The 288358-nt window shown below is 45.6% G+C and overlaps 1 protein-coding gene across 1 annotated transcript; it reads right to left on the bottom strand.

Moving 5' to 3' along the window:
* Nucleotides 1-114947: 114947 nt before the first annotated feature.
* On the bottom strand, nt 114948-247793 carry SELENOS (selenoprotein S). The gene is made up of 6 exons (XM_086958055.1): nt 247506-247793; nt 171990-172115; nt 154331-154437; nt 139810-139899; nt 117809-117887; nt 114948-116213 (listed from the first exon to the last, which is right to left on the bottom strand). The coding sequence occupies exons 1-6, from the start codon at nt 247585-247587 to the stop codon at nt 116131-116133; spliced, it is 567 nt and encodes a 188-aa protein (XP_086814181.1). The 5' UTR covers nt 247588-247793; the 3' UTR covers nt 114948-116130.
* Nucleotides 247794-288358: the final 40565 nt, after the last annotated feature.

Genomic DNA, 288358 nt, shown 5'->3' with positions numbered 1-288358 from the left:
TCTATTCGTAGGCATTGACAAGGCACAAAAGACAAAACTGCAGTACATACAAAATGCGGCCACACGAATACTATTGAATATTCCAAAAGATCACTCCACTATGCTGCCATTAAGTCGTTACACTGGCTTCCAACACAGCAACGTATGAAATTTAAGGCCTTATGCTTGATACATAAGACATTATATGGCGGAGGTGATCCCGATCTGCAAAAAATCTTTCAGTGGTATATTCCCACTAGAAGTCTTGGATCTGCTACTTCTGGCCTCACCTGTGCCACCAAAGTCTGCAGAGCAAGATGGGGGGGGAGACTATCGCACTGTGCAGTCAGGTTGTGGTAACCAACTGCCTATTACGCTCAGACTCCAACCAAACATGACAGTTTTCAGGAAGCAAATAAAAACATGGTTATTTCCTGAGCCATAATTGATCAGTGCCGGGATTGTCAGATCTCTTCTTTCTCACACCAGCGCCTAGACGCCTCGGCATTCGAGCGCTCTATACATTGAAATCCTATCCTAATTATTTATATCTGTTAATGTCTAGTGGTTGTTGCAGCTCATCTATTTTACACTAGAATAACGACTGTTCAATAAATGATTATTGAAAATCGTCCAGGCCGTTTATTCTGGGTATCTCTCTGAGACTAAGTGAGCACCAGTGACTGAGCGAAAAGTAGTACACTGTTTCCATGTTCAAAGGTTGCTAAGAACTATTCTCTCCTTGGTAAGAAGAGATTCTAGTGGCGCTGTGAGCTGGCTGAAACAGAAGGCCAACATACCAGGAGGGGGTGTTTAGAATCAGTCTGACACCAATCCTACAGTGTATGTCATCCAAACGTGCAGATCCTGTATAGGTTTTATAGGAACTACACAACAAGGGCAGATATAAAGACATTTATTGGTAGCTGCTGATCCTCGAACGCCTTGGCCTCTGACTTTGATCCTTCTTTGAAACGTTTTTGTTGAGACGATTGCTTCCATCCATCATCGTTCTTGTAGGGTGAAAGAATGCAGTCTTCTTTGTTCTTTAAAAGGTAGATATATAGGGTGGTCTTCAGTGCCCTCGTCTATGCAAAAATATACCCTTGTTAAAAGATCTTCTCATTTGCAAGGCCCCCAAAGTTTTGGCTGAGTCATAAGCTTGCTTCAAAAGCTCCAGGGATTTATTCCCCTGGTTTCCAAACAGGTTTTCCTCAAGAAGGGCATATTAAATGACATTGGCTTGAACGTCAGGTTTAAACCCCAAGAAACATGTCCACGTTCATGCCAGATATTATCTGTATACTTCTAGGATCCACTGCATCTTAAACACATATTAGTTAGTAAAGTTTTTTCCATCTTCTATAATTGTCGCCCCACTTTTTTAATCCTCCATTGGCAGATGTTATATTCTTTTTTCCACCTCACCCCATTGTTGATAGGTATAGCTGTTCAAAAATGCATTAGAATTGGCTATGCACCATTGAACTGCTGAAGATGTCTCCATGTTCATACCAGCTGCCTCCAGCCTTCTGTTGTCTGTCTGGTGGCAGGCCCTGTGTAGCCATCAAAAGTGTTTTTTTTTAAAGCAGCGGTGACAACAGCAGAGACTGCCTCTACATAGGATTTTAAATATTGTGGGTCTTTAGTAGAAACGTTGTACTTCTTTTTTCATCTTGGGGTTACAGCTCTTGCTGGTGATTGCTTAATTTGTGCCTGTGGTTTCCAGTGCTTAATTCCCGCACCTATTTGTCAGGCACGGGTCTACACGCGATATAGGCTGCTGCCTGCTCACTAAGTTCACATGGGTCTCCCAGGTGAAGTGCTTATATTGCATGTGACTGTGTGCGTAAAATATCTCAAATTGGACGCTGCAGCAACCCGCCTTATTATGAGGCACAAACATACTATCAAAAACTGTCCGGGTTCCTGCCTCAGCATAAGTTACAGGTCACTCCAATCAATCATAGTTGTGCCAGTGCGCTACCAATGGCAGCTTTCAAAGTATATTAGCCTGGCCCTGTCCCTCCTTGGCAATTCATCAAGTGTGTGTCCCAACTTCCAAATTAGACCCATGATCAGTGTTTTTGCCCGCAGCCTGCCCCCAGCATACTTCACAGCCACAGCGCTAAGCATCAGATGATAGAAGAAGCAAACACTGTGTTGTGCAGCAGGCCTCAGATTAATTCAAACTAAAGGGTAGTCCACTAAGTATGGATTTTGTAACATGATGCTAGCAGTAGTGTGTGAACTGTGAAGCAAGAAATGGAACATCAAATCATGTACACTACGTTGCATGTGGAGTCACTTAAAGAATTCAAGCACAGCAGCCCTGCACGAGCCTGGTGAATATAGTAACAATGGATAGAAACCACCAACATATACAGCGACCAAAGCATTTTTGATATTCGTCAGAGAAAAACTGTCTTATGACTTGAATAGGGATATAAGTGACACAGGCTGTACACCAATAATATCCTACATCCCTGGAGTATCAACTTAAACTGGTGCAATTTAATGTACTCTATTGAGCCTATCTCACCTGGCGTGGACAACAGAGAATATATCTTGTTCGGGCATGGAGTGCTGTTGTAAGGCAGCTGCTGCTGTTTTCATTGGATACTGGGCCGAGGTAAGCAGCCAACCAGAAGAAGCCACTGGGAGCTTGAACCTCTGCAGAGCCCTGACTTTGATATTGGGATTAATGGTGGGCTAAAATCTTGGTCCTGTGTTAGTATGTTAATGCACCTGCGAGTGGAGATTGGACACTCAGGGGCATATTCTCAAGGATTTATTACCGAGTTATCGGCACTTTATCGCAGCCAAAGTGGCGATAAATTTATCGATATAAAAATAGGCCCAAGCACACTTCTACAAGGCAAAAATCAATACAGCTGCAAATTCACCCAAAGAAATCTTCCATATAACTAAATCACTCGTCACTCCCCCCCAAAAATACCCTTCACCAGAAGGAGCACTAACACGCTGTAATAATTACCGACCTTCTTCTATCAAAAGATCCAAACAATCTACTCATCTTTTCCCACCTCAACGCCGAAGGCACGGGCAGCCATGATAGGTATTTCCACGTCTCTACCCAATTGCACGTTAGAACAGTTCTGTCTTCTAGACACTGACTCACTGGACCAGGGAATCTCCAAAGTGACCTCAGGCTCCCCAATGGATCCCGCCCCTCCACAATACCTCACTTCAGTCATGGACTCTATCCGCCCAGTAGTCCTTGATGTCTTGAACTCCTCGATCACCTCCAGTAAAATTCCGACACCATGGAAGTGTGCGATGGTTAGGGCTCTTTTAAAGAAACCCAATTTGGACCAGACCAATCTGTCCAACTATCGCCTAATCTCTCTTCTCCCTTGGTTGAGCAAACTGCTGGAGAAACACATCAATAACATCTTGGTTGATTACTTGGAATCCAACAACCTGCTAGATGTTTCCCAGACAGGTTTCCGCCCTCAGCAAGGGACGGAAACAGCACAGCTGATGGTGGCGGAGGAGGCAAGGAGGCTGTTGGATCAGGGAGGAACGACTGCTATCATCCTCCTGGACCTCAGCGCCGCGTTCGATACGGTCAATCACATCATCTTGGCCAACCGTCTTAGTGACATGGGAGTATAGGGCGCGGCACTGACCTGGCTCCTATCTTTCCTCGGAGACCGTTATTTTCAGGTCTTTGTGGGAGAGGTGGTATCCTCCAGGTTACCTCTTAGCTGTGGGGTTCCACAGGGCTCTGCCCTGAGCCCCACGCTTTTTAAGGTCTACATGAGTCCTTTGGCAGGGATTGTCCATCCATTCGGCATTAAAATCATCACCTACACAGACGACACTCAGCTAGTGGTATCTTTAAATTGCCCTGAGGGGTCATCTAGCGCCCTGGGCTCTTGCCTACAGGCGGTGGCCGAGTGGATGGAACTCTCATGCCTCAGACTCAACGGGGACAAGACCGAAATCATGATGTTGGGAAATTCATCGCCCTCTGTCCCCCCCTCCTTATGGCCGGCTTGTCTCGGCCTGCTCCACCTCCTAAGACTCAGATAAAAAGCCTCGGCATGTGGCTCAACAGCTACCTTGATTTCACCCATCAAGCAACCAAGCTCTCAGCCTCTTGCTATGGACTGATGAGAATGATACGTAAAATCATCCCCCTCCTCCCATTCCAGGCGAGAAGGATTATGGTTCAGGCCCTTATACTCTCTCGCCTGGACTATGGGAATGTCCTATATCTCGGAGCCCCTCAGGCCACGAATAATAAACTACAAGTAACACAAAACTGTGCATCCCGGGTTCTCTTTCAGACCCCTCGCTGGCAGTCTGCAAAACCTGCCTTAAGAAAACTCCACTGGCTCCCGATCTCAGCCAGGATACAATTTAAGGCAATGTGTGTGGCCCACAAAGCCATATGGAAGACCGGCTCGACGATCATGTACCCCCTAGTCACCCCTTATCTTCCCCAAAAAACCCTGCGCTCAAGCTCTCTGTGCCTGGCAACCACCAAGAAGATATGTAAAGCGAGATGAAGCGGACGCTCCTTCTCGTATAATGCCGCAAGGATGTGGAATTCTCTCTCCCCTAGCCCTTCGAGAGAACAACAATCTTATGGCCTTCAGAAAGCTTCTACAAACCCATCTGTTCAGAACGCGCCCATAGCATTGGCGGCCTGACCTTCTCTGCCATTCTGTCTACCAGCGCTGGGAGGCCTGAGGCCATGCGCTATAGAAATAGAACTTCATTCATTCATTATCTGAAACAGAGTCCAGATTTATGAATGGCAGAGTCCATACAATTACACATGCCACCATCGCTTGCCCGCCCCTGCGCACACAGGTTGCTGCACCACAGCCCCTCCCGCCGACTATTTCATGGACGGCAGGAGTGTGAAAGATCGCGTCCCACGGAAGGTGCCCGAACGCTTCCCACACTTGGAACACAAATCTATTATTGTTCAACTTACCATAGTGAACATTTTATTGTTGATCTGGACTGGACGAGTGGGACATACTATTTGTAAATTAACTTAATCAAATTGAGGTATCATGGATCTCTTCACCATCTGCGTGAACATACCATTAATCGCAGTACGGTTTTAGTGCCCTGAGGAAGCCCTATTCAGGGTGAAACGCATTGGCTGCATCAGTGCTTCGCTGTCTTGAATCAAGCAACCATTAAAAACTTGACTAACGTCATTGAAGAATCTGGAGAGAGCTTGTTCTTGCTTAGCATTTGTGCTGTTTTACTTCTGTGTTGCCTCTCTGTGCTTTCTTTATGTATTATAGTAGATAGGTCTATTGGCAGTGGACCTTGGAGGCGGGCAACAGAAACTCTGTGCTTTACATTATAAGAGGGTACAGTTGGTTAGTGCATAGTTAATTATTCCTTGCTGCCACCTTTTTTCTTTTTTGACACCCGGTCAGCCCTTTAGGTGCCACTAACTCTGTGACCCGCGAGGCAACGCACTTGGTGGTAGGATATGCACTGCCCGCTGGCTCAGGCCTACCCTGCAGTCCAGCAGGGCTCATATAAATTCTTATCGGTCTGGACCGCCAGGACGGGGCATCATCGCATGCTGCACACCCGCTCAGCACTTAAGGTGCCCCTACCTCAGTGCACCGAAAGTCACCGTCCCGTGGCGATGTGCCTGTGCCGGCCACAGTGTATCCGATGCCACCAAGTCTGTGCCCCACAAATCATAGACCCTTTATGATTGAGTCCTGTGGTGCAGATGCCATCATGTCACCTCCGGCACAGGGGAATGTGAAGTGGCAGGGCCCTAGGCTCTCATGCATAAATAATAACCACACGGATACAGTCAGACAGAGAGTGGAAATGGCGTCCAGCACATGCGCCCAGCCCTTTTTATTAATAAACAAAAGTGAGGTGCCAATGCTGATGTGAATCATTTAAATAAACAATTAACCAAACAGAACTTGAAAAATCATTCAAGAACGGGAATTACTACTTAATAGTTTTTTATTTTCTCATTTTTTGAAAAAGAGGAACTTATATTTTTGTAACATCATCAAGAGAGCATATTCAAAAAAGGACACACAGAAATAGGAACACTGACTACTAATCATCAATCATTCATTATTGCAGACATATCACAGGCATTCAAAAGAGCATTCAAACCACTTGGAACAGGGAGTACAAAAACATATCATACAATTTTTTAAAAATATATACAGTCTATACTACAAAAAGAAACAAGAAGCCACAATCTGCGACCACAATCTTACAATAGTGACAAGGGGAAAATTCTTGTAATGTACATTCCTATACAATAAATTCAATCTTCAAAAGAAATTTTTCAAAGAGGTAATTCCCGGTAATGTACAAGCGGCAGGAAGGAATTCGTTTAATGATCCTGTCGCTCTCGCAGACACTATGTGGCAAAAGCCTACGCGTTTCGAATCCCTCTGATTTTCTTGGGATTCTCTTCAGGGCCTCGTGTAGTATCACTGAGTGAAAACACCAGACTTTAAGGGAACATCGGAGTGGACGATGGAAACTGTAGTCAGTATCTTGTGTACAGTGAATGCTGGTAATAATCTTTTAAATGAGAAACCCAAAACGAGCGATGGGTGGGAGCAAGCAGCAGCGGTGGAAGTATCTGCCGAAGGGGATCATCAGAATCAGAAGTCTGAGGGGGACGGGGCATTCGTTCGCAACTAAAATCTAAATCAGTATTACTCTGATGCTCAAAGTGGTGCTCGTCAACACGGAAATCGAAATGAATTATGATCGCTTTAGACTAATAATAAACGGCATGGGCAGGGTAGATACATTTTTTGTACCGTCCTGTATGTTGACGAAGATCTTTGCTTCACTGGAGCGGTCAGTTGAATAGCAACGCCATGTCGTTGGTTCAAGATTTAAAACGTCCGTCAGTCCGCTCGCGTCCTCGTCAGCACTAATCCTGGGCGCATGCGCTCCAGTTAAGCAAAGATCTTCGTAAGATTGTGGTCGCAGATTGTGGCTTCTTGTTTCTTTTTGTAGTATAGACTGTATATATTTTAAAAAAATTGTATTATATGTTTTTGTACTCCCTGTTCCAAGTGGTTTGAATGCTCTTTTGAATGCCTGTGATATGTCTGCAATAATGAATGATTGATGATTAGTAGTCAGTGTTCCTATTTCTGTGTGTCCTTTTTTGAATATGCTCTCTTGATGATGTTACAAAAATATAAGTTCCTCTTTTTAAAAAAATGAGAAAATAAAAAACTATTAAGTAGTAATTCCCGTTCTTGAATGATTTTTCAAATTCTGTTTGGTTAATTGTTTATTTAAATCATTCACATCAGCATTGGCACCTCACTTTTGTTTATTGCTAGTCCGGCTCAGCCTTGCTGATTAGAGCCAAACCGTAGTTGTTTTCCTACAGCCCTTTTTATTGGCACGGTCACATGTCTTGTGACGTGTCTGCTGGATGGGTGTGGTGTGGGTGTGAACCAGCCATGAGGGAGTGGCTGTGGCAGGCTGACAACTAGACTTGTGATCAGCAGATCACCACAGGGGAGACCTGGGACATGTAGGGTTGTCGTCTCCCCCCTGTGAGCGTAAGCCGAGTGGGCTGGCCTGGCCTGGCATATGCCAGTCCATCGTAAAGGTGTGAACAATGACCCCATGGGCGTGGTTTCGTCCTGGGCTGGACAGGGAAGTAACTAATGCGTGTGTCCTTGTTTTAGTATTTGCGCCACTCGGACTGCAATCGACAATGTGTCACCCTGTGACCCAAGTCCCACAACATGAGCAACATGGACGTGAGGGGGAATCACTGAGCCTACATTCATCCATACTTCCACACTTGAAAGATCATAGACATGACACATCTGTGTGAATATGAATGTCTAATGCACATTTAGTGGAGTGTTGTAGCTGGAGCAGTACAGGGCCGTGCAAACGCCACATTACATTGTTGGCCCCTGGAGGGCCAGCCAGAGTCCTTCAGGGAATGACAAGTGCAACGGAAGGGGAAGAGCTCAGACCGCAGTCTGATTGCTTTTTCATTGAAAACCAAACAGAATATGGCAGTCCATGTCGAGGTCCAAGGTGAGTGTCGCAGAGTGTATCCGGGGACAGCGGAAGGTGATGATGTAGAGGGCAGAACCAAGCAGAAACCAGCCATATGACGGAGATGAATGCTACTGCGTCCTTCTCACCACGAAGGCAGATTTATCCGCATCTTCGTCCTCTGCTGTTTCATGTGCCTCACTTGTGGGAGGTGGTGTTCTGTCTCCAGCACTGTGTGGCAGTGATACTTCAGGAGCCGGAGGTGGAATGTCTGCCTCACTGTGTGGCACCGACACTTCAGGGGGCTGAGATGTGGATGGAATGGTAGCAGCAGCATGCATCAGCACCAGGCCTTATGGCAATGCCATGAGGAGGGTCTTTAAGGTGTTGAGGAATCCAGCTAACTCTCCCTGGTGTGCAGTGATGGCAGGCGCTTTTTCCGCCTGCGTCCGCTCCATGTTCTCCATGGTCTTCTGCATGTGTTCCAACTCCTGTGTGACATCGCTAGAGCCATTCTGACTGGACAGTTTTTGGACTCCAGCAATGTCAGCCATGGATCGTTGGAGAGCATGGAGTGGACTTTGGGTGTCTGTTAGGGACTGTGAGCGGTCCCGGATGGGACTTAGACACCCATGTATGGCATCTAGTTTCGCTGCCATGCGGTCAAACCCCACCTGCACCTGTTCAGCCTGCATCTCCTGGCACCCCAACACACGGCGTTGGAAGGCCATATGTTCTTCGTGGGGTCCTGGGAGGCAGCCAGGGTGGTGGGTGCTGCCTGCTGTGTGGTCTGTGCAGGGGGTGGGGTCACCTCGTAGCAGCTGGGCTACCCTGCCCATAGAGGTGGGGTGCAGAGGCTCTCCATGAGCTGTTGGAGGGCGTCGGAGTCTAAGGTGTGGTGGTCCTCTTCGTCATCAGAGAAGAGAGGTTCGGACTGCTCTGCAGGAGTCGTTGGATTTCCCTCTGCAATGTGAAGGAGAGATGCATCTTAACATTGTGTTCACATGTTTGTTGTCGCATTGTACATGTTTACATTCAGACTGCATGACAGTGTAAATTGTGACTGTGTGGGAGGAGCTGCCTGTGTGATGCGGGACAGAACATTTCAGCAACATCACGTATGTGTGTTTGTACTTGTGCATTGGCAACTCACATTTCCCTACAATGTGATTTGCCAGTTTCTACACACAAGCGGCACCAGTTGTGTCCTCTATTCTGTTGTGGACGTGTTGCGGTTTGTACCTCATTGTTGTCAATGTTGATATGCTCTGCATGTAATGTGTGTGTGCTGCATTTTGTGGGAGTCGCCGCTGCAGCTCTGATTTTGATGACCCTTCTCCCTTTCATGCGGTGTGCCTATGACTTCTGTGCTTATACAGTGCTGAGATGTTGCATACTTGTGTACATTGTTCTCTTGGTGGTAGTTGGGGGTCCGGGCATGGTTTGTCCACAGATGTGCTCTACTTAATTGTGCATGTGTGCCATTGTGCCCATCTCCCCCGTCCCCTCAGTCCCTGGTCGTTACTCACCATGGTGCTGTTGTGTCCGGTCATGTTGAGCAGTTTCTGATCCCCCAACTCCTGCCACCGTCTACCCACTGATGACTGTGGACACCATTTCCTCCATATCGTCCAGCTCTTCCTGTGGAGTTGGACTCCCACCTCCAGTCTGCATTGCTGCCTTCCAGTTGATGGTGAGTTTCTGCTTGGTTTTGCGCTTCACATCATTCCAGCGCCTCTTGACCTCTTCCATTGTCCTCTTCAGCACTCCGACTGCATTCACCTTGTCCGCGATGGACTGCCATATTCCATTTCTTTTGCCAATGACACAGTGGAGGTGATGAACAGTAGTTGATGGTGTTCTACCACCTCCGTTATCAGGATCCTGTTTTCCTGCGGACTGAACCGCTTCTTCCTACTCTTCTTGTCTTTCTATTCCCTGACCCCGAGGTCCCAGGCTGGTCCTCCGGGGGGCTTGTGGGGTTGTGGCTGTCCTCTGTACTTGCTCCGGCTCCCTCCACTGTGCTTCACTGTTGTTTGGCTTTTGTTTGTATGTTTTTTTCTACTTTTACAGTGATTTTTCCTGCCTGACGTGTGTAAATTACAGGCCTGGGGAAGATTATTGCAGATTTTTTTATGGCAGTTGGGACCATCGCAACTTTTTTCGCGTTGGAGTTTACTTTTTTATTGCAGTCCCAATTACTTTATCGCAGGCATTTGACGCATTATCGTGAGACTACTGCATGGTATCACTGTCTTGAGAATACAACGTTAACACAGCGTTATTTTCCCATGATAGACTGCAATGTGAAGAGTTGCGTTAGCTAATTTCGCGATAATTATCACACGTTCTTGAGAATATCCCCCTCAATGTCCTCCCAGGGGCACACGGTGAGGCCGCTGCTGGACGGACAGAAGGCGGGGGAGGTGGGGAGGTATACCGGACCCAGAAAACACCCGGTCCTTCAGCTTACACACGGTGGATAGGAAGATGCTTCAACACAAATGAAGGGAGGGAAGGTCCTATTATACAATTGTAACTAACAGCTGTGCATGACCCGCCCGTGGTACCCCCAATGTTTGCACCTGGGCCCCTAGGTTTAAGTGCACAAGCCATGGCCATGTAGTGGTTAATGTGATAGCTGTGTCTAGTTCAAGTGAGGCAGCAAACAGCACACTGCGTGAGACAGAGTGTTTACGCATCTAGTATTTATCATCAGCAAAAACAGAAGAATGAGGAACAATAAACAACAGACAGAACTGGAAGTGGGAACAAGAGGACTGCAAGGTCCTTCCCCATCTGTTGTGGGGAAAGCAATCCAGACACAACATAAATTGCCATGAAGGGTCCAGTGAGAGACTCAAAAAAAGGCAACAGAATAGCTGGGTAAGGGAGGAAATGGCTAGAACACATTTGAATAATGAATGAATAAGGTATTTATTGAGCGCACGGTGGCCAAGCGGCTTCCTGGCGCTGAGAGCTCTACTGAACATAACAGGGCCGGGGAGGTTTAACAGGGGTATGCCTGGGCAAACAAGAAGGTCTTGAGCGCTTTACGAAAGTGTGAAAAGATAGGAATTGAACGCATAGATAGAGGGAGGGAATTCCAGAACCGGGGAGCAAGAACAGAGAATCTAGTGCCACCAGTGCGGGATTTGCGGAAACGGGGAACAGTGAGGAGGGCAGAGGTAGAAGAACGGAGGGTATGAGCCGGGGTGTGAATTGAGATCAGGGTATTAATGAACGCCGGAGCAGAGCGATCAACAGCCTGGAAGACTAAGCACCCTAGTTTAAATAGGGATCTCTGCAAGACAGGTAACCAGTGGAGTGATTTAAGGACAGGAGTGATATGGTGAGTTTTGGGAAAATGAAAAATAAGACGGGCAGCCTGATTTTGGATTGCTTGGAGACGGCGAGTTTCGTAGGCAGGGATGCCCACGAACAAGCTGTTCCCATAATCAAGGCGGGAAGTGATGAGGGCCGAAATGATAATTTTAAGGGAATCCAGGGGAAAAAAACGGGAAATTTTTCGAATCAGACGGAGGGAAAGAAAACAGGAAGACACTACAGAACTTTAACAATTTAAGTGGTTTCTACAGTTGCATCATTGTGCAGTAAGTGGGATGCAGCCAGCAAATATCCCACTCTGCATCTCCAGCCAAGACCCCATCGGCGAGGTCCTCACCAAGCTTCTCCTAGGACTTGAAATGTGTAGCTGTTGGTTCTGGTGACTCAACTCACTAGTTTGTTCGGTTCAATCTGCAAATATGGGGCAGCCCAGTCCCTGCTGCTGAGGGTGTGACTCTCCGCTGGTGTTCAACTGTGTGCATACACCTCCTGGATTGTGGTGCTCTTGATATGGACGGTGGTACTACATCTGGCTTTCAGCAGTGCCAGTTGAGGATATGGGTGGAGCCAATAAACTAAGTGGCTTGAGCCTGTGGAAGAAGTTGGTGGAGCCAAGGAACTGGGTGTGACCTCCTACAAACATTTTAGCACCTGGATTTAGTATTTTATAAATCAAGCATTGTTGCTGGCTTAAGGAATATTTACCTTTCTTGCTGTAAGACTGCTGGTAACATAGGTTAGCAATGACGCTTCCTAAATTGAGGTGTTTAGAGCCCTGGGTTAGAGTTCAATGTGTCCCCGAGATGTGTCTGTCTCTACATCTTACAAAATGCTATCTTCCTCTTTCTGTAGTAATATAGAGTCAGGGTCCGCTGTGCTTGGATCGATCTTTAATCCTTCCTCCAACAGGTGTTCTCCAATAAACCCTTGCAGCTGAAACTATTGTGGTATAGGTGGGGTTACCGTTTCCCTTTCACAAAGACTTTCTGTCTTATGTCCCTTCCCATGCAGTGCGGAGTTCCTCAGGGCTCCTCTCTGAGCTCCATCCTTTTTAATGTGTATATTGTCTGCTGGCAGATATTGTATCCCCCTTCGGGGTCCATATAGTCACATACGCGGAAGACAGCCAGCTGGTTGTCGAACTCAATCAGGCCAAGCAGTCACCTATTGATCTGCACTCCTGTCTCAAGGAAGTCTCTAACAGGATGTGTCCTTCCCATCTGAAGCTCAATGGTGACAAGACGGAAATGATGATGCTAGGCAACCAGCTGAGCTTAAAATCAAGCACCATTTCGCCAGCCTGCATGGGCCCACCCCATTCCTAAAACCGAAATAAAGAGCCTCTGAATCTGGCTAGACCAAGAACTCTCATTTAAGATCCAAGCAAGAAAGACCGCAGCGGCGTGCTATGGCATTCTCATAATGACCCGAAAATCCTTCCCCTGCTCCCTAGTCAAGCCAAAAAACTCCTGATTCAGACCCTGATCCTGTCAAGGTTAGATTTTGGCAACTCCCTCTATCTGGGTGCCCCATATCAGTCATTGCCAAGCTTCAGGTTGTACAGAACTCGGCAGCGTGACTACTCACTGGAACGAGCCACCACTGCTCAGCTAAACCCGCTCTCCGCTCCTTCCACTGGCTTCCGGTTCAGGAGAGAATCCATTTCAAGGCTTTGTATATCGTCCACAAATCCCTGAAGGGAATGGTCCTCCCCTCATCAAGGCACTAGTCAGACCCTACAAAGCCTTGAGAAGTCTTCGATCGGATGAACTTCACCTGGCAGCGGTTCCTAGAAACAGAAGGTCCAGATCGGGGAGCCGCCTCATCTCATATAACTCAGCCAAACTCTGGAATTCTCTCCTGCTCTGAGGAAAGAACACAACCTCCTGGCATTCCGGAAACAGCTGAAGACCTGGCTCTTCTCCTGAGCTCCCTCCCTCTCCTATTCGCAGTCCTGTTGCAGTGCTGGGATGCCCCCGGTAGACATGCGCTATACAAAAGCCTATTCCTTTCCATTCCTCTAGGTCTCTTAGGGCCCGATGTAGGTAGACCGTTACCGATCGGTAACGGCCGAAAATACCGATTTTGGACCCTTACCGATCGGTATACAGCCATCGAGATGTAGGGCAAAGAAAATCGTCCAAATCGGTACAAATACCGATTCGGAATGACTACCGAATCGGAAATAATCCGAATCGGAAATACTCCGAATCGGAAAGATAACGAATCGGTAACATACCGAATCGGATAAAAATACCGAATCGGTCCATGTACCGAATCGGTAGTGACACCGATTCGGAAAAATCCGATTCGGTCCATGTACCGAATCGGTAGTGGCACTGAATCGGAAAAAATTCTGATTCGGTCCATGTATCGAATCGGTAGAGACAGCGAATTGGAAAAATGCCGATTCGGATAACCTACCGAATCGGTAGAGTCACGGAATCGGAAAATCCCCGATTCGGACAGATAGAGAGATGTAGGGAAGCACAGAAATACCGATTTTGGCTCAAAATCGGTATTTCAAAATCGGTATTTACCATGGATTACAATCAGGTGGTAACCAACTCCAACCCATAAAAATAGACCCAAAATGCATTGCAACTTGCAGGATGGCTGCTTTTTATGTCATTGCAAGGCGGCTACGGCTACAGCAGGAAGGACAGAGGGAATAGCAAAGAGAGGAACAGGTCTACAGACAGAGGATCACCCTGTTCATGCTCACAGAGGCAGAGATCCTACAGAGGTACAGGCTGGACTCAGACACCATTCTGGAGCTCATCAGGGACCTCAAACCACTGTTGGACCACCCCACCCCAAGGGCACACGCCATCCCAGCGCACGTCCAGGTGCTATGCAGCCTACACCTGCTTGCGTCTGGCAGCTATCAAAGTGGAGTTGCAGCGGTAGGAGGGGTGCCCCAGAGCAGCCTGTCAAGGTTTTTCCACACATTCCTTGACGCCATGATACACAGGATAGACCAATACATCTCTTTCCCTGCAACCCACGCAGAACTGGTACAAACTAAAGCTGACTTTTACCAGATGGCACAATTTCCCAAAGTTTAGAAACAACAATGGTCCCCAAGAATATATAAATCCAAAGTCTGATAAATAATAGTCCACAATGGGAACTACATTGACCACTGTCCAGCCGGACAGGGTAGTTTATTTTTTCAATGAGGAAAATACTGGGGTGTGGAAGGGCACAGTCCTGTACCGTTTCCAGGAACAAACAGGGGGAGTTTTTTAGGCAAGAAGGAGCATAGTTGGCCACTTATACTTCTGTAGACATTGAAAGTAGTGCCAATAACAGTGCTAGACACAGCATGAATTAAACATAATAGTAGGTCTGTGAAAACACTAAAAACAAGTCGACGTTTCGATCCCATATGCTCAGTGTTGCGGGACCATCATCAGGACTAACAATACATACATTTGCTTGCCTGGTAAAAGTTAAACACACAACCGCCCATATGGGTCGGTGGGTTTTACTTGGGTGACTGCGATTCGGCAGAGCACCCAGGGACCAGAGACACCGCGGAGGCATTGCCTCCCCTCGACTCGTTTTGAGTATAACCGGACATATCAGGCCGATCCCCTCCGTGAGACAATTTTGCCATAACAAAAAGCGAGGTGGACATAACGGTACGACCTGTACCACACAGGCGATTATCGATAACAAAACGAGGACCCATTTATTAAAATCCCTGTAAAACCCACCGACCCATATGGGCGGTTGTGTGTTTAACTTTTACCAGGCAAGCAAATGTATGTATTGTTAGTCCTGATGATGGTCCCGCAACACTGAGCATATGGGATCGAAACGTCGACTTGTTTTTAGTGTTTTCACAGACCTACTATTATGTTTAATTCATGCTGTGTCTAGCACTGTTATTGGCACTACTTTCAATGTCTACAGAAGTATAAGTGGCCAACTATGCTCCTTCTTGCCTAAAAAACTCCCCCTGTTTGTTCCTGGAAACGGTACAGGACTGTGCCCTTCCACACCCCAGTATTTTCCTCATTGAAAAAATAAACTACCCTGTCCGGCTGGACAGTGGTCAATGTAGTTCCCATTGTGGACTATTATTTATCAGACTTTGGATTTATATATTCTTGGGGACCATTGTTGTTTCTAAACTATAGCTACCCACGGTCCCCTGATAACCGATTGGGTTCCCTTGTTGTTGTATACAGACAATTTCCCCAAATCATTGGCTGCATAGATGGCACGCACATTCCGATTTGCCCCCCAGCTGACACAAAATACATATACCGCAATAGGAAGTCTACGCACACCATCAATGTTCAGGTGATCTGCAATGCGAAGTGCACCATCACATACCTGGTAGCAAAATTCCCAGGGAGTACCCATGACTCCTACATTTTTCAACAGAGCGGCATCTATGCACGGCTGATGGCTGGCGAATTTGGTGAAGGATACCTCCTAGGTGAGACACATCATCAGACCTCCATAACACAAAGTAGCTAAGTGAAATACATGTATGCATGTGAGTAATGTTACCCTTTTTCCTTCTAGGCCACAGTGCATATGCCCTCCGCTCATTCATACTCACCCCCTACCTCAACCCCTCCACACCCAGCCAAAGGAGATATAACCGGGCCCACAAAAGCACAAGGAATGTAGTTGAACGGACCTTTGGCATCTGGAAAAGCAGATTCAGATGCCTGCACAAGAGTGGAGGTGCAAGGCAGTATACCCCCATCACCTGCTGCAAGATCATAGCTGTCTGTGCAATGTTGCACAACCTTGCGGTGAAGAAGGGCACTGAGGTGGAGGTGTCAGACTACGAGGACCATGACGACGACGTTGCTGTGCCACAAACACAACCTGCTGGGGTGTCTACGCCAAGTGATGGCAGATACAGACGTGAGGAGATTACAGAAAACTATTTCTGAGTGAGTACAGATGCACAGACAGGTAAATGGTTGTGAGGAAAAGAAAATGTTAATAATGTTGCAACACCGTTACTGCACTGATGTGCAACAAAAGAAAATGTTAACGAAAAGTAGTTCAATGTCAAAGGTCCGGGTTGCCTCACCCGCCCTGGCAAGCCTATTTTTTGCTGCGCTTAGCAGCCCCACTGGGGTGTGCCTCTCCCCCTTCCGCATGTCCAGCAGCTTCAGCAGAGCGCCTGGTGCTCCGGCGCGGCTCCGACACTGTGCTGGCCGGGCTGCTGCGGCTGCTGCTGTCCCCAGCCTCGCCCAGGTCCAGGGCTGGATTGGCCACAGTGTTTGAAATAATCATTGCCTCCATGGCGGTCGTTATGCGGGCCATGCCCCTGGTGACCTCAGCGGTGTTCTGGGTCAGGCTGGCCTCCATATTTGCCCCACGTTGGCATAGTTGTGCGGTAGCAGCAGCAAGGCGGCTTATTGATCTGTTGTGCATGCAGGCATCCCGGCGGCGAGACTGCTCGTGCTCGTCAAGTTTGGTGCATAGCTGTGTGATGGCTGTGGTCACACGGCCAAGACCTGCAGCAACTTCCTTATTGCTTTCGACGAAAGCCTTAAACCCTTGCGCCATCTCTCCCATTTGCAGGTTATGGTGGCGCAGCTGGCGCTGGCAGGCCATGATGGACTTCGCCTGCATGCGCTGTATCTTCACCATGCTGCCCTCCAGCCCCTGAAAGACGCTGCCCTCCCGTGCCGGAAGTGCAGTGCTGAAAGTTGTACGCCTCCGGGAACTGCTGCTGCCCTGCTGTGTGGGCTGGGGTGCCACTGGTGTTGCTGTGTTAGTAGCTGGGGCCTGACCCGCTGCTCCCTGGATAGGGTTCAGTGGAGCCACAACAATACTCCTGGCAGGAGATGTGGCAGGTGCAGGGTGGGCCGTTGTTGGTGAGTTCTCAGGGGAGAACAGCAATGGGGGTGTGCCAGATATTTGGGGGGAGTGAAGAAATGTGAAGTCAAGTCCTAGGTCTTCCTCATTTCCCTGGCCAATGGTGTTGTCCTCCTCCTCCTCCTCCAGGGCAGCTTGACTAGTGCTTGGCCCTGCCACCGCACTGGAAGATGTTGCTGGTGCTGGTGCCTCAGTTGCTTCTGCTCCTCCGCCTGATGGTGCCCCTAGGTATAAAGAAGCATTTGTGAATTGAGTGCCGATGTATTACAGTCACTACAATTAAAGCATTGCACATGTCCTTGCATATACTTTGATTCTGTTCCACTGTTTTTTATATTATGGTTATGCACTGCCATATTTTGCCTACTTCTGCTGACTACATTTACCATGATGCATTTCTCTTGTCTGTTGGTAGCAGTACTGGGCTGGGGTTTGGCTGTGCATTGTGTCTAAAGGGGAGGTGTCTGGTAGGGTGTGTCATGATGTGCATGCTTCTTACCTTTAGCTGTAGCTCTGGCTGAGCTATCCAGGTTCCCGATTCCAGACACACTCTCCCTCTCAATGGTGCTCGACACCAGTTCCTCCAGCTCAGTGAGGGGTGGCGCCGGGTTACTGCCTCCACCAGTCAGTCCAGCTTGCCTCTGCAGCTCTGCCATTTTGCGTTTTGTTAGGCTGCGGATATCATAAAACCTTTTTTTTAGGTCATCAAGGCTCCTGGGGGTAATGCAGGGTCGAGATTTTAGATCTCTATCTTTAGATCAAAACCCCGGTCTGGTCGACTGAACCTTTATTGCCTGTCATTAAGGAAAGAAAGTGCATCCAATGCCAGGTTAACTTTGCTAATGATGGACTCGACTCAGAAAAACCACAAACTACTTCTAGCTTTTAAAGATTTATTATAGAGTCAAAGTTAACTGCAAGTACAAGCATCTCAAAATGAGATTCAAAAGGTATACAGGCACCACTACATACATGTGCTCTCGAAAAGCCCTTAAGCGAGCAAAGAACACTACTAGGACTAACTCCAAAATTAAAAGGGCTGCAAGCATAGACACATATTGTGATCTCTCCGTCATTTACAAGAGGAGGGAAGGTTTCAGGTTAGGCTGTCCCTACCCTGCTCTAGATGGTATCCCTACTTAACAGAGTCCCAACCTACCAAAAGGTGTCAGCTGTGAATGACTTCCTAAGAAGATCACCCACACTTAGTCTCTAGGTGAAAACCTATGATCTCCAGTCATAACCCCTCTATGCCTACCCATCCGCTCTCTGAAGGGTCCTCAGGCAACTACTCTAACTCCACCCCGGGGTGCTGACCCTAATAAAAAAACACAATAACATTTGAGACGCCCCTCGTGAGACGCCCCTCACGTGGTGTCGATTCTGGCTTTTTCCATGATGATCTTCCTCTGGGCCTCGTGCGTTAGCGTTGACCTTGCTTCTCAGACTCTTCTCCGGCCCGCCGATACCCCCTAAAACATTCCTGAACCCTCCTCCATGTCTGCACCAGTCTCTTGAACAGAACTCTATTCATCCAATTATTAATTGGATCCCCCTCACATTTGCAGACAGACATCCGTAGCTGAATCTCCATTCTCATAGACTTCTAACAGAAGTTTGCAACTTATTTCCTGACACAAGTCGGCCTGTACCAGTACGTGTAAATCAGAAACCCTTTTATCACTTCAGGCCTACCACTCTTCTCGCAGAGGTTAACTAAAATAACATGTTAGCATCTTATTGTTAATTAATAAAAACACATCTATAGAATATAAATCCAACGAATAAACAAATCATTGTAACATTAGTGCAATCCATGTCTATGCAAAGGAGTACACGTTTCTAAACCCTTCTGGCCTAGCCATAAGGCCCGTTCCCTTCTATGCCTTGCAGCATGACATTCTTCCATTAGCAGCTACATAACATGGATCATGATTAATTATGTCTAATAAGGTTATACATTTCACAGATTTCTGCATTAGTTCCACTTCTATATAAAATCTCTAGATTAACTACACATTTCGAAGTATAGGTGAATATATTTTCAGCCCTCATAGCATTTCTCTTATGATTTGTGCGTACTACTTGCAATCTTGATGTACTCATACATTTTGTTCAGTTTGCGCTCTCTCAGTTCCCCCCTTTGATGACCTCTAGGGGTCATCACCAACATTTAAACTGAACTAATTGCTAATGCCCCTCGTTTCTGCGTTTCTAGAGCCCTCAGACTCCGATACTGATTGTCTTGCATTGCAGCCAATCTCTGTAACTGCTCTTTCCTGGATCTTTCCAATCTATTTGATCTATACCATTGGTATGACCTCACTAGTCCCCACAACAGGATCACACAGATCACTATTATGATGATAGGTTTCAGCACATACCATACAAAACTCTTCCCTAGGTTGGCGAACCAACCTCCAACTTCGCCCATTCCATGACCCACTTTTTCCCAAACATTTACTTTAGTTAGGTCTTCGATCTCTTTGTGAATATTAGTTATATTCATAATGACCTTCTCAAGAGGTTTTGAATTGTCTGGAATGTAAGTGCAACATTCCTGGACCTTCAAAGCCTTACAGACTCCGCCTTCTTTTGCTAGCAGGACATCTAATGCAAGACGGTTCTGAAGCACCATGGCCCTTATCGATTGCATCTCTCCTTCCACCAGCATTAAGGATCTAGCAGTGCTGGCAGACAACCTGTCTACGACTGTTGCCAGTCGCCTAGTTTTGACATCATTGAGGATCAGTCCTAAGAGAGGAAATGCAGCTCCAAATACATCTCCGACTAATTCTGCATCTCCTACATCTCTTCTCCCTCTTGTCGAGGCCTTGCCCTCGATGATCTCTAAGTCTTGAGCATGGTATATTTTGGGAAAAACAATCGCCAAGTAACATGATCCATACCAATTGTCAGGTAGTCTCACGTAAGCATTTCTTCCACATACAAAATATACATTTGGAATCACTTGCATTCCTTTCAAGAAATCCTTTGTGTAATATTCTAATCTGAAAGCATGTTCACAACTGACTTCTCCTACGAATACATTTTCGTAATACGTTTTGCTTCTGTGAAGACATAACTTCCCTCTCTGCGTCTTATCCAAAGCTATTGGACCACTACTACCCTTTCTCTTATGTGCCTTCTCTTCCTCGGTCCAATCTGTTTTCCATTGTCCTGATTTCTTCAAAATCTTTTGCCTTCTATATCGATCATCCACCTGCCCTATAAACTTCTTTTCGACTTCTGACACCTTGCATGTCCAGTTATTTCTGCGGGCATGTGAAGTATCTAAGGTATCCCAAGGAATGAAGAACTTGGCCAATCTGTCTTCACTCTTCCAGTAGTCCCACTTATTCATCTGCTTATAATTTGGGACTTCTGGTAACACGGAATCATAGTTAGAGAAATAATACTCAAAACTATCTCTTCCGTAAAATATGCTAAGCAATAAGCTACATGTAATGCCATATGTCAACGGGAGGTGATGGTATCTAATGCCTTCATCTACAGACGCCAGCAGTTGCATGCAGACGTAGCAATCTTTAACATCCATGGCATCCACGTATTCATACAAAAGTTTGGCATAAGCATTTGACCTATAGTCGCCTTGGGACTCATCCATGTGTAACCTACGGGCTTCTGCTGCTAATAACGCTTTCTCTTGCATGTTTTCCCCTTTCTTAGCAGCAACAGTGGGTTTTGGTGTCACTACAGACTTCTCGTCTGATACCCTTGCCTCACTCTCATGTCCCTTTACATACGATACAGTAACTACTAAAGCTATTAGAAGTATCACTCCTACTATTAGTGTGCCTATTATACATTTAGCTCTACGATTTGAGCTACCGGCCTCCATTTCTTCAGACAGTATGGTTCTTTCCTTCTATTTCAACTTCAAAATTCTTTTCTTCTTTGTTCCTTTACAGTCTCTCTTGATCTTTCAGTCTTTAGAACCACACAATTGGAAGCTGGCAATCTCCTTTTGCAGAGTCCTTTAAAGCTTTAACACAGACAACCCTAGCCCTTCTCCGTCAACTTATAGGAAGGTCCCTAAAATTCTCTGCTTCCTAGGCGCTAGGTAATCTTCTTTTTTCTTGCTTATTTACAAAGTCTTTAAGCATCTACCACGAGGCTTGGGCCTGCGGCTTGGATAGCATAGTTCAATATTTCCAGACGAAGAATGTGCTCTTCATGGCTTGTTATCTTTGTTCCAAAGTCAGGGAATTGCAATTCGGTGAAAAACATGTGCTTTAACTTGCTTAGGCGGGGAGGGTTGGGGAGTGTGAACATTAGTGACCCTTCTGCTTCGACTCCGGGCACTAACAGCTGTACTTCCACTGTGAGGATGGGTTCAGAGCTGGTCACCAGCACCGCTCGTATCCTCCCTGTCGTTCGTTCCCAAGACATTTGTCACCAGATATGACCACTCAGGGGTGGCGTATCTTCTGTTAGGAATAACAACCTAGGCAATTTTGAGAGTGACCGTAATGGTAAGCATTAATAAAGGTATGACTACAGCTGGCTAAAAAAACATGGTTTTATTTATCAATTATCACAGTGAAAGGAGATTCGTTCATATAATACACAATCTAGATAAAAAATTCACAGTAAACAATGACATAGACATCAATGCACAAGAGTAAAACACAAAGAGAGAGGGTAAGTGGCATAAAAATAGGGTCTCTACGCGCGTTTCGGCGGCCAGCGCCTTCTTCCTGGAGTAGCCACGTAATATCTATAAAGTAAAAGATGCATTTAGGGTATAAAATTATATCGTTTCACAATCGCATTTAATAAAAAACAAATTTTGACAATGAGAAAAGAGATCTAATTTTTTAATTTTTAGCAGCTGTAGTACAACAAAAACAATTACATTTTCTGTTATTTACTGTTTGTCACTTCCTTGTAGTATTCTGTCCAGAGAGTAGAAAGTTATTAAATGATAGAGAGAGGGCGGGAGGGGAGGTTATTCACAATAGGGGCGAAATGCCATGAATGGGCATGTATTCGAAATTGTCATTGGCAAAATATTTATAGAAAGGTCTTCTGGCTTCAGGATGTCTGTACAAGAGACGCTCTATTCTATTTTGTTATATAAGTAGGCGTCTACTGACTGTGTGATTGAAAAAACAATCATAGGGGTTCGTATAACCTTTTGCTATAGACAATATAGGATATGCCTAGTAAGTTGGTAGGAAATGCCATGGAAGGGCATATATGCTGAGATCTTTTATGGCTAGATATATTTTGGTATAGCTCTGTTCATTTCAGGATAGTTTTATGAGGGAGACGATTTATTGGCCTCTTCTAAGGTTCCGAGATGTGCATAAATGATAGATTAACCATAGCAATTAATCAAAATAATTTGTTGTGACTGATGCATTATCTGCCTGAATAAGTGCAGGAAGTATGTCCTCAGTTTTATTTTGTGAGGTCTGCTTCCAGGTATTCCTAGGGATAGTATAATATCACTCATTAGACTTTCTTTTCAACGTTGAATACTTACTAAAAGGATTGTTTTCCTAAGAAGCAGTACACAGTAGATTTTCAGTTTCTTACTGCTATTCTTTCAGTATCCAGTATGGATAAAACTTGAGAAAGAGAAAATAAATAATGACAGACTATTCATTGATAGGGGTAGTCAAATTCGCGTCATTTATAGAGGTCGAGTATGTTACATCATTTTTACCTGGTTAATCTGATACTTAAGTTGTTGTTACCCGCCAACCGGAACCCTTTATTTGAGTAAGTATTAGATGATTTTCATGATGATTTTCCAGGGATATTTTCAGTTTCTAATGTTATGGAATATAGAAAAAGAGAAACTGGGTATTTACTTCTTTTGATATTAAAGTCAAGTAAGTATGAAAAATATCTGTAGTTAGCCATTTTCTTACCTCGGGGGTTCTCAATCTTTTCTTCCCCCCACACAGAGATCTGGAAATACTGCTTATGTTCTATAGTTTTTGTTCTAGGAGATGTTGTTTTGAAGAAGTACTGGTCTCGATAGCACTTCTACTGTGTACTGCTTCTTAGGAAAACAATCCTTTTAGTAAGTATTCAACGTTGAAAAGAAAGTCTAATGAGTGATATTATACTATCCCTAGGAATACCTGGAAGCAGACCTCACAAAATAAAACTGAGGACATACTTCCTGCACTTATTCAGGCAGATAATGCATCAGTCACAACAAATTATTTTGATTAATTGCTATGGTTAATCTATCATTTATGCAGATCTCGGAACCTTAGAAGAGGCCAATAAATCGTCTCCCTCATATAACTATCCTGAAATGAACAGAGCTATACCAAAATATATCTAGCCATAAAAGATCTCAGCATATATGCCCTTCCATGGCATTTCCTACCAACTTACTAGGCATATCCTATATTGTCTATAGCAAAAGGTTATACGAACCCCTATGATTGTTTTTTCAATCACACAGTCAGTAGACGCCTACTTATATAACAAAATAGAATAGAGCGTCTCTTGTACAGACATCCTGAAGCCAGAAGACCTTTCTATAAATATTTTGCCAATGACAATTTCGAATACATGCCCATTCATGGTATTTCGCCCCTATTGTGAATAACCTCCCCTCCCGCCCTCTCTCTATCATTTAATAACTTTCTACTCTCTGTACAGAATACTACAAGGAAGTGACAAACAGTAAATAACAGAAAATGTAATTGTTTTTGTTGTACTACAGCTGCTAAAAATTAAAAAATTAGATCTCTTTTCTCATTGTTAAAATTTGTTTTTTATTAAATGCGATTGTGAAACGATATAATTTTATACCCTAAATGCATCTTTTACTTTATAGATATTACGTGGCTACTCCAGGAAGAAGGCGCTGGCCGCCGAAACGCGCGTAGAGACCCTATTTTTATGCCACTTACCCTCTCTCTTTGTGTTTTACTCTTGTGCATTGATGTCTATATCATTGTTTACTGTGAATTTTTTATCTAGATTGTGTATTATATGAACGAATCTCCTTTTACTGTGATAATTGATAAATAAAACCATGTTTTTTTAGCCAGCTGTAGTCATACCTTTATTAATGCTTACCATTACGGTCACTCTCAAAATTGCCTAGGTTGTTATTTCTCAATTGTACTATTTCCCTGACCTAGGAATTTCTTAATTCATTTACTCAGGGGGTCCTTGTTGAATATACATAAGTATCTTCTGTTAGGCACACGTACTCTCCTTGACCTTCTTAGATCTGGTGCTTCAGAGCCCTGAGCACCTTCCTCCGGGTCTGAGTCTTCAGATATTGGAGCAAGGGTTCTCTCTGGAGTTGACCTCAGGCTAGAACTCCTTCTTTGCGGCCAACTGGCTTCTCCACGCCTTACCCTTCTGCTCCTTCTCCTTCTGGTCTGCTCGCGCTCTCTTTCAGACTGGTCGGTGTCTGATTCGTACTCCCAGCTGCTTCCTCCTTCTGTAGCGTCGTCCGTTTCGCTGTTGTACTGACCGTCCTCAGCTTGGTCAGACACGTTCCCAGCTTCTTCTTGCACCTCTACAGCTTGGCTGGCCCCCTCTATGGCTTCTCGGTCCGCAGCTGGACTTCCATCCGAGAGAGGAGCTGTTTCTTCCAGAGGTGCTGGAACCCTCCGCGTAAGAGACGCGTGGATCCAGTTGGGCAGGCCTCCCACCTTCACAGCAGTGTTCGTGATCAGAATGATCTGGTAGGGCCCACGCCAACGAACATCTAGGCAGCTTCTTCTTACGTGCTTTTTCACAAGCACCCAGTCTCCAGGGCACAGGTCATGGCACAGGTCCTGGCACGACGGAACCTCGGCAGCCTGCACCTGAAGGGACACAGAATGAATGGCGTCAGACAGCCCCTTACAATAGTCCAGGATCATGTCATCTGTGATGTTTAACAATGCAGCAGTTGGTACTGATGGCAATCTCATTGCCCTCCCCATTAACACCTCGTGCAGTGATAGTCCCGTTCTTCTGTCTGGGGTACTACGGATACTCATAAGGACCAATGGCAGAGCATCAGGCCAACTCAGGGACGTTGAGGAACACATTTTGGCAATTCGGGACTTGATGGTGCTGTTTATCTGCTCCACAATTCCTGATGCTTCTGGTCGATAACTACAATGCAATTTCTGGTCTATGTTCAGGGCCGCACAAATCATCTTCACAAGCTCGCTGTTGAAATGTGTTCCCCTATCTGATTCCAAAGAGGCCGGTACCCCGAATCGCGGGATGAGTTCCCTAAGCAGTAACTTGGCTACTGTGAGGGTGTCACACCTGCGTGTAGGGTATGCCTCGACCCATCTGGAAAATATGCAAACAACCACCAGGACATAACGAAGGCGGTTGCACCTTGGCATTTCAATAAAGTCGATTTGCATCCTATTGAATGGACCTCCAGACCTCCCTATGTGACTCAATGTAACTGGTGTTCTTTTTCCTACATTCAACTGCTGACAGGTCACACAACACTGGCACACTGCTTCTGCTGCTACTCTGAACTTAGGGTTGTACCAGGTTTGTCTGAATACTCTCAACATAGCATCTCTCCCTAGATGTACTGGACCGTGTATCTGTCTGGCCATTGGGCTCACCATCTCATTGGGCAACACTGCTCTTCCATCTGCTGAAACCCAGAAATGCGCTTCACCTATCACACATCCTGCAGTCTCCCAGGTTTGCTTTTCAAAATCGGGTGCATTTTCTTGCATACATTTTAATTCGTCCCAAGTGTCTACAGTTTCCAATATCATGGCTAATTCAGTTCTTACATTTATTCCGCCCACTTCCACCTCCGTGAAAGAGTACCCTTGTTCTGCACAATATCTCGCGACTTCGTCGGCATATCTATTGCCTTGTGACACGAAGTCCATGTTCCTAGTGTGGGCGGTACATTTTACAACTGCAATACCTGCTGGACATTGCAAAGCTTCTAACAGCAAACGTATGAACTCTCCATTTCGAATGGGGGAACCTGAAGAAGTCATGTAACCCCTTTGAGACCATAATTGCCCGTAATCATGAACTACCCCGTAACCATATTGGCTGTCGGTGTATATGGTGACTCGAATTTGGTTGCTTGCCAGGCAGGCACGCGTCAAGGCAATAATTTCAGCTACCTGAGCAGAGTGTACTCCTTCCAGGCATCCGGCTTCCACAACTCCAGTAATTGTACAAACAGCATAAGCTGCTCTCAACTGCCCAACTTCGTCTCTTACACATGAGCCATCGACAAAGAAAACTTCATCGGGTCAGTCAGTGGCTCATCCACGATGTCGGGTCTCGGTTTGGTGCATAGTTCAGTCACATCAAGGCAATCATGGTCTGTACATACATCCTCATCAATGTCACCTGGGAGTGGCATCAAGGTGGCAGGGTCCAAAACAGAGCATCTCTTGAGAGTCACGTTCTCTGCAGCAAGAATGACTTGCTCATATCGCGTGAGCCTGCTATTGGTCAGATGCTGTGTTTTGGTCCTGGTCATTAACAGTTCAACAGAATGCGGCACATACACCTCTAACGGGTGCTCCATAACAATGTTTTCGCAACGTTCGATACTGACACCTGTTGCAGCAACGGATTTGAGACATCCGGGCAACGCTGCGGCTGCTGGGTCTAAAGTAGCCGAGAAGTAGGCAACTGGTCTACGGGCATTCCCATGGATTTGGGCCAAGACAGACAAAGCACAACCCTCTCTTTCACAACAATAAAGCAAGAATGTTTTATCGTAATCTGGCATTCCCAGAGCAGGAGCACGACACAAGTCCTCTCTCAGCTGCAGGAACGCCATCAAACAGTCCTTGTCCCATGGTACCGGATCACTCACCTCCTTGTGCGTCAGTTTTTGCAAGGGTTTTGCTTTCAGTGAAAAGTTCGCTATCCACTGTCGGCAATACCCCACCATCCCTAGAAACATCCTGACCTCTCTCTGTGTTTTGGGCGCATTCATCTTCATGATCGCCTCTATTCTGTCTGGGGACACCTTCCGTTTCCCCTTCTCTATTCTGTGCCCCAAGTACTGCACTTCTGTCAGGCAGTACTGCAATTTTCCCGGGGACACCTTGTGCCCATTTTCAGCTAAGTGGTTTAGCAAAGCAATGGAGTCCTCCCTGCAAGCCTCTTCAGTTTCTGACGCCACCAGAAGGTCGTCTATGTACTGAACCAGAACTGACTTCTGGGGCAGCACTAGACTTTCAAGATTTTTCTTCAACAGCTGGTTAAAGATCGATGGGCTCTCTGTATACCCCTGGGGGATACGACACCATGTTAATACGCGACCTTCCAGCTTAAAAGCGAAAAGGAAATGGCTCTCCTCGTCCAGAGGGATCAAAAAGAAAGCCTGGCAAAGATCTATCACAGTGAACCATTCAGCTTGGAACGGTATCTGAAACAATATCACTGATGGATTCGGTACCACTGGACAACATGAGACAACTATGTTATTAATCTTTCGAAGATCCTGCACTATCCTGAATTTCTCATTGGGCTTCTGCAAACCCATAATCGGGGAGTTACACGGACTACCCACGATTTCCTTCAGTATTCCCTGCTTAATCATGGACTCGATCACGGGCTTTATTCCTGCAATCGTTTCTGGAGTCAATTTGTATTGGGGTGTTCTTGGAAAAATCAGCATGCGGTTTCACTATTATTTTCACTGGGTCTACTCCTTTGACCAGTCCAATCTCTTCCCCAGTGAAATCCCACACTTCTGGTGCCACTGTCTCCCTTAGATCCCAGGGGAGCTCATCCACTGTCAAAGTGGGATACAGTTCCACACATATTCTTGAGTTTGCGACTTTGAAGTCAGCGTCATCATCATTGGTTAATACCTCCACTCCCTGCGGGGTGCAATATATCGTACAATTTAATTTACACAAGAGGTCTCTTCCCAATAAACATACAGGACTAGAGTCGCAAACCACAAACTGATGCTCATCGCTGTACTTCCCTATTTTCACCTGTACCGGTTCTGTCAATGAGCTTGTTATTCTCCTGTTTGCGACCCCCACCACTTGAATGGTCTCTCCAGACATGAGCAGGCCTGGAACTGCGGCTGATCTTATCGTGGATCTGGTGGCTCCTGTGTCTACTAAGAATGTCGTGGGGCACCCTGCCACTTCGGCCTCAACGTAGGGTCCCCTTTGGTCCACATCTAAGGCTGCCCCGAGGGTACAGTCTTCTCTCTCTACTCTCTGTCCTGTTAAGGGATCAACGTAATAGCACTCCTCTCCTCCTACAAACAGAGGCATCTGTCTATAGGTCTTTCCCGTTGTCCCTATTCTGGGTGGTTGAGGGAACTGGGCTCGCGGAGCTGGGGTCCCCCCTTTGACCACCTTCCCTTGGGATGGTGTTACCCCTCTTCCTGGAGTGCTTTGAACCTCTTCCTCCTCTACTTCTTGTTCCCCAATTTCAACGTTGTAGGGACACTCGCGTTTCCAATGCCCCACCTCGTTACACTGGTGGCACCGGGTCGTCTTTTTCAATGCCGCAATGTCCACCCTAGGTCTAAAGGTGGAGTTCTCCTCACTGCCCTTGTTCTGACTATACTGCTTCTTGCCCCCAGTTCCTGTTCCCTGTTGCTTTTGCTGTTGTCCACCCTTCCCAGCTGACTGCATCTGCACCACCATCAGTTTTTCTTTTAGCTTCTTTGCCTTTGAGTCTATCTCATCACAGCAGTATCTAGCATATCTCAGAATTTCATCCAAAGGTTTATTTTGCCAACAAATCAAGTGTTGCTGAATCATTAAACTAATATCAGGTCTCAAACCCAAAACAAACTTAGACACAAACTGCCCTATGTCTTTCGGGTCCATTACATCCAACCCGCTATATTGTTTAAACGCCTTCAGCAATCTCTCATAATATTCATGAACTGTCTCCTTGGGTTCCTGCCTAGTTCGATCTATTTTGACCCAATCTATGTCCTGCATTGGCACCTTGTCTTCCAGCCAAGTTATCGCCCTCTCGTATTTTACCATTACTGTCTCGGACGGTCCATTGGTCCGTGCATCTCTCTCTGGTTCTGCTGTGGGCCACTCAGCACTAACCTTACATGCGGTCCACAAGTCTCCTGGTACCACAATGTCAAACAGTGTGTTCAGATCTATCCATAGTACTTTGGAGATTTTTACGAACCTCTCCACCTGTTTGTACCACTCAACCGGGTTCTCCCTCAATTTAGGGAAGGAGTTGGTAAAGGCTGCTAAGTCCCCCCTACTCCATGGCACATGCACATAGTTCCCGTTTGCAACCTCACGCAAAGGGTATGCCTCTACTCTCTGCAGTCCTCCCTCGGGGGTCATCCCAAGCATGCTTCTCCTAACGGTCCCTTTCTTGGACCACCTTTCTTCCCATTTATCCAGCGCTCTCCATGTCCTTATTCCCGTGATCAGTTCCCTTATGTGTGTTTTTAATCCTATTGTTCTTCTCTCATCCAGGTCCTGATCAGAATAATGTAGCCTATGGTTACCCTGTAATGCTTTGGTCCTTGACAGGTCTACCATATATTTTCCTGCCAGTTCAACTAATTTCTCATGTGCCGCTCTCGCTTTCCGAGTGATGTCCTTTGCCATGAACAGTATCTCATCCTGCTCATACATGTCCATTCTCTCTAAGGGCAAGGTACCATCTACTATGTCATCTAGGTCTGATTTTAAGCTGGCAACATCAAGTCTCTTGGATTTTATCTCCGCTCTCAATATGTCTTTCTTAGGGTGCTCATCGGTCTCCCTTCCGTCCCAGCTCCGAGTCCTACGCTTGGGCTCGGGGGAGTTAAGGAGAGTCCTCCCTTGTTCCCATCTTTCTAAGTCCCATGCTCGGCCATCCTGCCTTGGAAGGTGATGAAACACGGGCCTGTTTCCCCCAGTCTCCTTTTGTCCACTCTCTCTGTCCTCTCTTGCTCCTTGGTAGGCTTCCCTGCTGTTCTCCCTCCTGTCGCTATCCTCTCGTTGTCTAGTGTCACTCAGGATTCGGTATGTTCCTTCTCGGCTCCCCATCTCCCCAGGACTGCGTTCATGTCCATAGTCACAGGGGTTATGGCGAGGCCTCTCGCAACTCTCGTTCTGTCCACTATTGCCAGACGCATAGTGGGTGCACTTAAAACTGTTCCTGTACTCCTGCGTTCTCCTATCCCCTTCGCTATGAATTGGGCGAGACACCCCCCCACATTCGGGGCTCCTGTTTTCCAGGTCTGGTCTACCTCCACTCCTGGTATGACGAGTGTCTCCGCCACCGTCCTGACCCTTCCCGTCCCACTCCGGACTGCTTTCGTCAGCCCCACAGTGAGTCCGGGTCCTGCTGTCCTGGCTTTCCCTTCCAGCTTCCGCTGCTATGATGTTCTTGTGAATCTCCACTGCCTCATCCCATTTCTTCATGTACTCACTTAGCTCCTGAAAGGATTTCGGCTCCGATCCCCTCAGATCCTTCGGCCATCTAGGGCCCCCCCGGATCTCCTATTGGATCTACTGCTGTATGTACTGGGGTGCTCCAATCTCTCGGTCTTGTCAACTGACTTGGGGAATTGATTGTATCATTCCTCCTTGTCATTTCTGCTCTCTCCCTGTCCACACGTACCTGTTCCTCCCCTCTGGCTCTCTCGGGGTCATAAATCGATACTATAGGACCTATAGTCACAGGTACTTGCAGGGCATCTGGCAGTGCGTAGGAAGTGGCACACTCCGTTTCTGGCACCCTTTGTACCACCAACCTTCCGACTACCTTCTGCACCGGACTAGGTTGAGACAACTCTTTACTTGCCGTGGGATCCCAATCTGTAGTGGGAAGCGGTCCATACTCCCCTATGCCAGGCCCCCCTTCTCTGCTTGGCTCGACATTTCCTGTCTCTTTATTGTACGGGGGTGGCCTATCTGTTAGTAACCTATTTATCAGGCTATCTTCTGTCTCGCTCTCATCATCCTCTTCGAATGGGCTCTTATTTCCTGCCACCTCTAATACTGGGTACAGTTTATTTACTTCAAGGTTATGCACTCTCCATCTTTTAGCATTCGCATCCCATTTGGCATCCTGCACTGCTCTTACCGATCTTTTCACCCTTTCTTGTCGTCTATTCAGGTTCCTCTCGTGCGCTGCCCTAATCCATGCATTGAGAGCTTCAAACTGGGTCGGTCTAGGCATAGGTCTCATTGAGGTCATGACTGCTTTTAATCGGTGTAGCACCTCTAATCTGAACGTCCCGTACTTTGGAAACGTCAGTTCCTCATTTCCTTCTGTAATCTTACTCCACTCCGAAATCCACATTATAGTGTGCAACCCAACATTTGTCGCCATATAATAAGCCGGCGTACCCTCCGGCGGGGCTTCTTCCCCATCATAAGATCTCCGCCTCTCTCTTTTAAACGCCGCTCTTAACCATTTAAAACATTTCATGATTAAACATACAATTTCCAGCCTCGCTACTCTGTTTACTTCCTGATGACAATCCACCAATCCTAGCGCGGCTTTGCTAGCTGGCCTATCACAGCGCGGTCTTGCTCCGGCCGGCCAATCCCAGCGCGGCACTTTCTGACGTCACTCGTCTCCGCTTCGCAGCAGCACACCTCCTTTCTCAGCTCGTCTCCCGGTCACACATGCGTCCCATTCATACACCGAAAAATGACTACTTCCGACCAAGCCGTCACTTCTCTTGACTGTACGTCCACAGTCTATCTGTAATTGTCACCACAACTGATGAAATGTCTTCCGTCTCTCTGATAGGTTGCTTACACACAGTAACTTCCGACCAGCGTCCGTTACTCACGCACTCACACTTACGTTCTCCCTATCACGGTCCTGCGGGCGATCAATGGTACCTCATGACCCCCTTCACACTGGCTGACAATTACTCTGGATGTCCGATACACCCGAACCACTTAAGCTCTCTTCTGAACTTAAGATTTGCACCGGTAGCGCGCGCTCACAACCTGTTCCGTAGTCACTCTACAGGCATTCAACTCCGCCAGACATTACAACATAGATACAACACAAAAACACCGCAATCTAACACGCATGACCCTTTATACTCACTCTCGACCGATACTGCTGCTTTTCTGTCTCACGTCATCCGGACCTTCTTCGGCGGGCGGTTCTTCCGGTCATCGATCTCTAGGGGCCTTGGGGTAATCTAACCTGGCCTAGATCACCTTCCTCAAGAAGGCAACCATCCTCTATAGATACCAACTGCAGGGTCGAGATTTTAGATCTCTATCTTATCACTCTAGATCAAAACCCCGGTCTGGTCGACTGAACCTTTATTGCCTGTCATTAAGGAAAGAAAGTGCATCCAATGCCAGGTTAACTTTGCTAATGATGGACTCGACTCAGAAAAACCACAAACTACTTCTAGCTTTTAAAGATTTATTATAGAGTCAAAGTTAACTGCAAGTACAAGCATCTCAAAATGAGATTCAAAAGGTATACAGGCACCACTACATACATGTGCTCTCGAAAAGCCCTTAAGCGAGCAAAGAACACAACTAGGACTAACTCCAAAATTAAAAGGGCTGCAAGCATAGACACATATTGTGATCTCTCCGTCATTTACAAGAGGAGGGAAGGTTTCAGGTTAGGCTGTCCCTACCCTGCTCTAGATGGTATCCCTACTTAACAGAGTCCCAACCTACCAAAAGGTGTCAGCTGTGAATGACTTCCTAAGAAGATCACCCACACTTAGTCTCTAGGTGAAAACCTATGATCTCCAGTCATAACCCCTCTATGCCTACCCATCCGCTCTCTGAAGGGTCCTCAGGCAACTGCTCTAACTCCACCCCGGGGTGCTGACCCTAATACAAAAACACAATAACATTTGAGACGCCCCTCGTGAGACGCCCCTCACGTGGTGTCGATTCTGGCTTTTTCCATGATGATCTTCCTCTGGGCCTCGTGCGTTAGCGTTGACCTTGCTTCTCAGACTCTTCTCCGGCCCGCCAATACCCCCTAAAACATTCCTGAACCCTCCTCCATGTCTGCACCAGTCTCTTGAACAGAACTCTATTCATCCAATTATTAATTGGATCCCCCTCACATTTGCAGACAGACATCCGTAGCTGAATCTCCATTCTCATAGACTTCTAACAGAAGTTTGCAACTTATTTCCTGACACAAGTCGGCCTGTACCAGTACGTGTAAATCAGAAACCCTTTTATCACTTCAGGCCTACCACTCTTCTCGCAGAGGTTAACTAAAATAACATGTTAGCATCTTATTGTTAATTAATAAAAACACATCTATAGAATATAAATCCAACGAATAAACAAATCATTGTAGCATTAGTGCAATCCATGTCTATGCAAAGGAGTACACGTTTCTAAACCCTTCTGGCCTAGCCATAAGGCTCGTTCCCTTCTATGCCTTGCAGCATGACATTCTTCCATTAGCAGCTACATAACATGGATCATGATTAATTACGTCTAATAAGGTTATACATTTCACACATTTCTGCATTAGTTCCACTTCTATATAAAATCTCTAGATTAACTACACATTTCGAAGTATAGGTGAATATATTTTCAGCCCTCATAGCATTTCTCTTATGATTTGTGCGTACTACTTGCAATCTTGATGTACTCATACATTTTGTTCAGTTTGCGCTCTCTCAGTAACACCAACTGAGTTAACTTTCTCGGCAATCTCGCTCCACAGCCTCCTCTTTGTGCTCTCCGGTACAGTGAGGGACAGCCTCCCAAAGAGCTGCCTGTGCACCCTCACCACCTCCTCCACCAACACCTGCAGCTCCATGGTACTGAATTTAGGTTTTCTCTTGTGGCCAGCCTTCTGGCTCTTACTGCTGCTAGCCATCTTTCTCTCACAGTGCTCTGGCTCCTGCTTCCACTGCTGCTCACTGTGAATGTTCAGCTCAGGCTGCCTCTCCAGAAAGTTCTTAATGAGCTGCACCTGCCTGGGTAGCCACTCCCTGCTTGGGTGGGGGAGGGTGGATCCACTTCATTGGCTGTTTCGGATTTTACCGAATCGGAATTTTCCGATTCGGATTTTACCGAATCGGATTTTTCAATGCATTCCTATGGGCATTTTGGCCATGGGGGTGTATTTCGATCACCGAATCGGTATTTGCCGATTCGGTATTTGCCGAATCGGGAAATTCCGATTCGGTGGTAGCCGATTCGGTACATTCCGATTCGGTGCATGCCGATTCGGTACGTATCGAATCACAATACCGATTACGACCGAATCGGTATTTTTCCGATTTTTTTTTCCTACATCTCGTTTTCCGATTTCAGAATACCGAATCGGTGCAATTCGGTATTTTAAAATCGGAAAATGCGTTTTACCTACATCGGGCCCTTAATCCCTAAACATATGCAGATTTTATACAAAGCAATCCTTTGTCAAAGTTCTGCTTCTTTTCTGTAGCTTAACTATTTTTGCACAGAGTGCTTTTTTAACTTTTCTAGCCTCGACAACGTTTTGGGATTCTGGGGTATTTTATGTTGGCATTGAAGGTGCACTTTTATGTTTTCAAACTCATTCTTGATCTCAAATCAAGTTCAACCTTTTCTCTTTGTTCTTCGCACTCTATCATGTTCTAACCTCAGGTTGGTAGGTTTATGCCTTGTTCCACAAACTTGATTGTGCTCTGAATTTAAGTTGTGGGTTTTTCAGACTCAATCATTACCTGGAGTAGAGTCAAAAGAGACGGCATAGCAGTGTTGGTTCCAATTGTGCTCTGACGTAGAGTCCGATGATTTATCCTTCTCTTTACAATCTTCATCCCCCTCAGATGCTGTGTCCTGTGATTTAGATCACTTTTACCGATTAACGTTGTCTTTGGGTCGGAAAGGCGCCTCATTATAACCTTTTCAATTTGATGTTGTGATCTTTTCAGGAGTTGTATTGTGTAGTACCGGCTTCTCAGCCAGTGTGAGTGTGGAGAATGGGCTGAGCAGCAGGTACTACATATTGCTTCCCTCGAGGACTTCCAAGGAAACTATCTCAAGTTCAGAAATTAATACAAGTGGTGCTCCCCCTAAGCCTTCTCCTAAATGTCTTCTTCCAAAGAGAAGCCCCTTTGCTCCATGGATGGGGCCTACTTTTTTTGCCTTTCCAACGCAGAGGGCGAAATCTATTTTAGCCCAAAGCACCAAGCTTATCATCTCTCTACGGGTTAGTCTTTGGTTTAAAAGTAGGCGCAGTAATCCTCCAACTTATTGTCTCCGAGGGTAGAATAGCAATCATGCCATATGGTCTTGCTTATGGTGAACTTTCGGTTTAGTTAGAGCAGAATTTAGAGTGTGTGCTCAAAAATGAAAATGGCTTCGCCTGGATCTGGGAAAGAACCCCCGTGGGAGGGATTCTTGTACCAATTCAAATCTATATGTTCAAAAACCTTTCTCGATCCAGCAGTGCCAAGTTTCTCTAAGATCCCCAAAGCTGTTGTCAAGTTTATTGACAATATCTTCTGTTTCCTTGGGAGGTCCGCAGGTACACACCTGCACTCATGGTAATAAAAAAAAATCTAAGATGGAAGTCATGCACTGAGGCATGCTGGACTTATGGGTAACATCATAGTGTGTCATGTAACTCAACCTTTGTCAACCAGGTCGACTCAACCACAAAATGTCCAAATCATGCACAGCATGTTAATATAGAAGAGAATTTTGATCGCAAAAGAACAGGTTATGTGTGCAAATATAATATTGGTGGTATCAAGGAAGAAGAAGATGTTTGTGAGGCTTTGCAGGAGTTCGGGATAGCCCCCATTCAAGGAAGCAGAGCGCAGAAGACACACATGCTTCAACATACATTTTAAGTACTTATTATTTGATTGCCCTATTACTTAACAATTAACTTTACATCAATACTTCGCATTAAAAGAAACATTCTCTGACTAAAAGAAATAACAGTAGTATAATTTGCGGTACAAATGGCCGGTCATAGTACATAAGGGTTGTAGAATTTAAAACGTTGTATATGTTGGAAATAGATTAATTAATTTCAATATACAAAAAGTTGTCCATAAAACATTTAAACTTTCACTTACATCTTTCTTCTGTTAGATTTCTCACAATGTCCCTCCATCCTCACTTGCACCATGAACCGATGTCCCAGGAAGAGAGCATCACAATTATTCTCACAATACCCCAATGTGTTACCAATAACATCTTCAGTACACTGAATCCTACTTTTCCTCATTCCTCCCCCACCGGCAACCCGCAAGCTGTTTTTTAACACCACTGCAACACCTCCTGAAGCACTTCCAGTACGACCACAAGAAAGCGCATAGACGCGCCACACAATGCCCACAACCCCGAGGTAGGGTGGGAAATACAACTGGGGAAAGAAAAAGTTGTGTTCTTTGTTATGAAAATGATTAAGTAAATGGAGAGTAACACTTTGTCCCTTTATTTCGTCACAGTCTTATGAGGCCACAGTATGTTGTAAGGAGGGCATTGCCTGAAACAATGACACTAATGCTACACACAGGAGCTAAAATATCACAACCAATGTTAGAAAGTAAGGAACTTCACAGTCAGCGATAACATCGCAGAACAAGAAACCGTGCCAGAACCAATATCTCCATCCTGAAACAGTCACTACAAGTCCCAGGCAAAGCCCAGTTGGCAACCCAGCAAACATGTACACTCACCTAGTCACAGCCCATGTAGCCACCATACCCCGTAGAATCAGAATAAACTGTACTCAAAATATAAGTTAAAAAGTGCATTGTTCGTGGATAATATAAGCACATAAAGTGCCAAAACGATCTCTCTGTCTATTATCTGAAGGAAGTCCTTCCATTATAGGAAATTCTGTTCTCCATGACTATAGAAGTGCCTTTCTAGTGTGTTCATGTGGTTTGAGAGTCTGCCATTTATTGCAGTATTATACTTCTATTTGTATAATGTACTCTTTTGTTACATGCACACGTCACTTCCCCTCTTGTAATGTATCGTTTGCTACCTCTTGTACTTTGTTTGCTTTTGATACATGCACAATTGCCACCATTGCCTCATGTAAAGTAACGTTTGTCCTTGTGTTTTGAGTATCTGCAATTTAGTGCAGTTTTATACCTCTCCTTGTACTTTGTACGCTTTTGTAACATGCACACATGTCACTTTTTCCTCTTGTAACGTACTGTTTGCCACCTCTTGTATTTTGTTTGCTCTTGATACTTGCACAATTGTCACTATTGCCTCATGTAACTTAACGTTTGCCTTTGTAACATGCTCACTTGTAATTTTCTCCTCATGTATCATTACTGTTCCTATTGTGAAGCGCTCTGACACCTTCGGGTAAAGTCCGCGCTATATCAAAACACATAAAATAAATAAATAAATAAATTGTCAAAGCACTGTCCCCAGAAGTTGGAAGGCTAGTCTAGGTGGCATAAAGCATGGTCTCTTTTTTCTCACTGTGTAGAAGGGCTGGCTACCCAATTTTATTAATTAAAAAGGTTAACAAGAAAATGTTCGATAAGACTTTCTGCCGTAAAGAAGTTTGGTGTACTTTCTGACTACAACATAAACTGTAATAATGACAATCTCTAAGATTTTTCAGAACAGTGCATTAGGACATGAAGCCCTTAACTGGGGTCACAAACTACAGACCGACTTGAGCACATAAATACCATGAGAAATCAAAGTATTTCGACTCCTAGTTGTACCCGATTTATTGTGATCTATGTTTTCACTCTCAAAGACGGCAAACATTATTTTTTTAGGCTTTAATCTAACGTGAACATAATTACAATATATGTGCCTACATACATATATTTTATAACGCATCTATGCCATATACAAATGGAGTATTTGATACATGCAAATCTAAAATCGAGAAAGTTATTAGGATCCCATTTTATTATACTGGACAAATCACTTAATCTCCTTGTGCCCAAAAAAGAAAAATGTGCGGTCTGGTTCTGATGTAATGTTTCCAATATCCTTGGGCTGGGCTCGCTCTGTAAAAAACTGCAACAAAAAAACAAACACACACAAAGGTGACAGGCTTAGATCTGTTTTAAAATGAGTTAGGTACAATTAGCGCCACTCTTCCTTACATTTAGCAGTTTAAGCAGAACAGGACATCATATATTTGAATTTGACATCTGAGGGACCACGTTGATTAACACTGGAGAGAAATGTTTTTGTGCCAAACATGGGTCTTCTTTGCTATCAATGTTTTGACCATGATATGAAAAGTGGGGATGGGTTCATGTTTTTTTTTACTAAAGGATACATTTACAAGGAGAGCTGGATCTTCAATGGAAGCTGAAGTTAACCGCACTGCATGCAGCTGCCAGCTGTTGGAATCACGCGGTACAAAAGGGGGTGGTGATGGGCGGAGCATCTGAACCAATCAAACACTCACACCCAGTCAACAGATCTGGGTTTAATCCATCACCGTTCTTTAGCCCACTCTGCCACCTCAGTTCAGACATGGCCATATGCAAAGCAGTCTGACCCTGCGCCTCATGGGAACAGTCCAGCCCGAACTGACAAGCCATGCCTTCCCTGGACCGGAAACAAGCTTCCTAGGACCGGTTTCTTGCATTTCAGCCGTCTTCAGCCAGGCTTGCTTGAATCCAGTGGCAAACTGAGCAAGGGACTCACGTCTAAGCATACCCTGCCAACTTATGGCGAACAAAGCGGTACAAAAGGGGGTTGTGATGGACGGAGCATCTGAACCAATCAAACACTCACACCCAGTGTGTTGGAATCACAGCAGTAGTGGCCAAAAACAACTTGGTCTACGTGCAAGCTCCAATCAGCATAAATAGCTAAACCTATTCTGTATTCAAAGATCCTGTACACTGACAGATCTAATCAAAGTATACCCATATCAGTAAAGATTCTGCGTTGGAGAACTTATGCAAACAAATGCACATGGTGTGCTTGTAGAAAAGTGCCCCTTTTAGCATGGTTACCCTACCCCCCCACCTTTTGCCTGATGCCCTGGGTCCATGCATTCAGGTTCCCAGGGTCTGTGTCCCAAAACTGTACCTTTGTTCCTACAATTGGCACATCCCTGGCCACAGGTAAGCCCCTTGTAAATGTTACCATGGGTACCAAGTGCACTGTGACCAGGAAAGGCCTCTAAGGGCTGCAGCACCTATTGTAACACTGATCCAGCGAGATTACCAGCTTGGGTTATTTATTAAACTACCATACTCACCTGGACCCATAAACATTCACACATAAGATGATAATCACCGCTGCGATCAGGATTATTTTCCCTTCGTGATGAATTTACCTTTACACCAATTCTTACCAACCCTTATCACCTTAGTTCTTGATTTCCTCTGGTCAATAGATCAGGGTGTTAGCAGAATAGGTTGAAGGAGTAGTTTCTTACCTGTAACTCCAGTTCTGTAGTAGGGGTATCTCTGTTATAGTCATAATCTAGTGAATAGTTTCGCTCATGTGCGGGGACCCCGGAGCAATCAAAAATAATCTCTTAAGCTGTCTTCTTTGCAGTACTGCATAGACACTTAAGAGAAAATTAACCTCATCTATGCTAATGGTTTTCCCCTCCTGTGCTGAAAAATGCAAATACCAATGTTACATGACGAGCTGGGCTCGTCATCAGCGTGCGAGGAGGCTACACCATGACGAGCCCAGCTCGTCATCAGCCTGGAAGGGGATAAAGACAAATAATGCAGCCTATACATGCAAGACTACACTGTCCAGTACTTCAACTAGAAATGCAAGGATATTCAACAAATATCCCACTTAGACCTGTCTGCCAGGTTTCACCATGGAGAACACTTCCCCCCTTCACCAAATCCTTGGAATGATAGAGAGGAAGGACAGGACAAACAAGCCCCCATAGGCTGCCATTATGTGGCTTAAAAAGGGATACCGTGCCTTTAAGGAAACTTTCCAGAACTCTCCTGGTATCCCAGAATGCACAGCAACTCCCTCCACTCTCAGTTCTTTTAGGAGGTGTATCAGCTAGACCTGTTGCATTCATCATTTCATCACTTTCTCCACCGGGGAGGAGGGCGGGCGCTTTTGACTATAACAGAGATACCCCTACTACAGAACTGGAGTTACAGGTAAAAAACTACTCCTTCTGTAGTAGGGCATCTCTGGGTATAGTCATAATCTAGTGAATAGAATGGCAAGCCCATCCAAAAAACTCCCGGTGGTGGAGAAAAAGACAACTCTGATCAGGAAAGGGAAGAGGAATTTGCGTCCATTCAGTTCCCCTGAATAGGTACCTTGATTATCAAAGATGGGAATGGACACTTGTATCTACCATAACCATTGGTTATGTGTTGACAACCCTCATAGACGCTAAGGTGTTAAGCGTGCGGTTTATCTTTTATCCGCCCCTTCTCTTGCGTCATGGCATATTCATCTGGTTGACAAACGACGTGCTATATGCCAGCCTCACCCGAGGCAACCTCTGGAGAGGGTAGAAGTGTCCAGAGAAAAAATTAGAGTTGGAGTGCAGTGCCACCAAATAAACCAAAAGAATTTTAAAAAACAGTGTTGCACCGAAAAAACAAAATGTATTATAAAGATGCACACTGCAATTAAAAGGGAAACATAATAGTATATTGGGCAATCGAGTTACATGAGTGCCATATAACTATTAGTAGGTCGACATGTTTCAGCTCTATTTGGCCCAAAGGGTCTGTAGAGCTTTCGTCAGGACAAGACAAACAGATAGAAATGAATACTCACACACTTTGTGTAGTTTTCAAAAGGAAGTGTGAGAATATCACACTCAGATTCCTATGTAAAGGAAACAAAATTCGACAATGTATCATGGCATATAGCATGAGTAGGTAGGTCTTATAGTATAGACCAAAACACATATGAGACAGCTACTAACCGATCTCAAATATAACTATTGTAAGTACAGCTCTATTGGTACTACATTCAACAAGAGCAAAGGTGACAGAAAACAAAATAACGGACAGCTCAACTGAGACAAAAGATGGAGTTTGACTATATATCATGTATAGTTGTATATGTTAATGGAAGCACAATTGAAGAGGAGTACAGGGTTGTTCTGTCATAGTATACAGCGTACACAGCAAGATGCATGCTAACGTTGGTTACAGTGTTAGTAGAAATAACAAATCATGGGTTCGCGTATAGAGAACCTTCGGCACAGTCTAAATGCGCAAGGGGCGGAACAGCGTTGTGTCTACATGAGTTAACAGCGTGTGGGTTGATACCAGAATGGTAATGAACGCGGACACATACTAGGCGCATGTAAAGTTACGCAATGCGACAAATCGTCATTCTGTTTAGAGTACTGTTACACGGCTTAATGCCGAACCTGTACAGGTAGGGATGCCGTCAAATGCAGGAAATAACCGTATGTGGTTAGATTGGGCGTGAAATAAATACTGTTACGCGTTGCAACGGGTCGTAATTCCGAATAAAGTTATGCTACACAGCGTAATGTCCAACATAAAAATGTGGAAATACCTTCTATTACAGGAAATCTCACCACATCATGAGCCAAGAGTCGCCTCACGCAGGGCATTTGCTATAGTAACAAGAGTAAGACGAAGCCATTTACAGATTATAAACAAAGACGCTCTCACTTACTTTTTTTGAAGAGACTACCAAGCGCCATTCTTACCCTCGTGTTAGTCGTGATAACTGCTTGTGCTGACTCTGTCCCCGGAAAGTGGGAGGGCATTTCCTTGTTTGTATTTAAAGGAATAGAAATGAATGAAAGACTATGATGTTAAATAGCTGGTAGAGAGGTAGTGCAACATTATTGAGAATCCAGGCAAATGCTATGACAGGAAACAGTAATTAGGAAACCACGAGTTAGGCATACCTTGATGTATATCATTTGCGGAATAGGTATGATCGATGGGGATATTACACTGCACAGATGGTGTCTAATTGTGTTAAAAGACTCTAGTGTTGTTCAACTGGGCCAGTATTGTGAGTCTTTTTGAAAGTCAGAAAGCAATTCATTAGCTGAGAGCCAGGGATTTTAGTAGAACTGGTGCCATGGAATGTTGTCGTTCATCCCTAGTATATGGGTTCTCAATCGATTGACCCATCGCTGTTCCCTTTCAAACAGTATACGTTCTGCATCATTGTTCTTGTCTTGGAGCATTTCCAAGATTGTCCATCTAAGGTCATCACATGAATGGCCAGCTTCCACGAAGTGTGTGCAGAGTTTGGTGGTACTTTTCTTCAGTTGTATATTGCTCCTGTGTTCTCCTATACGGATCTTAACTTTGCGGCAGGTCATCCCTACGTATTGCTGTTGACAAGGACAGGTAATGAGGTACACAACATGGGTGGAGTTGCAGTTAGTGTGCTGTCTCTGTGTCCATTTCAAGTTGTCTGTGAGTTGTAAGGTTTTTGTAGGGTTTGTGAATTTACACACTCCACAGGTGCCACAAGGAAAATGACCTGTTACTGGGGTCATGTTGATGTTTCTAGTGGTGGGCGAAATTTTAGCCGTGACCGAGCAGCAATACTTCCACTGCTCGTCAGTGAGTTCAGTATTTAGTTCAGATTTCCAGTCAACCCGCGCCTTGGGCACAGCCGGTGGACGCTGCGCGCGGATGTTAGCATACAGTTTGGACACCAAGTGTCTCCCATCCGACACCAGTAACACATGCAAAGGCAAAACAGTCCCCGGTTCTTCTGGGAAGCTGGGGAGTATGTCACGCATACCCTGACGAAGTCTGATATTGTAAAACACCTCCATCGGTGTCAGGGGACCAGCCCGAAATATCTGATCTTTGGTACGGAATATCCCGTCCTGGAACAAATCACCCATGTAATAAGGTGGACGCGCTTACACATGGACCGAAATCCATGTTCCAGTAACAGTGAGAGCCTCGGGTGGTACGCAAGGGGCATTGCAGGTGAATAAAACATGGGAGCTCCAAGCAGTTTAGTCACTCTCCTCCAGGAGTCAATAGTACAAGTAACCGTGGTGGCAGGCGTCTCGACATCACTAATCACTCCCATGAGCATGCCTTTGAGCGGAAGCGGATGCACTATCCAATCTTCAGCAGCAACCTGCGGCATGAAGGGTGCGGGGCTAACCCAGTGATAGGCGTGCTGCGCCTGGGCAGTGAGATAGTACACTTCTAGATCCGGCACATCGAATCCACCCCTGTCGTACGGCTGTGTCAAAACAGCCCAACTAAGGCGCGGTTGTTTACCTCCCCAAAAAAGGCGAAGTAGCTCAGTTCGCAGTCTCTTAAAGAAATAGGTCCCCGGCTAGTAGGGAATGTTCTGGAATAGATACAGGAAATGCGGAAGGATGACCATCTTAATCAGGGAGGCTCTACCTGCCATCGAAAGCGGGAGGGCCAACCAGCGGGTCACATTGTTGGTCAGTTGTGAAATAGCCACTCCGTAATTCAGCCGGATAGTGTCCTCTTTATTGAGCGATATCTCAATGCCCAGGTATCTTAGTTCCGAGCTGCACCACTCTAGGGGGTAGTCCAATGGGAATTGGTCAACCGAGGCCGTAAGGGGAAAGAATTGCGACTTCTTCCAATTAATGTGCACTCCGGATATGCCGCCAAATACTATAAATTCCCTTAGAAGTGGGTTAAGGTTTTGCTGTGAGTGCCGCACATACAGTGTAACGTCATCCGCATAAAGGGAAATTCCTATCTGCCTCTGGTTACAGTTAAAGGCGCTGGTCTTATGTAATTGCCGGATCCTGCATGCCAACGGCTCAATTGCCAAGGCAAAAAGCAGGGGCGACAGGGGGCAGCACTGCCTGGTCCCTCTTGTGATCGGCATCTGTGTAGAAAGCACACCATTTATGATGACCCTGGCGACTTGGGAAGTGTAGAGCAGTGTCACCCATGAGATGAATATCCGAGGCAACCCCATTCTATTCAAGATAGCCATGAGATAGCCCCACTCCACGGAATCGAACTCTTTGGTGGCGTCCAAAAACACAGCAGCGACAGGCAGCTCAGGCGCAATGGTGGGTATAAGGGAGAACAGTGTGCGAAGGTTATGTGATGTGGCTCGCCCCGGCACAAAGCCAGATTGGTCTGGCAGCACTAGGGTAGTCATGAGCAGGGACAGCCTAGTCGCCAACACTTTAGCAAGTATTTTTGCGTCGCAATTTAGCAGCGACAGGGGTCTATAAGCGTCGGTATCTAACAGGTTTTTCCCTGGTTTCAGAAGTGAGGTGATCGCTACCTCCCGCATTGAGCCTGGCAGTATCCCCACCGCCAGCGACTTTTCAAAAACTTCCTTTAGCACCGGTGCCATGATGTCGATGTAACACTTGTAAAATTCGTCCGGAAGGCCGTCCAGCCCTGCAGCTTTGCCATTGCTGAGGGACATGATAGCTTCCCTAATCTCATCTAGTTCAAAAGGACATCCCAGGAATGCCCTGTCGCTGTCGCTCAGCCAACACAGCGCTATGTCGTCTAGGAAGTTCCCGAACTCCACGTCGCCCTCCTGCTGCGTGGAATACAACCGTTTATAGTGCTGCAGGAAGGTGTCCTGTATCCTTTTAGTGTCCTGGTAGGTCTCACCCTTGCCATCAGTGATTTCCAATATGTGGGTGGCATAGCGCTGATGCCTCGTGAGCGCCGCGAGTACCTTTCCCGGACAGTCCCCCTCGCAATATCGCCTAGCCGTCCAGTACTTGCCTCGGAACTTCACCTCCCTGGCAGCTTCCTCCTCAAAGGACGAGAGTTTGGTCCTAAATTCCTCCGCCAGGTCAGGGCAAGGGTTTCTGACCATCTCCGCCTCTAGAGCTTTAAGTTCCAATTCAAGTTTAGTCAACGTGCACACTATGTCCCTAAGTATACCGCAACTCTTAGCAATCGTGACGCCCCGTACAGTCACCTTAAAGGCTTCCCAAATCGTTTCCACCTTATCGACTGACCCCTTATTTCTAGGGAAGAAAGCTTCTATCTCCTCACCGAGTTCATGCTTAAAGATAGGGTCAAGCAGGGCAGAGGGAAAAGCCACCATGGCGGACGAACTCTGGCATATCCAGGCATTTCCAATACAGCCAAAACAGGGCAGTGGTCTGAGTAGGTACGAGGTAGATGTTTCACCTGAACGACACCCCCAGCCAGGCCTCGCGAGATAAAGCAGTAGTCAATCCTCGCCCATGAGCGTGCATGCGTCGTGAAATGAGTGCCTTCTCTAGACGCGGGGTGCGTGTGCCTCCAGCTATCTATTAGCACTGCCTCAGTCAGTATACCTTGAAGTATGTCTCGAGCTTTCGTGTTGTACTGTCCACTCCCATCTGATCTATCTGCCCCAGGAGTCAGTGACAGGTTGAAGTCCCCCCCCCAGATTATGTGTGTGGCTTCGATCTCCAATACATGGCCCCACAATGCTAGGAAGAAACCGGGTGTGTCAACATTGGGCGCATAACAATTCACAATTATGATCACATCAGTGCCCAGTCTGCCCCATAGGATCACATACCTCCCCTCAGTGTCCACCCTCGCTCCCAACTTTTGGAACGGCAGTGCTTTATTGATCAGGATGACTGTACCTCTCGAGTAAGTGGAATATGAGGAAAACTCCCTCACAAGTGCCCATCTGCATGCAAATTTAGGGTCACTCCGCGGGTTCAGGTGGGCTTCCTGAAGCAGCGCTATCTTCACATGATGCCTATCTAAATATGCAAGTACATTTCTGCATTTTCTGGGGTCATTAAGGCCTCGAACATTCCAGGACAATATGGAGACATTATTCAAGGCGTTATCACCCATGCTCATCATCATACTTCTGAGAAAAGCTCATGGCCAGGTCACCAGCCCTCACTTGTGTCGTACCAAGTACAAGTCTCTCCGCTGTTCGGGACAGTTGCAACTCCCATCCAATAACGCTTACAGTCACACTAGCTCCAACATCTGCATTCATGCCATGAACATCTCCCGCAGAACTGCCTCTAGGCTCAACAACGCATACCCCAACAGACATACACCCCCCCACCCCCTATGCAGCATCCCAACTCCCTCGCCCCCAGTCCTCCCCCCTCCCACTGAAGCAACCCAAACTTGCCAGTACCATATCCCCTGCCCCATCCCAAACCCCGTACTCAAGAACCATAGAGGAACTGTGTGGGGAATCCCCTTCTGGGGGCATCAGAGGTACACACCAATACACCCCAACAATCTCCTCCCGCCCCGCACATGTCATACGGGAACAGTCAGAGAAGGGGGGGTGGTGCCTGGTATACATTACCCCTGCAGGGCAGAGCCTGTCCATCATACCAACGTCTCTCACGGCTACCTCTCCAGTTGGAGAAGATGCCAGTCAAGTCAAGTGAGCCGTCCATGTTTCAGCTGCTGCTCACACCTCCTCCAATATCGCCACCAACCTGTTCATTCCAATAACAATCCCAACCTTGGATCACAGTGTACGACCTGTCTGCCCTTCCACAGCCAGTCCACAAAGTGATGAGACTGCAATCCAGTTCCTCAAACCAGGTCAGGACATCCAAGGCTGAGACAGGCCACAGAATTCAATCCGAGTGTTAGTACAACCACAGGAGGTCGACCAACCAGTAGCCACAAGGCATTCTCAGTCTTCAGCATGCTCCACTGGGTCTCCGTCCGAATCCCCATTCTCCTCGTTTCGTCTGTCTCTTCTAGCAGTGCGGAGTTTCTTGATATAGTCCTCCACCTGCTGCGGATTTGTGAAAAAATATTGTTTGCCCTGATGGGTCACCCTGAGTCGTGCCGGGTACAGGAGTGCGTAATCCACCTGCATGTCCCTTAGCTTTTTCTTTACATCTAAGAACTTCTTCCGCTGCTCCCGCACCAGAGGCGTAAAGTCCGGGTACAATGAAAAGTGTACGCCATCACAAGACAGGTTTTGATTCATCCGCGCTGCTCGTAGTGCCGTGTCGCGGTCGCGGTAGTTAAGCAACCGGGCGATAATAGGCCGCGGCTGCGCCCCTGGCTTGGTCTTTGGACCCAGAGAGCGGTGCGCCCTCTCGACGATAAATTGACTGGAGAAGGCCTCCTTGCCCACAGCAGTGATGAGGATTTTCTCTACATATTCCTCCATACGGCCAGTATTGGTGGACTCCGGCACACCCGTGACGCGAATGTCCTCGCCTCTAACTCCTCATTCTTTGCCGCTATCACTCGCAGAATGTTGTCCATTCTGGAGAGGCGCGTATCGTGGGATGCCGATGCAATGTGTTCTTACATTTCACAATGGACTGTTTGTTTCACATTCATGTCTCTGTTTCTCGCAGTTTCATTTTGCTTCTTGCAATATTTAGATACTTGAATTGCATATTACGTCGTTTATTTAATCAATTGTATAGTGTGTTGCTTCCTTGGACCTGCAGGTCACTTTTTGTAAGAATGGTCCCTTCTGTATTTACACTTCGCTAGCGCTATTGCTCTAGTCCTCTTTCTATGTTCAACTTTTTCACTTGGCTCTTACGTATATCCTGGGTGCCTGCCAGAAGCCACCATTCACTTTCTATAGTGCACCGGGTATCGACACTCTGCGCTTCGGAACTTTCTCTTAGGTAAGACACGCGCACATTTTCTTTTCGTTAAGACTGAGCACCACGTTCACGTCACGCAAGCCTAAGTCTCTTTTCTTCTGTATTTTTTGCAGCGACTAGCGCTCTATCCTGAGCACTTCAGTTAATCAGTAATCTTTCCTTAATATGTCTACTATCATTTCCGGCACATTACTAATTAGAGTGGATGTCACAATTACTCGCATGCTACTTTTTTCTCCACGCGAGCACTGTTATTTTCTGGGTTGAGCACCGTCCGGCCAGTTCCAAACACGCCGTCTTTTTTCACGGTTTTATTCGTCACGGTTGCGGTTTACTCATTTTATTATTCCGGCACTCACGCCCTCCCAGGTTTCTTGCACTAACAGGTCTTGTCCTGCAATGAGCGATATTTTTGCTAGCATGTTTGCATGATTTTCCTCACTTCCGCGCATGAGTAATTATGTGAATGCTGACATTGAAATAATTTGAGGTTTGTAAATGTGATGCATATTATCTTCCTAGATCCCCTGATGAAGGGCTTTTGCCATAAGCCCGAAATGCATTGGGATTTGTTTTGTCATGGAATCTGAAGAATGTTGAAATATGTCCTGGATTATGTGAATATCAACATTATCTTTGGATACAACTATGTTCACATCATGATTTCAATACAGTGCTGATAATGAACTACAACAAAAGTTTCATTTATTTATTCCTTTCATCATATCAGTTTCGAAACATTTTGGGTACATTTTGAATCAATTTATAAAAACTTTACAAGTATTGAGTTCACACTCTTTTTGAGTGATCACGCTGTGCACAAGGCTACTTCGACTCACGTCAGGTATTCTCTTGTATTAAACGACAAAGGGTTTGCAGGACCCTTTTCCTTGTGGCACGCAACGGATGATACTGATGACGACGCCCTCATTGGCAGTAGCACAAAGAATTGATATATTTGAGTGCAGCCCGGTTGCTTTCTTTCACAGATGCGTCCTCCGAGGCAGAGATACGTCGCTCGCTTCCGTCAGGCGTTCCTCATGGACCTCCAGTTTCTGAGCGACCCCATCCATCCTTGAGGATAGGCGGTCCACCTTGTCCACTATCGTGGCGAAGCCCTGCCTCATCTCCTCCATCATTACTCGCATCTCAGGGGCCATGGGCGTGGAGGGGGGCTTAGTGGCCGATGGTTCGTGGGCACTGCCCGCGCCATTCGTGTTACGCAGCTGTTTCTTAGGGGCCGCAGGTTCAAAAGAGAGCTTAGGCTGTTTATTGTCGTTCTTCCCCATTGTGCACCGCCTGTAGGGGCCTGAGGTGCCCGGCGAGAGGCGATCGGTGTGGTGCTCACTGCCCTTCGACAATTTTTTGTGCATTCGCGCCTCCCTAAACAGCGTTTGCGCCTGTGGCAGCGCCGTCCGTGTGAGGAGCAGGCCAGCAGCGCCCAAGTAATCCTTTCACCCCGATGTGTCCCAGCTCCAGTGACCAAGGGCAGCCGATACTGCCCACGAGGGGGACCGAGGCTCAGCTGGCCACGTTGTATGGGTGGCGGGCAGCGGTGCGCCGGAGAGGAGTAAGCAAGGTCCGTGCTCGAAAAGCACTGGGGGGTGGTGGGTTCAGGCCTAACGCGCCGCCAGCGGGCAGCAACCCTCGCAGTCCGAGCATAGCCAGTGACCCCCAGTGGCCTCTTGACGCTCCTCGACCCCCAGCCCCCAGAAGCAGCGGGCTCACAGAAGGATCGGGGGCACCGCCGGCAATCCGCAGTTCAAGGCCGGGGTCCCGGCCAAACACCTCCCGGCCCAGGCGGTAGTTCACGGCCCCGCCCACACTCTCAGCAGGGCCCAGGTCCGCCGTCCAGCACCCCTGGATGTTGTTGCTGTCAGAGGAGGGGGGAGACTCACCGCCGCTGTTGTCCTCTGAGCTCCGGCACGTCCCGCACACCCCGGGCAGGCCACTCCGTCTCTGAGGCCTACCTGCCTCGTGGCAAGCCCCGACCTCGCGTGGCACGGTGCCCAGGCTCCCGCGCCGCCCCTCCGCAGCAGTGCGTCCCGACCAGAGTTCTCGGTCGGCTAAGTCTAGCACCGAACGTCGGATCGTCCCCAAACTTGGACAGGAGCAGCAGGATAGAGAAGCTCACACTCGCTGGAAGTTTCAGGCAGATACCCTCAGGCTAACAGGATAAAATCAGGATAGTTCTGACCAGGCAGCCAGAGCCTCACTAAAGTGCGGCCATTAGCTCGTGCGCCCTCTAGCGCCCCCCAAAAAGTTGGTAAAGTTATCGTCTGATTAACATGAAAATCAGAAATCACCTTGGGAAGGAACTTAGGGTGAGTACGCATAACAACCTTAGCAGCATGAAACACAGTATAAGGTTCTTGGCAACATAACACCTGAATCTCACTCACCCTGTGGGCCGATGTAATGGCCACGAGGAACACCGCCTTCCACGACAGGTGCTGCAGGTTCCTTCATCAGCCTGGACAGCACCACATTCAGTTCCCATGCCGGCGAAGGAAGTCGAACAGGAGGGAACACCTTCTTCAATACTTCCAAAAAATCCTTAATCACAGGGATCTGGAAGAAGGATGTCTGCGAAGGGCATTTTCTGTAAGCTGTCAATGCAGCCAGATGAACCTTAATGGAATGGAAATTAAGGCCAGACTGAGCCAGATGCAGAAGGTATGGAAGGATGACATCCTCCTTGCAGGTCATAGGATCATATTTAGACATGCACCAGATGCAGAATCTCTTCCATTTGTAAGCATAAGAAGTCCTAGTAGACGGCCTCTTAGCCTCCTTCAATATGTCCATGCAATCCTCAGGAAGATTTAATTGGCTATATTGCACTATCTCAGGAGCCATGCCGCCAAACTCAACGATGAGAGGTTGGGGTACACCATCTGCCCCCGAACTTTGTGAGAAGGTCCGGCCGACACTGCAGCCGCCAATGAGGCAGGATCGAGCGATGAAGCAGGTGCGTGAACCACCACTGCCTGGGCCATTCCGGAGCAATGAGGATCATCCGCGCCCGGGACTGGGCCAGCTTGATTAGCACCACCGGAATCAGAGGAATGGGTGGAAAAGCGTACAGAAAGCTGTTCGACCAGTTGATCCATAACGCGTTCCCCGGAGTCCCCGGTTGGTATTACCTCGAGGCGAAGTCGCGGCATTTGCTGTTTTCAGCGGTGGCGAACAGATCCACGTCTGGAGTGCACCACACGGCGAAGATGTCTTCGAGCACCTCATCGTTTATGACCCACTCGTGGTTTTCTTGAAGCAACCTGCTGGGGGCGTCCGCCTGAACATTCTGTACACCGGGCAGATGAGTCGCCGTTATCGTCAGTCCTCTGGCTAGCAGCCAGTGCCAGATCGCCTGCGCCTCCTGTGACAGTGTGTGCGATCTCGAGCCCCCCTGCTTGTCGAGGTAATACATCGTGGTCGTATTGTCCGTCTGTACAAGCAAGGAACTGGTCTGGAAGGACGGAAGAAAGGCCTTCAGTGCCAAGTGAACAGCTCTGAGTTCCAAGAAATTGATGTGATACGAGGACTCCGCCAGAGACCACTGTCCTTGGATCTGCAGATGGTCTGAATGTGCTCCCCAGCCCAGGAGAAACACATCCGTCATGATAGTCCGAGTCGGGATATCCTTGTGGAAAGGAACCCCTCTGAGTAGATTCTCTGCCGAGCACCACCATCTCAGGGACTGTTGGGCGTGAAGAGACAACTGAATCTGGTCGTCTCAACACCCTTTCCTCTGGTCCCACTGGTCCTCCAAACATTCCTGTAGCGGCCTCATGTGTAGGCGCGCGTGTGGAGTGAGGAAGATACAAGAGGCCATCGATCCCTGTAGAGAAGACACCGTCCTCACTGTTGTAGATGGAGCAGCTATGAGAGCCTGAGCCTTCCGAAGGATGGATAAGCGTCTCTCCTCCGAATGAGACACGCTTGCCGACAAGGTATTGATGGAGGCTCCCAAGTACTGCAGGCACTGACAGGAATCGGGACAGACTTGGACAGATTTATGTGCAACCCCAGACTGTTCAGCAGGACAGCCATCCTGTTGAAGTGCAACTGCGCTTCCTGCAAGGTGGAGGCTTTGATCAACCAATCGTTCAGGTACGGGTAGACAAACACCTTGTTCTTTCTCAGGTGCGCTGCTACCACAGCCATGCATTTTGAAAAAGTCCTGGGCGTAGACTTCAGTCCAAACGATAGTACGGTGTACTGATAGAAATTGGTGCCGACTAGGAAGCGCAGGAACTTCTGATGTTTCCGTGAAATGGGCACATGGAAGTACGCATCTCGCAGATCTATTGCGCCCCGCCAGTCTCCCCTCTGCAGCTGAGGATAGATCTGGTGCAAAGACAGCATGCAAAACTTTTCCCTGCGAATCCACTTGTTTGCTTGACGCAAATCCAGAACGGGCCTGAACTTGTTCTTGTCCTTCTTCTGTACTAGGAAGAAGCGGGAGTAAAGACCCTTTCCCCTTTGAGACAGAGGGACGTCTTCTATCGCCCTTTTTCTTAAGAGGGTATCGGCCTCCACCTGGAGCTCGGGCAGTTGGAACTGCGAGCCGACCGGTGGAATTGCTGGAGGCGGGCTGGTGAAACGAAGGCTGTATCCATTGCAAACAATATTCAGCACCCACTTGTCCTGAGTAATGTTTCTCCACTCTGCCAGGTAATGTTGAATGCTTCCCCCCACCGGAGCGGGTAACGGATGAAGGGGAAGTAACAGCTCAGGGCCTAGACCCAGCCGGGCCTTTGGTCGCGGATGAAGCCTGCTGACCACCACAGCCCCTCTGGTGCTTTTGGAACGGACGCCACTGGAACTGCTGCTGTTGCTGCTGTTGTTGTTGTCCAGCCTGGTGACCTTGCCCTCTACCTTGCGCCCGTACCGTCTCTGAAACGAGCGGAAGGTCTTCTTCTGTTCCTTTGGCTTCTCCAATCCGACAGCCATCAAGGTTTCAGCCTCAGCGTTCATATGGGACATCTCCTCGTCTGTGTGTTTTCCAAACAGGGTCTCACCAGAGAAGGGTTGATTGGCCACCCTCTGCTGCGCCTCGGGCTTCGAGGACGTCAGACGTAGCCAGGCGTGACGCCTCAGGTTGACCCCATAGCAGAATCCGTGCGCTGCCCGGAGGGAGGAATCCGCAGCCGAATTGATCACCTGGTTGGAGACCATCAGTCCTTCATTAAGGATTTCTTGGAAATCTTCCCTATCCTCCCGGGGAAGACGTTCCACGAACCGTGTTAGGGACTCCCAGAGGGACCGATCATAACGTCCCAACAAGGCCGAGGCACCCGCGGCCTTCATAGACGTGGATGCCGTCCCGCAGACCTTCCTGCCTGCCGAATCCATCCAGCGGCCCTCCTTGTCAGGAGGCACTGTCGATGACGGGGTGGTGGCGTGTTGCTTCCTCGCGCCGTCACAAACACCGAATCCGGCGCAGGGTCCAAGCCAAGAAATGCAGGGTCCATGTCAGTGGCCCGATACTTCTTTTGCAGCCTGGAAGGCGCTGCTTTAGTAACCACAGGGGTGAGGAAAAGCTCCATGGCAGGTTCCACCAGCCCTGGCACCAACGACAACAAGGGGCGAGACAATTGCTTCTTGTGAAGGGTCTAGAAAATGGCAGAAGTCAAGGGCGTGGGCGAAGTGAGCGTGATGCCCAGCTTAGCCGCTCCTCGCAGCAACACCTCCTGGAAAGAGGCAATGTCGTCTATCGGGGACACCCTCGTCTGAGGGGAGTCCGACAGGGTCGGCGAGTAGTCCAGACGAATCCGTGTTGCGGGATCTAGATCTGTCTCTCCTATGGCGCCGTCTGGACCTCGTAGACGAGCGATGGCGACTCCTGGATCTATCTCTCCGCCTTGAGCGAGACCTCGATCTCCGCGGCCTTGGACGGTCTGCAGGCCGGATAGGAGGGCGCTGAGGAGGCCGAGCCGGGAGCCTAGGCTGTGGAAGCCCCGTAGGCGGCGTCGGCAAATGAGGTAACGAGACAGACCTCGGCGGAGAAGGAGGGCGGTGATGAGGAACCAGAGGTGGTGGAGGCATAGGAGGTTGTGGAGGAGGAGTCGGGGTACAAGGAGGAGGATCCACGGGTAAAGGAGGAGGTGTAGGCGACCTCGGTTTGGAGGGTGAATAGACTTTAGAGTGCTCCGAGCCAAGAGACTGTTCCACTCTCCTTTTCTTCTTCTGACCAGAGGGGGGCGATCTAGAGGCCCTCCCCCTCGTGGACGAGTGCGACCACATGCTCGCTGAAGCCGAGGACTCCGTCCTAGTCCTAGAGCATCTAGTCTTCCTTCTTGATGCTGAGCATCCTTTCGACGTCGACGAGCGTCTCCTTGACATCGACGACCATCGTCTCGACGCCGATGAACGTCTGCTCGGCGTCGATGGCCGTCTCTCTGACATCGACTATGACGGCGATCTCCTTGGCATCGACGACCTCCGTCTCGACACTGATCTTCATCTCGACGTCGCTCACTTACGTGTCGACGGCGAATGTGTCCGGCGGTGTCGCCTCGACGGTGAGCGCCGGCGTCTTGACCCCTCTCGAAGTCGATGATAGCTCGACGACAAACCAGTCTTCAACGTCGACCTCGTCGAAGGTCTCGATGTCAGTCCCCTCGACGTCGAACGTCGACGGCGCTTCGACCCGGAGCCCTGGGGAGACGGGGAACAGACTGTGGTCTTTCCTTTCGATGTCGACGTCGAAGGTATCGAGGTCAACGGAGACCGGTGGCGTTTTCTGGACGTCTGATTACTAGGGAGCCTCCCCAGAGGCCGACGCACGGGCAGAGGAAGGAGCCCCTTCATGCCCAGACCCACCTTGTCCTTGCTGCCTTCTCAGATCCAAGCCTTGGAGCCTGGTCTTCTCCCTGTCCTTGAGGGTCCTTTTAGGGAACTGCAGCCATATCACACTCCTCATGAACATGAGAAGAAGGCAGGCACAGGATGCACACCCTGTGAGGATCCGATTTTGCCTTTTTCCTGGAGCACTCAGGACATTTATCAAATAATGCAGGCATATTTGATAAAAGAGCAGCCAAAACAGCAGAGAAACTCCAGCCAGATTAGACAAGGCAAAAACACGTCGAGTGAACACACTCTAACACTTTTAAAAGTGCACAATTAGTAGAAAACAAACCCAAAAAAGGGAGAGCTCAATGCTCCAGGGTCCTGCTAGCAGGAGCCGGAAAAAAGAACTGAAAGTGGAGGGAGTTGCTGTGCATTCTGGGATACCAGGAGAGTTCTGGAAAGTTTCCTTAAAGGGACGGTATGCCTTTTTAAGCCACATAATGGCAGCCTATGGGGGCTTGTCTGTCCTGTCCTTCCTCTCTATCATTCCAAGGATTTGGTGAAGAGTGGAAGTGTTCTCCATGGTGAAACTGGCAGACAGGTCTAAGTGGGATATTTGTGGAATATCCTTGCATTTCTAGTTGAAGTACTGGACAGTGTAGCCTTGCTGCATTATTTGTCTTTAATTTTCTCTTAAGTGTCTAGGCAGTAATGCAAAAAAGATAGCTTAAGAGATTATTTTTGATTGCTCCGGGGTCCCCGCACATAAGCGGGACTATTCACTAGATTATGACTATACACAGAGATCTTTACAAACAATAAGAGAGAGAGGGAGAGTCGTGAACACTCTTAGTCCCCAAATTATAATATGCAACAACAACAAAAGAGTGTTCCTGTTCTGGTTAAGGTGGAAAAAGGCACAGAGCACAAGGAAACAACAAAGCCCAATAGGTTTGTTAGGAAAGCCCTCACTCACCGACCTGGTCGGTGACTTGCTTCATCATCGGGCCCCACCGGGTGTGACCGAATGTCACCCCGGTGTGCTTCGACGCCAGAATTACTGCGGAGCTGGTTTTTGTGATGGGAGGGCTATGTGGAAAAATACGTGAATAGTGTCAAGTGGTGAGATTAAAATTGCCTTGTATGTGTCAAAAATTTAATTTTAATCAAAGACCATCAAGGGCAAGGTTAAAAAATGTGTAGGTGAGTAGGGCCAACTAATTGGATGGTCTTACTCCCTCTAGCATTAAGTGAATATGTGAATGGTCGACATGGACATGTTTCAGCCGGTGTGGTATCATTAACCTGGCATTCGTCAGGACCTATGGTGTTAAACCTCGGCGGTATGGGCACTCTAAGGCCCACCCTACCCTAACAATTGTCAATTGATTTAGCACTAGAAATAGACTGAATTTGGCTAAATCAATTGACAATATATTCTAATTATGTTTCTTTTGTCTTGTGTTGTCTGTGTTTCCTTACCTTTGCAGGTGCCTTTTATTTTTAGTCTCTAAATTTTAGAGGCTGGAGGTGTGTGCGTCCTACCTTCGGGTGGTGAAGCCCGCCTCTGTGTTTTTGTGCACTTCACAGACTTTTTAACTTTCAAGCCCTCTGGTAGGGTGGGCCTTAGAGTGCCCATACCGCCGAGGTTTAACACCATAGGTCCTGACGAATGCCAGGTTAATGATACCACACCGGCTGAAACATGTCCATGTCGACCATTCACATATTCACTTAATGCTAGAGGGAGTAAGACCATCCAATTAGTTGGCCCTACTCACCTACACATTTTTTAACCTTGCCCTTGATGGTCTTTGATTAAAATTAAATTTTTGACACATACAAGGCAATTTTAATCTCACCACTTGACACTATTCACGTATTTTTCCACATAGCCCTCCCATCACAAAAACCAGCTCCGCAGTAATTCTGGCGTCGAAGCACACCGGGGTGACATTCGGTCACACCCGGTGGGGCCCGATGATGAAGCAAGTCACCGACCAGGTCGGTGAGTGAGGGCTTTCCTAACAAACCTATTGGGCTTTGTTGTTTCCTTGTGCTCTGTGCCTTTTTCCACCTTAACCAGAACAGGAACACTCTTTTGTTGTTGTTGCATATACACAGAGATCCCCTACTACAGAAATGACATTTACCTTTATATCTTTTAATGACCACAGACTCAAGAGATTTTTAAAGTTTTATCTAGTAAATATTGTTGGGAGTCAGATATCAATACATGTCTTACACCAATTTCTTTAAGGAAATGATCAAAGTAAATCACAAAGACTTAGTTAAATCTCATGACGTTGGTACCTGGAAAGGTAGGAAACAGAGAACAGTAGAAGGACATAGCACATAGAATTATATTTACCTAAAATGGTGTGAGGGCCAACCCCTGGCCAAGTAGCTGGAAAGGGAACTCCGAGTAGCCAGGAGCTGACAGTTCAGGACAAGATAGGTGACCTCTTCTAAGTGCAACGTCAGCATCGCACCCCTCTCTAGTACTACTCTCTTCGATTTTTCCCCCTTCTAGATGGACAGATTCTTCTTCAGCAATATCTCCGGCTCTTCTCTCTCTCTCCATCTCTTCTCTCTCGATTCTTCTATCAGGGGGCTCGAACAGCGTCTCTGACCTCCGTGGCATCTGCCGTCATCTGCTTCGGTGATGGGTCTGTGATGGGTCTGTAACAGGTCGGTGACAAGTCTGACATCTAACTGACTAAGCCTACCTTAGGTATACTATTCTAAGTGTATGTACCACCCTCCAATGTTTCAATATTTGTGAAAACCCCTACTTCTGATTAGAAAATGGGATGGGGAGAGGTAATCACACCATACTAATATAATGCTTTTCTTTAGTTCATTGTTCAATAATCCTGCCCCTTAATTTTACTTTCCCACGCTTTATTCCCACCCGTATTTCACATTACGAATTAATACAATGTATGCAAATTTTGACTTCTTCTCCTTCCCTTATCTGAGTCAAGAGGTGAGGTTCCCAAGCGCTTCTTTGCTAGAGTGTCTTTGGCTTGGTTTCAATGATACATCATGGATCCTGACGGATTTTTGGTGCGCTTGCGCATACATCTTGTGGAACAGAGGTTGCAGTCACCTCCATGCCCAAATACGAACTAATAATAAAGATAGAGAAGAACATGTTAGAATACGGAAATAAATTAATGCACTGTATACCACTTATTCCTACTTTAATCCCTTTAATTTAATTTAGCCTTGCATTATCAGTTTAATAAAACGTGCGAGATTTAGTTTAAGCATAGCATGTGCATTAACATGTGAGTTTCAAGCGGCCATTTAATAGCTATTGCGCAGCTGCAAAGCTTCCCACCAAAGCGAGAGACGTCATACTATGTAGATGCAGTAGACGCATGCGCAGATAGTTCCCGCGTTTTCGGCAGCCATTTTAGACACTCGGGTTACTTATAAATAAAACACATATGCAAGTTTTCCCTAGATTCAATGTAAAATGTGTAATGCAATTATTAGTATTTACGAACATGTTGATTACAATATTACACCTTATTCAAGAGGATTGCATCCAAGCAAGTCTCTTTCATGAAACCTTGCTCCATCACCACCCTTAGAGGCCCTGTACCTTAACACCCACACACTGCCGTTGCAGGCTGCATGTTTTGGTACAGAGATAAGTGAAGAGGCGACATGGCACACATCTCTGACCCACTGACTGAAGCCCAGTTTTTGTATTTTATTAATGGATTTATTCAAATACTATGGTGGTGTCTGACTTTGAATGGATATTATTGACTAATGTGTTTTATTGCTTTATCTATTTCATTTGATCCCCACTGAGACACAATCTTACTGTACCATTATCTACCCAGGCCCAGTAGCTATTGGGTCGCCCTATTGTTATAACTCTTGGAGCCCAGGTAAGTCACCTCTCTAGCAGGGTGCACCAGCCCTCAGGTGAGGGTAAAGCAGCATGAGCCATGTACCCCTACAGTGTCTAAGTCTATTCTTAGATATTGTAAGTGTAGTAAAGCCCTAAAAAGTATAGGGTCTGGGAGTTGGTCATTGCAAACTCCACAGCTCCATAATGGCTTTACTAAAACCTGTAAAGTTTGGTAGCAAACCTCTCAGCATATTAAAGACACACTGGTGCCAGTGTGGGATTTAATGTAAAATGCACTAAGAGGGCATCTTAGAGATGACCCTGAAAAATGACCAGCCCTGGTGTGGTTCCTGAATGGCTTCCTGCCATTTGCTACCACCAGACAGATTTCTGCAACCCTGGGTAGAGGGCCTCTACTCTCTGGGTCCAGAAACAAAGCCTATCCTGGGCAGAGGTGTCATGCCCCCTCCCCCAGGATTGGCTGGGTCCATGAAGGAGAAGCTTCAAAGGCCTGCCGCCTTTGTAAGCAGCCAGTGCCTTTTGCTGCTCCCAGGAACTGGCTCCCACTGGTTCTGCCCCCCACTTTGGGCAGGAGAATCCAGGGGAAAACCAGGTTAAGAGGAGAGGTGTGGCAACCTTTGCCAACCCCATCCCTCAGGTGGGGAAGGCGAGGTGAAGCACACATCTTAGTCCCCTCCATCTTGAAGATAAAGGGACTAAGCCAATTAGGGTGAGGCTCATGTCCCCCTCTCACTGGAGGGTAGCATAAGAAGAGGTGTCACCCTAGAGGCCCAAATGCGAACTAATAATAAAGTTAGAGAAGAACATGTTAGAATACGGAAATAAATGAATGTACTGTATACCACTTATTCTTACTCTAATCCCTTTAATTTACTTTAACCTTGCATTAGCAGTTTAATAAAACGTGCGAGATTTAGTTTAAGTATAGCATGTGCATTAACATGTGAGTTTCAAGCGGCCATTTAATAGCTATTGAGCAGCTGCAAAGCTTCCCACCAAAGCGAGAGACGTCATACTATGTAGATGCAGTAGATGCATGCGCAGATAGTTCCCGCGTTTTCGGCAGCCATTTTAGACACTCGGGTTACTTATAAATAAAACACATATGCAAGTGTTCCCTAGATTCAATGTAAAATGTGTAATGCCATTATTAGTATTTACGAACATGTTGATTACAATATTACACGTTATTCAAGAGGATTGCATCCAAGCAAGTCTCTTTCATGAAACCTTGCTCCATCACCACCCTTAGAGGCCCTGTACCTTAACACCCACACACTGCCGTTGCAGGCTGCATGTTTTGGTACAGAGATAAGTGAAGAGGCGACATGGCACACATCTCTGACCCACTGACTGAAGCCCAGTTTTTGTATTTTATTAATGGATTTATTCAAATACTATGGTGGTGTCTGACTTTGAATGGATATTATTGACTAATATGTTTTATTGCTTTATCTATTTCATTTGATCCCCACTGAGACACAATCTTACTGTACCATTATCTACCCAGGCCCAGTAGCTATTGGGTCGCCCTATTGTTATAACTCTTGGAGCCCAGGTAAGTCACCTCTCTAGCAGGGTGCACCAGCCCTCAGGTGAGGGTAAAGCAGCATGAGCCATGTACCCCTACAGTGTCTAAGTCTATTCTTAGATATTGTAAGTGTAGTAAAGCCCTAAAAAGTATAGGGTCTGGGAGTTGGTCATTGCAAACTCCACAGCTCCATAATTGCTTTACTAAAACCTGTGAGGTTTGGTAGCAAACCTCTCAGCATATTAAAGACACACTGGTGCCAGTGTGGGATTTAATATAAAATGCACTAAGAGGGCATGTTAGAGATGACCCTGAAAAATGACCAGCCCTGGTGTGGTTCCTGAATGGCTTCCTGCCATTTGCTACCACCAGACAGATTTCTGCAACCCTGGGTAGAGGGCCTCTACTCTCTGGGTCCAGAAACAAAGCCTATCCTGGGCAGAGGTGTCATGCCCCCTCCCCCAGGATTATCTGGGTCCATGAAGGAGAAGCTTCAAAGGCCTGCCGCCTTTGTAAGCAGCCAGTGCCTTTTGCTGCTCCCAGGAACTGGCTCCCACTGGTTCTGCCCCCCACTTTGGGCAGGAGAATCCAGGGGAAAACCAGGTTAAGAGGAGAGGTGTGGCCACCTTTGCCAACCCCATCCCTCAGGTGGGGAAGGCGAGGTGAAGCACACATCTTAGTCCCCTCCATCTTGAAGATAAAGGGACTAAGCCAATTAGGGTGAGGCTCATGTCCCCCTCTCACTGGAGGGTAGCATAAGAAGAGGTGTCACCCTCCAGGCCCAAATGCAAACTAATAATAAAGTTAGAGAAGAACATGTTAGAATACGGAAATAAATGAATGTACTGTATACCACTTATTCTTACTCTAATCCCTTTAATTTACTTTAACCTTGCATTAGCAGTTTAATAAAGCGTGCAAGATTTAGTTTAAGCATAGCATGTGCATTAACATGTGAATTTCCAGCAGTCATTTAATAGCTATTGCGCAGCTGCAAAGTTTCCAACCAAAGCGAAAGACGTCATACTACGTAGATACAGTAGACGCATGCGCAGAAAGCTCCTGCGTTTTTCGGCAGCCATTTTAGACATTAGGGTTACTTATTAGTAAAACACATATGCAAGCTTCCCCTAGATTCAATGTAAGATGTGTAATGACATTATTAGTATTTACGAACATGTTGATTACAATATTACACGTTATTCGAGGATTGCATCTGAGCAAATCTCTTTTATGAAACCTTACTCCATCACCACCCTTACAGGCCCTGCACCTTAACACCTACACACTGCCGTTTCAGGCTGCGGTTTTTGGTGCAGAGAAAAGTGAAGAGGCGACATGGCACACATCTCAGACCCACTCCCTGGAGCCTAGGTTTTGTATTTTATTAATGGATTAATTCAAAGACTATGGTGGTGTCTGACTTTGATTGGATATTATTGACTAATAAGTTTTATTGATTTATCTGTTTCATCTGATCTTCACTAAGACACATTCTTACTGTACCATTATCTACCCAGGCCCAGTGGCTTTTGGGTCACACCATTGTTATAACTCTTGGAGACCAGGTAAGTCACCTCTCTAGGAGGGTGCACTAGCCCTCCGGTGATGGTACAGCGGCATGAGCCATGTACCCCTACAGTGTCTCAGTCTATTAGACATTGTAAGTGTAGTAAAGCCATAAAATGTATATGGTCTGGGTGTTGGTCATTACCAACTCCACATCTCCATAATGACTTTACTAAAACCTGGAAGGTTTGGTAGCAAACTTCTCAGCACATTAAAGATACACTGGTGCCAGTGGGGGTTTAATGTAAAAAGCACTCCGAGGGCATGTTACAGATGCCCCTGAAAAATGACAATGGCTGCCTGCCATTTGCTACCACCAGAAAGGTTTCTGCACCCCTGGGTAGAGGGCCTCTACTCTCTGGGTCCAGAAACAAAGCCTATCCTGGGCAGAGGTGTCATGCCTCCTCCCCCAGGATTGGCTGGGTCCATGAAGGAGAAGCTTCAAAGGTCTGCCGCCTTTATAAGCTGTCAGTGCCTTTTGTTGCCCCCAGCAACTGGCTCCTACTGGTTCTGATCCCCACTTTAGGGAGGAGAATCTAGGAGAAACCCAGGTTAAGAGGAGAGGTGTGGACACCTTTGCCAACCCCATCTCTCAGGTGGGGGAGGCGAGGTGAAGCACACATCTCAGTCCCCTCCATCTTGAAAATAAAGGGACCAAGCCAATTAGGGAGAGGCTCATGTCCCCCTCTCACTGGAGGGTAGCATAAGACGGGGTGTACCCACCCCAAGGGAGTGTCGCATTGGTCCCAACGTCCACCCCAATATAGCATCCCTAAATTTTGTATTTAGGGGTAACCCTGAACCTTGCCTCCTCAGATTCGAGGAAGAAAGAAGAAGGACAGAAGAGCCATGCTGACCCAGGAAGAAGAGGACACCAACTACTTTTGCCCCAGCCCTACCGGTCTGTCCTAATTCTGACCAGACAACAGCGGCAACCCCGCATGTCCAGCAGCCCCCCCCCCCCAGTGCCCGTAGTACTTGTTATGCACTCATCTGTAAGACTCAGTCTCCTGTGAGCAGAGAATTTGCTCAACAAAGACTCCAAGTCCAGAACCCGGCTCCATGCGAGTCTGAGGTTCTACACCACTCTGCACCCGACGCCCATGGCTAGAGTTCGAGTGGCCCAACACCATGAGGAGGTCTCACCAACGAACCTGACCTGGGATCTGGTGATCCCCAAACTCCCTAAAGCTTCAAACCAATGCCTGCAACCTCAACCTGAAAGGTCCACCCAACCGCGACAGGGGCAGATAAGAAGACCAGACGCCAAAAGACCCCCTTGCACATCCAACAGTGTTCAGGAATCCCCTAAGAACCTAAATCACCTCTCCAGACTGTGGTCACCTACAGTAAGCCTTCTTGACTGAGCCTGCAGCATCTTTTCCAAACCGGACATCTCCGTTGAAATTCACAGGATACCAACGTCTCCTTGGTTGGTACTCTGTATCCGGCTGCCCATGTGCCACTAGTGGTGCAGCTCCTGTGCTGATTGTTGGCCACTCCAGTGCTGATCCTAACTCCAGGAGCTTTGCTCCCACAGTCAAGTGGCCTGCTTGAAAGCAGTCCCGACCCTAACCAAAGGTCCTCTCATCCCCATTGGCTAACATTGTGACACTGCACTCTGCACCTGGCTGCCCCAAAATCCCGCTGGTGGTGCGATTTGAGTGCACAGCTAAACATTAGGGAACCTTGGTCTAACCCTCAAAACTCATATTTAGAAGTCATTTACTTACCTATAAACCGTTAACACTTTTCTTCTCATTAGAACCAATGTTACAAGTTTTTTGTTCCTAAAAATGTGTTGACTGACAGCTTTGTATGGAAAGAAAGTAACTACTTTAACTTAAGGACAATCGTACTTTCCTATAAGTGACAAACTCTAGTGGGTGATATCTCGGCATATCACCCCAAGTACTGAAAGTCATTGAAAAATAATCCAAGAGTAATCAAAAGTAATCTTACTGTATTTTGAACTGTTTTAAAAAGTATTAAACACCTGTAACCGGGTTCAATACAATCCACATTTGTATATCTGTGTACAGTCTTGCTTTTGAAAGTATTGCTTATGGCCTGTGCCAAGTCCTGCTTGGTTCTATAAAATAAACTATAAGTATACCTTTTTATACTTATCTAATTGGTTAGGATTCTGTCTCTGGGTGCGTGCCATTAGCCTTGATTGATTGATTGAGTGAATACAATAAATGCTTAACAAACCCTCCTGATCAGCCTAACTGCTTGCCCACACTAACACAACGAGAGCTGTTAATACTTGTGTAATTTAGACTCTGCTATACCTCTGGGGACTCCCTGGACTCTGTGCACACCATATACAGAGACAGCTTTCTACAGTGCTATCACATGAAGCTTAAGTAGCAAATGGCACGGAGCAGCATATAAATACATCTTTTATCCAGCAGTACTAGTCAGAATTTTCAGATCCCAAGGCTAGGTTAATTCACATTTGGCAGGTGCATTGAACGGACGACATTCTGTGAGGAAATGTTAGTAAGCATTCATCTACCATGTTTCAGCGATATAAAGTTACCTGAAGAAATAATACTGTTAAATGACAACTCAAATGTAACATGACACACTGAAAAGATTACCTCCGGCTCTGCACTAAGAGGTAATGGTCTGATGATGCAACGGAGAGACTTTCTGGAGCTATGTGATTTGTATTTTTTTCTAATATCACATTATATGACATTTACCGATAAGAAGAGTTCAACACACGTGTGATTTAACGCCTATTGTGGCACATATCGAAGGCGCATTTTTCAGCAACATTAAAAGCAGGGTTCTCTAAAGACTAGGGGTTATATTCACAAAGGTAAACTTACACTTTTGGTGTAGTAAATTTACACTTTTTTGCTATTCACAAACAACGAGTGTAGGTATTTTTATGTCTACAAAGAAGCCCACAAATAAAAAGATAGGACAGTCTTTGAAGTCGTAAAGATACTATCCGTAAAAACAACACTCGGAATGTGCAATAGCAAAAAAAAATCTTAAACTCACACCAAAAGCATAAGTTTACCTTTGTGAATAAGATCCAAACTGTTATATCCTAGATGAATGGAACCTAAGTTGATTATGACATCATTGGTACTTAATACCATTCAAGGGATGCGTTATTTGCTGAATGCCTCTGTAGTAGTAGCTGCTCAATAAAACATTCTTATAACTTATTGGGAGTTAGCTTCTCATTATCGGTAATAAGTGGGAAGATCTGATTATGTTGACATCCATGTACATGCTAACGTTTCCCTCTCAATCATCAAGTACACTTATTCTTGTCACATCAATGTTCGAAAGGAGAAAGCTATTTTGCACTCAGTATTGGCTCTGATCTGATCTTAACCATGCCTGTATCTACATTTTTTTGATGTTGCAAATTATATTTCTTGTTGTGACCATTTGTCTCAAATATACCATTGCAATCCACCCCAAAAATGCATTTGTCCATTCTCAACTTCAACCCTCTGTTGCAGACGATTAGAGGAGCCTTCAAGCTATCGGCATGTCCAGTCTGATATTTGCCAAATACTAGCACATCACAATGAAAAACCACACCTTGAGTACCCAATGCAGTATGTCAACCATTAACCTTTGAATAACAGCCAAAGAGGATATGAGCCCAAAGGTCATCCAGCAAAATAGGATCACTCCACCCTGCACCACATAGGCAGTCAAGTCAATGAGAACGTATGCTGGGAAATGCTTATCAGAGGCCCAAGCTTAAAAACACGTTTCTTTCTGTGCAGTGTCCCCACCAATTCATCAATTCCGAACAGGGGATGAGCTTTCACCCGAATAACTTTAACTACGATAGGGAGGTAATCCACATTCTTAAACTGATGACAATATAGATGACTCCACGGGCTCGGTTCCCCGATTTTTGCATTTACCTTCCAAAACCTAACTCGGCACTTCTCGAATGCTTTGGAGTTCACATGTAAACTTGTATTTCATTGGTCTTGGCCCCTTCGTCAACATTGAGCGTTTGTTCAAATCCGTTTTTCTTGCTATGCTTTTCTCCAGAACCTCCTTGAAAAACATCCAATAAAAACATCATTATCATAAAATATGAAGTGTTAAAACGGCTACCAGTGTAAGACAGGGTAAAATATGTACAAGTTCGACCGTATATAAACCTCTATTGTCCATATGTGCATTAAAATATACTAATAATTAGGAGGACACATAAATCGTGTACTTTACTAAATTGTGTATGCATAAACTCAATTATCTATACATTTCAATGGAGTAGAATACTGGCAGACACATATTCCATAATTTTGACAAAATTGCACAATAGTTGTGGATACAACCTACTTAAACATTGAACCAGACCTACCCTAAAAGATCTCGGGGACCGATTAACAGAGAACCTCGTTCACATCTTTATAATTACATGGCATTCTTTAGTACTCCTGACAACCCGATGGGTATTTTTACTTCTCCTTTTCTCTTTCTATTGAACAGGGAAATAAAACTTCTTTTAAAGAAATACCCGAGTCCAGATAAAAAGGGTTGACCGTGTGGACCACTTCTGATAACATAAAATCATAAAAAATCGTACAAAATTCAAAGACCTGAGCTATATGTTTAGAATGAAGAACGGTACTGCACCCAAATACTTACAAGATCTGGTATGTCTTATCAACCCTCTCGTTTGTTACGTTCTTCTACTGAAGAAAAATGTGAAATTCATAGGATCAAATTGGTGAGAATGGGCGGTCGCTCCTTCTCCTACTTTGGTCCAATCTTGTGGATCTCTCTCCCTGATGTGATGCGTAAAGAGAGACTGTTCTCTAACTTCCCTAAACAATTAAAAACTTGGTTATTTAATCAATGATTCTAATTTGGGTTTTTCAGAGTTTCTTTCTGGTTCTGCGCTGGGAAACCCTTTTTGGGTAGCTGTGCGCATTAGAAAAATAAATTAACATAACATAATGGGTGAGAATGGAGCCGACTAATAACTGCTTGGACCTTACGGCAAGGGAAGCCATACGCTCTACACAGGGTAAATCTATGCTGCTTTAATCTAAATAAAATACATTTTATAAAGATGGTCCTCCTGATCTTAGAGTGTTTTTTAATGACCCTAATAATATCTCCACTTATAGGGGTTTTGCAATAATATTGGTGTTCTCTGGCATAGGTACAAACAGGTCACTTAAGCCAGAATAAACAAGTCTCAACAAATAATACAAGGTATTACAAAGCCCTAATGAAACGGTTTCACTGCATGAGGAAGACCTTTCCTGCTGCTTTTCTACAATATGGTTGTGGAAGTTATTGTCACCATCCTACTATCTTCATATCACAGGATTGGCTGATTGCAGGCCAGTCTACCTGAATGTAGGCTCCTTTATCTGAATGCACATCTGACCACTTTCTTTCTTTCTTCTATCTATGGCACCACACAAAGGACTTGGGAGTTTCTTCCAACTATGAATTGCGGTATGGCAGACTACTTTTCAAGTCCACGGTTTGAATATAGAGCTAAAGTAATTCATGAAATAGTTTTCTCTCGCCACTACCCCAATGTATATATAAGTATATGTCGTTTTATTACCCACAGACATCCCCTGCTCTTCATGAGATTCATTACACCTTGGACCTGAGGAAGGTGGCTTGCCCACTGAAACACGCGTAGACCAGACCAATACTACCCTTGAGGAGATGTCCTTGAGAGTTAATTCCATTTAATTGTTTCTGCAAGAAACATCTTACATTGCTCTTTGAAATACTACTTAGTGCCCCTCAAATGGTCGATTCTCTCTTTTTTGATTAGTGTGTTACTGTGTAAATGTGGAGTGAATGAGTGAGAACATTTGGGATGAATGAGCAGGTATAGGTTGTTGTTGGGTGATTGTATTTTTTTTCTCACAGAAATGATTTATGGATAATTTTGGTATCATTGTTTTTTTTAGAAATATCACAGTTTTTGCATATATATGTATGCTTGCATAAAGATTTATTGACATGTATTTAAAAAGATATAAAAATAATAACAGGCATAAAAAAGTTTTTAATGCTTAAAGAAAATTAGCGATAAATAAAATAAAGAAAGTAATAAAATGTGTTCTTTGGTTTGTTAAGCCTGTAGAATCAATGTGGGGTACAGGCATGTTAGAACCTGTTTAAGTCATACTAAAAGTAAATAGGCCGGAATAGAGGTACTACATTAGTTTTTCCGATTCGCAGAACTAATTTACGACAAAATCCTAAACGTACTACTCAGGGTATTCACAGAATGCATTTACGACTGTTCTAAGTTTACGTCTGCAAAAAATGTTCAGGGTTGGTTAAGCAGTCTCGCCTATTGCAATGTAAACTGTGAGCTCTATGCAAGTTTGATGTCCAGTAGATCTCGCCCCAAAGATATCTGGGGACCATACAAGTCATATGTCGAGGATCTTCGACAGGACTCTGCAACCCAACTAGAGCATGGCATAACTCCTGAGGGGGGTAGGGTGATCCAACATGCACATCTGTCAAGATTGTTATGCATACAAGTCAGTGAATCTCGCTTTGTTACATGTTGATTTGATTTCTGGGAAGAGGAATGCTTTTATTGATAATTTTTGTTATTATAAATGAGGGGAAGGTTAAATCAGAGGGACCCTTGTATGATGTACTATTAATGTCACAAATGTTCCTTTTTACTTGGTAACCGGAGGACGATGTTTATGTGCAGAATAAGATGTTATCTTGGAATGCTGTGACAATCAATGACCACAAAATGATGTACGAACATATATATGTGTTTCTTTTGTAAGATGAAAATGGAAAATAAAGTTTAAAAAAAAGTCTGAAAAGAATCTGATACTCGCATTGTCGATATGTAGGTCCTCAGGTACTCGAGCCGACTGGAGGTTTGCATTGCGGTCTCTGTAATTGAAGATTCTGGATTTAATGGTTAGTGGGGGCACCCTTGGCTTTGGTGGGTGGCTCAACACCCTATGTGCCATCTCAATCAAGATGAATTTAGATAGTCTCTTGAGACGGAGGGTGTTCCAGATCAAATCCTCCACCCCCTCAGACACCCCAACCACTCTGATGTTATTCCTTCTAGACCTTCCTTCTTGATCCTCCAGTTTAGACTTGATGATTGCGTTTTGCTTCATCAAAGTTTGGACATGCTCCTCCAGCCTCTTTGCTGTTGATTATAATCTGTTGATTTGGGATTCTGCAGTCTTCACCTTCTCTGATATATTGCAAAAGTCTGCCCTCAAGAGGTTAACGTCTCTTCTGACTACATCCAATTTTGCCTTAATTGTGCCTCGTAGATCTTGAATTGTGGCCATTATTTAGTGAGCTGGGGTGCTCGCAAGCCACTCCCTTCCATTCTCTGCATGGTTCCACTGGGGGTGGTCATCACTACAGTGCATTTGTCCAGGTTGTTTGTGTGAGTTTGGCCCCATGACTTTGGGCCATGTGTCCCTGCGCCCCACCTCATGGCACTTCTCAGTAGTCACCTCCTTGTCCTGTTGCTCGTGAGGGCCTCGGACTACCCTATCCATTTGTCAGTATGGTGATCAAGTCTACTATTCAATAGCCAATGCCTCCTCCTGTATCTCAGAAGGAGGGTTCCTGATAGGAGAGTGGGCAGACGTTCCTTAAGGCCCAGCCCTACTTAGGGGTGAGGGCTGCCCAGCATTGGAATGCCAATTGCCCCGCCCCACAAAATTGTACAATCTTTCGAGGCCCCACCCGGGAGGCAGATGAAGCAATAGCCCCTTATCTGCCCCTCGGGGGAGCAGAAATCCCACTAGGCACCAGGGATTTTTCTTTTTCTAAAGTTCCCCAATGCCCCCAGCCCCAAAAAATTGCCACACTCTTTCTGCCCCAGGAGGCAGATAGGGACAATAGCCCCTATCTCTCTCCTGGGGCGGCAGAAAGCCCAATAGGCATCAGGGAATATTTATTTTTTAAATGCCTGTTTTTTCTGCCCCCTCAGTAAACAGATAGGGGCAGTAGCCCCTGATCTGCCCCCCGCCAGGGGGCATCCAAGAGCCCACTAAGTGCAAGTGATTACGCTGGCTTTTATTATGCGTGGGGGTGGGGGGGCTGCCCAGAATGGGCATACCAATGCCCCCACCCTCCAAACAAATAGCCACATTCTTTCTGCCCCCCTTTGGGGCATATCGGGGAATCCTCCCCACCCCACCAAGGGTGGCACAAAGAGTACTAGGCACAGACTTGTATTTAGCAATGTGCCTACCTGTGGATTTTGGGCCCTAGCACAGCTGGCACATAGGGAAACCTAGCAAACATGTACATTTTTTAAAACTAGAAAGAAAGAGAAATACACGATGGGGTGACTGGTGTACCTCTCACCCGGTTCTGTTACCCAGAATCCCTTGCAAACCTAAAACTTAGTTTAAAAAAACACAATTTCCTCAAATTTCTATGATGGAAAGTTCTGGGATCTGCGTGGAGCCACAAAATTCAACTCACCGCACATTCCCCAAAGTCTTCCGATACAAATGATATCTCACTTGTGTAGGCAGGCCTAGTGCCCGCCAATGGAAACAGCCCAAAATGCAACGGGGACACACCACATTTTTACAGTGAAATCAGACCCTTGTTTTGAAAAGTGCCTCGCTGTAGATTTTGAACTCTAGCTCTGCCGGCACCTAGGGAAACCTAGTATACCTATACATTTTTGAAAACTAGACACCCAGGGGAATCCAGGATGGGGCAACTTGTCTGGCTCTCACCAGGTTCTGTTACCCAGATTCCCTTGCAACCTCATTCTTTGTAAAACAAAAACACATTATCCTCACATTTCTGTGATGGAAAGTTCAGAAATCTGCTTGGATCCACAAATGTTCTCACCACCCAGCGTTCCGCCAGGTCTCCCAATAACAAGAGTACCTCCCTGGCGTGGTTGGGTCAAGCACCCTTGACAGGCAAGGGCCCAAAACGTATTGAGGAGACATTAAAATTATCTATCACAAAACAAGTGGGGGGGTCACCTGGGTTTTTGGTCCCGGACTTGGCGGCCATCTTGGGAAACCTACCAAACCCACACATTTCTGAAAATTAGACACCCGGGGGAGTCCAGCGAGGTATGGCTTACTTGGGCCCCCCAAAGTTTCCCTACCCAGGATCCCTGCAAACCTCAAATGTAGCTGAAAAAATTAAAAAAATTCTCAGACTTCTGTGTGGGAAAGTTCAGGAATCTGCATGGATCCATAAATTTCCTACCACCCAAAGTTCCCCCAGGTCTCCCGATAAAAATGGTACCTCATTCGCGTGGGTGGGTCAAGTACTATCGACAGGCAAGGGCCCAAAACGTATTGAGGAGGCATTAAAATTACCTATCACAAAACAACCTGGTTTTGCGAGGGGGGGATAACTTATGTGGTCAAAAAGTTACAGGGGGCTAAGCATTAAATACCCCCAAATAGTCCAAAAAAATACTAGCATAGGGGGTAAAAGGCCTAGCAGCGAAGGGATTAAATGCATATAATCACGAATTTGCCATTTGCTTCATTGTCTGAATATGTGGGGTAAACTTATGTAGATGATCAATAATTACTCCTAGGTACGTGCATTTCTTGGTTATTTACCGTTTTTCTTCAATGAGCCAAATTAAGTTCTTTTTTCTCTTCTGGTTACCAAAAAACATGACTGTTTTCCTGATGTTTATTTCCAACGCGTTCCTTCTGGTATATGCAGCAAAGGTGGTTATTAAACTTTGCAGGCCTATGGGGTCTTACTTAGTAGGACTATTCCAGGCGCATTCTGAAGACTGGTCAGTGAAATCGAGGTTAACCATGAAGCATCCAATTTACCAGTTTCGAATTACAATTGAGGTCTGAGATCTATAAATTAAATAAAAGTGGCACAGGAACGCAGCCCTGTATTAAACCATTACCTGCATAAATCTTTGTTGTAGTTGTTGAGCCATCTCCCAACTTTACTCTCACCTAAGAGTTATGGTAAAGACGCTTATTAGTGCAGAGCATAACTATTGTGTTAATTTGGACCAACAAGACTGCTGTTGGACCTCATCAAATGGACTTTAGGTCCACAAAACATATATACACAAATTATCATGGACAGAGTCCTCAATAACCACTGGGAGGGCCTTAGGATTTATTATAGTACTGATACATTTTTGAAAAGCCATTTGATTTATTGGTATCAGGGAATGTAGTGCAGTCTAATCCTCAAAATCCTTTAATAAAAGACAAGTAATAATGTTTTCTACATGTTTAATCCATACCAGTTCAGAGATATGGCAGTAAATGCTCTATACCATCCAGTAATAAACCTCCCGAAAGATTTTGCATCTCCGTTCCTACAAATGTGTTGTATTGTTATCCATTTACGGTATATGTAGGCTGCTTTAGCTTTTGAGATTGTTTTCTTATACATTGACCTAATTAGCCCTGTTTTGTGGAGCTGAGTTTTCATTGTTCTGATAACATTGTATATATTGGATTCTATGTGATTTGCTGCTGTTAGGTGTGCCTACTTTTTAAGACACAATAATAATTTAAGGGTCTTTCCTCTGTTCTGTATATAAATGTTCCCTTAGATTTATAAAGTGGATAGAACTCTAACCTGTATGTTTTTAATTTTATGAAATTATTATCACTATTTGGTAGATGCAGGGACTCTAGTTGGTGATTTCTAACATCTAATTGGCTAGTATGGCATTGGAGGCTGTAAACCAGTTGTGTCAGTACTTTGGTAGGACGTCTTGTTCAAGTATTCAAGATTGTTTATTGTCTGTTAATTAAAACCACTACAATACAATTTCTATAATAAAACTACAGTAAAAAGTTTGTTTATGTATAAAGCCTAAAAAATCGGAAAAAAATCTTTTGTTTGACAATTAACACTTAAAAATGTATGGAAATATAATTCCGTTAATTAGTCTCTTAATAAAATACAGATGTTTTCCGAGTGCATTATTAATCAGTCCGAAACATTGATTAACTCGTAATGTGCTTTACAAGAGTGAATATTTCCCCAACCATTCTTGTCTTATTCGCCATTGTATCCCAGAAACAAGTGCAATCTCAGGGCCGGTCAGTCATGCTTGATGTTAGGTAACAATACTCCAGATTCATTTGTTTGTTTTTTTGTATAGTTTTTTTAATGCTTGCGTATGTGCGAAAAATAACTTTATTAGTTTACAGTTTAGTGTAACGTCAGTTGGGTCCAAAGCCGCTATAATTGCAGATCTGCAAGTCCTTATACCTCTAGTTTTCATGGCTTGCTTTGAAAAAGAGATTCGAGCTTGTGATAATTTGGGGCATATGCAGACTAGGTGAACAAAATCCTCTTTACTACTTCCACATAGTCTGCATTCTTTCTGCCCTTTGTGGAGCCATGTTGGCTGATCGGCAATTGACAGCAGGTTGTCTTGACGCAAAGCCATTAGTTGCAACTTTTTGTAGACCGAGAACGTGATGTTTAGGTATGGAGCTGGGGGTACGTGTCTTATAATTAGTAATTACCATCCAAACATGTTTTCTCTTACTGAGGATGTTTTTATCGACCAGCAAGGACTGAAATGTAGCTGATTTATTTATGGCTTGCTTAAAGGATGAGTAGGACAAATTGGTTTCCCAGAGCCCACCTGCGCAGGTTTCAGGTAGTGGTATTGGTTGTATGGGGATTTTTTTATCATTCTCGATTTCCTCCCACAAAGCCTTGTTCAGTTCCAGTTCTGACGTGTTTTGCGTAAGGGTGTACCATTGCTCAATGGTTGCGTACATTCTCCCCAGTGTTCCATTGGTTACCCCAAGTTATAATCTTACTTGTGCTGGGGAGGCGGACTGATGAATTTGAAAGACTCTTTTATAAACTGAAACTTGTTTAGTAGGTCAGCGTCTTTCCCGTGTAATGCCTTATTGCCATATGTTAATGTTGGTAACATGTTGACTTATATTACTGCGAATAGGGGTTTAAATGATGGCCCCTTCAGTTTTTTCGCTAAAGACCTGAAGGCAAATGATAAGGCGTTTGTCCTCTGAGTCATATATGCTTTTTGGTCCCGATGATTATGCCGGTTGTCAAAATAGAAAGATAGAAGCCCAAATACTTATATTTGGATACTGCTGCAAATTTTTTGCCCTCTAATTGGAATTGCTGTTTTGCTTTCTGATGTCTACTAATCAGCATTGTTTTGCTTTTTCGATGTGTATCTCTAGCTTATTCTTGGATATATTTTCCAACATTACCGTAAGTGCTCTTTGTAAGCCGATCTTAGGCTCATCAAAACAATGTCATCTGCATATGATAAGTGACATAGTGATAAAGTACCTAGTTTGGGAGAATTAGATATGATCTTATTGAGTTTTGGGGCCAGGTCTGCCATGAAGAGGTTAAAAAGATGAGGGGCCAGGACACACACAGTCTTGTTACAGTCCTTTGGTGGTTACAACCTTTCTTGACAGCCTTGAACCATCTCCCAGTTTTACTCTCATCCATGTATTGGAATATAGCAGCAAAATTCCTCCAAGTAGTTTTTCAGGGATGTTCCATGTATGCAGTTTTTCTCATAAAAGATGACGGTCCACGCTATCAAAAGCCGCTTTTAGGTAAATAAAACTGAGGTATAGCTGCTGTTTCCTTCGAATATATTTGGCGGCAAGCAACGAGAGCGATAGGATGTTTGTTATAGTCCCACACCCTTTTCTGAACCCTGTTTGGTTAAGTGGTATCCGTTTTGTTTTATCAGACCAGATGGTCAGATCTTCCAATTATAGTGAGGCGTAATACTTTGCGTCTACGTCAAGCAGGGCTATCAAACTGTAATTGGCTGGGGAGGTTCTTTCGCCTCCTTTGAAAATCGGAGTGATTACTGATCCATGCCAGCTTGCTGGGATTTGCCTTTCTCTCTCTATTTCCTCATACAGATTTTTTAGTCTTCCGCTTCAGAAGTCTGGGACTGATTTAAAGATTATTGAGGGGATGCCATTTGGGCCTGGGGCCCCATTTCCATGACCCTTCAGGATTATTCTTTTAATGTCTTTGTTACAGAAGGCAGAGTTTTCAAAGGTAGATCTTAAATCTCCAGCTTCTTTCTGTTTTGCTTAGTCTGTATTTTGCAATTCGGAATGTTGGCAAGTTAGTGTGCTCTTTTTGCTTTGTAAGACGCCCCGGTCATCGCTCAGTTGTACCTCTTACTCCACAATACTTGCTAGAAAACATTTTCTCCATACAGGGTGGTTCGATGGCAGGGGCGGTGGGTGACATTTGAAAGTGGTGGGCGCAAAGTGTTTTGCATACTGCACCATAGCGAGCGAGCGCAGCGAGCCCGAACCCCAAAAGGGGTGTTTGGGGCAGTTACCCCCCCCCAAGAAAATTTTGAAGAAAAATCGTGTATTTTCAAGCAAATTTGAGAAAGCAGGAAGGTTAATAAAGCAATTGTGAAAGTGCAGTTATTACATTAATAGATGGCATAACATAGGTAGCTGCTTATTCAGTATAACCACAGGGCTTCATACATTCCGTCCTATTACGCTCAGGTGCTGAATTCAGACTATAAGACTTTCATGAAAATCTCAGCTCTAAGAGTAGAAGATGCACAGCAGTTAGGAATCAGCCTTCACAAAGCATTGGGAACCACGCACCAACATACAGTTTTACTGCGCACAAACGATAAAGTGTGGAAATGTCATCAACTACTGTAATGATGTGTTTGATCATATTCAAATATTTGTTTTCATCCCAGTTCAGAATTACAAAGAAAATGTGCTTCATTTGTACTTTCCTAATTCCGATATAACATCAGCACAGATAATGTTTGTTGGGTGCAAGAAAAACATAACATCCTACATCCTCTAGTCTCATATGGACACTGTGCAGGATTGTCACATAAAAACATTTCTATCACTTTGAAGTCAGAGAAAGAAATTAAACACCAAACTCCCTTGGAAGACAGAGAGTGACATTTGAGCTCTGTCTTCAATGCACAGCAAACGTGACCAGATAAGATTTAAAGGCCTGTTTACAGAGAGGCAGGAGATGGAAGGATCCACTAAAAAAGGATGGGCTTGAATTAGCTAAAAATTTATAATAACATGCAAAGTTGCCCCTAACTGATGCACACTGCTAATTCCGCTGTTTGGCTGATGCTCAATAAAGGGTGATTACCTCCCACCACCTTCCCAATTATAGATTATAGCACGCTGTGTACACTTGATTGACTAAGGTTTTGTTGAGTGTGGAGGCTTGAGGTTTCATGATGTGAACTGCACAAAGTACACTCTGCACTTCCAGGTCTGTACAAATGTACGAAAGCAACTAAACAATAACAAACAGGCGCTGAACCCTTCGCTGAACCCTACAATGTACTGCAAATCTGTAGGTGCTGCACCCCTCTGAGCACTGCCTCTCCGCTCTACACGCAGCGGCTGGTGATCTAGGTGCTGCACTGTCGTCTAGGCACTTTATGTACTGCGCCGCCCAGGTGTGCGCACAGATGCTGCGGCCGGGGAATGCTTCCCACTACGTATTGCACATTTCTCCAGTACACAAAGCTGCAGTCCATCCAGGCTATTCTGACCCCCAATGCCAGGCCCCCGACAGGGCAGGACAGTGCTCCTGCCCGGTCTTTCACAGTCACTGGGCTCCAAGGCCCCCCCTCCAAAGCCCTTGTCAGCCGCACCCAGGCCCTGAGCGGATCTCACTAAACCGAAAGCCTGCAATTTGTCCTGTGTGACGGCCTTCAACAGAACCAACCTGGCTTGCTACACTCAAAATCGGGAATACAGATACATCGTGAGGAGAGAACCCGCGCCGCATGGCTCAACACGAGTGCAGCACCACCACACGTACGCACTCACGCATACACCCACCGGTGTGTCACAGCTCACAGAGTGCATTTAAAAAAAAAAACAAAGTCCACCCAAACTTAAAGCAGCAAAGATGTGTGATGCTGTACATTTCAACTGGCATAGGTTTGGCTTACAACCTCATAATATGCCATTCGTTCATCATTACTCACAAGAAATGGAACCAACATAGATCCCATCAAGCTTCAAAACCAAACCTTATCTTGAATCCAATGAATTAATGTTTACCCTTGGGTGCAATCTCGCGTGAGACAAAAGAATTCATGTTCATGAAAGTTCAGGAATGAGATGCACCAACATTTAATTACAAATACATTGACTATACAAATATTGCAAAATATATCTGCTGTTAGGGAAGCACAAATGAAGCACATAATTTTGTAATTCCGAAGTGTGATTGGAACAAAGATTTTAATAGAATCAAATCAAGACACCTTCTATCGTGAAGCGCAAATTATATTTTCTGAAACTTTATTTCTACTCATTATCATTTGTGTGGCATACAGTTTATCAATAAAACTGCATGTCTGTGAGAATTGTGTGGCCATTTCAACGGATAATTTGTCGTCTGCATAGGACAGTGAGCTACCACACCATGCCTAGCAGCAGGGCCGGACTGGGAAAGGAAACCAGCCCTGGCAATTATGTCGGGTTTCCTTAAGTGTGCCAGGGACTTATAGGACAATATGCGCGTTTTTAAACCAAAACTTTTAAAGCATGCGTCAAAGGCTAGACTCGAGCAATGATCTCTGTAAAGGGCGAAACATGTCTGTGATTGTCGACTCGAACGTTTTCGAGAGATACCTGTCCTCGGCTGACTGTGGACGCACTAATAAATCCGAGTTTGGTAGTAGCCTCTCAGACGCTGCTGTGGAGAATGGGTCCCATCTTTTAGCATGGTGTTTATGCGGTGCCGCAGGTCTAAGGAGGTGGTGCCATATATCCGCATTCAGGGTGACGTGCGCTGCTCGCCTATACCTGCCAACCTGATCTGGAGTCTGCTCTGGGATGATTTTAGGGCCTAATGTGTAATGTCAGCGGTTGAACTGACGCCTCGTGAGGAGGCGAGGCAGGGCGAAGGCGGAAGTGGGCGAAATCAATGGCCCCACTCACTAGTCACTGCACCTGCCTGTGCAAGAGCTGCAGAAAACGGGAGTACGTGAGACTTCGTTCCTCTGAGCAATTCTGCCAGGCAACAGTTAACAAAAAAAGCTGGCGCCTTACAGGAACCCCGAGGGTACGAGTAGAGATGCCTCATGCACACCAGTCTTACTCCAATATAAACCGTCTTTTTTCTCCGTTCATTTTAAGTGCAGTAGTAATTTTAGTAAATGAAATGAAAATATAACTGTCCTGCTGATCAAGTAAAGAAACAGTAAGTCCGAGAAAGGGCACACACAGGCTGGCTCAATGGTCCACACACGAGGCGACTGGTGGCGCCTGGCGAACTGGTGGCGACTGGCGAGTAGAGAGAGGCACGTCAGCAGCGCCACGCACTGTAAAATGGCCAATCACTGCACAATTACCACTGCTCAAATATAAAAGTGTACCTTGTATAGCTGCATTCAATCAGCTATACAAGTAGGGAGTTATTGTCATTTAGGTACTGTTTTGTTCATTGCCAGTATTGGTTTTTATACTTTGATGTGATTTAATATGTAACCTGTGAACTAAATAGTTATATATGTGTTTTGATTAATTACGAATTAACCATGTTTTTCAGATATTATCTGTGGCTCCTGAGGAAGGCGTTCCCCATAACGCAGAAACGCGCGTCGAATAATATTGTTTGCCACTGTTATAGAAGTTTTTTAAATGTATTTTTTATGTATTGTATGATAACTGTATATTTTCGTTTTTGTATAATTGATTTATATTCATGCTTTTTATTAACTGTTTTTAATATGAACATTCATATACTTATTAAATGAAATATAGTTTTTTATAATTATTTTGTTGTGTCTCCTTCATGCAATTTCTCCCTCCCACTGTGTTGATATTTTGCCAATATTTTTACACTGTGCAATGACTGCATGACTACATGAAGTCACACACAGTGATTGGCCATTATGCAGTTTGTGTACACCACCCACGCGTGGCATCCAATAATGGATTGCCCTGCGGTGACCGGCCAATCCTGGTGCTGCAAGGAACGCCAGGATTGGCTAGGGGGGGGGGGGGGCTCATGAATGCTCGCCCTGTGTCGCCTTTGTAATGCCGGGGTCTGCGGCCAGCTTAAACAAGCACCCCCCTATGGGGGAACACTGATGCGCATGCGCAGGCTAGTTTCTGCCCCAAGCATCACTTGCGCGCTAGATACCTTGGCTGGATGTCTGCTGCTGCAGCTGAGTGCGTCACGTGGTCGTGGACTGTCACTCAAGCTGCACAGCAGTCCATACCAGCCCCCCTGCACTCCCCACTCCTGGATAACTCGGGTGCTTCCCGGATTCCCGTCGGCGCTATCTCGAACTTTTATAACAACAGTCACCAGTTTATTTTATTGCAGCAGCGCTTCCATGGGGCTTGTGGGGCTACGCCACTATGCCCCAATGGACGCACCGCAGCTGTTCGATGGTTCAATGTCTGTAAATCTCTTTATTAGTAATGTAACCCACTCATTTTCTTGTAGGCTTGATGTAATTGAGTTAGCAGGCCGCTTTAGACCATTCATTATTCCCCAGAATGCACTTCAGTGGATTTTCTTCACAGAATGTAATAATTTAGCCCAAAAGTTGTCCTCCTGTCTTCTTTTGTTTTCCCTCGGCATCTTTTTGTACTTTTTCTTGAAGTTCCATATTTATTGCCAGTCTAGGGAAGACATCTCGGTTCTTTTTAGTCTCCTCACATTTTTCCTAATTTTTCGCTTAAGTTTGACAAGTTCAATTTGTGTTGACCTGGTGTGTTTCAATTCTGAGGCTTGTTTGGGTTTGACAGACATAATTGTTAGTAGTTTATTTGTGAAACTAACCCGCTCTTGTATCTTATTGCGTTTGCTTGTTTCGTTTTCCATTTTAATTCTCTGTACTATTACTTGAAGTTCTTTAATGTTCTCTGTTGACCATTTCAGTCGTTTCAAGTCAGTTGAGAGCGTGCTTTCAACAATTATTGCGCTGTTTTGATGCTTGGGAAGGCTTTACATTGAAGTAAATATGTTGGTATGAATGGTCGCTTTTAGGAGTGAATTCAATTGAGAACAGTCGGAGAAAGGGGAATAATGGTAGAGATAGTGATGTGTAGTCAAGCCTTGATTGAGCTTTTCCTCCGAGGTAGGTATTCATTGGAGGGGAATCCTCTGGAGTTCTCCCATTTATTATTTTCAAGCCCAGGTGTTCCAAAGTTGTCACCAGCTGTTGTCCTACTGGGTCGGATCGATCTGATTTAAGCTGGTATTGGGGTTGCACCTCCCAGAACTCATTATCTGCTGCAAATTTCTTGCCGTCTTCTGGTTTGTAGATTAAATTTGTATTAAAATCACCTGTTAATATAATTTCCCAGGTGGGATTGCTGTTTCGTATGTCATTGACTGTGGTTATTAGCAGCTGAATATGGGCTTTCTTCCCTTTTGCTGATGGATGAACATAGATGTTAACTAGTAGTACAGGTGCCACTCTGTTTGGTAAAGACAGTTTTATTGGTTGCATATTTGGTCTGTAAGGGGCTAGTTGCTCGGATTTAATATAAATTTCAGTCGAGACATAGACTGCTAGGCCGCGTTTTGGACGACCATGTTTCGTGTTTTTTCTGCTGTTGTGCTAAAGTGAGTATATCCGACAAGTGGCAGCTCCTCTAGCGCCGAAGTCTCCTGTAGGGCGATTAAGTCACTAGACGTCCAGTTTTGAAGGCGCCGGCCGTCTTCTAGCCATCGGCTATGTTCCATGAGATAAGATGGAGCTTGTCTTGACTGTTGTTCTTTATCTGTTTATGTTGGGTTCAGTTGGTTTTCACTTTATTCAGCGTACCTGCAAGCCAGCTCCAGTGGTCCATAGGAGGGTTCTGTAGTTACTACTTTCCCGGCCTTGTCCGTGCTGCAGCTTGCTTTCGGTGGACTAATCCCCCATGCGTTCTGGAGGACTGAATAAGCCTGTACCTTTGTCACCAGGCTGTGGCCACTGATTCCCTTCTCAGAGGATTTTTCCCTTAATGGGCCTGGGTAATAAAATGTGACCGGTTTCGAAAACCTTATACCCCATGTGTCAAATTGATGTTTAAAGGACATAACTAGCTGGACGACCTCCTCCATTTGCCATGATGTGAGAGTTTGTTCATTAGAGTTGCTGTGTCCTGCCTGGCAAAATACCACAGAAAGTAGATGGGCTGAATTTAGATGTTTTAGCCCTGGGTTGGTTGCAGTCAGTTTGAGTATGTTGCCCCTGTTTAGGGTGTCATGCAGCCCCTAGAACTCATACTCTGGTGTTAGTAATAGTTGTTGTGATTGATGACCATACCACCTTGTGGAGCTGCTGTTACGGACTTGTTGGTCTGTGGCCGCCGAGGATGATATTTGTATTCTACTATTGTCACCGTTGGCCTTGTTACTCTTTTCAACGTCTTGTAGCATAATTGTTAGTGGTGACCTACTTGTCAAGTTGGTCTCTTTCCCAGTTACGCCGAGGCCCTGTCTTTGGGGAAACAGTTCCTTTCCAGAGATTACCGCCCTTGGCCAGGCCACGTGCCCACTTTCCAAGGGGGCGGCTTCCACCTTGTTGTTTACACTGACTCTAAGGCTTCCATATTGTGGAAAGAGTCTTTGTTGCCAAGTTAGGTACTAAGCTCCAAGCTTTCTGGATTAAAGGGGTGTTGCTGTCCTTGCCTCGTGGAGTTGTCTCTACATGATAATCAAGGCTTTGTTTGTTATTTACATTGACCTGTTGATTGTTCCCTGTTCTTACCGACTGCCTCCAGTTGTTGTTCCCTGGTTTCTTCTTTTGTTTCTCACTTTGTTGTAATTTTAAGCCATCATTTCCAGTTGTCATTCTTTTGTCTCTTCGTTCTGCTTAGCCTGTCTGACGCAGTGTTTGTGCGCCTGCGATGTAGTCGTTTTTCCTGGCCTTCTTTTTTCTCTTGTTGCTTGTTCCCAGTTGATTGAGGACCACCATGATGTTTACTTCTTTGATGATTTCCGTGTTACCTTTTGTTGGACTTGGTTCGTCGTCGCTCTCTGTTTTGCAGGCCTGATGTTGACTTTTTCCATACTGTAAGTTCTGTACCCATCCTGGTCCCTACTGCTCTTTCCTTTCCACTTTGCCTAAACTCTACTATACTACGGGGTTAAGGTTTCTTTGTTTCTTAGGGACATGTTCCTTTCTTGCTGATGTTGCTCAAGACCTCTCTTTTGGGCCCTCGGTTGACATGTCCATTGTTCCATTTGAGGAACCTGTGGTGCTTTATTTGTCTTTTTGTTAATTTAGTTGGTTTAAAGGAAGTAGGGGAATTTAATGTAGAACCGTCTTTTTTCTCAGCTGGAGTGGTTTGTTTTACGTTGTCCTCTACTTTCTTGTCCAAATGTTTAAGGGAGGCTGGTTGTGTTTTACTTTCCACTTCTTTGGGCTTAGTACATGGCAAACTTGACTGCTTGAGTGCTAATATTTGTTCTAACAGGGTAGGAAGGAGTCTCAACTTATCGATGATTGGGCCGCAAGAACAGGGACTTTGTTTAAACGCATATTTTGATTGCGCGGCTGTTATTCGCTTGTTAAGATTATCCAATTCAGTGTCTATCCCTGCTATATGAAGCACAATAATATTCAGTAAGTCTATTTGGATGTCAAGTTTGTCCGTTTACTACCAACACGTCCTCACGGGACAAGGGTCTCAGGGAATATTTACCGACCAAAAAAACTGATTCAATCCCCAACTCAACTAATCAAAATACAAAGAAATCTGGTGGTCTACAACAACCAATTGTATTCCTTAGTCATCCAGTGTCTCTACACAATAACCACTATATGTGTGATGGAGAAGTGTGGCTCACTGGTTAGAGCAGGCAGACCTTGAAGCAGAGGTCAGACCCGGGACCAGGGTTCAATTCCCGACACGGCAGGGTCTTGAGCTTAAATGTCCATGGACTCGATAATTCTCGCTTCGGTGCCTGACCTAATCATGGGTTCACACTCTGCAACTCTGGGCATTAAGCTTGCTTAATCTCCACAACGGCCCCCCTGCGGCGGGATGCCTGGCTTTCACCTTGGGGATGCCCTGTAGGGGCTATCTCACAGGGAAAAGCCAGGACGGGTTCCCAAGGCAAGCGCGGAGATACCCCTTCGGGGGTCGATTCAGGCGCTATATAAGAAACATAATAATAATAATAATGGAGGAAAAAGTGCAGTGCATGTGATATAGTGATTAAAAAGGATATGGAGGAGAAAAACCTAATAAAATTATTGCAGGTACGGCGTAAAAACAAATATGCTGCTGCTCTTAAAAAGAAATTTGGACCAAATTGCACTGCACTTTTTCCTTCTTTTTTCTCCATCACACATATAGTGATTATTGTGTAGAGACACCGGATAACTAAGGAATACAATTGGTCGTTGGTCATTATTTATAATTCTATGTAATGGTCACAGAGATCCATACGTACTTGGTACCACATCACCTCCTTTTGTATCAGAAGGTTTGAGTGGTAAAGAACAAAGGATATCCATATGATGACACTGGCCATGGTTGGCAGTTGATGGAGATCTGGCTGTTCCTTAATGGTCTCTATGCATGTCTATGTTGATGGTATTTGTCCCGAATATGGAATGTAACACTCCATTCGGTATCTTAACTAACACTCTAGGTATATGTTTGATGTTTTCTGTCTCTCTTTCCCTCTTATAAGTTTGTCTGTTTGCCAATTAAGTGTCTTGGCAGATGTTTGAAGTGTTTCTATAATGGCCATGAAAAGCTCCAGGTGAGTTATTGGGACACTAGGTGCTTTCTCTTGCTGCAATGTTTGTTTAATGCCCATGTACTGTTCCAAGTCTGACAAGGAATTACTCTGCCTTGTTTGACTGGGATTCTGGATGGCTGTTATTACTGTTCCATTATTCTCCAGATTTGTCTTCAAGTCAGAATGTTCGGCTGCATTTTGAATAGTGGGTTTGTTGATCTCTGCTGTCACACTATTGGTTTAAACTAGTGATGACTCCTTACTTGATGAAGGGCTTAGGAGCTTCAACCATGAGTTTTCTAGATCTCCCGGGCATCGCTTTGTTTTTACTCGACCTGTGTATCTGGGCTTCCGTTCTCAAAGCCAGTTTGGGGAAGTGGGGCTTGGTGGGAGTGAAGGGTGTTGTATATTTTAAAGCAGGGGTCTCCAACCGTTTCTGTAGTGAGAGCTAATTCTGCTCAAGGACAGTCCTGCTGAGCTACTAGCATATTTTATCACCGTAAAATGCTGATGATATGTATTAACATTACACTATGACCACCCTAAGCACAGTTATCAGTAGTAACTACCCAAAAATTCCAGGTAAAGTTATCAGCAGAATGCTAGGAAAAAGTTTATCAATCTTAAATGCTTATAATCAAGTAAAATTCAAATCATCACATGCTGTGTGCCACAAAGGGTATTACAACAGCAGTAAGTCTCCCCAACTCAAATTGAATTATCATTCAGCTAACAACTTTAAATGAGTTTTAGAATTGCAATATTTTGTCATTAGCATATTAGTTTTTGAAAATACACATATTTTTCTATCAAAATCCCTTTCCACACATCATAGGCCATGCTTCCTCACCCTAACACTAAGAATGCCTCTGTTACGCCAATAATTCCCACTAATAAACCAGGGCTATCACTGTGCCACAGCTGGATGCCCAATTTATATCAGGTGTGGCCATTGTTACGGTAGAAGCGGTTGCCACTCTGTCAGGAATGGATAAAAGCAAGCCAGTTATGCTCTTAATATGTCAGTGATGGCAGCAAGTATGCAATTACTAGACGTGTATGCCCAAAATAGTCAAGGACGAAGGTATTATGGCTATGGCACAATTATAGCATGAATGGGCACAATTGCGTCAGTGAAAATACTCTTATGATTGGAGACCAGCATACATATTTGGCAGTCCTTGACGCTAGGAGTAGCTTTAAGGAATCAACACTGTTTATTTGAAAAGGACACTATGTCACACACCCACACAAAAATGAATGTGATGCTTTTCATTTTATGTGCCCTGGATGCATACTCTCTTCTCCTCAGTAAGCATGGGCGAATTTTGCGAATTCGCGATCCGCAGATTTGCGGATTTGCGAATTCGCGATACGCAAAATTCGCGAATTTGTGCGAATTTGCGGATTTTTGTTTTTTTGCGTGTTCGCGGGGTTTTTTGCGTCTTCGCGAGCCGCTTGCATAGCGAAGTTACCCATGCAGTCGTTTATGGGAGAGGGAGAGATAGATAGATAGATAGATAGATAGATAGATAGATAGATAGATAGAGAGAGAGAGAGAGAGAGGGAGAGAGAGAACGAGAGAAAGAAAGAAAGAGAGGCCGGATCTCTGAAGGGCCAGACTCCTGAGTTGCCCCTACAGAACATACAGCTTTTTATTTTTAGCAAAATGCATATGAAAATTGTGCTGTAAAGGTCTCTTTTAGTTTAACCCCTCCTGACAACTCAAAATGGGTGTATTTGCCATCCTCTCCCTTCTTCCTGTTTTTTATATCTGTAAGTGCTTCCTGATGAGGTTTAATTCCTTGGACAGGTGCCTCATTGCCTACTTGTAACTATTCTCTGACCCTGCTTCAAGGATCAGAACAGGGTCAGAGAATAGTTGCAAGTAGGCAACGAGGCAGGCGCCAGGAAGCAATTAGCAGCAGGTGTCCAAGTTGAAGTTAATTTGTTTGTAACCCTTTTGTAAAAGGTTACAAAGAAATAAGGTTCTACTTTTGCACCTGCTGCTGTAACCCTTGCTTGGCTGACAATTCGTCCCCGCTGATTCGCGGATTTTACCGCGATTTCGCGAGATTCGCGGATCGCGAAATCGCGGAAAATCCGCAAATTCACCTGCGAAACGGATTTTACGCCCACCCTTACTCCTCAGCTCTTTGGTTGATCATGCTCCCAACTAACAAATTTTCACTCTAGTTCTTGCAGTCACACCATTTGGTGGGTCAGCCCTGGTTACTGCTGCTACTATTCTTTGATGTCACACACAGTGCAACTGATCGAGCAGGGCAGATAACATGGCCAATCTCCTTCTTAGGCAGATTTAAAGTGGATAAAGATGTTTCATGTGGCAGACCCATAGACCAAAGCTGCAGCTTCCACATGCTTCAACACCCTCCCCATACTCAGCTAGACCTTCAAATGGAACCCCCATCCTCCCCCCCCCCGAATCCAGGAAGACCGTCAACCATGCACTCATCACCAGCAGGCTGGACTAAAGGAAATTGACTAGTGGAGACGCTGACAAGCAGCAATGCAGGTGAAGCAGGCCAGCCATAGTGACCGTAAGAAACTATAGGTTCTTTTGGAAACGCAATGCACATACTGAGCCTCTGGTGATACGTTCCAAGAGACAGTGATTATTTCACGAAAAAGTGGGATAACACTCGAAAGCGTTCCTCTGTATATAATAGTAGTGATTGGATTGATGCCTTATATGCTTTTAAAGTGTTGATACATCTCTTGTTCTTGGACAACAGTGATCAGTTCTAAGATTTGTGCACTGTGAAATTTGCCCGGAGGAAGCCCCTTGTGGGGCGAAACGCGCTGGCTGTTTTAATCCATCAAAACACTGTATCTGTGGTCTAAAGAAGCTATTAAAGGATCGTCACTTTGAGATCACTGAAGAATTCGGACTGATTTATGTGTTGTGCATTCACAGGTGAGTAGTGCGCTCTACAAAGCCCTGATTTATTGATCGATAAGCCACCACAGTGTGTGTTTGAGTGCCATTAGTTTGGCTTTCTGTAACTTTTAAGGGTAGTGAAATGAGCAGTGATGCCTTCTTTAATATACACAGAATCTCTGAGATTGGTTTGATTTGGCTTCATCTCTGAGAGCTACTTTGAGGGTGCTGGTGAGCTACCAGTAGCTCTGGAGCTACTGGTTGGAGACCCCTGTTTTAAAGTAATGCCTGAATAAATTTTCAGGTTTGCATAAGTGTCTAATGTGCCGGCCCTTACCATTTGCACTACTCCTTCTTCACTCTAATTGCTGCCATCAACAGGAGAATTGTTTTGCTGCTGCCTTAAGGGATCGCAGCCTGATTTTTTGGCACTGATATGTCCCCTCTAACCGCCCAGCCCATGGTTGCGTCTTTTTTCAAGTTGTTCACTTACGTCTCCTTGTGTGGCTGCCATTTGTTTATGCTTGAATCTTGATTTGGGTCTTGACTGCTTGGGTTCAATTTGGCCCAGAATTAGGATTATTGGTCCCAAAGATGCCTGAGCAGTTGGACGGTCGCCTGTTCCCTTGCGAGGAAGCACCCTTTGAGGAGTTAAAGGGGCTTGTAGACCTGGTAGTGCTCGAGGGGTAGAGAAAATCACAGCCCCATGTGTGGTGTTAGCGCTCTAGCCGCGCCAGCGTGTGTGTGACGTAACACGCAAGGGGCCATAGCGCGATCGGTGTGCGCATGCGCGAACGGCGGTTCGCGCCTCGGCAGAGCTAGTCAGAGCGCGACCTGAGTAAGACGCCCGGCGCTCTTCCTGCAAGGTGGCATATTATAATAAATCCTTTGTACCAGTAACCCTGAGCAGTGTGGTTATTTGGGTGTAACTCTGGGACCCCACAGTGGCGACGAGGAGTGGGATCTTTCCCTACACACACTACCCTGAAAATAGTGGAGGAGAAGGAAGACACCCGGGACGCGCCAACAGACACCACTAGTCTACGGAAGGGAGGTGAAGGCGGAATATCACCACAGGACGCACAGAAAGAGCGCAGCAGAGGCACAAAGGTCAAGACAACACACACCACGGTCCAGGAGCGAAGCAACTCAGCGACCTGCACAGAAGCACGGTAGGAAAGTGGCAGAATCCCCACCTAGGCCCTGGCAGGAAAGGGAGGCCACGTGGAAGGGGGAAGAGGAGAATCCCGTCCCAACACGTCGCAAGAAGAGAACGCCAGCGCGCCTGGCAGCCCCAGGAACCAGGAAGGTGAGCCAAAAAGACAGGCCAGAATGAGCAACCAAGCGTCCTCACTCACAGCACCGATCCCGTTCCTACCCAAGCCAGGTGAAGCCCAGATGAAATGGTAAGACTGGAGGGAGTACTTCAAGAACTACCTTGAAGCCCTGGAAGACGAAACTGGAGATGAATTCACCAGCGCGAGAAGGAAGCGAATACTGCTACATAACCTGGGCCCGGAAGTAATAAGAGTGTTCACGAACATAGCGACAACACCTCGACAAGCAGTCGATGCGGATGTCTTCAAGCACTTGAGGTGAGCACTTTGACTAAAGGCTTGTGGTCAGTCTGTAAGCGAAACCTCGTACCCCACAGGAACTGTCGGAACTTACCTATAGCCCACGTGACTGCCAGCATCTCCTTTTCAATCACGCTGAACTTCTGTTCAGTAGGAGACAACGCTCTGGACGCAAAGCTGAGTGTTTCTACGGTGTTGTCTTCTCTTTCTTGTGCGAGGACTGCTCCCAAGCCCTTTTCACTGGCATCAGTTGTGAGAATCGTCTTCCCTGAGGGGTCATGTCCGTGTAGGGGCACGGCCTGGCTGATATTTTCTTTCAGTTCCTCGAACTCTCTCTGCGCTTCATCGTCCCACTGGAACGTTGTTCCAGATAGGTGACAGACGTCATACCTAATCTGCACTTCTCCCACTCTGCCGTCAGTCCTTTTTCCTGTAGTATGCCCAGTACCTTGTTCAACTTGCTGTCGTGGTCCTTACGGTCCTTCCCCATTATCAAGATGTCATCCTGAAAGTACTGGATGCCTTAGACGTCCTTGAACAGAAGACCTAGACGCTCACTATCACCCAGTGGTATGTGTCTCCATTGATCGGTTCAACTTTCAACAAAGGAAGCAAGGGGAAGGAGAATCGATCGACGACTACGTGGCACCCCTAAAAAGACTAGCGGCCACGTGCAAGTATGGGACGCTTGAAGAAGACTTTATCAAGGATCAAATCGTAATGCACACCACCAATAAGACTGTAGCGGACAAGCTGTGGGCTCACGGAGAAGCAACGTTAAAGGAAGTAATCGCAATGGTGAAGAAAGCCGAGCTCTCAAAGCTTTGAGCCGAAGCAGCATAGAGAGAAAATGCACAGAGGATCATGGCCAACAAGGTAGATGACGCCGAGCCATCGGGAAGACACAAGATGGCGCCCGGAGACAGCAGAGGAACCAACAAATGGGCGGGAAGACCAGGACAGTCGGGGAAGCAGACCTCGTACAACAAGTCCACGTGCTACAGATGTGGAAGCACTAACCACGCAGCCCAAGACAAATGCTGCCCAGCTTTCCGTGCTAAATGCATGTTCTGCGGTCTGATAGGACATTACGAGAAGGTATGTCGAAGCAAAGAGAAGAAATCAGTGGTAAAATACATAGCGCAACCGGAAGAAGAAGCTGACGAAGAATCAGATGAAGATGACAGAGTGCTATGTATTGAGGAGCAAGTGTTAGGCATAGACAACAAGCACTCCGACAAACAGCGTGCAGACATGCTGATAGGGGGAGTGAAGATCAGAATCGCGATAGACTCAGCATCCCCGTACACCACAGTTCAGAGGTCAGTATGGGAGGAAGAATTCAAACCCAGCCTGGGTTCCAAGTTGGAACCACCCGACATACGACCAGCGTCATACACAAGCAACCCGATCCCTATGGTAGGGTACCGGAGCCTGAAGTTCGAATTCAGAGGGAGAACAGCGACATGCAAGTTGTACGAGGCAGAGAAAGGCCCCTCGGTTCTAGGATGGAGGGATCAAGGAGACCTCGGAATCAAACTGGATCCAGGAGGCAAAGAACAAGTGCTACTGACGGACATAGAGAATTGGCCGGGCCTGGAGAGAGTGAGAAGAGATTTCCCCAAAGTCTTTGGAGGTAAAGTAGGAAAGCTGGAGAAATTCATGCATAAGATCATACTCAAGGAGAACTCCCAGCCAGTGTCCCACAAAGTCCGTAATGTACCCATCGCAGCGAGGGAAGCGGTGCAACGAGAACTGCGCAGGCTGGAAGAACAGGGAATAATTGAGCCCATAGATAGCTCAGAGTGGTTGGCTCCCTTGATGGTCGCCAGAAACCCAATGGCAAAGTGCGTTTGTGTGTGGACTTGCGCGAGTTGAACAAGTGCTTGGTAGTAGCGAAATTTCCGCTCCCAAGAATCGAAGAAATGTTGGCCGGAACGAGAGGTGTGAAATGGTTCTCCACGGTGGATATCAGGTCAGCATACCATCAAATTGACCTGCACCCCTCGAGCAGGAAACTAACGCCCTTCATCACGCCCTACGGATGCTATCAGCTCCGCAGGATGCCCTTTGGGCTGGCGTCCGCCGCAGCGGTGTTCCAAAAACTAATGCACCGTCTGTTCAAGGACGTCTAAGGCGTCCGGTACTTTCAGGATGACATCTTGATAATGGGGAAGGACCGTAAGGACCACGACAGCAAGTTGAACAAGGTACTGGGCATACTACAGGAAAAAGGACTGACGCAGAGTGGGAGAAGTGCAGATTAGGTATGACGTCTGTCACCTATCTGGAACAACGTTCCAGTGGGACGATGAAGCGCAGAGAGAGTTCGAGGAACTGAAAGAAAATATCAGCCAGGCCGTGCCCTTACACGGACATGACCCCTCAGGGAAGACAATTCTCACAACTGATGCCAGTGAAAAGGGCTTGGGAGCAGTCCTCGCACAAGAAAGAGAAGACAACACCGTAGAAACACTCAGCTTTGCGTCCAGAGCGTTGTCTCCTACTGAACAGAAGTTCAGCGTGATTGAAAAGGAGATGCTGGCAGTCACGTGGGCTATAGATAAGTTCCGACAGTTCCTGTGGGGTACGAGGTTTCGCTTACAGACTGACCACAAGCCTTTAGTCAAAGTGCTCACCTCAAGTGGACATGCCACAGCCACCCCGCGTATAGCTAAGATGACTCTTAAACTACTAGAATACACGTATGATGTGGAGTACATCCCGGGGACACACAACAAAGTGGCAGACTACCTCAGTAGGGCTTCAGCCATGGAAGGAGCGCCCACCCCTATAGCAGAGAATGAGGAGATGGTAGCGGTGATGGAGGACACAGAAAGAGCCATCAGCATACAAGAGTGGGAACAGGCATAGGAGGACAGAAACATAAAAAGTCAAGAAATATCTCGTCAAAGGATGGCCAGAAAAGAAAAGACTAAAAGAGGTGCCCAGGAAACTGTACGAACTGCGGGAGGAATTATCCATGAGTGACTCCGGAATCTTCCTGTATCGCTGTGACAAATTGGTGCCTCCAGAGAAGCTAGTTCCAACCCTGCTGAACCTACTACATGAAGGTCACCTCGGCATAGTCAAGACCAAATCGAGGGTGAAACTGATGTACTGGTGGCCAGGAATGGACATCCAAGTAGAGATGCATGTGAGGGACTGCGCCCAGTGCCAAGGGCCAGACAAAGTACTCAAACCGTTAAGACCAGCGTTGGGGAGATTTGACCAACCCCGTAATCCCTGGGAAGAAATAGCAGTTGATATTCTAGGACCGATATTAGACAGCCAAGGGACAGCCAAATATCTATGCGTCTTAGTAGACAAATACTCCAAATGGCCAGAAGTACAAGTGCAGGAGGAGATGGACTCAGACGTGGTAATTAAATTCCTCACCTCAGTGTTCCTAAAGGAAGGCATCCCGAGAACGATTCTAACCGACAATGGCCCGCAATCTACATCGGAAAAGTGGTACCGATACACAGAAAGAAACGGAATCAAACCCAAACACACCTCAGTGTACCACCCGGCAAGCAATGGACAGGTGGAGAGATTTAACAGAGTCCTCATGGGGTCTATTCAAGCTGCCATCATGCAAGGCAAGGACTGGGAAGCAGGAATCCAGAAAATGTTGTGGGCGTACAGGATCACTCCCACCTCAACAGGGTATAGTCCCTTCCAGATTCTACGGGGCAGACACCCATTTACGAAAGACAATGTGGTATGGAGAGAAAAAACTATCACCAGTAAATGGTCGCCGGCTGTGGTCCTGCACAATCTGGAGAAGGCCCAGAAGGTGTACTCAGAACATTACAACAAGCGAAGAAATGTAAAAGAAGCTGCCCTGGAGAGAGGGGAATGGGTGAGAGTCAAGCAGGCAGTACTGAGAAAGAAAGGAGAGAGCAAGTACAGCCCACCCCTACAAGTGGAAGAAGTGTATAGCAGAGCTGCGCTACTCAGCGACGGAAAGGTGTGGTCCCAGAATCATATGGCCAAGATCAATAAAATAGTGCAGTGGCCGGAGGAGGAAGGAAGTAGCACTCCTGATCAGAGACAGGGAAGAGAGGTAGAAGAAAGAGTGTCAGATGGCGAGAGCCATGGAGGAGAAGACACGTGCATGGAGAGAGAAGTTCTTGAAAGACCGAGTGTGAAGGGGACACCAGCAACTATAGAAGCGACGCCCAGGAGAAGTGAACATGGTCTGAGGAGAGAAGAGGTGGGGAGGCCTGCGACCGAGGGTGTCCGCGAAGCTGCCACATCGGTAAGGCGCACGCGAGCTGGAAGAGTGATAGTTAGGCCTACACATCTCAGAGACTTTGAGTGAGAGGACTTTGGACTTTGAACTGTATTTAAACGTTGTATAAAGAGGAGATATGTGGTGTTAGCGCTCTAGCCGCGCTAGCGTGCGTGTGACGTAACACGCAAGGGGCCATAGCTTTGTACCACCAACCCTGAGCAGTGTGGTTATTTGGGTGTAACTCTGGGACTCCACACCATGGTCTTTAAGAAAGAAAAAGGCTTTGTTTGTATTTGTTGTGCCTCTAATTTCCTGATTTCTGAATAGGATTGCGATCGACAAAATGAGTGGGCTCAGTGGAGTTGTAGCTATTCCCTTTTTTGTCTGGGTTATTTTTGGGCTTTTGTCCCCCTGGTTGGTACCAAGCGTTTTCTGTACTTTCTGAATTTTGTGGGACTGCTTTGGAGTCCGCCTAACTTTGCCCGATCTCATCCTTTGCAGTCAGTAGTCTTGTGTTCAGTTATCACGATGGTTGCAACGTAATTATTTTCGAACTAAAGTTCGGAGGCGAGGCTTGCTAGTGTGTGCTTTTAATCCTTCTCCTGATTCTGAGTGCCTGTTGCCATCCCCACTTTAGTTTGTACTGAAGTTGCTATCAAACGGCAATGCGTGCTTTCGGCTGCCTCCTCTGTCTCTTATGCGCGCTCTAACCTTGTTCAGGTCGCCGCGATCGCATTCTCAGTGCTGCTCCTCTGCTCTTCCACTATTGGCATTAGCATTTATCTGCTGCCTCTGCCCTGTTGCTTTAGGCTGGGGCCGTTGAAGCACGGTGGTGATAACCAAAACCCCCTACTGGCAGGTGAGTGGAGAGGTGGAGAGAGATGGCTGCCAAGTAACTGCTGAGAACTCGCCCACACTGAATCCTGCTCCCACTGACTGCCAACAACGGCCCGCCACTCAGCGCAAGCAAGGAGGCTCCCTGGCTCCAAGGATTCCGTAATCTCCGCAACTCCTGCGGCTCCCGATGCAAGACTTTTCCTTTCCCGGGCTGTTGGATGAGCACAGTGTGGGACTCCTGCTGCACGCCGCTCTGTACTGAGCTGCAGCTCTGCTGCATTGCGCTGCTGCTGCTTGTCGCTTTGCTCACTCAGTTCAACGCTCAACAGTGGAGGAGAGTGCCAGAGGCCCATTAGACGTCTTGTTGTTACTGGCACAGGGGACATAGTGGCATTTGTTTGTAAAGATTGAGATGTTTCTTGAAGAGGTATTGATTGATTTTAACTGATTTTGATAGGTTTACAAATATCATTGGGGAGGTCTACAGATTTAACTTGTGATCACCTTGAATAATCTCTTCCTGTGGTTTTGTAGTAGTCTCAATATCCTCCCAATTTGATAATTCTGGTGGCGTTAATGCAGACAGTGCTTTTGATTCCATTGACGAGACTTCTGGCATAGGACTCGCCGGCACAGATTTAATGCTTTTTCCTACCTGTTCAAAAATGGGAAATATCTTGACCACAGCCTTGGCCTTTGTTTGTATTTCAATTTCATAATTTGGCTGCTTATTTCTAGCCTCTCTCATTCTCTTTCTCTCTTGTTTGGACAACAGTTAATAGTTAGTGTTTTGGATATTTTGTATATTTATCTTGGCTTTTGGGGCGTATGCTGCTCCTGTTTGTAAAGTAACTGCTTCCTTAGGAGTTTTGTAAGAGAGATTTTATGGTTTTCTGCTAAATTATGTACAAGACCTGTATGGATTGCAGGCTTCACTTTAGTTGTAGACGTTAGTCCCAACATGGACACAGATTTAGGTAGATATTTTATGTTTAAGTCTGGTTCCAACTTGCCATCTGAAAGTTCTGTTCCAATACTTTGCCTGATGGTGCAATACAGTCGGCATCACATTGGGGTTTTAGCAATGTTACGGTGTAAACCAGATCATTTAAAACAGGAGGGAGAGATTTCAGCTGATTTACAAAAGGAGCGCATGTGTTCATATTGGGAACCTTTTTGCCCAATGGATTAACTTATTTAATCGGTCTATCTTTGTATCCATACAAGCAGTATGTGTGGCAATAGTATGCAACAGGTTAATCTGTACTGCCAGCTTGCTGAATTGAACAGTTATAGCTTTGAAGGTCCTTTGCACATCTTGATCGTCAATTATATTCATCTTGTCTTACGTTTCGTTAATATTTTCCGGGGGGGATTTTTTTTTATGACAAACTTTGAGACTTTACAGAAAGAGATAAATGGTCCTACATGGCCATAAAGATGGAGTTATCAGTGATTTGAAGAGTTTCATCAGTGCCAACTTGTGTGACCTTAGTTTGAGATAGTCAATTACGCCGGTGCTTTCCCCAATGCTGCTATTTTGGGGAGGCCCATTATAAAGTTCCCATCAATAGACTTGCAATCCCAGAAGACTTTGTCCTCCAGGACTTGGTTAGGTTCTAAATTAAGTGCTGGTGTGTTTAGGTCATTCACTACAACTGGAGATTTCTGGTAAAGTAACGCTATGGTAGATAAATAGTCAAGAGCATTTTCTTACTTTCCTAAAGGCCTTTATAACTGTCAAGCAGGCCTGTATAAGTTACTTTTGTGCATCTTTTTTTTTGTATTTGGATAAAGGGACTATGTCTTTATGTAATAGCCCCAACCTCATAATATTAATTTTAAAAAAGGATGCCGAAAGGATTCAAAGTCACAGACAGAGATAATCAGCAAACTATTCATCACTTTTTGGGACTTCTGGAAACTGGGCCCCCTGATCAGCCATAGACTTTTCCCCCTTTCGCTACAACCACTCTGGCGTGCCCTTCACCTAGCCAAGCAACACCTTAGCCTCTCCAAAACTCACCTCGTAGCTTCCACTGCCAGGTGCAGTCTTTGGAGTACCGGATGCTCAAGCTGTGTAGCAAGGCAGCTATGGAGAAAGAACAAGGACATGCCTACAAGCCTGGGTCACAGCACGCGCAACTGAAACACAAGCCTCCCACACGAGACCAAGAGTGCTGGAAAAGTAGCAAACGGCCTGTTGGTGGAAGTATGTGGGAAGTATTATGGGCGACACCATGGAGAAACCGTGGCGAAGCAATAAGCTAGGAAGAATCAAACAGACCCTGAGAGGACATCTCAATTGCCATCATACCTCCCACCACAATGCACAATGGCACCACTCATCAGTTACCCCCCGGCGGCCTTGCTCTCCCTCTGGCACTTGTGTCCTCCATCCTCTCTAGTGCTAGAGCGCATCGCCTCTCTTGGGCTATGCAGCTTTCCCTCTGCATATCCATGTCCTGACCTGTTAATACACCAGCGTCCTCTTGCTCCACCACCCCTTGCTCATCAGGCACCCACTCTCGATGACACCCCTCCGTGCACCCCAGGTAGCCCCCAGCATACCACCACCGCGATCCTTCTCAACACCAGGTCTGCGGTCGGGCATCAGCTTGAGCTATTCCACCTGCTCGACTCTCGTCATCCCGACCTACTGTTTCTCACGGAAACTTGGTTCAGGGATGATTCCCTCCCGAGCCTTCTAGCCATGCTGCCCCCGTCCTACTCGGCCATTAGAATGGATCGCTCTGGGGGAAAGACAGGAGGAGGTGTCGCCCTGATAACCCGCACTGATTTTCACTTCCAGACACTACCTTCCTCCCCTATCCCCGCTGTAGACTGTCTAGTAGTCCGTTCCACCTCATTTGGGGTTCCCCTGACCTGTGTGCTCATCTATCGTCCCCCTCAGTCCACTCCCCAATTTCTCACTTCCATTGAGGACCTGTTGGCCACTTTAGTAGTGAACAATTCAGCAGTCCTGGTTCTCGGAGATCTAAACTATTGGCCTAATGACCCGGCGGAGGACGCCAGATCTAAGGAGTTCACAGCCCTGCTTGTTAGTCTTAACTTCCTCCCCCAGCTTGCTACACCAACCCACATCCAAGGTCATCAGCTTGACCAAATATGGACCCTCAATATCCCCACTAACTCTCCTATCATCTCGCCCTGTCCCTGGTCAGACCACTCCCTTATCTCCTTTGCACTAAACCTCGGACAGCCGCCTAAACCTCCTTTGCCCAAAAACATCTGGGTCAGAAAGTGGGACAAGGCTGATCTTCCCGATGTCTGCTCCTCCCTTGCGGCATCCAGCCCTGAGCTTAATGATCTATCTCTCCCCACTCAGCTCACAGCCATCAACAACTGGCTGTTAAAGACATGCAACAGCCTTGTTCCCCTTAAGAGAGTGGCTATTAAACGCGCCCACGCTGCCAACAGGTGGTTCACTCCCCTCCTCAGGGACAAGAAGTTGGCGGCGCGCAGAGCAGAACGAGCTTGGCGACGTACCTACTGCCCCCTTCTTAGAGCAAAGTACTGCCTGGTACTCAATGATTATAAAAGGGACATACTAAAAGCTAAAACTGAGTACTTTTCTGGTAGAATTCTGGCAGCGGAAAATCAATCTAAGGAAATTTTCGCCACGGTACACGAGCTCGCTGCCTCCGACAGGGTGATTCCTAAAATTCCTCCGTCTCAATCACTCTGCAATTCCCTCAACTCCTTCTTTATCGAGAAGGTAGCTCTCATTAAAGCCAACATCCCTCCCTCACTCCCGGCACCGTCCACTGCTCCCCCGCCTCCCGCTGCTCCACTCCTCACTCAGCTTCCCCTTTTGACACGAGAAACCCTTCTCCCCTTACTGGCCCGGGTAAAATCGGGCTCACCCCAGGACATCGGCCCGGCTTTTGCCCTGAAAGAGATCTTCTCCAGCTGTTATTCCCCTCCACTCACATTAATTAACCACTCCCTTACAACTGGCACTGTCCCAAACGCCCATAAATCAGCAGTTATCATTCCAATTCTGAAAAAGGCAGGTGCCGATCCATCTCTGCCCGCTAACTATCGTCCCATTTCCCTTCTCCCTTACTTAGCAAAGGTCTCAGAGGCTCATATTACCGCGACCCTGAGCTCCTTTGTGGAGTCCACTGGACGCCTCTCCTCCTGTCAGGCAGGTTTTCGCCCGCTGCATTCAACCGAGAAGGTGGTAGTTTCGGTGATGGACAAACTGAGGGAGGGCATTGACATCTGCCTCCCCCAGGCCCTGGTCCTCTTAGATCTGTCCGCCGCGTTCGACACGGTGGACCATGACATCCTGCTGACCCGTGTCGAGGCGGCGGGCATTGGGGGCACGGCTCACGCCTGGCTCCGGTCCTTCCTAACGGACAGGGAGCAGGCTGTCCATCTGGCCGACTTTGCTGCCCCTCCTCGTAGAGTGACATGCGGCGTTCCCCAGGGCTCCTCTTTGTCCCCCCTGCTATTTAACTTATACATCTCACCCCTTATTTTTTCTTTACAGCAGATGGAGGTCTCGGTGTTCAATTACGCCGACGACCTCCAACTTATTTTTAACCTTTCCCATTCTCTCTCCTCTGCCCAGAACTTCCAGAGGGTGATGCTCTTCATCCAAGATTGGATGAACTGCAACCACCTTAAACTAAATCCCGACAAAACCGAATTGGTTTTGACCGGGAGTGGTTGCAGTCTCTGGTCCCCGTCTTTTTGGCCAGACTCACTTGGTTTCCCTCCCCTCCCAGTTCCAAAGGTCAAAACCCTGGGCATCTTCATCAATTCCCAGCTCTCCCTTCACACGCAGGTTCACTCAGTGGTGTCCTCCTGTTTCTTTTCACTTCGCACTATCCGCAAGGTGTCCCGCTTTTTTTCTGTTCCCGCCCTTAAGCTTATCCTCATGGCCATGGTGCTATCGCGCCTTGACTATGGGAATGTGGTCTACAATGGCGCCCCAGACTACCTGATCCGTCGCCTTCAACAGATTCAAAATCAGGCTGCCCGCCTGATTTACGGACTCCCTAAATTTCACCATGCTACTCCGTTGCTACAATCTTTGCATTGGTTACCGGTGAAGGAGAGGGCTCTCTTCAAGCTGGGCTGCATGACTTATCAGGCTAGGTCAGGGACTGCCCCTGCCTTCCTCTGTGATGTCATATCACCCTACCTTCCGGCCAGAGAGCTCCGCTCATCTCACCAGGCCCTCCTGACAATTCCCCGCTTCAGGAAGAAGAGGTCCGGAGGGACAAGATTTGCGGTCCTTGCTCCATCTTTTTGGAACTCTCTCCCTTCTGCCCTCAGAGCCTCTACCTCCTATGCGGAATTCCGCAAACATCTCAAGACCTTCCTGTTCTCCAGATCCCTTGCAGTCTAGTCTCTGTCCCTGTCCACTGAATCACCGCTACCTAGCGCCATGAAACCGTCTCGGTATAAGCGCGCTCTACAAATATGTTAAAATTCAAATTCAAATTCTTTGTGTTCCATGCTGTGGTACCTGACCACCCTCTTTTCCCCACAGTAAACCTCTGTGATGGAGCTGTGGTGAACCTCCTCTCGTATCTAAAAACAAAAGAAAGGGCTCGAACAGAACACATGTAGTCACTATTTAGTAAACCAAGTATAGATCACATCAATGAGTATAGTCACTCGTTAAACATCAATCAGAAAATATTCACAATGAATATAGTCAAAATATAGAGATCCAAAGCAGGTGGCAGTCTTGATAATCTTTATTCCACAATAACTTCGTTAAAACTTCCCAGCACACAACTCGCCGACACGTGTTTCGTCTTTCAAGAAGACTTTCTCAAGGCAATAATAGAAGTCCAATATCCTGGAGTCAATCACCGTAGGAGATGATGTAGATCTCATCTGCGAAGTAACATTCATAAATGGCCATCATGTAGGCATATTTTTCGACGAACGAACGGTCATTCACGAGCCATGGAATGATGGTCAACAAAAGAAGGAACAGATGGCACTCATACACACACAGGAGTGCTCTACTTATAAGTTCCGAGTAGATTTCCTACAGCCTAAAATAATGACACAGAATGAATCTGTAAATTCCGTGACCATCCCAACCGATAGCACTTCCGTACACTGTCACGACTGTCGGAGTAGCAGCAAAGAGTAAACACACTGCAAGAACACAAAGTGGCTGGATCATTAAGTGACAATCCGTCTGGTCAAAGTAAGATCCTTCTAATAATCCGGTGGGACACCAAAGTCGTAAACGACACGCTGTGTGTTAGCGTTGTCCTCTCCTACATGTTACACATAATAATGTCAAGCTAGCAGCAAATTCAATAGGGGGTCAAACCATAATAAGTCCCGACTTGGCGACAGCAGCACCTTCTATCACAGAACACCCGACTCCTCTCGTATCTAATCCATGTGAGGATAAGGGAAGGCTGGGAGGTCGCAGCAAGAACAAATGCCGCGGTGGCAATCCAACTGATTTCCCTTTAGAGCCCACTTTGGCTCTCCCTTAGTTGCACATGTTAGCTGTTTTAGGCTGCCTTTTGCTTTGCACAGCAACGCACAATAAATTTATTTTAGTGACATAATATTCTAGAAATACACTGCACATATTAGTTGTTATTCGGTGACTCTTCTCGGCAATCAGTCAGAACATTTCGTAAAAAGGTCAAACAATATGGTGTACTGTTTTCTAGTGCCCAGTCAGCAACATCTAATGTTTTTAGCCATGGCAAATTAGCACAGCTTCAGTTTTCAACACATGTAGATTATGTTACTCAGTTGTACGTGTTAACCAATCCCAGCACACCTGTAAACTTAATTTCTGTCTTTCCTACGTTTACTATGGACATCCATGAGTGAGAAACAAAAAGGTGATCTGGTTCTACAGTTCCCTTGTGGACTAGAAGTTCATGTTCTACGCTTGCTGAAATTACCGGCTACTCTAGAAGGTTAGGAGCTCAGGTGAGGCACTGTGAGCTAGTCTGAATTGGGCCTACAGGTACTGATATGGTAGAGAGACTCAGTCTCTACATTCAGACATCCTGTTCTCCAAGGCACAGTTCTGCATCCAAGCAAACTCCATGCAACATGGCGCCACCACAATGGTCTGGTACTTATTCACCAAGTCAGAGTATTTGACTTGTGTGATCTCATAGATCTACCACCGGAGACGTCATGGTGTTGGGGATGTATCCTCCACAGTATTTTTAAGAAGCCCCTAACTTTTCCTGTTGGTTGTTCAAGGTTAAACCTTTGAAAGGATTACCCATATTTGTGTTAGCACTTTGTTTCCATTACAATGTTATGATGCAGGTGCAGCCTATATCAATTGCTGACAACGGCAGTCTTTGCACATATAACTTTTGCATGATCTAGGCATTGCAGGAAGTGACTTTATCTTCGGGGACAAAGCTCACGAATACTATAGCTTAGAAGTCTTTAATTCTTGAGTCAATTTTCCAGCTGTGGATGCTAATACAGGCACATTTCATGAAAACACTACTGTCAACCCACCACAAGCATCAAGGGCATATTTGCTCTTGCAAATTCCACTATCACATTGGGAACATCAAAATTCGTTCTGAGGCGCACTTATACATGTACTTGTACCTGTACCTGTATGCATTCATCCCTTTACTAATGAAAGGGCCACCTGGCCAGCAGTATCTGGTTATACACAAGTCATGGGATTGTACTTTCAATTATGGGCAAAATTCCTACAAACCATGAAAAAGTTCCTTTTTGGATTAGCCCAAAAAACAAAAAATGAACTTGAAGCAGTGTTTCCCCTTACCTGCCCACAAGGCAAGCACAGGATTTTGACTATGTACTTACCCCCTTTTTTAAAAAAAACATTTTTATTGGCATTTATTTAATAGTACATACAACACATTTGTTAATGCAGTTGATATTGACTTACAAGCAAGATCGAACAAGCATACCCTACGCTGACATTAGAATGTGCAGGCCTAGAGTATGAAGGCCCGCAAGTCAGTCTTTTAGCTGGTGACAGACCCAAGAGGCATGTGCATCATTGCAGCGAACAAGCTCGCAGGGTGGTCGCTGCACCTTGCTGGGGTTGCGGGGCGTGCCTGTTCCCCCCCTTACACGTTATCATAGGGGTTATGGGATGTCAGCCGTGTGTTAACCTTGAACAAACTGGGGATATATAAAACTGGGGTGCACTGTGTCGCATATAAAGGCTGCGTGTATTATTTCGCCAGAGAGCTGTACCATTGCGGGGGTATCATGCTGGAGTTACGCAGGTGCGGGGGAATAGGGGAGATGGGATCACTGATCGCTGTCCGCCTGAGGGCGTGGTGGTGAGTCAGTCGCGGCCGGCAATTGCGACCTGTCAGGTGCCTGGGCCCTTTGTGCGCCCCTCTGGGTATTCTCCTGGTCCACGGGAGTCCCAGGGGAACCAATCGCCCGTGGTCCCACCACTGTTATCGTTTCTTGCGCAAAGGAATGAAGTAACATGGCCCAAGGTATGGAAATTGGATGTTTGCAAATTCCCTGGACTTCCTCCGCTCGGAGTACTCCTTCTTCTGCCGTACCCCACTTTCTGACCGCGCCCACCCATGCCGCCAGGGTAGGACCTCCGGTTCCTTCCAGTGCATAGTGATGCACCATTTGGCCAGGAGGAGTACCAAGGAGGCAAATCTCCTCTCTACCTTCATGTGCTTATGTTGCTTATGAATACCCAGGGTGCTAGCCTTCCACATGTATAGATCCAGTAGCCCGTGACCGTTCGAGGGGCAGTTTGGATCATGTGCCATTAACTGTGAAGTGATGTCCAATCCATGCATCTGGGGCAGGCGAAGGAGCTGGATGGGAAATACTTCTGTAATTTTTCAGGGGTGAGGTTGTATGTTTTTGAATCGGTAGTTGCGGGATACTTTTTTGGTATGTTCAAGTGCCCTGGTACATTCCCTATCATGCGGTGGTCTGCGAAAGTCGGTTTCTCATTTTTCTCCGAGGGTTGAAAGTGGGGGTTGCTTAAGGGTTCATACGGCTTTATATATCCAGGTGACCAAGTGTCGCCCTGGACCCATCTGCAGGATCACATGGATTACCGGATGCATGGGGAGTTCCGTGTTAATCGTGTGCCACTGCTTGCGGCAGTCTGCTAGGAGCTGTCTATACAATAAGAACTGTCCCCTGGGAAGCTCGAAGTCGGTCACAAGCGCCTCAAATGTCTGTAATTGTACATTAAAATACAGCACCCCTATGTCTGTCAAAGCAGAGCCATTCCATATGTGCAGCATTCTCTCTGTGTAGTGTTCCCGGCCTTTGGGGAACCCTACTAGCGGCAGAAGCGGGGAGTACTGAGGTGCAGCCCAATGCTTTCTGTGAATGTGTGTTAGACAGGCGCACGCAGTCATCACCTGGTGCGGCTTTGTCGGCGGTGGCCCAGCCCCTGGTAGCAGCAAGCGGTGGATAGTAGGGGTTTGAATGTGCCCGGTTGTGGTGATCAGTTCCCTTTGCGCCCGGCCCGCCGTCCAACAGGACACCCATTGCAACTGGGCGGCCAAGAAGTACGCCTCAAAAGATGGGGCCGCTAGTCCTCCTTGGTCAAGGGGCAGTTGCAGTTTTGCATTGGCAATGCGTCGGCTGCGGGAGCCCCAGATCCACAGCAGGGTATCGAGCTCACGAAATAGGGATCGTGGGGGAACCAATCAATCATCGTATTTATATAGCGCACTACTTACCCCAGAGGGTCTCAAGGCGCTGGCAGGGGGGGGGGGTCTGCTACTGCTCGAACAACCAGGTCTTGAGTTGCTTCCTGAAGGCGAGGTGGTCCTGGGTCAGGCGGAGGTGGGTGGGAAGGGAGTTCCATGTCTTGGCGGCGAGGTAGGAGAAGGACCGTCCCCCTGTGGTGGCTCTACGGATGCGGGGGACGGCGGCGAGGGCGTGGCTGGTCGATCGAAGCTGGCGTTTGGGAGCGAAGAAGTTGAGGCGGCTGTTGAGGTAGCCTGGGCCTTGGCTGTGAAGGGCTTTGTGTGCGTGGGTGAGGAGACGGAAGGTGATTCTCTTGTTGACCGGGAGCCAATGCAGATCTCTCAGGTGTCCGGAGATGTGGCTGCGACGGGGGTTGTCCAGGATGAGTCATGCTGAGGCGTTCTGGATCCGCTGGAGTCTCTTCTGGAGTTTGGCAGTGGTTCCGGCGTAGAGGGTGTTGCCGTAGTCCAGACGGCTGGTGACGAGGGCCTGGGTGACCGTCTTCCTGGGCTCGGTGGGGATCCACCGGAAGATCTTACGTAGCATGCGCAGGATGTTGAAGCACGACGAGGAGACGGCGTTGACTTGTCTGGTCATGGAGAGGGAGGAGTCCAGGATGAAGCCCACGTTGCGTGCGTGGTCTGTTGGTTTGGGTGCGCTGCCTAGGGCGGGGGGCCACCAGGAGTCGTCCCAAGCGGCGGATGAGGATCCCAGGATGAGGACTTCCGTCTTATCCGAGTTCAGTTTCAGCCAGCTGTTCTTCATCCATTCGGCTACCTCTTTCATCCCTTCGTGAAGGTTGGCGGTGGCAGGGTCATTGGTAAGGGAGAGGATCAGCTGGGTGTCGTTGGCGTAGGAGATGATGTTGAGGTTGTGCTCATGTAGATGTCTGCGAGGGGGCTCATGTAGATGTTGAAGAGGGTTGGACTGAGCGAGGAGCCTTGAGGGACGCCACAGATGACTTCGGTGGCTTCAGATCTGAACGGGGGGAGGCGGACTCTGTGTCCTTCCGGCGAGGAAGGAGATGATCCACTCCAGTGCCTTCTCCTGGACTCCGACGTTGCTGAGGCGTTGTACTAGGGTACGATGGCAGACAGTGTCGAAGGCCGCGGAGAGGTCGAGGAGGATGAGGGCTGCTGTTTCTCCGTTGTCGAGCAGCGCTCGGATGTCATCGGTGACTGCGATCAGGGCGGTCTCGGTGCTGTGGTTGGCCCGGAAGCCAGACTGCGAGGGGTCGAGGGATCCGTTCGTCTCGAGGAAGGCGGCCAGCTGCTTGTTGACGGTCTTCTCAATGACTTTAGCAGGAAACGGGAGCAGTGAGACGGGGCGGTAGTTCTTGAGGTCGGTGGGGTCAGCCGACGGCTTCTTGAGTAGAGCGCTGAGTTCGGCGTGCTTCCAGCTCTCCGGGAAGGTAGCGGTGTCGAAGGAGGTGTTGATGATGTCCCGCAGGTGGGGTGCGATGGTAGCGTCGGCCTTGTTGAAGACGTGGTGAGGGCAGGGGTCGGTCGGAGATCCGGAGTGGATGGAGTTCATCGTGCGGACGGTGTCTTCGGTGCTGATCGGAGTCCAGGCGCGGAGTGTGGTGGTGAGGGGCGGTGGTTCGGTCGTGGTGTTCATCGGTTGAGTGCTGAAGCTGTTGTGTATGTCCGCGATCTTGTTGTGGAAGTAGGAGGCGAGGGAGTTGCAGAGGTCTTGCGAAGGGGTGATGTCGTTGTTTCCGGCGTTGGGGTTGGAGAGCTCTTTGACGATGTTGAAGAGTTCTTTGCTGTTGTGTGCGTTGTTGTCCAGTCGTTCCTTGAATGCAGTTTTCTTGGTGGCGCGGATGAGTTGGTGGTGTTTTCGGGTGGCGAGCTTGAGGGCAGTCATGTTGTCCGGTGTTGGGTCTCTGCGCCAGGTTCTCTCGAGGGCTCGGCAGTTCTTCTTGGAGCTCTTGAGTTCATCGGAGAACCATGGGGCTTTCTTGCTGCCGGGTCTGCTGGGCGGGGTCTTCAGGGGGGCGAGCTCGTCTGCGCAGTCGCTGATCCACTTCGTGAGGTTGGTGGCCGCCTGGCTAGGGTTCGTTGTGCTGGTGGGAGGGTTCATGCTCAGGGAGGACGTGAGCTGGTCGGCTGTGATCTTGTTCCAGTTCCTGCGTGCAGCCTGTTGCTGGTGGTGGTGGATCGTGGTCCTTGCGAAGCTGAAGTGGACGCAGTTGTGGTCCGTCCAGTGGAGTGCAGTGGCGTGGCTGCAGGTGATCTCCTTGCTGGATGAGAAGACGGGGTCGAGTGTGTGTCCGGCGTAGTAGGTGGGGGTGGTCACCAGTTGCTTGAGTCCCAGGTTGGCGAGGTTGTCCAGCAGGGTGGTGGCGTTGCGGTCGTTGTTGTTCTCCAGGTGGAAGTTGAGGTCCCCTAGGAGGATGTAGTCAGCGGAGCAGAGGGCGTGTGGGCTGATGAAGTCGGCGATGTCTTCGCTGAATTGTGTGCGTTGTCCAGGGGGTCTGTAGATGAGGGTGCCTCTGAGGGTGGTCCACCAGGAGATTGGAAAAGAAATATAACAGTCGCGGAACGAGGATCATTTTCGCGACCGCTATCTTCCCCGTGACTGCCAGTGGGAGATCTTTCCAAAAGTGGACAGAGAATCTAATGCTAGCAGTTTGCGGTAGTTGCCCTCGTATGTGTCCTGTGGCGTATGATATAGCCGAACTCCTAGATATCTGACCGCTTGAGGGCTCCATGAGAGGTCCACGTTGCCCAGTCATTACTGACACTGGAGTAGATACTGCACCAAGGGATACACAGTGGATTTGGGCCAGTTGACTGAGTCCCGCCACTTCCTCGAAGTCTTGTAAAATGCGTAGTGTAGGTGATAGGTCTGCTGTAATATCCCGGATATAAATGAGCACATCATCAGCGTATAGTGACACTGCGTGGGTGGAGTTGGCGATTGGGATACCCGCCTCCTTGCCCAAGCGTTGAAGGACCTGAAATAAGTAAGCCCACAAGAGGGTGTCGGAAGCTTTTTTGAGGTCCAATACCAGACACGCTGCCCGGGGGAATCGATCTCGTATCTGGTCCTGCACGTGAAACAGCCGCCGGATGTTGTATGAGGTATTTCTGCCTGGAACGAAACCGTTCTGATCCGGGTGGATCAGCAGCTGAAGGACCGTGGCATACCTATCCTCCAGGATTTTTCCGTAAATTTTATAGTCAGCGGGCAGTAAGGCTATGGGCCGGTAGGAGCCCAATCGGTGGGGGGTCCCTATCTGACATAAGAAGGGACACTGATTGATTTGCACATGGATTGGGGTAAAGCACCCCCATCTAGGGCCACCTGGAATTGCAACTCCAACTGGGGGACCAATTGTGACGCGAAGGCGTGGTAAAATTCTAGTGGAAAGCCGTCTAAACCAGGGGCCTTGCGGGTAGCTAATACCTTCATTGCGTGTCTGATTTCCGTCGCCTTGATGGGCCCGTCGAGGTCTTGGCGGGTGTCGTGGTTTCCTCAAACCTGGCTGGGACCGGCATATAACAGTGTGTAGTGCTCTTGAAAGGCTTTTAGGATCGAGTCCTGTGAGTATGAAAGAGTGCCTTGAGCATTACGGATGGCCATGATTGGCGGAAGGGTCGAGTACTGCTTAACGAGCCATGCCAATAACATGCCCGCCCTAACTCCCTCTTTATGGGCACGGGCCGCATACGCTGCAAAGTTATATTGGCGCATACTTGCCAACGCCTCCTCATAAGCAGTTTTGGCGCTAGCAAACTGGGCCGGCGTGGCTTTATCCGGGTTGGCCTTTTTGGTAAGGACGGCCAGCACTTGTTCAGCACTTTGGATGCCATGCTCCAGGACCCATCGGACTCCTGTAATGTGGCGAATGCAGGTACCACGCATTAAGACTTTAAAAGCATCCCACTCGTGCGCGCGTGTAGTGGATGTGTTTGTGTAGTCTTTGAAGTAATGGTGTATGTGGTCCGCTTGAGTTTGTTTAAAAACCGGGTCATCAAGACAGTCCCTAGGGAGGCGCCAAGTAGGGACGGGGGATGCGGCGTGCGCCATCAGATCATTATTGTGTGGAGTCTGGCAGTGGGATTCCGGGTTCACCAGGCATCTGCGAGGGACCAGTGTTGTGCCCATGCTACAAATCGTTTTGCCTGCACTACAATGGGGGACGCCGGATGGGATCTATCTAGTGTTATATTTTGCACACAATTGTAGTCCCCACCTAGGATCCAGGGTACTTGTGTGTATGTGCTTAAAGGGGTGGAAAGCGCGTCCCAGAATTTATTTTGGTCTACGTTGGACCCATAGATACTCCCCAGCAGTACTACTTGACCGTCCAACCGTCCCTGCAATAGAACGTATTGGTTGGCTGGATCAATGGTGTGGGACTGCTCCGGAAATGGAACACCGGGACGTATCCATATGAGGGTGCCCCAAGCGAAGGCCGACTATGTAGTAGCACATATGATACCCCTCTACCTCCTGCACAGTTTCGCCATCTCTCCTGCTGTAAGGTGTGTCTCTTGTAGAAATGCGCTTTGTGCATGGTGGCGTTTGATGTAAGCATATATTGAGTATCTCTTGCGCGCGGTGTGCATACTGCGCACATTCAGTGTAAGGATGGTGGTGCTGCCAGTGTGTGCCATTGGTGCTTGCGTAGGGTGTCTAAGGCAGGATGGGCGAATGGGCTCCCCCGGAAGTCCTGAACTCTAACCCACTGCCCCAATGCCTGCACTGCTAGGACATCAGCGCAGCTGCTCAGCGGCTTGTGGGCAGGGACACAGTGCAAAGTAGGTATGGTCGGGGAGGGGAAATTGAGGAGGGGCAAACGGAACCCGCCCCAATGTGGGGGACCTATTGTCAAGGGTGATATGTCCAAACAGCTCTCAATTGTTGCGTGAGCTTCAACATTTTGTAGGGGTGACGGCCTGCATTCGTGAGGGATCGCGACATGTGGGCTATAAGCGAAATCTATGACTGTCTGCTGGTCCGCCTGTATGCATGAGGTCAGATTAAGCCTGAGATGGCGGGAAGGAGCATGCGTCACGAGGACTACCTGTGTCAATATGCAGAAGACATCGCCCATCGCCCCAAAACCTCTGCATGTTGCAAGGGTCCATTCACATTAAGTTGTCTGCTGTTCGCGGGGTAACCGAGGGCAGAGCCACCGAATGCACCCCACACTGCGCCATTTCACTGTCCCCTTCCTCCTCCAATGTAAAGATGTGGGGAGCTCGGTCAATGTCTGTTGTAGGGGAGGCGGGACAGAGGCCCACCACTGCCTTCAGGGCTTTACGTCTCTCCTGAACTATTTGCTCCAAATCCGGGGACCCCAGGGTGCGTGGAAGCGATGCGGAGGCACCCAGATGGTTGTGTCTCCATGAGCATTGTCTTCTGGGGCCTGTTGCTTTCACGTGTTGCTCCTGGGTGCGTTCCGATGGCCAGCGGTACAGTTATTACCCGCCCAATCATTTGCCTCCTCCGGGGTCGTGAAGAAGTGAGTAGTGCCATTGCGTATGACTTTAAGGCGGGCGGGAAAAAGCAGGGAGTATTGTATTTTTTCTGCTCGTAGGCGCCGCTTCACTTCCAACAAGGATGACCTTTGGCGCTGGACCGCTCGGGAGTAGTCGGGGAAGAGCATGATGGTTTTGTTCTCGGAGCGGTCCAGTCTGTCGAGCTGCCCAGAGCACTGCATCACGGTCTCTGAAGTGTCGGAATTTTGCCAACATTGGTTCTGGCGGGGCTCCCGGCTGGGGGCGACGCACTGGAACGCGGTGCGCCCTTTCGATGGAGAAGAATGCTGTCCGCTCAATACCTGGGGTGAATGACTTGGTCCAGGTTTCCATATACTCCACTGCGTCAGATCCTTCAATTCCCTCCGGCAGATCGAGAACTTGGATCACCCTTCAAATCATCGATGCGTTCTTCCATGGTGGACACGCGGCCTATCAGAGTTCATATCTAGTCCTGATGTGTCCGCCCTATGGGTTGGATGTCAGTGACCGCTCTGTCATTGTCTGAAACCTTGTCTGATAATTTTCGGTGGTCATCCCGGAGGAAGCTAATGTCCCTTGTGAGGGTGCCCAATTGTTGGTCCATGGAGAGCCTGGACTGCTCTATTGCCACTAGTACCTGGTCTAGCTTGGCTGATAGGGATATGTCCGTGGTAGGTCCGTCTGCTTTGGGAGTGCCACTGGAATGGTTGGTGGGAACTTCTGATGCAGCCCCTGGGGCCGGCGCCGTTGCTCTTGCCCATGTTGTCTGTTGGGGACCGCGCAAAAGTGGAGGATATTGTTATCAGGGTAAATTGCTGTCCTAGCCGATGATGGGTCTCCTGGCATTGTGTCTAGCTGCTGCGCAATGTCCCTCGCGAATGGAAATGACTCCGACGGGAGGCATAACTAGGATTGGACCGTGGGTGTCGGGCGCCCGGGAGGGTGAGTGCTGTCCGTCGGGGTTTGGGATGCCTTCACTGCAGGCCGCCGGAAGGGGATGGGAGCTCGCAGACACACCCAGCTCAATTCACTGGAATTGGCGTCAGTCCATGGTCTTCCTTGTCCTGAGCAGCTGGTGCGTGTGCAGTGTCCCTTAGCTAGTCACCACACCACCTGCGCACTGCCTGCTTCTGGCAGCGGATGGTGGGGGAGGGTCCTCGGGTTGGTGGTAGCTCTTGCCCCAGACGTGGGCCCAGCAGGTAATGCTATCTGCGTAGGTGGGCTGGCGAGATGCAGACACCGGTCAGCCAAGCGCCCACTGCGACAAACTGCGTGGCTTATCCGGCGTTGGCGGTTGCTAGTGCCTCATAGCTGCAGGTGCACAATCGGCCTCTCTTGAAGGTGGGGGCCCCAACCCGATCTCATTCCCCGAGGCCCCTCCACTGTGTTCCTTCGCCCTGATTAGAGGGGCTGTCCTGCTCCAGTACTCGGCAGTGAGGAGTGGTGTCAGGGTCAGCTCACCAAGTGTCTTCAGCGGTCCCCCAGCCCACAGAGTCCAGGCGAGCCTCTGTTACGAGGTCTTGTGTTGGGGCAGAGTCTCCACCCCCAGCGGTTGTCAGCACAGTCCTCAGGGTTTGCCGTGCACTGATGTAGGCTGCTAGGCGGGGGCGAGACAGGCCGCCATTTGAGGATCAGGCAGGCCGCGTTCTGGCCACGATCTCCAGCAATCTCTACGAGGCATGCAAATCCTCCCACCGGGTCACCGCCACCCTCATGCGGGCTCACCTGGGCTCCAGCGGTATCCCAGGTCAGTGGCAGTCGGGCCCCGCAGGTCAGTGGCAGTCGGGCCCCGCAGGTCAGCGGCAGTTGGGCCCCGCAGGTCAGCGGCAGTCGGGCCCCGCAGGTCAGCGGCAGTCGGACCCCGCAGGTCAGCGGCAGACGGGCCCCGCAGGTCAGTGGTAGACGGGCCCCGCAGGTCAGTGGTAGACGGGCCCCGCAAGTCAGTGGCAGACGGGCCCCGCAAGTCAGTGGCAGACGGGCCCCGCAAGTCAGTGGCAGACGGGCCCCGCAAGTCAGTGGCAGACGGGCCCCGCAAGTCAGTGGCAGATGGGCCCCGCAAGTCAGTGGCAGATGGGCCCGCAAGTCAGTGGCAGACGGGCCCCGCTAGTCAGTGGCAGACGGGCCCGCAAGTCAGTGGCAGACGGGCCCCGCAAGTCAGTGGCAGACGGGCCCCGCAAGTCAGTGACAGAGGGGCCCCGCAAGTCAGTGACAGAGGGGCCCCGCAAGTCAGGGACAGAGGGGCCCCGCAAGTCAGTGACAGAAGGGCCCCGCAAGTCAGCGGCAGACGGCCCCCCCCCCTCCCAGAGGCCGGCGCAGGTGGTGGGGGCACTCCTGGGCAATGCGCGCCTCCCTATGTCCGCTAGTTCGAGCAGATTGCTACCTCTCCGCAAGGGCCCCTGGCGGGGGAGGCCTCCGCCACTCGCCGGGTGAGTCAAAGGTAGGGTGCTGATATCTGTGAGCAGCCACGCCAGGGCTCTTGCCGCTTCAGGGAAGAAGTTGAGCGGCGCTCTCAATGTCGGAGGTCCGAGGTCAACTCCTCCGATGCGCCTTCGATGTCCACATCTCCTTATTGATGGCAGGAGCTCAATGTGGTGCAGCAGGGAATCTGCAGGCCCATAGAGTCAACTGTCCAGGCAGGAAGTTATGAGTCTGGCGGGCGCCATCTTATGCTCGGCGCCGCTTCCCCGCTGCAAAATACAAATCTCAGCCCCTGCAATGCCGAGCCTGCAGCTTGGACGTGGGCGCCTGATGTGGTCAGGAACCGCTGGGTGTGGGCCAGTACCAGCTAGACTCCATGGGACTAGGTGAGGTGAAAGCCCAGTCACGGAGCCTCCCCGAGACACGTCCGTCTTGGTGGCCATCTTAGCCACACACCCCTATGGACTTACCCCATGTGATGGTTCCTCTTAGCGGTGACTGCGCCGTTTTGGGCACAGTCTTTGCAGGAGTCTAAACCATAACACATAGTACTCCGACTGCGTCAATCTTGCCAGAGGTGTTATAACAAATTCAGAATGAACACAGGGCAGCTGATACCCTGGATTTGGGGATGAAGCTAATGGGAAACTTTACTCTAGTCTCCGCAATGATCCTGTCGAACATAAAAGGCGAAGCAGCTTCTTTGGCTATATGGCAGCAACTCCTGTAGGTTGCAGTAGGCAACCAGGAACGTGAGCTACCTATAATTATTTCTGAAGTCTATACTTCCAAAAGATGCAATACTTTGGGAATGAACCCAGAAAACCACAACGTGGCAAACCTAGTTCTGACAAGGATAATGCCAAGCAGAACCTAGAGTTTGCTAAAAAAAAACCAGATGGGATAAACCCAAACCTAAAGAAAAAGCTAAAGCTAAATTTTGAGGAGGATCTCCACCTCCAGTCCTTCGACAGACGCAATAATTTGTGTGATTGCACACAAATTAAAGCACCTGATAGTTATCAGCTTTCGAATATTTGTCCTCCCTCGTTCCTTCCAGGACTCATCGTCAAAACAACATTACGAGCGAGAATGGCGTTCTGACTGCAGACAGAAAGAGTACGTGAAACAGAGGAGGGACTCACAATGCTCGTCTGACATGAAGAAGAAAAAACCTCCTGAATTTAAGCCCTAATTTCAAATAAAGATAGTTGCGGCTATAATCTCAAAATATGCCACAAACACCAAGAACTCTCCCCCCCCCAAAAAAAAGGTGAAAAGGTGATCCCAGTCAGCTTAGGTCCTCAAAGGTGGCCGTGTACCATGCCATTGCCTAAATTCTTGCCTTTACACCTGACATGTAAACACCAGCTCATGGCCAAAAGGGACGCCATTTACACAATGTTACATCTCGAGAAGTTATAACAGCTCCCATTCAAAACAGTAGAGACACCCTCTGCAGTGTATTTAATACATGGTGTAATATCTTTGCCAATTTCAACACTTTAGTTTGCAGCTTGCCAGTAGGTAAATATGAAGCCCTAGCAGGGAGCTCTATTTATGAGTATTGTCTTTACCGTTCTCTTATCGATGTGAGCAGGCAGACAAAGAGGTATAAATGGAATGGAATGAGACTCTTCTGTTGGTCGCTCACTTGTCTGTAAACGCGTTACCATTCATTGGACATGCAGTGCTTCAGTAGTAAATTTGGCTTGTTTTCTAAAAGGAATACCAGACTCTTCAATTCTCCCCCTCAAACCTGTCATTTCAAATGGAAGCTATTTAATGTTAAGCGACCAAGACTGTTGCGACATGAAAGTCAGGGTCCTGTATAGTTTATCGGTCTCCTAGATGGTGACCTGCTACAATAATGTGCTTTTTCCACCTACACATAGTCTCGGATAGTTTGGTGTGGCCTTTTCCAGCTTTGAAGGCAGATTTTAGCAAGATAAGCCGAATCACAGCCTTATTTTTTAAAAAAGATGTAGCATTAACATCTGTCCGAGAAACTTTTGAACTGCAAGTTGCAAAGACATCCAGTGAAATACAGTCCGTGTTAAACACAAATCTCCCATTACACTTCGGCAAGCTTGTGCACAGAATCTCTAATGCTTCCAATACCACCGGTATAGCACACTTTTTAAAAATAATCTCTAATGGCTTAGTCAGTTCCTTAAAGAAGATCTTTGAAGTAATACCAGCATTTAGCCATTCATTATCTTCCAGTGTATTTGGGGGCATACCCTTGGCTATTTTTTTCTCATTTGCAGCATTCTGGTTCTATTTTTTGTTACTCCACAATGAAAGTTGTTTCGAAGTCCATTTGTACTGGAACTACCATCAGTCCAGCTGTGCTGTGAACGCATAATACGACTCTTTGGAGTACCCTTGCTTCAGTAACTGAACACTATCTGGTAATTTTCATTCCTATCCACCTGGTTCACCTGCGTGCAACCAGTGTTTTATTGCTTATGGTGCCCCTTCAAATGGGGACTCGATGTCTGCTTCGCACTGCAATTGCTCATTCCTGTGAACATAAACCTGTTGATAAGTCGATAATGATCCACTTTCGAAGTTTTCCCATGAACTTGCGGCTGCTCAAGAGGCATGGTACCAGCCACTCCCTCTAGGAGAGATGGGGGCTTCAACACAAGGAATACTAAGCTCTAGTAACATGGATGCAGGCCACCAAGCTACTTTCTCATCATCGGCTGATAACTAGGATCATGTCTGCTCTTTGGAGCTTTTAAATGGGTCAATTGTGGAATCATTGTCTGTGGAGACTGAACCCCTTCTAGATTCGCTGAACATTGATCTTGTAAATGAAATGTTGGGGGCCTCCGACTCACTTTAATTTGGCCACTTTTTCAGAATTTTCATGTTATATTTTTTATTTGGATAATAGTTGTTTATATGACATGCTTTTTAGCATTGCATTAAATTTGCTTAGCTTGTGCTCGTGTTATTATTTAGTCACTAAGTTACCTTTCCGACCATGGAGGCGGTGTGGTGATTTCCCTTTTGGGTTCACATTGGTTTTCCCGTAGTTGCAAGATTATTAGCTGTTTTAGGCTGCCCTTGCTTTGCAGAGCCACATATAATACATTTGGTTTTGTGACAAATATTCTAATAATACGCTACACATATTTGTTATTCAGTGACGCTTCTTGGGATCCAGTTTGTACATTTCATACAAGGTCGAATAGCATGGTGTACTGTTTTCTTGTACCCGGACAGCAACATCTCCTAACACTTTTAGACATAACAAGATAGCATAGCTGCAGTTTTCTTACACAGTAGCTCTTATCATATATACTGTGTCTCACCCCCTTAGGTGCAAAGAGGAGAATTCCAGCAGAGAGACCGGTACAGGAACGAAGGCAGCAGCCTTGCATAAACTTAGTTTACACCTATAATGTGGCCACCTAACTACACACACCATGTGTATGGGGTCAGGCGCCAATCCCAGATATCGCTAATATATTTCTGTACTCACATAGTGAGAGTAGGCCTAGATCGATAAACTAGTTGCCACGGTTGGGTTGATCATTGTTTACAGTCTGCTAGTAATGTTGATTACATTGCTCAGTTATATTTCTTTACTAATCACAGCACATTTGCTTCAAAATAGACTACAATACTATCAATAAATATATTGTAATTTTCCTTCACGCCTGTCCTTCGTTTACTATGGACATTCATGAGTGAGAAACGAAAGGTGATGGTCTGTTTCCACTGATCCCTTTAGGACTTTAGTTTGCCGAAATACCCAGCTACTCTGGAACGTTAGGAGTTCAGGTGAGGCACTGGGAGAGCGTTGAATTTGGTGTGGTAAAGAGACTCAGTCCCTACATTATGACGTCCTGTTCTCCCAATGCACAGTTCTGCTTCAAAACAGAATCCCTGCAACACAGCCACCGGCCTCCATGGATGCGATGTAGCGGCAGCCCATCTTTCAGATTCTGAGTCTTGTGTGTGAGGAGCTTTGTTTCATTCCACATCATGTTACTGCTCTGTTTGCAGGGGGCAGTACAGAGCATCACAGTTTCAAAATTATGCCCATACAACCCTGGAGTCGCCAAAATACAATGTGAGACACCCCTTAGAAAAATAGATCATCCCCAAACACTTCTTCCAGAGAAATTAATTTGCCTTTTCGAAATACCCCAACAAATTTCAGTATCACTGTAATCACTTGGTTTTATGTCGGGTAGCAATGATTCCCATCGGATATCGCATTACCATTCAATTTCTTTCAGCTACCAGATTTGTACAAATGCCCGACTGACCCACATTGGAATTTTGTACCCACATCTGAAACATAGGTGATGCTTGTTCTTGTTTCTACCACAATGTCCCCTTCCTCTCTACCTAGCAGAAAAGAAAGTTACAGTACTTCACCCAACAGACATAAACAGCAGTTTACCACTATGAGATCACTGTTGTATAAATCATAGGTGTCACAAACATCAGTGCCTATTTTGCAGACTCTGCCCATCAAAGGATGTAGTTGGGTTTTGCACGACTTTTGAAATCTGACTCCATATGTGACTATTAATGGTACATACTGTTCAGCTTTAGAACCCATCATGTTGTCTCACGTTTTTAAAGAAATTGAAAAGCTTGTGAAAACAATTTTGATCTTTATGTAAGGAACAAACAAAGCAAAATGAGAAGGAGTTTAATAGATTGAACATACAACAAAACTATGAGAAAAGTCTTAACACACTCATTTCAGAAATACCACAATTTATTAGGGCAGGCAAGTTCTATTTCCAGTAGAAACTAAAAATATTGTTAGAAGGACGAACAGTGTGTCCACTTAGTCCCAGAGAAAGCACATGTTTAAGAATAACAGTTCTGCAAAGTAGGTGAAATAAAGATGGCTATACAGAACATGACTCCTAACTGCTTGCAAGTATCAGCTACCCTCACTGGTGAAACCACCATTTATAAGGGTGACATCATTCAATGCAGTTAACTGCAGAGACTCATCCAAAGAATTTTGTTTTTATGTTGCAACAACTTCTGAAGGTCTGTCAACTTGCTTATGAATCCCACTTCTGAGAGGAGGAAATCAAACAATTTGAAAATAATGAACAATGTTGATCGGGGCAGACCAGGAAAGGGAACAGAGAACTAGAAGATGCAGTTCTGTTATGTACCTTAGGTCCTTTCAAAGAGTCTATGTATAGGAAATTCAAGCAACAGAATTGAGCAAAGGAAGGGGCATTATATTCCAAGTCACTTATAAGGAGGATCCTCATGCAATGCACCAAACCTTTTCCTTGGGATAATGAGAGGCCTAGGTGAAGCGAGTATCTTGCATGACTCAATACAGAACAGCATTGGTGAGACAAACAGAAGATTGAACACCCATTAGCCACTCAGCCATACAAAGTTGGCACTGTTTGAAAGCATGAGAAAAGTACAGCACATTCCAGTTTCCCAGCTTTGTATAGCCACATGTATAGGCACGGAGTACCCTAATTCCAGTTCGTACAAGGAAAAGCAGAAAAATTAATTTAGAGGAGGACATCCAACTTCATTAAGAGTGATCCTTGGAAGGCTAGCAGTGGAAGGAGAGTGGTTAAATGGGAGGGATAAATGGAAAAGTGTTTTTCCTTAGGGCATTACACTCCTCCATCAGTAGTGTGAGACATTTCACATCCAATATTTTTCTGAACATTCACTTTTGATATTCCAACTTGGCTAATGGTTGCACAACATGTAAAAATAAATCCAAGGACAGTCACTGAGGAGAACGAAACTGCAGTTGGCAGGACAGCAGGTCATTTTGGAGAGCACTTGCTGAGGTCTCAACAGGATCGCAGCAAGACTCCTACCCTCATCCACCCCCTGATGATGGGCCTCTGCGTCCTGGTCTCCAGCCACATGCCCCTCCACCATCGCCCGTCAAAGGGTTGTACCCTGAAAGCAGTCAGAAAAAGAACAATGTCAAATATCAGCCAGTTGACAAACTTTAGAAATCCATTAGGCGTAAGAATAAGTAAATGGTGAGGTGGCACCAGATTCATTATCGGCTTCCAACATCAACATGGAATTTCCACTAGCTTCCTAACTCCCCTGCCCCAAACAGCACTCTTTTTGATTGCACAAGACTCATTATAAAAGAAACACGAACTCTGTCAGCAGATAAAAAAAGAACACCCACTTCGCTGACTATACTCTCACATAGAATGTCACCAATTTTACATTTTCTTACTACGTACTTTTCTTCCATTTTTTTTGTATTATGCATTTATTAAAGATAGATGACTTCAAAATCCTTAATAAATACAATATCAAAATGTCACACTAAAGTATATTCCAAAAGGCTTTAATACCATGGCTATCTGAAAGTAGTTTGACACATTGTTCCTCATATTTATTTGCAGTTTTATATAGCGCTGGCTAGACCCAGAGGTATCAGAGAGCTTTACATGAGGATCAGCGTGTTACAAGTTGCAAAATTACGTCAGTTGCTGGAACATAGTAAAACATAGGAAAAACCAACAGTGATACACAGTAAAACATGAGTTACTAAAGCATAATATAACAAATAATAAAAATTACATCATAAATGTATAATGATCCTAACTTTGACTGCATGGCCTTGCTGTCCTATTTCGAAATAATATTTATCCAAAAAGGGCATTTGAAAACCATTGTTCCCTTTGCCTAAAGTACATTTTAGATCAAATAAAACACTAGATCACGTGATTTCTAAACTTACAAAATCATGTAATCGTAAAAGTACAATAGTACTAAAGTATGAACTTATTTAAATTCATTCAACCCAAAAAGAAGGAACCATTAGGTTCCATACAACTAAGTTCTACACGAAAATGCAGTGTTTTGATATATAAATAAATAAAATATTACTAATAAATCGACATAATTACTTTAAAGTATTTGGGGATATGACAAATGGGCAAGGGGGGGCTCCACTCATATTCCTATTTAAAACCTTAATCTCTGAAAAAAATATAAGAATTAAAAATCTTTTCCAAGGGGAAGATTTCTTGGATCCATACAATTTCAAATTTATTTCACCTTTTTCAAGAAAAGTTATCTTTAAAACTAATAGTCAAAGTTTTAATCATGACGAGGTTGTATTAAGGTCAAGTATTTTACTTAAACGTCTGTTGTTACATTTGTGCAATGGGCAGTGCATCATCATCACCAATAGGTGACAAGAGTGCTCACCTCCCTAACATTTCGAGTTTTCAGCCGTACCTGGCACAGAGCTGAGAACATGCAACCTTGAACTCCAAAAAGCAAAAAAAATGGGATTCCCACAACTGTGACAACTGTGACTTTCCCCAAGGAAAGAGGAAGAACTACAATTCAGTGTTGTCCCTCTATCACTCTTAAAATAATTGTCCACATTTATTATCTTCACCGCAAAGCTAACAAAGCTCTACTTCTTGCTCTCCATCTCTAATGGCTCCCCACCTTACTGGAGACTAGTACCTCTCACCTGCAGGGCAGATACGTTACTGTTCCTAAAAACTTCTACTCACCACTTCCTCGCAGAGATTTCTTGTCAGATTTTGGCGTCTGGACCGTAGTGGACGCTGACGTGCTCGGCGCAGCTTCCAGCTATAAAGAAAGTAAAGCATGCATTTGTTAAACAGTTTCCATGCTTGTTTCTCTCATAGCATCCACATCTCTGTCCAAAATTAACAAGAATTCAACATCTCACTTTACAAATCACACTGAGCAGCAACTATCACCTACAGTGCATGTTTTAGAACTACGCTTTTCTAAATATGAAACCAATACAATTCATGACCGTTCAGTTTTAAACTCGGGTGCCCTGTGGAAATTGGACCATGGGAAGTGTAATTACATCCCAGTTTTCAAATGTTGATGGGATAGCTTTGAGCAGCATGACATCTACAAAGGATTTTTATTGTTGTCCAGTAAAATATTTGTAAGTTGTACATTGCTAACATGTGCTCTAAAGAAAGGCTGTGCTAAAGCTCAAAATAGCATTTGTGATGAGACAAACACCACGTACATCCATCTACAGAATGGAGAGGGATTCTTTGGGGGTATTAGTGAAGACCAATATCTCGGGATCTAAGCCAATTCCTGCCAGAACCATAAACAGATCACCACACCCCCAAAGAACATTAACCTTCTGTCCACTAGGTTTTGTTTGAGCAGAGAAACTGTGAGCTGAACTGGGACTTTCTGTAAGGAAAAAACTGACTGATCTACAAAAGTATCACTCATATCACTACATTTATCTATTTAATTCATATGTCGTAGTTTTAGATAGTGCTGATGTGTTGCTTCAAGCTACTATGTAGTCCTTGAGAACAAGTTATTAGGGAGTTGGTAGGTAACATCAGAAAGAGAGGGAATGATTCAGATCATCAACTGCTGTGTCTGGTTTGGTCAATGCAGCTCCTTGTCTGCTACTTTGCACAGTTGGTAGGACCCAGTTACTTTTAGAGTGTGTGGGCAATATTGTGGGAAAGGTGTAATACACCTGCCTAAATAAGGTTCACCTTTTGGACTGGGCGACTAGTTTAGCATTCTACCAGCTTGAGTCACAGTTGGGAAACCAGTTTCTGCAGATAGTCCTGCCCCCGCAAAACCTCTGCAGATGGTGTATTTCACTAGGAATTAAATTAGAGAATGTTACAGTATATATTTGGATTGTCGAAAATATTGAATATGCTGTCTGTTATTGTAGAGTGGTAATAGGAAGGGAAGGAGAGAAAAAGGAAGAACAACAAGTATGAAGCTGGGAGAATGAATAAGAATGACAGTAAAGAAGGAAGTTTGCCGCATTTAAAAGACGAGGAATGCTATGTGCATGGGACTATTTATGAAGTATTGTGTTCTGGTTCTAGATTGTGTTGAATTGTTGTAAGTTCTTTAAAGGCCCTGCAGGAGAAGCAATTTAAAGGTTATCCATAATGTTAGTCTTCGTTTCTTAAATGAAATCTTGAGTCCCTGTGCAATTCATCTGGAGAATCACCATTCTTAGGTAGTCACACTTTACAAGTTCACTCAAAGGGACTATAGATAGAGACTACACCAGGAGGGTGATAAGCATGGTAGGTTGCTGACTTTGATCCGGTTTCACGAGGGCCCCCCCCCCCACCCATGATCACGGCAGTGCAAGGCTGCCGAGGAGGAGGAGGAGGCCTGGTGCTCACACAGGCCACAATTAATGGTGAGGTACATCATCGTTTGCCGGTTCCTTATAAGAGATGTGGCTGGGATTGATTATTTGAGTCAGATTGCATTGCCGGCTCTTATCAGGGAGCAAGCAGCAGCCCTGGATGCAGATCTCACTAGAAAGGATTTATGTTCTAGACATCAGGCAGTATGAATTCTACACCCTTACAGTTTAGATTGGTGTGTACAGACCCTAAGGAGGGCATTACTAATGAAGTCATAGCTGCTGGGGCCAGTGCTAACCAGATGTCTCATGAAGCTGTTACAATTTCCCCCACATGCATTCATAAAACATAATGGCTAAGCGGAGGTAAGGTCCCCACATTCAATAAGTGCACCATAAGTTTAAGATCAGATTAAGTAAGCTCAAAGACAGAGACCATCACCCACCTACTCAAGTGTGTTTTCCACGTACATGGTGAAATCAAGCTTGAGAACCTCATGAAGTGCATGGGGAGTCAATGAGAAATACTTCAATACATTCAGGAGACACACAAACCTAAACTTTTGAAAAAAAGGAGACTGGCTTACAGAGAGAGTAGTAACCTCTGCAATCTATTTAAGTTAATAGCAGAGAGAAGGGATTCAACAAGTGGTCTCAGAAAAGAGCAGCCCTGTATGGGTTTTTTTACGATACACAAAGACCTTATCGCAATTGGAGGATAGGAGGTCATTGGGAGGTGAGAAATAAAAATAAATTTTTGTTAAATAGTCCTCAACTTACTCATCTTGAGCAAGCCAGAGAAACCCTCAATATTTCAAGGAGAGGGAATTTAGGGTGACGGTACTAAAAAGACTGGATCAATAAGTAGCAGCTTTGTGTTTCAATCTGTTTTGTTTGCAATGTGCACAGTACCAAAGATTTAAATGATACAGCACCACACTTCAGCTAGAATGCTAGAGGGCAGTTTGGTGGAGAAGAGCAGTCTTTAAAGAGCAGTGAAAGGCATTCAAAGATGTAACCTGAACTACATTTACTTCCTCACATACTGAAAAAAACGGCATTCTCATTTACTCATAGCATTGCAAAGTCTCCTAACAGCAAGGTAGGCTTCACAGAGCAATGTGACCATCCTGGAATATGTAACGTGCGATCTTATAAATAATGTGATTTCCATGTAAATACTTGAATGTCATATAGAACACCTTAAATTCATAAAAATAATAAACAGTTTGCAAACTGTCTGCGACCCAAAGTTATGACACGGAGAAACACCACGTTACATGTAAGCACCTAATCTGATATAGAGTTGAAAGTTGCAGATAACCAAGACAAAGTAGCAAAGGGTATTTGTTGTATATCCACTGCAATACGTTTGCAGCCTATTTATTAAGTAAATATAGTTATATAGCATGGTCCTGGCAACATGGGCATCTGAACACTTTACAAACAATATGGGAATAATAAGACAGTAAATGGGTTCTAGTTAGTCACATTAAGCAGTACTTCGGTGGGGGGAGGGGGGGGGGGGGGTGAAGAAGACAACATAGGACCCCAGAGTTCATAGAAGGTTTAGTACAGCATTATAGATAGGATTTGCACAGGAAGACCGTCAGGTTTCTTATGAAGGAGAGCAGAAACTCATTTGATCAAGTATCATCAGGAATGCAGTTTCACTGTCTGTGAGCCAGGCAAGAGAAGGCTTGAATTCAACGTTTTTGTTTTTCCAACACTTTGGATCTCAACCATTAGTCAATATTTGTTTCTTGGGCTTCTTTCTCCTCCTCTATCAATCTGTATTTTAGCTTTCATCCCGTAGACAAAATATTCCAAAAGCAAATTAGAACCAAGTCATGCAGACCTTGATGCTATAATAGCCTCTCCACAGCACAAATTACGGCACGCTCAGATCAGAAAAACCAACATTTCACTCAGCTAAGTGAACATGTAAACAGGGAGCTGCCACAGAGCATGGAGGTGAGAACAAAGCACAAACCCACAAGATGTCAGTCCAAACCTCCAGAGCAGCCATCTGGTACTAGTAGAGCATTCTCTGGTTCTTCTGACATAGTCATGTCAGCCCATGACATCCAAGATCCTGCAGTAATAAAAACGTCTACGATGGTGCCAGGCAGACAGATCGCTTGCAGGATGTACCTTTAAATATCCAAGCTGCACCCGGGAGTTACAAGTCCTGAGCAGGAGTTATCAGGCCAGATCTGCACCATACTGGAGCAGTAAAATAGATGTGCAACAGAGAGAGAAAAAGCAGGGGGCAGCGGCAAAAACCATCTGTCCTGCTATGGAAGGAATCTCAATCACACAGTCCACCAAATCAGGGGAGGCATCCGAGGTACTAATAAAATCAAAGTAAATGGTTGATGGCATTTTTGATCTGGGTGGACTCTAGCCTGGGTCAAGCTCATAATTAGCAATTCAAACAAATTTTGAGAAACTTTTAACAGCACTCCTGTGGGCTAGTAATTCTAATAATTAGGGCAGGAGTTATAAACCCTCAATGTACCACACTCTACTAGTAATAGAGTATTCCAAAAGAAACAAATGACAAGGTTATATTCAATGGGGATTTTCAAAGGAAGTTTCAAAATATAGTCCACTTATTATGTTTTCTTCAGTCTTTATTTTTTTTCTCCAATTCCATAAAACAGATATTCCCAGCAAAAATAGAGATCATCCAACACGTGTTTCGTCCTACACAAGGACTTTTTCAAGGCCAAAATATAAATGGCAGGGTAAGAAGTTGAGCAAAATGCGAAATGAGGAAAGTCTTCCGGTCTGTAGCAACAGTCACGATAGTCAAGTACGACCCAGCTCATAAGCTAGCTATACGTTTATTCGATGAGTAAATACACGTCTGTTTGTATCAGGTTCATAGAAACGAACACTCGAGAGCAGGCCGGTGTTATTTAAAAAGTAGAGTTTACAACCATGATATGTTGGTGAGCAAAAGTCAGGCTATCGCATTTCCTCACCCAAACGGTCCCCGTATCGCGACTTTGGGAACACTACTACCTATCTTTCGTGAATGTCATAATTAGCAATGTCTGATTTACTGATTCGGAACAACATTTAACCCTCTCCACCACCCCACCCAAATGCATATTTCCATAAACTGCACTTTCAAAGTCGAAGCTACAGTCATCAAATTTAACAAGCATTTGTAAAGCAAACAGGTTTCACCTATGTGAAATCTATTGGCTTTACCATGGTTTGTTAAATGTTGCACAGCGGTGCGAGCTGCTGAAGCGATGGCTAGAACATGTAATATCGTTGTTTAACAGCTATGCATGTACAAACAAGTTAAAATGCAAATTTTACCTAAACTTACTATGCAGTTTATATTCTCGAAAAAACGCCCACTACAGTAACCAGTGTGTCAAATTGTAGCTAGATGGAACGCATAGTCTGTACGTCGACAGGCATTTATGGAAGGGTGTGGAGGAGAAAGCAAAACATAAAAGATGTTCAGACAAAACTAAGAATGGGGGAGGGGAGGCTCTAAAGGCACACACACTACTGTAGTAAGGTCAGACCAGAGCCTCCACAGGTATGAAGAGCAAGAACCTGTGTGGAAACATCAACGTCTGCAAAAACACTAGTTCTTTAAAAATCAGGCATATATGCAATGATGCAAGGCAGGAGGTATTGAATGTACTTAATACTAATCAGACAGAGATTGAGAAACAGAAGATCTTGTTTGTAAAAATCTTGATAAGCAGCACCACATGACACTCTTGGTGAAATAATGTCTGCTCTCTCAGACTGAAGCCGTGTAATGGAGCCATCAGTGGGGTGTGTTAAAAGGCATAGTAATTGGACCACCCCTGCACAACCAAAGAGACTAGATTTCTCCCCGTCAACCAAATATCCAAGCCAGAAAATGCAGGCTGAAGTCAAAGGGCACTTTGCTTAATTAAAAAACTGCTTTTCCATCGAGATTGACATGGTGGCACCACAGGTGAGAGCACAGTTGAAATTCAGAGACGAGGTCCCATTTCACATGGAAGATCATGTTCTAGTACATTAGGATACATTAGCACTCAGTAATGAATGGAACATTCTTAGAAAGACATTTTTTTCAGTTGTCAGGAAAAGCATATGTGGCTAACAGGAGTCGTCTATATTTGCAAAGAGCGGTGCTTCATAAAGCTTTAACAACAAAGGGTTGAGCTTTACTGTGCAATGCCTCACATTCCACACCTTTATGAGTCATCAGTGTCGCAAGCAACCTTTTACTGGCATTAAGCATGAGGACAGGACTGTAAAGGGCTGCTGTGTAAATATGTGCAAATGGACAATCATTATACCACTTTTCTACACTTTACATTACTCAAACTATTCATTTATCATTAGTTGTTGATATACATAGCACACCCCTACCATTCCCAAAGGCCTGTTGGCTTAGTTAGGTTTATGACAAAGTTAGATATATAAGCATAGCAATGTGTTGACTTTACTAGAGAATGCTCCTGTGGGGGAGGAAGATCAAGGTTCCACAGGCCTCAACCAGTACCGGTCTGCTCAAATCTCAAATGGGATATGGGTCAGAGAGAGATCCCCATTTGTAGATCTTTGCTCTTATGTGTGGTCTCGTTTTCACCCTCCAATCACTCCCTGTCGACTTAGCTATTGTATTTGGATTGTCCGTTATCACCATGGATGTGTCCATGAAGGTCAGCTTTTTAGAATTACAACCACACTATCAATTCCCCGCAGATAGGAGGTGGGCCTTTGTGCTAATGCATAGTCAGTGGAATGTGGTGGTCATGTCAGTAATGTTGGATACATTCATGACCCCCATGAGACCATGTCTTGTTGTAGGGCCTCTGTGGCTAGCTTCTCAGCTGGGTCTTGCCTCCTGGTACGGATAGCTGGTGTATGTGCATGGTATGAAACTCAAGTGTGTGTGCCATTCTTCGCAATGCCACACTGTTGAAATACCTGTGCCTTACCAGTAACCACTCAAAATCGCCACAGCCTTCCTTCTCCCATGTTATATAAAAACAATCTTGTTAACCAGGAGTTGGGATTCTTTGTGTTAGATATAAAAATGTATATAAAATAAATCTCTAAAAATCCTTAGTTGCAGGTACAATATGGTTGCAATGCAAATCTTAAAGGCTACTGATACTTGCTAGTTACAGGGAACTGCATATTTCTCCCCAGTGCATGCAGCCCTTACAGATGTCACAGATGACACTGTGAAAGACCTCGCCTTGGTATAACATTTCCCAGCACCACTGACATCAATAACACTGAAGCTGCTCAAGGTCACTGCTCTCCAGAGAGTGCATACAACCAATAACTGAACGTACCCAGCAGACTCTGGCCTCATCCAGTCATGTGCTGAGTAAGAGTAATGGACTGTTGAGCACACAGACTACGTAGGCCATGGCCAGTGCACTGTGGGGAAAGGGCCTGCCCCCGTTTCATCCAAACACACATTACATTTCTGTCCGCTATTATCCAATTCACAAATGGTTCAAGACCACGCCAATCCAATAAAGTATGTCATAGAAGACTGCCAAGTAACTTTATGTAACTAATATTTCTCAAAAACAACAATAGACGTACACCAAACTAAAAGATCAACTCTGAATAAAGCTTTATTTATTCCGTGTTTAGTGGAATTACTTTCAACAGGTTTTACCATTGGAGCTACCATCATATGGAACCAAATTTGGGAAATGTATTTGGCACCATCCCAAATAACTGCTAACCACAAGCCATCCACCCCTCCAATCAAGCAGTACATCATTTAAAAATTAAGAATCTCGGCTAATCTAGCAAATGTACATATTCAATAAATAGTAACAACGTTGTAAGCGAAACAAAAAGTTCCTGGGAAAGTACCAAACAAGTCCAATTACAGGTCCACTACCACCAGCCAGCAAAACAAAACAGCGCATTTCCTATGGCCATACCAATAAAGCACAAATACACATCTTCTACTCCACATCTATTACATAAAGAAAGAGGGTGTAAAGGATCGACAGTAGCAGTGAAAAACTAGTCTTCATCTAATTTCAAAGTGCTTCCATTTTCTAGCAGTAAGGAAACTTTCGCACTGGGAGGATAAAGCTATATGCCAGGATCATAGATTGCAGTCCAGAAGGAAAAGCTGGTTTGGAACTCAGGTCTCCCTCTTACAAAGTCAGCAACTTAACCACTAAACCAATTTTCTTCAATTACACAAATAAATATGAACGGTTTTCCAGAAAAGACCTGCCAGAGACCCGTTAAATGATGTATAATATGTCCACGTTTTGTGCCAGAAAGACTGACATAGCAGTAACTTGCATACACCAGCATTTTCGAATGCCCGTAGAACATTAATTATGAACAAGAATACTGGTTAGTTTTACTGGAAAGAGCATTGGAAAGGAGTGGTACTAACATATCACATAACGCAAATACAGAAAGTGGAAGAACGTGGTTAAAAATAAAGATTTCTACCACATCATGTGATGCCAAAATCTTGCCACAAACGTCATGGTAGCTGCCACATGTTGGCAATTACTGATCAGAGTGTCACAGCACAAGAAATCACTCAAATTAAAGCATGCTTACGTAATGGGTTCGTCTGACAAAGAAGGACACTAGAAGAAGTTGCCGAGGTTTTCTTCATTTCATAGAGCACACAGACATAATCCCGATACATCCACCAGTTTCAGAGGTCTCCGCAGCACTGTCGGAGTCCGAACCCTCCGGCTGGAACTTCCTGTACAATCCACCCTCACATTCCGGATTCCACCCTCACAATCTTGTAACCATTCCAATAACCATAGAAAGGGAAACACAACACCTTTCTTTAAATTAAGGCTAGAAAACTGGGACTAATCAGAAAGATATGCTAAATATGAATGGCCACAGAATCAATTGAGATAAAGGACGCATACTTAGAGCAGAAACACGGTGTTGTCCTGTTTAATGCAAGGACTTAACGTTGAAGACGACCTTAGTAAAGTTAGTAGGGAGTCATTAACCATCATGTACTCCCACTTGTTTTTTCAGTGTGGCACGTGCTCCAGTGCCCCATCTGTACAATGAGAAAAGGAGTAGGAAACGGAATGACCTCACGTGTCAGCAAGAAATTATAGAGGATTCTTTTTTACAATCAGCATGGGCTTGTTTTAAACATAAGGAGATTTTAAAAGGAAGTCATGGGTGCGAAAGGGTGGTGGGGGGGGGGGGGTTATTATACACTAATAGGACAGTTATCTTTATTGGCTTCACCTTATTTGGTATATTTCTGAATTTAAAGGGACATGCAGGAAAGCCAGAAAGAATTTTAATAGGAAATAGAAACCCAAATACCCTTAATGGTTAGATTTGAATATCTTGTCTTCACATTAAATGATTTTCCTGGCAGCCCCTGTATGGGTTAAAGCTATTCAAAATCGCTGGTGTATTTGTCCATACTTTTCTATTGTCCGCTTTAGAGTCATGGTGATAAGAGTCCTTCATTTTAGACCCTCAACAGTGTTAAGGTCTTTTTTTTTTTGCTACTACAAATGAAACAATACATGTAAGAGACATAGAGGCCACTTAAAAATAAAACGTAAGGACACAAGTAATTTAATTGGTAAAATAAAAGCATTAGCAATCAATCTTGAGCTGGCTTTTTGAAATGTACAACTGTATGTTCATCAGGATCATCACATCACTAGAATCATAAATAAAACTATTTACAACAACAAGCATGCATCTTCTCTGGAGTTTTCCATCTAATGTTGCACTGGCAGGCCAACAGTGAAGCTGCTAATTTGTGGCTAACTGAAGTTGCATGCTCTCTATGAGAGAGCACTCCCAGGACAGTCAGAAAAAGGTCCAAAGCAGTTTCAGTTCAATTATAAAATTGATATTCTCAAATTATATGCTACTGCAAACATTTATCCATTGTGGGTCCACAAAAGGTACTGATATGACCTGGCGAAATTGGAAAAGGGAATAATCTGGATACAAAATTAATATTAAAACAGTTGACAGAGGAAAGCTGTGTGCAACCGAAAAATGAAAAGCTATTCCTCAAATGGTATACTTCAAATAGGCAGCTCCTGAGTAAAATTTTAAAGATTTCATTAACAACCAATTCCATTAGGCCATTTGTTGAAATCAAAACACGTGAGGACATGCAGTGAACTAAAATTAGTACCATGAAACTAGCAATAGGATCAGAGAGAAAATGGTACTTACTCTGTAACTAATGGTTTGTATAGTGTTGTTTAGATTCCCATGCCTTGCACACTTCTGCGATATAGTGTTAGGCATAAGGTTTGCAAGCTATTTTTTCGTAGCAGAAGTCTTTGACTTCCAACTATCTGGTCACTCCTCCCTGCACCCCACAAAGCACCAGGAAAAAGACTCCGTCTCAGCAGCTAAATGTAACATAATGGATGGACCTGAATAGATGTGAATGCCAACTCTTCCGTTTGAAGGAGCAGCCAAAAACAGCCAACACCTTTAAAGTAATTTGTGTGATCAGTCACGAACGAAACGTTTAATCTTTACAGCAAAACATGCACATGTAGTAGGTTACCGTGCTTTCCACAGGATTAGCCTACACTAGTCAGGACGTTTGAGCTACCAAGACTCTATGACCTCAGATATCATATCACTAGGTTAATTCTTTGATGTTTGAATGTCTCAGCTGGCAATGATGCTTTGCTAGAAGGTATGCGGTGAAGGGCAATTTCTTGTGTGGATGGATTGCAGAGGCACTGAGAACCAAGGCTTTCTTGTCCACCTTGGGGCAACTAAGATGAGTCTCTGATATCTGCATGAGGACCTCATCAATAGTGCAATGCCCATGGACCTTGTGTTAGCCTAACTGGAGGTTAAACTTTGCCATTTTATGAGCTTTCCAATCGTGAACACATTGGCTTTGGGTGCCCCCTTACATTTTTGTTAAGTAATGCCAAAGTATTTTGCGATTCATCCACCACTTGTGTACTTGTAAATATGTCCTACTTATCAGATCTGCAAAGTTATAGTCCACCCCTGGTAGGAGCAGAAACTAACTGTAATGGCCCAGTGTCAGATCATCTGCACCAAGGCTGGCAGCTGATGCATCCCTTGTTTTTTAATGTGATACATGGGGGTCCTGCTGTCCTTCACCAGAACTGTTTTGCATTAAATGATTGTGTAAAATGTTCTGAGCACCACTAATATTGCTGTCAGTTCAAGAAGAATGATGTGACACTTATTTTGCTGACCAGGATCTAGATACCTTGAACTGTTAGGTCGCTCAGGTGTGCTCCCCAACCCACCAGTGAGATGCCGGTGGTAATGGTCGCTTATCAATGACAGTCCAGAAACGACCTACACCAAAGTGACAAATGTTTGTGTTATATTCTCCCCTGTCCTCAGCATGCATCTTGTGCTGCGCTCGAGCTGCCCGTTTCCTTGACGTGGCCAGTGTTCCATGCTAACGGCTTTTATTGCCTGTTTGATCCCGGTCCTGTTGGTCGGGTCTTTCTGCGCTCTACTTGAATAAACTCCTTACTGTCTTGACACCCTGTGTGCCTTCGTCATTACCATTTACAACATTTTGGCGACTTGTGACGGAGAACGAAGAAGGGAGAAGGCAACCGACGATGGACATCCGTGTAAAGGAAGGAAAATAGCGGAAGACCCGACCGAAGAAGAATCCCTGCGATCCAGTGAGAGGAATCGCTCTGAGGGTTGAAAATACCGTAAGCCTAATCCAAAGGTATGTGGAAAGTAACTCACCGGGGAAGAATCCAGCCTTGAGTAAAGCGTGACGGAGCACCAGTAACTGTAAGCTCTTAGCCCGTCAACGCGAGCAGCAGCGCCCCAGTGTCGTCGTGGTTAAAAAGGGAAATCACTTGCTGTAGCGAAAGGCAGCATTGGTGAGCCCCACCACTGAGAAAGACCGTTTAAAAGGGCAACGCGCTCAAGGAAGTAGAGGATAATTTAGACGATTAAAAAGGTAGCGCACTCGAGGTGAAGTGCATTTTGAACCAGCACAAAGAAGTGACGTACTTTGGCTAACTAGAAAAGGTAGCGCACTCGAGGTGAAGTGCATTTTGAACCAGCACAAAGAAGTGACGTACTTTGGCTAACTAGAAAAGGTAACGCACTCGAGGTGAAGTGCATTTTGAACCAGCACAGACAACTATTTTTAAATGACATTTGCAAATACAGGCAACAGTGACACACTCACTTCAAAATACAGTGTGTCATACATTTGCGGGTTGAAACAGCAGTGACACACACACTTATATGAAGGATCACATGAAAACCAGACAACAGTGACAAATACAGGCAACAGTGACACACTCACTTTAAAATACAGTGTGTCATACACATTACCGGTCAAAACTGCAGTGGCACACACACTTTTATCGGGGTAACTTATACCGTTTAGTGTGTAAATTGTTTATCTTGCTATAACCTGAGTTTAGCCATGAATGTGAGCAATACCATCCAAGCCCCTGTCCCTTTCTTAAGTGCCCCAGGTGAGCCATCCATGGAATGGGATGATTGGTGTGAAGCATTTGAAAATTACATCATAGCCCTAGATGGCACAAAGTTTTCTGCCATCAGGAAAAAGGCCTTGTTACTAGGTGCCTTAGGGAAGGAGGGGCAAAGAATTTTCAAATATTTACCGAATCCCCCCTTAGATATTGATGATGTGTATAAGGATGCTTTATTTAGATTGTACACTAGATTTGCAAAACAAGAAAATGTTGTAATGCGCAGACATAAGTTTTATACTGCTCCCCAGAGAGAAAATGAGACTATTGATGAATTCGTGTCCAGGTTGAGGGAGCTTTCTGTGAAGTGCCAGTTTGGCAATATTCAGGATGAGATGATCCGTGACCAGTTGATTGTGCAGTGTCTTAGCAAAAAAACACAAGAAAAGTTATGGGCAGCTAAGAACCCCACTCTCACAGAGGCAATTACTATTGCTAAGGTTGCTGAAGAGAGCGACAGATGTATGAAGGAACTTAAAAGAATACAACATGGGCACGCCAGTGGGCAAGATGTTGCAGTCCTGCTAACAGATAGTTCAGAGAGCGTTAACCTACTACAAGGGAGACAGACAAATAGAGGGGGGAAGGCTACAACCTCGTTTAATAGGGGTGGGCAGACAAACAAATTCAGACAGGTCACACGCTCATGCAACAGGTGTGGTAGCCCTTTTCACTTGGCTGACTCAAAGAATTGTACAGCTTTGTCCAGAGATTGTTTGAAGTGTGGGAAGAAAGGACATTATGCACGTATGTGTAGAACAAATAGTTCAAAAAAGGTTGCCATAGTGGAGAGTGAAACCACTGATGATGAGGCGGAGGTAATGATGATTTCTGCAGGGAGCCAGGAATTGATGGAAGGTGTTATTTTGTCTCGCCCAAAAGCAGACTTTGAATTAAATGGGTGTGTAATAAATTTGAAGGTGGATACTGGGTCATTGTACACAATTATTCCAAAGAGCTTGTTTAACTCCTCTTGCAGAGAGTAGACTCTTGTCGAATCCGACATCACCTTGAGAGGTTATCAAGGGGTGAGCATTGGTGTCCTTGGGGTCTTTGAGGCCACTATCAAGTTTAAAGGAAGAATTACTCAAGGGAAGGTTTATGTATCACCACACGGCCCAGCTATATTGGGATGGTTACATCAGTACGAGTTAAACATAAGGGTGAACCCGAGAGCAGACCCACCCGTGATGTGTATAGATAGTGACAACGAGTGTAATAGCGTTCATGGAGACTTAGAAGCTATTCTTAAAAGGCATGAGAACATCTTCAGTGAGAAATTGGGGGAAGCTGTTGGCTATCAGCATATTATCAAAATAAAGAGGGGTGTTGCACCTGTAAAACACACTGCGAGGAAAATACCTTTGTCCGCCAGAGATGAAGTCAGGAAAATTATCAAGCAGTTATTGGATGATAACATAATAGAACCTGTGGAGGCCACACAATGGTTAAGTCCTGTAGTTATCACACAGAAACCGGACAATTCTTTGCGTTTTTGTGTAGACATGCGAAGTCTTAACAGGGCTGTGATAATGGACAATTTTCCACTCCCCAATATAAATGAAATTGTTCTAAGTTTGGGTGGAGGCAAGGTTTTTTCGAAGTTGGATCTTCGCAGTGCATACCACCAGGTGAAACTTCACCCGGACTCAAAGCAGTTCACATCATTTATCACCCCGGAAGGAACATACCAATTCAAAAGACTTCCCTTCGGCCTTTGCTCTGCGGCAAGCGCATTTCAAAGAATCATCACTGACGTCCTGAAAGACATTAAAAGAGTGGTATTTTTTCAGGACGATATCCTGATTTATGGTTTAGATGTTGATGACCATAATGCAATTCTTGACAAAGTTCTCACTGTTCTTTCAAGGGCTGGTATGACTTTGCGCAAGGAGAAATGTGTTTTTGCTGTTGGGGAGGTAGACTATTTGGGGTATCATGTGTCTAGCCTGGGGATTCAGCCAAAGAAGGATCTAGTAAGCGCAATATGCAATGTGGCTGAACCTGATGACAAAGACAAGCTAAGATCCTTCATGGGCATGGTAGAGTACTACGCTAAGTTTGTTAAAAATTTCGCAGAAAAGGTAGAACCCTTGCGTGCCATCATGAGAAAAGGAAAAGGTTTTACATGGGAAGCTGACCAAAGGAACGCTTTTTTAATGATCAAACAAAATATTGTGGATGCTAACATTCTCTCAAGTTTTGTACAGTCATTTCACACCATTCTCACTGTAGACGCCAGCTCGGTTGGGATTGGGGCTGTTCTTACACAAAAAGGTGATGGGAGGCAGAACACTGTTGCGTTTGCTTCGCGTTCCTTGACCGAGACTGAAAGGAACTACTCGGTCATAGAGCGTGAAGCATTGGCGGCTGCATGGGCCACTCGGTACTTCCGGGTGTACCTGTGGGGGATCACATTCACACTCAGAACGGACCACAAGCCACTCTTGAAAGTTTTGGCCCCTGGGGGTATTAGGAATTGCTCAGGGCGTTTAGCGAGGTTAGCCGTCAGCGTCCAAGAGTTTACGTGCAATGTGGAATATCTACCTGGTTGGTGCAACAGTGTTGCTGATTGCTTGTCGAGGTTGCCTGACACTAAAGTACTACCTAGAGAGTTGGTGACTGAGAGTGTGGTCGCGTTTTTAGATGATCTAGAGAGAGACTTACCTTCTTCCATATCCAAGGCGGAATGGATGCAGGAAATGAAAAAGGATCTTGTGATGGACAGTTTGATCAAGATGTGCAAGGAAGGTGTATCTAGGCAAAGTACGGTCTCACCCGCACTCAGACCTTACGTGCAGTTACAGGATGAAATTTCTTTGCTTACTGAGTTCATCCTTGTGCGGGGTGAGAAATACATACCACCTGTTTCCCTTAGACCCCGTATCATTGCGTTAGCGCATGAGGGCCACCTAGGACAGACCCTTACTGGCAAACGTGTTAAGGCTGACTTCTGGTGGCCGGGAGTTGATGCACAGGTGAAGAGTTGGGTGGAGCAATGTCAGTCATGTAAAGAGTCGGAAAAGAGGCTACAGGTTCGTGCCAGCAAGGGTACTACGGGACAGATCGTCTCGGACGATGGTGCGTGGCAGAAAGTCTGTGTTGACTTCATAGGACCTTTTCATGACCTGCTGGATTCAGAAAGGTTTGCTCTGGTATTAGTGGACTCGGCTTCAAGGTGGGTGGAGGTGGCCTTTATGAAGAGCATCACTGCTGAATCCACAGTTAAGGTTCTAGATGAGATATTTAGGCGTGAAGGGATTCCTTCGGTAGTTTTAACAGATAATGGCACACAACTTACCTCGGCAATCATGGAGAATTATTTTGTGTTTTTGGGTTTAAAGCATCTGCGCACGTCACTCTACAACCCTCAAGGGAACGGATTGTGCGAGAGGGTGAACAGACTTGTAAAAGGCACTATGCAACTTGCTTTGGCCGCTGGTCGGTCTGTGCAGAGGGAGATCAAAGAAATGTTATGGGCATACCGTACAACTGTTCATAGTAACATGTCTGTCACACCTTTTGAACTCATGAGAGGGAGGCCTGCGGGTACTAAGTTGATTCCCACTTGGCTACATGGGAAAGTAGAGAACGGTAGTCACTGTAAGTCAAGGAATTGTGCCCCCAGTAACATTGCTGAAGGGGATTTGGTAAAGGTAAAACCTGGCGGGAATCAGAGTATGTTTAACAAGTTTAGAGGGCCTTACCAGGTGAAGTCCGTGGCTGGTAATTACGTTAGGCTGCAGAATGGGCAAACCTGGAATCTGCGCAGAGTAGCGCTTTACCAGAAAAAGACCAAGCCAACCACTCATGTGCCTGTCACCAAAGAGGTTATTGCTGAAGAGGCTTGCAGACCAACCCGCAAAAGAGTTGCTCCTGCTTACTTAAAAGATTTTGTGTAAATGTTGCTCATCCAAGGAAAGGAGTGGGGTTACATAGCTTTATGTTACTTGGAAAGCTTATATTCTGAGCAGTGCTATTTACAATGCTATTTACATGGTCTTGATATATTTGTTTCTTTTGCTCTTAAACTGAAAACTATGTGTTATAAGCAATATCTTTATTTTTGTATTCTGCTGTGTTTTGCTTAATTTACTGTAAGGTGCTTTCTCTTTCCACTGTTTAAGGAAAGGAGATGTGTTATATTCTCCCCTGTCCTCAGCATGCATCTCGTGCTGCGCTCGAGCTGCCCGTTTCCTTGACGTGGCCAGTGTTCCATGCTAACGGCTTTTATTGCCCGTTTGATCCCGGTCCTGTTGGTCGGGTCTTTCTGCGCTCTACTTGAATAAACTCCTTACTGTCTTGACACCCTGTGTGCCTTCGTCATTACCATTTACAACAGTTTGTTGTTCTACCATTTGACATGAGCTGAACTCTGGGCTCTATCAACGCTAGATCTTTCCATTGAACTGCTGCTTGAGACCATTGCTTCACTAGACATTCTTGCAGCGAGCGCAAGTGGAGACGATACTATGACTCTCTACTACTATTCTTGCAGTTCAAGGGTGTTATATCTGAAAGAGGCAGAAGTTTTTGAAATGCCATCTTCCACTGTGAAAGCTTTGCCTTTCACTGAGCTAACAATGCTCCCTGAAATGGATGAGTACTGAGATTGGATTGTTTGGCATTCACTGAGATTCCTAACCTGTTGAACAATGAGACTGCTGCCCGAGTGTGTGATAGGGACTGCGAACAGCTACGGCTCTTTATCAGAGCCAATCATCTGGATATGAAAACACATGAATGTCACTGTGGCGAAGATGAGCTGTCACCACCTATAGTAGTTTTGAACATACTCTTAGGGCTGTTGCTACTATAAAGGGGACAACCATTAATTGGTAGTGGTGACCACTTACTACAAATCTGAGGTAGCGGTGATGTGCCCGGTGAATAGAGAAACAGCTGTCCTTCAGGTAAAGTGCCACCACAAGGTCTACTGCACGGAACAGAATGAGGACGTCCTGCAGGGTTGTAATTTTGAATTGGTCCAACTGTATGTATTGATTCACTGCCCTGAGGTCGAGAATATACCACATGGTGCTGCACCTTCTAGAAACGAAGTACAGGGAGTACATTCCTTGACCTCGCTGATGTGGGAGAACAGGTATAATGGCATCTTTGCTGGTGAAGTGCTTGTGGTTCCTTCTTGAGAAGTCTCTGGTGCTCTCGACTGATCATGTGATGTAATGGTATATTTGGTTGTGTGATGTGGAACTCCAACCAGTATGATTGTAGGACAATGGAGAGGACCCATGTGTCTAGGGTTATTTCCTTCCATTGGGTAAGCTATACCTAGATTCTCCTTCCAACAGGTGTTGTATGATCGTGAGTGTGCAGATACAATAGCAAGTCACTGTTTGGAAGTGGAGCTACCCTTTCCAGACCCACATTATCCATGACAGTTCCCACAAAATCCTAAACACTCAGAAAGGACGTAAGAGCCAGTACCTTCTCAAAGAGTTAGTGCTGCTGGTCACCTGGCCCCTGCGGTGGACTGGCAGCCTTTGCACTTACTCGCGTCAGTTGATGCCTAAACTAAGCCTTCGCAGTTTTCATCTGGAGTTCTCCTACTGCGTAAGCAGTGGCTGTATTTTCTTTTATTTTCTCCAGCGTTGTCTCTCCCTGAATACTAAAGAGATTTTTTCCATCCAATGGAACATTAATGAAGTATTTCTGGACCTCAGGGTGGAGGTCTGCATATTGGGATTCTGGTGAATACTTCCTTTGATGCAGTGCCAGCTGCATCCATGGCCGACTGAATACTAGCATTCAAGATCTTCTTTCCCTCCAGCACTAGCTTCCTACCCCCCCTTTCTGTATGTCCCACTGGAAATTGCTTGATAAAGTTATTACATTTCCTCTCGAAGAGGCCTGTCATATTTTGAGAGGCGAACCACTGAGTTAGCGATGTGGCAACTGAATTGCAGCCCCCACAGCAAAACGCTTCCCAATCCTTCCAGCTTTCTTTGTCAGAGGGGTACATCACATGTCCCCTATATGAAGACAAGGCTCTTTCGAGTACGACCAAGGAATCGGTCAGGATACTTAATGTAGGAGGTCTTGTGAAGCAGCCTTACACTTTTTTCCACCCTAGGAGTAATTACCCTGGTTGTTACCTGCTATTAAAGTTTATTGCTGCACACTTCTTTATACTGCGAAGCATGAATGTAAACTGAACTTTGGAAGAGTCTCATCCAAAAATGTCTCCTCTTTCTCCACAAGATGCATCTTGAGCATTTAGTGGTCTATTGTCCTTAGAAAAATAGCATGGAATGTTTGTTATTGTAGCCTTCAAAGGGTACGGTATCAGAACAGAGTTGTCCAGAGGACCTGTGTTGAAATCCTTGCGTGGATCTCCCCCTTCCTGTGGTGAGAAAGACTAGTAAGTAAATGTTTATTGTTTAGTTAATTAAAACCTTAACAATATGTTGCATAAAAGGAACAGTAAAATCTCTACATAATTTAAAACTTTGTGGGTTTTACATTTTCAAATTATTGTTATTATTAACAGTAAATTCCTTAATTGATAAATTCGTTGCTTCAATAAAATTCATAGCCTATACTGAGAGATTATTATTAGATTAAAAAGGTCTACATTCTATTAGTCATAAATACTGATTCAGTTACCCAGCCTTTCCTTTCTATTAAAAGATTTTAGAACTCGCAAGATCTATGTAACGACATTTCTGGGTCCTATAATTCATTAATACTTATTTAATTCCTGAGCCTTTTGTTTCTATTAGCAGCTTTTAGAACTCATAAGATTTATGTAATGAAATTCCGAAGGATGGTAGTTTTCTCATTCTGTTTCGACAATGAGATTTCAATTTCCAAAACCTGTTCGTAAGAGTCCAAAAATGTAATCGGTTTACAGTTCATTCCAGGGTGTGCAGGATCTAGCCCTGTTATTATAGTTGCTCTACATGTCCCTATTCATCTAAAATTCAAGGCTTTCCTTTGCATTGTAACTCGTGCTGCGTGTAATTTGGGACATTTGCAAATCATGTGAATAAAGTCTTCTTTGTTGCCTCCGCAAATAGGCATGTTTTGGGTCCGTTATATATCCAGGTTGGCTGGTCCGCAATCATCAGTAGTTTCCCAAGCCGTAAGGCCATCAGTTGTCTTTTTCAGTGAATTGAAAACACGATGTTTAAGTAAGGTGCCGGGGCCAGTGATTCATAGCTGTTTATCACCATCCAGGCGTGTGACCTCGAGCTAAACGCGTTTTTGTCAAGTAGTAGAGATTGAAATTTGGCCGATTTATCACTTGCTTAAAAGGACAGAAAGTACAGGTTCTTGTTCCACAGCTCAGCCGTGTGAGTAATTTTTAGAGCACTATAAAGGAATTGATTATAAGGTGATTTTTTATCCTTTTCCATTTCTGACCAGAGGGCCTTGTTGAGTTTAGAGTTTGCCCTGTTCTGTTTCACCAGATACCTTGGATTTATTGTGGTATACATTCTCTCTACAGTTTCATTTAAGAGCCCGAATTCGAGTCGTACCTGGGCTGGGGAGGATGGCTGGTGTATTTGGAAGAATTTTTTGTATGCTGAAACCAATAGTTTATTTAAAAGATCTGAATCCTTACCATGTAAAGCAATGTTGGCATACGTTATTGTCAGGAGCCTTTACGCGGACATCACTGCGAGCAAAGATTTATATGACGGGCCCAGTTTTTTGCTCCAGATGGTTTTGTCTATTGTCCATGTAGAACACCAGATATTTATAACTAGTTGCCTCCTCTAACTGATTACCGTCTAGCCATATGTTCTGTTTGGCAGTTGGATGATTACTGTAATAAAAACCAAGACTATGCTCATCCGTAATGTCCAATTTATTTATTAAAATATATTCCCTCATTTCGTTGATAGACCTTCGGAGTCCAGGCTTAGTTAGGCTCATTAGCAATACGTCATCCGCATATGAGAGATGTGATATTAATAGTTTCCCTAGTTGCAGTGGGTAGGATTTGATTTTATCGAGCCTTTGTGCCAGGTCATACATAAGTAGATTAAAAAGGTGCAGCACCAGCACACATCCTAGTTTTAAGCCTTTGCTTGTAATTGTAGACTAACGAAAGGGATCCTGAATATCATGCAGACATTCCTAATTTGTGTCTGTATGTGTTGAATGTCGGGAAGGTGAACTATACAGAAACTGTGGTTCTGGTGGTACTGCGCTTGGAGGTGGAGCCTGAGGGGGCAGAAGCAGTGTCAGACTACTTTTTTTTATTCTTGAGCACAGTCAAACCTGCCTTTTAGAGACTGAACAACTCAATTCCTCACAGTCTTGAGGTAAACAGAGGTTACATGCACGAGATGGTCCGAACACAGGAACTTAAGATTTGCGCTTTTGGAGCAGAACAGGAACCAGGTGTTCTCCATAACCCCTCCTACCATAGTCATTTATCCTAGTCCTTGAAAGATCTCCTTCTGGACCGGTTTGAATTTTAAGAGATGTCAGTGTGGATGAGTACTTTGCTGCCCTCTGTTGGTTTTCCGATGCATGGACTAAAATAGTTACCGGTAGTAGCTTGATGAAACCGGAGCTCATGATGAACAAAATACTCAAGACAAAAAACAACCAATTAAGGTGGAGTCTTTGCCCTGGTGAATAGTAGGGCTGAGGGAGGACTTACAAGACATCTCGAGTTTGAAGAGTTCTTTGAAGAAAAATAAATTTCCAATGTCCACACCCAACACTAGATGGCAAGAGTGTGCCCAGCATGTGATATACAACAGCACATGCTACAAGCATAATACTACCACTTTCTAATTACAGTGTCACCCCTTTCTTCCAACCTTTACATTTGATAAGCAGCACATACTACAAACATAATGCCTACCCCAACTACAAAGTGTCATCCCTTTCCTCCAACCTTTAGATTTGATGTCCCTCAAGTTAATCACTCTCAAAGAATAAACTTCATGAAGAGAACTAGCAGCATCCCACAATTCAGAGGATGTAACTACGAACTTGAAATATCATTTGAAAAACATAAAATGAAAAACTCACAATAACATTAGCACTACTACAATAGATGTGTTCAAATCTTTTCTGAACATCCTTACTGTTTTGACTCAGGTTTGGCAACCTACTAACTCAAGTTAGCTAGTATGCACAGGAGTGACCGACTGATCTATGTTGTTATCTTGAACATTTCAAGCTGGAAATTGAATTCATCACTTTTCCATCGAATCCAGATTGCGTTATCCAATATTCAAATATACTGGCCTAATTACACTCTTCTAAAGATATTTACACGATTGGACCCTAAAGAATTTCTTATTTCAGTTTAGTTACCCCTCTTCAAACCAATATCAAAAAGGGATTAATCATTTCCCCTCTTTACCCTAAATTAGATTTGGCATCATATTTCAAATTTCTCTATTCTCATGGATAACAAAGTCAACTGAATCCTGGGATGGACAGTTACACTGAAAGTGGTTGATTTATCCAGTGGATATCAAATTACTCTCGTTATTTGCCTTCACCAGCCTACAGCCTGATTGCAGTAGTATACAACATTTCCTGACATTAGCCTAATACCGAATAATCAAATTGGCTGAATATTGATCAAACCAGCAGGTTTCAGAGTAGCTACTTTTTAAATATTTCTCTGACCTTGGAACACTATCTAGAATTTCTTTGCTCAAATTATATGTAGTTACTAAAATTCTAATATACTTTTTTGCATTTTTATTATGTCCAACTTTATTTTTACTACATTTGAATCCAAGGGCGTAACTAGTGGATAAATAGATGTTTGCAAACAAATCCAAAAAATTAGTCAACTGACACAAGTAGACAGATACGAGAGGATAAATCAAATGTGTGTAATTCAGAAAAAATCTAGGATGCACACCTGGCTCCGTCGGCTGCTGGCCTTGTAGCTTTTCCCTTCTTGCATGCTGTCCCAGACCTCGATCTTCTGTCTCCTTTTCTCCTCTTCAAGCTGCAGAATTACAGACAAAAAGGACAAAACTTCTACCTTTAGAATAAAAACCAATCCGAGAAGACAACATTTTAAATGAAATACTTTTTTGTAATAAGAAATAATCTTTGATACTCCACAACTCTTGTCTAGCATGAGATTACCCAACCTCACCTTCCCATCCACATCTGCCAGGGAAACAGAAAGAACTTATATCTCAGGTGTTTCGTTAGTAAATAGTGACACTTTTATAGGGTTGTATGTGCCAACAGTGAGATTTTTAGATACAATCTTTTGCAAAACTAAAAAGACTATTCCTTCACAAATCGAAAACATTTTTGGTGCAAATTACAGGAGAATAAATAAAAGCGTCTAGGGAAAAAAACTCTAATGTGTTATATGTACAGATTAGCGGGAAACGATTAAGAAGGAAGACACAAATCGGCGTACTTTCTTGAAAATACATATTATGTTTGGTTACTTTTTATTTTTTAAACAAAAAAACGTTATGGAAGATTGAATAAAACATGTAATTTATTCTATTTGCAGAGTTTTATATTGGCCCGCTAGACCCGGAGGTATCAGAGTGCTTTACATGAGGATCAGCGTGTTACAAGTTGCAAAATTACGACAGTTACTGGAACATAGTAAAACATAGGAAAAACCAACAGTGATACTCAGTAAACCATGAGTTACTGGAGCATAGTATAACAAAGACACATGCCCTATGAGGCATAGAAAGGAGAGGGGGGGGGGGGGGGGGGAGAGAAAAATGGAGAAGGAATGCAGACCGGAAAAGGCAGACCAGCAATGGGGAAAGTACTTCAGGGGGACAAAGCAGACAAAGTAAAAAACAGACAAGCCAGCTGGGCAAAGGCAATCTCAACAACCAGTGACTGGGTGACTGTACATGATGAGATGAGTGTAGGAGACTTAAAGGGGAAGGTCAGACAGGCGGACAGGGAGGAGTCCAGCGGCAAAGAGGATCAGTCGAAGCTACCAAGATGGAGGACCCCGATCATGGGTACCAATAGCAATATCCCAAAATGGCGGGATACACGAAAATTCAATCACGAGAAACCAAAGGGGAGCTAGCTACACGAAGCAGGGCAAGATGGAGGAGGCAGCCACAAGGTCAAAGAGGGTGGAGGGAAGGAGAACGCCGCTTAGAATCGTTTAATCTACAAGTACAGGTTCAGGGCTATGGTGCAGACGTGTCGTTGTTAAGTATGCCACAAAAGTCAAGGGAAGTCAGCTCGGGTGCCAAGGCGGCAGCCCCGGAGAAGGGAAGCTGAAGCGGGGGCCAGGAGGGCGCACCTCCTCAGCTTGTAAAGTAAAAGTAAAAACAAGCTCAGGTTCGCTGGACCGCAATGCCGCGGTACTCACCAATGCTGCACACTCGCCGTGGGGAACAAGACCCATTCAAGTCCTCTTTCAGGAAGCGAAGCAGGAGATTAAACAGCTGCGGTTAATAACTTATGTAATAACTTCATAAGAGGGTTTAGCACTCAGGGAGTAAAAGATCTGGACATTTAAAGGGCAAGGATGAAATGAAGCTCAGGACACTGTGCAACCTGTACCTTGAGAGGCAGAATACTAGCTAAGACGGGCACATAAACCTGCTCAATCATTTAGCACCAACAACAACTTATGCATCTTTTTGGGCAGCAGTTTACATCTTGATATAGGTGTACAAATCACTTAGCTACGGGAGCAGGTTTAACACTCCTGTAAATCTGAAAACATGAAGTTAACAGACTGCAAATATATAGTTTATGATGGCAACTTTCCCGTCACATTTCTATTTTGGTTTAAAATATGTGTAGATCTAGGGATTAGGAAAGACATACCCTACTTTATCACGGTGGGGGCAAGAACTTTGGACACCCTGGACTAGAATGTCTATGCCACATGACCTCATTATAACAGCAGTTGTGCTAACCAATCTAATCAGTACCCTTATCCACTGCCACCTGCTGGGGAGTGGATTTGGGTATGCAGCGTTGGGCAGTACCCTACTGGCAATCACTTTTCAAATCTCACTCTCACCATTCAATTCTCACATCTCATTGCTAGACCTGCAACCTCACCCTTCCAGCATATTCACGTCGACCCCCAATTTAACGTTCACCCCTCTACTTAGCCACGCCTTCAAGGCTGAATTATGATACTGTCAACCCACATCCAATGTGTGAAGTACAGCAAAGACACAATTTGTAATCCTTTTCCATAACTAGAGGCCATATCATCAGTGAAATCCTTTGCCCAGTCCTGTTAATGCATACTGGAAGACTGAAATCCCTCCAAAATAAAGGGATAATAAGATGCTAGAAGTCACATGATCAGGACCAGGCTTAAATCGGATGGACCGGAACAGCACTCTGGGCGGAAAGAAAATGTGGTGCTTGGCAGGGGGTTAAAGGTGTGCTAATAATGATGCTGATGTATATTAAGGGCTGATTACAAAGCCTTTACCAGGACCTAGTTAAAACCAAGTGGGAAGGACGAGCTGCTGTTTGCATGACATTAGGTCAGGCAGCTCCCTGCTGAGACTCTCAGAATATTTGAGCCCCAGGCCTGAGCCCTACTTGTCCATGCCCAAGCCCGGTCCGGCCCGGCCCTGGATGCAAACTGTTGTTGGCTAAAAAGTAAGGAAGAGAAGGTTGAAGAATGGGAAGGAAGAGTTCTCAAGGCAGTTCGTATTTCTCAAGCACAACACACAGGATCTAGAATTTCTGTCAAAGGATCAGCATTGTACAAAAAATAAAACAAATTTGTTAAAAGCAATAATTTTTCCCAGTGCTTGAAAAAGGTAATAGTTTTTTCATTTATCGAGGGCATTTAATCTACGTGTTGAACACAAAACCAACACTTCTATGACGCTCTACCTAGCGCTGGCATGCCACACGTACCAATGAGCTCAGACACAGTGGAATCCCTGCACAAACTGACGAGGTGGAGTGGAATTGCAAGAACTGAGAAACCGGTTGCTGTGAGACGTCATGGCACTTTAATCTTCTTTTGCTTTTTCCTTTGTGGAAATACCAGGTACACCACATTCCAAGGCGGATTTCACAAGAAAGGTGCATGCGACTAAAGCTTGTTTTAGTTGCTAAGCAAAAGGGAGATCCTTTTTTTCTCTCATTTTATTAGTTGATATTATGTGGGTGGGTAAAACTAATTTCATTTTAAAACACTGGTAGGTTTCTAGTAAACTATATTATTTGTAGCTAATACTTCACGTTAATTAAACAATATATTTTTACTTTTGAGGCCCTCTCCGGTTACGTTTGCAATTGTGAAGAAGGCCTTTATTGTATGGTGCTGCCAATACCATTCACACTCTGTGTTTTCTCCCTGCCTTATAGTTCTGACCCAGACACTTTCCTTGTTCTCGGACTCGATTGAACCTGTTTAGACTTAATGCACCCCCACTGCAAACATCTCGTTATTCGAGCTTCTAAATATAATGTATATTTTACACCAGCTTCTTTGTTATGTTAAAAGTATTTGTACAGTGCACGGTCAACAGGCGGTTTCATGGCGCTAGGGACGAAAGGGGAAAAGAAAGATGCGTGGCTACTCATAGGCTTGTTGGAACAAGTGCGTTTTAAGGAGTTTCCTGAAGGAAGCGTAGCTGTAAGTGAGTCTGAAGTTGCTCTTTCTTATAAGGTTTACGTTTTGTCTGCCTTCCAAATTGTACTTTAAAATGCTATTCTGTTTTTGTCTCATAGTAAACGGTTTCCACTTGGTTTCTTAGTGCTGTAATGCCCACGGGGTTTCTATGTGCAATATATAAAACTAAATAAATCTCATAAAAAAGCAACACAGCTGTTTAGGTGGACTTCTGCAAAACCAGTACTTCCCATGTTTTCGTTGGAAGTATCCTTACTCACGATAGTTTTTTGTTGGGAGTATAATCTGATGTTACAGTGTAAATGAGGCATCCTACTGGAGCCTTGCTGCTGCGGGAAGCGTTCAAAAGGCATCCAGATGATGGCAGCACTGTCTTAACATCTACCAAACAGTGCCACAGCAGCACTATTAAAAGCTGAGAAACTGGCGTGGCAATGCCCATTGGCTTCTCTGTATTTCAGTGAAATGCCCTTCAGTCAGGAGTCCACAAGAAAACTGGACTCGAAAAGCAAATGTGATAAAAGCACCGTTGCTCGTAGCCCTACTTCATTTCACGCAATGGTACTAAAACTGGCATCACAAGGGCTGGCCAGCTCTGAGCTAATGAGCGGAGGGCTGTGCAATTTTCATTGCCCCTTCAGTTCCCACCTGGGTGGGCTTTAAATAAGTCTGGGGTTGGGCATTACAAGTTCCTATACCAATCATGTCAGCAAGTCATCAACTGGCACAGAGCGGTCAAATTTTCCTTAGCAGCATACCAACACATCCCTTATCCGACATTTACTCTCTCTCTCCTTACCCCACTGACTTCATACTCGTGTGTCCTCTCACCGCCCCGGTTTTACATAAACTCCCACAGTTCCCTCTATCTTTACAACTTCCCCCATGCACACTTTCAGGGTACAAATCCTAAAAAAATGAGTCAGGAGACAAACCAAGTTAGGCAGTATGCAAGTGACATCACGATGCATGACATTACAGTGCGTGACATCACAGCATGAGACAACGCACGTGGCATCACAATCCATGACCTCACAGTAAGTGACATCACAAGTGTCAGCAGATCTTAAAACCTCACATATGTTTAGCAGGTCTAATATGAGTACATTTGAGCACATTACAATATTTAACAAATGAGATTTCGTGTCGGAGTTGTGGCAAAAAAATGACAACCCCAAGCGGAATCAGGGCCTCAACTCAGACATTTATTTTTTAAACCCCCGCCGCAAAGAAATTGTCAAGTCAAGTCAAAAATAAAGTTTATTTAGACCATTTGATCTATAAACCAGAGTTCCTACTTTGTCATATAAAATCAACGTATCACAATTTCATATTCATATCAATAGAAAGTCAAATTATCCTAAAAACTACCTTTATACAGTTTAAAACAAGGATTCATTTGGATTATAAAGCTATTTGCTGTTTTTGAGCCTCCTGCCAAACCGGGAACTTATAAACACCCAGCATAAATTTCCCGATGGCTATCGCGATGTCTAAATTTTCCGTAACAACTAGAAGCTCCCGTGCTTGAGAACGCACCTCAACATCGTATTTTAAAAATATCGGACGAAGGAACTGTTTACGTAAATTTAAAAACATATCACAATCCAATAAAATGTGCAAAATATTACATTTCATTCCTAGCTTACACACACATTTGCCATCAGGATGCGTTAAAGCTGATTTAATTGCACTATTTAAAAATATTGGGTTAATACCTATTCTTAACTTAAGAACTTCTATCCTTAACCAACGATTTGGTAGCAAATCTATATATGGAAAGCTTAAGTCTTTCTCCCAACCTGGGCTCATAAATTTCACGGAGTCCTTCTTTCTCAAATACTCTTGGTCTGTGCCCCTTGAAATTTCCTTTCCCTGTGCTTTTAGTACGCTCTTTATTACATTAGTTTGGAGTGTCAGGGGGTCAATGTTCACATTCAGGTGGTCACAAATGGCCCGGAGTTTACTTCTTGTTGCCTTGGCCCACTTTAACTCACTGGTCTGGATTTCTTTCAAACACCATTGTGACACCTTTGTAACTTCCCCCTGCCCCAATCGATTCCAAAATCTAAGGAGACTCATCTGCACCTGGACATTCCATGCAGTTAGGCCTACTTCCAATCTAACTGCCTGGACCATTACCGACCCAGGAAGAGATAGAAGGGATTTTAAACATTTGCCCTCCTCTTTATCCCAAGAGCTTTTCCCGTCGATGCAGATTACTTCTGCCCCATATTGGAATTGCGGAGGAACCATAGCCTTAAAGGCAGTCAATAGAGGTTTGTGTGACATATCGCCATAGCTATGGTTGAATCTTTTCAACCCGCATACCGCTAAATGCGCTTTTAATTTCTGAGCTTCCAAGTGGGTTTCCCACCTCAGGGACCTTGTAAACCATATTCCGAGGTATTTATATTCGCTTACATTATCTAATTTAGTTTGGCCCAAGTACCAGCTAAACTTCGTACACTTCTTCCCGAAGCATAGAATTTTTGTTTTATCCATGTTTACTGTAAGACGCTTTGCAATGCAATATTCATTAAATACATTTAACTTCCTCTGAAGCCCCACCTCTGTTTGGTCCATTATTACAAGGTCATCCGCGTACAACAGACAGGACAGGTGCTTACCATTTATTTTTGGGCTTGCACCTCTGGCTGTGCCCAGGAGAGGAGGCAAGTCTGCTAAAAATATGGCAAAGAGTAACGGTGCCAAAACGCAGCCTTGCCTCAACCCATTGTATATCTCTATTTCCGTTGTAAGGCCACCAGAGGTATCTTTGATTACTTGTGCCCAATTTTGGCTGTGCAGTTCTTGGATTACCCGCAAAAGGTCGGCAGGAACCTCAAAATTTCTCAATGTCTCCCACAGACAGTCCCTATCCACCAAATCAAAAGCAGCGCGAAAGTCAACAATGCAACAAAACAATTTGCCCTGCTGCTCCATGGACTTCCTCGCTACAGCCCACAGTGCGAAGCAGTGATCAACAGTAGAGTGCCCTTCCTTGAAGCCACCCTGCTCTATTGGGACTATTGACTGCCGCTCCGCCCACTCCTTTAACCTGCCAAGGATAATTTTTGAGAAAATCTTTTCGCCAATATCCAGCAAGTTGATCAGCCTGTAGTTCTTAGGGTCCTTCTTTTCCCCCTTTTTATGCAAGGGTCTAATTATGGCCCCTCTCCAGGATTTAGGAAGATGACCTGAGTCCAGGATTGCTGCAAACATGTGAGAAAAAAATCCTGCCCACCAATCTATCTGAGTTTTAATTAAAACGGCGGGAAGATTATCTGGACCTGCAGCACGTGATAGATTCAGCTTTTTAATGGTTTCTTTTACTTTCTCTACTGCGAAGTCTGATTTTAATCCTTCTACGCCCCCTGACCAAGCTGATTTATTCTTCACGATTTCCGGGGTCCTTTTAGCACTATATAGGTTACTTAGGTAATTTACCCAAGCTGCCTCTTCCACAACACAACTCATCGTACCCGGTGCCCTTCCTGTAGCCTCCTGTATCAGCCTCCAGAACCCTTTTATGTTTTTATTTTCTATTGTCTCTAAAAGGTTTGCCCAACATTCTTCTTTAAAGATCCTTTTCTGCTTCCTTACTAAATATTTATATTCTTTCTTTAGCCCGAGTAGGAGTTCCAAGTTCCCTAGGTCATAACTATTCCTCTGGCGTCGTTCTATTCTCCGTATCTCACTTTTTTTACTCTGGCATTCTTGATTGAACCACCTGGGCTTCCCTTTATTGGGCTGTGTTTTTACCTTGGTGTCTTTCTTATCTTTTAGATATACTCTTAGACACTGCACCGCCTGTACTATTGTATCCTCGTACCATGCTACCTGATGCCCTTCGATTTTATCCTTCAGTATGTTTTGTTGAAAACATGCCAATTTCTCAACATACTCATCCGTCAATCTTGTAGTTATGCGCTTAGGATATTCCACATTTTGGGTGATCACCTTTTCACATTTACTTAATGACCCACCTAAAATTTCACAGAACAGGGCATTGTGATCGCTATCCCTGCGCTTAATTACATGGAACTTTTTTACCAGTATATAGTTCCATGCCTGGGTGAATATATAATCTATTGGACATTGTTGGTTTCCTACTCTAAAGGTCTGTGTTGCCGGTCGATCAGGTTCTTTCCTGCCATTTAAGCATATTAGACCCTTAGAACCCAAGAACTTCCCAAGGGCTTCGTCCTGGCTAGAGGTTAAACACAATGGGAAAATTGCTGATCCTATATTATAGGCACTCAGCATGTCCTCGAACCAGTAATCAATCTTTCCAAAATTTAGTTTGTGGTTAAAGTCACCCATTATCATCAATGTGGCATTCCCATACTTTTCTGTCAGGTCAATTATGTCCTTTTTAAAGAGGCTTAATTCTAGATCATATTCTTCTTGAGACCGCCATTGAATATATACATTTATGATAATCGAATGGGCATCCTTCCCTTCAGTACCTGGGTGACATACATTGCAGACCAACAACCATTTACATAGTGAGTTAAATAATGTGGTCTCTTTCACGAATCTGGTTGAAGCGAGGGTCATCATCCCCCCTGAGGGACGTCCAAATTTTTTCTTTTTACTTGCTGGTTTATGAAAATGAACAAATCCTTCAACTACCTGGGTGTCGCCGCATAGCCAAGTCTCCTGTAGACAAATGAAGTCTCACATATGTTTAGCAGGTCTAATATGAGTACATTTGAGCACATTACAATATTTAACAAATGAGATTTCGTGTCGGAGTTGTGGCAAAAAAATGACACCAAGCGGAATCAGGGCCTCAACTTAGACATTTATTTTTTAAACCCCCGCCGCAAAGAAATTGGCAACCATGAGAAACGTGGCGGTAAATCTGCTCTGCTTAATTGGTTGTAAAGTCTGCATTTTAAAATATCTTACTGGGTTAAGGCGCATGCTGCAGGAACCTTTGTGTGCCCAGGAAATCTCAGGGAATAATAATAATGGTAAATTAACTAGTTCCTGTGTTGTGCTGTGTGTCGTCTAGTCGCAGTTTTGAATCAAAGTAGCATAGAGAATTAATGTCTCCTGCACAGCACATTATGTGACACACATATGAGAGGCTTCTATTTTATATAAGTGGTTTACTGCTTTTAACACACAGGTACTTTACTTGCAATCCATAAATTGTAATCCATCTAATATAGCAAGGTGAGCTATGGAGAACATGTGGCTCCTACACCTTGTAACCCTCACTGTCTTATGCAACACATCCTGTACATTGATTTACACGCATCTGATTTATTGTCAATGTATACGTGTGATGTAAGGCACTCAGACACCCTGCACTTGGATGAGTAGCACTATAAATAAAAAATAGTGGTATTCAAATTGTTGTTTGTGTAAATACTGGCACAGACCAAAACATTGGACATTCTTACAGTGCATGCATATCTCTTATATACAGGGACTGACCGAATCCAAAATTACCTGTGCAGTGACAGGATAGCAAGGTGTGTATTTTTGTTTCCCCTCCTTTGCATTTAGGTTTGAGGCTCCCAATAGCCCCCAGCGACGATACTCAAACAAAAGGAGGCCTGATGGCCCCGAAACTTCGGCATTGTTATGGGCCCATCTGTAATTTAAAATAAAGAAAAAAAACTCCCCACCTGCAAGCTGCTAATTGGACCAAACGTGCAGGCGCTGCTGAATGGGTCCTGGTGTTTTAAAATTACACTAGGACAAGTTCAGCATATTTCTGTGGTGCCCAACTTCTTGGGAGGGTAGACTGAGTCTACCCACTCTCTTCACAGGGTGGATCCAGTCTACCCGCGTGTACCTTCGATTTGCGCCCTGCACACCTCCCCTCTCAGCAGACCCCTTCCATTCTCCAACTTCTCCAACTTCTTCACACTCTTCCCCTGCCTTCCTACTACTACCAAACCTTTCCCCCTTCAAAAACCGTTCCTACAATGATGCTAGAAAGTAAGCTATTTTTCTGGTAGATTACCGAGCTTTTGGTAACTGTATTCCCAGGAATCCAATAGCGAGCAATGTTTAAATACAGTATACACCTTTAAACACAGTAAACTCTTAGCCATGATCTTCCAAGTCTCTGTAGTGGCTTCCACGCTCTGAAAAAACAACTCAAGCACGGTCTACAGTGAGCTACATACTACAAACCAGTCATGCTCAGCCTACCCCAGGCGTATACCATGACTCCCAAAATCAATAAAAAACCTCTGCTCATCTCATTCTTCTTTCTTGTCAGGTTTGTTTTTGATTCATTTTCACATATTTTTATTATTTCTTATTCTTAACTTACAACAGATTTGTCTTCATACAGACTGGATTTTTAATAGTTACCTTTACACACATTTTTAAAACAGGCTTTCACTTGAAGTATCAATCTGAATGGCTCTGTGGTTGGATGAAGGACTCTGACAATTCTGAATCTGCCCAGCATGAAGGAGATCGCACTCACCCACCTTACCAACGCCCCTTCTTCCCATGCTTTCCTCGGTTCTCTACATACACCTCATGTATTCCTTTCAAGAATCCAGCTTCCCATCAATTCCCTCTCTTTATTTTCCTCTCTTCCCCCACTAAGGCTCGACTTTTCCTTCCCTTCTCACGAACCAGTCAATGTGGGACTCCCTGCCCCCATCCAGGTTTAACATCACCATTTCTTTCACCCCTCTCATGTGCCTCCAAGTGAAGGGTTTAAACGAATCTGCATCAATGCCAGATCTCTGCCTAAGAACCAGTATGCAATCCCTACTAGTCAGGAGAAACCTCCTCACAGAAACCTGCATTCTTTTCTTATGTTTTTCACCACACAACGTCTATGCAAGAATAATCTACAAAATAAATTTTATAGGTTAGCCTGAAGCATCCTAAAGAGTCTGTACTCCAGGACTTCAGCACTTGAATTATTAGGGCTTGAATTTCACTATATTAAAATCCTACTTTCCGAATTGGAAGTACTGCAACTATATTATCTTGTCCTCGGACTTACCCGATGATCTAGTCCTACCATTCACAACTTTTTTTGTGGATCATTCATCATAGATGTGAAGCTATACCTGCTTACTTTCAATAATGGGAATGCTATAGCGTTCTTCAGCCCACCTTGGCTGAGTGAAAATTAATATAAATTATGATTTTTTGCAAATATGCTCATGCCTGGAAGAAATCAGCTCCACCAAGGCCTTAGAGACCACCTCGCCACCTCTGGATAAGGTCATCAGTATACATATGTCCATTATAAGCTTTGTATATTGGTTATCGAATGGCTTCAATACTTTCGCTCAATTACAGACCTCACTATTCTTGGAAATCCACATCAGCCATATATTTTACCAAAATGTGGACAACCATCAAAGAAGTAAATCGATACTTGGAGTGGGAGAGAAGACATGTGACTGATCCACTGGATAAACCCATGGTTTTCATAAGACAACAATATAGAAAGACAAGAGTTACTTCTCATGCCGCCTCGCTTAGGCCACTTGGCTCTTGAGGAACTCTTGAAAGATAATCCTTAAATACAAAACTCATCAGCCTACTATAAAAAACATTGCCAAAAAAATAAAGAGTTCTCTTATCAGCAGTGCTCTAACTCTCATGCAAACCATTAAGAGACGTAACTTGCTATCTTGATCCGTAAACCACCTTCCATTCAAGCTTTTTTACTGGCCTTCTCTTCTAGGTCAATATCAAGTACAATCTCTCTGCTTTCACCTTTCAAATTCCAAGACCCCAATCACTCTTTGCGAAAGACTACCTCTGGCACGACCCAGTTTTATAAAAATTCTACTGCATGTCTAATGTCATTCTATCTTATTTCAAGCTGGCATTTTCCCAATTACGTCAAGTCTCCTTGATTTGTTAACAATAACTCTGGCAAATATGGACAAATGGGTGCTCCACAGTCAATCAACTCCTATGAGTTTTTAAATAATGCAACCGAAAGAAAATATTACAGGATTCGCACCTCTTACCTCTTGTGAGGGAAGGATTTAATCAAATTCAATTTTAAAAATCACTACACTTTATTAATGAATTTGAGAAGAGCACCTCCAACATATGGTTAGGCCTTGAGAAAGAGGCTTTGACCTTGAAACATGTTGGTTGTCGTGTTCGAAATCTTGTATGCATGATATATTTGAAAACAAGAATTTTTGCAATACATGAACTTTGGTGAATCTCAAAGCAGATTTTATGTGTGACTGGTGATGATTTGTTTGGTCTTCATGCATGCTGTTTAACCTCCAATTGGATAACATCTATGATGACTGCTTAAATCTAGCAGATGGAAATAGGGCTGACAATTATTCTGCTGGACCAATTGGCAGTCTTGACATGGTCCATTATGCTAATCTCCTTCCGGAGCTCTCTTTGGTCAGGTTCCATGTTATTGCTTTAGACTGGCTCTCCCAGTTCATAACAAGTAGAAATCCTCTCTCTTCCCATTCCCAACTCAGTTTGCGGTTATTCAGGGCCCCACTCTTACATCTCTAGTTTTCAATCTCTAAATCTTTTGACACACCATCAGGAAACTGAAACAATCCTCCAATTAACACCTGAAACCTAAGATAGGACCCTACTTTCTTGCAATCATACACTCGATGATCCAGAGCCTTCTTAAACTACAAAAAGCAATGCTGCAGTTCTGACATGCATGGTGTGTCATTAACTGACAGTGCTGCGACCTTCGATGTTTCCCTTAAACTATGTGAGAACCTCTACCTCAACTTGAACTCAACCCTCATCCATGCACCACTGGTCAAATCTCTAATGTATCTGTTCCACCTCCTCAAACTTCTTAGGTGGAACTTTCTTTTTTGTGATCCATGCTCCAAGTGCAAGACACCCTTCAATCGCACTCTCTCCTCTACGGACTCCAGCTTAGTACACCTGAATGTCCACAAACTACACTCTGCTGCGAGCTCTGGCCACATCTGCACATCTCTCCTCCCGTACAAGGGCTCTAATGGCTGCCAGTCATGCATGCCATTCAGGGTCCTCTACTTTCCACCCACAGTTCTTTAAAGAATCGCACTACTGTTCCAAGAAAAACAAAAAGAGTAGTGATTATAACAGCTTAGACCGACAGCACCAATTCCAGAACGAGATACCTCAAGGCTGCAAATTCCACTGTAAAGAGACACTTGTCTCTGTCCAAACCGCCACAAGTGTTAATCAGTTCTAATCTAGAAAACACAAGGACTGGATACCGTTACAGAAACTTTTTTTTTTTTTTAAAGTGATTGTTTTGCCTCCTGCAATATTTTATGAAACACCTCCCATAGGAACACTTTTGGTATTACCACAATGATTCTAATGACCTTCTGAATACGACGACTCTTCCACCGATAAATTATTTGGTAATCTATATTAAAACTGACCTATAAAAAATGTCCCAAGTTATGCATGAAATATGAAACACCAAAACAATCCAAATGCATCTCTGTGAAAAGTTCACGCCTTGCCATGGCATCAAATGTGCAACAAGATTATTATTATTATTATTATTATTATTATGTTTCTTATATAGCGCCAGAATCGACCCCCGAAGGGGTATCTCCGCGCTTGCCTTGGGAACACGTCCCCTACAGGGCATCCCCAAGGTGAAAGCCAGGCATCCCGCCGCGAGGGGCCGTTGTGGAGATTAAGCAAGCTTAATGCCCAGAGTTGCAGAGTGTGAACCCATGATTAGGTCAGGCACCGAAGCGAGAATTATCGAGTCCATGGACATTTTGAGCTCAAGACCCTGCCGCGTCGGGAATTGAACCCTGGTCCCGGGTCTGACCTCTGCTTCAGGGTCTGCCTGCTCTAACCAGTGAGCCACACTTCTCCACTAGATGGGTGCACATCTCTGGTGTGGAGTGGAGTAGAGTGGTGTGGCTCACTGGTTAGAGGCGGCAGACCCGTAAGCAGAGAACGGCCCGGGACCAGGGTTCAATCCCCGACGCGGCAGGGTCGTGGACCAGGGTCAAACGGACTCGATAATTCTCGCCTCGGTGCGTACTCTAACCAGGGAACACACTCAGCAACTCTGGGCATTAAGCTTGCCTCATGTCTACAACGGCCCCCCACAGACGCCAGGGATGCCTGGTTTCACCTTGGAGATACCCAGAAAGGGACCATCTCACAGGGAAAACCAGGACGGGTTCCCCAGCGGTCTCAGCGCCAGGATACTCCTTGGAGTCACAGTGCGCTTTACAAGTACACCCACATTTACATTTACATGACATTTAACTCTCCTCATATGCTACACCCTCCATGCAATACACAGGTGCAAACTCTGGCATGAAATGTAAAAGACAATAGGGTCAAAAGGCCACACTCATGGCAGTTGTGCGTGAGAGAAATAGCAAATAACAATAACAACAACTAAGAGTATTCTAGTTCTATCCCATCAGTGTCACATACGGGGACATCTTTCTGCTTTATGGTTGGTCTCTTTATTTAACGAGAAGAAAGTAATGGAGTAAGCATCTGGAAAGTTGGCATCTGAGAATGAAAGCATGAATAACGTTTCACTTTAGCAACACAAAGGTGCATCAAACCGTGGTACCAATACATTCATCAGAAGCAACTGAACACAGTGCCACCGGAGGGTGAAAAAAAAATAGTTATATATTGTCAGTTAGTGACTATGTAACAGCAGTACAAACAGTGTAAATACTCCAACTTACACATAAGCCTGGCCCAGGAGTTTAAACAGTTACACAACTTACGTGTACATCACGTACCACATACCGTAAGGGAAGGAGATCTATCGTGAATTGTTAACTGAGAAACAGCTCTTACGCAGTGGTCAGAAAAAGCTTACCTCTTTCTGACGTTCTTTGTATTTTTCTGCCTGAGCATTCAGTTCTTCTTGCATCCGGAGACGCGCAGCGGCCAGGGCTTCATGCTGGCGCACCACCTCAGTTGGATCTGCGGAAACACCAATGATCACAAATGTGGCAAGACAATGAAAAATAAAGCAAACAAAAGTGATGTCAGGATCCAGACATAGTCAGAAGTAACTTCCCTGAGGAACAGTGGATGCTTGATGCAAACTGTAGGTTGAGGAGATAAAGACAGCTCATTCCAGAAAACTGCACACACTCCCTCCAGTGCTTAACTTGCAAAATATGAAGTCCAGGTGCTCAGATTTTTAAAGGAGGTCACACCCACTTCCCAGGCTCCACCCACTTCCTCCACTGGTCCCACCCACTTACTCTATTGGCTCCACCCACATCCTCAACTGGCACTGCTGAAAGCCAGATATACCACCATCCATATCATGAGCACCACACTCCAGAACGTGTATGCACATGTTGAACAAGAGAGGAGGATCATGCCTTCAGCAGCAGGTTCTGGGTTGGCCCATATTTTTTAGACTGAACAAAACGAACTAGTGAGATGAGTCACCAGACCCACAGGCTACACATCTCAAGGAGCTTGGTGAAGACCTAGCCGATGGAGTCTCGGCTGGAGATGCAGAGTGGGGAATTCGCTTTGCTGCTGGCTACAACCCACCTACTGCACAATGATGTGACTGTACTAAAAGCTTAAATTGTTAAATGTGTTCAAATCATTTCCTACCTTTCGCAGCCCTCCCGTTTCCTTTTTCGAGGCTCCACTGGACCGCTCATCACAATTTGTGTTGGGTCTCGATTGCTTTCATCACAACAGATGGGGAAGGACCTTGTTGTCCCGTTGTTCCCACTTCCAGTTCTTTTTTGTTCCTCATTCTGTTTTTGCATGAGAAGTACTGGATGCGTAAGCACTCTGTCTCGAGCAGTGTTCTGCTCGCTGTCTCACCTGAACTAAGAACAGCTATCAGAATAACCACCACATGGCCTAGGCCGGTGCACCCAGGCGCAGACATTGATGGTACCATTGGCGGGATAAGCACTGCTGTTTGTTACCAATGTATAAAAGGTCCTTCGATCCCCAAAGTCCCCTCGTGTGCTTCAAAGCCTCTTCCTCTTCATATGTAAGCTCAAGGACATGGTGTTTTCTGGGTCCCATATACCCACCCCGCCTTCTGTCCGTCCAGTAACGACCTCACCATGTGCCCCTGGGAGGACCTTGAATCTCCTTTTATTCACTAGCCAATGCATTAACATGCCAACGCAGGACCCAAGAAATGAATCCACCTTTAATGCGAGTATAAAAGTCATGGCCCTGAGCTCCCAGTGGCTTCTTCTTGTGGGCTGCTTACCATGGCCCAGTATGCCCTGAGAACAGCAGCAGCTCCACAACATACATCTGCCTTACACCCTGGGCACTCCGCGCCAAAAGAGGATATATTCTCCGTAGCTCACGCGGGTGAGATAGGCTTAATGGAGTAGATTAAATTGTGCCACTTTAACTTGATACCCCAGGGGTGTAGGATATTATGAGCACCCAGCCTGTGTCACTTATTTCCTATTCAGTTTTTCTCTGACGAATATGAAATCTGCTTTGATTGATGTATTTGTTAGTGGTTTCTACCCATTGTTGCTATTTTCTCCAGGGCTGCGGTGCTTGAATTCTGTAAGTGACTCCACATGCAACATGCAACGTAGCAAACATGATTTGCTTTTCCATTACTTGCTTCACAGTTTACAAACTACTGTTAGCATCAGGTTACAGAATCATTAATTACTGGGACAGCCTTTTAGTTCTAATTAATCTGAGGCCTGCTGCACAACATGCTGCCTGCTTCTGCTTATTAGCGCTGTGGCTGCGCAGTATGCTAGGGAGGGCCGTGTGCAAAAACACTGATCATTGGTCCAACTTGGGAGTCGGGGGACACACTTATCAATTCGCCAAGGAGTGACGTGGCCAGGCTAATAATATATTTTGAAAGCAGTCATTGGAAGCGCACTCGCGCTAATATTTGATTGTAGGGACCTCTAACTTACGCTGAGGCAGGGACCCTGGCAGTTTCTGGTGGTGTGTGTGTGTGTGTGTGTGTGCCTCATAATAAAGCGGGGAGCCGCAGAATCCAATTTGAAATATTTTATGCACACAGTCAGGTGCGATATCAGCTCTTTACCAGAGAGGCCTTGTGAACTTAGTGAGTAGGCAGCAGCCAATACCGTGTGTAGACCCAGCCATGACAAATAAGTGCCAGTGCGTAGCACTGGAAACTACAGGTACAAATTAAGCACTGATATGCCTTTTTTTAAGCAAAAGCTGTTCGAGAGCTATGAGTAGGCATCATATCACCTGTGCGATATCCAGAGAAAACTTTTATGGAATGCGATGGCATATTTTGCTGCACCAGCAAAATTAATCTACAGATGTTACTAATAAGAGCTGCAGGCGCCTCATATTGCTAGTGCCTTCTTTTTTTATGAATGTATTCGCACTGAACTTGTGTTTTAAAACATGAATTTGTAATTCTTTTTAACACCGAAAGTCTAATTACTGTTGTTTTTAGGTCTCTGCCTGCGTAGGCTGTGCTTGCGCAGTCTCGCACCGAGACTTTATGTCTTAGAGAGTGGGGCTTGAACCCTCCCCTCTTCTCCATTGACTGGCTTCCTAAACGGAGGCCAGCCATTGGAGAAGAGGCCCGAGTGATGTCATTCTTTGTATGTAAGCCCTGTCCTTTTGCGATTGGGGGGCGTGTTTTTTTACTTTCTTTCTCTGCTATAAACAACAGTCAAAAACACCCCCCCCCCAGTCTGAAAAGGACGTGGCTTAGATAGAAAGAAGAACCATTTGTCTGTAAGCCCCGTCTTTTTCAGTCTGGGGGGCGTTTTGACTTGGCTACAGCCGAGAAAGAAAGTCAAAAACACGCCCCCAATCGCAAAAGGACGGGGCTTAGATACAAATGGCAGTGCTTGTTCATACAAGGCCAGATGAGCATGGTGGCGAGGGTACTTACCGAATGGTTCCGGTGCGCATGCTGCGGGCTGATGCGTGATGGGCTGCGTTCTCTTCTCGCTCAAGGACTCCTGCCTTTCCCTTTCCGTGGTATGTCTGCTCTCACAGGCCGACGTCTCCAGTTCGCTCCCCTGCAGCCTGCTGTCTAAAGCCTTCAGCCCCTTCTCTGTGGGCTATCTGTCTCCATAGAGAGAGGTCTCCTGCTCACTCGCCTGCAGTCTGCTGTCTGAAGCCTGTACATCTGTCTGCGGGGTGTGCCGCTGCTCCCACGTCGATGCCTCCAGGTCTCTTTCCTGACCTGACGGTTGGTCTCATATTTCTGCAGTCTTGTCTCTGAGAATGGAAAGTCCCTCTCACACACTGACTTCTGCAAGCCCCGTTCAAAGGAAGGCGAGCCCTCGGAAACAGAGTCCAGCTGCTCGCTCCCCCGCACCGCACCCTCCAAGCCTTACTGCCTCCTTCGATTCATTGGCTCTCGCTGCTCCCCGGCCGAGGCCTGCCTGACGCCGCAGAGTTGGCCCTGCGTCCTGCTGCTCGGGCCTCCATACACTCTGCCGGTAGGGGGATCTCTCTTGGCCCTGTTCAACGGTGTCACCTTGTAGAGGGACGTGGGAGGACCCGGTGGGGCCTGACAAGGGACGTGAGGCCTGTCTGGCGGGCTCGGGATCCCATGGACACTCTGGCTTCGCGCAAAGCAGTCTATGTGGACGCGCTCCCCGTCCATCTTCCTCTCCCCCCGTACCAGGTGTGAACGAACTGCCTCGCGACCTGTCCAGTCTTCCTTTATAGGCGACATTTACAAGCGAAGGCTACATCAAAGCGGGGACAAAGAGCAACAGATAATAGCTATCAGTTAGGACTAATTAACCCAAACACTTGAAATTCACACTATGGCAAATGTTTGAATGGTGGCTCCAGTAAGTCTGGGAGGGCAGAGCCGCCCCTTGTGATGCAAACCCCGCTCTTCCCAGCCTGTCGCCCCGCAGCAGTTGTCAGTTGCAGCTAACTGCCTCGACAACTGCATACGAATGAGGGCGGTTTATCTCAAGTACTTGGAAAGTACCCACCTAGTAAAGCTCACCTGAGATCCTCAGAACTGGTACCCCCACTGGCAGTCTCAAGATCTGTCCCCTAACCTTACACTGTCTGTAAACTGATACAACAGGATAGTAATGGCCAACCTTATACTACAGATCATATTTAGGACATACAGATCTCTAACGTTTCACTAAACAGATTTATAGCCGCTTATTGTTACCGCTTCTTCATAGCACCCCGATTTATAGAAAAGGCATAGCGCTTCAATATATCGACACGTTCAGCAAAATGACTGGGCCATAAAAAAAAACGGGGGAGGTCCCATTTGAATAGTTTGAGCCTAGTGTCTGCTGAGCAGAGGTGGTAGTGTGGGTGGTTGTTGATATTCAAAGCTCTACTGGAGAAAACTGCTGTGCACCCCAGTGGAATCCGTGAATGTTCATTTCCACAACCAGAGGTTGTGTATCAGCGCACACATAATGCAAAGAAAGAAACTGGTCATTGATCACCGCTAACAGATATGTGTTTGAAAAGAAACTCTAGCACAGCAATGTAGTCAGAGTAGCCTGCACATCACAGTGCTTAATTTATTGTAGAAAATGTGTAGCTAGCCTAAAATGTAAAAAAAAATGTAAATGTAAAATGTAAATGCCAGCATTTGTAGAGCGCACAGCTACATCCAACGGAAGTGTCCCGGCGCTGTCCGTATACCGCTTAGGAACCCTTCCTGGCTTTTCCCTGTGAAATGTCCACTCCTGGGCACCCGCAATGTGAAGCCAGGCATCCCAGCGTGGTTGGGACCATTGTGGAGATTAAGCAAGCTATTGCCCAGAGTTACAGAGTGGGAGCCATGATTAGAATAGGCACCAAGGCGAGAATTATCAGGTCCGGGGAAATTGCGCCCAAGACCCGCGGAGGCAGGTATTGAACCCTGGTCCCGGGCCAGACCTCTGCATCAGGGTTTGCCGCTCTAACCATTGAGCCACACTTCTCCACAAGCCTACAGCGTGTGTGGTCTTCTAACCTTGGAGTAGGGGCACCTGTGCAGTACTGTAAGGTAGCGCTGATATCTGCATTAATGTGGGCTTTTGGAAAGACATTTTTTGGGGGAGTTTCATATAGTGCGAACATGACCCGAAGGTATCAAAGCGCTTTACATGAACAACACTTTCATTTTTAGGTCTCGGCCTGCGTAGGCTGCGCTTGCGCAGTCTTGCTCCGAGACTTTATGTCTTAGAGAGTGGGGATTGAACCCGCCCCTCTTCTCCATTGGCTTGCTTCCTAAAAGGAGGCCAGCCATTGTCTCTGGTGAATCGTCAACTCTCAGATTATCTGGAACAGAATAACCTCCTTCAGCCCTCACAGTCAGGCTTCCGTGCAGGTTTCAGCACGGAATCTGCACTAACCGAGGTGTCAGACACGATCAGGCTGCTGCTGGACGAAGGGACCTCCACCATGCTGGTTCTCTTGGAACTATCAGCGGCTTTTGACACCATCTCTCACAGGATCTTGTTTGATAAACTGCGGGAAATTGGTGTCATGGGGAGAGCGTTGGACTGGATACATAGCTTTCTCTTTGAAAGAGCTCAATGTGAACAACCTGACACCTTGGTATCCAGAACCACAATCGTGCATAGTAGAGTTCCTCAGGGCTCTGTATAAGTCCCACACTGTTCAATATTTACGTGTCGTCCTTGGCCTCTGTTATTAAATCATGTGGTTTTATACCGTCTCTTATGCCAACGACTTGCAGATCATTGTCTCTATCGAGAAGGACTCAGGAGAAACTAGAGATAGATTCAAAGCATGTATGACCAAAATTGCAGTATGGATGAAAAAGAACTTCCTGCAATTAAACTCAAACAAAACCGAGATCCTCCTGTTCGGGAAAGCCGAGCAGTTATGGACTAAGGATTGGTGGCCAGAAGAACTAGGCGAAGCTCCCTTAACTAAATCAAAAAATGTGGGTGTACCAATCGACTCCAAACTTTCTATGGAGCAGCATGTGAAAACACTATCGGGCAAGTGTTTTGGACTACTCCGCGTGCTAAAGAAGATTTTCCCCTGGATTCTGCTCTCCACCAGAAAGGTCCTGTTACAGGCACTCCTAGTCAGCAGGCTTGACTATGGAAATGTCCTGCTGGTGGGGAGGAGGGAAGATCTATTTTCTAAACTTCAAGTCGTGCAAAATACGGCGGCACGCCTAGTTCTTAACAAGCCTGCACGTACTCCCTCTCTCCCCCATTATTGAGTGAGCTACACTGGCTCCCAATGAGGAAAAGAGCAATATTTAAACTTCTGTGTCTGGTGTTCAAGGCCCTGGTCGGTCCTGGTCCAGAATATCTAAGGAGGAAATTAATATGGTAAACTCCTACTAGGCAGCTAAGATCTTGTGGTCCATAGGCTCCTCCAAATTCCTAGAATCAAAACGGCAAGGATAGAGGAGGGGGGGGGGGGGAGTTGGTGACGTGCTTTCTTTTATGTTGCCCCCAAATTCTGGAATGCTCTACCAGTTGACCTGCGGTCCTGTACCACATTCACGGCATTCAAGAAAAAATTAACAAGCATTTGCAATGCAATAGGTCTTGCATTAGGAAAGTTTGAGCTATTGGTGTTGTAAATGACAAATTTGTTATTTATGTGTAATACCTTTGTCATTTACAATGCCAATAGTTTTAACTCGTAATGTGATACCTATAGCATTTGATGACATCATCCAGTATCTGTGTGTTTTTCTTTAGTTTAAATATGTTTTACATATTGAAGAATGAGTGGATGTATAAGAGTATGGATGAAGGATTTGATTGTATAAATGAGTAAGTATGTGTTAGTATATCTGTGAAAATGTAAGCTGTTCTGTGTTTTACTGTATAGATGAAGAAATCAAAGTGTGATTGATTCTTTACAGGACTGACTAGGTGTGTGAGTAACTCTATGGATGAGTGGCAGTGTGTGAGTGTCTGCATAGGTGTATGAGTGCATATGATAGTGTTGTAATGATGAGTGACTGTATGTACGAGTGATTGTATGGGTGAATGAGTGAATGTGTGTGTAGACGTAGGAATCAGTGAGTGCGTATGTAGTAAATGTTATTCGTGTGTCAATGGTTTAAAAAATGATACTCTGTATTTTACACTAGGTGTAACAGGTTATATTAGAGTGTAAGGAGGTGCATTGTATTATCACATGAAGTATATCATCAGTGGTGTGATCATTGATGTTAAATGAGATGTCATCAGTGATGTCATTTGAGATGTCATCAGTGATGTCACTGACCATGTCATGAATGATGTAATATGTGACATCATCAGCAGCGGATTGCGGGTGCGCAATAGATAGTTAGTGCAACTAACTATATATGCGAATTTCAATGGTTTTGTGTGAGTAAAATAAGGTTTTGTAAATGCTAATTCCTAACTATATATGGTCTATAACCTATGTTTTTTTCAGTGAATATATATTACTTACTGGCGATAGCCAGTAGGTATATATAGTTAAGATTTTTTTCCTATGGGATTTCTGAAAATTCTATGTCGAATAGCTTTGGCGTTTTTGGACGGAATTGGCTTACATTTTCAGGAAAATGGCACATTTTGTTTCTGAGCAGCCCCTGAAAATTTGGGGGGGGGGGGGGTTTCCTCAAGGGGGGCCGTGAAAAAAGGGGGTCCCAAAACGCGTTTTTCCCATTCATTTTTCCATAGGGCGGTTGGACTCACTTTTGCGACGACCTGGAAGGAATCGTGAATCGACAGGCATCCAGCCAGTGGGGATTTGGATATTGACCCGTACCCTGTTCCTTCACTACGACGCCGCCTGGCTGGAGAGGGGGCTCCAGGCGACCGCTTTTTAACCACAGCTGGAGACTATAAGGATAAAGAAAGAAAAAAAGAACTAAAAACGCATCACGCAATATAAATGAGGGGGCAGGAATACAAGTACCTTAAGGCACTGTGACACTAGCACAGCCCATTCAGGGGCGTGTCACTCAATTAATGAAAGGCGCTTCCTGCTACCATCCTGTGAATCAGTTAGTCGACCTTTGAGAAAGAGGGCTGTTGCCTTCGAAAAGCGTCAGGACATATGACGAAACAGGACAATTCATGAACTTACCTCCCTGCCTTCAGGCTATCCAAGCGTGCTGTTGGGGAATAAAGCTTTCTGACCTGGAACCCCCGCGAGTGTGGTCTGTGTTTTCTGCACGCGAGCGTCCATATACAGAATGGTCCCATCACCATTCTCTGCCGCACCCGCCATGGAAGAGTGCAAGAGCGCCTTGATGGGAAATTAGCTGGGCAGCAACACTGCATAGCGCGGAGCACCGCCATGCGACGACCTGGAAGGAATCGTGAATCGACAGGCCTCCAGCCAGTGGGGATTCGGATATTGACCCGTACCCTGTTCCTTCACTACGACGCCACCTGGCTGGCGAGGGGGCTCCAGGCGACCGCTTTTTAACCACAGCTGGAGACTATAAGGATAAAGAAAGAAAAAAGAACTAAAAACGCATCACGCAATATAAATGAGGGGGCAGGAATACAAGTACCATAAGGCACTGTGACACTAGCACAGCTCATTCAGGGGCCTGTCACTCAATTAATGAAAGGCGCTTCCTGCTACCATCCTGTGAATCAGTTCGTCGACCTTTGAGAAAGAGGGCTGTTGCCTTCGAAACGCGTCAGGACATATGACGAAACAGGACAATTCATGAACTTACCTCCCTGCCTTCAGGCTATCCAAGCGTGCTGTTGGGGAATAAAGCTTTCTGACCTGGAACCCCCGCGAGTGTGGTCTGTGTTTTCTGCACGCGTGTGGAACATAATATGAGGGACCACGCTGACTTCGCTTGTTGTCTTATAGAGCGGAAGTTACCCGTGAGGAGTGTGCTTTGTTGTGGACAAGTATGGCTTTTTATGTTAAACGGTAGTTCGGCCATTGAAGCGCACCACCCCCTAGAATGTAATGGCGGGTCTCTGGCTAGCAGAGAGACCCCCAGGAGATGTCATTTGCAAGTAAAGGGAGTGATGGACTGTCAGCCTATTAGAGGCCAGTTATTTTACTTATTTGAGTGGCATAAAGTGAATAAGCTAATGAACTACCAGTCCCACCATGCAAAGTGCTTTATTTTACAACTCACCTGATGATAATTAAAGGAGATATAACAAACCGACTGGTAACCCGGATTGTTATTTAACACTGACGATTTGCCTGTGAACAAGGACTATACCAGTTTGAAAAGCGTTAGGCAGAACATAATAATATAATGGAACACGCTAACTTTGCTTGCTGTCTTATATAACGGAAGTTACCCAGTGAAGGGTGTGTGTATGGAATATGCTACTTACCAGTATGCATCTGTTCTTGGCATAGAGGGCTGCAGAGTGGTACATTATGAATAGATCGCCATCTGGTGTTGGGCTCGGATGATTGCACTTTGTTTTTCTCTTGGAGAGTCTTTTGTATCTTGGTGACTCCTCCCTTGGTTGGTAGTGCGCATGGGCATCGGCTCCATCCTTAGATAGTTTTGCCATAGTAGGGTTAGATGGAGTAGTATGATAGAATACAGATAAGAATGCCCATGTAAGTGTATCTAAATAAGATAATGTTGGAACAGACACAGGTTTCCGGGGAGGCTGGGAGGGCATGTACCACTCTGCAGCCCTCTATGCCAAGAACAGATGCATACTGGTAAGTAGCATATTCCGTTCGAGGCATATGGGCTGCAGATGGTACATTATGAATAGACTATACAGCAGTTCTCTCCCTAGCGGTGGTTGCCTGTGTCTGTTGCAACTGTCTGAAATAAAGTTTTTAATACCGCTTGTCCCACTCTAGCTTGTTGTGTTGTGTGCACATCTACACAATAGTGTTTTGTGAAGGTGTGCGGTGTAACCCAGGTAGCTGCTTTGCATATGTCATCTAGTGGAATGTTTCCCAAAAATGCCATAGATGCTCCTAGTTTACGTGTAGAGTGAGCTCTAGGAGGAACAGTTAATGTTCTCTTTGCTTTTAAGTAGCATATTTGAATGCATTTTACAATCCATCTGGCAATGCCCGCTTTAGAGATGGGATTGCCTTTATGTGTAGGAGAAAACGCAACAAATAGCTGTTTTGTCTTTCTGAAAGTTTGTGTTCTTTCTATATAGTACAATATTGCCCTTCTAACATCCAATGTATGTAGGGCTTTTCCGCTACTGTTTGTGGTTTTGGAAAGAAAACCGGTAATTCCACTGACTGATTGATGTGGAATGCCGAAATTACCTTTGGTAAGAATTTTTGGTTTGTTCTAAGAACCACTTTATTTTGGTGTAACTGCATGAATGGTTCTTGAATCGTAAAAGCCTGCAACTCACTTACTCTTCTAAGTGACGTGATAGCTATGAGGAAGGCCACCTTCCATGTGAGGAATTGTATTTCACACCTATGCATAGGTTCAAAGGGTGGCCCCATTAGTCTGGTAAGTACTATGTTGAGATTCCAGACTGGGGAAGGTGGTCGTCTTGGTGGAATGACTCTTCTGAGTCCCTCCATGAAAGCTTTAATTGCTGGTACTTTAAACAGGGAAAGATGTTGCCTGTTTTGTAGGTACGCCGCTATGGCTGCGAGATGAACTCTGATAGAGGTATATGCTAAGTTACATTGCTGCAAGTGTAGTAAATAGCAAATGATTTGTTTAGTGGATGCGTCCAGAGGGTTGATGTGCTTACTGTTACAGTGTATAGCAAACCTCTTCCATTTTGCTGCATAGCATGCTCTGGTGGTAGGACGTCTTGCTTGTTTAATGATTTCCATACATTCTGGAGGTAAATCTAAATATCCAAACTCTATGACCTCAGGAGCCAGATCGCTAGGTTCAGTTGTTTGGGATCTGGGTGCATTATTTCTCCATGGTTCTGTGTAAGATGCATGGGTAATAATCTTAGTTTTTGATGTGGCACCTGTGAGAGTTGTAGTAGCGTGGTGAACCACGGCTGTCTTGCCCACGTGGGTGCCACTAGTATCATTGTCATTGAGTGTTGCTGCAGTTTCCGAACCAGTAACGGAATTAGTGGGAGAGGAGGGAAAGCGTAAGCAAATTTGTTAGACCAATTTATCCATAGTGCATTGCCCTGGGACCGTTGGTGTGGGTACCTGGATGCGAAGTTTTTGCATTTTGCGTTCTGATGATTGGCAAACAGATCTATCTCTGGTTGCCCCCATCTCTGGAAGAATGGCTGCAGTATTTGGTCGTGCAGCTCCCATTCGTGTACTTGTTCTGACTGTCTGCTTAGGATGTCTGCTATCTGATTTTGAACTCCTGGTAGGTTTTCTGCTAACAGATAAATCTTTTGAGGAATGGCCCATCTCCAAATGTCCTGTGCTAGTTTGGATAGTTGGAGAGAGTGTGTCCCCCCCTGTTTTTGAATATAATACATTGCAGTCATGTTGTCTGTTCTGATCAGGACTGCCTTGCTTGTTATTTGCATTTGGAAAGCCTTTAGTGCTAGAAATACTGCTAATAGTTCCAGGTAGTTGATGTGCAGTTTCTTTTGCTGCACACTCCACTTCCCCTGCACTGTGTATTTGTCCATATGCGCTCCCCATCCGGAGAGCGATGCGTCCGCTGTTATTATCACTTGTGGAATTGGTTCTAGGAACGACCGTCCCTTGGAAATGTTTTCTGTGTTCCACCACTTCAGAGAGCGATACGTCCGGTCGTTTACCAACACCAGATCTGTAATCTGACCTTGAGCCTGATTCCACTGTGTCGCTAGACACTCCTGTAGTGGACGCATTTGTAGCCTGGCATGTGGTATTAGCAGTATGCAGGAGGACATCATGCCTAACAGTTGCATAAACACTCGTGCTGGTAGTGAGTGTTGTGGTTGAAATCTTTGTATTAACCCGACCATTGTCTGTATCCTGATTGGGTTGGGGTATGCTATTGCCTTTTCTGTGTCTATAGTAGCCCCCAGGTATTGCTGAATCTGGTTTGGTTGCAGGTGTGATTTTTTGTAGTTCACCGTAAACCCTAGGTGGTGCAGCAATTGAATTGTCTTCTGTGTGTTGTGAAGACATTCTTCTTGTGACTTGGCCTTTATTAGCCAATCGTCCAAGTAGGGGAAGACATGTATTTGTTGTCTTCTTAGGTGTGCTGCCACCACAGCTAGGCATTTTGTGAACACTCTTGGTGCCGTTGTGACCCCGAATGGAAGGACTTTGAACTGATAATGTTGTCCTTCCACTACAAACCTTAGGTATTTTCTGTGGGCTTTGTGAATTGGGATATGAAAGTAAGCGTCTTTTAGATCCAGTGTAGAAAGAAAGTCCCCTTTCTTCAGTAAAGGGAGTACCTGTTGGAGCGTAACCATGTGGAAATGTTCCGAATTTATGTAAGCATTGAGAGGTCTGAGGTCCAATATTGGTCTTAGGGACCCGTCTTTTTTGGGGATTAGGAAGTATCGAGAGTATACTCCTGTCCCTTGTTGATTTTTTGGGACCTTCTCTATTGCATGCTTTTGTAGAAGTGCTAGTATTTCTTCTTTTAACAATGTCAGATGATCTTGACTCATTGGACGCTGTTTGGGGGGGATGTTTGGTGGGGTAGCTGTGAGTTCCAGGCAATAACGATGTTGGATAATCTGTCTCACCCACTTGTCTGATGTGATGTTTTCCCAGACAGGTAGGAACTGTGATAAACGTCCCCCGACCGGTGTTATGTGGTCTGGAGGGAGTTCTATGAAGTCAAGGTTTTGGGGTTGAGGCGTTGCGGTTGTTATTATTTCCGCGGCCTCTACCTTTGTTGTTGTTACCCCTGTAATTTCCTCTTGAATTGCCTTTGGGTGATGTAGGTGTGAAAGAGGTGGATTGCTGATTTGTTCCTGTATTTTTTGAGCCCCCTCTATAGGTGGATCTACGAAAGGAACCTCTTTGTGTTGGCTGTTGCAATGCTCCCATTGACTTCGCCGTTTCTGTATCTTTTTTCATTTTTTCTAAGGTCTCATCTGTGTTTGAACCAAAAAGTGTCTTTTGATCAAATGGTTGGTTCAATAAGGACGTTTGTACTTCCTGTTTGAATCCTGAGATTCTAAGCCATGCATGTCTCCTTAACATGACACTGGTGTTGATGGATCTTGCTGCAGTGTCTGCTGCGTCTAGGGCGCACTTAATGGAAGTATTAGTTATTATTTTACCTTCCTGTATTAACTGATCTGCCTTTTTCTGATGTTCTTTGGGGAGATGTGTGATGAGTTTTTCCAATTCATCATAATGTGCCCTGTCATAACGTGCAAGTAGTGCCTGTGTATTGGCTATACGCCAGCTATTTGCCGCTTGTGATGCTACTCTCTTGCCTGATGCATCTATTAATTTTGACTCTTTATCAGGTGGAGGAGCCTCTCCTGTAGATAATGAGTTTGCTCTTTTACGAGCGTTTGAAACTACAAGCGAGTCCAGAGGTACATGCCCTTTGATAAATATTGGATCCTTTGGAGCCGCCTTATATTTTTTATCAATTCTTGGGTTTAACACCCTAGCCCTCACTGGGTCTTTGAATATTTCTTCTGTGTGACTGAGAAGACCCTTCAACATAGGAAGAGTACCTGATGTTCTTTGTGCATTAGGTAGCGTCTCTAACAGGAAATCCTCTATTTGAGGTTCTGTATGTATATCTACTTTATGATATTTTGCTGCCCTATTAATGAGCTGTACAAACCCTGTGTTATCATCAGGTGGTGAAGGCTTTGAGGGATATAACTCTGGGTCGTTGTCCTCATCTGACCCTACGTCATAATTTTCCCATGGGTCATCCTCATCTGGGATGGTTTCATCATCCCCTTGAGGTTCTCCCTCCCCTGGATCACTGTCTACATCAGACTGAGGTGTAGATGGTCTTGGTGTGGAAGGTGTAGGAATATTTGGCATAGTGTGAGGAATAGGAGAAGAGGGTGTGACTTTAGGTCGAGGAGAAGCAGGAGGAGTTGTATTTGTCCCCAGTGTTCTCTTTTTTGAAGGAAGAGATTTATCTTCTGTCTGTTCATTCTTTCTCTTCTTCGTCACTACTTTGCGGATCGATAAACAAAATCTTTTGTTTGGGATCTGTCTGTTGCTCCTGAATCGGAACCGAAGGCCCTGGTTCCGAAAGGTGCTTATGTTTTCGATCGTCAGTGTTCGGTGTTTTCGGCACCGAGTGTCTACTCGATTCCGACTTCCTGGGTATCGAGTGAGTCTTGGACGACGAATCATGTTTCTGTTTCGACATGGAATGTTTCGATGCCGAGCTTTCCCTTGTATGAAGCTTCGGTGTCGAAGTCGATGTCGACCTTTTCTCGGATCCGACATGGTGGGAGGCCGAGTGTTTCGGTTTCAGTTTCGGTTTCGTTGCCGGGCCCGAGGGCGGGGCGTCGGAAACTTTTTTCTGTGGTTTGACCGGGCTCGAAGGCGGGGTCGTTACCACACGGGGTCGGTTTTTCGGTAAGGGGACGTCGTCACTCACGGTTTGTTGCACGTCGAGTTCTTCGACATCCGACTGGTCCCCTTCCGACCCCGACTGATCCTCATGATCCTCTTCTTCCTCAAGTTGCTTGTCTCCGAACAGCTCCGGGATCGCCTCCGACTGCATTCTGGAAACCTCGTGTCTTCTAGCCCGACGATTCCTAATCGTTAGCTTGGAGGAGAATGCTGCGCAGGCTTCGCAGTCCCTGGATTCGTGTTCAGGCGATAGACAGAGGTTGCACACCTCGTGTAGGTCCTTGTGTGGGAACTTAGCACCACACGCTGGACATTTTTTGAATGGAGTCCTTTCCATGGACTCCGGGCTTGACTGCGTCGAGAAAGGCCTCCTGTTCGTCGACGTAGATCAAAGTTTTTCTTCGATGTTGAATTCGCAACGTGCCGGAATGGAAATGAAACGCGTTTGATAACAATACTGTCGAATTGGAAAGGGAATACGCGCCGATAAATCACTTTTTCCTGAAGTTGATCTGGAGCGTCTCGATCCTCATCCGAACCCGATGGCGGAAAAAAACAATCTAAGGATGGAGCCGATGCCCATGCGCACTACCAACCAAGGGAGGAGTCACCAAGATACAAAAGACTCTCCAAGAGAAAAACAAAGTGCAATCATCCGAGCCCAACACCAGATGGCGATCTATTCATAATGTACCATCTGCAGCCCATATGCCTCGAACATATATATATATATTCCAAAAACAAAGTTTGCCTGGCAAGGAGGGAGCCCACAGCAGGTAAGTATCGCCCACAATCTTTATTTGGAGGGAACAGCAAGGATTGAAGTTCGCCAACATCGGAATGAAACCCAAGCCGCCTGACGCGTTTCATGGTACTTCACTTCTTCAAAGGCAATGGCTTGCTGGAATGGAGGCACGATCGTTTCAGACACTAAATGCTCGATGCTCCGCCTCCGTGGGCGTGTCTGTACCTCGTGGCATGCTGGTATTTGCAGTGTCTATTTATTTCTCCAGTGAGATGTCGTGCCTCCAATTCCATATTGTTCAAATTAAATCCAAGTGGAGGGTGCCGCAAAACCTTTATCCTTACTGTCTCAGGGTGTCTCCAAATAACAAGGCACCTGCTCCTTGAACAGTGGCGTCGATTGGCGTCACCACAGGGGTGCCGTGAAGCACCGGTTCTCCCTCCGCGGCTTAGGCAGAGCCGCTAGTATTCCAAAAACAAAGTTTGCCTGGCAAGTAGGGAGCCCACAGCAGGTAAGTATCGCCCACAATATTTATCTGGAGGGAACAGCAAGGATTGAAGTTCGCCAACATCGGAATGAAACCCAAGCCGCCTGACGCGTTTCGTGGTACTTCACTTCTTCAAAGGCAATGGCTTGCTGGAATGGAGGCACGATCGTTTCAGACACTAAATGCTCGATGGTCCGCCTCCGTGGGCGTGTCTGTACCTCGTGGCATGCTGGTATTTGCAGTGTCTATTTATTTGCCAGGCAAACTTTGTTTTTGGAATACTAGCGGCTCTGCCTAAGCCGCGGAGGGAGAACCAGTGCTTCACGGCACCCCTGTGGTGACGCCAATCGACGCCACTGTTCAAGGAGCAGGTGCCTTGTTATTTGGAGACACCCTGAGACAGTAAGGATAAAGGTTTTGCGGCACCCTCCACTTGGATTTAATTTGAACTATATGGAATTGGAGGCACGACATCTCACTGGAGAAATAAATAGACACTGCAAATACCAGCATGCCACGAGGTAGAGACACGCCCACGGAGGCGGAGCATCGAGCATTTAGTGTCTGAAACGATCGTGCCTCCATTCCAGCAAGTCATTGCCTTTGAAGAAGTGAAGTACCACGAAACGCGTCAGGCGGCTTGGGTTTCATTCCGATGTTGGCGAACTTCAATCCTTGCCGTTCCCTCCAAATAAAGATTGTGGGCGATACTTACCTGCTGTGGGCTCCCTCCTTGCTAGGCAAACTTTGTTTTTGGAATATATATATATATATATATATATACATACATATATACATATATACACATACACACGCACATATCTGTATCTCTCTCTGTGATATATATATGACATATATACACATAGGCTTTATACTTACCTGCAAAATAAATATTCATAGTAAAGGCATACGTGGTAAATGCAGATGGTTGGAAAGGCATATGTGTGGTAATGACATGCATGGTTTCGTAATACATCAATTCATTAGGGATGCTGTCCGAATTTTTTACTCATTGTGCTGCACATTTGGGACTCACCATTTTCCTCTGTGTATGTCATTTTCTGTACCTATTGCCTTTATGATAATTGATTACCCTGTATCCTAGCTACGCTACATTTAATTATCCTGTATTGTAATATTACATTTTTCAAATAAATCATTGTAAATATCTAATCCCGCCCAAGAATTAAATTATTGAGACAGTCTTTTCCAATCTCACAATATTTTTGATACTCTTGAGTCACACCATATCTTGAAACACATTGCCTCATGAAATTGAGGTTTAACTCCGTCCCGGATCCACCCACCCATGGGTGTGTGATTTAGGTGTGTTGTCTCAGGTGTAAGATTTGAGGGGTACCCTACGCCACTTGACTTTAGGTTATGCCAACCAGATGTCTGTCTAACTCTCCTTGCTGATTCCAGACACTCACTAGAATACCTTAACAATGGGGAAGGGGACTGGAGGGTTGAAGGGGAAGTATGAATCATACATTAAGCTGGACAATCCTTGAAGAAGGGGTTGTATGAAGCTTATTTGCAGCCTTTTATAATTTATCTTCAACCATTCTGGCATAAGTACTTACACGTTGCCACCATGGTACAGCATTCTCTGAGGTAAAAGGAGTGAGTGCCCACAGAGGACCGGTGCTTAGCTGTGGGAAGTCTTGTAGATGAAAAATGATGGTACCTACACTCAAGGAAAATATTTAAATGCCCCAAACCTGCTCCATCCCCACAGCTGGAACAGAGAATTGATACAGTTGGCCAGGGCGTATGCTTGGTGAATTGGTAAACTTTACAATTAGCAAATATACAAAGAAAACCATATCCCAAATTATGTTTCTGCATGAACATAACACAGCGCACAAGACAAATGTTTTCCTTAAGACAAGTGTCAGGACAAACCTCCCGTTACCACAGGTGCAGTTGATCTCATGTGGCGTATCCTCCCAGACAGCTTCTGAACGACCAAATACAGAGCAATGCAGAGGAAAAAGAGATACCAGCCATATTCAGTAAACACCCAGCCCACTGGAAAAAACAAAAACAAAATGTTGTCACAGACAGCTCTACAGTTCACTTTGTACATCATGAAATATCAGTTATGCTTTGGAAGGCAGAGAAAACGGTTTTCTTTTGTTGAAGTAATCGGTATGCCGAATAATTTTCCTCAGTTCTTCACTTTCAACCCGGTTTGTTCATACGTCTGCATTATTAGGGCTCACCTACAGTCAACTTTAGCTGTCTGTTAGCAAACAGATCTACCTTACCCAATATAGACTGAGGGTGGGCTTTGTGTCCACCCCTTGCTCTTCATTCAGAGGCTTTCTCTGCTAATGTTGTCTTTCCCACCCAAGGAGTGTTACTGTCTTACTATGTTCCGATTGGATGACTTGCATCCTTCCGCTGCGGATAGAACTTGCATTTCAGTGCCTGAAAGACTATTTTGTCTCCATGTCAATTTGTGTTGTCCCTGCTTCTTTTCAGCCCATGCTCTTTATTTTTAATAGGCGACCCCCAGCCCCCACTGGACCTCTAGACCAGTGTCGCTCTGAGAGCAGTCAGTCACTGTATTGGAGGGCTGCAATCATTCGCGTTTCAGCTTTGCGTAGTAATCATCAGAACTTTCAGCATTGTGTAGAAATCATCAGAAGTTTCGGCATAATGTCCCACTCAGCACCATCTTGCAGTACGAGTCACAAAAAATTGTTATTAATGTTGTGGATTTGACAAAATCTTAATTAAAATGGATGTGAAATAATGTAGTAAAACCAACAGAAGTGATTTCAAAACAACAGATCGAAAGAGAATTATGAAGTAGAGCAACTCTAAATTTGTTTAGTCCTTAGGAACTTACTAGTTCTCGTGAAACACATGTTGGCCAAAAGTATCAAACATAAAAGCAAATACATTTTGAAGAACACACATTAACAAAAATCTCTATTCAATTGCATTAGCCAAAAGGCAACAATCTTGCATAATAATGCTTCCTTCACCAACAGTAAGCTACATTTTCTCTATAGTGGATTTTTACTTAACCCATGTGGAAACAAGGATGTACGTTATCTAATGGCTTATATTAAAACAATTAAGATGTGTACCTTCCCTTCTCTGTAGTAGCATCCCTGCATGCTCTGCATTCCCTATGTAATCTTGTCAAAAGTGTTACTGTCCGTAGGAAGCACCTCACCTCTCTGATGTAGAATTGTCAAGGGTAGATGTCAATGTAAAGAATGTAAATTCCATACAATTTTGGTAGGTATGGGAAACGAGGCGCTGGGGTAAAACCATGTGTTCAAGATCACACACTGTGACTAAGTCAGGGAACCGTGATCAGAGCTCAAAGCAAGCCACAGTTCCCCATCTAAGTCACTCGACCACATCTCCTAAGTACTGGATCCCTGGCCTTTGGAAAAAACAAGAGATTTTCCAACATGCTGGTGCTCCCACAAGGCTGCTAAGAACTTCCAAAAACATGTTCTCCAACAGCTTCTACTTTAACTTGACCCTGTAACCCTCTGCCCGAGCGAGAGTGCTACTCAAACACCTCTAAATACAATTATTGCTTAGGCTTTTAAACATGATATTTGGGTTATGTTTAAATGTAACTTTTAAGAGTCTGACCGTTTCACATTACTAGATCATAATAAAGAACTTGGGCTACATAATAGAAATGCTCTGTGGAATTGAGCATGTTCTGTTGAGATCTACACGTTCCAGGTTTGAAGAACAGCGGCAAATACAACTTTTCATCCTCACAAAGTGTATACTGTTGAATCAAATGGCAAGGGCAAGAGTAACACCGGTTTTGCAGCGTTATAACACTGCATACTTCAGTAGCAAGCACAAGATATACAGGAATTTGCAAAGCAAATAGGTTGTGCCTATGAGAGACCAATTGGCTTTGTCAATGTTTTTAAGCATGTTGCACGGTTACACAAGATGCTGTGCAACATGGCTTAAAGTAAAAAAGAAAAAAAACTGCTATAACATGGCCAGCATGGACCACGGCACAACCCTGCCTTGCAATATGTATAAAAATAGCTTGGGGTGTGGGGAGGGGGGCAAGCAACACAATGGAGGAAGTCCAGGGGTGGGAAACAAAGAAGGAAGAGCGGGAGGAGGGCAGAGGTGATTAAACATTTTTTTTTTTAAACAAACATTGGACAGCGGGAGGAGGGCATGAGGATGGGGAACAAAACGCACAACGATAGGAAGGCAGGGGCAGGGAACAAACCCCGATAATGGGAAGAGGGAGGGTGTTTTGGGGGTGGGGGATGTACATTCCCATGCATTCTTATAGAGTACATGGCAAAAAGTTTTTAAAAAAATTCTTATTAAAAGAGCCTGGAGAAGGGCGCAGCCAGTGGAACGACACTGGTCGTAAACAGGAAGCTGTGCTAGGTCTATGCTCCACGGCAGCGACAGAAGCACTAAGAAAAATGCAGGAGGAGGTGGGCAGCCAGCAGGAAACAGGCGATGTGGCCTGTACGCAGCAAGGAAACGAGTGACATTTAAGTCAGCCAACAATAAGTATTAGTAAGTAATGGTTGGGCTCTAAGGCAGTTTTTAAAGCTTTTCTTGTGAATAATAGCTTTCACAGACAGTGCATGCATGCTGTAGTTAAACCTAAATGGGTTATCGTTTTGAAATTCATACTCCAAATAAACACAGCAATAAAACACGTATCTGAAATGGTTCTTAGACCAGACTGCCATAGTTTTAACTTATTTTGATAATTTATTTTTATCTTATTGTGCTTTAGCAAAGTAAAAGATTATGGTGAAAAGACTTAGCAAAAAACTAAGGGGCAGATTTGCAAGGAACTGACGCATCTGCATAGATGAGTCAGTTTCCTTGAGCCAGCACCAAATGTCCTTGTGCCACCATGGATGCGATGCACTTACAATACAGTGCTCCATGGCGCAAGGATTAACAGATGCATCAGAAATTCTGACGCATCTGTTGGCCCAAAGTGATGCACTGCTGCAGTTGCTCATAAAAGTGGCGCAACTCCAGCAATGAGCTACAACAGATAGAGGACTCCAATTCAAAAAGCCCTGAGTTATTCCTTAAGCCTGGTCTGAGCAGGCATAGGGATTTTGACGCAGTGAAGGCGTAGAGTGATGCAGAGAAATGTTGTAAATTTCACAGCGTCAGTTCTACATGGCTTTTTGGGTGGGAATGTCCACCCTGCATACATTATACCTGACGCAGGTATAATGTGACGCAGGGCTTTACAACATGACGCATCTCCCTAGATGAGTCATGTTGTAAATTGTCTGCATTGTTTGCACCGCCGTTGCCTCAAAATAAGTGACGCAATGGCGGCGCAAGGGTCTTGTAAATCTGCCACACATTTTCTTCAAAAATAGCTAGATAAACCAAAGGTTTATTCGGAATATACACAGAGAAGCCTTTGCTAAGATAGCACCCAGGGCGGAGAGAAAGTTGGCGCCCTTGCTGATGCCAGTGAATTAAATGAGGTAGCGGGGGTTCCTTTTGTATTCACTGGTCATTACTTGGCTGGGCAGTGACTGGCTCTTAAATATATATATCTAGGTCTCCCCCAGCTCACCTAAATCACTGATACACCTAAATCACTGATAGCTTAGCTGCCTAAAGATGGTTTTGTTGATGTATGTCTGCAGGGGTGAGAGGGTGAAGGAAGGGCAAGGAATGGAGCGAATGGTGTGTTAATTAAGGCTTAAAACTACTTTAAACTGGCAAATCAGACAGAAACGAGCACACAGAGACAAGAACAAGGCTGGAGCAAGGTGACATGGATGCTGCTGTTGGCATAACCTGACCATCAAAATATTGGTGCCTGGGGCAGCTGTAATACTAAAAGCCGGCCCTCAGTAACATTCTTTACTATCTTCTTTGTACCGATTGTTTTGATGCATTTCCTTCCTCCCCACGCCTCCGGCTTCGTTGTACTTATTGTAGGGAGTGTAGATGCGCACGAGCAGCGTGTTTCCCGGAGCAATGCAAATCATCATGTACTGTCAATTGACGTAGGATATGCTACTGCCTTAAAGCTTTTTGGCTGCTAAAAAAAAGCAGTTGTTCGTCACTCAACTCAATCCTATTTGCTTCGTTAAGCAGAGGAAGGATGAAAGGCAGAGTCGATCCCTCTGTATATTGACAGAGTATCTGCGTGTTATTCTTAGAGCCAGCTCCATGTTGTTTACCGGCGAGTTCGCTTTAAAACAATAGTTCAACAGAAACTTAGCGCAGTAGTCACGTTAAATTAAGTACGCGAAAATACCATGGGGGCACTTGTCTCTGTAAACTTGCTACCAAGTTTTCTATAGATACTATCGGAACTGGAAAAATAATTATTAGATAATTTAGCCGCACATGCATAGCTAGCTTTCTGTGACCTCTGCTAAAATAGCCGCTGGGTGTGGGCGGGGGAGAAATTTGGAGCCCTTGCTCATGGAAATTAATTAAATGAGGCAGCAGGGGGTCCCATTTTGTGTTCACTGGTCAGTACCTGGCTGAGCAGGTACTGGCCCCTGAACACAAATATCCCCGGACCTCCCCCACCTCCCCCAGTTCACCTAAATCACCGATAGCTAAGCCTGCAGACAATGGTTTTGTGTATGTGTGCCAGTAGGGGTCAGAGGGTGGAGGGCGGGCAAAGAAGGGGGCCAACGGGGTGTAAAAAAGCACCGCCCTCCATATTATAACGAAGCACTAAAATCAGTTTAAATCATGTAGAAATCATGTAGAAACGAACAGGCAAAGGGACAAGGCTGCAGCACGACGAGAAGGGCAATGCACACAGCTCCTTGCGCCTCTGAAAATTGCTGCCTGGACCCATCTCGCCCATGCTAAACGCCGACTCTGTGGTCACAGACGGGACAAAGCAAGAGTTTCAAATCCATGCAGGGCCGCTTTATGCAAGAAAACAGGTTACATGATGCACATAGATCAACACTGCCATCTTGTGGACTCAGGCTCGAAGTGTAATGAAAATAACATAATGAAGTGTGTTAGGTAGCGTCTGTTAATGGACAAAAAACATGTCTAGGCAAAGTGGAGAGGCACGATGGAAGTGTTGGGTGGTGAAAATACACTAATGCCGAGGAAAGAGTCGGGCGGGGCAGCAAACATGTCAGCTTGAGACTAGGTCCGCTTATCACGTGCCAGCAATGGAAACCGCGTGTCTCGGTCTACTGACCCACAACCTCTCCCCATCAGGGTTGGATTGGGATAAAAAAATCGGCCCGGGCTTACAAAAAAAAAGTGGCCCACATTTGCGTATTGCCTTTCCGCAAAACACTGCTTCAGCGAAGTTTTATAAAAAAAAGAAAGGGGGTGGGTGGGCATGTTTTTATTAACTTCACTTAGATAAAAAAAATGCACAGATTAGCTCACACTGCTGAGCCACACATGAATACAAGTGAGACCACTTCTGCTCAGGCCCCTTGCCCCGCTCAATCAGCATACATTAATAGGCTGGCCCATCGAGAGAAAGGGAGTGATACCTCCGCCCATCTGCTTCTAGAAGTGCCACTCAAGCACCCAATGGGCCGCCAGCGGCATCCTAACAGCACAGACAGCCCCCAGGCTGCCCAAAAAGGCAGCCCATAGCTAGAATTCAGCTACTGGTCCTTTGGCCATTTCCCGATTGCCCGCACTACCAATCCGACCCCGCTTCCTATCTATATAAAGGCATCCTTTGTGGATAAAAAACCACTGATGTTGACGGTCACTTACTTAAAAAATACAGTGATGGAGAAGACCCCCCCCCCCAAAAAAGAGATTTGTAGCCGATCCTTCCAACCCTGAAAGGCCTGCTTTAATTTCCCTTCTAGTCGTCATTGGTTTTAAATATCCTCGCAATCACTGCTCACTCAAACCTTTTTTGGTTTCCTTCTCCTCCTGAGCATTGACTCATTCCTCAATCAGAGTACCTGGTACCTTCACATACCCTATTTATCGGTTAATTCAGCACTGCCAACACTGCTCTTCCCCACCCCTCCTCACATCTGCAGTCTCTTCCTTCAAGGTTGCTGTTATTAGGTCTCGCGACCTATCAATGCGCATGCGCATTGAGCGGAGCGAGAATTCAAGTGCTCAAAATACTTGTGAAACCACAGGTTTTTTGGTGCGGTTTTCTTCGAGTTCACGTGGCCACTGGCACGCGCTTTTGGGCCATAAACTTCCACGGCCATCTGTTTCCCAGCTCCAGCACCTCCCCTCTCTCTCTCCCCACACACAGCCTTACTTGCATTTCTCCTCCCCCTCCCCAGCCAGCTTCCCCCAGGCCGTAGCAGCACTCCTCCCACACCTTTGAAGTGAAGCTTAGCTTCACTTCAAAGGCCCCTGCTGCTTCACACCCTCATCGCCGCTCTTCCCGCTCGGCCCCCTCCCCTGCCCGCCGTTTCGCATTTCTCCTCCTACCTCCCCTTCTCTGCCTTCCCTCTGTCTTGTTATAAATTTGGAGCATTGTAAATTCGGCTGATGTTGAAAGCCGCTTTGATTTTCGTAATTGAAATTATACCATTGGAGTTTCTTTTGCTGCAAAACACACATTGCTTCTATTACTGTGAGTACAAACCCTTCATACAGAATGTATTTAAGTAGTGTTGTGATTGTCACACTGTCACACTGGGGCAGAATGTATACTGAGTAGGGCAAGGTGAAACATTCATGTACATCATACTTTAAAAAAAAAGTTTTATGATATCTCATTTTATGCATGAATTGTTCATTCAACTTATTCTCTTAAATTGCAAAGACCTATATACATGGCATATGTTTTGTGATTGCACTGCAATATAATTCCAGTGCATCAAGAATAAGACAAACGTGTCCCATATTTGTTTTTAGCATTCTACATATAGGTGCATTTGATGATAAGACTTAAAAATCAAATCACAGCCAGCACTTATGTCACTCGTGTATGAGCTTTAGGAATGGATATCATATTAATAAACTTCTGGAAACTACACAGTATTAGTAAGTTTGACAAAAAAATAATATAAGCAGACAGCTGTAACGCCGTTTATTTTCCTGTCAGCCTGGTCTTGGGTGTTCTGTTCTCCCTTTCAAATTCAAAATGTTTAATCATGCACAGAAACCAGTCTCCGGTCCATTATTTAGGCGCTATGAGTTGTTTAAGGGTAGGAGGCACCAGGAGAGCTGTTCTGTCACATTTTTCCAGTTTCCTCGACGAGGTCTGCTGGCATAGTCACGTGAAATACTGTTCTAATTTGATGACGCAGTTTCACATTAGATCGTAACAGTTTAGAAAAAAAACTATCAGCAGAGACTCACTCCACACCGAGAATATAATAAACCATGAAAACACATATAAAGTGGCTTGGAGACGTCCCTCGCTGACGCAAAGCCGTGATGTCAGAGGCCACAGCACGGTCAGTGTCGGCCAAATGGGTGGGACTCCGGCAGACTCCGATCAGTGCCAGGTTATTTTTCTCCCCTTACGGTACTTCCGGGATGGAGTTGGTCGTGGCTGTAAATGCTACAGCCCTTAACTTAACCCCTGACGACGCTGCTCCTTTGCTGTGCGATTAATTTCACACAGATTCTTGCGAGGCTTGTAAGTCTAACTTGTTGCCCTCGACATGGAAGAGCTCCAAATTACATGCCCCCAGTTTCCATCCGTCATTGAGCCGAATTCCAAAATTTCGCAACCATACTTATTTTATAGCAAGAAGGCAGGACGCAATGAATGAAGATTAGTGTTAAGTGACCAGGTATTTTTACAAAGCTACTCACTCAACGCAATATAAAGTAGTGTTAAAAGAATATGCCAGAATTCGCATTCCAGAGATTTTCCCTACAGTGTCAGCCATAGTAACTCCAGTGTGGGAGGAGGAGGGCCCAGGGAAATTAAAGACAATCCTTCTGAGTAAAATTTTAAATAAAAATGTACAACCGCAACTTTAACTGAAGACAGAAAACCCAAATATTTATGCATCAGGATCATTTCTTTAACATGCTGTAGCTTTGCCATTAGTAAGGCACATTATAGATGTATTGGGTGATAATGAAGAAAAAAAAGGATTTGGTGACAAAATATTTGCCTACGATCACTCAGTTGGCTTAAAAAGGGATGCCAGGATTAATCCCATGCTTTCTGGTTTTATCATTGTTCAAAGCAGCCACTAAATGATTATCTATTTGTCTCTCATTTTTACCTCGAATGTTAATGATTTGATTTCAACGCAGTGCATGCAACAGGGTACAACAAAGGTGGCAGGCAGAAGCCACTCAAAAGTTTGGCCATTTTTTAGGTCTCGCCTTTTCATTAGGTAATGGTTCAATTAGTCCTAGAGCAAGGAAGGAAATGGGCATTCTGACTGTTGTTGCTGCATTTTAAAGTGCATTGTCCCACATTACAATACGCTATGTTGCCTTACATTCATTTATTTTCATTTCTGCGGGGCACATCCTATGCTGTCATTATTATCTACTTGTTCTAGTAGGGAGGAACTGAGCATCGTTTGCTTCTAAGTGCCACGTGCTTCTACCGGGCTTGGGCCCTGTCCGATCAAGCTGAAAACATAGGGAAAACATTAATCCATGTGCCGCAACACCCCACACAGGACGCCTACACGTTTTGGCTACCGCCTTCAACTGGGCAACCCCGTTACCACAACCAACGTGAAATTTAAAAACAAGCACTGGCGTTGCCAATAGGTTTCGCATTTGGAACGTTGGAGCTATTGGTTTTGTAAATGACATTTTATATTTATATATTGTTATTGACAATACCAATAACGATATATAAATATAAAATGGCATTTACAAAACCAATAGCTCCAACTTTCCTACTGCGAGACCTATTGGCAACGCCAGTGCTTGTACTACAAAAGCCACTACTTTAAGCCCTTTGTTTTTCTAATCCTTGTACTGTTGATCACATGACCTATAACTTAATGGGAGAGTGGCTGAAGGAAACAGAGTGCATCCTCCCCATCATGAACACCCAACAGTACTATAGGTGTAAGCGAAAAGACTGATACCCAGTTATGTGAGCGAAGAATGTTATTCTTTTCGGACGAAACCTCTCGCCCACTCTGAGATGGTATGCTTTATCATATGGCTCCACTTCACAGCGGCAAGATGTAGATGCTAAAGTGGGCTCCAACCCTGAAAGTAGAGATATGGAAGTTAGAACAAATAAGTAAAGAAAAAAGAAAAACAGGTAGAAAGACACAAAGCACACAGACAGATCTCTACTGTTGAAAGTGCGTGTGTGTTTTGTGTCTTTCAACCTGTTTTTCCTTTCTCTTTACTCATTTATTCTCCCTTCCACACCTCTTGCCTCTTTATTTGTCATTGTCTCCGTTAGGGAGGGAGGTGTGTGGTATCTTGCTCTCTTCTCGGTCTAGTCCTTTCTCTGTGTTCTGTACTCTGCTACTCAGCCAGTGTAAGTAATGTCACAGAAAGTTCCCTGTGTGTATGTTTGAGTGGAATTGTGAGGTGCTGCATGTGGGTTGTGCAGCAGGGATGCTGCTCCCAGAGGGGCGGATTCTCCTGATATTACTTTCAATATTACTACTACCATCTTATCCTCTAATGTTCTTGTCATGATTGAACTAAACAATAAACCTACCATTTGGATACCACTACATCTCAGTCTACCTCATTTCTTGAATTTCACACCATGTGTGTGTCTGCTATAGAAGTGAAGGGATCCTTAAGCATGACAGAGAAGTAGTAGCAGAAGAAACAACTAAAAGTACTTGTGGACAATCAGTATTATATCCTCGATGGGTAGATTACAAATCCAGGGAACTCTTCAATCGAGTCAAGTGGTCAGCATGTTTCTGCCCAAAGACAGCTGCTAACCATGAGTAATAGGATTTTAACCCTCTTTGAAGAGATCTATCATGATTTGCCATACTGTTTGGCTACTGGACTAGACAAATGCTGTGTAACACTTTACCATCATTTAAAAAGTGGTGGTTTCTCAACATTCCCCTTTGAGAATGTTGAAAATCATTTTTATTAAGAACAGACTGCTTACTCCTAAAAAATAAAACTGAAACTTTTTTGTTTTTTAAACACTTCAAAGGAAACCGGGCTGCCTTACATTTTTTTCTTTTTAAATCACAGACATGGTGTGTTCCTAGTGTGTCGCAAATTTTAGTCTATTAAATCGAAAGATTTTTTTTAACAGGTGTACTGAATTCACATATTTGAAGGTACTCTTGTGTACAATAATGAAGAAAGGTGATCCGGTGGAATTAAATATTTGACAAGGAACACACAATCTTAGAAATTGTTATGGATTAAGGACATTACAGTCAGATCGAGTAGATTATTCAAGTCAGTACACTAGAACATTTGTCTGATTTTTTTTAGCCCCAATCCACTGATTAACATACTGGCCCATTTAATGCTTCCTAGCAAAGTCATTTAAACGCTCGCAGCTCGCACACGAGCCCTGTCAAGGTCAACACAGCTTTCCTAAGGTGATAGACTGCATTGACTTGGATTGGACAATAAAAGCATCCACTCGTAATAAAGCATAATGAATAGATTGAGGTATGAAACTCTCTATATTAAACTGAAATCACATAATTCCTGTTGTGTGAAATACTTGTGATAAATGTTCCTGATATCCTTAAATTTAGCGTCATTATCCTCTCTCCACCTGCAAAGGTATCAGGCCTCCAACACTGCAGAATCTGGAGGGCTAATGTCACACCCCAACCTATATCCTTTTTAGGTCGAGCCTGGGCAGCCCATGCGCCGCTCTGCAAACCGTGCTGTATTAAGGTTAGGCTGAGAAGCTCCGCTCATTTCATGCCCATTTTTCAATTGGCTCCTGTTACTGTTCTTGCGAAATTGTTGCTTTTAATTTGTGAATAGGCTTAGTAGTCCTTCCTTGGCAGAGGCGCAACTAGAGCCGAATTTCGGAGCTAAGGAACAATTTCTGGGGGGCTAAACCTTTAATCAGTAGGCAGAGTGGAGCTGCAGGGGATCTTAGAAGGGGGTGAAACAACTGCAAGGCCTAATTAACATTCAAATGGTCTTTTAAAGACCTGTGAAACGTTTGGTGCGGCTCTGTGTGTGCCCGGGATCTGTCTCATCCCGGGCTGCCACACACGACGGGGGTGCTGAAGCCCAGTGAGTCCAATGGGTGTTGCACGACTGTTCCTTGGTACCGCCTTGTCTGCATTTGTAACCTCCCAGAACAATTGGACTTTTTTTACTTGCGTCGTTACACAGTCTGGTTTATAAGTCGATGAGCAGTATTTTCTTTAATGATCTTCCCCTATTTCACCCACGATATCGCAGCACACTGCAAGCGTTTAGTAATGTATTTATTTAAATTATACTAATGTCTTTATTTGAATTACAGCGCGGTCTGCTTTAACTATAGCGGCCGTCCTTATTTAATTATTTACTTTACAACGCGGTCTGTTGTCAAGAAGACGGCATTTCTGATACCAGGGTAGGTTTGACACTGCATGCTATCGAGGAACCAAACTAAAATGGCGCTTCATACGTATTGCGGTTCCTTTTTTAAAAGCAAACTGACCTATTCATGATTTAGAAAGTATTTATGGCTTGAAAAGAACAAGCCCATTAAAGTGCCGTTTGTTGGCTTTTAACGCGTATGCTTGGTTAATTAATTTTAGGGTCTTTCCTTTTTACAAATTCCCTGTCTGCCAGTGAAATAGAGTATCGATGTAAATTTTTAAATTAAGGTTGCAGTAGCTAGACCCCAGATATGAGGCTCTGATGTTAAACTTTCTTGTGACTGTCCCAGAAATGCTGGTCTAGAGTTAATGCTTCCACCAGCAGTTTCTCCAGTATCTGGAAATTACTTGGAATTTTTGGGGTATAACCCATAAAATGTTTCTGTTGGCTATATCCGCACATCACCCAGGCAGAAAAATGATGCCGAAAGACCGTGCCTTCAATCAACAAAGGGGTTATCCCTTCATCTCCACGTGGCCTGTTCCTGTCAAAAACAACATCAACCCGGGGATATCTATGTGCGTCTTTCAGTTGAGTTTAAAAAAAATAAAAATAAAAATAATAGTGAGACTTGAGATGACATTTGTGTATGGTAGAAGTAGACTATCCCTACGACTGCCTACTCGTTTTATCCCCAAGTTTTATATAGTGTTCTTTGCTAACTTGCCTATCCCACCCTAATACTGCTAACAAGAGAGAGGGTGTGGAGGTAGGTTAGTTATGCTCTCTGCATGGTTTTTACCAGCGCTTTGGATCTTTGAGATAATTTAGACTGTGTGCGTGTTTATTTGATTTTTTTTAATATAATGCTTGAAATGTGTTTTGTGTGCGCCACTCCTCTTTTCTGACTTTTATCCGACAACGTCCCAGTCTCCCTAACTGCATCAGTGTTTGCACATATCTTGGTCTGCCGCTTTCTGTCAATCTACGACTGTTAATTTAATAGCACACCACATAATTCAAATCCACAACATGCCACTCCACAATAAACAATACCATTCCACATAATAAATTCCATAACACACAATCTCACTCTACATAATTCCAGTACACTTAATATAATTTAATTACTATCCACATAATTCCACAGGACACAATGCCATATATTTCCACTCCACAAATCCACTCCACACAATAGCACAACTAACTAATGCAACACAGCCCACATAATACCACTATACACCACATACATACATTCCATACTACACAGGGAAAAAACATTGCCATTTACAATGCCAAATAGCTCTAACTCAAACAAATGCGAGACCTATTGCATTTCCAAAGCTCGTTATCCCTGGTGCCCATGGCGAGTGAGGCCTGTTACAGACGGATGTGGGTGGAAGTGTAAATGAGCCAAGAGTATGCTAATACATGGGAGAATAGAACTGTTTCTTTTCATCTTGCATGTCGGACAAGATGTTTGCTTTTCAGGCAAATGAATGCCTTTTTAGGTCGAGCATACTAGACAACCAATGTGCTGCCTTTTGTAAGGTGTACTGTGGCTTACCGAGGACATAGAGGGGCTTAAAGACCGCTCATTAATAGACTTTATGTGACTCAGTTACCTGCTTCTTATTCATGCCCAGCTTGTTAAATGTTTTATTTTTTGGAGTTTTCTATAGCGCTAGCCAGACCCAAAGGTATCAGAGAGCTTTAAAACAGTCAGCCTGAGAGAGACATACAATCTAGATAAAAGTAATCATATTAGCTCAAGGCGCTTTGAAAGTCTCAGTGCAATGTACCACATTGATGCAAGGAGGTCAGGTAGTATTCAAGTTGTGTGTCTGTTGACTTGCACCGAGCCTGCTTTGGGGAGGGGTGTTAAGGGCAGTTCCTCTTGTGGAGGGGTGGAGTAAGACTTAATGTCCCAATAGCAGAGAGCAGCAGTGTGCGGGCTTGCGAACTTTGACAGCAGCTATCTGTTCGAGAGGGAACGATTGAGGGAGAGGTCTTTGAGCCGTCTCTTGACTTCGTCAAAGGAGGTGGTAGTCCTGATAAGGACTGAAATGGAGTTCCAGATTTTTGGCCCTTTTCCAGCAAAGGACCGGGCTGCGTTTTTTTGTTTGCATGTTTTCATAGGGATGAGGAGTAGAGTGTTGGTGCTCCTGAGGTTCCTTGCCTGGTCGGCTTTCTTGAGTTTGGAGGCCAGGTATTCTGGTTTCTCTATGTGCAGGGATTTGTGTGTAAGGCAGGCAGTTCTGAAGCTGGCTCGCAGTTCGACTGGGAGCCATTTTAGTTCTCAGAGTGCAAGTGAGATGTGATCGTATTTCTCAACTCCGGTGATCATTCTAGCTGCTGCGTTGAGAGTTGTTCTGAGGGGAGCTAGGTGTGATTTTGCTGTACCTGTGAGGATTGCATTCCCGTTATCAGGTCTGGATAGCACCAGCGATTGAGTCGCTTGTTTGAGGTTCTTGGGCGGGACAAAGGGTTTTTTTGTTGTTGAGTAGTTTCATGTTGAGGAAGGCGGTTTTTGCGGAGTTCTTGATGTGCTTTGTCATGTCGAGTTTTGGGTCTAGGATGATTCCTAGCGATTTAACAGAGTCAGCCAGGATGAGATTGCAGTTGAGAGCATCAATAGCTTTTAGCCAGTCTAGGGTTTGGGGCTTCTCTTCTTTGTCAGAAATGAGTAGGATTTCATTTTTGTTTTGGTTGAGTTTTAGAAGCTTTATTGTTAGCCAGTGTTGGACTTCTCTTAGAGTACTCTTGAGTGTCTGAATGTCATCAATGGAGGAGGTTTAGAGGTAGATCTGGGTGTCGTCTGCATAGAGTTGGAAGGGGATGTTGTTTTTTTGAGTATGTTGGTGAGCGGTTACATGTATATATTTGGAAGAGTTGTGGGAAAAGTACTGATGCTTGAGGGACACCCCTGCTGACAGGGTGTAAGTCAGACGTGCAGTTTTTGATTTTTATTCTTTGGGTGCAGTTGTGGAGGAAGAGGAGAACTAGTGTAAAACCATCTTATCCACACCTAGCCTTTCTTGGAGGACCTTGGTGAGTCAATTATGGTCAACCGTGCCCAAGGCTGCAGATAAGTCCAGGAGAATGTGTAAGCAGCATTGGTCATTATCGAGTGACTTATGGATATCACCATGACGTGGAGGAGCTCGGTCTTAGTGCTGCAGCCTTTCCTGAAGCCAGATTGGTGGGGGTCTAGAAGGTTGATGCTGTCCATGTGTTGAGTCAGTTGAAGTAGGATGCACCTTTCTAGAATTTTGGCTAGAAGAGGGAGATTTGAGACTGGTCTGAAGTTGTTCACATCATTGGTGTCCAGGCCTGTTTTTTTCAGTAATGGAGTGACTTGGCCGACTTTCAGGCATTCTGGTGTGTCCCCAGTTCTTAGAGAGCGATTTATGATTTTGCTCCAGAGCAGGGCTAGGGAGAGTTTACGTTTTTTGACCATTTGAGCAGGAATAGGAACTAGGACGCGAGGAGAGGGTTTAGAGAAAGAGATTACATTGACGATCTCTTTTTACGAGATGGGGTTGAAGGATTTCCTGGTTTTTGAGGGGTGTTTGGTTGTGGGGGTTTCCTGTCCCTGGTGGAGGGATTTTGAGAGGGGGACTGAGGTAGTTGTAGTTGTCCAGTGAAACCCTAATCTTGGTGATTTTGCTGTTGAAGAAGTTTGCAAAGCTGTCACACCGCTCTTTAAAGGCCTGACCGGAGGATGTATGGGGCTTGGAAGTTTGCTGCCTAATGAGGTTGAAAAGTTCTTTGGGATTGTATTTTTGCACTGTTTAGAGCGTTGCAGAAAATTACGGATTTTTCGTTCTTTATGTGGTTTTTGTAGTTTGCACGAACTGATTTGAGTTGATTGTGGAGGATTTTGGAAGGGTTGTCACCTTTCAGCGTTGATGTCTGTGTTGAACCAGGATCGGGATGGAATGTTCCTGACTCTTTAGTTTCAAGGGGGCAAATTGGTCCACAATAGAAGTTACATTTGTGTTGTAGAGGGAGGTGAGTTCTGTTGTGGAGAGATCCTCTGTGAGGATGGGAAGGAGAGAGCTTACCTTTTCTTCTAGGTCAGCCAAGGGAATCTGATTTCGGTTTCTTACACACTTGGGGGGTGGGGTGGAGGGGTGTGTCATGCGTAAGGGATTGTTTTCGCGTTGTTTGGTTGATGTGGAATATGATGATGTGGTGGTTGGACCAGTCAACAGGCAGGATGTGGTTGATCGGGATTGTGTCTCTTTGGGCAATAATTGCACTGAGGATTGCTCCTCTGTTGTGTGTTTCCATGGAGTAGTGTTGTGTGAGGTTGTTGGTGTGGAGAATATCCTTCAGGGTTTGGATTAGTGAGTTGTTTTCTTCGTTTCAGTGTAGGTTGAGGTCCCCCAGAATTAGGTTGTTTGTGTCACTGAGAGAGCAAGTGGTAATCAGGTCAGGCAGGTGTTCACTGAATGTGTTGATGTTGCCTGGTGGATGCTAGAGGAGATGACAGCGTATAGATTTGTTGTCCTTTGTCTTAATGTTGGTGGTTAGGCATTCAAAGGAGTTATAGTTGAAGTTGTCGGTTTCCGTTATGGAGATGTTGTTCATGTGAATGATGGCTATGCCTCCTCCTTGTTGGTCCTTTCGGTCTTTGTTAATGATTGTGAAAGCTGGTGGCACTAGCATATCGGTGATTGGGTAAGAGATCATTTAGTCAAGTCTTGGTGATGAAGGTAATGTCCATGTGATGTGTGAGGATTAATTCTGCCAGCTCTGTTGCATGTTTGATGGCTGATCTGTAGTTTATGAGCATCAGTTGGTGGAGGTCTCCTCTTTTTTAGTATTCTTTGTTCGGGGCCCTAGGGATGTTTGTGAGGAAGATAGGGGGTCTTGTGGATCTCGGAGAGGAGTAGTCTCTCCTGACTCCCGTGATCACCTGTATCTTGGAGTTAGGGGTGTCCGTGGAGGGGGTTTCATATGAGGAGGCAAGATCCGACGCTTCACTTGAGGACATTGAGGTTCTTGTTCTTGTGGGTCTCTGTGTCTGGTTCAAGCGTGGGTTTGGGATCCATGTAGGGCACAGAACCTTAGAATACCTACGTTGTGTGGGGCTAGGAAAGGTGGGAGTTAAGTGGGGGTGTTGGCTGGGTTTTTCGGAGCAAGGCGAGATTGAGTGTGATTTCGCTAAGGCCCTGGATTATAGTTTCTAGCAGGGCAAGACGATGATCAGTTTCCTCAGAGGTGGGGGAGTTCTGGGCAGAGTGGCCCTTAGAGTGGGGGGGGGGGTTATTGTTGCGGAGCTACATGCATATCCCTCCCGTGGAGCATTGCCTCTTGACCATAGCTTTGATTGGCTGGCATTTCTGCTTCCATTGCTTACCTTCTCAGTATTACATTTTATGGTCTGACTTGACAGCGCAGCCGTCGCCAAACAATTATGTGAGCACCACAAGAAAAGGGCTTTTGCTCCGTCCACATTGGTATCCAGGAGTACATTTTGACTGGGCAACAGTTGTGTCCTTCCACAAAAATGTACTCCCCCCCCTCACACAGCTCTGATCATTTTGTTTATTTATCCAGCTGCCTTCTGTTGAAATATCTGGGGCACACACACAGACACACACACACAGACACACAACATAACATTATAATGCTATTGAAGTTTTTCAGATAACTAGATAATTTATGGTGTTTTTACTCTGGCAGCGCACAAATGAGAGGCGGGCAGTCATTAACTTACATTGATTTTTAGATCTGGCTTGATAGTACATTCATAAAACTAACCTATTGGTATTGTCAATGCTGGTTTCATTTTGTGTGAAGCAATCTATAAGAGTGTGTGAGATTTTGAGCACTCTCCCTCATATAGGTCTCTCCCCGTGTTGCTCTCTGTAGCCTGCCCCCATCATGTGGCACTCAACCCGGTGCTTTCCCCACTGTCTCCACCCACCCGCACCCGCCGTGTTGCTTCCCTGTTCCTCTCCCCGTATCGCTTAGCTGCCCCTACTTCCATCGCCATGTTGCTTTCTTGTCCATCCACCACTTTCCACCTACTGATTTCATGTTCGTCCCCCTCCATACTCAATTTAACAACAAGGAGGGACTTATTGAGGACAATATTTACCGGGGTCCAGTGTACGTGTCCTAAAAACTGATAACCAAAGAATGTACAAAGTTCCCCAGAAGGTAATGGTTAGAGGAGTATCTCTCTCACTGAAAGTTGTGTATAGTAGTGTTATGGAATACAGGTAATCCCTTATCGGAACTTAGGATGCCTCACACAACTAAAAAGCTGGACGACTGTTGTCATCCTACCTGATGGTTGTATAGTATCATCATTGGCCTCCTGCTCCAGCGACAGGCTGGCGGTGCAATGCCTGACGGGTAGCACGGGGTGCTACTCTTTAGTGGAGTTCTTTTGTTCCTAGCCAATAGATGCGTGTGTGTGAGGGGCCTGGGGGGTGAAGTAGTGAGCGTGAAGGAATGGTTAAAAAAGGTAAGTATAGTCCACTTCAGGCAACTTTATTCATGTGGCTAACTGCCTTATTAAAATAGTGATGGGAGGGGTACCGAAGCTCAAAAATAAGGTGGTTTGGCTCCGTTCAACCCTCGCCTATGGTGTGGTCAACATGTTTCATGCTGTGTCGGCAATTCTTCAGGACCTAAGTATGCTCATCAACTGGTAAGAAAAATCTATCAGGATTGAAAGATGTTTCACATACAACCTGCGTGGTGGATGTACCAAGGCAGGAAGGAGTCCTGCGTGGGTTCCCGCCCCCTAATCCCTGGTGGATGGTCCCCACAGACTGTCCTTGTGGGGCCTGAGCTGTTGGGTAATTACCTGATCAGCTCGAGGCACATGCTGATAGGCACCTACCCCTACCGCGGCGGCGAAACGGGATCGCAGGACAGCCGGTCAAATGAGAGGCGGGCAGTCATTAACTTACATTGATTTTTAGATCTGGCTTGATAGTACATTCATAAAACTAACCTATTGGTATTGTCAATGCTGGTTTCATTTTGTGTGAAGCAATCTATAAGAGTGTGTGCGATTTTGAGCAGTCTCCCTCATATAGGTCTCTCCCCGTGTTGCTCTCTGTAGCCTGCCCCCATCATGTGGCACTCAACTCGGTGCTTTCCCCACTGTCTCCACCCACCCGCACCCGCCGTGTTGCTTCCCTGTTCCTCTCCCCTATCGCTTAGCTGCCCCTACTTCCATCCCCATGTTGCTTTCTTGTCCATCCACCACTTTCCACCTACTGATTTCATGTTTGTCCCCCTCCATACTCAACCAAGTTCCCCATGCTGCTTTAGTACACCCATTGCTTTCATTCAGCTCCCGTTGTTTTAAGTGCTCATCAGCACACAGTAAAAAAACAAAAACACACTTTTGCATGTTTTATTTTCGCCTGGAGAACAGCGGTGAAGAAGTGTTGCAAGACAGCAAACCCTGTGCTAGGAAATGGTTTGTGGCATGCTTCAACTCAGCCGAACAACACAGTTAGTTGTGGATGTAAATTCTTACCGGCTTGGTGAGCGATAACTATCACACTGACACACACATACACACCGGCACACACACACACCGGCACACACACACACTGACACACACACGTTGTGTTTTCCACAAATAACATAGGTGAGCCAGCCTTCGACCCCCAACAGCAGAACTATGCTGCCTTATGAGACAAAGTGACTGTTGTTCGCTGAAACAGTATAGACAAAAAGATAGCTGTGGAGATGGTGGAGCCTTAAAGTGAATGTGACAAAGCTGCTGGCACCAGAGTTTCGACCTCCTCACAGCACCAATTAACACAGATCCAGAGGGAGCAAAATGCTGGTTCAATCCCATAAATTGGCAAACGCCCCCCCCCCCCCCACACATTTTCTTTTTCGTAAAACTGACAATAGAATTACCGGTGGCTACATGTCTATATCCTCCTGTCAAGAGGCCGCACTGGTGAGCTGCACTGCTGCCAAAGCTGAAGTATTAAAACCTGGGAATAAAAAGCTGCCGGTCCAGGACATCACAGGAATTAAAGATCCAGAAAAGTTCAGGGTCTCAAAAGGTCGGTTCAAAGGGTAACTCGGCATACAAGATCGAAGCATCGTCCCTTTGGGGCCCCAAACCAATAGGAAAGCGGGGGCTTCAAGTGAAGCCTAAAACTGGTAAGCGAGATCGCAAAACCGGTGGTCCGTGCTGTAAACCACATCCCACACAGATAAATAAATTGCACACAATCACATCGGATGTTTTCATCGGATTACCTTTAGTTTGAACTAAAGGGGTATTTACAATGAATTCGGACTTCTTTAGCTCGTTTTTAGTCCTTAATTAAAAAAAATCTTTAAATGTATACGTTTCTAAATGTTGACAAAGACTAAAATCATGGATGGATGAATTTGTTAATTACTGGGGTAAACAGCAACGCCCCTTTTTTAAAATATATCTGTATTAAGCAAACCCATAAATCGTTCTAGAAAATATTTTACCTAAATAAGATATACACCACTAAACCCTAAAAACCTCTATTTCTAACTCATCCCAAAAACTTAAGAAATCTCTTAACCCTAAAACCACTATCACATTACACACACACAGATACTTAGTCCCATCAGAATTAGTGACCAGATGTAATACGACCGAACTGTAATCCACTGTTAATGACCGAAGTCCTGGTATGTGGAACCAGCACACCCGTGATCGGCTGCTCTGGAGCCCCGGATCCCTGCATGACACCTGCAGGGATCAGCTGGCTGCCCACCGCCCTGGGCCATCCTGCACCCTGGCACCTCCGGGGAGTCTGGAGCTCTGTTGGCAGTCACGGCAGAGCAACTGACATTCAAACCAAAGATGAGATCGTTTGTCAGTTCCAACAAAGGGCAGCAGCGCGGTTCATTGATTTGAAGGCACTAGACAGGATCACTCATTTGAACTGCGTTGGAAATAATCGCTGCTGTTTTATAACAGAGCTGGCGCTCTGCCAAATAGGACAGACAGGATCGCTCTCAGGACAGGGACAGTCGCCCACTGTAGAGCATCAGTGGGAACGGAGAAGTCAGGAACGAGTCTCTGTACACTATTCCCAAACCCACAACTTAACTCCCCTGGTGCCACCGTGTGAAACGGACACCTCTGTCTGTATTTGTTTCCACTTCTATAATGTTCAGTCTACCTCAGTAAGGCCTCTTGGCGCTCATGGGAGTAACTTTGCATCGAAGATTGAAGTCTGGACTTCCTACAAAATGTGGCCCTTACCCATGAATCAGTGAGAGCCCGTGGTTTCTTGCTGTACGATGGTAAAACGCAACAGAGTTTGGTGCAGCGCTTAAATGGCACATGAAACACAGGGGTGCTACTGGCACTAGGTTTCTTGGCCCTATCTGTAGTTGTGGGGCGTGCAGCGGAAACATTAGAGGGGTGACATGTGTGGCAAGAGGGGAGGGAGGTAAGTAACCTGAGACACAATGCAGCTGCCACCCTGCGCACCCCTGCTCACTCCCGCAAGCAAAACGCTGTAGGAGTAAACATTTGCAAAAGAGGTGGGACATGCACCTGCTTTTGGCCATTTGCATGCTTTCATTATTGAAAGACACACGCAAGACCAATCCTGTATGTGGGAGGAGTCAAACCCAAACCAAGAAGTTTACAGTGCTCACAAAAAGCATCCCATAGAGCAGCGCATGCACGCTGCGCTGGGCTTTACCTAAAAAAGCAGCAGCTTCATTTTGTAGACGTATGTATGTGTGGTGTAAGCTCCTACATAAGGATGCAGGCATCTGCGTCAAAGGCATTTCCATTTTTTAATTTTTTTAGCTTTAGCATAAGGGATGCTGTGCAACATTTCTAAACAACATTGGCAAATCCAATAGTTTACAACTGCGAGACCGATTGGTTTGCCAATGCTCGTTAATAAATCCACTAATTACCCTTCTTGCTTTATTTTTTTTTAAACCACCATCTTCTTCCCCATCCTGCCGTACTACTCTATTTTTTTTATTTTTAACAAAACCTTTATTATTCCTCCTACTTTATTCACTTTTATACAAATCCCTCACTCACCCTCCTGCTATACTTGGTTTTTAAATACAACTAGTTACTCCCTCTTCTGCTTTACACCCATTTTCACAAAACACTTACTCCCCTTCCGGTTTACTCCCTTTTATACAAACCTTATACCCCCTCCTTCCTTACTCACTTTTTTCATCGTCACCTACCGCTTTATTACCATTTTTTCAACTCCACCTTAGCTCTGTTTCTACAAACCCCTAAATGCCCTTTCCATCCACCGCCTTCCAGTATACCCACCACCATTTCCCTTTTTACTTCATCACGCCGTTCTCTTCTTTCTCTCTATTTACCTTTTACATGACAACATATTTCTGTGGAAAATGTATTTTGACTTTTTTTAATAAAAACTTTTTCTAAAATGAAGCTTTGTCAGCCTGTTTTTGTTAGGATTTCTTCCTTTTAGAAATTAGTCAGAATGATGTATTATCGGTTGCTATTGTTTTCTATGACTAAAGGCATGTTGAAATGCGTAATCATCACCCTTTAAACAATAAGAAAAGTCTGGGAGCCACACACATTGCACTTAAAGTTAGTAAACAGGCTACCTTTTGTGACGAAAGATCAGCATATACTGAATGTTCTTGATAAAGAAAGCAAGTAGAGAACAGCAGAAAAACTGATAGAGGAAGCAAACTGTTTTTACAAAGACTAAAGAAGTTGTCTAAAAAGCTGAACAGCCTTCTGTTTCGATTTTGTTTTACTTAGTATATTCTGACATTTTTTTTACCATTTCAAAGCACTACCCTTCACAACGATAAACCATCACAATAGCACACAATTTTGCAACAAAATAAGGATTTAAGACTAAGTCGGCACTGCAGAAATAATAGTCTACCACCTGCAGTCAATCTACTTATCGTAGCAGTGAGTGCTTAACTCATTCAGCTATCTTTACAAGGCAAATCTAAGGAAACACTATTCTAGATATTTTAATTCACCAACAATGGAATATGACCGTGCCAAAATGGTTGTCATAATTGCCTATTATTTATGATCGATGAAATGGGGTTTTTATGTCTATCTTTTGCACAGCCCGACCTTTCAACAAAGAGCTGATCATCCACCCGGAATTGTCTTACGCGATCCAGATAAAAGGAAAGCGCACGTTTTGGATCGAGACGGCTGTGCCTCTCCTCCTCTTTAGAAGGATCCGGGGCAGGAAGAAGGTGGGAAAAGTGTTGGTCTGTCCTATGTGGAAAGAGGTAACCAGTTTGGGAATAAAGGAAGGCCTAGTGCGAAGGACAACCTTGTCCGGATGAACAGCCAGGAAAGTAGGTTTTGAAGAAAGAGCCTGAAGCTCACTCACCCTGCGAGCAGAGATGAAGGCACCCAGAAAGGCAGTTTTGATGGTCAAAAGTCTAAGAGAACAATTATGTTGTGGCTCCAAAGGAGCGCACATAAGGTAAGTCAGAACAAGGTTGAAGTCCCACTGGGGCATTGGGAAAGGAATAGGAGGAAACAAGTGAGTAACAGCCTTAAGGAAGTGATTTACAATAGGGGACTTGAAAAGAGAAGGCTGATCGGGAAGGCGAAGAAAGGACAAAAGATAGCCTTTAAGTGTGCCCAGAGCAGAGCCCTGCTGGGCCAAAGAGAGACTGAAGTGTAGAACCTCTAAAGGAAAGGCAGAAAGTGGATCCACAGCCTTTGCTGTGCACCACTCCACAAATGTGTTCCATCTACAGGCGTATATCGTTTTGGTGGAGGAACATCTGGCTACCAAGATAACGTTGCAGACTTCGAGAGGACGGTCGAAAGCTGTAAACTGCCGCCGCTCCTCCACGCAAGGAGGTGGAGGCTGGACAGGTTCGAGTGTAGGACCGTCCCCAACTGCTGAGACAGAAGATCCTCCCGAAGAAGCAGTCTGATCGGAAGATCGATGGCCATGTCCAAGAGCTCGGGATACCAGACTCTTCGTGCTCAGTCCAGAGCCACAAGAATGTCTTGGGCGCGGTTGCACTGGATCTTCTTCCGCACTCTGGGTAGAAGTGGTATAGGCGGAAAGGCGTATAGCAGACAGCAACTCTACTCATGACAAAAAGCGCCGCTTAGCGAGTGCCGCCTTGGAAATTCCAACACACAGAACTGCTGATATTGCATGTTCTCTTCGGTGGCGAATAGATCTAATCAAGGCTCTCCCCACTGCTGAAAGAGACCTTGCACCACCTAAGAGTGAAGACGCCATTCGTGATCCATCATGCACCTGTGCCTGGCGTTCAGTGAACCTGCCATGTGTTGAACCACCAGCGATATGCCGTGATGTTTCACTGTGAACTCCGGTTGGGGAAGGGAGAGGGATCTGCTGTTGACCCAATTCGGGTTCATTAGCCACCACTGCAATTGGCGAGCAGTGCCCTCTGAGATCTGGATGCAATCGGAAAGATTCCCCTGATGCTGTGCCCCCTGGAACTTCAGGACCAACTGCAGAGCCCGCAAATGCCACCTGGCATTATCCACCTGCAGGAGGCCATGAGGCCCAGCAGCCATGGGGTCATTCTGACCGACACCAGGGAGAGAGGCTTAAAGATTGGAATCATAGCCCGAATATCCCAGACTCGCTGTTTAGGAGGATAAGCCCAAAACTGCGTTGTATCCAGAACCGCTCCGATGAAAAGGAGCTTCTGAAAGGGAATTCGGTGTGACATCAATACGTTGATCGTGAACCCAAGCGAATGCAGGAGGTCCAAAGTAGTCTAGAGGTGGGAGACGACAGCCAGGGGTAAGCCCACCTTCAACAGAGAGTCGTCAAGGTAGGGGAAGACTGAAACCCCTGATCGACTGAAACCCCTGATCTGCGCAGATGAGCTGCAACCACTGCCATAACTTTCGTCAACACCCGAAGGGCGCAGGTAAGGCCAAAGGAGAGCACGGTAAACTGAAAATGCTCGTGGCCTACCCTGAAACGCAGGAAACCCCTGTGGACCGGCAGGACGGGGATGTGGAAATAGGCGTCCTGCACATCCAACGCTACCTTCTATACTCCAAGGTCTAGAGCAGACAGAACATGAGCCAATGTCAACATCTTGAACTTCTTCCTGAGGAAGTGGTTGACGTCCCTGAGATCTAGGATAGGACGCAGGGCTTCATGGGTACGAGAAAGTATTGGGAGTAGCAAGCATGACCTACTTCTGGCACGGGTCATGCTCAATGGCTCCCTTGGGCCAAGTGATCATACAACATGCAATGGAATGTAGGTGGCATGGATGGAGGAGTAGTCTCGAAGGGGAGCGAGTAGCCCCTTCGGACTATCTGCAAAACCCACCTGTCCGACGTGATGTTCAACCAGTGGAGGAGGGGATGGTGAATCCTGCAGCCCACTGGCAATTGGTGGGCCTGGTGGGTCGGACTAGGAAGGTTTAGAGGCTGGTGCAGATGGGGCACTGGTGGACTGTCCCCCTGACCCACGACGCTGGATCCCACATCCCCGGCCGGGCAGTGGCTAAACAGTTTCCGAAGGCCTGGGGTTCTGGGCAGAACGTGGCAGGGCACAATTCCGTAGCAATGAAAGGGGCGAAAAGCAGGCTGCGTGAGAGGTGGTAGCGAGGCCCAAGAATCTGGCCGTAGCCATAGAATCCTTAAAGCAATCAAGCGCGTTGTCCGTTTTGTTGCCAAAGAAGCGACGGCCATCAAAGGGCATATCCAAAAGAGTTGATTGGACATCACCTGAAAAGCCAGTGGACCTCAGCCAGGCGTCGGTGTCCAGCCCACATCGTATGGCGAACTTCACTGCATCTCTCCCCTCGGCAACTGTACAAGAGCGCATGACCCGGGCCTCCCCTGGGCACTGCGGCAGCACCTGCGCGACCGTGTCCCACACAGAGTGGGTGTAACGGCCCAAGAGACATGCAGTGTTCACCGACCGCAGTCCTAAGCTGGGGGAAGAAAACATCTTCTTCCCAAGGTGATCCAGCTTCTTGGATTCTCTATCAGGTGGAGCAGTAGGGAATGCGCCCTAGGAAGTAGAGGCTTGGACCACCAAGCTCTCGGGGGTAGGGTGTTCGGAGAGGAAATTTATGTTGCCCAGGGCCGGGCAGGGGCGTCGGGCAATCATCCTATCACCAGAAGCCCCTGTGCTGGGCTTGGACCAAGTGCCCAGAAGGATGTCAGTGAGGGCTTCATGCAGCAGGGGATGCGAAGAGGCCGCTGCCGGTTGAAGCAACTCGGTCAGGAGGTTGGTCCAGACTGCCACCGTAGGAAGATAAAGGTTTAAGCCCTCAGCAGCCCTACGCAACACCACAGCGTAAGTGGCTCCCTCCTCCGTAGCCCCAGTAGGAGTGGAAGCATGACAAGGTCTGGAGAAGTGTCCAGACCACTGGTCTCACCCAACTCCTCTCTCAAGTCCGGTTCTTCCAACTGGTCTGCCAGAGGGTCCACAGACTCCTCCCAGTCCTCCTCAACCTCCTCTGGTTGACACTCAGAGCGATTGGTACCCTTGTTCCACCATGGTGTTCCCTAAGTCCCGGTCGGCGCCGGTACCGGCGTTGGTCCGGCTCCGTGTCCACATCGAGGGGGAGGCCGGGGAGGCCCCGTCGGAAGGGGCAGAGGTGTCGCCAATACATTAGATGCCAGAAGAGGTGTTGTAAGGTCGACCAGCACTGATCCGGATCCAGGCCTGGATCCCTGGAGGCCCTGCGGCGCCAAAGCCACTGGCATCGAAGGCCTAGAACCCCCAACCGAGTCCACAGGGCCGAAGGTGCGCCAGAGGAGTCAGGCTGCCCCAAGATGGAGTGGAGGGCTCTGTAAAAGCTAAGAAGTTTGGCTGGGGATGCTCTGGCTGCCAATAAGAGAGAAAGTCTTGCAGCCAACCCAACAGGCTCCGCGGGCGGATCCAGAAGACTACCTTCCGCATCCCATCGGCCGACGGACAGGGAGGACGCGAAGAGCGATGGTGCTTCGCCTTCTTTTTGTGCTTTGACTTACTCGAAGACTTCGACGAGAAGTGGTGGTGATGGCTCCGCGACCCGTCCCACAACTTCTCTCTCGTCCAGGACCTTGAGCGGCATGGAGCCGATTGCCGTGCCTCCAGAAGCGTTCAGGACCACTCCCGCAAAGACTTCGGAGCCATGGCCCACCAGTCGGAGCACGACTTCGGGTCATGTTCACCCTCCAGACACCAGAGGCACACTAGATGCTAGTCAGTTACCGACATCACCTAGTAGCAGGAGCCACAAGGATTGAAGCCGGTCCGCCGAGATGACATCCCTGTGCACCAGGAGCCGAACGACTCGAAAAAGAAAGACAAAAATTCGAAAACAAAGACAGTAAAAAAATGACTAGAGGAACCGCTCTCTCTGGTTCTGCGCTGGCAGGTGTGGAAAAAAAAAAAAAGAACTGACGTCAGCGCGCAGGGGCTGCGTCAAAGTAGATATCGCAACGTCATTCCGGCGATCACGATGCCAAGGACAAACGTGGAGTCGATAGACGCTACCTACCGACGTGCAGGGATACAGCGGAAGAAAAAAATTCTCTGGATCCATTCTGACGCCTGGGGGTAACTAAGGTGAGTAATCCATAACTAATAGTCTCTTTCAGAAGCAAAACGAATTACAAGACTTAATCGTTATATTGCAAATGATACATGTAATTAGGGATGGCTAGTATTACAACTTATTAATACGTTTCTGGCACAATGGTGATTTCCATAACCCATTATGAGAGTCATCAATGATGTGACCTTTACAATGAACAAAGATAAGCGAAAGAAACAGAAGCATTATTATGTGAATTAGTTTAATAAAAGCGAAGTATCCCAGGAGAACAGGTTTTATTTTGTTTTTCAACAGGCACCCAGGTGAAGCCTCGACACCAAAAAAATGTGGTGTATGTAATGTGACTCAGACAGTAAACGGGTTAGACTTTGTTCCGTAGTTTAACTAATAGAACGAGGCTACCTTGTGCAGAGATTTTCATGCTTCCTCTCCTTAGAAACCTAGTGAACTTTCGCCGTACAAGGCCAAGTACAACAATGGTGCAACTGTACCCCTACAATCTGTGAACACTCTGTACCACTTAAAAAACAGAGAGCATGCCAAAAATAGGAGGTTTAGATGAATCAAAGAGTGAATGGCTGTCCCCAATTGCTGTGAGACCTAAACCACATAACAGAATTATGTACTGCTTTGAGTTTCACAAAGGGAATCAGATCTTGCACTATGACACAAGCTATGCTTCATAGAAATAAAGGTGTGCAGCATCCATCAATACGCTAAACACCATATGAGGGAGACTGCAAGCAAAACACCAGTCTGTGTGTCTGACTTAAGGATTCCTCTGGGAATCTTCAAAGTTTGAATTATGTCGTCTTACCCTTGAAGAGCTCTTGCTACTTTCCAACAAAAAATGGTCAAGCTCTTACAAAAACATTAGAGACGTCTGGAGAAGTAGCCAGTTGATGATGTCATCTAATGCGGCGTACAGAATGACCATAAACTGTTTTCACAGCTCTTTTTCCAATGTGTAACAATAAAGCTGCTGTGTTTTAGATCACTCAATCCCATGATCTGTGGAACATCCAGATGTCCTTCAAGGTCAATGCAGCATACCCTTTGCGGTCAACAGTTCAACATGTATCTTTGAAATACCAGGTTGAAGCACAGCATCATTTCTACCCAATACTATGGTTCTCCCCACTTTTTTCTGACTAAGAACTCTTCTTTCCTGTACTAAGCAACACGCTAGAAGCACATTAGCTCTTGGACTTTGATTTCCCATGGTGTCTTCAAAAACAAAAGGTTACAAGGAGTAGCAGGGAAAGAGGCTCACCCTATGAGGAATGGGAATTGGATTAGTAGGAGGACCAACAGTAAGCTTTAATGTAGCTAATCTAATCTAGTCAGTGAGACGAGCAACGGGCACTGAATCATAATAAAATGATAATTGGCACAACTAATAGGTCTGGCATCGGATGCAGAACGTCTGGCTTTGCCACTGTGCGTGCTCTCTTCAAATGGATTTGTAAAACTTTATTATAGAAATAATTCTTAGATGCCCACATGTATATGCACATAAATGTGATGGACATGTAGCCATCTTTAATTTTTTGATACAAAAAACATTCAAAAATAGCCGCACATGCATGCCCATGCATTCTACTGGGTATAACGTTGTAAGGGTTTTACACCAACTGTTTCACAATTGGATGCAAATGGGGCCCTGTTCAAAAATGATAATCCATGTGTTTAATGCAAGAGAGAATCATTAGTGCTATCTGCAGAAAGTTTACAGGTTTCAATCTTCAAGAAACTATTTTTAAAGTTTTGGGAGCCATTTCAGATCCATATGTGCATGTGTAGCATTATTAGTACGCACATAGTATATTTCCATAACAATTCCTATTCTAGTCACCTAGTTGGGAGTTGGCACTCCAATAAGTGAAGATATGTAGCGCGTTTAGTACAAACTACATGTATTCATTTAAAGTATAGTTTAAAGCAGAAGCACGGTCCACAGAGAGAACAATTCTTGAAATTGTCAAAATATGCACAAGAATGTAACGTTGATTCATGGAAATGTGCAATAAAATCAAAATACAGATTTTTCTAAATGGTTTTCAAAGAATGGAAGATACTTTTAACCAGCTAAAGATTTAAAACCCTGGGTAAATCTCAAATACAACAAACAATCTCCTTAGAGCTCAGTGAACCTTATTTTTGATGAAGGCTGCAAGTACTACTTTTGGCCCATTACTAAAACCCCAACATCATCCACAGTACACAGGACATACCGACAGGTTTGGCCATGGACACCAACTAATGTGATTTCTCTGCAGCCCAGTGAATGGGATAAAGATAATTCATTCAACCTGAATTAAAACTAAAAATACTTCATCTCTCATAATTCAAAGTAAAAAAGAAGATCATTACATTCAATTTTCAAATGTGTTCTTTTCACGCAACACTTCGTAAATGTGAGCACTTGCCTAAAGTGCACAAGCAATTGCACACCTTTCTACTAACTCTGTTGTAATTGTTTTGTTTCTTGCAGTGCCTCAAGCCCACTGCTCAGTATATTTAATCATACCAACATCCCAGAGGTATAAGAATACACCTGCACCTCTTCCTGGTTCGTTATTTTCATTTAACACATTTTGGTCAACTGGCCTTTAGTTTAGGACACAGTTTAAAAAATAATGACGATATAACAAAAAAAGGACATCCATACAAAATGGAGATCTGAAAGAGTTTTAAAAAAAGAACGTAAAATTATTAAATAAACAATTGCTGCATTCAAATAAGGTAGAACTACTCTTCTCGTTGAGTTTCAGGTCCTTTATTGTAATGCTTATCCACACAAGTCGGCATCAGTGCCCCAATGATTTGAGTTCTGAGTTTTCCCACCTACTTAAGAGGTGTCCTTTCAATAACAATCTCGGCTTCTTCTAAACAAGGCAAATATGAAGGGGACATGTCCTGGATCACGATTTCTGCTTTGCGATTTAAACTAGACTCCATCCGTTCAAAGGGACTCAGCTTTGTAGGTGGGATTATTAAATGCCAATTTCAAGCTGATATAGCCCTCTCCCTCCCTCCCTAACCCTTAGTCTTCTATTTCCTTAACAGACGAATAAGGTTCTCTTTTCCATCCTCTGTGATGATTCAGCTCTTGGATGTAGGGATATCTTGATCAACAATTCTCTTACAACGTTCAGATCTTAAAATACGAACATGCTTTCACAAAGTAACATTCATGCTAATAATTTGTTAGGAACAAGAATTTTTTTTCCCCCTTTTAGGATTCTCTGCATGTGTAATTACAATCTTTCTGGTGTAATCAATTATCTCTTATGGACTTTTCTCCTTTTGCCTCGGCAAGGAGGCATTGCAATCAAGACCCTTTCCACCTTTCCTCTTTATTTTATACAAATATAGCTTCATGTGAATAGACTACCTATTCATTAGTGAGACAAAATACATATTTAAAGTATGCTGAACTAAATGGGCACAAATGAATTAGGGCCCGATTTAGATCTCGGTGGAAGGGTCACTCCGTCACAACGGTGATGGATATCCTGTCCGTCGAAATATAAATCCTATTATTTCCTATGGGATCTATATTTCAGCAGATGGGATATCCAGTCACCATTGTGACGGAGTAACTCATCTGCCAAGATCTAAATCAGGCCCTTAAATTGCTGCCATCGAATAGAAATATTAGGATGTTTCAATTTCACTAGATTGTGTAGTTTCAACACTAATTTTGACACCCTACAGTACAAATGCCTATGAAAATAGAACTACTTTTAAGCTTGATTCTGTGCTCGCCTACAGTCCCAATAAGTTTTTATAGTACGTTTACAATAATACCTGAAAATGGGGAAACAGTGCAGGGGACCAGAAGGATGGAGCAATCTCTATTGTTTTTATTCACACTGTCACAGTAGGTTTTATGCCTGGATGGTCACCTATATTCAAGGTAGTTATGTCATTTGTAAAGTGCACAATCTGCAGACCAGATTCTGATTCAGGGTATGAAGATGCGCAAGTTATCAAATAAATGTGTATGTTTCTCTGATGGTTATAGGTTGTTCTGGGCTACCCAAATGACTGCAGGTTTTCTGCTCTGCTGTCATCTATTTTCAAGGAAGACCTTTTTGGCGATATGGATCGTCAAAAATAGCTCATGTGACAGAGTTTCTTTCCTCTCCTCCTTGGGACATGAGGACTAAATGAGCAGTGTCTATATTTCAACTCAGAGATCACCTACCATTATTCACACATTCAACTAATATGTCTGTCGACACAATTGAACTCTAACTTAAGTCTATCAAGGGCAGATATGATGTAGGTTGTCAAGTTTTCAATTATTATAATCCAACTGAAGGTACGCGTTATAGTTAAAAAGAAAGTGTCAATGTGTCCATATCAGAAGAGGTTCAATTACCAGTACACAGACCTCTCGGTGAATTGTTATAGTTGACTAAAGTTAGTGGATAGTATGTTGTGTGGAATGTTGTGTGTGATGCGAGCTGTGGTGCAGTGTGGTCTGGTATGTTGTGGTGGAGCGGTGATGTATTTGCGGTGTAGAGTCTATGGTAAGAGTCAGTTTGGGGGTTTTGAGGTATGAAATTATGTCTGTGGCGTCATGCCTGGTAACAGCCCAGTTATAGGAAATACATCTTTTCTGCATGGTCAACCTGGATTTTTTACCTTTTGCTAGACTCTTTCATACTATATCTTTGCTGCCTTTAGAATTCTGTGAACTTTACCCCTGCTAATCAGTAGTAAAGTGAATGTATTCCCCCTTAAAACATGGTTGAACTGGTCTATTTCCAATTGGTATGTTTAACTTGCCTATATGTCTCTACTATATGATGTATAAATTATACCCAGTTAAGTGCCCCTAGTGAACTACAAGACTTAATGTGTCATCCAGTCTGGTGGCAAAGAATGCATGGTTTCAGGCCTACCCTGCGTAGCCTTACTGGTGTAGTGGTAATACTGCAGTGTAACCAGTCAAAAGAACCCTTTTAACAGGTAAAAACCCCTCTTTTAAATATTAGTTAGTCCTTCCTATATAGACCGCGAACCCCACAAGGCAGGGTGGATGTTATTTCAAAATGGGAGTTAAAAATTCATGTTACCATTTCCCTACAGTGGCAAGGCCAAAAAAGCCATTTAAACTGTGGCAGGCCTACCTGTACTAAATAGAAAACCAGAATACAGATTAAAATACTAATACTGATAACTCAGAAAAGGGAACAGATAGAAAATAAATAAACCACTATTTTTAATAGTTATTAAAAATCCAATTCAAATCAGGTAAAACCAATAAGAACCGATAAGACACTACCAAAGGGAATATTTGCTTTTTAGAAGAAACAAGAAAACACAGGGCTATTGACTCACGTTTACTGCTTTGGCACGGTCTCATTCTGGGGTCTAACAGAAAAAGTGCAGCCACTACCTCTAATCACATTTCAATGATGAATGCTCCTGCTAGGACCCAGGATGTTAAGCCACCAAATATAACTTTGTGACTATCTGAACGATCTCAAGAAGCTTAGGACGTATTTCCACTTCTGCTTTGGGAGCACAGCTCAGTTCATATAACATAGCATAACGTGTATTTGTAAAGCGCACATTCACCCGTGGGCATCTTGGCAATGAACAACAGATGTTTATTGTTGCCCAACTCAATGGTACTCATTTTTATCGACCTCAGAAGGACGGAAGGATGAGTGGACCCATCAGGATTTGAACCTGTGACTATGAGGTCAAACAAAGGCCCCTACAGTGGACGCACTAGTCCACATAAGACACATGCCCCAGCTTTGATATGGCTTCTGCTCACGGTTTACTACATGTTGTTGTATAATGAGCAACAGGTTCACAGCTGAAATCGGAGCAGTGTCTCAAGACAGGGCAAGCTGCACCTCCAGGATGCCATGCTCATTCATTGAGAGCAGGACAAAGCTTTGATTTCTGAAAGTTCAGATATCAGGATTCTGGCAACAAAGACCACTGTGCATACAGATGTCTTCGTAATCAATGTCCTCTCATAAAACAACTGTCCAGAACACTGATGATTTTAGATTTAATGTGTGATGGTCTGAAAGCATGCCTCTTGGAGTAGCATCCCTAAGTAAAAATGGATCAGGGGCTAGGTCATGAACATCTTCAGTGTCTATGCGCTGGCCAAGAAGTATTCCTTGCATTGTCTTTGGTGAAACTGTACTGTTTTTAATTTATATATTAACTTCGAAACTCTATGATTTACTGTATGAAATTAACACAGTACAGCCCAGTATTATGAATAGATACATATATCTCATGGCCAGTGGCAAACCGTCCTGTGATTTAAATCCAGGCACCAAGAAAAAAAAACAGAGATGATAAATGTATTGTTACTGTCTGATAATGGCCATTCATGCTAAACAGTCATGGGGGAGAAGTCTGCTAAGGAATTAATAGGTATATATGAGACCTTTGCCATTTATCTGAACAATAGAGCCACAAGAAGGCGTTTTAAATGGCCTCCTTTAATCTTTTATCTGCAACATTATCTCTTATTAAGGTACAAGCACATCTTGATATGGTATGGAACTGGAATGCTTGCAAGAAGTATTTGAGAGCTGGACAACTAGATAGGCAGGCAGGGGACATGATGAAAAGTTACTTCAAAGCCCAAATTCAAGAAAACGGTTCAAGTATGGGAGGTAGCACAGGAATGAAAGGAGGAATAAATGAAAAAAAGAATGAACAATGAAAAGAGAAAATAAAACGCATTTCTCTATATGCACTAGAAAAACACTATCCCGTGTTTTTCTAAGGAGCAAAAAAAAAAAGAAGAAAAAAAAGAGTATACACGGATGGGTATAGTGCCTGCTTCAAACTGTTAAAAGTGGGAAATTACACTCCCTACACACACCCCATTTGCCAGCCCAAGATTAGTGTAGCTGAAGCCTTTTGCCATCTTGAAAATACCATGACATATGACATTTTGAGCCAGTTAACCGCAGGGCAGACTGGAACTGCTGCAAAAGTGGATAGAGTTCCCCCTGGGAACCTTTACCCCCATGGTTAGGGAAGGACCAGGAGTCATTCCTGCCCATTAGATAGTGCCAGGCATAAAAGTGGCATTCTCAGGCACCTCTTCAAAAAACTTTTTAGACCTGCAGAAGATCATAGTAGGACTGGGCATGCTGTCTGAGGCCTGGGAGCAACGCTGAAGGGCTGGACCTGCTCCCACCTGTACCCTAGGAGAAAGCAGTAGATTTTAAAGGTCAGTTGACTGACCTCCTGTGTTACTACAGGAAGACAACAAGGTGCAAGAGACCTTCTTCTGGAAGTTCCCAGCTGACCAGTGGCGACTAGACCTGGACTAAACCCTGCCAGAGGTACTGGGGAGCTTAAAAATTGTACTCCCATGGTTCACTGGGACTTAAAAGATGAAACCTTTAACCAGGATGAATCTGGTTGGTATTTGCCATCCGCGCTCCACTGCGGTTCGCTTGAAATCACGCCCAGGTGTCAGTCTACTGCAACCATTGAATATCATGGTCACTTTGTACTTTTTGACATCATTTCTATTTAAAACTGTATACATTCTTATCTCCAATTCCCCTTATTCGATTTTTTATATTTTGGTATTATTTTGTTTATTTTATTCTATTGTTTTAATTGCTTTAGAATTTTTATTATTTTGCATTTTGACTTTTTAACTGTTTTAATATTGCATAATTATTTAACATACTGCCCTAAATTAAGCCTGTCTGCAGTGTGCCATATCAACCACTGGTTTAAGCTCAGGTTAATATTTGTGATTTTGAGGGTTCACCCTGACAAGGATTGTGATTTTTCCTTAAGATGGGCAGTCGTCCAACCCAAATAATAATCCAATATCTTGCACCTGCGTACTGCCATGATGCATGAATGGTCGGCTTTGGTGCTCTGTTGTATTTGATGTATGTTCTGTTAATCACTTTTCTTGAGGCTGGACAACCAATGGAAGTAAAGCATTCTGATACCCGATACTTTATAAAAAAAAAAAAAATGGATATTGTAAAATGGTGATAAGGTGCTGGTGTAGGCCCTTGTGATGTAGGAGTGTGAAATGTTGCCCTGTGGTGGTTTGTAGTATTCTCTGGTCAAGAGAGCAGAGCTGCAATGTGTGTGCCGCTGACATCTCTGGCTGGTATATTATTGGATGTGAGCACTGTTTCACTGTCATATTATATAGTACTGTGCCACATGGAGGCAGTCTAATGAGATGTTATTTTGTGCGTCTTTTAGTGTTACCCCTAGGTTGTCGTAAAGTGTGATTCTGCCATTTATACTGCCCGGAATATGTAAATGTTATGGCACTGTAGTGTATTTGGTACCCTAGGGGTGATTTATCAAACATGCCTGAGGTTTTCATCACTGAATCAGTTTGTGGAGAAAACCAGTCTGTGGAGGACAACAGTGTATCTCTGTTAGCAAAGTGCCAGCATTGGTAGATAGTGGGTTTGAAAGGAGAGGCCAGACGATGGTAATAGTTCGCATACATGTCTTTCATTCATTAGGCACACACTGCCTAGCAGGTGCACTTTTTTAATGCAGTTAATGGGTGCTTTTGGTTACCCAGTTAGTTACATATTTGGGAAGTGTTGGGTTATGTTCAGGCTTCAGTGTATAAAGTCTTTTGTAGTGCACTAGGATTCCTGGTGTTTAGGATGGTAGTGATAATGAATCAATTGGGGTAATACTGTGTAATGTTGATGCATGCTTTCTAATGCCTCTTGGGCAGCAAGTTACATAGGTCATAAGAGTGCGAGGTTGTATGGATCTTTATGTATTGATTGGGTGTAGGCAGTACAAGACATCACTGAGGTGTGAAGTGTGGGGTATTTTGCTATAGCTACCTTGTGTTATCTTGTGGGTAGAAAGCAATGTTTGGAAAAGGAGTATGCAGATGTGTCCGTCATAATTTGCGGTTTGGTTAGGGGGTTTTACCATGTCACTCATTTGCGGTCTGTAAAATAAAACAGAATGGTGGTATTGGCTGGGATGTTGGGGGTGTTGGTAGGGGCATTCAGGTTGACAGGCTCATTGATTGGTTGAAAATACAAAGGATTGTCTTGTTTCCCCACGTGCTGCTCTCCTGATCCGACAATCCCCCTAGCTAAATGAAGGACTTTCACTCTCAAAGGTGGTTAGAAACTAGATGGTTGTAAAGCAAAGGGATAGTTTCTACAGAGTGGATTACATGCTGCTATGGTTCACATCCCACCTGGTAGAAGTTTTATGATGGTCATATAAAACCCAAGGATACACATTACTTTGACGAGAGACCCACACCTAAATGTACACACACGCTTTTTCCAGAACTGACTGAACACAAGGAGTCAACCTATCGGGCCTGGCGGAACAGGTCACCTTCCCTACCCCAACGTGGGCAAATAGCTGGCTACTATGCCCTTCTATTCCATTCCCTTCCACAGTTGGAAAGCCGCATCTCTCTCCACCCTCACTCCCTTCAGCAGGATGACTAAATGGGCAGCCTATCCCTTACCTATGCCAGATATATTTCCCACCCCTCGTTCATATTTCTGTCTTACCTCCCCCTAACTCAGCTGCTCACCCTTTATGTATTTACTGCACTGGGGAAAGTAAATAGTGTACCACAGTTTTTGGGTTCAGTAAGGAAAAAGGGATTAAAACTTTAGGTTTTAGAATAATATAGGCAACAAGCACATGCTTCGAATTACTCTTTCCTGTTCTAAATGGAGTATCCATCATTCTGCTGAACTGTCTTTTCTTTCATTGTGCAAGGATTTCTTTTCTTCCTCAACTGACTTCCTCTGAGTGCAAGAGCAGGAAGGGTTCCTTGTCTACCAACTCATTCTTTTTTAGATTTTGCATACCAGACAGCTTTTAACTGTCCGGTTATGAAAGACCACTTGTGGACCATACCGAAAATTACCTGGTGCTTCGAAGCCACACCTTGTTTGGCTTAATTTTCACTTGTTTTCTTGCTTCTTATTGGCTTTCCTTCTTTTTCTGTTTGTTTGTCCCCTGGAGCATAACCGCTTTACCTCCTTTTAAATGGCAGGCGTGTATCCTTCCACTGCTCATATTTAGGAGAAAAATGTTTTTCTTTATTCTCTCCATGAGACTGCAGGTGTTTTCAGGCTTGCTCCCCCTTCCCAAAAAAAGTTCACACCAACATCGCCTAGCGTTCTCCGTTGACCCCACCTCCTCCACTTGCCCTATCCATCATGTGCTGTTTTTTGCTCAATACCCACTCACCACACACATTTAGGGTTGCTTTGTCCTTAACCCCAACCCCTTCCATTGCTTCCACCACCTTGTTTTTTTTGTTGTTTTAATTATTATATGTTGCTTCATTTCTACTCACTCCTTCTTGACTCCTCGACCCTTACGGTCATTAAAAATTAAAAGTTTTAATCCAACGGCCCAGCATCTGCCAATTGCTGCCAGACTACTTCACTGACTAAACAAGCATTGGAAATGCAATAGGGCTCGCATTAGGACAGTTTGAGCTATTGGTCTTATAAATGATTTTTTTTTATTTATGGGTTATTTTTTAAAATAGCTTTATTAATAGCTTGTCATTTACAATGTCAATAGTTACAACTTTCGCAAACACCTATAGCATTTGTAATGCAACATGTTTTGTATTTACGTGACTTAGATGTATTGATATTACAAATAACAATGGCTTTATATTTTTTAAATAATTAATACTTAAATAATTGGTTTAATTTGTAATGGCAATAGCTTAAACTTTTGTAAATAACTTTTGTGAAGATTATGTTCAGTGTTTTTTATTGTGATGTAAATCCAAGAACAGAAGTGAAATATTAACATCTTTTTGTGATTTGTAATAAAGCATGAAAGCTTGAAAACAGCTTGAAACATTGAAAGAACATATTTTAACCAGTGATGCTGTGGTTGCGCTGAGTGATGCGGTGGTTGCGCTGAGTGATGCAGTGGTGGCGCTGAGTGATGCTGTGGTGGCGCTGAGTGATGCTGTGGTGGCGCTGAGTGATGCTGTGGTGGCGCTGAGTGATGCTGTGGTGGCGCTGAGTGATGCTGTGGTGGCGCTGAGTGGTGTGTGAATCGGTGGAGCTTAGTGGGTGCATTGGTGGAGCTGGGTGGTGGGTGCAACGGTGGAGCTGGGTGGTGGGTGCATCGGCGGAGCTGGGTGGTGGGTGCATCGGCGGAGCTGGGTGGTGGGTGCATCTGTGGAGCTGTGTGGTGGGTGCATCAGTGGGGCTGTGTGGTGGGTGCATCAGTGGGGCTGTGTGGTGGGTGCATCAGTGGGGCTGTGTGGTGGGTGCATCGGTGGAGCTGTGTGGTGGGTGCATCGGTGGTGCTGGGTGCATCGGTGGAGCTGTGTGGTGGGTGCATCGGTGGAGCTGTGTGGTGGGTGCATCAGTGGAGCTGGGTGGTGGGTGCATCTGTGGAGCTGGGTGGTGGGTGCATCTGTGGAGCTGGGTGGTGGGTGCATCTGTGGAGCTGGGTGGTGGGTGCATCTGTGGAGCTGGGTGGTGGGTGCATCTGTGGAGCTGTGTGGTAGGTGCATCTGTGGAGCTGTGCGGTAGGTGCATCTGTGGAGCTGTGCGGTGGGTGCATCTGTGGAGCTGTGCGGTGGGTGCCTCGGTGGAGCTGTATGGTGGGTGCATCGGTGGAGCTGTGTGGTGGGTGCATCGGTGGAGCTGTGTCGGTGGAGCTGTGTGGTGGGTGCATCAGTGGAGCTGTGTGGTGGGTGCATCAGTGGAGCTGTGTGGTGGGTGCATCAGTGGAGCTGTGTGGTGGGTGCATCAGTGGAGCTGTGTGGTGGGTGCCTCTGTGGAGCGGTGTGGTGGGTGCCTCTGTGGAGCGGTGTGGTGGGTGCCTCTGTGGAGCGGTGTGGTGGGTGCCTCTGTGGAGCGGTGTGGTGGGTGCCTCTGTGGAGCGGTGTGGTGGGTGCATCAGTGGAGCGGTGTGGTGGGTGCCTCTGTGGAGCGGTGTGGTGGGTGCCTCTGTGGAGCGGTGTGGTGGGTGCCTCTGTGGAGCGGTGTGGTGGGTGCCTCTGTGGAGCGGTGTGGTGGGTGCCTCTGGAGCGGTGTGGTGGGTGCCTCTGTGGAGCGGTGTGGTGGGTGCCTCTGTGGAGCGGTGTGGTGGGTGCCTCTGTGGAGCGGTGTGGTGAGTGTCTCTGTGGAGCGGTGTGGTGGGTGCCTCTGTGGAGCGGTGTGGTGGGTGCCTCTGTGGAGCGGTGTGGTGGGTGCCTCTGTGGAGCGGTGTGGTGGGTGCCTCTGTGGAGCTGTATGGTGGGTGCCTCTGTGGAGCTGTATGGTGGGTGCCTCGGTGGAGCTGTATGGTGGGTGCCTCGGTGGAGCTGTGTGGTGGGTGCCTCGGTGGAGCTGTGTGGTGGGTGCCTCGGTGGAGCTGTGTGGTGGGTGCCTCGGTGGAGCTGTGTGGTGGGTGCATCAGTGGAGCTGTGTGGTGGGTGCATCAGTGGAGCTGTGTGGTGGGTGCATCAGTGGAGCTGTGTGGTGGGTGCCTCGGTGGAGCTATATGGTGGGTGCCTCGGTGGAGCTGTATGGTGGGTGCCTCGGTGGAGCTGTGTGGTGGGTGCCTCGGTGGAGCTGTGTGGTGGGTGCCTCGGTGGAGCTGTGTGGTGGGTGCCTCGGTGGAGCTGTGTGGTGGGTGCATCAGTGGAGCTGTGTGGTGGGTGCATCAGTGGGGCTGTGTGGTGGGTGCATCAGTGGAGCTGTGTGGTGGGTGCATCAGTGGAGCTGTGTGGTGGGTGCATCGGTGGTGCTGGGTGCATCGGTGGAGCTGTGTGGTGGGTGCATCGGTGGAGCTGGGTGGTGGGTGCATCGGTGGAGCTGGGTGGTGGGTGCATCGGTGGAGCTGGGTGGTGGGTGCATCGGTGGAGCTGTGTGATGGGTGCCTCGGTGGAGCGGTGTGGTGGGTGCATCAGTGGGGCTGTGTGGTGGGTGCATCAGTGGAGCTGTGTGGTGGGTGCATCAGTGGAGCTGTGTGGTGGGTGCATCGGTGGTGCTGGGTGCATCGGTGGAGCTGGGTGGTGGGTGCATCGGTGGAGCTGGGTGGTGGGTGCATCGGTGGAGCTGGGTGGTGGGTGCATCGGTGGAGCTGGGTGGTGGGTGCATCGGTGGAGCTGTGTGATGGGTGCATCGGTGGAGCTGTGTGGTGGGTGCATCGGTGGGGCTGGGTGCATCGGTGGAGCTGTGTGGTGGGTCCATCGGCGGAGCTTTGTGGTGGGTCCATCGGTGGAGCTTTGTGGTGGGTGCATCGGTGGAGCTGTGTGGTGGGTGCATCAGTGGAGCTGTGTGGTGGGTGCATCAGTGGAGCTGTGTGGTGGGTGCATCAGTGGAGCTGTGTGGTGGGTGCATCAGTGGAGCTGTGTGGTGGGTGCATCAGTGGAGCTGTGTGGTGGGTGCATCAGTGGAGCTGTGTGGTGGGTGCATCAGTGGAGCTGTGTGGTGGGTGCATCAGTGGAGCGGTGTGGTGGGTGCATCAGTGGAGCGGTGTGGTGGGTGCCTCTGTGGAGCGGTGTGGTGGGTGCCTCTGTGGAGCGGTGTGGTGGGTGCCTCTGTGGAGCGGTGTGGTGGGTGCCTCTGTGGAGCGGTGTGGTGGGTGCCTCTGTGGAGCGGTGTGGTGGGTGCCTCTGTGGAGCGGTGTGGTGGGTGCCTCTGTGGAGCGGTGTGGTGGGTGCCTCTGTGGAGCGGTGTGGTGGGTGCCTCTGTGGAGCGGTGTGGTGGGTGCCTCTGTGGAGCGGTGTGGTGGGTGCCTCTGTGGAGCGGTGTGGTGGGTGCCTCTGTGGAGCGGTGTGGTGGGTGCCTCTGTGGAGCGGTGTGGTGGGTGCCTCTGTGGAGCGGTGTGGTGGGTGCCTCTGTGGAGCGGTGTGGTGGGTGCCTCTGTGGAGCGGTGTGGTGGGTGCCTCTGTGGAGCGGTGTGGTGGGTGCCTCTGTGGAGCGGTGTGGTGGGTGCCTCTGTGGAGCTGTGTGGTGGGTGCCTCTGTGGAGCTGTGTGGTGGGTGCCTCTGTGGAGCTGTATGGTGGGTGCCTCGGTGGAGCTGTATGGTGGGTGCCTCGGTGGAGCTGTGTGGTGGGTGCCTCGGTGGAGCTGTGTGGTGGGTGCCTCGGTGGAGCTGTGTGGTGGGTGCATCAGTGGAGCTGTGTGGTGGGTGCATCAGTGGAGCTGTGTGGTGGGTGCATCAGTGGAGCTGTGTGGTGGGTGCATCAGTGGAGCTGTGTGGTGGGTGCATCAGTGGAGCTGTGTGGTGGGTGCATCAGTGGAGCTGTGTGGTGGGTGCCTCGGTGGAGCTATATGGTGGGTGCCTCGGTGGAGCGGTGTGGTGGGTGCATCAGTGGGGCTGTGTGGTGGGTGCATCAGTGGAGCTGTGTGGTGGGTGCATCAGTGGAGCTGTGTGGTGGGTGCATCAGTGGAGCTGTGTGGTGGGTGCATCGGTGGTGCTGGGTGCATCGGTGGAGCTGGGTGGTGAGTGCATCGGTGGAGCTGGGTGGTGGGTGCATCGGTGGAGCTGTGTGGTGGGTGCATCGGTGGAGCTGTGTGATGGGTGCATCGGTGGAGCTGTGTGGTGGGTGCATCGGTGGTGCTGGGTGCGTCGGTGGAGCTGGGTGGTGGGTGCATCGGTGGAGCTGTGTGGTGGGTGCATCTGTGGACCTGGGTGGTGGGTGCATCTGTGGAGCTGGGTGGTGGGTGCATCTGTGGAGCTGGGTGGTGGGTGCATCTGTGGAGCTGGGTGGTGGGTGCATCTGTGGAGCTGGGTGGTGGGTGCATCTGTGGAGCTGGGTGGTGGGTGCATCTGTGGAGCTGGGTGGTGGGTGCATCTGTGGAGCTGGGTGCATCTGTGGAGCTGGGTGGTGGGTGCATCTGTGGAGCTGTGTGGTGGGTGCATCTGTGGGGCTGTGTGGTGGGTGCATCAGTGGGGCTGTGTGGTGGGTGCATCAGTGGGGCTGTGTGGTGGGTGCATCAGTGGGGCTGTGTGGTGGGTGCATCAGTGGGGCTGTGTGGTGGGTGCATCAGTGGGGCTGTGTGGTGGGTGCATCAGTGGGGCTGTGTGGTGGCTGCATCGGTGGTGCTGGGTGCATCGGTGGAGCTGGGTGGTGGGTGCATCGGTGGAGCTGGGTGGTGGGTGCATCGGTGGAGCTGGGTGGTGGGTGCATCGGTGGAGCTGGGTGGTGGGTGCATCGGTGGAGCTGTGTGGTGGGTGCATCAGTGGAGCTGTGTGGTGGGTGCATCAGTGGAGCTGTGTGGTGGGTGCATCAGTGGAGCTGTGTGGTGGGTGCCTCGGTGGAGCTATATGGTGGGTGCCTCGGTGGAGCTGTGTGGTGGGTGCATCAGTGGAGCTGTGTGGTGGGTGCATCAGTGGAGCTGTGTGGTGGGTGCATCAGTGGAGCTGTGTGGTGGGTGCATCGGTGGTGCTGGGTGCATCGGTGGAGCTGGGTGGTGAGTGCATCGGTGGAGCTGGGTGGTGGGTGCATCGGTGGAGCTGGGTGGTGGGTGCATCGGTGGAGCTGTGTGGTGGGTGCATCGGTGGAGCTGTGTGGTGGGTGCATCAGTGGAGCTGTGTGGTGGGTGCATCGGTGGTGCTGTGTGGTGGGTGCATCAGTGGAGCTGTGTGGTGGGTGCATCAGTGGAGCTGTGTGGTGGGTGCATCGGTGGTGCTGGGTGCATCGGTGGAGCTGGGTGGTGAGTGCATCGGTGGAGCTGGGTGGTGGCTGCATCGGTGGAGCTGGGTGGTGGGTGCATCGGTGGAGCTGTGTGGTGGGTGCATCGGTGGAGCTGTGTGATGGGTGCATCGGTGGAGCTGTGTGGTGGGTGCATCGGTGGTGCTGGGTGCATCGGTGGAGCTGGGTGGTGGGTGCATCGGGGGAGCTGTGTGGTGGGTGCATCTGTGGACCTGGGTGGTGGGTGCATCGGGGGAGCTGTGTGGTGGGTGCATCTGTGGACCTGGGTGGTGGGTGCATCTGTGGAGCTGGGTGGTGGGTGCATCTGTGGAGCTGGGTGGTGGGTGCATCTGTGGAGCTGGGTGGTGGGTGCATCTGTGGAGCTGGGTGGTGGGTGCATCTGTGGAGCTGGGTGGTGGGTGCATCTGTGGAGCTGGGTGGTGGGTGCATCTGTGGAGCTGGGTGGTGGGTGCATCTGTGGGGCTGTGTGGTGGGTGCATCAGTGGGGCTGTGTGGTGGGTGCATCAGTGGGGCTGTGTGGTGGGTGCATCTGTGGGGCTGTGTGGTGGGTGCATCTGTGGGGCTGTGTGGTGGGTGCATCTGGGGACCTGGGTGGTGGGTGCATCTGTGGAGCTGGGTGGTGGGTGCATCTGTGGAGCTGGGTGGTGGGTGCATCTGTGGAGCTGGGTGGTGGGTGCATCTGTGGAGCTGGGTGGTGGGTGCATCTGTGGAGCTGTGTGGTGGGTGCATCAGTGGGGCTGTGTGGTGGGTGCATCAGTGGAGCTGTGTGGTGGGTGCATCGGTGGAGCTGGGTGCATCGGTGGAGCGGTGTGGTGGGTGCCTCTGTGGAGCGGTGTGGTGGGTGCCTCTGTGGAGCGGTGTGGTGGGTGCCTCTGTGGAGCGGTGTGGTGGGTGCCTCTGTGAAGCGGTGTGGTGGGTGCCTCTGTGGAGCGGTGTGGTGGGTGCCTCTGTGGAGCGGTGTGGTGGGTGCCTCTGTGGAGCGGTGTGGTGGGTGCCTCGGTGGAGCTGTATGGTGGGTGCCTCGGTGGAGCTGTATGGTGGGTGCCTCGGTGGAGCTGTAAGGTGGGTGCCTCGGTGGAGCTGTATGGTGGGTGCCTCGGTGGAGCTGTGTGGTGGCTGCATCGGTGGAGCTGTGTGGTGGCTGCATCGGTGGAGCTGTGTGGTGGCTGCATCGGTGGAGCTGTGTGGTGGCTGCATCGGTGGAGCTGTGTGGTGGCTGCATCGGTGGAGCTGTGTGGTGGCTGCATCGGTGGAGCTGTGTGGTGGCTGCATCGGTGGAGCTGTGTGGTGGCTGCATCGGTGGAGCTGTGTGGTGGCTGCATCGGTGGAGCTGTGTGGTGGCTGCATCGGTGCAGCTGTGTGGTGGCTGCATCGGTGGAGCTGTGTGGTGGCTGCATCGGTGGAGCTGTGTGGTGGCTGCATCGGTGGAGCTGTGTGGTGGGTGCATCAGTGGAGCTGTGTGGTGGGTGCATCAGTGGAGCTGTGTGGTGGGTGCATCGGTGGAGCTGTGTCGGTGGAGCATCAGTGGAGCTGTGTGGTGGGTGCATCGGTGGAGCTGTGTCGGTGGAGCTGTGTGGTGGCTGCATCGGTGGAGCTGTGTGGTGGGTGCATCGGTGGAGCTGTGCAGTGGGTGCATCGGTGGAGCTGTGTGGTGGGTGCATCGTTACAGAGGGAAGGAATCTGTACTTGGAGGAAGTGGGGAGAAAATCGGTAGGGGATAGATAGAGCTTGAGCCGGGTGAGAAATGCATCTATAAGCGGCTTGCCAATAGTGAGATTACAAAGCTTCACACACGATGCAGAGCCGAGGAGTTTGACAGAAACAAAGGTACAAAGCAAAAAACTAAGTTTTTCATGAAACAAGAGAGTAAACTGGCAGTGGAACTACCCAGACTACCGGAGCAGTTTTGAGTTTCTTAGCACACATCCACCTGAGGCCGCATTCAAGGAAAGATCAAAATACCAAACAAACATGGGCACTCTTCATATGCAGCCGCCTCTTCCTCGAGATGTCAGCGCTGCATTGCTAGGCACTGCTCGTCAGACAATGTCCACAGGAAAAAAAGAAAATATATCCTTAAATGCGCAATGAAAACAATTACGACTGGCAAGGTGATCTGCAAGAACTATACTTACAGAGGGAAGGAATCTGTACTTGGAGGAAGTGGGGAGAAAATCGGTATGGGATAGGTAGAGCTTGAGCCGGGAGAGAAATGCATCTGGGAGAGAAATGCATCTACAAGCGGCTTGCCAATAGTGAGATTACAAAGCTTCACACACGAAGCAGAGGAGTTTGACAGAAACAAAGGTCACTCCCGGAATGGGTACAAAGAGAAGGGTTTAGTCCGGGAGATTGATGGGAGTGAGTGAGGGTGACGAGAATAGGGTGAGGAAAAGCTAGAAGACATTCAACCAGAAAAGGAAAAGCTGCCATGTCAAAATAAACGCGAGACACGGCCTGGGGGCTGTGTAAAGTGAAAGTACGGCCGGCCTGGGCAGTGAAAGGGGAGGACGGAGGAGAAATGAGAGTCACAGCAGCAGTAGCCTTTGATGTTGCTGCCGGCCGTGCAGTGAATAATTAGGGGAGGAGAAATGCCGGCTGGGGGAAGCTGAGATGCCTGTGGGAGGGAGGCTTTGATGTGCTGGTGGCTTTGATGTGCACGCGCTTTTTGCCAATGCGCTTGCGCATTGAGCTTGTTTTTCTCGGGCACAGCAACAAATCGCCGAGATGGTTAAGCTCCAGTTAAGCCGCAATATAGCTCGCCAGCTATGCGCAAGCACATCAGCAGGTGAGCCCTAAAAATGCCTTTGCACATGTAAAATTATTTTTTTTACTTATCTCTCCAAGTGGCATCCACCAAGCTGCAGCAGTAAATAAAAAAATTAAGAAAATGGTGCCCACGTCAATCAGTTGGCACACCCACATCATCATGCATGTGGCTACTCAATGGCGTGGTAGTCGCGTCATTATGCCTTTTTATTTTGCCGATGCCACAAAGCATTTTGCTTTTTACCGATGCTGCAGAGCATCACCAAAAAACAATGCAAAGCCAATAGGTCACGAAAGCGAGCCCTAGTGCTTTTGTCAATGCTTGTCCTTTTTAAAATCAGGAATAATAATAAGAAGTACCAAGACTCTGCCCAATACTATTACCTGCACTGCTCTCCATTAATGGCCCTTTCAGTGGCGTTAGCATCTCCTTGTTACAACAAAGTTTTCTACTTTTAGTACTGCCCGATCTACAGGAGTAAAAATATTATTTTAAAATGTAAACATATATATTCACTTGCTTTAGCATGCTCTTGTAAGAAAATACATTTCCCCCTTTTATCATTAACAAAACTTCAATATTTAAGAAGTAAAATACTCCCACCTTTAAATGTTTTCTGAGGTTTCCAACTTGGGCTGGGGGAGTTCGCAGATGTCCTCTGTAGTCTTGCCTCTCTTTCACCTGCCTATTTTACCTCACTCTTACTTGTCACAACAGGGATTATACGTTGTTTTGTTTTTTTACATTTTTAGTCATGTAAATTGTGCTCTACCTCACTAATCCCTGTGCTACAGGTCCACCTTCCTACTACTAAACAATGTGGGTTACTTTAGCCGAGCAGAATCTTTGCTCTGTATGGCGCACACAGGACAGACACTTGATTCAACCTAATGTCTACTACAATACTATTTTGGATACATTTAAACACTGCCTCTTAAGCTTGTACTGTACGGAAGCACCATGATCTTATTGCCCATGACCACCCCAAATATTTTGCCATCGCTATGACAATTGGTGTTGCTGTGTCAGTTCTTAGAATTCTTTCTGCTTCCCTAGACCTTCTTGTTCCTAAAAGCTTGCAGATTGGTGTCAACCAGACACGACGTGGAACCTCATATCCAACACAGACATACAGTAGGTGGGCCAATGATTCTTTACTATACTGACATACCGGGCACAACTCCTCAATGGGTTTAGCCCATCTGGTAGTAAATACTTTTAATGGCTGTGTACCTACCCTAAACTGGAAGTATAATTTCTGGTCATGCGGTTTAGTGATTACATCCCAATATAATTCCAATCTAGGGATTAATTTGCTTTCCAAGAAAAAAAACAGTTAGCGAGGATGACTCACTATTTCTCAGTATATTATACTGTACCCATTTCCAATACTTCTCTTTCATGATATTTTTTTAGGGAAAAGTGGAATGTATGGGGTCCTCCCACAGTGAATTAATTCCAATAGTTGATAATCTCTGACCTCCCATAACCATTGTATTCGGTCGGAGGTGTCTGCCCTTATTAGGTTTCCGAAACCAGCCGCATATACTGCAAACTCTGGAGTACGTCGGAGTCTCTGCCAGGACAAAAGGGGACGCAATTTAGCTACATCTGCGATTGGGTTCCTCCCAAGGTCATACAATAGCGGATACGTTGTGGTGCTCTGTGTTAGACTGGTGAATTTCCTCAAGAACCTATTTTCTGATAGTGTAAGGTTAGATAAGTTCTCACACCCCCATAGTTCTGAACAATATAGGGCTGAACTAACTAATGACTTTCAAATTGTAAATCTAAAGTACCAGGCTAATTGGATTTGAGAATGAGGTATTATATTCCGTGTGCAACACCCCAGACAGCTGCCTGTGTTTTAGGGATGCCAAGTCAATCTGATGATTCCATTTCACATCTTCCTGAATGTTAACCCCTAAGTATGTAAACCCCTTAACTTGCACTAGCAGCAGAATATTCATTTGGATACCCCCCCTTAGAAGCCCTATGTAGGTTAAAGGCTATTCGTTTTATTTTCTACACATTAACCACCAAGCAGCACTACTCAAAAAGAGCTAACTGGAGACCGCTTGGAGTCTTGAAAAGGATCAATGTGTTGTCTGTGAACATAAGTATAGGAATGTTTTTGCCTGCTAGTATCGTAGGGATAGCTTTCATACAATTCACTATTCCATTGATGTATAAAGAAAATAGTGTTGGTGCCATCACACATCCTTAGCGAACACCTCCTTCAACAGGGAAAGAATCAGTGACTTCACCCGGCGTACCCCACTGAATTTTAGCATTATTGTCCTCATGCAATCTGAAGATAAGTGTGAGTAGTTCGAGTGGCATCCCCATTACTTGTAGTGTCCCCCATAGTTTGGCTGGTGGTACAAGATTAAACGCTGACTTAAGGTCAACAAAAGCAGCATACAAGCTGCCCTTGCCCAAGTCCACCGTTTTCCAAAAAAGCAAGATGATCAATGGTGCTAGTAAAAGCCCGAAACCCTGCTTGCAATGGGGATAAAATACTAAACTCATCAATCCATTCATGGATTTTATTGAGCACTAATCTCCCCATTACCTTTTGCAAAGAGTCTATTAAGCTGATGGACCTATAGTTCCCAGAGCATGATTTATCGCCTTTCTTAAAAACCGGTATAATTTCAGCTCCTTTCCAGGAGTCAGGGACTGGCGCACCCTGGGCAATGGCATTAGTCAGCAATAGAATGTACCGGCACCATCTTTCCTTGTCATAGAGGAACACATCCCCAGGGATAACGTCTGGGACAGGTGCCTATCCAGCCAATACAGAATTAAGTGCCACTTTCACCTCAACCTTACTAAAGGCCTCGTCCTGATAAAACAAATCGAGAAATATCACCTTCTTCATCTCTACATTTGAGGCGTATTGGGGTTTAAAGTGGTTAACCCAATCCATCTGTGATACATGATTTGGAGGCTGTCGCTGTCGGGCCTGCACTCCACTATCCCATTTTTATACATTCCAAAACTGTTTGGGATTTCTCGTAATGCATGCCTCCGTAAGTTCATGCCATCTTTTATCATCCCATAGTTTCTTTGCCTTTATCTGGGTTCCCCTATAGGTAGACCTAGCTGCTCGAACTAGTAGTGGGTCACCTGCTTTGACGGCTACCCCAAGAGCTACACATGCCTTTCTACAATCTTTGTTAAACCAGTGCCCTACTTTCTGGTTTATTGCCTTTTTAGGTCTGCCCTGTTAAAAAATATTAGTACGCAGGCGGACAAAGATTTTGTTGTGGATGCTAGTTAGTTGCACTGGAACCAATGAATTTGCTACACTGTCCTCAAACTTGCTTATAGTGTAATCCATATCCTTTTCAATTCTGTCAAGCAGTTCGGGCATCTCAATTAGTTTCACCCATTTAAGGAGTCTCATATAGTTAGTTGGGATAACATCACCTGTGAGATATTCATTTCCTAGTTGGGTAGGTGCGTTGTACCTTATTAATTCCAAGGTCACACACAAGGGGTTATGATCACTTTCTAGCCTAGCTCTAACCCTCATATCTCTACTGGTGTGCCTTTGTGTCAGACTAATCAATACTATAGCCATTGTCGAAAGTGTTAGTTCCGAAATATCTGAAGGTGTACGACCATTTGCTGCCCGCAATCCCTTTTCCATGCAAATGGAGTTAATTTGAATGGCTGCATGAGTCCACTTTTTTATAGGGTCAAGCTCCAGCTTTGGAATGCCCCACTTGGAATCTTCCTCTTCTGTTTGATGACCCTCCTCATTTATAAGGGGCTCAAATGTCGAGTTGAAATCACCTGCGGGTAAGATATTCGGAACATCCAGGTGTGGGTCAAGAAGGTCGTCGAGAGCCGCCAAAACCCCAGACTTCTTCACTCGCGTACCCCTCACATAGACATTATAAATGTCTAAGTTCCAAAGTGTGCCCATGGCCAATCTAACTGCCTGAATAGCGTGACTCTGGGTTGGAAGCACCTGTATGGTTAACCCTAAATCCTGACACAACCAAATTGTCAAGCTCCCCAATGATCTTCCTTTTACACCTTTAATGGCCGGAATCTTCGTGCTCAATCCTGCAATGTTCCAGGACAACAAGGAATCCTTAATAGGGATACTTGATGACAGTAGCCAGCTAGGTGTAATTGGAGGTGAGCTACTCACCCCCAACGCACCATCTATCCGTATTGATGAGACAGAAGTAGTCTTGGAGGATTGAGCTAGCCCTGCAGTGGAGTGCTTCGGGCTCTGGGAGCTACCCCTAGGGATGGGACTAGCTATTATGTGCTCTTGTTGCTTTGGGGGGGCGATACTTTCCTCAGTCAATCATTACTTTCAAGAGTAGAACTTCCCTGCATACTAGATAACCTTTGACTTGGTAAATGGGCACTCCTACTACTCAGGGGAGAAAGTCTGAACTGGATGGATGACTATCCTGGTGGAGTGGTGCGAAACTCCAATGCACATAGATTTTCTGCCAGATCTGCCCTGATCATAATGAGCTCGATTCAGCCTTGGTGAGGTTCATCTACGAGCTTTTACAATAGCTCCCCTTATCACTGTTCGACATCCCCTGACATGCCCTATCCAGTTAATAACTTTAATTGTTAGGGAATCTGCGTTCTCTCTACCTTTACTTGCATGGAGCTTGGGAACATTCACCATAAAAAAAAGATTGGGTGCTAGATGAGTTAAATGGATAATGTTCTCGATGCCCAGGCTGAGAACCAAACTGTGGGTATTCAGCATCAGAAAGGGTATTTCTACTGACCGATGTCTGGTCCCTCATTAATACTGCCTTGTAGGAGTTGTTATTGTTACTTGCTATAGAGTGTGGTAAGTGCTTAGGCATCGTGGTGGTGTCTTTATTCTATTTGTCCTAGTCTTTCCAGGTGGAGATGGTAACCTGCTGGGAATGGCATTAATATCTATAATAGAAGTCACCGTTGCAGCCAATGAAGTTACAGGAGTGGCAGGAATGGCACCCTGCGAACTCACAAAGTGGCAATTTTCCTTTACCATTGCACTCCCTCTTTGAGAGGAGTCAGGTGTTAGTAACTTAAACATCGAGATTAGATCCTCTATCAAACTTCTCAATGACCCCATTTCCTGCATTAACATGGTAACTTGATGTATCATGTCCAGACATTCCGTGTTGGTACCCAGCACTACATCTTTGCTATGCTCAAATGAAGTCTGTATTGTCTGAGCAATCTGGGGCCTATCCCCCCCCTATCCCCCTCCTTATCATCATTAGCTTGATCTATCAAGGGAAGGAATCTGTTAGTACAAATAATTGTGGGGACGATATGTTCAGTAATAAGACTTTGACTTAGTCGCACTAATGATTAGAAGGGATGCTACCGTAGTTTCGAGTGCCCCATCATCATTGTTAATGGCCGGCGAGAGATATAGAGGGCCACCAGCAAATCCTACCAAGAGGATTTTGGAGTGCGGATTACGCCCAGTGCATGCGAGGCATGAAAGCTCAAAGCTTCCCCAGCGCACGCTCTCCACACTTTCTGCTCCCCCTCTTACCTTTGTTATCGCTCACACCCCATATGCTCGTTCCCTCCCACCCTTCCGACTTCAAAGGGAAGCAGCTCCCCTGCTCCGCCCGCCACCCAATGCAGAGAGCCTCTCGGTTTCTAACATGAGCCTTTCTGAATCAGCAATTACTACCCTTTTCATATTTTTTAATACAAAATGTTTCTGCAAGTAATTCAGAAAGTTTGGGCGTTTGTAAATTAAAGGAATGTATAACAGCTGTTGATTGTTTAATGTGTGTACTGCATTGCAAGAGCTCAACAAATAATCAGTTTGTATATGCACTTTTCAGCTTTTATTTATCCGTCAGTGCCTAGGAGAGTTGGTCGCTGATAATGATGTACTCCGTGCCGGATTGTTGCTCCAAAAGCAACAGAGGGGAAAATGCTGAAACCCGGCCCACTGCCTTCGTCTCCTCACACAATTCCTTTCTTTCCATCCCTCCATTCTCTTTCCCATTCTCTCCTTTCTCCCTCCCATCCCCGTCCCTCACTAGCACAGGCTTACATTCACCCACTTCTCAGAGAGATAGTGTGGGGGGCAACTGCTAATAACTCAGCACACAATCAACAGCACATTGAAATATTGCACAGCCCAGTGCTTACCCTCATGGAAAAGAACGTTCATTTGTTTTCACACTAAATAAATAGTTTACATTTAAATGAATAATATTTTATATATATATATATATATATATATATATATATATATATATATATATATGAACAAGATCTCAGTGGGAGATCGAAACGCGTTGGTGTTTGAAGCGTTTGGGAGCTTAATCTGGAATAAACGTTAATATTGCAACACAAGAAGGTTTTGTTGTGCGATCCAATTCCTTTCCAAGTGAGAAGAGTCTGATATATATATATCCACCTTTGAGTAGCAATTTTAGCTGCTCGTGTGCTACGCAAAGGTGGACAACCTTGGGGCGACAATTTATACGCGGTCGTCCAGCCGCGGAGTATGCACCACCCCGACACCCTTGGGGGTCACGGAAGTGAAACAGCAGCCGTACACGGGATCGAGGACGGGCGCACTTGCGGGGTCCATACAGGACTTGATTGTGTGCTTTCCGCACCACACTTCCCATAATACACAGTCTCATTTGAGCCTCCCATTGATGGGTGTGTCATACGGAAAATGGAGAAGTGGGTTAGCGGTTGCGCATACCACTTCCGTTAAAGCCCCTGAAGAGAAGCATATGGAGCTTCGAAACGCGTCGGGCAGATCCATTACGGAGTGGCATCTACAAGCGGATCCCGGTCCTCACCTACACATAAATCAAGCTGCTGCTCGTGTGCTACTCAAAGGTGGACAACCTTGGAGAGACAATATATATATATTATACATACACAATATGTGTGTGCGCATGCATGTATAAATATATAACACATGTGTGTGCTACCACCCATGTCATAGGCTCACTGCACACATGCACTGAGCATGCACATAGGAAGCAAATACAAGGTTCTGGGCTTTACATAACTGTGGAACAGTACATAAGCGGGGTCAATAGGCCATATTCTCTCACTGACTCATATAAACAAGCATTTGCAATGCAATAGGTCTTGCATTTGTGAAAGTTTAAGCTATTGGCATGGTTCATGACAATGCCTTTTTTTATCGGTTTTGAAAACCAACACAAAAAAAATTGCATTATCATTTACAATGCCAATAGCTCAAACTCTTGCAAATGCGAGACCTATTGCATCACTCGGGGGCACCGTCACATCACTCGGGGACACCGCCACATCACTCGGGGACACCGCCACATCACTCGGGGGCACCGCCACATCACTCGGGGGCACCGCCACATTACTCGGGGGCACCGCCACATTACTCGGGGGCACCACCACATCACTCTGGGACACCACCACATCATCACTCAGCACCACAACAGCACTGTCCTTGCTTGCTACCAACAAGCACTGCCATAGCCAATAGGACTCGCATTAGTGTAGAAGATATCTGATATAATAATCCAGGAAACCGCAAATGCTTAAGTAAGTAGATTTATTGAAATAGTTCCAACCACGGGAGGAGTGCCTGTTCAGTCCGGAGTCCGACGAGCAACTGAAGCAGCTCGTCGAACCCAAGACCCCAGAAGACTCCATACATTTAAAAAAAACATTCCATGACACATACACATTCTATATTCCCTAATAACATGCCTAAGGACAATAACAAACATGCTACCACTACATCACCTTCCCCCTTACAATAAAAGGAAAACAAAGCACAACTGTTAATATTAAATATATTTATTGAAACTTAATATGAGATAAATTTATTGCATCTTGCAGGAGCTTTTCTGATTCGACCGCTACGACTGCAAGAAGGAATGGAAGCACTCTCATTAACATGAACATGAGCACTGTTTTTGACATCCTGATGTAACCAATGCATCCAACCACACCCGTCCTGATTTAAATCATGTTTCTTCTTACTGATTAGAGCAGCTTAATCCTCAGACAATTTCACTAATTGTCTTACATTCCCCAACCTTTCTCCCCAAAGAATACCGCTCCCTTACTAAGTTTAACCACCTGAACCGGATTTGTAAAAATTGAATTTCCCTTGGACACTTTAAAAGGCCTTTTAATCATAAACCAGTGACCAACAGAAATTTGTACATCCTTCACACTCCTATTTTTATCAAAATTTCTTTTCATCACATCTTGTTTCTGTCTAACTGTATTGCTCACTTCCTCAGTGATACCCGCTTCCAATTAGAACTTTTCTTTCCAAGCCAAGAAGGAAATAAAGTAGAGTGTACTTTTCTACCTCTTAACAATTCAAAAGGTGTAGCCTGAGTTGTACAATGTGGGGAAGTATTATAATTCCAAACTTTTCTTTCCAGAAACTTACTCAAATCTAAACCGGAAGCTATTGCTGTTTGAATACCTTCCTTCAAGACTTTATTCCCACGTTCCACCAAACCATTGGAGGAAGGAGAATAAAGAGCCACTTTGAGCTGTTTAATATCTTGGAACTCCAAGAATTTACGCATCTTATCCGAAAAAAATGAATACCATTATCCGTTACTTGTACTTGAGGGCCCCCTTCCAACAAAAACACTCTCTCAAAACGAAATAGTATTATCTGAATTTGGAGCATCCACAAATTTATAATACATCCATTTCGAAAAATAGTCAATAGCCAAAATCAGATATCTCTTTCCCTCAGGCAAAACATTATATGGACACGAAAAGTCCAGACCCACTTTCTCCCACGCCCCACCAGGAAATTGGGTAGGCTGCAAATGAGTGTCATGCGTTTTCCAATATTTATCCGACATTAAACATTCTTCACAATTATCCACTAATGTCCTAACCTGCGCATCAATGCCCGGCCACCAGTAATGAAACCTAATTCTCATACCAGTTTTTGTTACACCTAAATGACCTTTGTGAGCTAATTTCACTATAACATTCCTCAAGCCACTTGAAGGAACACATTTGTCACCTCTCAATAAAATGTCATCTTTCACAGAAAGTTCATCTGCTACCTGAGCAAAAATTTTCAACCTTCCAGATAAATTCCTCACATCAGGCCAAACCTTAGAAGTAAATTCTAAAGCCGGACACAACATAACGTCTTTCAAACTAGCTTCCTTCCAATCCTTCTCCGAAATCGCAGAGTTCCATTCCTCAATAGCATCAACAACAGTCACACACTCCACATCCTCCTCCCCCAAATCATCCTCATTATCTTTATCCATTAACATTCTGGACAAACAGTCCGCTCTGAAATTTTTCCCTCCCGCAATGTGCTTCAACTCGAAATTGTATTCCTGGAGTTTCGACACAAGTCTGGTTAATCTTGGAGACATGTTATTACTTCCAGCCACTTTGCTAAAAATAAAGGAAAGTGGTTAAAGGTCCGACAACATCACAAATTTACGACCCCAGATGTACATTTAAAATGTTTGCGCCGCCCACACACAGGCCAACACCTCCTGCTCGATTGTACTGTAATGCCTTTCGAATTGCTTCAGTAATCTATTAGCAAAAGCCACCGTTAGCTCTTTTTCATCTACTTGTTGACTTAAAACCGCCCCTAAGCCATTCAAGCTCGCGTCCACTGAAATAATAGAAATGCAATCATCTCTGAAAGCAAAAGAGCCCGTGCCGAAATGATTAAGTCCTTAACCTTAGCAAAAGACTCATCCAAATCTTTGTTCCAAACAAATTTTTGACCCTTTCTAAGCAATATGCGAAGTGGTTCAACCACTTGAGCATAGTTAACAACAAACCTGGCATAGTACTCAGCTAGCCCCAAAAATGAGCGTAGTGAATCCTTATCACTTGGTGGTATAGCCTCTTTAAGCGCTCTTACCACAGAGAATTTTGGTCTGATGAAATCGTGTGCCCTAAGTATTCCAACTCCGACACACCCAACTTGCACTTATCTTTTCTCACCGTCATTCCTCTTCCACCAAGAATAGAAAGAACTTTTCTCAAAAGAATATTATGTTCATCTAATGTTTTAGCAAAAATCAAAATGTCATCCAAATATGCTTGGACTCCCACCAGGTCCTTTAATAATGAAGCCATAAGCCTTTGAAAGACGCTGGCTGCCGACGCTAACCCAAAAGGAAGCCTCAAAAATGTAAATGCGCCCAATGGGGTAACAAAGGTAGTCAGCTCCTGGGATTCCTTAGACAACGGGACCTGATGGTATGCCGAGTTCAGATCTATTAACGAAAACCATTTAACTCCACCCAAGTTTGCTAATAATTCATGAATCTTAGGAAGTGGATGGCAGTCTACTTTGATATTTTTATTAAGACCTCTAAAGTCCGCACATAATCTGATCTCATTCTTTTTTCGGGCCACGACAATGGGGGCGACCCATTGAGAGGATTCAGTTGGTTCAATAATTTTATGCTCGCACAAATCTTCCAGCATCTTTTTCAGTTCAGATCTGACACTCAAAGGTACAGGACATACTATGTGTCACTGGCGTTTCCCCAGGAATTAATTTAATCCTGTGTTCAACGCCTTTCACCAACCCAATCTTATTGCTAAAAACATTCTTAAAATCATTTAAGAGGTCCAAGCGATCTACTTTTGTATCCACCACATAACAAACAGGAAACTCATGTACTTTAATACGATTCTCATCACCTGGAACAAGATATAATCCCATTTTCGCTAGGTCCTTCCAAACTACAATATTTTCCCCTTTTATCACTACATAGATTTTAGTAACAATTGACCTTTTCAGTACCTGTAAATTTCCCATAAAGAACCCTAACATGTCAATATTTTTCTCCCCAAACGCTTTGGAATTTACATCAGTCTGTGTCAAGTTTACATTTTTGCCCCACTTTTCATAAAACGTAGTATCCCGAAGGATAGTGATAGGCGATCCAGAATCCGCCATTACTTGAATTTCAGTGTCATTAATAGTAGCATCACATAAAGGCCCTTTAATAAAGATAGTTTCTTCCTCTGATTCCAACATCAACAAAAGATTGTCAAAGGACTCCGAACAATCATCCATGTCAACGTAATTAACCTTTACTGGTTTCTTTTGGAACCTACAGACTTTCTGGAAATGCCCAATTTTCTTACAAATGGAGCAGCGCTTATTCACCGCTGGACAGCCTTTAAAATTCCCAATGTGAAATTTAGATCCACACCTAAAGCAATAGTTCTGTTTGGTTTGATTTGCTCGCCCACTTATCCTTCCCCACAATACAATATAATCCCGACTCCTCCATTTCCTCAGAGACCATATTCACCTTAGGAGAAGAATCTGCAATCATTGCCTTTGTAGAAATTATAGATCTTTCAATACTGAGACTTAAATCCATAACTTCAGACAAAGAAGGATTTTTACAACTGAGCATCCTCTCCTTAACTTTAGGGGAAGCGCAATTAAAAACAAATTAGTCTCCGATATAGTTATCCAGAAGCGGGCCAAAGTCACATGAAATAGCTAAGACTCAACGCAGAAATATATTCTTCCACTTTTTCATCTTCCTTCTGCTTTCTTTTATAAAATGTATGACTTTCTAACATAATGTTAGGTGACTCTTCAACTTGATTTTTTAGTCTTGCATTCGCCTCCAAATAAACATTCCATTGTCTATCCCCTGATTGACCTGAAGGAGGAGGAATAGGAGTTAAACTGTTAAAGATACATTGAGCAGCCAAACCCAAACTACCAAACAACAAAGAGAACTTACGAGGAGGAGAATAGTCAGCAGCATCTACGGCTACTATATGATTCTCAAATAAGCCAAACCATTCAGACCATAACAACACTGGTTTCCCAGGCTTTTCTAAAAAAGGAGGTGACTGTGTGACTTCTCTCACTGAATACATTTTTTTTAAAATAAATTAAAAATATGTCTTACCCTGTAAAGTCAAAAGCGTTAAAATACCAAAAGACAATCTTTGTCAGACATTAACATAACTAGCGTTATAAATATATATATTATGTATATATATATTTATAAAGGCCCTAAATAAACATGAATGATCCTCCACACTCTGCGCAATGGTTAATGAGCGCGTAAAATTGAGCTTGTTAATAATAAACCAAAAGGAGTCACTTTTCTCTATATATCGCTGAAAGCCTCCGAAGCTTCCGATCTGTACCGCAAATGATTAAAGATGGAGTCACGTTTCCTCACGCACAGCTGGATGGCTCACAGTGTGCAATTGCGTGACATTGCTGTCAATCAACAGCGGAAGATGAATGACGTAGAAGAATTAGTCAGAAAATCGAAGGAAGGTCCTCAGTTAGTTCGGGATCGGAATCCTATGAAGAAGACGTTATGAATCACCCAGGTAAGGTGCCCAGTTTAAACGACTCTTCCGAATGTTCAAAGATCCAAAACCAAACAAGTTAAGCTCCACGATAATCCGCGATGATCCAAAAGCGACAACACAATAAAAATTCTCATTCCAAGCGCAGCTTTCCACACTGCTTCGAAACAAGGCCCGATGGCGTAACTTGAAAATAAATGAGATCAATCAGAATTGATGATCGCACCGCATACTCAACTCCAACCTTCTGTGACTTACACGTTTACCAGCTGATAAACACGCACAGAATGTCGAAGAGACGAGTAGAACAAATCTTCCCCAAATGTCATCAAACGCCATAAATTCGTCCTCTGGCATATCCATAAAATTGCCTCAAATTTGTAAATCCAATTTGAAATTTTATAGAATTAGCTGCGTGGGTCGGCGGTTGGAACAAATCCCGATTGTCTGTGTTGGACTTGCCCCTTCTGGCAGGTTCACCCCTGAACTTTTTGCCTTTTAGTGTTACATAATTATAATGATTTCTGGTATTTGCGCACTTTAGCACTGTGGCGTAGTGTAAAGTTCGTGCGGTCTCGGCGTGCGTGTGTGATATTGGCCTGCCCTCCCAAAGGAATGCATGGGGAATGTGTGTGTCCATGGTAATTCCTGATGCGTGGGGAGTGCAGGTGCGAGTTTAGTATGTGCGGACTCGTGTGATTAAATGCTGCGCGATGATATGTGCCGCGTTATTGTGTCTAGTGTGGAAGTGCCACTTCTAGAAGTTGGCCTGTCTGTGCAGTGAATGTGCTGGCTTGTGATTGGCTGGGGCTGGCAGGTGTGCCAGGCTCCTTGAGTCAGGATGGGTCTGCCACGGTGGTGAATAGGAGATCTGCATGTTGATGGCTGGGGAGTACACCTGGGACCTGAATAGGGCTGGGCTTTCCCTACACAATGCTGGCTCCGCCCCCTGTGGTGCGTCTAATGTCCCTAGCCTGGCTAGTGAATAGTGAGAGGGGCTGAGCACATCAGAGTGCTCCAAAACTAGCTGCAACTGGTTTTTCCCACACCCTGCACCCTAGAGGCAAAGGGATTTTGTGTATAAAAAGAGGCTGTGACCTCTTGTAAAATGTTCTTGTTTCCTGACTAGAATCTACCAGGGGCATGCTGATGCTTGGGCCCAAGGGAAGGCTTGCCTCCCTGGGCCATGCCCAGCCCCTGGATTACTGATAGACTTTGTTTTGGGACCCTTTTGCCTTGCCTGGGTGCTGGAGGACTTCCTTTGGACCCTCCTGCCCTCTGCTCGTAGGAGGACCTTGTTGCTGGGGCCCTGGTTGCTGAAGGGGGTCATTCCTAAGGAGCCTGGTGCTGTCTGTGCCCTCAGCGCCTTGAGAGCGCTTCATCTTTTTATTCCTGGGCAGAGCGCTGTTGTTTTCCCTCAGAGGGAACCGCTCCTGCCCTTTGTGTGCCCCGAGTGCACAGGTGCCCACCCTGTGTCTTTATTCGCATATTATTATTACGGGTGCCCACCCCGTTTTGAAGTGCCCCAAAGCGGGTATTCAACCCGCTATTTACTTTTTTTTTACGAGGGAGCCTACCCCTCTTGCCCCCGAGAGAAGATCACCGCCACAGCCGGACTGCAAACAGGAAGCCAGGCGACTGGGCGCCTGGAGTGGGGCGGGACTTCCGCTTGATTCAGGAAGTCCCGCCCGCCGCCGCGATTGGCTGCCCGCCGTCGAGAGAGGGAGAAGAGCAACCAAGATGGCGTCGCCGGGTCCGGCAGGGCTCCCGTGTGCTGGAGAGAGCCCTGCCACTGGACCGCAAAGCCCCGGGTCCCAGGAGGGGTCCCGGGTGAATTGAAGGTGGCAGCCGAGGCAGCAAACGGTAGTGCGGGGGATCCCAGGGACCCCGGGAAGCCCCGCAGAGAAGTGCCGCTGCCCGGAGGAGCGCCCACCAGAGGAAGAAGCCCGGTGAGTGAGAACGGGCTGGGGGGTCTCCGGGCGGCTAAATAGTGGTGCTGCTACAGTTTGGGGGCATTATATTTCAGAGCCCCTGAGGCTAAATAGTGACTTGGGGGCCTTTGTTTTCTGAGTCCCCAAAGGGGGAACTCCAACGATCCCAGGGGCATTTGTTTAGAGCCCGTGGCTCCGACGCCCCAGTAGTTTCAAGGAGCTAGACGGCTGCCCCGGCCCCACCATTATTTGCAGAGCCCGAGGGCTCCCACGCTGGGCAGTAGTGTTTCCTGAGCCTAGATGGCTCCAACCAGGGGCTTATTTGTTTACAGAGCCAGAGGGCTCCAATGTGGTGCCCAGGTGCTTCCAGAGCCTAGAGGGCTCCAAAAGTGCGCTACATGTATTTCCAGAGCCAGAGGGCTCAGTTTGGCGCAGTCTTTGTCCCGAGGGGCTACTGAGAGCCCCAGTCGCAGTTCTTGATCCCCAGCTGCCCAGCAAGTAGTGGGCAGCTGCTCCGTTTAGGCTTTCCTTCTAGGGACTTGTTCTTTGGACTTAGGAGTGAGTCCCACTCCTCCATCCCCACTTGGCCTTCCCCAGCTGCGCAGCACTTCGTGCCAGCTGCAGCTTTTAGGCCCCTTGCTATTGTCCTCAGCTGCCCAGCAAGTAGTGGGCAGCTGCTAAGTTTAGGTTTTGGCGCAGCGGCGCAACCTGGACTTGGATGTGAGTTATGTGCTACATGTGATTTCTGCGCTAAATGTGATTTATGTGATATTATGATTTATGTGCTAATGCTTTGGGTGTTAGGAAATGTACGGTGTAGTATGTTTTGCGCACCCTGTGTTCTGACACCTCTGAATGTGTTTTTATGCATCATGTGTGAAGCTTCTGGCCTACACCCCTAAATGTATTTTCATGCTAAGGTGGTTGTTTTCCTAGCATAGTGATACTAGTGAGTTCATGGTTCCCAGCGTGATATTTTCCTAAGGTGGTTAGGGTTGCGTAGGTGGTACTTACCTTTTACCGGTGGTTACTGGTTGTGTGCTACATGATTATTTGGTGCTACAATTGTTCTAGTTCTAAAAGTGCTTATTCCTGACAGTGGTCCATGTGGCCCTGTCCCATGTATATAATCCCCTGTAAATTCTGCCCGTGCCTCTGGCACATTGTAAAGTGTGCGTTTACTATCTAATGTGTTTTGTAATACAAAGGCTATTTTTACATATACCTTGTGTGGAGTTCCTTTTTGTGGGGGACCTGGGATGTTGTTGCTGGTGGGTGCGTGCGCAAATGCTTTACACATCGCCTCTGAGATAAGCCTAACTGCTCGTGCCAAGAGGGTGAGCAGGGGTTATCTTGGCGGGTGACTTCCTTGCCCTGACTTAGAATGGTGGTTTCTGCCTGTCTTTGGCGCAAGCCTTAGCCAACCAGAAATATCCATTTCTAACAGTCGCCAAAATGTAGAAGATATCTGATATAATAATCCAGGAAACCGCAAATGCTGAATAAAGTAGATTTATTGAAATAGTTCCAACCAAGGGAGGAGTGCCTGTTCATTCCGGAGTCCGACGAGCAACTAAAGCAGCTCGTCGAACCCAAGACCCCAGAAGACTCCATACATTTAAAGAAACACATTCCAAGACACACACACATTCTATATGGCCTAATAACATGCCATGCTAATGACAATATCAAATATGCTACCACTTTAATTAGGAAAGTGAAAACTATTGGCTTTGTGAATAACAATTCTATTAATTTATAGATTTTCAAAGCAAACACATTTAAAGAAAATGTGTCATTTACAATACCAATAGCTCACACTTTCCTAATGTGAGACCTATTGCATTGCCAATGCTTGTTTTGTTATTAGCTTTGCAAAACATTGCAGGGATAGCAAGATTGGAAGGGTGAGTTAGACTGGGGGGTGTAGTAGTACAGATGGGTTGTGTAATAGGCGAAGACTCTAGAATACCCTCACACTCGCTAATTAGGGTATCGATACAAGCTAGTACACAGTTACTACCTGTGTGTTTGTGAAGCTTCCTGGCCTTTTTCCCCAATTACACCGACTTGATCCATTCCCTCCAGCCTCGCCCCCTTCCCTGCTCCCTTACGGTAGCTTTCTTTTTCCCATGTTCGTAGGTTATACAGCCGGGCCCCTTATGACTGCTAGTCCTTCCAACACGTACGCTGAGACCACGCTTAACCTCAAAATGTGGTTTAACTTTACAGGCACTATACGGAATACAACAATGATAGGGAAGTAATGAAGCTGTATGGTCAATAGAATCCAACAAATCCAGACGGTCAGTTTGTCAGTGTTTAAATAATCTAAATAAGGGTTAGAGGGCGTAAACGGTCCCAACATCAGGCCACGAACGAATGCGGGCCGACCGACACGTCCCCGCAGAGGACACTCATGAGAGGGCGGCCCCCTTAGTGCCACAAGATGGCACACGGGGCAGCCCAGTGTCCCGCGACCCTGTCCGGGTCCTGCGCGTCACTTCCGGACGGGTTGGGGGGCGGGGGGAGGTATAAATTCCTCCCCCGCCCACCTGGCGGCCTCTTTATCTACTCACCCTGTCGCCGTTTGGGTGCCCTCTGGTAGCTCCGTCCAGAGGCCTGGGCAGGCGTCGCGCTGGTCACGCGCGGCCGCTGTATAGGGGACACGTCGTCTTGTGAGGTGGTTTGTGAACCATGCTGCCGTCGGGACAGAGGTCAGTTATTCCCTCGCCAATTTGTGGCTCTGGCCCGCAGTTTGATCGTCGATCACCTCCGCCCCGCTTTTTCTGACGTTTCGGTGTGGTGTTTGGGGTTGTCGGGCGAGTTGTCCCCTAGGAGATTAAACCCACGGCCGGTCCCATGGTAGTCCTGATGTTACTAACGATCCCCGCGACCAGTGTCGCGTGCAGGCCGAAGCTGGCTCGCCTCAGAGCGGCTTGGGGGCAGGGGTGATCAGCACAGGTTTTGGGGGTGGAGCGCTTTGCGCGCAGCCCTGCTCCCAACTCCCTACCCCTCCCACCCCCGGGAGTTTCTGTTGGTTGCAATGCCCCTGTTGCGCCGGGGTACGCTGCTGTCTTATTTGCTATTAGTCGGGTCCGGGAGCTCTGGCCTTGCTCCCGGTGTTAGATGGCTTGGGCTCTGTAGGTTTCGCGGGCGCATGTGGGTGGTGATCCCCAGCTATGTTGGTTAAGGGGATGGCCCGTCCGACTCCCGATATGCGGCATCGTCCCACTTCCCAGAGTGGGGCAGGATTTCGATTTGGCTGGAATGCCAAGGGGAGGGGCACAGTCTGCCAGTGACGCCGCAATTTAGGGATTAGAATTACTTTACCATAGAAAATCGAAGGTTGGCATTTTGTGGTAGAGTGTCCTTGCTTTCTGGGTGCAGAGTCTTTCAGGGACAGCCTCACTTGTGCGGCTCTGCAACACAGACGGGGCCCAGCGAGAGGGGACCATGCTCGCAACAGATGCTTGCAGCAGTTGGCTGCGAGCAGCGGGGGTGCTTCCATGGGTGTTGAGCGAGCGGCGTTAGCTCAAGAGATAGGCGGGCTAGCTTTGAACGTTTAGGGCATGGTTCGCGCCCACCCCGTAATGAGTAAAGAATGCTGATAGTTATAGCTTTGTATGTGGAAATGCCCATTTAGGGGCTGCGAGGGGTCACCATATCGCCCATTTCGCACCGCAAGTTCCGATGAGGCCCGGGTAGTAGGTCTCCGCTGGCTTGAGTATTGGCATCCTTCGTATGCTGGAAGGGAAGTTTAGACTACACATCCATTTTCAGTCAAAGTAAATGCAGTATTTTCGGAATATCTAAATAAAACTGGAATGTTTTCTAGAGCTTTTGAATGAAAGCTGATAATTATGTCGCAGATTGGGAGAGTTTATATATTGCTTCCTCTGCCAATTTTGGGTACGTAATCGAAAGGTTAATTTTCAGAATAACGAGACACTCTATAGTGAAGAGGATTACGCGTTGTTCATAAAGAGGATTTGAGAGTGCTGAACCACGGAAAGGGAGTCTTTGTATGGTACTGAGTGTTTTGGAATGTTACAATCCACAGGAACGATGTGTTCCGTTTTTCATGTGGATAGTGTGAGTTTAGGCAATTGCCGAGCCGGTCTTTGGGGACGCTGGTCGTTCAGGTCCGGGGCTCGCTGGTCCGGAAGCGCTGCTGGCTTTGACCGGCGCAGTGGCACTTGAATAAAACAGGTATCAGAGTTTGTTTTGCCCATGTTCCTTTCCTTTGGGCTGCCTTGCAGGTGGACTCAGGCTCAGAGAGTATTGCAGCCATCTCCCAATGTAAGCACACCATGCAGATACAGGAGGCTATCGGTGGGGCACGAGGAGGAGTACTATTTTAGGCGGTACGCTCAGATGTGCAGCGTGGTGCCGGTTATGTGGTGTTATGTGTGGGTCTAAGGGGTTGATGACATGCGGCTTTAGTATTGCTTGGCTTTGTGGTCGGCCGGGGCTTTCGTAGGCTTTTCTGGAATTGGCTTTGGCGATCTGGCCACGCTCTGCATTTTGCAAGACACAGCACATGGGGTCCAGATTATTTAAAATGGCGCCCACGCTCTGAGGTCGCTCACCCCCCCCTTCCTTTCAGTGTCATGAGCCAGACAAGGGAGCAGCACACCCTGTTTCCCATTTGGGCTCTCATCTTTGGTTCTCTGGCCCGCTTTCTATTACAGGTAGAACATCCGTACTCTGTTGTCACTTTCATTGTTTCATTCGCTGCTGTGTCCGGGTAGCTCCGTGGTTTGGGCCCCTGCTAATTCGTGGAAATTGGTTTTCTTTTCTCTTCATGAATCACGCTGACTTGTTTCCTGCCGACAGATCTTGTGGGCTGAGCAGTCGAGAAAATAGCACCTTATCTTTTCCTGATGCACGCGCGAGTTCATTATGGCGGGTCCGCCATTAAGTATTAATGCACTTTCGGCATTGTATCGAGCAGGATCAGATGAGGCATGTTCGTGCCGGGAACGAGGGCGGTCGACTGGCAGGCGAGCGCGCAATGTATCTTTAGGGCGCAACGATCTCCCACGCCCCTTGTCAGGTCGTGACTAATAAATGCGTTTGCTTCGCTCATATTTCGGAGTGCATAGGTTGTGCTGTTGTTTTCTAGCGCCTGGCAACAGGCGCAGATGCCATGATTCAGGCTGCATTGGGGGCTCCGTCGAGCTTTTGAACTTCACACGATGTAGCGCAACGGGTGTGTGTTAATTCTTGGTACGGCAGCGGGTTGCTGCCAGGTTGGGATAAGGCAGGCCCGGGTTCGAATTATGCTGCGGGAGTTGGTCCGGGCAGGTGCCAGCGGTTTCAGTGGTGCTTGGCTGAAAGTCTTTTGGTATTTCTAGACAGTAAGCTAGTGTCCGGGAGGCCACTTGGACTAGGCAGGGCAGCGTTTAAGGCATTCGTTATCGGAAGATGATGGGGCCGTACTGCATAAAAGGTCGTCTTTGTCGCGGGGGAAGCGGGTCCGAGTATTGTTTCGGCGCTCCGCATCCCGCTGTAGTTACAGAATACAAGTAAAGGTTTAGCCCTCAAGACATGGCAAACACAAGAACAAACGTCACGTAAGCAATTGTGGCACTTGTGCGAGTACCGGACGCAAACACGATGTAAGAGATAGCAAACAGTATATTACAGATACAAACGAAGTGTGCAGGTTACATAAACGTACCAAAAACAGGTAGAAGGATAATACTGCGATACATGCCTCTCTCAAACCTCAGGAACACTCTGGGAAAACACTTCCATTGTCATTGAGAATAGACGGTGCTTTTACGAGGTCTTCCTTGAGATACTAGTGGGGGCTATGTATGGAATTTGGAAGGGTCTCTTAAGGATGAGAACTTTTAGGTCAGTTTGAAGGCATGGGACGAGGAGGTGTTCCTAGGTAGCATGATATGGTACTAGTTAGATGTGTTTCTCATCACCACACCATAGTGCAATGGTCATCATCAGACTTTGTATCTGAATATTGACTTAGTTTCAAGACACGCCACTAAGCTACTGCCTCTGTCGCTGCGCAAGTTTTTGCCCCACCCATCTCCTTCCGGGAATGTAATATGGATTACTAGTTCTCGTTACTGACAAACATGCAGAACTAATGTAGAGGTAGCACACAGTGTGTTACAAGAGTTAAGGGACGTGCGCATGTTACATAAGAGTACTTAACACAGGCAGAAGTTATGCTGCAATAAATGCCACTCACTCAAACACAAGAACACACTAGGAAGACACTTCCATAATCAAGGAGATTAGAACCAGCTATAGCTAAAGGTCTTCCTTCAGATAAGAGAGAGGGCATACATGGAATTTGGAAATGCCTTTTAAGGAGGTGTACGGTGAGGACAGTTTGTAGGTCTAGGATAAGGAGGTGTCCTGGGTAGAATGGTAAGGGGACGAGGCATGAGGTGATTCTAAGCACACTCTCCTAAGTGCTATGGCCATTCTCAGCTTAGCATTTGAACTACGGACTTAGTAGCAAGACACTTCTCTACACTACTGCCTCAGGCGCTGTAGGTACACAATTGTTTGCCCCGCCCAACTCCTACGACAATGTAATTGGAAAAATTAGTTCTCTTAACTGACAGACAGGCTTGGGCCTGGTAGCAAAAGGGCGGTTGCCTCAGTCTCATTGTAATGAATTCATAATGTTATATGAGGGGGGCGGGGCTTCTAATGGTGGATTTATGTCTCATATGCAGGAACCGCGCTGGAGAATCGCCCTCTCTCATGTGGGCCGCCCGAACTATCAACAGGTAGAAGGGTCTTTCTTAGCACACTGTGGACAGTGAGCTAGGGTAAGGTTCTCACCAGGAGTCATTACTGCCCGATTATGGAGCACGCAGGTTACGCTCCATGGAAGTCATACATGGGTAGTCAGCTGGCATTTAGGAGGAGAGCAGGTAGTCCTGTGCAACAATGGGATGTTTCCTCCGTTAAAACAACTGATGAGTCTGGGCAAGTAGGGATGTATTAGGCAATTATTGGGGGTCTCTCTCTGTATGCGGTGGCAGAGTGTGGGGCAAATATTTCATCCCCTGTGACAAAACTGGAACGTTTTCTTTTACAAGGGTGTAGCTGGACGGTTCCTGCACCCCTTGTGCAATAATGGAATGGGTTCTTTTTACAGCAACGGGGGCGCAAGTAAGGGACTCTGATCCTGGTGATTGAGGTAGGAGTAGGCTTACCGGTCATTGCTGATTAGGGGCTGTTTTCATGGATTTGTCCTCTCTTCCAGAAACGTGCGGGTTCCCTCCCATAATGGTCAAACAATGCCTAGTAGAAAGGCCTGCCAGGGGAAGAACACATTGGGGCCAGTGTGTGGGGTTCTGTGTCAGCACGTCCAGGATTGGGGTGTAACCTTTTTTCTAATTACAGAACAATCGGATCCAGTACACAGGCACCACTCTGAGAAGGACAGGTGGAAACGGAAGCAGGAATTGCCAGGGCGTGCTTTGGGCCAGGAGCCTGAATGCTGTTCCTGGTGAAGTGCTCTTGGGGGGCAAGGTGGCAACTCGGTTCAGACTTCTTGTAGGGGAGAAGTAGAAACAGTGTTAGGTGTAGCGGTAGTGCAATTGCCATGACATCCTTACACTTCAGCTCAGTTGTGCCCATTTACCTTTTTCAGCAACTGGCCTCAACTCATAGATGACAGGAGGGATAACCACACGGGTAGATTGGCAGAAGACCGGTACGGTAATTTTTATAGGGGTGCCCAGGGGTCTTTGCCAGAAGTTATCTGAAGGTCAGTACTCGTGTCACACTAGGGGGGTTGCACACAGCAGGGGAGAAGGCCTGTCCAGGGACACCGTCCCTCAATTGTCACTAAATAGCACTGTCTAGCTTTCAGAGAAGACCGCTACAACAGTCACAGGGTAAGTCAGATCATTGGTGACTGTTGCCTTTGGTTTTATTGGTTTGTTGTAAATCCTGGTTCCCAGAAGATTTAGATACTTTGGCACGTTACGGCCAGACAGGGTTGTGTCTTAGCAGGAGGGCCTGCGATTGATTTTGGCGGGTTTCACTTGGGAGGTCCAGTTGTGGGCGGGTATTAACCACAGTCTTAAAATGAACTGCTGGGGAGCACTAGTAATCGATCGGCCGGAGTGAGATTTATTTAGTTGTTTTTCAGGACCTAAGGTGGGGAGATCGTAGGCAGTATTTCCACGCCGGGAAGTACACAGTGAGAAAGTAGTAGTGTCCCTAGTTGCCCAACTTGATATATACATTTGTTAATAGCCGCCTTGGGTCCAACGATTGCCCAATCGGGGTGACTGGTCAAGCGACAGACATTAACAGTTACTTGGCACGGTGTACTAGAAGGGAGATTGCCTAAGAAGGTCCCAACTAGCCTTAGACGCATGATGGAGATGGAGATCATCTGGTGGATCCCCACCGAGACCAGGAAGACAGTCACCCAGGCCCTCGTCACCAGTCGACTGGACTACGGCAACGCCCTCTACGCCGGTACCACCGCCAAGCTCCAGAAGAGACTCCAGCGGATCCAGAACGCCTCAGCCAGACTCATCCTCGACATCCCACGAACCAGCCACATCTCCGGACATCTCAGAGACCTGCATTGGCTCCCCGTCAACAAAAGAATCACCTTCCGCCTCCTCACCCACGCACACAAAGCCCTACACAACCAAGGCCCGAGCTACCTCAACAACCGAATCAACTTCTACGCTCCCAAACGCCACCTCCGCTCAGCCAACCACGCCCTCGCCGCCGTCCCCCGCATCCGAAGAGCGACAACAGGAGGAAGGTCCTTCTCCTACCTGGCCACCAAGACCTGGAACTCCCTCCCGACCGACCTACGCCTGACCCAAGACCACCTCTCCTTCAGGAAGAAGCTGAAGACCTGGCTGTTCGAGCAGTAACGGCACCCCCCCAGCGCCTTGAGACCCTACGGGTAGGTAGTGCGCTCTATAAATGTCTTTGATTGATTGATTGACAATTAGTGACATTTGCAAAAAAACACAGTTGATGGACAGAATGCAGAACAATGTCATAAATTCACCCCAGTACAAGGATCTGGGCCTAAATCCATTGTTTTTTTGCACTCCACACCACCCTGGGTTAGACACTGGCTATATGCAAATCAGCTCTGACCCTGTGTCTCATGGGAACAGTCCAGTCCGAACTACCACGCCATGTCTTTCCCCGACCGGAATCAAGCATCCAAGGACCGGTTTCTGGCTATCAGCCTTCATCAGCCTGGATAGCTTGACTCCAGTGGTGTTGAGAGCCTGGGACTCACGTCTGAGTATACCCAGCACACTCGGGGTGAAAATTGCTAAAAAACACAGTTGATGGACAGAATGTAGAACAATGTCATACATTCACCCCAGTACAAGGATCTGGGCCTAAATCCATCGTTTTTTTGCACTCCACACCACCCTGGGTTAGACACTTGCTATATGCAAATCAGCTCTGACCCTGTGCCTCATGGGAACAGTCCAGTCCGAACTACCAAGCCATGTCTTTCCCAGACTGGAATCAAGCATCCAAGGACCGGTTTCTGGCTATCAGCCTTCATCAGCCTGGATAGCTTGACTCCAGTGGTGTGGAGAGCCTGGGACTCACGTCTGAGTATACCCAGCACACTTGGGGTGAAAATTGCAAAAAACACAGTTGATGGACAGAATGTAGAACAATGTCATACATTCACCCCAGTACAAGGATCTGGGCCAAAATCCATCATTTTTTTGCACTCCACACCACCCTGGGTTAGACACTGGCTATATGCTAATCAGCTCTGACCCTGTGCCTCATGGGAACAGTCCAGTCCGAACTACCAAGCCATGTCTTTCCCAGACCGGAATCAAGCATCCAAGGACCGGTTTCTAGCTATCAGCCTTCATCAGCCTGGATAGCTTGACTCCAGTGGTGTGGAGAGCCTGGGACTCACGTCTGAGTATACCCAGCACACTCGGGGTGAAAATTGGAAAAAACACAGTTGATGGACAGAATGTAGAACAATGTTATACATTCACCCCAGTACAAGGATCTGGCCCTAAATCCATCGTTTTTTTGCACTCCACACCACCCTGGGTTAGACACTGGCTATATGCAAATCAGCTCTGACCCTGTGCCTCATGGGATCAGTCCAGTCCGAACTACCAAGCCATGTCTTTCCCAGACCGGAATCAAGCATCCAAGGACCGGTTTCTGGCTATCAGCCTTCATCAGCCTGGATAGCTTGACTCCAGTGGTGTGGAGAGCCTGGGACTCACGTCAGAGTATACCCAGCACACTCAGGGTGAAAATTGCAAAAAATACAGTTGATGGACTGAATGTATTACAATGTCATACATTCACCCTAGTACAAGGATCTGGGCCTAAATCCATCGTTTTCTTGCACTCCACACCACCCTGGGTTAGACACTGGCTATATGCAAATCAGCTCTGACCCTGTGCCTCATGGGAACAGTCCAATCCGAACTACCAAGCCATGTCTTTCCCAGACCGGAATCAAGCATCCAAGGACCGGTTTCTGGCTATCAGCCTTCATCAGCCTGGATAGCTTGACTTCAGTGGTGTGGAGAGCCTGGGACTCACGTCCGAGTATACCCAGCACACTCTGGGTGAAAATTGAAAAAAACACAGTTGATGGACAGAATGTAGAACAATGTCATACATTCACCCCAGTACAAGGATCTGGGCCTAAATCCGTCGTTTTTTTGCACTCCACACCACCCTGGGTTAGACAATTAGTGGCATGCCTAAGAGGTAAGCCTTGTGTTGTAGGGACGGGATGCCAAGGGAAGTAGCTTGGTCGGCCTACAAAGGCAGGGGATTTCCGCAGGGGCTTAGCTATGCTTGCGGCCAGGCAGGGGCTTGCACATCCAAGGTGATTACATTAAGGGCAAGCCCGTACCAAGTGATGGATGCTCAAGTCTATTCAAGACAGACAATAACACCTGCGCAAGTGCCAGGGAGCTAGGCAGTGGTGGTAGCTGCCAGTTGAATTGTGGGTTGCGGTGCAATAACCTGAGGAGAACGTGAGGTCAACATGATTTGGCTACATTGATTGAAGAAGGTTGTTCTGGAGGTCCGACTGCCCAGAAAGGGTCAAGTGTTGTGCGTGCATGTGTTTCCCCCTTTTTTATACGTCAAAGACACAGGGACTCCCGTTTCTATGTCTCTTTTCCCAGGGCAGGTTAGTTCCTAAGGTGGGAAATGGCCTTTGATATGCCTTGCCAGGACAGGGATAGCCGCTCACACGAACTGGAGCCCGCAAGAGAGATTAAAGGTTAGAAACTTAGACGGGGAGCGCTGGGCCCAAACCCCCCTCACAAAGTCAGCGGGGGTATAAGGCTGTAGGTATCTTTGAGAGACGGGCTAGGGCATTATAGGGCTGAAGTGGGTGACACAGCGTTGACATGGACACAGATGGGTCCCAGCGAATCCACCAAATAGGATTATAACTAAACGTGTGACACACTAGCTGGTAGTTGGTCATCATTAATGGTAGAAGTATAAAGGGTCACAGGTGGATAACAGGGTCTGGGCACCTGTAGGTTGGCACTTCACAATATGGTGCAGTGTCTAATGTTGGACACCACACACTTATTCTCTCAAACCTGTGTGACACCATTGCGATGGGCACCAGGGATATTTGAAGATAACTTTGAAGTGGTCTGGTTTATGTGGCAAAGTAAGAACCAGGGATGAAGACCACACTGACCACACGGGGCAAATTAGCAACCAGTGATGGATAGGTAAGAGTCAGTGGTCGGAAATCACCCCTGGCTCCTGTGGCAGGAAGCTTGACAGGCGAGGCGTTGGAGCCTGCGCACAGAAGTTCTGCGCTAGGCGTAAATTCACTGGGCAGAGGAGCTTGGACTCATTTGACATGGGTGCTACACGCCGATTTAACAGGGTGTTTTGAGAGCGAGGGGTACACCTGCCCAGTATAAGCATGGACCGATTCTTGCTGGTTAAGGGAGAGGCCCTAGATATAGCAGGACATAAGTAGGAATGCCGGCCTTGGTGGGGGGCCCTGGCTGCGATGGTCGCCACACCCAGGGCTGTGGCGGAGTTACAAGGTGATCCAGAGGCGGAAAGGTACTCAGGGGTACCCTCTTCAGGAGCACAAAGGGTGCTGAGGCCCAATATCCCCAGGAAGTCTGTGCGGTGGACCCTGGGGTGCGATGGCGCCCGCTATCCTATGGGCCGTTGGAAACCTGTACAACCGGGGGTCGCTTGAACGCTCCGCCCCTCGTAGGGGGTTGGGGGGGTGAGCAAGAGGGCGGACCAATGGTTCACCGGAAGTGGGAGTGTATCCCTCACCACAACCGCTAAGCAACGATTGGCTAAGGCCACGATGCAAGTTGGCCCTTCAGGTGGTAGGCAGTGAGGGGCGGCTTGCTTTTTGGATCGCCTGTAAGATAACCCACCATGTTGGCATAGGTGTATGCTAATAAACCTGCAGCGATTTTCTCCCAACAAAAAGTTGTCTTGTCTGCTTATTTATGCTGCTCCAAGAGGGCTGATGAGTGGGCCGATATTGGCACTAAGAGGGTTGGCCCTGCCGTGCCTCTTCCCGTCAATGATGGGATCGCCCTTCTCCCGGGCCGCAGGATCTGATCAGCGCTAACGAGGGCACAGCCGACTCCTCCCTCTCAGCTGACAGCAGGCGGGAGCAACCGTTGCACTCTGGGACAAGGAGTCCCACCAGAGTGTATGCCCGGGCAGTGGTGTTTTCGATAGGGGAAAGAAAGCGCCCCTAGATTGGTAGGCACAAGATGAATCACAGCCCCCTCAGTAGACCAGCAAAAACGTAAAGACTGCCCTGCAGATAGTTAAAGCCTCCCGCGCTGCGGGATCTGGTCAGTGCTAAGGAAGGCACAGCTGCCCCTCCCTCTCAGCTGACTGCAGGCGGGAGACAGGCGTACTCTGGGACTTGAAGTCTCACCAGAGTGTATGGCCAGGCGGTGTTGCTTTTGATAGGGTAAAGAAAGCGCCCCTAGATTGGCATGGTTTGGGAGGCACAAGATGAATCACAGCCCCCTCATTAGACCAGCAAAAACGCAGAGACTGCCCAGCAGATAGTTAGAGCGTCCCACGCCGCGGAATCTGATCAGCGGTAATGAGGGCACAGCTGACTCCTCCCTCTCAGCTGACTGCAGGCGGGAGACAAGCGTTGCAAAGATCCCTCGGGCTTCACAGTATGAATGATGCGATGTCTTTTGACACAACAAGACTCTTATCTTCTTGTGAATTGAGTCAAAAGCGCCCGATTTTTATGTCTCAAAAAGACGGTAGTTCAGGGGTCAAACTCTCATGCCACAACGCAGTACACAGTCTTCTAATGTTAAGCTTAAACTTGCACTATTAAATCTTTGGGCGACCGATTTCGTGGTCACTGGTGGGGTCTCCTAGTGCCAGTAAGCTTAAACAGGCATACATAGAGAGTTTTTACCTTTTAAATCTTCCTCTTCTGTTCTTTATTCTTGAATTTTCTTAAATGTTCGTTCTCTGTTCTGATCTCCGTTTCTTTTATAAGTTCAACACTCATGTCTCCTTGAAGGTTATTCTGTTTTTTAAATTGTAGATTTCTGCACTCTGTTGATTCTGCTTTTTGTCGCCAAAATTTTGTGGTAAATGAAGATATAAGGTAGATGGTAGCCAGGTAATTAATCCAAGTAAGATGTTTATTAGTTGGTTTCAATAAGATAAGTATTAGGTCCCACCAGGAGCTTGATGGATGTTGCTCAGCCCTCACTCACCAACTGATATTCTCCACACACCAGGCACATACACATTCTATTCACTCTGACATCACGCACACCAACATTCCACGCAGACATATCACTCATTCTGGCTAAGCAACCTAAAAGGAGATAAATCTAGTTACAACACAGAGTCCCACCAATGTGTATATCCAGGCCGTGGTGCTTTCGATAGGGGAAAGAAAGATACTCTAGATTGGCAGGGTTTGGGAAGCACAAGATGAGTCACAGCCCTCTCAGTAGACCAGCAAAAACGCCAAGACTGCGCCGCAGATAGTTTGAGTACTTTCATAACTTTTGCAACTCACAAGGAATGCATACAAAAATATCTGGTGGACAGCCTCTTTCAACTCAAAAAACTGCGAGAGATTTGAATACATCTTCAATCTGCTCTAAGGGGCTTCAAGATTGGCATTTGCACAACATCTCTCCCTTTATTCCAATTCAATATTAGATGTGCACTGCTACCTTCCTGAATATGGCCTTTGATTTTGAGCCCAAGCTACTTTGGCAGCAAAGAGCACTTTAGAGAGATACAGGAGAACAGCCAAGAAATGGAATCACAAAGCGGAGAAACCATAATAAAAAGCACGAAGGTTGTAATCAAGGATCAAGAATGCAGAATGAAGGGAACAGATCTTGGCAAATAAAACAAAGAAACATAACACGAGGAAAAGAATAAGGGAAACTCGCTGCCAAGAAAGAGAAAAATTGCTCGAAAAGGAAAACAATGAATAAAAAAAAGAAAATAAACATTACATGTATTTTAATGTAATGTGTAATTTGCGGGTCAGTAGCCGGAATCTGTGTGGGATAGATCAGGAAGTTGATGGACTAATGACAACAAACCTTACCTAGCCTGTATGTCCCAGATTTTAATCCCATTTAGGGAACTCAATGGGTAAAAAGTGGCTAGAAATTCAACTCTCAATTAGATAACTAAGTGGGCTAATGCACCAACTGGAAGTGTGTTGTGGCTTTATGCTGCATAGCCCCTCTAACTGTACGAGTGCAGCTAACTCCAGGAACGGTTGCAGTCTCCATGCAGGCAGTCAGCCCTTCTTAGCACCCCTGCATCTCCACTCTGCGTATTGCTGGAAGAATCTCTTACCTAAACCCTGCACTATACCCACCCAGTCAGTCAGTCTCACGCTGAAGCTTGAACAACTTATTCGTCAGAACTTGCATGTGCTGCTGCCTAATGGAGCTCTGAGCTGCCTCAGCCTCCCTCCGCCACCCCTCAAAAGGGTTGAGTGTCCTTTCCCGGAAAAGTCTGACCCGGTCATCTCATTTTTAACTTCATAAAGAGCAGGGCTTTAAGTGGGCCGGGTACTGCCGGTTCTCTAAAAAGCAGTTGCCGAAAGGAGTCCCTATCGGGCTCTCCATTTTTACTCGCAGGGTGAAAGTGATTGCTTTTGTTGTAACTTCAAAGATTCTCGTTTGTCAGACTTATGTAGCGCAAATGTGGAGGCTTTACATGAGCACCGGTTACATTAGCAAGGACATATTCATTTTTTAATCACATGATGTTGAGCCGACGTTCGGCTCGAACTTGCGTTCTCAGTTGAAAAGTCAGCAGCTCTAGCCTTAGCGCAACCTCGGGCGTAAAAACTGAAGCATTTTCAATATTCTAAACAACGAAGCCACAGTTTTTGCTTATTTATCTTATGCAACTTACAACCATTGACAAAGCTAATAGTCCTGGTATGTTGTAGGTGTAATGTTACGTGTTGTGTTATATATCTGGATGAATGGACAGAAGCAGCAAAATACCAGTGGGGCAGAAAACTATGTTACATTAAAGTTCAGATTTTTAGCTTAAGTGGTTTTAGCCTGCCCTTAATTACATCGGCAACGCCCCTATGAGAAATTCCCCCCAGTTTTTTCATCCCACTTAAAGCCCTGATAAAGGGAGACCTTTCTACTTTCTACGCTAGTTTTAGTCTACCTCCTATTCGTAGTCTCTTAAAGGCAGCTGGGTGCTCTCCCATCCTCACCAGTCTCTTGCAGAAAGTTGATGCCCTCCTTCTCCAGCACCGGACGGTGCTGAAGAGGCTGGGGATCTCCACCTAGCTCCATCTTCTGGCCGTGATACGGATTTCCTGCTCCGGTCACCCCATCAGATCGCTGCTCTGCTGTGTCACCTGCTGCGCGTGGAACTTCCGGTAGAAAGGGCCAATAGGAAGCCAACGTGACGTGTCCTGTTATGATTTCACAAACAGCTCGTATTTGTTGGTGCTATTACCTTGAGTCCAATGAGAGAGTGAGAATGAAACACTGCCCACGCCTGCCGAATGAAAATACTGCCTTTTCAGTAGAGCAGCAGCAAAGAACTAGAGTGTTAACCGTGTTCGGGATCGAACCAACTAGAAGGGGCCATATTGTACGTATGAACATATTTCATAAACACGTCTTCTACGCACCAGACAATTTCTGTTCACGAAAAAACTGTATTTTAGTCTGCTTTTCAGTGTTCAGCCACGTCACACCGGAGTATCATTGATATTGTAAAATAACACCTAGCATTCAGAGTGGCAGGAAAATGAACAATGCCGTTTCAGCAAACCAAAAGCGACAATTGCATCTAAAATCAACGAGACGCACATCCCCTTTTATCCATGGATTTCATACAGTCAGCTGGACAGTGAGTTCCTCCACTGTTAGGTTTACCACATTTCTCATAAAATAAGTGCCGGCCATATGATTAGGATTTTCTGTTGTGGAAGCAGCAGTGGCTCGCAGGTGGAAAACAATTTGTGTAAAATTCTTAGTATTATCCTGCACCAAAATAATGATCCCTTAATTTCCTTTTAAATCATGTAGATTTAACCTAGACAGCCTTCACATACGTTTAAATGATGTATTCATGTGTTTGCTGTTTTAGTGTTATATTTCAAAACGGAAAAATACCAGATTTCACGTACTTTCCTCATTCTTTACCAGATTTCACGTACTTTCCTCATTCTTTTAATGGCATTGGTATAGAAATTGAGGCCAAGCCCGTATAATTAAAAATTTTGCAAACATTCGTGACAAGAATTTTCAATTCTATTAAGGGCAGGAGGCGAAGATCATGCTTTCTCATTTCTTTACTATAGAAATGCACAGCAGCCTGATGGAGCAAGGATTCACACGTAAAGCGACTTGCTCACATTCATGAACCTCGTCTAACCTTTAATAAACATTAACCAATCCTGTCCGTCTTAATTTTCACCTTTTCCAGTACACGCGGGTGCCCGAGAGAAGCTCGCATCTATGTTTATTAATTGTAATGATGCTTGCACTACTGAATGGCCACTTCGCAGAAATCCAGTCTGCGCATGCGTCGGTCATACCCACGTGACGTGACGCACTCGCAATTTGGAGGGATATTGTTGCTCATGCGCATTGTTGCTAAAAATGGCCACTTGTCTTTAACCATGCTCTCTGCTAGCTCATGCTGCTTCTGCATATCTGTCTTTCCGCATTAACCCTAAATGCTATAGATATTACACAGTAAGGGGTGCAGTGAAGCTTATTCATGGTAGACAGTGTATTCATTTTTTCTGTGTTTCTAATTTGTTTTCGCTTACTTTTCATGTACCGCGTATTTGGGGCCTGGGAGTGGGGAGCGACGCCATATTTGAATCCTCCCACAACCCTGTCACGTGATGAGGGAAAAGCCGAACCGCGCAGAAGCAAAACCAAGCCAGCTGGCTCCTGAAGCTGAGATGCGCCTGAGAACATCTTCCATGCTCTGGGAAGAGAATTCGGCTGTACCAAATTTGATACAAATGTATAAGTCCTATGTGTGTTCTATTGTCTTACACCTTTCTCATACCCTGGGAACTGGAATGCAAGGGGTGGGTACTGAAAAATGAATATTAATTATGGGAACATAGAATTTGGGAGGTGAAAATGACCTAACCACCTCTCTTGACCAATCATAAGTTTGGACCTTGTCACTTGCAACATTTGTGGGTGGACTAGGGGTCCCAAAACAGTATAACTAGTCTAGTTTAGCTTAGAGAAATTGTCCGACTTGTCCGAGTAGCTGACCTGTCACTGACCCTACGAACTCTATAGGTGATTGATACAGAGCGCTGCGGAGCACTCTGTCCGTATTTTCCACAAACTCCAAGGGGTGGAAATAGTCTTAAGTGCTGGCGAAGCACTTTGCTGGGAGATTCGAAAAACCCAATCAGGGTTACTGGCGGATTCCGTGCAGAGAGGGGGTAACGCAGGCGTTGCATCCGAAGCTGCAGGTGTTGGTCGTGCCCTTTGATGAGCCCAGTCCTGACCCAAAACCTGAGGGGTATCCTGTCCTGACTGTCCTGAGCTGTACCTGCTCGCATACTGGCATTTCCGAATCCTTGAGGGTCCTTGTCCCCGCATATTCCCAAACTGACCCGTGGCCAGGGTTAGTCCTCATTCTGTCCTAGGTAAATATATCTATGGGTGTCCGTCTAACTATACTCTAACTTTCCTTTTCTTAATAAAGCACTCTTGCCTGTGATATTCTCCTATCACCCATTTCGAAAGTAACTTTATGCAAAATTGTTTATTAGTAATGTTCCATTTTTCCCCCTACCTATAGGATTATTAAATTGATTGCATATCTAGCTTGTTCCATATTCCCTTCCCTTTAGTATGGTTGCTGTGATTTTAGTAAGAATAGCATAAGGTTTAGGACTTAGTTTAAGAATAAGTACACATATTAGGTCTGTCTCACGCCCCCTACCTTAGATTAAATTCGTACTGAATAGCATGTTCCCAAATACACACCCAGTAGTATTCCCTCAGTAATCTATGGTGCTTGCCTTAATCCATAGCTACATTTTTGTTATGATATTTATCATTGATGTTCTAAATTGTATCTGCCTGTCACTTATGGCATACGCATTCTGAAAACTATCTTCACATATAAACCTTTTAAACTCCATCAGGTGTCTGTGGTCATTACATATCACCTAGTATTATTAAATGTACTGAATGTATAGGGTATTTTTACTCCTTCTAGGAATCTTGCTAACTGTCCACTGCTAGCTCCTGATCCATCAGGAGTAATGTGCCTGTGGTAAGTCAGGTACATGAATAGTAAGTGGTGAGAGTGTCACCCCCCCGAATTACTCATAGTAGCGTGTGGAAAATCACCCGGTTCACGCAAAACACTGTCATTCGTATGCACGCCAGGGCCCAGTGCGTGAAAAAGGTGACCCGGGTGAACTGCGCGCTCTAGCAGTAATTTTCTGGTAGCAGAGTTATGGTTAGGACTAGTTAAGATAGGTAGACAAGATAGTTAAAATAAATAAACCATGAAAATAAAAATGTGCTGCTAAAGAATTTTATATTGATTGCATTGCTTCAAATATTGCGCAAATGTTTTAAGGATTTTTATATATATATGTGAATGATTTTGCATTGCTGCTATAAGTATTATATGTAATATTAACAACATTGTCTGTGAGCGTTTAGTGTAGTCCGAATCCCCGGGGAAGTATATAGCTAAACGGTGAACAGAATCCGGTTAGCTGATGAGGTCGCTTGTTGTGAGTTATTAGTGCATGGTTAGGAAGAACTGGAAGCGCTAATTAGGATTCTTTTTCTGGACATTGAATAAATGATAGTGACGAGACTGCTAATAGAAACTTTGGTCTGATATCACCTAGAAAGGGTCACACTAAAGGAGTAATAGGGTCTCAGAAGCTTGAATGGTAAGCAAGGTAGTCCGCTGGTGAAAGCCTGACTTAGTATATATCCCGGAAAGAAGTGGATAAGTCAGGGAAGTAGCAGGTTCTATATTGCGTGTGTGGGAGGTTAGACAGAGAAGTCTACCCGAAGTGAATGAAAAGTAGACAGAAGTGGTTTACTTGTAGCGAAAGAAAAACTTTCTCTCTTTTTAGAACACTCAGACACAGCGGCGAACGTTACGTGTTGTTGATTAAGTTTAGCACTTGCACTTTAAGAAAAATTCAAAGTTACCGTTACCTTGTGAAGGAGGGAGTCAGTCGGAAGGCTGCTCTGACGTCACTCCGTGCCGCGCTGGTATTGGTCAAGACAGCGGGCGTGTAGTGAAGCTGAAATTGTAAGGGAGGGTTGAGTGCCGGAGCGTGAGACCGCGTCTCGCAAAAGGCCGCGCACCCATTGGACTACGGTTTTTTGTAATCACTGTGTTGATTGGTTGTCGCGAAATAAAAGTCGCGCTAGCATTGGAAGCACAAAGGTAAACAAAATTAATCAAGCCGAGTTAGAAGCGAGTCTGGAAAGGTGTATGTGGTATCCTGAATTCTTGCCTAATCCTCAGAATCTAGGTTTTTATAAGGAGCAGATGCTAAGAGGTAGACCTTACAATATGTACGGAGGAAAGAGAAAATTGTCATTTGCCGAAAAGATTAAAAACTATTTCAAGAAAGACAAGCCCATACGAACCAGGGAGGGTGTGATCATTCCACCTCCAAATACTCCCGCCTCCTTCATGATGTTTGATAAAGGGTACCATACCTGTGTATGGTTGGAGAACTGGGTAAGGTACACAGAAGACGATGGAGTCTTAGCATTTCCCCTTGATGGCACCTTTAATGGTAGGATCCTGTTTAACTTAAGAACCCGAATGAATGAATTGCATCCCCGACCTAGATTAACTCAATATGAAGCCTTAGAGGAGTGGGAAATTGAAGCTCTAGAACGAGACAGACCCCGAATGGATAAGGGAGTGAGTAAGTGGTATCCAAAGGTCCAAAAAGAAACTAAAGAGAAAAAGATGCAACAGTGGAGACAGAACATGATGGTTGAGGGACTGTTTCCCATGTTTGGGGTACTCGAAGAGGGGAAAGGAAAGTGTAGGGAAAAAAGCCGACACCTCATGGCTATGCGGGACTCAGAAGATGAGCACCTAGAGGATTTATTGATGAAAAACCCACCTCCCTATGTTGCGGAATCCGAATCTTTAAATTCACAAAACCCGTTTTCTAAATATCCAAGATGTAGGAGGGCCAGTGAGACAGATGTAACGGGTACGGAAAGTAAAGCCAGTGATAGTGATGGGTTTTGCAGACCTAGTTCCGCAGTCCCGAATTACCGACCTTTTGGGGAAGACCGACCAAGTTTGGTCCTTCCGACTGCCCCAAATATTTACCCTACATTGGTACCCCAAGTAATGCATGACAATTCTTCAGAAAGGGTTTTGCGTGATCGAGAAAAGGAAGCCCTGAACTGACAGCGGATTGAGTTAATTCAGACCATAGCTCAAATAAATCCCAGTCCAGATTCATTGACTATCCAGTAACTATTGGTCCTGCTATACCTCTTTATGGGGATAGACTGACTAGTCCAAGAACTCCTATTATAACTCCAATTGTACCCACTCCTATCATTCCTCCCCCAAGAAAAGAGCCGCTCATAGTCGATGACCAAGAAATTGAATGTGAGTCTGTGATTTCCTTAATGGATCTGCCCATAAGGAAACCAGGAACAAGTGTGCCAAGGGCAAAGAGTCAAGCTAGGGCAAAGGAGGTCCTGATTGAAACCACTTCAGGGGTCAGGAGTGCCACTGTGGTAACTCCAGAAGAGTTGGATAGATGGACCAAAGAGTTAGAAAAGGACACTCCCCAACCAAAACCCTTAGAAATCTATAAACTAAGGATAGAAATAGAGGAATTAATGGCCGGTAATGTAGGGTTAGACAGGTTAAACTCCTTTAGTGAAGACGAGTTACTGTTTATCAGCAAAAACCTTACACGGAACACTAGATTGCTCCATGAGAGATTAATGGACACTGCCGATGACATGGGAATTGATGTTAGTCGTTCCAAAGTTCTTCAGAAACCTTACAGAGCAGACTTTTCTGACAGGGACTTAGAGAACATGAATGTGTCAGGAAAACAAACCCAAATAAAGGAATTACTGAAAATCCTACAGAAATGGGGAGACGTGGAGAAATGGAAAACCCGGTGGGCAAAGAAAAGGGAGGATAATAAGGCTAAAACCCCGACCTCAGAATATGTACTAAAAGAAGTAGGTCCAGCAGAAAAATTGTGTCCCATGAGAGAGGTACCTGGGGGAAAATATGTCCACGTCCCTTGGTCCCGACAAGACATTGTGTCATTTACTAATGACTTTCCAAAACTGTGGGAGAAACCAGTCGACTGGTACAGACAGGTCGAGCGTTTCATAAAGTTTCAGAAATGTCTTCTGAAAGACCTGGATGGGTTTTTCGACATTGTGGTACCTGTAGATTTGTGGACCGAATGCAAAATTGAAATTGACTGGCGAAATGATGAATATGAGAGAGACCCCAAAACCGGAGCTCCCTCACCTGAGGTAATGAGAAAGTATGATCAAGTCATACAATACCTGAAGAAAAAGGTGCCCGCAAAAGAAACTGATTGGACCCGGATAGATAGAACTACCCAAGAGCGCGATGAAACCGTCCACTCCTTTTATGAGAGGTTACTACAGGTGTTCAAAACTTACAGTGGAATCGATAACGTAGACATGAAAGACATGACCCATTTCAGTTACCGATTCGTGTTAGGATTAAGACCTGAGATATCACAGTGGATTCGAGATAATAAAATCAGTTGGCAAGGTAAGCCCATAGATGATGTCCTAAAATATGCCAAGTATTGCGAAGATGAAATAGAGAACAAAAAGAAAGCCCTTAAAGAAAAGGTCATGTGGGCACAAGTGAAATTGGCAGAACAGCAAGAAAAACAGTTAAGTAAATTGAATAATAATAATGCGCAAAGTCCCACTGCTGAGGGAGGAGGAAAACCCCGGGTAAAAATGAGTCAGTAAGAGGCTATGAAGAAGTTCCCCTGTCACGGGTGCGGTCAGATAGGGCATTGGAGAGACGAATGTCCACATTTGCTGGCTGGTAATGCCCCCGTAAATGGTTTAAATCCACAGGTACAGAAAGAGGGGACACAAAAGAACCAACCACAGGTAAAGCAGCCTCCGTTGCCTCGCGCTCCTAGACAGAATTATAAAAATCAGGCTCAGCAGAATGAAAGGGCCGAGGTGTGGGAAGGAGAGAATGAAAGGAGTGCAGCAGCTTCACAGTTTTTGTTAAACGATTCTTTTCTTTGTGATGATCAATACTGACGGGGCCTGAGGGGGGAGGACAAGGAGTGCGTATTTGGCGCCTCCTTACCGGTAGACCAGACAGGACCATACATTGAAGGAAAGGTTGAAGGTAAAGACGTCACCTTTCTGTTGGACACTGGAGCTACCCGTTCCACTGTTAGAACAGTGGATGTTCCTAACCTACCCCTCTCGGGAGAAGCCATCCAAGTAGTGGGCGTTTCAAATCAAATAATCAGTACTCCAGTAACTGAACCCATGGAAATTTCCATTGGAAATTTCACGGAAATGCACAGATTTGTGGTCTGTGACTCCAGTCCTGTGAACCTGCTAGGACGAGATTTGTTGTGCAAAATGAACTGCACCATCTTTTGCACACCAAATGGCGTCGAAATTCAGACCCCAGATGAAGATAGCCTGTACAAATTGATGTTACTAAAACCAGACACAGAAGTTAACCTCCTGTCCATTAAAGACTTACCTGAAGAACTACAGCTAAAAGTGGTTCCTGAAGTGTGGGATTTCACTGGGAAAGATGTAGGCCTAATGGCAAATGTAGACCCAGTTAAAATAGCAATAAAAACAAATGCTGTTTACCCCAGAACCAGACAGTACAAAATGAGTGCAGACGTAAAAGCTGGAGTTGCGATTGAAATAAACAGGTTGCTTGAAGCAAACATCATACAGGAAGTAATGAGCAGTCCCTGTAATTCGCCCATAATTGGAATCAAAAAGCCTAGCGGAAAGTACCGGGTAGTGCAGGACCTGCGCAAGGTAAACCAAATTGTTGTACCTTGCTGTCCCATTGTGCCCAACCCCGCAGTGATACTGTATCAGATTCCTTGGGATGCGGAATGGTTCACTGTCATTGACCTGTGCCATGCATTCTTTTCCATCCCATTGCATCCCGAAAGCAAGTTCCTTTTTAGTTTTGAATTTGACAGCCATATCTATGTCTGGAATCGTGTCCCCCAGGGGTACACTGAAAGTCCTTCGATTTTCAACCAGATCCTAAAGAAATGCCTTGAATCTCTAGTACTGCCAAAGGAGTCTGTTTTGGTACAGTACATAGATGACCTTCTGGTAGCATCCAAAAGCCAAACCGACTGTGTCATTGATACCATTGCCCTATTGAATCACCTAGGTAAGGGAGGACATAAAGTGTCACCAGACAAATTGCAGTTCTGTAAAAATTCCGTGAAATATCTGGGGCACCAGATAGAAAAAGGGATCCGGAAAGTTACTACAGAGAGGATCAAAATAATTCGAGCAATGGATCTACCCAGAACCCAGAAAGAAGTAAGAATGTTCCTAGGAGTTGTAGGGTACTGCAGGCAATGGATTGTGGGATTCGCAGCTCTAGCCAAGCCCTTGATAAAAATGACCAAGAAGGGGGTGGAAGATCCAGTTAGCTGGGATGATGAAAGCATGAACGCCTGGGTAAAATTGCGAAATTGCCTGTGCTCCGCCCCTGCCTTGGGAATGCCTGACTATTCCAAAAACTTCGAACTGTTCTGTGATACAAGAGACAATTGTGCAGTCTCAGTCCTAACACAGGAACATGGACTGAATAGGCGTCCAGTGGCCTACTTTTCGGCCACTCTGGATCCAGTGGCTGCTGGATTACCCGGATGCCTGAAAGCAGTAGCTGCTACTTGTGCCAGTCTAGAACAGAGTGAGAACATTTTTATGGGACATCCGGTCACTGTATATGTTCCACATTCTGTTGTAATCTTACTGACCCGAACCAAGACCCAGTATCTCACCCCTAGTCGGCTGACTAAGTACGAGAGAATTCTTATAGGTGCTGAGAATGTGATCATCTCCAGGTGTAATATATTGAACCCCGCAACTCTGTTGCCCCTTCCCATAGATATTGAAGAAGATGAGGTTGAGCATAATTGCATGGACCTAACTGAATTCAGCACCAAGCCACGTCCTGATATCAAAGAAATAGCCTTACTTGAGGAAGATCTAATGGTGTTTGTAGATGGCTCATGTTTAAGACATGAGGATGGGGGTCTGAGTGCTGCCTATGCTGTAGTTACGTTGGAGACAATCTTGGAAGCATCTTTCCTATGCGATGTAAAGTCTGCCCAAGTAGCCGAATTGATCGCATTAACAAGAGCTTGTAAACTAGGAAAAGGCAAAAGGATAACTGTTTATACTGACAGTCAGTACTGTTATGGGGTTGTTCATGACTTCGGCCAACTATGGTTACAAAGAGAATTCATGACTTCCGCAGGTACCCCTATCAGAAATGGAAAGGTGGTACAGAACTTACTGGAAGTGATCCAATTACCCCAAGAATTGGCTTGGTCAAGTGTGCGGCTCACAGGTCTGGAAATGATGGTGTGACAGCCGGAAACCGATACGCTGACCAAATTGCCCAATACTGCTCCTGATACAAAATGTCCCTAAAAATCAAATTGTGGGGAGGTGGAAACAGCTGCCAACTTATGATGTTTGAAGGTGTGTCTACCTGGGAGGAATTGAGAGACATGCAACAGGCAACAGACCAAAAGGAAAAAGACAGGTGGGAGAAGGATGAATGTACACCGAGAGATGAGGATGGTGTCATGATTTACAAAACAGGGGTGCCTGTATTACCAGACAGATTGGTAGCCCCAATGGCTAGGATCATACATGAGGACACACACATTGGGCGAGATGCAATGTGCCGTATGTTTGACAAGGTATTCCGTAACACAAAGTTCAGGGGCACTGCGGAAAAGCTTTGCCAGAGGTGCTTAGTGTGTCAGCAGTTCAACGCAGGAAAGAGGACAGTAGTGGAGCAAAGTACGATTGGGAAGGCAGAAGGTCCCTTTATCAGGATGCAGGCGGACTTTATCCAATTGCCCATGTGCAAAGGGTACAGATACGTCCTGGTCATAGTTTGCCTATTTTCTAGATGGGTGGAGGCCTACCCAGCAAAGAAAAATGATGCTATAACTGTAGCCAAGCTATTACTTAGAGAATTGATACCTAGATTTGGAATTCCAGAGACCATCGAAACAGACCAAGGTGGGCATTTTTCTAACGATATCCTCAAAGAACTCTGTACAGCGTTTAAAATGAAGCAAAGGTTGCACTGTGCATACCATCCAGAGGCTTCTGGAATAGTTGAACAAGTGAATGGCACCATCAAGTCCAGACTGGCGAAAGTGTGTGACTCCACCAAAATGAACTGGATAGAAGCTTTGCCCCTTGTGCTGATGAGTTTGAGAAGTGTTCCAAACCGAAAAACAGGCCTAAGTCCCCCATGAGGTGCTAATGGGAAGAGTAATGCGACAGGCATGGGTACCTGGACACAAACTGCTAAGTATTTCTGATGATTTAGTGCTAGAATACTGCAGGCAGCTGGGTGACCAAGTGCGTTCTATCTCTCACCAGATTGGAGAGACTGCTGTCGAATGGCCTACATCTCCAGCACATAACTTGAAACCTGGTGATTGGGTGGTGTTAAAGAAACACACCCGGAAGAGTTGCCTTGGACCAAAGTGGGGAAAGCCGAGGCAGGTGATCCTTGTAACCACAACTGCTGTGAAGTGTGCGGGTGTGCCGAAGTGGATCCATGCCAGCCATACGAAGCCAGTGACAGGAGAAAACGTGACTGAAGCTGAAGGTAGCGCGGCTGAGGAGACTCCAGAAGAGAGTCCAGATCTCGCTGACATCGAACTACCGAGCTCAAGTCAAGACGTTGAGTGGTTCTCTGCCGACGACCAAGTTCTTGACCCAATAGGAACCCAAAAATATTCTTACCTAGATAGTGAGTGGGATAGTGAAGGTGAGACAGAATTAGAGGACGAAGGTCAGGTCATCGAAACTCACAACAAACCTGATCAGGAAATAGGCCAAGTAGGGATAGACCAAGTTATCAACACTCCTCCTGAAACTTCAGAAACTGGAAAGGGACAGATAGTGGTTAAAGCTGAAGTTCATGCGGAAGAAAATCAAGAGATCAAAGTGCATGAACAGGAACAGATAGAAATAGACGAACATGTTCAGGAAGCAGAGTCCAGATCACCTGAAAATAAAGATCAAATACAAAGTAGACCTGAACAAGGCTAGTTTAGAGACCAGGCAGAAGAAGCTTATGAAAGACCTGGGACTAGTCAGACAGGAAGGGAAATAGACACTGCCAAAACAAGAGTGCCACAACGAAGCGAAAACAAGAGAGTTCACGAGGAAGGACAAGTTTCCTCGACCACTAAAAGGCTCAAGAAAAAGAATGAACCCCGATACATAAAAAGACTGAGACTGAGAATCAAAACAGTTGAAGAAAAACTAGAAGACCGAAAAAGGGCTGCCAGTGAAAGAAAAGAAGCCCGAGTCCAGTCTAACGGACGAAGCTCACGAGTAAAGAAACAGAACAAACTGTATCGGAGCCCTGAATGGACTTACTTGGTATTGGAAGAAATTGATGAGCCGAACCACAGTGGCAACAGTGACGAAGAGTCCATTACTGATCGGAGTTCTGACGAAGACCCTCCTTGAGAAAACCTAAGAGAACCTTTGGTAAAGAGAAACAAAGAGGGGTTGGAAAACCACCTGTAAGCAAATATGTCTGATTCGAGTGTAAATGGAAGATCCAAATTTAGCTGTTGTAAAACCTGCTGTAAAATCTGTTTTTGTAGTATAGCCGTACTGATAATATTATGGATAGGACTAACAGTTTTTATACCGTTTATGATAAGTAAAGACCCTAACTTGTATCCCACTAACCCGGAGACTCTAGACACAGAAACTGTACAGACTGAAGAAACACCACGAAGTGTAGAAAGACGTGACAACACTGCTGTACTGACACAAAAACGAACCGACTTAGATGCATCAGATGAGGGTGGACTACATTTTCACAAAATGAAAAACAGAACTCAGTTAAATGTCTTCGCTAACCTTTTAGTGCACTATGTAGAAGCTATGGAAATAGAAGATTGTTACGTATGCATGAAGCTACCTACGTCTGTAGCTGAAAGCGTGACATATCACCATTTACCCCTGACCTATGGAATTTCCTGTAGTATATTACTAAGCTTATTCTATAGAAGCACTTTACAGTACTACTAGTCAAACACTGACGTAATATTTTCAGAACTTCCTGTTCGAGGAAATCTAAACATTGTACATATTAGAAGCGAGGTAACCCGTTATATGGGAGAATATTTCCTGACCATAGGTGACATAGACTTAAATGAAGCTAGAGAAAATAGTCTGACCTGTTCCCTACAGGAGCAGGAAAAGATGTTTTTGAAAATGGCAGAAAGGAGGAGAGAAAAGTTTCAGAAAAAGGCCACTGACGAGAAGGATAGAATCCCTAGATGGGCAGAGAATATGGAAAGCACCTCAGAAGGCGAAGCTAGTCCTGCATTGTTGCTGGATTTTGAACGGAAAGGGAAACTCTGTCTTCATAGAGAAAAGACTAGTTATTATAACAATGTATTCATTGGTTCCAGCGAGTGTGAACATAATTACAAGGTAATTGGAGGTTGGGGTTTCAAAAATGGGTCAGAACCTGTGTTTCCCGGAATTTATTATATATGTGGAAACAAGGCTTATTTCAAACTGCCGGATCACTGGTATGGAAGCTGCTATTTTGGCATTGTTTTCCCGAAAATATACCATGTGAACAATGCTGCTGGAAGCAATGAAGATACTAATGGCTTAGTGCGTAGTAAACGTGAAAGTGTAGGAGAAATTATAGGTGATATATTTAGTGCACTGATACCTGGAATGGGGGTAGTTCTGAATACTCACCGTATCTGCAAATTGTCTACAGTAGTGGATCGGTTATCAACTGACACTGCTGCTGGATTCCTGCTGGTCAATACTGAAATGGTTGCGATCAGATCAATGGTTTTACAGAATCGCCTTGCTCTTGACACCCTATTGGCAAAAGAGGGCGGAGTCTGCAGGATGCTGAAGGCGCAACATTGTTGCACTTACATTCCTGATAAAAGCATTGAAATAAAGAAATATGTAAGAAACATAACTAGTTTGGAAAAAGAACTCAAACCATTGGAGGTTGATAGTGCCTGGACGAGACTGACTGGTGGTCTCTCCTCTGTAGGTAGTTGGTTTTCTAACTTGGGTAAAAATCTTGTATGGAAAATACTGATGCCAATAGCTGGAATAGGTGTGGTCGTACTGATTATATTTATCTGCTGCAAATGTCAAAAGTGCAGAAAACGATATTCTGTGAACAAGAGAGGAGTGAAGAGAAATGTTGATGAGCTAGAATTAGAAGAATTGAAGAACGAAATTTATAAAAGAGCTAAAAACTCTCACCCTAATAAGGATGCAGGGAGAAAGCTCAACAACAAGTTTGTGGAGATAGAAATGAATGATATGCAAGAATGAAGTTGGCATCTGTTTCCAGTTATAGTGATGATAGTAAATATCATCAAAGAGGGGATTGATGGAGCAAGGATTCGCACGTAAAGCGACTTGCTCACATTCATGAACCTCGTCTAACCTTTAATAAACATTAACCAATCCTGTCCGTCTTAATTTTCACCTTTTCCAGTACACGCGGGTGCCCGAGAGAAGCTTGCATCTATGTTTATTAATTGTAATGATGCTTGCACTACTGAATGGCCACTTCGCAGAAATCCAGTTTGCGCATGCGTCGGTCATACCCACGTGATGTGACGCACTCGCAATTTGGAGGGATATTGTTGCTCATGCGCATTGTTGCTAAAAATGGCCGCTTGTCTTTAACCATGCTCTCTGCTAGCTCATGCTGCTTCTGCATATCTGTCTTTCCGCATTAACCCTAAATGCTATAGATATTACACAGTAAGGGGTGCAGTGAAGCTTATTCATGGTAGACAGTGTATTCATTTTTTCTGTGTTTCTAATTTGTTTTCGCTTACTTTTCATGTACCGCGTATTTGGGGCCTGGGAGTGGGGAGCGACGCCATATTTGAATCCTCCCACAACCCTGTCACGTGATGAGGGAAAAGCCGAACCGCGCAGAAGCAAACCCAAGCCAGCTGGCTCCTGAAGCTGAGATGCGCCTGAGAACATCTTCCATGCTCTGGGAAGAGAATTCGGCTGTACCAAATTTGATACAAATGTATAACTCCTATGTGTGTTCTATTGTCTTACACCTTTCTCATACCCTGGGAACTGGAATGCAAGGGATGGGTACTGAAAAATGAATATTAATTATGGGAACATAGAATTTGGGAGGTGAAAATGACCTAACCACCTCTCTTGACCAATCATAAGTTTGGACCTTGTCACTTGCAACATTTGTGGGTGGTCTAGGGGTCCCAAAACAGTATAACTAGTCTAGTTTAGCTTAGAGAAATTGTCCGACTTGTCTGAGTAGCTGACCTGTCACTGACCCTACGAACTCTATAGGTGATTGATACAGAGCGCTGCGGAGCACTCTGTACGTATTTTCCACAAACTCCAAGGGGTGGAAATAGTCTCAAGTGCTGGCGAAGCACTTTGCTGGGAGATTCGAAAAACCCAATCGGGGTTACTGGTGGATTCCGTGCAGAGAGGGGGTAACGCAGGCGTTGCATCCGAAGCTGCAGGTGTTGGTCGTGCCCTTTGATGAGCCCAGTCCTGACCCAAAACCTGAGGGGTATCCTGTCCTGACTGTCCTGAGCTGTACCTGCTCGCCTACTGGCATTTCCGAATCCTTGAGGGTCCTTGTCCCCGCATATTCCCAAACTGACCCGTGGCCAGGGTTAGTCCTCATTCTGTCCTAGGTAAATATATCTATGGGTGTCCGTCTAACTATACTCTAACTTTCCTTTTCTTAATAAAGCACTCTTGCCTGTGATATTCTCCTATCACCCATTTCGAAAGTAACTTTATGCAAAATTGTTTATTAGTAATGTTCCATTTTTCCCCCTACCTATAGGATTATTAAATTGATTGCATATCTAGCTTGTTCCATATTCCCTTCCCTTAAGTATGGTTGCTGTGATTTTAGTAAGAATAGCATAAGGTTTAGGACTTAGTTTAAGAATAAGTACACATATTAGGTCTGTCTCACGCCCCCTACCTTAGATTAAATTCGTACTGAATAGCATGTTCCCAAATACATACCCAGTAGTATTCCCTCAGTAATCTATGGTGCTTGCCTTAATCCATAGCTACATTTTTGTTATGATCTTTATCATTGATGTTCTAAATTGTATATGCCTGTCACTTATGGCATACGCATTCTGAAAACGATCTTCACATATAAACCTTTTAAACTCCATCAGGTGTCTGTGGTCATTACGTATCACCTAGTATTATTAAATGTACTGAATGTATAGGGTATTTTTACTCCTTCTAGGAATCTTGCTACCTGTCCACTGCTAGCTCCTGATCCATCAGGAGTAATGTGCCTGTGGTAAGTCAGGTACATGAATAGTAAGTGGTGAGAGTGTCACCCCCCCCGAATTACTCATAGTAGCGTGTGGAAAATCACCCGGTTCACGCAAAACACTGTCATTCGTATGCACGCCAGGGCCCAGTGCATGAAAAAGGTGACCCGGGTGAACTGCGCGCTCTATCAAGCCAATCAGTACACAGTAAAGAAAAACAGAACTACAATACCCATGAATACTCTGGGTAACCATAGAGAGTATATACTATAAAAGCTACCATAGAGCTACCATAGAGGACAACACTTCCTCTTTCTTTGTCCATAGTAAAACAGTTCAAGTGAAAATAAGTCGTAGTCCCAAACGAAACAAAGGATCCACGAACAACAGCATGAAGCAGCCGACCACTGGAAGGCAGAAGCGAAGCGTGCAGCAGCTGAAGATCCTCCAGGATGAACCACAGTCCACAGGCAGCCGATCACGCAGCAAGAGCCTCATTTAGGATCAGAACCTGCAAAGTAAATCAGAGTCGTAATACACAATACTCACAATAGAGCAGAGGTCTTCAAACTTTTTGATGCCGAGACCCCCTTGTAAAACCTTTTTAGGGGTAAGGACCCCCTTCTGACAAAAGTTTCTAGAAACTGGTACTCCTCATCATCATCTTTTGACAACCATAAATGCGCCTGTTAGACCTCATCACATCCATCCATCATTCATCCACCCACACTTTCACACATCCATCCATCCTTTCATCCTTCCATCCATCCATCCATCATCCATCCACCCTTTCATCTTTCCATCCATACATCCATCCTTTACCCATCCACCCATCATTCATCCACCCACCTTTTCACACATCCATCCATCATTCATCCATGCAACCTTTTATCCATCCATACATCCATCCATCCTTTCATCCTCCCATCCATACATGCATCCTTAATTCATCCACCCTTTCATCCATATATCCATCCACCCACCCTTCCATCCATCCATCCACTCATCATTCATCCCCCACCTTTTCACACATCCATCCATGCATCATTCATCCATGCAATCTTTTATCCATCCATACATACATACATCCATCATCCGTCCACCCTTTCATCCTTCCTTCCATCCATCCACCCTTTCATCCATCCATCCATCCTTCATCCGTCCACCCTTTCATCCTTACATCCATACATCTATCCTTCATCCATCTATCCTTCACTCATCTAACCTTTCATCCTTACATCCATACATCCATCCTTCATCCATCCACCCTTTCATCCTTCCATCCATACATCCATCCTTTACCCATCCACCCTTCCATCCATCCACCCATCATTCATCCCCCACCTTTTCACACATCCATCCATGCATCATTCATCCATGCAATCTTTTATCCATCCATACATCCATCGTTCATCCATCCACCCTTTCATCCATCCATTCACCCATCATTCATCCACCCATCTTTTCACACATCCATCCATCCATCATTCATCCATGCAACCTTTTATCCATCCATACATCCTTCATCCAGCTACCCTTTCATCCTTCCTTCCATCCACCCTTTCATCCATCCACCCTTTCATCCACCCATTCATCATTCATCCAACCACCTTTTCACACATCCATCCATCCTTCATCCTTACATCCATCCATCCACCCATCATTCATTCACCCACCTTTTGTGTGCCTTTCTCATGGGGGAGGGGGGGGGTCAGTATCTTGCTGCGTGTTTTTCCTTCTTTCCCGATCATGGGAGGGCATCTCTGTGCCTCCCTGGGGGCGGGGGATGTGTCACGGGACCCACAGCTCCAGGCGCGCAATATCCATTGACCTCAAAGGGCAGGCTACACTACAGCCTGCTCCCCCAGCCCCCCTCCCCCACTTCCCCCAGCTCGAACCGGCTTCAGGGAATCACACAGCCACACCCGAGTACTTGACAAGTCTTTTACTTGTTAATGAGGCTTCAATGTTTTTCACACCTCGTGTGAATTAGGCCTCGCCGTGAGCATCCTCATCAGCCCAAGCCAGGGACAGAATCTGCGACCCCCTTCAAAGGACTCCACGACCCCCCTGGGGGTCGCGCCCCCCAGATTGAAGACCTCTGCAATAGAGCAAGAGCATAGAAAAACCCAAAGATAGGGGGGGGGGGAGAAACTGCAAGATCATTATTAAACATAGCACAATACAATTACATACAAGCAATGATATTAGACAGGAGATATGCAGTCAAGAACATGGGTGGGATAATCTTCGCTTCCTGTCCTTAATAGAATTGAAAATTCTTGTCACAAATGTTTGCAAATTTTTTATTCTATGGCAGGACGGAGGCTCCGATTATGCTTGTTTAAAGCTTATCCACCACAACAGAAGCAATATCAACAATAGGTTTGAAATAGAATGTTTTAAACTCCGAAGACCAATCTGCAGCTTTTATGATATCATAGAGGCTGACACCCATAGAAAAAGCTTTTGAAGCCATAGCCCCCATCGCAGAATGCGCACCAAACAGGGAAACATCAATGCCGGCTTCCAGCATTAGCCAACGCACCCACTGTGCTAACGTAGCAGGAGTTACCAGTTTGAAAGGCTTTTGTAAAGCAATCAACAACTGACCATGTAAATCTTGGCAAAAAGGAGCAGTACTTACCTCTTAATCCTTAATGCACTGAACCACACACAGCTGTGGATTATGCGGAAAAGAAGGATAAGTCAAGGAGGACGTATTGCATTTGGTTAGTCTGGAGACAGTAAAGGTCACACCCTCAGGCGAAAAAATACGACCAGCAAGGTCCAAAGCCCGAACATCGGAGACCCATTTGCATGAAACCAAATACAGCAACATCGTCAATATAGCCGATAGTTGTTTGCGAGTCAACAAAGAGTTGGAAGGCCAGGACTCCAAAAACCGTAAAACAATGGACACATCCCATAAATCCACGTACTTAGGACAGGGTGGTTTTACCAGCCAAATGCCTTTGATTAGTTTAGAAACCAAAGGATGTTCCCCAGCAGGTTTGCCATCGATAGAGACATGCCCTGCTGAAATGGCAGAACGAAAACAATTGACAGTCCTATAAGCTAGACCTGAAGATGCAATAGAGGCCAGAAAATTGTTAATCAAAGTGATATCTGCTGAAGCGGGATCCACTTCTTGCTGCGAACACCAATCACACCACCGTTTCCAAGCTGACGCATAACGTTGTGTGTGTTGGGGGCCCAAGCCTCGCTGATAAATCTGGCAGCATTGCCAGAAAGGCCCGGGACTTGCCAGCGTCCCCCGAAATCCGCCACACTACTAGAAGGAGCTGACCCGATAGCACTAGGGGGTGCAGATTGGGAAGAGGGTCCAACAACAGGTTCCACCTGTGTGGAAGAAGGAGCGGCGTCGAACAACTCATCTCCAGAAGAACTGGAAACCAAGGCTGAGCCCTCCAAAGAGGAGTGATCAGAATGAGCTCCGACTGAAAATGCTTCGTGCGAGCCAAGACCCTGGGAATCATTATGAACAGGGGAAACGCATAGCAAAGAAGAGGAGTCCAGGCCTGGAGAAACGCATCCCTGGCTAGGGACTCCGGATCCGGGCGCCAGCTGAAAAACTGGGGAAGCTGTTTGTTGAGGCGAGAGGCAAACAGATCGATCTGACAACAACCCCAAATCCAGGACAGAAGCCGGAACACACGAGGATGAAGCCCCCAATCGCTGAAATCGCTCAAATGACGGGAATTCCAGTCGGCAATCCGATTCTCGCAGCCGGGAAGGTATTCTGCAATAACCGTGATCTGACGTTGCAGACACAGATGCCAAAAGTCCTTTGCAATCTCCGCCAGAAGTCTGGATTTCGTCCCCCCCAGCTTGTTGATATATCGAACCGCTGAGACATTGTCCATGCGGAGAAGAATGCAACAATTTGTCATCTGGGGGGTTAGACAACGAATCGCAAAAGAGCCCGCCAGAAGCTCCAAGCAATTGATATGAAGGGACAGTTACGCCGGGAACCAACGGCCTCCCGTGGACACCGGACTGCAACGGGCTCCCCAACTCCACCGGCTGGCATCCGATTCTATTACCGCATCCGGAGACTTACCGAACAGGGCACTGCCTTTCCACGAGCCCATGTGCTCCAACCACTATAACATCTCCCACCTCGCGTCCTCCGAAAGAGGAACCTGATCTGAATAGCTGAGGCCTTTGTGGAGATGTGCGATCTTGAGGCGTTGAAGAGCCTGATGATGCAAGGGACCTGGAAAAATCGCCTGGATCGAAGAGGTCAGGAGACCCACAATCCGAGCCACCAATCTCAACGACATACTCTGTCTGGATAAAAGCAACCTCAACTCCCTCCTGATGGATCTAATCTTCTGAGTGGGCAGGAGGAGTTGACAGGAGACCGAATCGACCAGGAAACCTAGATGGTCTATCGACGGAGAGGGAGTGAAAATGGATTTTTGAGGATTCACCAGAAACCCTAGAGATTGTAACAGATCGATTGACCAATTCAAATGAGTCTGCAAGAGGAGAGGACACTGAGCCAAAATGAGAATATCATCGAGATATACAATCAGACGAACGCCCCGGGCTCGCAAGGATTTCACTACAGGCCTCAGAAGTTTCGTGAAGCACCACGATGCCGACGAGAGGCCGAAGGGGAGAACCTTGTATTCAAACCAAGTTCCGAGCCACTGGAACTGAAGGAAGCGGCGATGAGGACCGTAAATCGGGACCCACAAATAGGCATCCTTCAGATCCAGGCGAACCATCCAGTCCCCTTCCTGAAGAAGGTCTCTCAGAAGATGGATGCCCTCCATCTTGAAATGACGGTAAACAACTCCCCCGTTGAACTCTCTGAGATTGAGAACTAGGCGAGAGCCGCCTCCTTTTTTCTGAACGATAAACAATCTGCTGACGAATCCCTGAGGATGACGAGAGGTGTGAACTATGGCCCCTTTGGCCAGAAGAGACTCGCTTTCCGTGGAAATGAACTTCTGATCTAGTTGGGAAAAAACTAGGGGCGTAGGAGGATGGGGTTGATGGGGACACCCGTAGAACTCTATCTTGTAGCCCCGTACCGTCTCTAGCACCCAAGCATCGTTCGAGATCAAGCGCCAATTGGGGAGAAAAAATCGGATTCTGCCCCCCCAAAACAACTTCTGAGGCTAAAATTAGGCTCATCTGAGTTGAAAGAGTCTTGACGTCAGCCTTGATTGCCACTGAAGTGGCCCTTTTTCAATTGTCCTCTCCCTTTCCTGGAGGGGTAGAAGGAGGATCTGTTGGCGTTGTAGGAGTCTTGACCACCACCTCTCTGGGACTGGGAACCAAGCTGATTTTGCTGGTTGTTACCACAGCCGAACGACCGTCCCCATCGTCCGGCCCTGCCAAAAATTGGATGGAAGGCCCTGCGAAGTGAAGATTGTGCCTTATCAAGGCCACTGAAGGTGTATACGAATTTGGTCAACTCCATGAGAAAGGGCTGGCCAAACAATAAGCCTTGAGCAAGAGAGCCTGATTTAGAGGAGGCTAACTCCTGGAGTTTTGGATCCATTTTTAGTAAAATAGAGCGACAACGCTCACAAGAAAGAGCACAGTTTGCATTGCCCAGGCGACAAATGGCCCTTTGGGACCAACCAACAAGTTCGTCAGGATCGATGAGAGCCCCAGATTCTTTTGCACGAAATCCCAAGTCCAAAATTTTAGTGAGGGGCCCCAGGAGGTCCAACATTTTATCTTGACAAGTACGTCATGACCTGTCAATGCCCTTCTTGGGATCCTTGGCATACTTTTTGATATATGTTACCATCATCAGATCCACCTCAGGCGTCTCTGCCAATTTATCTGCTAAGTCAGGACGTGGGCATTCAGATCGAAGACGAGCCCGCACGTCCTTGTCAAAAGGCTGGCGAATGTGTGTCTGCACATAGTCCGCCACCTCGGAAGGAAGCCAGGATGAGGGATTAGGATGTACAATATCCGAAGGATCGAAGGTCAGCAATTGGGGATGAGAGGGAGCATCTACAAAATGTTCCTTACGAGCCTTTTTGGAAGGAGGAGGAACAGTGGGGCCAGAGGATGAAGAAGATGAGGACATATCATCATCATCAGTTTGGAAGGCAGGTGACGCGCACGTCGATTTTACAGCCTTACCAGAAGCCTGTTCAGTAGACAGAGACTTTGCAAGTTTAGCAAAGTCCGATTTGTGTGGCTTCTTTGGAGATTTAGAAGAGCGCCCTGAAGAAGATGGCAACATGCCCTATTTCGTTGCATATTCAGACAGATGGCGCTTCAAAGGAGCAATGGCGCAAACCAAAGCAGTATTCACTGAACGCTGGACACGTAGATCAAGTGCCTCGACCAGGTCTTGCTCCATGGAGCCCGAGGCCTCCTAATCATCATAGTATTCATCCTCCTCATAGTAATCTCCCATTATTACAGAGTAATAAAGATAATGCCCACAGAGGAAGGAAAACAAATATATTGATATGGTAATGCCACTGGCAAAAAATATGGGGGAGTGGGGACCCCAAAGCATGCCCAACAAAGGCAGGCAGAGCACCTGACAAGAGTAACAAATTTAAGTGTGGAGGGAGGGCTTGCTATATAACAACTGCCACTCTAGGCAAAGCCTATGAAGGGTTTATCTACCCAAATTTTAATAAATAAGGGTGTCAATGGGTACTCTGACAAGAGAAAACAGGCTGTGGGCACGAGCGAGGAAAACGCTGCTCAAGCGTGTGAGACTCCGTGAGGAAACACGGAAGTAAACAAAGACTGTCGCGCATGCGCGCTGAACAGCCGCCTGTCACTTAAATGAAGGAGAGGCGCGCACGAGCAGAGCGCGCAGCCTCCCAGTCGCCGCAACTCCCTCTCCACATTAGCAACGCGGGCGCAACTCGCCCAAATCGGGGAGGCAGCCACACGCTCCCAACACCGGTGTGTAGCAAGGCAGAAACCGCGAGTGCACAACGCGCGCAGTAGCGCTACTGAAAATACAGAAGTTCCGAGGCACACAACGCAATGCAGCGACAAGCGGAACAACTAGGTTCCGCAGTAAGCAATAAGGCATTGAAAGCACAGAATTAGCAATAAGCAATAAATGTGACTTAACTGGCTGCGGAGCAGCAAAGAAAGAGGAAGTGTTGTCCTCTATGGTAGCTTTTATAGTATACACTCTTTATGGTTACCGAGAGTATTCATGGGTATTGTAGTTCTGTTTTTCTTTACTGTGTACTGATTGGCTGCTGTGCATTTCTATAGTAAAGAAATGAGAAAGCATAATTGGAGCCTCCGTCCTGCCATAGAATTCCAACCAGATAGCAACATTACACACAGTAACTGAAGTAACATGCCTATTGACTCTCCAGTTATGTCTAGGTGCCAATTTTTCAGATTGCTTATGTTCCATGCTTTCAGTGTACTTGTGAGTAGCATTATACTGCCAAATGTGTGATACTTCAAGCGAACCTTATAATGTGTGCACTACGATTTCACAATAATAACTTGCAGATTGACATTGCCTTCATAGTCGCAGACTGGGTGGGACCTTGTGGTGATGTTAATTCTAAGACTGTTCATGCTGAGTATGTTACACGTGCTGGGATGGAATGCCCAGTTTGATTAGAGTTGCTGTTGATTCCTGGTGCTGTTTGGATTAGTGTAAAGAGGCAAAGGAGTCAGTAAATTGTATTTAAAAGGTTTAATTAATAAAACCATGAAAAGATATACTGGTGCATAGGAAATACATGTTCAACTCCAACCGCTTCTCCGCTCCCATTCCAACCATTGACATAGATACATTCTACAAATTTTCTCTTTCAAAAATTCAAAGACATCCAGATTACTCTCCAGAGCAGATTGAATACCTTCTTTGAAAAATCTATTGGCCCATTCAACTTGACCATTGGGGTTTGGCCAATATAAAGGTGCTTTCTCTGAATGGACTCCCAACTTTTAAAGAAAACTTTGCATCTTACCTAAAACAAATTGCATCCCATTATCAGACATGATAATCTTAGGTGCTCCTTCCTGCTGAAAATTTGTATCCAAAAAATGTACTACCTCATCAGTATTGGGATGCTCAACAAATGTATAGTACAACCACTTGGAGAAATTATTAATGACAATAATTAAAAAACCTACTTTCTCTACCTAAACAATCATAAGGATAGGAAAAATCTATTGAAGTTTTCTCCCAAGGTTCCAAAGGTTTTTCCTGAGTACTTAAAGGTTCAGTGGACACTTTTCAATGTTTGTCTGAGCGAATACATACTTTGCAATTATCCACAAATCTTTGAACAACAGCATCCATTCCAGGCCACCAATAATGCTTTTTAAGTAGTCTTTTATTTGCTGAAATACTGGGATGTCCAGAATGAGCCAAACCGACAAGTTTGTTTCTAATACCAGCAGGTGGAACAAGCAAATCCTGCCTAAATAACATGTTATTCTCACTAGATAGTTCACTGGCTACTCGAGAAAAGCACCCGATAGCAAGAATCCAAATTTTTACTGGGAGGCCACCGTTGGCCACAAACTGTTTGACATTGGTTAAAACTTGATCATGATCAAGAAGTTCACACCATTCTTTCTCTGAAATGTCCATATCACAAGAACTAAGAGCATCCACAACAGCTACCACACATTCGTGATGATCAGTAATATCCTCTTCAGATCCATCGGCAGGGGGAAGTCTAGACAAACAATCAGCTGGGACATTCTTACCACCAGTAATATGCCTTATTTCAAAATTAAATTCTTGTAATCCTGCAATAAGTCTAGCTAACCTAGAAGAAGCATTCCAAGATTTAACTCCATCCATCATATATACAAGTGGTTTGTGATCGGTTACAACAGAGGTCTTCAAACTTTTGAAGGTTGAGCCCCCACAGCTCAATTTTTTTAAATGTCGGCCTCTCCCCCCCATACCCCCACCACCTGACAGTAATTTCTGGAATCTGGTACACTACATAATCAACCGCCACCTGCATATCCCGGGCCATATCCGGCAAATAATATTCAAAACAATGAGTGTCTCCTCCTTCTCCATGAATTTCCTCACTACCACTCACCTACAATGCACCTCATCTCTCTATGGCACCTTTCTGGCAAACATATAATATTTTTATAGTGCTACTCATAGTTTCATCATACTCAGGGGCATATGTACAACCCCCTATAGAAACCACGCCGTCACTTTTTACGACGTTGTGGTGGCGATAGGGGCATTGCCCTATTTACAAGCAGAGTTAAGCCACTTATCTTGGCTTAACGATGCCTTGTAAAGAAGGCCCCCTTTCATGCTTTGCTTAGCGTGAAAGGGTGGGCAGTGGGTGTTGCGGTGGGCGTTCCACTGCAACAAGCACTGATTTTGATGCTGCGCCCTATTTACAAGGGCAACGTAAAAGGGAGGCAGCGTTGAAATTAAGAACAGGGAAACCCTGGTCTTAAGCTGGCGAAATTAGAAGAAATGCATTATTTCTCCTCATTTTTGATTCCTCCATGTGTGCTGCCTTGTGCAGCACACAAGGAAAAAGCAAAATGCCTTGTATTTGTAATCTTTGCAGGGTGCATTCCCAGTCGCTTGCAGTAACTCAGCATGTTATTGACGGCAGCTCAGGGTTTCGGATTTGTATATAGCAACTATTGCTATTGCTATTATGGCATTAACCAGGGATCGAGAGTGGAGGAAATAAATACTGGGTTGATCTTGCAACAAACATCCAGTTTTATGATTAGGGTTTCCAGCTCATTATTCTGATGTCCCAGGTGGTACAAAAATAAGCAGTCAACTAAAGCTCTATTTTCAGCACTTATCTGTGCATACTCTGAACAGCAAATATAAATAGAAAGAACTTTAAATTGTGTTTTAGGGCTGCCTGAATGATATGACTGATAATAAAAGTGAACAAAGACAGAAAGTCATATCATAGATGAATACATACTTCTTTATTTATAACCCATATTTAGTGTCAAGAGAAGTAATTTGCAGGCTGTTTAAACACCTGACTGGGATTTGTCTTTTGGTAACTTAAAACTCGTTTAACACTGTGATCATTGCGCTCCTGCCGGTGTAATTTAAAAAGCAACATTGTCGCCTTTCTGGGAAGAGCTAACTCCCCCCTGGATGGGGTTACATTCTGAGAGCTGAAATGCTTCAGCTGCAGTGGGAGGCAGGAAGCCTTCTCTGCTAAAACTGAATGAAGTAACAGACATTCATTTCATTTGCAGTGTGAGGCAAGGAGTCTCCTCAACTATGAAATAGTCACTTTAAGTTTTAGCAAAGGGGGCTCCTTGCCTCCCACTGCAGCTAAAGCATTTCAGCTGTATGAATTAACCTGGATGGCTCGGGTGAAATTGCAACAGCATGGACACTTCGTGCCCCATCGATTTCCCTCCCTTACCCTCCAACCCTTCGTCAAGCCACCCCTCCACCCCGTCCCGGAAACTGGGCAGCACCAAATGGACCAGCAATGTTGCAAAAGCTCTCTTACCTGCTGGCAGGCACGCTATGCCCATGCATTTCTACCTTGGAAACACTAATATGAATCGGGATAATAAATGTACAATCACGTTGAATTTATGAACTTGGAAGTGACATCTACAGAATGTAAACATTCTCCTCTTTTTAATTTGGGTTGAAATTTTGTGTGTTCAGTGCCCAGTTTCTATGTACATAAATCATACGTGCTAAGGGTTTTTGGACATTGTTGCAACCTGCCATCCTTTTTTTCTGTTTAATACAGCCCACTTCAGAAATCAGTATGAACCCTCTGCGCTACTTTATTTGCAAGAAAACTGCCACTAAACTAAATGCTGATCTCTGCCACAAAAAATATTATTTTACAAAGAACAATATTCCTAAGCAAATAGTAGGTTATCAAAAGAAGATAGTATATAGACCTTGTTGGGTTACTATATAGATCCAATGTCCAGCCGGACAAGGAAGTTTATTCATACAATGGTTGAGATCAAAAACAGGTACTTCGAACAACATAAATAGTGGGGCACAAGCCTTTACCCTTCGTCATGGGGGAAGTGTGGGGAAATGGGAGAACAATACATACAAATTAACAGAACAAAAAACAAAGAATAATTCAGAAATACAGGCAAATTCTTTGAGCTGTGGCAACTTGCATTCAGAATTAAATTACAGCAAGTTTAGCCAAAATAGACACCACAATACTGAGACATAATAGACATTTTTTGTGGTACTATTTAGAACTGTCAACGTTTCGATCCCTTGCTCATACATACAACAGGATCATCATCAGGACTAGAACATTACATTTGCCTGGTGTTTTTGGAACAATTTAAACCTGTCAGAAAAGAGTAAAAGTTGAAGGAAAAAGAAGAGTTTTTCTATGAGAGACAGCAAGACAACATATAATTAAGCCTATAAGAGACCGTAACACAGTCATTAGTTTAGGATGATAGCAAGGCCAAGGATCGAGTCGTGCCTTTGTCGTGACACATGCTGGCGTGGGGCAGGGAGTGAATTATTGTCCACGTAGTTCGTAGTAGGCATGAGCGGATTTTGCGGATTGGCAATCCGCGAATTTGCGGATTTGCAAACTCGCAATCCGCAAAATCCGCGAATTCCCGCGAATTTGCGGATTTTTTTTTTTTTTTGTGTTCGCCCGTGTTTCTGCCAGTTCGCGAGGGTTTTTACAATTTCGCAATTTGCGAACTTACCTGTCGGGTCGCAAGTTTTGCGAACTTGTTGTTTCTACGTGTCCAACCTGTTTGGGACACTCTTCTTCATCACTGCCACTCTCTGTCACCACTGCCACTCTCTGACTACTCATGCCACCCTCTGGCCCACCCATGCCACCCTCTGTTTCATCACCACACCCTCTGGTTGTCCAGTGTACATTATTTTCGGCAAAGCAAAGCACACCTTCCCTGCCTCAAGTGACCTGAATTAATTTGGGGCTGATTAATGTGTCACAGAATATTTTTTTAGCTGGCACCTGCTTCCTTAGTGCGCCCTGATTAGTGATCTTTTGCACTTGCTAAGTGCTTTCATTGTTGCAAAATTAGTTACAACACCTGCCCTGCCCCAACTGACAATAATGAATTAGGGGCTGATTAATGGATTTTAACTTCCAGCCTGGCTCCTGCTTGTCTCCCTTAGCTGTAATTCAGGACCTTTGTGGCATATGTGTAACTATTCTGAGGTTCAGAGCAGGGTCACATAATAGTTGCAACTGGCAACTGAACTCTGGAGGGGCCCCTCAGGAAGCACTACAGGAAATGGCTACTAATGATGTGCCTGAACTTTTGAACCTGGTAAGTAGTTACTTTCAGTTTTGCTTAGATCGTATTTCTGCAATTTCGCACTTATTCGCGGGGCACGAACTCACGCGAACAGTGCGAGCAGTGCGAGCAAAATCCGCTGCTCGCGGATTTGCGGATTTTGCAGGAAATTCGCAAATCTCGCGGATTGCGGATTTCCCGAAAATCCGCAAAATCCGCGAGCGGAACGGATTTTCCGCCCATGCCTAGTTCGTAGTGAGTGATTATCTGGGCAGATGGTGATACAGTAAAAAGGCAAGGTGGCCATTTCCGACATGAGAACGACGCCCGAGAGCGGTCGGTGCTGTATCTAAGTGTAAACAACGCGTGACCTGCGGGGATTGGGGGTGCAAGACGCAAAATTGGAAGTCAGTGGAGGGAATGGCGGGGTTATGGGTGTAAACGTTAGGGCTAAAATTAAGGGTGGAGTGTCGTGGTGACACGGGTAACCAGCTGGGAGCGCGCAGTTGTAGAGCTGGAACAATAAGCGCTTACTAAGGAAAAGAATGACATTGGTGTGCCACGAGGGAGGCTCAAGTGCGGTGTCCCGGTGGGATATCTGGAGGAATAAATTAAGCCAATTAAACCGGATTGAAAACGGTGCTGCAGTGCTGCCAGAGCGGTATGTTTGGTGGCACGGAGTGCATTCTTGGGGTCGCCACGATGGAATAAGAGCAAGGGCCTGGCAGTAGGGGAGCGGGGAAAATGTGGCTGCCCTTGGTGTCAGGGCGCTCGTACGGCCGCTGGTGCTGGCCGATGGGGAGTTAGTCCTAGGTGGTCGATAGACGCTCTGGGGAAGGAGAGCGGGGAGAGAGAAACCGGATTAATTCAGCCAGCGGGAACAAAGGTGGCGTTTTCCGACTAAGAACGCTCACGGGGGCATAGCATAGCTTACCTAGGTTTCGCTGAATAGCGGATTGTGTTGTCAGCAACGATGTGCTCAGGTGTACCGTGCGTAATAGCCTGTACTGGAGTCTGCCGAGGCAGATCTACTTAATGTGGCGAACCAATGACGGACGCCATTTCCCGCGAGGTCTCACAGTATGGGTGGAGAAGAGAGAGGAAGGACTGGTCCCACTCGATTGAGGACTGTGGCTGCCATCTTGGAACGGTGTGGGAGACTAGGGAAGTGCCTGGTGCTCAATGTGTGAACCGGCCTTCATGTTCGGACCAATGTCAATATGCAGAAGGAGTAGAAGTATTATAAACTCAGTTGAGAGAACCACTGTTTTCCAGAACCAGAAAGTGCTGCCAGCAGATCAAAAAGGAGCATAAAACAATCTCCAACAAAACCATTGATAGTAAGGGTGGATACATAAGACAAAAGTAGGAGAAAGAACACTGGAGAACATAAGTGATTAATAAAGAGAGTATAGACCAGTATAAAACACATCAATCAGCAGTAATGGTGAAAACACTTAAAGAAAAAGAAATAAGAAAACGGAAATTAGGAAAAAAGGAGAACAGAACGATATACAATTACAATTGAGAAGCTCAGAACATCGTGTCCGTAGTGTTGGAATAACCTCCACTTTTTAACACATTTATGGCATTTGTGACATCTGGAGGAGTTACAGGGCTAGTTGAGAGTCGATCAGATTGAGCAGGTATCACTGAGCAGTTCAAAGTAAGGTGGCCCAGTCCTCATTTCTGTTCAGACCATTTCGGATTGAGTCAAAGAGGATTATAGCTTTCAATTCTTCACGGTTTAGTAATTGCGGCATATTTCCTCCTCTTTGTGGCAATTTGAGTGCTTTTAGGACAGTCCAACGGATATTGTCCTCATCATGGTTGGCATCCGCAAAATGTTCGACCAGTGGTGCATTAGCTGTTTTGCACCTTATTCGGCTCCTGTGTTGTCCAATTCTAGTTTTTATCTTCTGGGTATTCTGGCCAATATACAATTTCATGCACGGGCAGTGAATCTAGTAAATAACATTACAGGTGTTACAATTTGTGAACGTATGACAATTGACTGTAATATTATTAAAAGTGAAGCTATTTCCTTCAAGAGGGAATTGGCAAACATTACACCCACCACATTTTGCGTGACCCAAGATGGGGGCCAAGCCCAAGATAGAGTCAAGTGTCGTTTTGGGCTCAGTGATAGGAAGAGCTGCTCTGACTAGATGGTCTTTCAGGTTTCTACTCTTCCGAAATGCGAACAAAGGTTTCTCAATGTTAAGGTTGCCGGCATTGACAATAGGCCAGTGCTTTACTATCATTTTGCGCACTTGATTGGAAACTGGCGAAAAAGTGGTGACACAGGCTATTCTTTCTTGTTCAGGTTTGGGGGTCAACAAGACATCTCGGGGACAGTACCAAGCTCGTTTAGAAGCATTTCTGACTATCCTCTTAGGGTAGCCACGGTCTTTGAGTTTAGAGGAAAGAGTGGATGCTTCTCTAAAGTAATCGTCTTTGGAGGAACAATTTCTCCTGATTCTTAAAAATTGGGAATAGGGGAGTGAATCTCTGAGTGCTCTTGGGTGGTTACTGGCGTAGCTCAGAAGTGTGTTGCGCTCTGTTGGCTTTCTGTATAAGCGCGTGAGCAGTTCACCTTCAGAATGGAAAATAGAAAGGTCAAGGAAGTCAATTGAGGATTTATCAAAAGTGATGGTGAATGATAAACCAGAGCAGTTGGTATTCATCCAATGGAGAAATTGTTGTAGTGCATTGATGCCATGTTTCCAGATGATAAAAATATCATCGATGTATCTGCGCCACATGGCGATGCCTGGGAAGAAAGGGTTTGCATTAGAGAGTATAGAGCATGTTTCTAATTGGTCCATGAAAAGAATCGCCAGATTAGGAGCAAAAATTGCGCCCATGGAGGTACCTTTGATTTGTTGGTAGTACAGATAGTCAAAGGTAAAGAAATTTTGTGTGAGGCAGAGTTCAAGGAGCAGTAAGATGAAAAGTGTAGGGACCGGGTGGGGACGGGGACGTGAGTCAAGTATCTTCTGTATCACCAGTAACCCAGCTGTTTGGGGGATATTGGTATATAAATATTCGACATCCATTGAGCATAATGTGTCGGATGAGGGATCGAAGGGATGGTGCTCAATGAGATTTATCATGGCCATGCTATCCCTCACATAGAAGGCGGTGACACGAACTCTGCCTCACACGAAATTTCTTTACCTTTGACAATCTGTACTACCAACAAATCAAAGGTACCTCCATGGGCGCAATTTTGGCTCCTAATCTGGCGATTCTTTTCATGGACCAATTAGAAACATGCTCTATCCTCTCTAATGCAAAACCTTTCTTCCCAGGCATCGCCATGTGGCGCAGATACATCGATGATATTTTTATCATCTGGAAACACGACATCAATGCACTACAACAATTTCTCCATTGGATGAATAACAACTGCTCTGGTTTATCATTCACCATCACTTTTGATAAATCCTCAATTGACTTCCTTGACCTTACTATTTTCCATTCTGAAGGTGAACTGCTCACGCGCTTATACAGAAAGCCAACAGAGCGCAACACACTTCTGAGCTACGCCAGTAACCACCCAAGAGCACTCACAGATTCACTCCACTATTCCCAATTTTTAAAATCAGGTGGAATTGTTCCTCCAAAGAGGATTACTTTAGAGAAGCATCCACTCTTTCCTCTAAACTCAAAGACCGTGGCAACCCTAAGAGGATAGTCAGAAATGCTTCTAAACGAGCTTGGTACTGTCCCCGAGATGTCTTGTTGACCCCCAAACCCAAACCTGAACAAGAAAGAATAGCCTGTGTCACCACTTTTTCGCCAGTTTCCAACCAAGTGCGCAAAATGATAATAAAGCACTGGCCTATTGTCAATGCCGATTCAGAAAAGGGGGGGAGAAGGGGGTGGTGATGAACAGAGTGTCTGAATTAAGCAGACCACTCTTATCCAGTCCAAAGATCAGGGCTTGATCCATCACCATTATTTAGCTCACTGCACCATCCCAACTCAGAACCTGGCTACATGCAAATTAGTCTGTCCCTGGCCCAGTGCATCATGGGAACAGGGCAGACCAGACTACCAAGCCAATTCTTCACTGGAAAGGAGACAAGCTACCGGGGACCGGTTTCTGGCATTTCAGCCGTCGTCGGCCCGGCTTGCTTGAATCCTGATGGTGCAGTGAGCAAGGGACTCATGTCTGAGTATACCCTGCCACACCTATAGTGGCCAAAAACGATCCAGAAAAGGGGGTGGCGATGAACAGAGTGTCTGAATTAAGCAGACCACTCTTACCCAGTCCAAAGATCAGGGCTTGATCCATCACCGTTATTTAGCTCACTGCACCATCCCAGCTCAGAACCTGGCTACATGCAAATTAGTCTGTCCCTGGCCCAGTGCATCATGGGAACAGGGAAGACCAGACTACCAAGCCAATTCTTCCCTGGAAAGGAGACAAGCTACTGGGACCGGTTTCTGGCATTTCAGCCATCGTCGGCTCCGCTTGCTTCAATCCTGATGGTGCAGTGAGCAAGGGACTCATGTCTGAGTATACCCTGCCACACCTATAGTGGCCAAAAACGATTCAGAAAAGGGGGTGGTAACCTTAACATTGAGAAACCTTTGTTCGCATTTCGGAAGAGTAGAAACCTGAAAGACCATCTAGTCAGAGCAGCTCTTCCTACCACTGAGCCCAACACAACACTTGAATCTATCTGGGGCTTGGCCCCCATCTTGGGTCACGCAAAATGTGGTGGGTGTAATGTTTGCCAATTCACTATTGAAGGAAAAAGCTTCACTTTCAATAATATTACACTAAATTGTCGTACATTCACAAATTGTAACACCTGTAATGTTATTTACTTGATTCACTGCCCGTGCATGAAATTGTATATTGGCCAGACTACCCAGAAGATACAAAACAGAATTGGACAACACAGGAACCGAATAAGGTGCAAAACAGCTAATGCACCACTGGTCGAAAATTCTGCGGATGTCAACCATGATGAGGACGATATCCATTGGACTGTCCTAAAAGCACTCAAATTGCCACAAAGAGGAAGAAATATGGCGCAATTACTAAACCGTGAAGAATTGAAAGCTATAATCCTCTTTGACTCAATCCGAAATGGTCTGAACAGAAATGAGGACTGGGCCACCTTACTTTGAACTGCTCAGTGATACCTGCTCCATCTGATAGACTCTCAACGAGCCCTGAAACTCCTCCAGATGTCAGAATTGCCATAAATGTGTTAAAAAGTGGAGGTGATTTCAACCCCACGGGCACGATGTTCTGAGCTTCTGAATTGTAATTGTATATCGTTCTGTTCTCCTTTTTTCCTAATTTCCTTTTTCTTATTTCTTTTTCTTTAATTGTTTCCACCCTTACTGCTGATTGATGTGTTTTATACTGGTCTATACTCTCTTTATTAATCACTTATTTTCTCCAGTGTTCTTTCTCCTACTTTTGTCTTATGTATCCACCCTTACTATCAATGGTTTTGTAGGAGATTGTTTAATGCTCCTTTTTGATCTGCTGGCAGCACTTTCTGGTTCTGGAAAACAGTGGTTCTCTCAACCGAGTTTATAATACTTCTACTCCTTCTGCATATTGAAATCGGTCTGAACATGAAGGCCGGTTCACACACTGAGCACCAGGCACTTCCCTAGTCTCCCATACCGTTCCAAGATGGCGGCGGCAGTCCTCCATCGAGTGGGACCAGTCCTTCCTCTCTCTTCTCCACCCATACTGTGAGACCTCGCCGGAAATGACAAACGTCATTGGTTCGCCACATTAGGTAGATCTGCCTCTGCAGACTCCAGTACCGGCTATTACGCACGGTACACCTGAGCACATCGTTGCTGACAACACAATCCACTATTCAGCGAAACCTAGGTAAGCTATGCTATGTCCCCGTGAGCGTTCTTAGTCGGAAAACGTCACTTTTGTTCCCGCTGGCTGAATTAATCCGGCTTCTCTCTCCCCGGTCTCCTTCCCCAGAGCGTCTATTGACCACCGAGGACTAACTCCCCATCGGCCAGCACCAGCGGCCGTACGAGCGCCCCGCCACCGAGGGCAGCTACATTCTCCCCACTCGCCTACTGCCGGGCCCTTGCTCTTATTCCATCGTGGTGACTCCAAGGTTTGCACTCCCTGCCACCGAACATACCGCTCTGGCAGCACTGCAGCACCGTTTTCAATCCGGTTTAATTGGCTTAATTTCTTCCTCCAGACATCCCACTGGGACACCGCCCTTGAGCCTCCCCCGTGGCACACCGATGCCATTTTTTTCCTTGGTAAGCGCTTATTGTACCAGCTCCACAACTGCGCGCTCCCAGCTGGTTACCCGTGTCACCACGACACTCCACCCTTAATTTTAGCCCTAACATTGACACCCATAACCACGCCATTCCCTCCACTCACTTACAATTTTGCGTCTTGCACCCCCAATCCCCGCGGGTCACGCATTGTTTACGCTTAGATACAGCACCAACCGCTCTTGGGCGTCATTCTCATGTTGGAAATGGCCTCCTTGCCTTTTTACTGTATCACCATCTGCCCAGATAATCACTCACTACAAACCACGTGGACAATCATTCATTCCCTGCCCCACGCCAGCATGTGTCAGGACATAGGCACGACTCGACCCTGTCCTTGCTATCACCCTTAACTAATGACTTTGTTACGGTCTCTTAAAGGCTTAATTATATGTTGTCTTGCTGTCTCTCATAGACAAACTCTTCTTTTTCCTTCCCCTTTTACTCTTTTCTGACAGGTTTAAATTGTTCCAAAAACACCAGGCAAATGTAATTATCTAGTCTTGATGATGATCCCGTTGTATCTCTGAGCAAGGGATAAAACGTCGACAGTTCTAAATAGTACCACAAAAAATATCTATTATGGCTCAGTATTGTGGTGTCTATTTTGGATAAACTTGCTATAATTTAATTCTGGATTCAAGTTGCCACAGCTCAAAGAATTTGCCTGTATTTCTGTAATATTCTTTGTTTTTTGTTCTGTTTAATTTGTACGTATTGTTCTCCCATTTCCCCACACTTCCCCATGACGAAGGGTACAGGCTTGTGCCCCACTATTTATGTTGTTCGAAGTACCTGTTTTTGATCCCAACCATTGTATGAATAAACTTCCTTGTCCGGCTGGACATTGGATCTTTATAGTAACCCAACAAGGTCTATATTTTATCTTCTTTTGATAACCTACTATTTGCTTACGACCATTGTTCTTTGTAAAATAATCGTTACCCGTGGTCCTTAGCCAATGTTTTCGTGTCCCCTTGTTTGATTAAATAACAAAAAATATTATACACTTGAATTATCTTGGCATTTCTATTGTCTTAAAATGTCTGGAAAACAAGGAATTCAGCCCCACTGTCCGGTGGTTTTAAACCCATGTTATTTATACAAAAGTACAAGTTCCACAAGTAAAAAGAAACGATCTCTGTGAGAAACGTAACTCACAAGTATCTTCAAACCTCATAAAATACAGTTTGCGAACATACAGCATGACTCATTGTACACATACACGTTCCGACTTTCCAGCAGGGATGAACCCTTTAATAGTAAATAGCGATAGTAAATCATATAGAGCCAACTGCCAGTACACGGAAACTTCGGCATTAACATAAACATTTATACAGCTGCACCAGAGCACTTCACAGGTCTTTTAAAGACCATTCACTTGTTCATAAGGCTTTGATGGTTTTCACCACTTAGGGCCCCTGCCGCTCCACTCTGCCGTTTGCTTGAAGAATCAGTCCCCTGAAATTTGACTCTAGGACGGTGAACCTCTGCCTGCTGGTGAAGTAGAATTGAGGACAAAGGTGAGATTTTAGGGTGGAGTGCGCGCCCCCCCCCTGAGACGGTGTCGCGCCCCCTCAGGGCGGCGCGCCACACAGATTGAAGAACTCTGGGTTATAAGAACAAAAGGGCGTCCCCACAAGAAGTTTTTACATTTTTTGACAGCGCACACGCATGCCAAAGCCTCTTTCTCAATGGTGCTGTAATGTTTCTCAGTGCCTCTGATACCTCTAGAAATGAAAGAGATTACTTTTTTCTTACCACTTGCAATTTGGGTAAAAACTGCACCCAAGCCAATAGCACTGGCATTGACAGTAATAAATGACTTGCCATTAGGATCAAAAGCATTGAGTCCAGGTACCTGTGCAATAAGTCTTTTGACTTGATTAAAAGCTTCATCATGCACCTGAGTCCAAACAAAACTTGACCCTTTTTTAAGAAGTTGCCTTAATGGTTCCACCACCAAAGCATACCCCTTAATAAATTTGCGTAATATTTTCCTAACCCTAAAAAAGAGGGTCGAGAGTCTTTATCATATGGTTTACTTGTCTTATCTAGCGTACTAACTAAATCCGCTTTGGGAAAAATACCACAACTTGAAATTTGATGTCCCAAATAATCTATTTCTTCCATCAAAAATTTACATTTGTTTTTGCTCACAGTCATGCCCTTTGACTCCAAAATACTCAATAAATTCTCTAAAATATTATCATGTTCAGCACATGTCTTTGCAAAAATTAAAATGTTGTCTTGTAACGACTGCACACCTTTCATGCCATGAAAAAGTGCTTCAATAAGTTTCGGAAAAACACAGACCGCTGAGGCCAGGCCAAATGGCATTCTTAAAAATCTATTAACACCAAATGGTGTGACAAAAGCTGGGAGATCTTTAGAAGAATCATCAAGGGCAACCTGATGATACACAGATTTTAAATCAATAATCGTAAAATACTTGGCTTCATTAACTGCAGCTAATAATTCTTGAATCCTGGGCAAGGGATAGGTATCAATAACTATGTTCTTATTCAAAGACCTAAGGACACACAACCTCAACTCAATATTTTTTTTAAGCAAGATTACTATTGCAGAAACCCATTCTGAGCTACCAGTAGGTTCGATGATGCCTTCTTTACACAAAGCATTTAGATGAGTCTTCAAATTCTAACGTACACTTAAGGGAACCATACATACTTTGTGCTGAACAGGACTTTCTCCTCCCTTGAGCTTAATCTTGTGAGTAAAACCTTTTACTCGATCAACTTTGTCTTGAAACACAGACCTGTGTCTAGCTAGAATACATTCATCTTTGGAGTCTTCAAAACTAAGGCCAAGATGTAGGTAAGTATATTTTACCGATTCATAAATACGGAATTTTACAGATTCGGTATTTATGAATCGGTAAAATAGAAGGGGGGAGATGTACATTGAATTACCGATTCTGTAAGAATCGGTATTTACCGAATCGGTAAATACCGATTCGGTAATGCCCATTGATTCCTATGGGCATTGAAGCCCATAGGAATCAATGGGCATTACCGAATCGGTATTTACCGATTCGGTAAATACCCAATGTTGCAAGGGTGCAGGGGGTGTCACTTTGACACCCTCTAGCACCCCGAATTTAGGCATGTGGGACATGTGGCACACAGACATGCCCTAAGGGCATGTCTGTCTGTCACATGCCATAGGTGTGCATGCACACATGTGCATGCACACCTGGAATCGGTATTTTACCACCCAATTGGATTGGGTGGTAAAATACTGATTCGGTAAGGCCTGTGGGACTCAGAAGAGTCCCACCTACATTTGAAAATTACCGAATCGGTAATAATACCGATTCGATTCAGTAAATTTACCGATTCGGTAAATTTACCGAATCGGTAAAATAGGCCACATACATCTAGAATAGCCATTTACCGGTAGGTAACGGCCGAATCGGATGTTACCGGTTGGTAAATGCCGACCTACATCTGGCCCTCAATCTAATTGGATTATCAGTACCTGGACACAAAATCACACTTAACTTACCCAGGTCATACCATCCCACAAAGTTCCTTCCATCAATGGCTACATAGATTTTAGTAAGAATTTTACGTCCTTCAAATTCTAAAATAGCTTCAAAATACCCCAACATTTTGATGTTGAAGTTGCCAAAAGCTTTAGGATTGAATCCGTATGTTGTAGTTTAACATTTGTCCAATTCTCCTTAAAAAATAAATCGGACAAGATAGTAATGAGAGACCCAGAATCTGCCATAATGTCCAGAATTACATTCCCAATGTGAACAACACCTATAGGTGCTTTAAAAGGTACATTAACATTACTGATAGAACAATCTGAATTAGGATCATACAAAGTTAAAAGTAAATTGTCTAAATCCTCTTCAACAGCAGAAACTGAGTTCAAAGAAACATTTTGAGAATTTCTCATGGACCTGCATAAACTTTGAAAATGTCCAAATTTATCACACTTCATACATTTCTATTTTAAAGCAGGACAATCTGAATAATTAGCAAGATGCGTTTTTGAACCACATTTATAGCAACTAAGTTTACTAACATTAACAGCTACTGATCTAGTTGGTCTTTGAGTAGATTGAACAGCATATAACTGAGAAGTCTTACTTTCCTCAGTAGAAATAGCTCTAGCAGATTGAATAGATCTCTCAATATCTTTAGCGATATCTAAAACTTCAGCTAATGTTGGGTTACGAAAAGCTAGTAATCTTTCTTGAACTTTTTTAGATTCGCAATTAAAATCAAATTGATCCCTTATACAGTAGTCGACATAAGCACCTAATTCACAATTAGCTGCGAATACTCTGAGAGCTGCAACATAGTCTTCAATAGATTCATCAACATGTTGTTTCCTTTTATTAAAGGCACGTTGCTCAATCATAACATTAGATTCATCCACAAATTGTTTTTGCGGTCTCGCAATTGCTTCTTTGTAGACGTCCCATCCATCACCTTGACCAACTATAGGAGCTAAGGTCTTAAATATGTCAATGGCAGCTGTACCTAGAAAACTGAAAAGAATTGCCTTCTTTCTTTCAGGTGAAAACTTTGCTCCATCAATGCCCAATAAATAATTTTCAAAAGATTCAAACCACTTTTTCCAGATCAATTTTGCTTTGTAGATAAACATTGTAGATAAACTTCTTGTAGGTAAAAGTTAAAAGTAGAGAATAAAAAATAAATTGAAAAAAATAATAATAAATATTGCGTGAGGATGAGAAAAGAAAAAAAATATATATATATATATTTTGTTTTAAAGTGTGTGCATCACTGAAATACCCACAAGTTGTCATTTGTAATAAGCAGAATACAGTTTAAATGACTCGGTAAGTGTGTGCTTCACTGAGAGAACAGATGCACAGCAGTAATTAAAATGAATTAAGGAAAAGTGTGCACATCACTGAAATAAGCACAATAACTCTGTAAGAAGCTCCGTAGTGTCAGGTGTCAGTAGCGCCAATATTACTTAGCCACTCACCTTCAGGACGGCCAGCAGGAACGATGTTGTGAAGAGTAGTTCCCAATGTCCCCCAAACACTCCACCCACCACAGTGTAGTAGCGCACTATGGGTAGCGAAGTATTCCAAGGAAAAGGGGAAGGGACAAAATAATAAAGTAGCCTGTTCCGTCACAGGAATGTGCACCTTTCTAATCTCCCTCAGGAATCCCTGCATATAGAAGACAACAAGAACTGTGATGAGTAATACCGCAATCACTCCCCCTCTAGTTTATAAAAAAAGCACACTCCGTACCACTCACTTGAACAGGGCAAGGATCTCTAGTCCAAGAAGGCTCCTTGGAAAGCAGGGAGCTTTGGGAGGAAGGTTCCGTGGAGCGCTGGTCCCTGCGTGAGGCAAGCAAGAAACATGGACAGCGCTGGCTCCGCCTCTCAGGTTGCGCTCCTCTTGCCGGAGCTAAGTCACCAGACAGGGGGCTCACTTTGTCCTGGGGGTTAACAGGCCAATCCGAAGTGAAATGTCCGAAATAATAATCACCCGAAACAAAGAGCAAGAAGGTCCTTCAGTTCGGTTCCAGAACCAGGACGTAGGAATGAGGTGTTTCAGAGGAAACACAGTTCTGCTTGCAGGGAGGTTTAACTTCACTCTCCCAACAAGCGCGAAGACATAGGCGTCTCCCGTTCCGCTCCTGGGAACAGAGACGCGGCTCTCTCTCTTTACCGTGGAGTTCCACGCACAATGCAGGCAAACTCGGCAAGCGCTCTTGCGCTTCAGGGTCAAAGTTCCTCCTGAATCCAAACAGAAACGCGAGAGGAAACACTCAGGAAACGGCAGCAATCCAGAACAGCAATCTTCAATCAGCTCCGTAGGCAGTTTGTCAAGCGCCTTCTCATTTGGAGGCAGGGCTTAAATAGGAGTATTCTCCATCCTGTCGGCTTGCTCTTTGCCCCTTGGCCTTATGGGAGTTGTAGTCCCTACCACATACGTACGTGTCATTCGCCATCGAGAAGTGTGAGGGTTGGGGGCTGTATGCTGTCCCATGATCATGATACGTAGATAGCAAATGACTGGGTATGTGTGTGCATCACTGAAATTTGCACAATAACGCTGTAAGAAGCTCTGTTGATAGTGAGCATATCACTGAAATATACACAATAACGCTGTAAAAAGCTCTTTAGACAGTGTGCCCATCACTGAAGGGCAGTAGTATAATCAAATACCTGATCCGCACCTCTTAAATGAACAGTAGACATCCATAAGGAACTCTGAGTCAATAATTTCCGGGTATCCCAAGATGGCCGCTGCATAACGTGACTTGCGTGAAGATGGTGTAACGCGTTCTTGCGTACACTGCAACATCACAGGAGCAGACTACGACCGAGGATTTACACGGAATAGATGCGCCCGAGAAGCACTCCACTCGTAGAACGAGGCACGCAGAAAGCCAGTAAACTGCCACCAGGTAAGAATGAAAAATTTCCTAGCTAACGTAACGGAAAGTTTCAATTCTATTAAGGACAAGGAGGCGAGGATTATGCAGGCCTTTCTTCTCTTTATTCAAATAGCACCTTCAAAGTAAACATAACAAAAATGTTTACGAACTACAACTCCCATGAGCACATGGGGCACAGTGTCCATAGCAACCATCATCCAATGCCGAGGGCGTCCGCCGTATAACTGCTCATGACGTCCCTTCCGCTTCCTCTTCTTCTCTGTGAGGAAAAATCTCTGAAACTCCACTCAGTCCATCTTCTGATCTTGTCCTAAACCAACACAAGACAAACCATAATCCTGTTCCCCTTCCATTGAAGGAAGCAAAAGAGTCAATACCCCACATTTTTCAATAACACAATTAAAGTTCTGCGAACACCATGCCACTAAGAACTTAGCACCCAGGAAGAAACCAGAGTGGATCAAACATAACGAAACATAGGATTAC

This window comes from Lissotriton vulgaris, chromosome 2_1 (genome assembly GCF_964263255.1).
Source record: "Lissotriton vulgaris chromosome 2_1, aLisVul1.2, whole genome shotgun sequence".
Taxonomy (NCBI): domain Eukaryota; kingdom Metazoa; phylum Chordata; class Amphibia; order Caudata; family Salamandridae; genus Lissotriton; species Lissotriton vulgaris.
This window is presented reverse-complemented; position numbering and strand designations above follow the sequence as displayed.

Excerpts from the sequence above, each read along its gene's own strand:
- SELENOS (XM_086958055.1), bottom strand. The coding sequence starts at position 247,587 with ATGGAGCTAGGTGGAGATCCCCAGCCTCTTCAGCACCGTCCGGTGCTG. Across the intron at positions 172,116-247,505 it reads CAACTTTCTGCAAGAGACTG|TGGGCTGGGTGTTTACTGAA; the intron begins GTGAGGATGGGA and ends TGTTTTTTCCAG. Across the intron at positions 154,438-171,989 it reads TGCACCTGTGGTAACGGGAG|ATCCAACTGAGGTGGTGCGC; the intron begins GTTTGTCCTGAC and ends GTGTTTCCGCAG.